Here is a 288,358-nt window from a genome sequence, read left to right on the forward strand (position 1 = left end):
CGTGAAGAGTTTATAAAAGGTGGCAGCAGGGGTGCCTGGGCGGTTCAATCAGTTGGGTTTCTGGCTCTTGATTTCGGCTCAGGTTCTGATTACAGGGTCATGGGATTGAACACTGCATCAAGCTCTGTGCTCAGCATGGAGTCTCCTTGTCCCTCCCCCTCTGCTCATCCCTCGGTTCTCTCTCTCTCTCTCTCAAATAAATAAATCTTTTCTTAAAAATGTGGCAACAATAGAGTAATGGTAAGAACACTAGGGATGAAATGGGCAGGTTTAAGTTAAAGCTCTGGTGCTGTCCCTTGACCTATTTACTACAGCCTCCCCTTTGGAAAAATGTAGGTAATATTGCCAAACCTGAAAAATTATTATGTATATTAAATAAGATAATGTATATTAAAATAGCTCACAGATAATAAGCATTCAATGGATGTTTATTATTGTCACTATTTGAGTGTGGGCTGCATAGAGTATTTCTTCTGAACACATTATATTAGTTTCTTGGGCAGGTTGTTCTTTTTAAAAAATATATATTTATTTATTTGAGAAAGAGAGAGAGCATGCATGAGTGGGGGGGGGAGTGCAAAGGAGAGGGAGAGAGAATCCTCAAGCAGACTCCCTGCTGAACACAAAGCCTGACTTGGGGCTCAATTCCAGAACCCCAAGATCATGACCTGAGCTGAAATCCGATGCTTAACCAATTAAGCCATCCAGGTGCCCTGGAGAGATTGCTCTTAACACAGAAATGTTTGGGGTTTTTGGAGTCTCATATATGTTTTTAAATATCAGTTTTGGACATTGGCCTTCCATCTGATTTTTGTCATAGTGGAGGCCATCTTCCATTAGCTTTCGTAACTCTGTGTTCATTATAATTTGTGGCTATTGTAGAAGTATTCACAATGTAACTGACATGCCTATTACCCACCAGAAATATAATCTGAACTACCCAGTTGAGCTGGAACTAAATCAACTTTTCTAAAAATGAATCATAATCCTTACTAATATACTTTGACTGCTGTTCATTATGCTTGTAATTGTGGCTGATACATTTATTGAAATATTTTCATCTAATTGGACAGTTTCTGAACCAGTTAGCATATGATAGATACTCCCTCCCTATCTACTCTAATACTGAGCAAGAGTGAGGAACTAAATGCCAAGAAAGTTCTAGGTTTAATTCTCATGGTCCTTTGTATAAACCACAAAAGAAATTCTCTCTAAAGAAGAAAGAGGATATTTTCTATCACTTTTGTAAATTAATAGATTTGTTTTTAATTTAGAGCCCCTTTAGGATTACAGAAAAATTGAGCAAAAAGTAATTCTCTCTCATTTTTCTATGTTGTGAAAACCTGATGTTGAACCATTTCAGGTGAGAAGTTTATTGTCTGCTCCTTTCACTCCTGAAGAATTCAATTTCAATCCTTCTTCAAAATGAAATGGCATTCCATAATCACATATTTCTTCCTATTATGGGCTCATCAGAAGTGTAACTTTCTACTACTGATAACCAGTTCCAAAGAAGAAAAAGAATGAAAAATATAGGTTTTGCAGTTCTGAATAGGAAAACTATCCAAAGAAACGAGATGGGATCTGGAGGGAGACAAACCATAAGAGACTCTTAATCTCACAAAACAAACGGAGGGTTGCGGGGGTGGGGAGAGGTAGTGAAAGGGTGGTGGGGTTATGGACATTGGGGAGGGTATGTGCTATGGTGAGTGCTGTGAAGTGTGTAAACCTGGCGATTCACAGACCTGTACCCCTGGGTCTAATAATACATTATATGTAATAAAAAAATTAAAAAATGTTTTTTAAAAAAAGAAAACTATCCAAAAGAGGTTTCTGTGAAATCTTCCTGTGCCAATAAAAATACCAACTTCAGTTTGAGGGACATAACTGACCCTGTGAGCTGAAAAAGTCACTTTACCTGACTAAGTCCCACTTTCCTCTGCTACAAAATAAAGAAGTAAAACCAGGCTCTGTGGTTCTCAGCCTTTGCAGTGGCATCTTGTAGCCTTTTAAAATGTTCCTCAGTCTTGCTGTGGTTGGGCATCAAAAACAGTTTGTATAATATAGGATCGTCTTCTTCCTTAAAGGTTTGCCAGAACTTGACTGGGATGTGTGCATATGGGTTTGTGTGTGTGTGTGTGTTGGTGGAGTTTTCACAGGTAGATTTTAATCTATTGATTCAGTTTCTTTAGTGGTTTTAGATTTATTCAGGTTTTCAGTGCATTGTGAAACACATTTGAGAGGTCCTGTTTTTCTAAGAAATCATTTGTTTCATGCATGTTTACATGTTTATTGGCATAAAGTTATTAATAGTACTCCCTTATGCTTTTTGAATCTTCTGCTCTATTTTCAGTAATGTTCATATTTTCGCTCATAATATTGTTTATTTGGCCCTTTTGTCTTTCTTTTTGAGCCATATTTCCAGAGTTTTATCTGGTATATTTGCTTTTTATTAAAAAAAAAACAAATTTTTCATTGTTCCTGTTTCTCCATTTACTTTTTCCTTTATTTCTGTATTTATATTTATTTTCTTCTTTCTTCTTTTCTTTAGTTTTATTTTGCTGTTTTTATAATTTCTTCTGTTCTAAATTTTGCTTACTAATTTGAAGTCCTTTCTCTTTTCTGATATATGCATATGAGTCTACAAATTTCCCTCTTACCGCTGCTTTGTCTATATCTCACAACTTTTGATAGGAACTGCTTTCATTGTCATTCAGTTTGTTGCATGAGTTTAATATTTCTAAATATATTTGCAGTTGGTTATCTTTTAATTATTTATTTCTGTTGTTTCATCTCATATTAAACAAAACAAATACTGTCTGCTTTATATGATATTGGTTGGCATTTACTAACATTTTCTTTCTGGCCTAAAACATGGTTAATATTTTTTCTTGACAGAATTCATTTATCTATTTATTTTTATATAAGTTTCCATCTTTTATTGAGGTATAATTGACAAACAAAATTATATATATTTAAGGTATGCAACTTGATATTTTGATATACATTGTGAAATCATCAACACAATGAAGCTAATTAACATGTCTATTTCCTCACATAGTTATCAGTTTCCCTTTTTTTTTCTTTCTTTCTTGCTTTTTTCTTTTTTTAACATGAATGAACTTGGAGAACATTATGCTAAGTAAAATAATACAATGTGGATGGAACTAGAGGGTATTATGCTAAGTGAAATAAGTCAATCAGAAAAAGACAATTATCATATGATCTCACTGATAGGAGGAATTGGAGAAACAAATAAGACAAAAGATCATAGGGGAAGGGAGGGAAAAATGAAACAAGATGAAACCAGAGAGGGAGACAAACCATAAGAAACTCTTAATCTCAGGAAACAAGTTTAGGATTGCTGGAGGGGTGGGGAGTAGGAGGGATGGGGTGGCTGGGTAATGGACCTTAGGGAGGGTATGTGCTATGGTGAGCACTGTGAATTGTGTAAGACTGATGAATCACAGACTTGTACCCCTGAAACAAATAATACATTATATGTTAATAAAATAAAATAAAATAAAATAATCCAATACTGTATGATCTCACTTGTATATGGAATCTAAAAATAGCAAAACTCATAAAAGCAGAGAGTAGTAGGGTGCTGGTTATGAGGGGCTGGTATGGGATGGAGAATGGGGAAATGTTGCTCAAGTTTCAGTGATATAAGATGAAAAAGTTCTAGAGATTTAATGTACAGCAATGTGAATATAGTTAACAATGTTTTATTGAATACTTGAAATCTAAGAGGGTAGATATTGTGTCATCACCAATAAAACTATTTTTTTAAAAGATTTTATTTATTTATTTGACAGAGAGAGATCACAAGTAGGCAGAGAGACAGGCAGAGAGAGAGGAGGAAGCAGGCTCCCTGCTGGGCAGAGAGCCTGATGAGGGGCTCCATCCCACAACCCTGGGATCATGATCTGAGCTGAAGGCAGAGGCTTTAACCCACTGAGCCACCCAGGTGCCCCAATAAAACTATTTTTTAAATAAATATTCCATTTGTGCTCTGAAAAAAAGTTTATTCTCTAATTGTGTGAGATTCTATATATGTCCATTAGGTAAACTTTGCTAATTTTGCTGTACAAAATGTTATAGTCTTCATACTTCTACTGCCTGCTTCATTAGTTTCTGAGAGATAAATATTAAAATGTCACTATGGTCATGGATTTGTGATTTTTCTCTTTGTAGTTCTGATATTTTTGGTGTAATGTGTTTTGATGCTATGCATTATATGATTATAAATCCCCAATAATATATCTTTAAGCATTATGTTATCCCTAATAATGCTTCTTTCACCTTAAAATTGATTTCATCTGATACTAATATTTCCATGGCATGAGAATCCTGATGTATTTTCTTCTATTCCTTTATCTTTAGCTTATCTAGGTCTTTGCATTTTAGGCATATCTTCTATAAACAACATATGGCTAAATGTTTCCACATGCCATATAAGAACCTTGATTTTAAGTAACAATTATCGGCATTTAGATTTATTGTAATAACAGATATATTTGGACTTACTTCTATCATTTTTTTGCTTTTCTTCTTTTCTATACTCTTTCTTTGCTTTAGTTTAACTCTCTCTTCTCCTGCATTCTTTTTACAAATCCACTCTTCTTTATTTACCTTTTCTCCTTCTACTTGTACAGTTGACCCTTGAACAACACAGGGTTAAGGGTGCTGATCCCCTGTGCAGTCAAAAATCTGTGTAATTTTTCATTCCCCAAAAACTTAACTACTGATAGCCTGCTGTTGACTGAAAGCCTTACCAATAACACAATTGGTTAACACATACCTTGCATGTTATATGTATTATATTTGTGTTCATATAATGAGGTAAGCTAGACAAAATGATATGTTATTAAGAAAATCATAAAGTAGAGAAAATATATTTACAGAACTGTGTTGTAAAGAAATCCATATATAAGTGAACCTGTGCAGTTCAAACTCTTGTTAAGGGTCAACTGTATGTAAAGAAAACTTTTTATTTGTTATTTTAGTTGTTAACCTTAACATTTTATGGAAATGGTTTAAACTAAATTTTAGCAGTATCTCTGCCCCCCCTTTTGGATAATTCAAAAACCTTAGAACATTCTTACAGAGATCATTTTCTTTCATTCTTACATGGCTGATATGTTAATTCCATTGGGCTTTATACCCTCTCTGAAATTAGCCAGAATTATTATCATATATAGTCCATGCTTATATTACCCACTTATTTATCACTTTCTTTTTCACCATTGCTCCTTACATCTCACTCTTTCTGAGTTCAATTTCTATAAAATGAAGTAGTTCTATTAATAGTTATTTTAGCAAGTATCTATGACTTTATTTTTTTCTTTATTTCTTTGAAAGTATGTTCATTTTTACATTACAGATTAGCTAGTTATAGAATGCTAGGCTGACCGTTACTTTCTTCCTTCTGTTACCTACAGAAATGATTTCATTCTCTTCTGGCTTTTGTTACTGAATGTGAGAAGTTTATGCCTATCTAATTATCTGTCATTACTTTGTAGATAATCCTCCTTCCTCTGATTGCTCTTAAAATGTTTCCCTGTTGCTGGTCTATAGTCTCACTATGATATATCTACAAGTAGTCTCAGTTTTATTTGTCTTCTTGTGATTCATTATACTTTGAGAGTCTGAAGATTTATATTCATAAATGCTAGAAAAATATTTGAATATTGCCTCATCCCTGTTCTATTTCCTCTTTCCAGAACTTCTATGAGATATATATTGAAATGTCTCATTCTATCTTCCATGTCCCTTGATATCTCTTCCACATTTTCTATTTCTTTATCTCTCTGAAATGAACTCTAGATAATCTTTAAATGTCTGTATTCTAGTTCATGAGTTCTAAATGGATTATAGACAGTTATGCCCTATATATTGTGAGTTGAAGTTCAAAGACTATATTATTTATTTCTGGAAGTGCCTTTTAGTTATTTTCCATATATCCACATTCCTTTTCTTTTTCATATCATCTTGTTATTTCTTATGGTTTTTATTCTAACCAGATCTTTAATTATCATAAATATATGTATTTTATAGTCTCTCAGATTATTTTAAAATCTACCAGTGGGATGCCTGGGTGGCTCAGTCAGTTAAGTGTCTGCCTTTGGCTCAGGTCATGATCCCAGGGTCCTGGGATCAAGTCCCGCATCGGGCTCTCTGCTCAACGGAGAGCCTCCTTCTCCCTCTGCCTGCTGTTCCCCCTGCTTGTGCTCTCGATCTGTATCTCTCTCTCCCTCTCTCTCTCTCTGAGAAATAGATAAATAAATAAATAAAATCTTTTTTAAAAATAAATAAAACCTACTGAGTGGATGGAGGAATGGGGGAAAAGTAGTAAGCCTCTATTTTGCTGTTTCTGCTGATTCTCACTCATGATGAATTATTTCCTCCTGTGTTCTTAAATTTTGGAGTGTAAGTTATTTTCTGTTGAGCTTTGTATGAAGAAATTGTGGGTCAGCAGGCTAGAGGCATATCCCTTCAGGATGATTTTATGTTTGCTAATGTCCAGAGATAGTTGAGCTCACCCCCTATCTTATGCTAATTTCTTGGCTTGGAGTTTCTTGCATCACACGGGCAGAGCTTAGAGCTCTTAATCCAAGTCCACATGTGGTATAGATCTAGGGTTTTGAATATTAAGAGAGATATTTTGATAATTTTCTACCCAGGTATATAGAGACAAAAATTCTTCCTCATCATATTCCTATGCTGTTGGGAACCTTGATTTGTCTTTTCGTTTTTTCTCATAATTAATCAGTTAGCTGAAAATGCAGCTCTTCAATGGTCCTAACTTTAAACCAGATTCTTACTTCAAATTATTTGTCCTGCTTGAGCCCAAGAACTCATCTCCTGTCCTCAGGTGGATGTTAAAAGCCCCAGCCCTCAGATTATTGATACTCATAACCCCATATCATTTCTATCCTTATAATAGTCAAGATATTAATCCATGTACTTCCTGCTCTTGTTTTCAGTATTCACTTCATTTCTGATGCCAGAAACTATGATCTCATGTATGTACATGAAAGAAGTTTTGTTATATCCAACTAGGCATTATTAGGTGCTCATGAAAGGAGTATGTTTGATTTTATTTGTCATTTCGCCACAATCAGGAAACTGTTTTGGGCTTCTGTCTTTTACAGTTGACTGAGAGCTTCTCCAGGTTACAACTAGAGTCAATACTTCATGGAATGTGTGGCAGGGCATTCCAGGCAATGATAACAGAATATTCAAAAGCATAGAATTAAAAAGTCTATGCTGTTTTCTGGGAATAGTCCAGTGTAGTTTATCTTTTGGTTATATGAGGCTAGGTAGAGGATGCTATGGCAGGTGCCAAAGCTGGTGGTCACTTCATTTCATGATGAAGAATTTGGATTTATCCAATAGTAAAATTGAAGCCATTAAAGAGATTTAAACAGTGGATGTCGTAATCAGATTTATGTTACAGGTGGATCACTCCAATTTCTCAGGCTGGATTGAGTGTAAGAGACAGTAGATAGGAGGAGACCACAGCTCAGTTTATTTTCAGTAGCACAGTTTGACCTCTAGATTTCTGGGAAGCAGAGAAGATACTTTATAGAAGTGTATTGTGCACACATATACCACAACTTCCCCAAAACGTGAAGTAAAACTTGACATGTTTACATACTCAATAAGTCATTAATTACTAATTGATTTGACAAAGCAATCTACTATTCCATAGCCTCACCCCAGCTATGATATGAAGCCCTTCTGAATCATATTAATCTTCCCAATAGCATGAAAAGAAACTAAAGTTTAAAATAAATGAAGTTTAAAAACTAAAGTTTAAAATCCCTGAGAAAACCCAAGTCAGAAAAGTGGCTGTATGCTTATCTGTGGGCACAGTGCTCACTCTATTCTGGAGACGTTCAGACATTAGTTCCTTCTACCAGTGAATTAGCAAGGCTGTGAGAGTTCACCCTCCTATCAAGTTACGCTAAGATGTAAAATAAAATCCCTCCTTATATAAAAACATATTGTCTTCTTTAAGTAACTCAGATGAATGATATGTGAATATATCTAAATCTAAAGATATAGATCTATAAAAATAGATTTATATAGATTTAGATATATCTTCTGTAAGAGAGAAGCTGGTTGTCAAGATCGGTCTGTTTTCTGAATCTCCCATCTATCCTCTAGTGAATACCTTTCAGCACATACTCAGGCTTACCTTTCTCAACCAATTCCCTAGGTTGTCTGATGGCACAGAGATCTCGTGGTGTCTAGACCTGTTTTAGTCTCTTCAAACAGCTACTGAAGACAGGTAGAGTCCACACTGGTCAGCTCAGAAGGAGAAAAGATACATAAAAATATACCCAGGTGGGCACAACATGACATTTTCTTTCAAATATTCTCTACTTGTGGTCTGCCACACATTTCAAGAGTATTTTTCTGCCTTATTTGGATAAGGTTTTTCTGAATAAATGAGCCATTTTTGAAATACAATGAATAGGAAAAGAGACTGATAAAGTCTTGAGAATTAGTAAGCAAGCTACACTCCTAACACTATCCATATAATGTTTACTCAGCTATGAGTAGTGAGACATTTTTTAATTTTTAATTTTGCTGAGAAGATACCTTTTCTATTTCTCATCCTATTTATCTCATTTTAAGAGATAAAATTAAAAATTTTATTATTTAATTATTTATTTATTTGTTTATTTATTTTAATTTATTTATTATTTAGTTTTCACATTCCCCATGCTCCAGAGACAGTATAACATGATGGCTTGGGGCAAGAGCTCTGGATCTGGGCAGTCAGGCTAGGTTCAAATCTTGGCTTAGGCAATTATTACTTTATGACCGTCAGCAATTTGCTTAATATCTGTGCCTTGCTCTTTTCCTCTGTAAATCAGAGGGTAATAATACCTTTTAGAGTTATTTGCTAGGATTAGTCACTTAATACATAGTCAGTGCTTAGAAAAGTACACCAACACTAAAACACTGGTTATTATTGCCAGGCACAGGCCTAAGCACTGAGGATATGCCTATCAGGGGCCCTGTTCTCAAGAACCACAAAATCCACCTGGAGAAAAAGATACCTAAACTGGTATAACAAGAGTATGGCAAGTGCTTTGAGGTGGAAGTTCAGTGGGTTATAGAAACTCCTGTTAGGAGGACCTAACATTCTCAGGTGAGTCACTGACAGCTTAAGTGGCATTGAAGCTAAGATCTCTGAAGGCTTATTAGAGTTAAAAGACTGCATATGGGAGTGTGTGCTCTCACTGGCTTGAGGGGGGAGTTCAGGCAGACAGAACCTCAAATATATCAAAATCTGAAGGAGGTATTGATATGGTACAGAGTAGGAAATGAGAAAGTTTGACTGGGTTAAGCCATAAACTGTGAGTGAGTTTGGGTGGGGACATGGAGGGATAAGGGCAAGAAATTAAAATGGTGGTGAAAAACAGATAATGCAAAGCTTTATAAACCTTGTAAGACATGCAAACTCTGATTAGCCATTAAGAGGATGGATTGTGCCCTGGGAGCAATGGGGAATCCCTGAAAGATTCTAAGGAAGGAAATTGTATAGTTCTTTTTGAGTAATAGGAATACTGTTTTGGCCGAAGTGGCAGGACTCATTCATTTATTCAGTAATTTTTTAAATTTAAGTTTTAGTGAATATATAGTGCAATATTGATTTCTGGAGTAGAATTCAGCGATTCATCACTTACATACAACACCCAGTACTCATCGCAAGTGCCCTCTTTAATACTCAGTCACCCATCTGGCCTCTCTCCTACGCACTTCCCTCCATCAACCTTCAGTTTGTTCTCTATTGTTAAGAGTTTCTTATGGTTTGCTTCCCTCTTTTTTTTTCCCTTCCCATATGTTCATGTTTTGTTTCTTAAATGCCACATATTAGTGAAGTCATATGATATTTGTTGTTTTCTGACTGAATTATTTCACTTAGCGTAATACACTCTGGCTCCATCTACTTCATTGCAAATGGCAAGATTTCATTCTTTTGCTGGCTGAATAATATTCCTTGTGTGTGTGTGTGTACCATGAGAATTAAGACTGCTGCGGGGTGGCTTGAAATTTTAAATGGGCCTCATTTGAGAAAGTGATATTTGAGCAAAGGCTTGATAGTGAAGAGGAAGTGAACCATGTGTCTATAGGGAAAGGGTCATTGTAGGCAGAGGAGATAACCAATGAAAAGGGCCTGAGGCAGAAGTGTGCCTTGCATAATAGTATGAAAGCTAAGGAGACTAGAAAGCAGTAAGTAAACTAAGAGGGGTCATAGGAGATGAGGGAGAAATACAATGATGTGGTATGGTACCTTGGTAGGCCATTGGCTTTGATGATGTAAGGAACCCTGAAGGGTTTTGAATATAGGAGTGATTCAGTCTTACATTTCAACAGAAATGTTCTGACTATTTGGTTAAGAATAAATGATATGATGACATGTAAGCAGAGAAATCAGTTAGGATATTCCTGCAGTAATTCATGTGAGCAGTTAAGGTGTCTTTGAACTCAGTGGGACCAGTCTTAGGCCACCCTAAAATGTGTAGTGCTCAGGGAAGGAGTTTAAATGAAAGCCCACATGTGTTAAATATGACATAGTCTTTTTATTACAAATATGCCTTCCCAAATATGAATTTTTTAATCATAAATATATGCTTTTTAAGTAACCAAAAGCTGGAAAATGTCAAGTATGACCAAATTTATATATTATTGTGAGTATCTGGGAGTTCTGTTGGTGGACTAACAGTGTATGTGTTACTAATAGCATAAAACATACCTTTCATGGTTTATTATATATCTATTCTGTAAAATTTTTCTTGTCTTTATTTTAGCAAAATCATTATAATCAAGATTTTAACATAATATTTGTTCTGTTCATGACAATGGCAGATATCCTTTTTTGAGTCACTACATTATTAACATATTATTAATAACTTTAATTTGGGGAGACTATCTGTGAGGCAGTAACAACTGCAATCGCTAATGTAATTGTTAAAGCAATACTTAGAGTCACAAATGAGCCATAGATTTTACTTACCACATTCAAATACTATAATTGAGTGCGTTTGGCAAATTTTCATTATGGCAGAAAATATTACAATATATTTAAATGTCATCATTTAATTCTCTAGGATATATACAAATTTCACAAACACTTAAGGTAATATATAGATATGTATAGTAATTTTAAAAATTGGTTTCATGCTTCCCACAAGTTAGTGGCAATTTAAAGAAATTTACTTTTTAAATTTAAGCAAATATGAATTGTGTAATATGAAAAAATATTCCTCAGATGCCATGTCCAGTTGTGAATACTGAACTCATTTATAACTCCCTCTGGAACCATGAACTAGAACACAAAAGAAAGCAAGAAAATGGACACTTGGCACTGCTGGGAAACCATATTTTCTTACTCAAGAGTCTATTACACTTATGCTATTTGAGAGGAAGGATTTGCTAAGTTAATTTGTTCTTTTCATTATTTAGGAGATTCTGCCTCTCAGATCCCCCCCACACTGTACTTCAATTTCAGCAGCCACACAAACTGTGCTTCTTCAGAGCATTTATATGTAGTTACTTATTTTTTCAAGAATACAGAACAAGTAATGTAAATGTTTCTCTGGTGCCTGAATGATATTAATCAAGAAAATATTTAGGGTCACAGATTATATTTTGCCAGGGCTGAGTGTTTGTTCTCACATAACAAAAATGTCCATGTGTTCCTTAATAAATTTCTTTTGTGTGATTGGGATAAGCAGGGCACTCTGAAGAAGTAAGCCAAGAGAAAAGCCACCTCTTCTCTAGGTCTGAAGGTGGCACTGGTGGGAAGGTTCAAAAGAAGGCAGATTCTAGATATATTTTAAGGTATAGCCAAAGATTCTGCCATTAACTGGGATGGGCAGGACTGTGCTAGGAGCAGGATTTAGTATCGGAAGAACAGGAGCTCTCATTTTGAATCCTAAATTTTCGGTATCTAGTAGATATTTATTAGACATCCAAGTGGAAATGTCACGTGGACAGGTGTATATGCAAGTCTGGAGTTTAGGGGAGAGGTCTGGGCTAGAGATAGTTGGGAGTCATTAGCATATAGATGATAAAGACATGAGGTTGGATGAAACCACCAAGAAAGGAAATGTATTTTAGAGAAGAACTATGAGTAAGGATCCCTTGGTCCTCCTACTTTAAAGGTTGGGAAGAAAAGGAGAAGACAGCAAAGGAGACTCAGAAAGGAATGCCTATGAGACGAAAAGAACAAAATGTATCATGGAAGCCAGATATTTCAGCCAGAAACTGTTTAAGGAGCCCTGTTCAAATGCTGCTGGTGGATGAGAAGTGAGACTTGACCATTGTCTTTAGCAGTGTGGTCATCATTGGTGACCATGAGAAAAGCTGTTTGGTATGAAGTGGTAATAGTGAAAGCCTGGTTTGAAGATGAAGAATGGAAGGAAAGGAATTGGATACAGTAAGTACAGAAAACTCAAGGACTTTTGCTGCAAAGGATAAAAAGAGAATGTGGTGGTACCTGGATAGCAAAGTACGGCCGAGATTATTCTTTAAAGACAAGAGGCATAACAACATGTTTGTATGCTAATGGAATGGCCTCATACAGTGGAGACAAATGATCCTGTAGGAGAGATCAAGAACTGTTGGAGCAATTCAGTGTCTAGAGTAAGTGAGAGGAAAGGAGAGCTAAAGTGTAGATCAGAAAGAATGGCTTGTGACAGAAACATGCATAATTAATCAATGGTGGCAGGTGGGAAGGTTAAGTATATGAGGACAGCTTTTAGTAGGTGAATGCCATCAGATGATGGGACAAGTATGTGGAAATTTGCTTCTGATCTCTGCAGATTTCTCAGTGATAGAGTAAGCAAGCTCATCAGCTGATAGTAAAGGTGTGGTAGGCAGTTGTAGGGGTTTACAGAGAGAGGACATAGTAAAAGCACGACTGTTGGAGAGTGAGGGAATGCATGGATTACATTAAATATCCACATGTACTCACTGAGAATGAATTTCAAGTCATTCCAGTAAGCATGGCTGTGTGATTTTATCCATCCACTTTCATTTGCATAGCTACTGGTGCACAAGAGGAGGAGAGTTGGTTTTAACCAGGTCATTATTTTTCTAAGAGAGTACAACCAAGCAAGAGAGTAGCAAGGGAGTTGAGTGTCACTGCAAAGGAAGGATTTAATGTTGGACTCTGGATTTTAATCTGGCCAAGGAGATGAGAAAAAACATGAGGATTGAAAGACAGTAGCAGTACTAGAAGAACCACTTATGTCAACATGAGTTGAAGAATCACTTGTGTTGATGTGAGAAGGAATCAGATGGGAGGTAGTGGACAGAGAGTGTTGATTAAAATGGAGATTATGGAAGAGCTAACCATTAGTTATGATAAAATCAAAGTTATGACCATAGGAACAAGTATCCAGATTTAAAACAAAATCATTAGAGGAGAAAGCTTCAAGGAATTGAAATATTGGAATGTTGAAGTGAAGTATCACTTATAGCTATTATGAAATTGTTAAGAATTAAGACAGGTATCATTTTAGAGAAAATGTCAATGAGCCAGGAAATAACATCTTTGGGAAATGATTGGGGAATGGCCCAGGAGCCATTAGAAATCACAACAATGGGGAGCGCCTTTGTGGCTCAGGTGAGCGTCCAACTCTTGATTTCTGCTCAGGTCATGAACTGAGGGTCCTGAGATTAAGCCCTGTGTGGGGCTATCTACTCAGCAGGGAGTTTGCCTGAGATTCTCTCTCTCCCTGTCCCTCTGCCTCTCCCCCTACTCACGTGCACTCTCTCTCTCTCTTTCTCTCAAATAAGTAAATAAAATCTTTAAAAAATGTCACAACAGTGGGGCAGAGTGAGTAATTTAGCCTGGTGACAGGAGAATCAAAACTGTTAGTGTTGGGGCGCCTTAACAACTGGGTGGCTCAGTTGTTAAGCGTCTACCTTTGGCTCAGGTCATGATCCCGGGGTCCTCGGATAGAGCCCCACATTGGGCTCCCTGCTCAGCAGGAAGCCTGCTTCTCCCTCTCCCACTCCCCCTGCTTGTGTTCCCTCTCCCGCTGTGACTCTCTCTGTCTCTCTGTCTCTCTCTCACTCAAATAAATGAAATCTTAAAAAAAAAAACAAAACCTGTTAGTGTTTAGGGAGGAGTAAGAGAGAATGTTCTGGATATAGTAATGAGGATTCGAAGTAGACCTCTCTCTGACCTCCAGATACAGTGTAAAAGGAGACAGTGGGAGAAAAATGAAGCACAGTGTAAGAAGACAGCAGAAGCAGCAATGTGCTCAAGGAAGATAGAGGTTTTAGTTAGAGAAAGGGGGAAAGGGAAATTTCCGGAAGGAGACTAACGCTATGGTGGGTTTTGTTGATGATGGAGTGGGGAGTTTCAGAGGACACAGAGGAAGGCTTTCCAGAATCGGGGAAAGGTTGGGGAAATGGACAGGATGGAGGTGATGGTGTGGAATTATATGGAATTTAGACTGTGGGAGATGAACCCTGGGAATATAGGGCTTCCTGTGTGTAACTGGCATATCAGGAATAAAGTGATCTAGTTTGTGTGGTCTCAGGAGGCTGTGGTGGTGAAGCTATGAGTGTTGGAGAGTGTGGAATGATGAGTGTTGGAGAGTGAGAAGATGGATTACTGTAAATGTCTGGGACTAACTTTACCCAGGAAATGGAAGAGTATGAATTGGATTAGTATGGTTTGATTTAGCCTACTATGCGTGTGTGCGCATATATTATATATATATATGTATATATATATACATATATATATATGTATGTGTATATATATATATATATATATACTTTTAGGATTGTCAAGAAGTTCTGCTGTAAAACAGATACCAATTCTTCCTGCCATTGGCTTAGTGACTATCTTTGATTTGTTTGTGTGTGTTTCTGTGTGTATGTATGACCATCTGATGCCATTAAACCAACTGTTTTTATTAATGCTAATTAATTAATGAATTAATTACTGGTATATTCACAGAGCAACTTCCTTGGACCATAGTGCCAGCCACAGGGACTGAGAGTGGAATATTGCCCCTATTTTTAAATAGCTCACAGAGCATCCCAAGTAGAATGAGTAGAACAATGATTATAGTTATATATAATTAATATTCCTAAATGTGGTATAAAAATAGGCTAATATATTGTCCATCAGACAGATGATTGCTTTTTTTTAAAAAGATTTTATTTATTTATTTATTTGACAGACAGAGATCACAAGTAGGTAGAGAGGCAGGCAGAGAGAGGGGGAAGCAGGCTCCCTGCTGGGATCCTGACCTGAGCAGAAGACAGAGGCTTTAACCCATTGAGCCACCCAGGTGCCCCAGATGATTGCTTTTTAAAATTTTCTTTCGATGACTTCATTTATTTTAATTTGTCGATCCATAAAAATAAAAATTACATCTAGATATCAGCTGTCACAAGGCTCTTTTCAGCTTACTGTCCCAAGGAATCTTGGGCTTGAGTGTCAGGGTTTCAATATAGTTCCTGCTTCATATCAGCAGAGTGCTTGGTGGGGAAAAGACTGGAATGGGAACAGGGAAACCTGGCCTAGCTTTGTGGCCATATATCAGATCTCAGTTTTCTCCCATATGAAATGAGTTCATTGCCACTAAGGTATAAGAGTGGGCTTAGACATTAATTCACAAGGCATTTACTGAGTACTTATTATGTATAAGCATTTCTAGTAGAAAGTAGGATGAAGAAAGGTAATTTTCAGCTCATACTCTTGCCTAATTATTTCACAAGTGCAAAGTGTGCTTTTCATAAGGAAATAGAATTTCCTCATGAAAAAGCTTAGAATAAAAAAAAAAATCCACCCCCCCCTTTGTTTTGGCAGGCAGGGCAAGAGAACTCATTCTTGCTGATTACCATTTAAAACCCCGAAAAAAGCTTGACTGAAGGACTAGGTATTAGTTTCCAGTTAGCTGATAATTAAGGTGCTAACTGAAAATTAGGGGATTGGTTGATAATGGGTCAATTTTTTAATACTCCGAACACAATTACATTGCTGAAGGGTGGAAAGTAAACAGAAAGACATGCTGCTTTCTTGCATTTCCTGTTCCAGCATTTCATTGCTTAGCACTGGAGAAAATATTATTTTCCAGGGTTGAGGGGTAGTATCCAACCAGACACTGGCCCTTTTTCTGTTGGTTTCATGCTTCAGGTGCCCTGGTGTCTTTCCCTTAAAGTGGATTGAAAAGAGAGAGAAAAATAACATAAAATGAAAGAAAAGATGCTAAACTGTCCTACAAGAAGCATAACTTTACAGAAAGCAAAAACAGCAACAGCAAAATCACCCCGACAATTTGTAGGTCTCCATAGCTTTAATTCAGATACATAAAACATCACATCACCTAACACCGTTGCTCAGGCTATTTAATCAAGAGGGTGACAGGGACACCTGTGAAAATGCCATTGCAGGGCAGGAAGGTATTCTTGAAACCAGCTGAACAGCAAAACTGCTTTTATGCTGCTTTATCTTACAGTAAAGCCAACAGTTTTATGGTGCTTATGCCATCACTGACACAATGTAATTTTTTTTTTTAAGATTTTACTTATTTGACAGAGATCACAAGTGGGCAGAGAGGCAGAGAGAGAGAGAGAGGAGGAAGCAGGCTCCCTGCGGAGCAGAGAGCCCGATGTGGGACTCGATCCCAGGACCCTGAGATCATGACCTGAGCTGAAGGCAGAGGCTTAACCCACTGAGCCACCCAGGCGCCCCCACAATGTAATTTTTGAAGGTGGAGGAAGACCTGTAACAGAAAGGAGCAGTGATTATCTTTGAACATTGATTGGAAAGAGATGCTATTTCAGAGCTCAAATCATGCTCATCTGAGAAAAGCCATAGTCTCTAGGTAGAGGGCCAACTAATACCCCAGAGGGAAAGGAAATTTTATGTGCACTGAGGCTCAAAGACCAATCTTTACATTCAATATTTGTTTTCTTCTAAAGGTTCAGCCCTTTAAGGACAGGATTTTTGGAGCTTTTAGTCTTACCCAGTCTTCTGGGTGGAAAAGAAGGTCATCATTCACAGTGGCTTTGTCAGCTTTGGCCAGTTTGTCTCCTTAGAGTCAGCAAATATAGGTTGGTGGGGAGGTGGGATCTGAACTGGAAGTATACTTCTGGGAAAACTTCTAAATTCTTCAGGAAGAAGACAGTGTCAATATTAACAACATACTGGGTAAGGAAGCCTCCAGGACTGACAAGAACGTTTATTCATGGATTTATCCATGTATTCAACAAATAGTACAAAGTACCTATTTTTGGCAGGCTCTACTCAATCAATACAAAAGATAAGTAGGTGAATATTAAACCATCTCTACCATGTGGGAGCTGTCTAGTGTGGAAGATTAGTAAGTAGATAATTGCAATATAGTTCAAACAGGGTTTTGATAGGGTAATTGCAGCTTGCTATGGAAATACATTGGAGAGTTGACTAACAAAGTCTTAGCTGCTATGTGATGGCATATAGGGAAGGTTTTGCAATATTTAAGCCCTTTTATTTTACTTAGGTGACTCCTTCTTGTCTTTGTGTTGGAAGAAATCAATTATTTAACTAATCCATTTAGTAAGTATTTATTAGCATTCACTATGTTTTAGGTACCATTCTGGATGTTGGAATAATGAATAAGAAAGAAAAAAATTCATATAGTCAAACAAACAGAATCAGGCAATAAACAATATAAATAAGTAAAACAAATAGTGTGTTAGAAAGTTTAAAGTGTTATAAAGTGCAACAAGGAAGGGAAATAAGGAATGTCAGATGGGCAGAGTGTCAGATGAGGGGAAGTTTGCAAAATTTACATGGTTTTACTCTGAGTGAGATATGAATGAAAAATTATGTTCCAGCAGAGTAACAAGATCTGATTTCTGCTTCAGCAAGATGACTCTGGTTGATGTATCAAGAACAGACTTATGGGGCCAAGTTGGGAAAAAGGGAAGCTATTAGAATAATCAAGACAAGAGAAGATGATGGCCTTGATCAGGTTTATAGCAACAGAAATTGCGAGAAATGGATAGATTCTGTATATATCTTGAAGATATTACCTAGGAGCATTTGTAAAGGGTGGAGGGTTTGGGATGTGAAAAGTAAAAAAGAAATCAAAGATGGCTCTAAGAATTTTGGACTGAACAACTAGAAGGATAGAATCACCATTAACTAAAATGGGAAAGAATGAGGAAACAGAAGGTTTATGAAGGAAAGATTAGGGAAGGTCAGGAGTTCAGTTGTGGGCTTAAAAAAGGTTGAGATGCTTATTAACCAAGTAGAGATATTGATTAGGCAATTAGATAGATGAGTCTGGAGCTGAGAGGAGAGCTTAGAGGAGAGATATAAATTTGGAAATCATCAACTTATAGATGTTGTGTAAAGGCCTGAGGCTGCGCAAGATCACCTAGCTGAAGTGAGTGTAGACAGAGAAAAGGTTCAAAGATTGAATGAACCCTATGGCACTGCAGCATGAAGAGTGTGGGGAGATGAGGATGAACTAACAAGGAACACTGAGAAGTACTAGCCAGGGGGGTCAGTAGGAAAATTAGGAGTGTGATGTCAGCAACTAAACAAATGTAGTGTTTCAAGAAAGAGAGAGTCATCAACTATTTCAAAAGCTGCTGAAGATTAAGTAAGTTGAGGAAGGTGGATTGAACACTGGATTTATCAATGTGGAGATGATCCCTGGCCTCCACAAAAGTAATTGTGATAGACGGTAGAGTCAAAAGCCTGAGTGTGTTCAAGAAAGAATGGAAAGTGAAGAATTGGAGACCTTACATAGACAACTCTTGGAAACCACTTCTAGCATCCTCTGTTTGATAGGTAAAGGCATCCCCAAGTAACCCTCTATTCTTTTCCTGTATTTTTAAGAACATGGAGTCTGAACTAGGAACTTTCTTTTGTAGGAAATAGGGAATCAGGGAGAAACAATCTGGGGTGGAATTCAGCAGGAGGTTCTCAGATTCAAAGAAAGCAACCATGTTATTGGAATCTTTCAGTTTGCAAGGAACAGAAATGTGTTCTAGTTGACTGAGTTCAAAAGTACTAATTGGAAAAATACACAGAGAATTGAAGGACAGGAGTTTCAATAGCAGCCCTTGGAGAGCTGGAATATTACTCAAGATACAACAAGCAAGGACCCAGTCTTATTCCTATCCCCTTACCAACAGATGTTTATTGCTCCCTATTTTAACAACTCTACCATACTCTTGACTTAGATTTTTCCACTTTCTCTGCTTCCATCTGCTCTGCTTAGGCTACTACTCCTGGACATTTCTCTTATCTCATGGCTTCTGAATAATTATGAACTCTATTGCCTCATTCTTCCAATTCCTGGTTTGTCTCATCCAGTTTCTGCCCAATGACCAGCCACTGACTTTCCCCCTAATTACAGGTCCCCAGTAGAGGGGCACTTGGTGGCTGACTTGATTGAGTGTCCAGCTCTTGGTTTCTGCTCAGGTCACGATCTCATGGGTTGTAAGATTGAGCCCCGAGTTGAGCTGTGCACTCAGCAGAGAGTCTGCTTGAGATTCTCTCTGTCTGTCCCTGCCCACCCCCTTTCTAAAAGAAAGTAACCTAAGAGAGTAACCATTCTAATGGAAAAAGTTCTTTTTTTTCCCCCCCAGAGTTCTTGTTCTATATATGACTGGTTCTGATCTCTGGCTGGTTGTGGTCAGAGTGTTGGACTCATGCTGTTCCTATTCATTAAGAAAGAATCATGGGAGTTGTGTCATAGTCGTTGGTAGGCATTTAGAGCTTCACAAACTTCTCTTGAATACAGTTGGCTGAAGGCAAAATAAGTTGGAAAAAGTTATAAATACATGGAAAATATGCTCTAAATGACTTCGAATTCAATTGGGTAGCACTTTTTTGAAATAAAAAACCTATTATACGTAATTGAAGTATCTATATAAGCAAGCATGACTGCAGAGGTGGATCGAATTCCTATGTAGAAATACTTTATATTATAAAGATAATTCCTTCCAATTAAGCCATCAGTTCAATTCAATTCAACTGCAACCAAAACCCAGTGAAAATTTCTTTTGAAACTTGACAAGTTGATTCTAAAATTCTTATGGAAGAGAAAATATATTGCGGGAATCTTGCCCTATAAATATAAAAATCTACTATAAAGCTACAACAATAAAAAGAACATGATCCTGGCACTAAATAGAATAGACAAATAGCTCAATTAAACAGAGGGAGATTCCAGAAACAAAAAAAAGACAATGTATGCATTGTAATTCAATATGGGATAAAGGTTTCATTTTCTGTCATCATTAAGTATATAATGATGACACAACAAGCTGGGGGAAAAAGAATGAAACAAAGTTAAACTGTACTTCATGCCATACATCAACAAAAAATCCACATAAATTAAAAATATAAACATAAAAATTGAAACTGAAAAATAGAAGAAAACGAAGGAAGCTATTTGTATAATTTTGGAGTAGAGAAGGCCTTCCTAAACATTAAATCAAACATATGTATTAATACATAAAGGAAAAGTTCTTATATTTGACAACATAAAAATTAAAACTTGGGCAAAAAGTGCCATAATAAAGTAACAACAACAGCAAAAAATACAGATGGGAGAAAATATTTGCTGTATATATGAAAACCAAAAGGTTAATAAACAATATACAATGATACATTAGGAACCTGACAGAAAAATGAGCAGACATTATGTCCCATCCCTTCTCTTTTTGAAGTTCAGAAAAGGGTATGGTGTCCATAAATAGAAGCTCTGTATACAGGTACATATTCTGCTATGGACTATGGCAAGCAAATCACATAACTTAACCTGAGGTACCAATCATAACTAATTCATGGGGAAGGGGGTACTTAATTTAAAGACACGAATCACCAATGATGCTATTTCAATTATCAATGCAAGGCTAGTTGTTACCATGGGACTATACCATGACCTTCAAATGACATCTATTCACTGTGCATATAGAGTGTAAAGATCTCAGGAAAGATTTTAACTTCTCTTTTTAGCTGCCTTAGACCCTTCAAAATAGTGAGTAATTTCTGTGGTTAATTGTATTACACAAATCCTTACCTTCCAGCACTTAAAGCCTCTATCAATTCACCCTGGATGCCTTGCTTACAAATGTTCCTAAGTTGTAGAGTACAGCTCCCAATTGGATCATAAATTTTTCGAGGCTAAGTACCACATCCTTGGCTTCTTTTGTATTTCCTCCTAGTATTTAGTGGTATTTACTAAAGTTCTCTTCACACACACAATGAATGGTTTTTGACTACATATATCCACATCTACTTCCAGACACAACTACAAAAGGAACTTTTGATTGTAATGGTGAGTGAAGTTAACAAATAAATTCCTTGTAAGAAATGAGTTTCCCTCTAATTTAAGGCTATATGTGCAGAATCCAAGGAGACTTTGGCTTAATTGATTTTTCATTATAACCATTAAACCTATATTTTTCTGGATGGATTATTTTTATTACTAATTCTTACTCTGCAGAAAACTAAAGACTAAGTTACCCTTTAACATGTATGAAAACAAAAGTAAAATATTAGCCCCCATATGTCTTAACTGTTACGAGCTTGATTGTTCTTTTCCAGCTGCACAGTAAGGATATTAGAGATGACATCACTGTGTATATACAGTATATTTCAAATCCCCATTTAGAATGCAGTGACAGTCCTAGTGCCATAAAAGCATTATACTACTAAATAATTAACTAAGAAATTATGAAAAACATAATGGAGAATAAAAGACGACTGCAAAAGCATCTATCACAACAAAATAATTGTCTTTTATAGTTTATTCTGTTTATTTTTCTGTGACTGAAGAATGAAATATCAATTATGGGCAGATGGCCATTAGCATAATCCATAATGCCAGAAGACAAAACAATACTTTGTATCTATCACCTTTGATTAGTAGCATAATGTTTTATTAGACTCTGTATAAATAACACTGAATAACAAAATACGGGCCTTGACAAAGCAACAGTTTGTTTTCAGTGGTAGCATCTTTGTTAGAAAATACAAGAAAGGAAGAAAATACCATCTAAAACCTCAACCATGGATCAAAATGTAGGGTGTTCCTGAATTGCTCAAACCAAGAACATACGCTCAGAATATAGCAGTCCACTTAAAAAATTAACACTTTCATAAAAATCTTCTTTAACAGGATGAAAAAAAAATGGGGCTTTCTAACATAAACCAATGGCTTAAGGAATATATCCGTGTTCTAAGGGTTTGAAGGAAAGTTTATGCTTTCAAACATGGCAGGTTTGGAATTCTTGTCTTAGATTTTACCTAATATGCCTTAGACAGCTTCTACTCTATGTGGTTTCCTTAAGCTCCATTGCCCTCCTCTCTATTCACACCAGGAGGGAAAGAAACCAAAGGCCACAGACAACAAAGCCTTCAGAGCCTCCATCCTTAAAATTTAAGATGCTCCTGTGGCTTACATTGGCTGACTCACAGCTAATAGCAAATTCAGGTGAACATCTTTTCTAAATAAAATTTCAGTAGGAAGAATGGGCAAAGCCTATAAAACATGAGAGTGCAAGTTCTTTAATTCTACTTGTGTACAGAAGTTACAACCATTTTATGACCTTTATGAAACACAGGAAAGCAACAGCAAACCTTCAAAGAGACCAGTTTTAACTAGAATTGTGTCAGCTAAGGGCATGATTGCTGGTAGAGAAAGCAGAAAAAGATCTCTGGGGAGAAGGGACTGCATAAGTGATGGAAGAGGGTCTTTGAGGCAGCACTCAGCAGAAATTCTTTCTTTCCTCTACCTAGGTCCAACAAGGTAGCCATTTTGCAAATACATTTTTTAGCAAATTCATTTTGCAGATGGCATTGGCAGAGCCAGTTTGCACTAAAGGAGAGTTGCAGTGCCAGCATTCCATAAATCTTTGAAGACAGCAACTAGAGTCATAGAAATATAAAGACAGGATGTTGAGCAACTGCCATTGTATTAAAAACTCTCTGCAGTTAATATTTTGGAACTTAATGTCTAGACCTTGCAGACCAAGTAAGGAGCCCCTCTCATTATCTGATAATACTTCTCCTAAAAATCTCTATCTTGGTCTTAATAACCTTTATGGTTTTATTCTGATCACGAGAACTATATGTGCTCAACATTGAAATTGTAAAACACCTAAAAATATTTTTTATTTTATTTTAAAAATATTTTTTAAAAGGGAAAATTCTATCTTCCCATGATAATACAGTTTCTATGTTGACATATATTCACTCAAGATTCTTTTTTAATTTTATATTATATGTGGTATGTGTGTATGTTTTAAAACTAGATCATAATCCAGAAATAATTTGCATCTTTTTAAAATGAGTGCATGAGGTGCATCTCCCTTGTAATTAAGTATTTAGATTTTCCCCCACATAGTATTCAGTATAACTATTGAGCATTAGTATAAAAAATATCTTCCTCTATCTGTAATTATTATTTGGAGCATTAGTTAATGCAATAAGACAGCAAACTTAAGTATGTAGTGTACATTTTAGAACATGAGACAAAATCAATATTATTTGCAAATATTATGATTGTGTACCTAGAAAACTCAAAATCACCAAGTAAATCAACAATCAGGATAAGAAAATTTAGGAAGTTGGCTAGAAGTAAGATGAAACTTGTTTTATACTGACAATATACAATAAGAAATTGAAATGGAAAAAATAAGAAATTCTATTCACAATTGCCTCAAAATCTATGAAATACCAAGGAAGAAATGTTATAATGAAAAATTATAAGAACATATTGAAACCATATAAAAGTACATAATAAATAGATAGACATCCCATGATCCTTAGAAAGGAAGAGAAAGCCTTAAAGGTGTAATATATTCCTAAATCTAAATTAAGTTTCTGTTTCAAAATACCATTGAGCATGTTAAATATGAGATAAAATGTAAACCATGTGGCTTACATGAAAATAATTTTGGAGGCTCTGGATATCACCTCCAGGAATAAGGCAAGTGTCCTTCAGAGCAATTGACACTGAAGCACAAGATATCCATGTGGCCACTCACCAATAATGACATGTAGGAGGCTACAGAGACAGAAAATTTATGAGCACCAAATCAGAGGATCAGACGTTATGAATTACAGATTTCGATTTGCAGTCAAAATGACTTTTCCATCTGAATAGCAGTCTTTAAGGTTAGAGAGGTAAGATTTATTTGTCTAGTAATTGTTTATAATAAGAAGGCTGGGCAATGGAGTTAGGGTATTAATTCATTTTCAATTAAAATCCAAGTAGATTTTTTTGCAATTATAAAAAATAAATTTAGAATTCTTAGCAGAAATCCAAAAAGTGCCGAGATTTTTTTCTTTTAAATTTTTATTTTATTTAAATTCAATTAACATATAAAGTATTTTTTTATAAATCATTTTTTAAATTTATTTTCAGCATAACAGTATTCATTGTTTTTGTACCACACCCAGTGCTCCATGCAGTCCATGCCCTCTGTAATACCCATCACCTGGTTCCCCCAACCTCCCACCCCCCCACCTCTTCAAACCCTTCAGATTGTTTTTCAGAGTCCGTAGTCTCTCATGGTTCACCTCCCCTTCCAATTTCCCCCAACTGCCTTCTCCTAACTCCCCATGTCCTCCATGCTATTTGTTATGCTCCACAAATAAGTGAAACCATATGATAATTGACTCTCTCTGCTTGACTTATTTCACTCAGCATAATCTCTTCCAGTCCCGTCCATGTTGCTACAAAAGTTGGGTATTCATCCTTTCTGATGGAGGCATAATACTCCATAGTGTATATGGACCACATCTTCCTTATCCATTTGTCCATTGAAGGGCATCTTGGTTCTTTCCACAGTTTGGCGACCATGGCCATTGCTGCTATGAACATTGGGGTACAGATGGCCCTTCTTTTCACTACATCTGTATCTTTGGGGTAAATCCCCAGTAGTGCAATGGCAGGGTCATAGGGAAGTTCTATTTTTAATTTCTTGAGGAATCTCCACATTGTTCTCCAAAGAGGCTGCACCACTTGCATTCCCACCAACAGTGTAAGAGGGTTCCCCTTTCTCCACATCCCCTCCAACACATGTTATTTCCTGTCTTGCTAATTTTGGCCATTCTAACTGGTGTGAGGTGATATCTCAATGTGGTTTTAATTTGAATCTCCCTGATGGCTAGTGATGATGAACATTTTTTCATGTGTCTGATAGCCATTTGTATGTCTTCATAGGAGAAGTGTCTGTTCATAGTGCCAAGATTTTTTAAGAAGAAACTGTGGAAGGATTAGACCTATCAGATAACAAAGTATATCATAAAGCTGCTATGATCAAAAGACTATGCTATTGATAAAAGAATAGACAAATGGATGAATAAAACAAAAAGTCAAGGAGGGGTACCTGGGTGGCTCAGTCATTAAGTGTCTGCCTTTGGCTTAGGTGATGATCCCAGGGTTTTTGAATCGAGCCCCGCATTATCAGGCTTCCTGCTCAATGGGGAGCCTGCTTCTCCCTCTCACTCTCCCCTTGCTTGTGTTCCCTCTCTGGCTCTCTCTTCCTCTGTCAAATAAATAAATAAATAAATAAATAAATAAAATGTTAAAAAAAAAAAACCCAGAGTCAAAGAACAGATCCAAACGTATACAGGGATGAAATATATTTAAATGGGAGTAATCAAAGATATGAGGGAATGAAGGAGTATTTGATAAATCTAATTGGGCCCATTAGAATATGTTTGGAAGAAAATAAATTGATATTTTCTTTTTTTAATTTAAATTCATATAATGTATCTTGGAATGATTAAAATTGAAATGGGAAAAAAATTCCATGTTGTAAGAAGATAATAATTTGTAAATTCACATCAGAAGGATTTCCTAGCAAGATAAAAAAACAATCCTGAAGGAACAAAAACTTGATCACTTTAACCATATAAATATTAAAATTTCTAGTATATCAAAAGATTCAATAAATAAATTCAAACAACAAAATGAAAATGAGGGGTACCTGGGTGGCTCGGTAGGTTGGGGCCTCTGCCTTCAGCTCAGGTTATGATCCCAGGGTCCTGGGATCGAGCCCCGCATTGGGCTCTCTGCTCCGCGGAAAGCCTGCTTCCTCCTCTCTCTCTGCCTGCCTCTCTGCTTACTTGCAATCTCTGTCTGTCAAATAAATAAATAAAATCTTTAAAATAAATGAAATATTTTAAAATATAATAGATATATAATATATAGTTATATTATTCATATCTCTAATACACAAAAAATTTAGCAAATCAATAATTAATAATCTTTTATACAAGATAGAGTTAATACAGTATAAAATAGGCAGAGTGTGAATACATATTTACAGAATTTAAAAATAATCAGTAAACATGAAAATATGCACAACCTCAGTTTTCAAGGAAGTAAAAATTGAGATATCAAAAGCATATGATTTTTTTTGAAAATTAGAAAAATTAGGTTTTATGATACCTACTGCTAGTGCAGGTACAGGAAAAGGGCAATATCTCACAGATGCTGGCAGGAGTATAAGTTCGCTCTCAGCATTTTGGAAAGCAATTTGACAGTACCTATGAACATTTTAATAGTGCATACCTTTTGATCTAGCCACTTCAGTTGTAGGAATCTACCTCAGTGGTATAAATGGATATGTATGTACATGAGTGCTCATTATAGCACCCCTGAGATTCCTAGACATTGTAGAGGTTCTTACTTGTCCAAAATCACTGGAAATAATTTGTCTTTCTGATCCAAGATAATTGACCTTTGAAGTTTTACCCCAAAAGCAGGCATCCAAATAATGCTATCAGGCTGGCACAACCCACCCTTAACTGACTAAGGCAGTCAATCCTTTTGTAAAATGTATTAAAGCACATTGAACTTCATAGAAATACTTTCTTAAAATCCCAGCAGTAGACATAGGCATTAGGGGTAGACAAAAAAATTGCTCAGTCTGTACCATCGTTAGATCTTTTATCCAGCTTCATCCCTTTATTTCTCTCCCTGTGTATAAATCTTTAGATGTGGAGTCAAAATTTATGATACCACATGATAGAGTGTGATTCCAGTCTTTCACCAATTTTCTTACTTCCCAGTTGACAAAGATATAAGATGAACTCAACTGTTAAAGGAATTTGGTCTAGTAATGCATTTAGTAAATTAGTTTGGGTAGCTGTATTATAGTATCACCAGCACAAATTAGACCCTCAGTAAATTTTGATTGAAAGAATGAACTTTCAGGAGGGGAAGAAAAATGTGAAACATGGGAAGGGAAAGATAGAAACCATTTACCTAGGTATTTGTGGTATCTTAGCTTATGTTTTTCTCCAAATATTTGTGATGCAAACTTTGTATCAGGTACCATTCATTTATTTGATGAATATTTCTTGAACACTTACTATAAGCCAGGCACTGTTCCAGAAACTGAGGACATAATGACGAATAGTATAGATGATGCTTTCACTGTATGAGAAATCCTAGCCTTATACATACATTACCCACATAAAGGTTTTTCCAGCATGTTTCAGAACACACACACACACACCTCCCAATAGGAATATCCTTGCAACTGCAAATTGTTCTAGATTTCATTCACTCAACCAAAACATATCTACTGAGTATCTGCTACTATGAGTCAGGCTCTGTTCTTGGCATTGGGGAAACATCGGTAAATAAGAAAAACAGTGCTCATTATAGCACTGGTATAGTGGTATAATGGTATAACCCTCAAGGGGATTGTGTTCTAAAAACAAACAAGATAATTTCAGATAAATGACACAAATAAAGAGGGCTATATGGTAAAAGCAATTGAGGAGAAGAGCTAAAAGCTAGGGTGATCTGTGAGGTCACATCTGAGCTGAGACCTGAATGACCAGAGGGAGCCAACCATGGGAAAATATAGAGGAAGAGCTAGAGCTACATCTTTCTAGATGAAGGGAAGAGCTTCTGCCAGAATGAATGAACCTGGGGTGTTCTAGAAGCAGAGAGGCACAAAATGATCAATGGAGAGAGTGGTAAAAGATGATCTCAGAGAGATGTCAGAAGGCCAACTCATGCTGGACCTTGTAGGCTAGGGTAAGGAGCATTACTTTTCATATATGGTGGAGAATCATTGGAAGGTATTGAAAGGTAGGAGAATGATGGAATAAGACTTACATTTTTTGAGGATTGCTCTGGCTGCTCTTTAGAAAACTGGATATAGGGAAATAAGAGTGCAATCAGTATTGCATTATCCCAGATGACAGATGATGGTAGTCTGGACCAGAGCGGGAGCAGAAAAGATAGTACAATGTGGTTAATTTCTGGAGTTTTTTTTTTTTTCAGTTAAGGGATTTTTTTTTCTTTTATTTCTTTTCAGTGCTCCAGAATTCATTGTTTATGCACCACACCCAGTGCTCCATGCAATACATGCCCTCCATAATACCCACCACCAAGTTCACCCAACTCCCTACCCCCTCCCCTCCAAAACCCTCAGTTTATTTCTCAGAGTCCACAGTCTCTCATGGTTTGTCTCCCCCTCCAATTTCCCCCAACTTCTGGAGGTATTTTGAAGGTAGAGTGTGTCGGGGGCCCCAAGACCACCTTCAACTGTTGACTCAGTACAAGGAGTCACAAGATTCAACAACAATTCAATGTGAATGGAAAGCTTCATTACAACAAAGGTACAGAGCAAAAGCAACAGGAAAAGATATTAATTGCTCAAAATCCAGAGAGCTAACCATAGGCTTTGAAGTCCCTCCCCATGTGGGGCCACACAGGATATGCTTTCTGTCTAGCAGCAAATGTTGGAGACAGGTGTGCAATGTATCAGTCTAGGGAAGCCCATTTTAGTCTTTTGGTCTGAGGCTATTAAGATCAGGTAACATAGGCACGTCATGTTGCTTGATGATTCTCAAGCCACCATACCTACCTACCCACCTATCTGTCTTGATCCTAAAAAGTCACCATACCACAGCAAATGGGCAGCAGGATATCATGAAGACTTAAGGTCTTAAAAGCATATTGGGTTATTATGGACATTGGGGAGGGTACGTGCTATGGTGAGTGCTGTGAAGTGTGTAAACCTGGCGATTCACAGACCTGTACCCCTGGGGCTAATAATACATTATATGTTTATAAAAAAAAATTTAAAAAAAAAATTTTAAAAAGCATATTGGGTTGGAACTGAAACAAATGAAACAATGAAAAGGGAAAATTTAATAACCTTTTCGCATTTGAACAGATTCACAGTTTACAAAGCTTGTTTTTTCATGTACAAATTTCCCTGATTAGTGTAGCCGAGTTTAAAATAGGGGTGGATTCATCATTTCCATGGTCCTTGTACTATAAGCCTCTGAAAATTGCCAACTAAGCATGGGCTTCTTATCCTGATCTAGAAGCCTTGCACTGAGCACTGCTTCTTCCACTGAGTATGCCCATCTTCGGTGGGACCCCCTGCCATTTCCATGGGACTGCCATCTCCCCCAGAAACAACTGGTGAGATCAGTTGGCCAAGGCCTTCAAGGTGCCAAAGCTTCAGAGTTTTGTGGGAAAATGGGGAAGATAACTTCTTTATCCTTTTCTACCATAATCAGAGATATCCCAGAGCAATACTGTGCAGGTCCTAATATATTACAGGCTCTTTAATGAAATACCTATGTTAGTTTTTGCTCCAAGTTCTCTTCTTTCTCTGGACACAGACATAAATCTGTTGGCAGGAGTGGATGTGGATATCCTTTCCCATGGCATCTTGTTCCTAAATGGAGGGACCTACACTGGAGTAGCACTCCCAGCCTTTCTCCACAGGAGGAGGAAAATCTTCCCTCAGCTCAACACCTCTTGCTTTTCCCTTTGGGACAGGCCTTCTGTTAGGGAACAAATAGTCTCTGATCTGCACACCATGAATTTTAGAAATGCAAGTTCCCATTGGCAGGGGTGTGGCACATTTGTGTAGCGCTGCCTATGACTAGGTAAATCTAGCTAATTCTGGGAAGCAGTACTAGGCCTATGTTGCTATACACAAACTATGTTCTCCAAACCTAGCAGGTTTTAGGAATAAAGATGATATTGTTGCTCTTCATCTCTCTGACTCTTTTAGTTCCAAACTCAAGTAGAAAAGAGCCATTTCATTTCTTGGGCCCACCAAATTCCATGGTTTATGGGAACTAAGCTGTCTGTCCAGGGACAGACTTTCCTTAGAACTACTGTTTTTCTCTTGTGACTGTATTATTTTCATTGGGATAACTAGGTGCTTATAATTTCTTAGGGCAATTAAAGTATAATGATATTTTCAGTGTTGTGTTGAGCTCCTTATTTCTTGCTTCCTCTTTGCCTCCAGTAATATTTTATTGAAAGTATGTTCTTTTCCACACACTGTCCTGACCTCCAGCAGTGCAACAGCGAACAAGAGCAACATAGCACCTACTCTCATGAAGCTTACAGTCTGGTAGTCCAAAAGACATTAGTGAAATGATCACCCAAGTCTTATACTGTATAATATCAATAATATAAGTGCTGAAAGTACCCTGAGCTCTGATATAGTCTGAGGGACCAAAGAAGGCTTCCCCCCAGAAGTGATAATTTAGCTGAGATCTGAAGGATGAGTTGGAGTTCACAAGGGATAGGGTAAGAGCAACAGAGTATCTTAGGGGAGGGTAAAGGAACAAGCAAAGGCCCTATTGTCTCAGGGAGGTAGTGTGTTACTATGTGCCAAAATTTGTATGTATCTGTTATTTCAATTCTCTCAACAATCACTCCTACCAAGTAGCTAAGAATCCTATTTTATAGATGAGGAAAATTGAAGCACATAGGGTTACTAGCAGCATGACCTTGGACAAGCAATAGGGCTAGCATTTATTTATTTATTTATTTATTTATTTATAAAAGATTTTATTTATATATTTAACAAAGATCACAAGTAGGCAGAGAAGCAGGCAGAGAATAGGAGGAAGCAGGCTCCCCGCCCAGCAGAGAGCCCGATGTGGGGCTCGATCCCAGGACCCTGGGACCATGACCTGAGCTGAAGGCAGAGGCTTTAATCCACTGAGCCACTCAGGCACCCCTAGGGCTAGCATTTAAAGCCAGGACTGAATGCCTCCAAGGCAGTTGTTCTCAACTGGAGCCCTTAGAGTCACATTTGGCAATATCTGGAAACAATTTTAATTGGAGACCATTTTAATTGTTGCAACTTGAGGGGTGGTGCACTACTGGACTCAGGCCAGAGACACTGCTAGACTCTACAATGCACACTAAACAGTCTAGCCCCAAATTTCAGTAGTGCCAGGGTTGAGAAGCCCTGGCACTATTGAAATTTTTTTTTTTATTTCTTTACAGCATAACAGAATTTATTGTTTATGCACCACACCCAGTGTTCCATGCAATATGTGCACTTCATAATACCCACCACCTGGCTCCCCCAACCTCCCACCCCCTGCTCCTTCAAAACCCTCAGATTGTTTTTCAGAGTCCATAGTCTCTCATAGTTTTGGTCAAGCCCAAACTCAAGCCTTCCACACATCCGCCTTTCTCCCTGGAGGCTTCTCTGTCCTTTGTGGAAATGGGCTTCTGGTCAGTCAGCTCCAGTTAGCCATATGTGCCATGGTGAGCATGGACTGGACTGAAGCAGGGACCTCTGCAACTCAGCAACCCTCCCCCCACCAGTGACGCACACCAGCTTTTTATTATCGATCCCATCTCCCAGATGACGAAATAGAACTGAAATGACATGCCTCGAGACACAGAAACCAGTGAGAGAGCGAGTCCAGCTCTTTAAAAATTGTATCAGATACCATTTTCCCTTCATAGGACAGCCCTTCAAAGGACAAATTCTTCCTCTCAGCCTCCTCAGGTAAAACTGACAAAGGCTGGAGATACGGCTCCGGTTTCTGGTGTGTCGGAGTGCTATCAAGAGTTTGTCAAGTTGAGTGCCTGTGTTATTTTTTTTTTTTGGAGCTTGACAGTCAGCCCCATGTTATTCAGCTTGAATTCTTCTCTTGCGAGGCTCAGAGCACACCAGACACACAATCTGCTGTTTGTGTAGAGAATGTGTCAGGAGAGAAAAGAATAGCACCCACATGCGAGCATCTGCTAGAAAAATCCATCTCACCATTAACCATACAATTGAGTGAAAAAAACATCTGTGCCTGCTATTGCAGTTGTAATCATAAAACCCAAATGTAGCAGTGGAAGAAACTGGAAGAGGGACAGAGGACAAGAAACAGGAGAGGCACGTAGCTTCAGTGTCAGAAGGGGATAGGTCTAGGTCTGGGCTTCTGCGCCGAATACTCCTGCCTTCACGTTCTAAACACGACACTGTCTGTAGGAAACAGCAAGATTGTAAGCAGGGAAATTATGCAAGACAGCTCCAAGGAAGCGATAAGGCAGAGGAATCCCAGACACTGTAAATCAACAGCAAAAAAAAAATACACCTAACTCTGTGTTAGTGGCATTTCAATGTTAAGGCTAATGACTTGGAGTCATGCAGCTAGAGAATGTAAAAAATGGAAAAGCCGAAGGGCCCTCAGAGATCAACTGGTTCAATCCCCAGTCTTACTCATGAGGACGCTGAGGCCCAGAGAGGGATGTGACTGCCCAAGGTCATGCAGTTAGTTAGGCGTAGATGATTCTGGGTAGTTCTGGGGAAACATTTTTTCTTTCCAGACTGTCAAGAGAAGGAACACTTCACAAAACTTTACAAATAGCTGAGAACATCAGCTTGAAAGTGTTAACTGCGTTACAACAATATAAATTTATACCTTGATTCTGGGAGCCAAAGCCAATGCTGATTACCCATCTTTGCCCAAAGTACTGAGGTGTAATTCTGCCACTCAGAGTGGAAGAGAGACACCTACTACATCTCAGCAAGTGACACGGCACATCTGCTTTGCAAACATATCTCCAATGTAAATGTGCCTCTGCATCTGCTGGGCTTCCTGTTTTAAAGTAGTGCACAGTGTTAATCTAAAGGTGCAGAGAAAGGGCAACCAACCAGGCCCATGGCGCCCCATGAGGAATCTGCAGCCAGGAAGTCAGAATAGCTTTAGCTTCCGGTTCCGCCTAGAACTAGCTATATGACTATGAAGCAAATACAGACCTCTGGACTTGAGCCCTCCAAAACCTTTTCTCTTCCAGGAAGAAAAGATAAGAAGGAGCAAAGGGAACAGAGGAAATAAAGCAATGTATGGAAGAGATGGTGGGAAGAAGCAGGGTTATGGAGCCTAGAAAATACCCCTCTTAAATTTGGCTTTGCTTGCATCATTCACTTGATGGCCATTTGTGGCCATTTTCTTTTGTGAAATATCTCTTCAAGTCTTTCGCCCATTTTTTTAAAGATTTATTTACTTATTTATTGGACAGAGATCACAAGTAGGCAGAGAGACAGTCAGAAAGAGGGGGTGGGGGAAGCAGGTTCCCCGCTGAGCAGAGAGCCCGATGGCGGGGCTCGATCCCAGGACCCTGAGATCATGACTGAGCTGAAGGCAGAGGCTTAACCCACTGAGCCACCCAGGCGCCCCAAGTCTTTCACCCATTTTTATAGGTTGGTTTTTTTTAAATAATGAATTAGAAGAGGTATTTATATATTCTGGATACAAGTACTTTGATATAAGTGCTATGAATATTTTCTCCTATTCCAACGTTTGTCTTTTCATTTTCTCAACAATATCATTCAAATTGTAAAAGTTTTAAATCTTAATCACATAAAATTTATCACTTTTTATATTTTTCTGCTTTTTGTGTTCTATCTGTGAACTTTTGCCTACCCCAAAGTACAAAGATTGTCTCCTGTTTTTTTCTAGATATTTTAGAGTTTGGAGTTCTACATTTACGTCCATTTAGAATTCATTTACATTTGTTATCTATCTTGAGTTGTTTTACATGTGACATAAGGTAAAAGTTGGTGTTCACTTTTTTTTTCTGTATTGATATCCAGTTAATCCAGCACTGTTTGGTGAAAAGACTACTTCCCCTCCACTAAATTGCTTTGACACCTTTGATCAGTTGACCAACTATGTATGACATCTTCCATTTTTTTTTTAAGATTTTATTTATTTGACAGAGAGAGAGAGATCACAAGTAGGCAGAGAGGCAGGCAGAGAGAGAGAGAGGGAAGCAGGTTCCCTGCTGAGCAGAGAGCCCGATGTGGGGCTCGATCCCAGGACCCTGAGATCATGACCTGAGCTGAAGGCAGAGGCTTTAACCCACTGAGCCACCCAGGCACCCCGACATCTTCCATTTTTTAACAGATCTATCCTTCAAGGACACAATCAAGGAGGATATAAATCTATGTGTACATTTGCACTAATTATGTCTTAGTGGGGCTCAACTCATGAGGTCTGTCTAGGACTTCACAGTTCTTCCCACGGGTGAAGGAGGGTGGAAGGACAGGAGGCCAATCAGAAAAGTGATTAGAACAGACACATACAATCGGGACAGTCCCTTTCTGCATTTCATATGCATCACATCATTGATCCTTCAGAACAGCCCCGTGAAAAAATAATCAATACGATCCCCATGATTTAAGGTGAAGCTCTGAGAGGTTATCTTATGTAAGGTCACATAGAGCTGGAGGAGCTGGAGTCTAAACCTAGACTCTGATGCCAGATCTGTGCTTTCAGTTACTCTTTCTGTTGCCCCATTACTTTTACCTCCATAATGCTCAGTGATGGTTCTCACATGCAGCAGCCTTGTACCGTTTCCTTCCATCCCAGCTATTGAGGGCTAGATAATAAAATGGTTACTATTTGTTTAAATACCAAAGGGTTCAGTCTTTTTACATTTATTAACTCAACCATCCCAACTGCCCTAAATGAGTTATATACTATTGTCATCTTCATTTTAATGATGTGGAAACTCAGCCTCCATAAGTTTATATAACTTCTCTAGATCACAGAGCTATTAAATAGCAGAGCCAGGATCTCAAGCCAGATTTACCTCCCTCCTCCCCAATCTCTTGCTCTTAACCATTACAATACACTGCCTTCTGGACTTCAGGTAGATTGTCCCTGCATGATTGCACAGGATGAGATAAGGACACTGGTCAATTACTAATGTACTGTCATGGCCCACAACTCATTGGGGGGAAAAGGTAATCATCCTTTCCCTGTCAGCACACAATGACTACCGTGTTTTCCCAATTCTGTCCTGTATGCCCTTGTATAATTTATTGCTCAAAGCCATGAGTAGGAGGGGTGAGCACTCAGGAAGCTCCCACACCAGACTTAGAATTTCCATGGAGCTATCTACTCTCAGAAGATCTAAGGTCCATAATATAAAGCTGTATTCTGCTTTGAACTTCAAGAAGAACAACATAGGCAAAACAATTCATTTTGAGAAGCTGGTGTGACCTAAGCTAACAACAAAGAAATCATTCAGGCTTTTCCAAATATTTTTTTTTATATTTAGTCTTTATGGTCTTTAAAAGCTTTTTCACCAGTGCACTCATACTTGGTGTTTCACAATGTAGCAAGACAAGCAAAACGATCCTACTATCCCCATTTTATTGGTAAAGAAACTGAGAATCCCATGGAGATAAGGGACTTGTCCAAGTTCACACAGCTAGCATGTAGTGGAGCTAAGATTGAACCCTGAACCCTATATCCTCTGATAACCTGCTACTTATTTTCAAATTAAAAGCCACTGATGTAATAATCATTGTTTCTTAATATTTTGTCTCAGCATGTTCAGATGGAGTATATAGCATCACCAAGTTCTCTAAATATTTTCTTTAATAATTCTTTCCCCAAATTGTAAGCATCCTAGTATCATTCCCTGGACCACTAGGATAGAGACATATGCTCCCATGACCTTTCAAGTGATGTCACTTTAGCAAGCTTTTAAAACAGAGTGGATCAAATAAAAAGATCCCTGGGAGGAAGAACATGTTACCTTGAAGAGTAATCAATTATGCGAATGGTTTCCCTGCCTGTTATACCATGGATTATGCTTTCATTTTTCATATTAATGTTCTTTATGTTTTTCAATTAGTCACGGCAAATTTCCTGTCCTTCGCCTTGGCAAGGGCAGCTCAGTGGTCCTCAGTGGAGTATTTTCCAAGTTCTGTCTGGTGAATCCTTGATCAAATTCTTCTTGAGGTATTAACGTGTAATTTTTTTGAATGGATGAATGTGTTCCATTTGACACCATCTTGTTCATGTAGGAAATTGCCTATTGAATAAGGATTTGGAAAAATTTGCCTTTCTTTTCTGCAATGGTGCATTGCAAAAAAATACTTTTGCTTAAATATAAAAAAAGAATTAGAACATTAAAGAAAATTACAATTCATCTGATACTTCTTAGTCATTCTAACAGAGAGGGCTTGTAACACGGAGCATACAAAATAGCAGATACTCCAAATTCCTTGTTCACCTCCATTTCCCCCTGCCGGGTCCTGGCAAAGTGCCTGCCCCTCCTCTGCACTCTATTCCACTGCCCCCCCATATTTCCCATACCATAATACCTAACTATCTGCATTTTAATAGCCTGTTTAATAGTTCCTGCCCCGCTCCCCTGAGTATGTGAGACCTTCTAGGACAGGAGTAATGTCTTAATCATGACTGAATCTCTATCTTTTAGCACAGTGCACAGCACAGAAGTAAGTGCTTAGCAAGTAATGGGCAAACTGAGCCATTTGCCTTTGGAAAACATGGGTACATGCTTGTAAGCTACAGCCTTAGCTCACAAATTAGGTTTTGCTCAGTCTATAATTTAACCATTCTGTTGTATTTTCACAATCCTCTCTGGGTGGGAAAACCAAGTAACTTCTCTGCCCTTGAGGATCTTACCATCTAACAAAGCTCTGCCAGATATTACCTTTCTAAAGGCCATGGGGTAGCCTCCCTTCAAAGTACTTTGTCAGGAGCTGCCATTTTCCTTTTCTTTTGATGTGTGGAATGTTCCTTAATATTAGCAAACTCCTTCAAACACTGCTAGGATGGTGCCTCAGAGGTCAAATACTTTGCTTTCACAGGCTGGTCAGTTCTTTGGAAGGACATCAAAATATGGTGGTTGTGGCAGGGGAGACCTCTTTCTCAGACCGGTTTTCTTATATTTTATAGTATTTTTGGTTGAGGGGTGCACTATAGAAACTCCAACCCAAGGCCTACCCACAATTATATCTTTGGTCTTCACCAGAGGATAATTTAAATTTCTTCACACTCCAGTTCCTTTCCTAGTATCATTTTATGACTTTGGGGAGGGGAGGAGGAGAGAGCCTCTGTGGACTCCAAGTCTCCCTAAAAAACCCATATCTTTACTGCTGAAAGCCTTCATTCCTGTTAATAATTCTTGCAGTCACCAGAGTAGAGAGTTCTAAGAGAAAATGCCATTATTTGTTCAAACTTTAGGTTAATTAAGCCAAACAAATGATATAAAAGTAGATCTAAAAATATTTCTAGTTTTTTTTATGCATTATGCAAATAAATGAATACAAATCATATCCACTGAGTGAGTGCTTACTTGACTTGAGATACAACTAAACTGCAAAAGACCTGAAAAAGCACCTATGGGGTCTCTCCTTCCAGAGAAGTCTTGAAGTGATACTCATTGCTAGTGGAATAACATGTGGAAACCATCAGAGGAATAGTAGAGTTGAAGCATTGTAAAAAGCTTAAGAGAATGTCTGTTTTCCTCAGATTAATTTTTTTAATTAACATATAATGTATTATTTGTTTCAGAGGTACAGGTCTGTGATTCATCAGTCCTACACAATTCACAGAGCTCACCATAGCACATACCCTCCCCAGTGTCCATCACTCAGCCACCCCATCCCTCCCACCCCCTGCCCCTCCAGGAACCCTCAGTTTGTTTCCTGAGATCAAGAGTCTCTTATGGTTTGTCTCCCTCTCTGGTTTCATCCTGTCTCATTTTTCCCTCCCTTCCCCTGTGATCTTCTGTCTTGTTTCTCAAATTCCTCCTATCAGTGAGATCATATGATAATTGTCTTCCTCTGATTGACTTATTTTGCTTAGCATAATACCCTAATTCCATCCACATCATTGCAAATGGCCAGATTTCATTTTTTGATGGCTGCATAATATTCCAGTGTGTGTGTGTGCGTGCGTGTGTGTGTGTGTGTGTGTGTGTATACACACAGTCTTCTTTATCCATTCATCTGTTGATGGACATCTAGGCTCTTTCCATAGTTTGGCTACTGTGGACATTGCTGCTATAAACATTGGGGTGCACGTGCCCCTTCGGATCACTACATTTGTATCTTTAGGGTAAATATCCAGTAGTGCAGTTATAGGGTCATAGTGTAGCTCTATTTTTAACTTCTTGAGGAACCTCCATATGGTTTTCCAGAGTGGCTGCACCAGCTTGCCTTCCCACCAACAGTGTAGGAGGGTTCCCCTTTCTCCACATCCTCGCCAACACCTGTCATTTCCTGACTTGTTAATCTTAGCTATTTTGACTGGTGTGAGGTGGTATCTCATTGAGGTTTTGATTTGTATTTCCCTGATGCTGTTTCCTCAGCTTTAGTACAATGTACAATCAGTATAGTTTGGTATGATATAGGATTATCTGCCCTTCTCTAGAGTGCTCCAGGAAGCAAAAATGCCAATAACTCTCAGTTACCCATTCTTGCAACCTAATATACCAACAAGAAAAGTTCCTTCCTATGGCTAAAGAACACTTTTCCTGCTTTGATGTAATTTCAGTTCTTTTCACTGTGATGTTTTGCTGCAAAGAATACAACAGATCCCTATTCCTATTGTGGAAATTTTTCATGCCCTTTAAAACCACAAATAAGGTGACTCTGATCCTCATAATTTTGACTAGACAAAAATCTATTTAGTTCATCCCATTCTCATTCCCTTTAATTTTATTTCTTTAATCCTATTTAAAGATCTAAAGGACAACAGCTCCAGAATCTACTTTCTCTGTTCCTGGTTCCCAGAACTACTGGAAACTGATACAAACTGGATCCTCCACCCACAAAGTCATTATACCATGTCTACAAATGTACATAAATAATTACCTTGCTTGAAAAAAGAAAACAAATATACATAGAATCCTGGAGAGAGGCAGATTCTGTGTGTGTGTGTGTGTGTGTGTGTGTGTGTGTGTGTGTGTGTGTGTGTTAAGAGTTAGAGTGAAATGCAGGTTTATGGCATTAACTCTGAAGTGGACAATTTTTTCAAAGATTTTATTTATTTATTTGACAGACAAGAGATCACAAGTAGGCAGAGAGGCAGGCAGAGAGAGAGGGGGAAGCAGACTCCCCGCTGAGCAGAGAGCCTGATGCAGGGCTCAATCCCAGGACCCTGGGACCATGACCTGAGCCGAAGGCAGAGGCTTTAACCCACTGAGCCACCCAGGTGCCCCTGAAGTGGACAATTTTGAAAATGAACAAGAAATTAAGGGCAGCTAATTTGGAGATATAAATTTGATGGCCAAAAGCCAGGATTTTTCAGATTCCTAGAGAAAGGCCCACCAGACTATCAGTTGAAGTGCCCACCAGACAGAAAGTTCAACAGTATTACACAGACGTCATAGAGAAGAAAAGAGGGAACTAAGGTTTATGTTTTGTGTGATGTTGGGTAAGTCTCTTAATCTCTGTTATCCTATAGTAAACACTTCTTGGAATGGTGTTCCAGTTGACATTTCTCCTTCCTCTGAGAATGGCCTCAATACGTAGGGATGATAGACCACCAGTGCTCGTATTAATACTTTGAGATCCTGATCCCTTTGCCATGGTTGTTGCTCCATGGGTAGGCACAGGATCCAAATCAAGTAAATAAGATTCTTTCTTTCAGGATTATAAATATTTAACAGAAAGGCACAGTGTACTGTTCGCAGTTTGGTGTCCAGTCCTTATTTCATTCTGCCTAGCCCATTTGCAGTAAGTTCTTTGCATGTCTTTAACTTGACATTAATTTCCTTCAGAGCAAGATCTTTGTCATATATCCCTCTACAAGGTAACAGAGAAATTATTTTATATTGATGTAAATATTCATTAGTTTGATTATGGTGGTGAATTCATGAGTGTATACCTTTATCAAAAATCATCAATTTTTGTACTTTGTGTACTTTAAACAAGTACAGAATGCTATATACCAATTAAACCTCAATAAACCTGTAAAAAATGTTATGGAAGCCCATTGGAAGGAGCAATTAATCCTGACTGACGTAAATATGGGAGAGATTTGTTTCAGATAACAATGTTTTATGGTTTTCTAGCCAGCTATGAGGACTTTTTGTCCCTCTTAGTGTCGTCTTCTAAAGGAAACTTCTCTTTCCATAGTCCCTGCTAATGAAAGTGTCATTAGGTTGCTTCTTCAGTAAGGGATGCTACTTACATCAATGGACCACCTGACCTAAGGATGGCTAATCCCATTAGGTAATTAGCTAGACCAAACTCTTTCCAGCCAGAAATTGATTGGATAATAAGATAATCTTGTTACATAATCTTGCAAAGGAAAATGTTTGGAATGAAGAGAAAGAAGTCAAGATGCCAGGAGAGAGAGAGCACACTGCATTAACAATGACATCTTGGGGGTGCCTAGGTGGCTCAGTGGGTTAAGCCTCTGCCTTCAGCTCAGTTCATGATCGCAGGGCCCTGGGATGGAGCCCCACATCCGGCTCCCTGCTCAATGGGGAGCCTGCTTCCCCCTTTCTCTCTCTGCCTGCCTCTCTGCCTACTTGTGCTCTTTGTCAAATAAATAAATAAAATCTTTAAAAAAACAAAAACAATGACAGCTTGGTGGCCCAAATAGAGCATCAGACCAGTTACTGTGGCAGCTTACAATAACTCTATGATTTAGGGTAACCTGAGTGAGACTATAACTTCCTTTTTTTAAAATTTAAATTAATTCTATTTTGTTCAGTGTTCCAAAACTCATTGTTTATGCACCACATCCAGTGCTACATGCAATAGGTGCCCTCCTTAATACCCACCACCAGGCTCACCCAACCCTCCACCCCTCTCCTCTGAAAACCCTCAGTTTGTTTCTAATGAGTCCACAGTCTCTAATGGTTCATCTCCCCCTCACATTTCCCCCAATTCACTTCTCTCCATCTCCCAATGTCCTCCGTTTATTTTTTATGCTCCACAAGTAATTGAAACTATATGCTAATTGACTGTCTCTGCTTGACTTATTTCACTCAGCATAATCTCCTCCAGTCCCATCTATGTTGATACAAAAGTTGGGTATTCATCCTTTCTGATGAAGGCATAATACTCCATTGTGTACATGAACCATATCTTCTTTATCCATTTGTCCGTTGAAGGGCATCTTGGTTCTTTCCACAGTTTGGTGACTGAGACCATTGCTGCTATGAACATTGGGGTACAGATGGCCCTTCTATTTACTACATCTGCGTCTTTGGGGTAAATACCCAGTAGTGCAATTGCAGGGTCATAGGATAGCCCTATTTTTAATTTCTTAAGGAATCTCCAAACTGTTTTCCAAAGTGGCTACACCAACTTTGTAAGAGTATAAAGGGTTCCCTTTTCTCCACATCCTCTCCAACACTTGTTGTTTACTGTCTTGTTAATTTTGGCCATTCTAACTGGTGTAAGGTGGTATCTCAATGTGATTTTTATTTGAATCTCCCTGATGGCTAGTGATGATGAACATTTTTTCATGTGCCTCTTAGCCATTTGTATGTCTTCTTTGAAGAAGTGTGTGTTCATGTCTTCTGCCCATTTTTTGATGTGATTATCTGTTTTGTGTGTGTTGAGTTTGAGGAGTTCTTTATAGATCTTGGATATCAGCCCTTTGTCTGTACTGTCATTTGCAAATATCTTCTCCCATTCTGTGTGTTGCCTCTTTGTTCTGTTGACTGTTTCCTTTGCTGTGCAGAAGCTTTTGATCTTGATGAAGTCCCAAAAGTTCATCTTTGCTTTTCTTTCCTTTGCCTTTGGAGACATATCTTGAAAGAAGTTGCTGTGGCCAGTGTCGAAGAGGTTACTGCCTATGTTCTCCTCTAGGATTTTGATAGATTCCTGCCTCATGTTGAGGTCTTTCATCCATTTCGAGTTTATCTTTGTGTATGGTGTAAGAGAATGGTTGAGTTTCATTCTTCTACACATAGCTATCCAATTTTCCAGCACCATGTATTGAAGAGACTTTTTTCCACTGTATATTTTTTCCTGCTTCGTCGAAGTTTATTTGACCATAGAGTTAAGGGTCTATATCTGGGCTCTCTACTCTGTTCTACTGGTCTATGTGAGACTATAACTTTCTAATTAAAATACTTTAATTATCCCAGCTTAGCATTACATTGGCAAGATGTCCACCTGGGTCAGGAACAGCACAGGACTGATTAAACTTCTCCCTCTTGCCATTCCCACTTCTTGCCAAATAAGAACAATTTTTTACCAGTATCAAATGTACTGGTAACTTGCAGCATTAAAGAAATCTGCCCCAACTGATGCTGCACATCATTAGTTTCAAGCAAGTTGTTTTAAATCACTTTCAGAGTAAATGTTCCAAATTTACCTGTTTGGGTATGAAACAGTTTTATTCCTTTTTTTGCCAGGGGGATGGGTGGTAGACAATACTGGATATTCTCTGTTTGCACCTTAGGATCCACTTTCTGTCTTTCTCTGCCCCTCTTTAAGCCTTGGTAGATTGACATCATTGAGAGGCTCATCCAGGCTCCCTTATTATTTGGCTTCCATTTGGGTTCAGCCCATGGGAAGCTGTAATAGAATATTGGAGAGAGGGAGGAGGAAGAGTTGGAAGGGGTGCTGTTGGGCAGGGCCTGTGTTTTTCTACCTAAGGCTACAGCTCCTATATGGCCCCTCCTTTATAGCTCTCACTATATTCCAGTAATAGTTACCTTCCACGTCCTTTAGGCTTAGGGATGATAATGGCTTCCAAGGCTCCCACCGTTGCTAAAATCTATGATGCTTCACAGTTCCTTATTTGTTACCTTGCCTTTAAATAGTTCTTTTATTAAACTCTTTTCAAATACTATTTTGAATATGTCATCTATTTCTAGTGGGATGCTGACACAGGGGACTGATGAAATTTAACTGTGTAAGTGTGGAGCACCAATGAAGCTTTTCTTTTCTATAAACCTTCTAAGTGACAGTAAGGGCCAACATACACTTCCTATTCTAGACACAAGGAATCTGTTTGTCATTGTATCTTTTACCGCTAACACAATACCTGGCATAGAGTAGGTGTTCATCAAAAGTGTACCAAAAGATAATTGTTAATGAATAAATGAATTTAAATCAATGTGAATTCTGCAATTAATGCTTGGGTAAAGGTTTTCTGATATTTTACATGAACTATTCTAAGTTGTGACAGAAAACAAACAGTGAGCAACCTTGGTAGTAATTTAAGGAATGCAAATAAAAACCTCAATGCTATAACATTCTGAACCTATTAAATAAACACATTTAAATTATACCACCAGATTCTGGTATTGTAGCAAAACTGTATATTCAAATACTGCAGGTAGCCATATAAATTGGCAGAGCCCATTTGAAAATCAATATGGCAATATGTCTCAAAAGCCATAGAAGTGACCCAGTAATCCTAAGGTTATAATTGAGAAGCAAAAAGCCATATGCACAAAGATGGTCAATGAAACAACACCTATAACATCGGCAAAATGCCCAACATGCAGTCCAGTGCATTAACCTAATGGAGCCCTCTCCTACCCCCAAAAAACGTGTTTCCTGTACAGGTGGCAACAAAAGAGAAAAGAGTTCCACATATAAAAAGAAAGAGGAAATTTGGGCACATAGACACGTATAGAGAGAAGACAATGTGAAGACACAGGGAGAAGGTGGCCATCTACAAGCTATGGAGAGAGACGTGGAATGGATCCTTCCCTCATGTCTTTTAGAAGGAACCAACCCTGCCAATACCATGATCTTGGGGAACTATTAGAAAATAAATCTGTTGTTTAAGCCATCCATTCTATGGTATTTTGTTATGGCAGCCCTAACAAACTAATACGGAAGCAAAATTCAAAATTGTGAGTGCACTATAACTATTAAAATATAGATATACGTCAATGGACAAAGACAAAAAGTGAATATGTAAACCCAAAATGCCCTAATTAGTTATGGTAGTGGGATATGTGTGATTCCTTTATCTTGTCAAATGCTGCAATAGCTTCATTTGTCCAGTTAAAAAAATTGCCACAGGGAGGGAAAAATGTGTGTTAGAAGTTTATTTCAGCAGCATTTATGAAACGCAGACTTAATGGTAGTAGACTATGTACCTATGATTGAATGTATCCTATTCTCTCCCTCTCATTCTCTTTCACACAATTTCAGTAGCTTTGCCTGCTGTACTTGTGTAGTCACTTGTAAGTGATGATCTGTTGAATGACTAAAACATGGGAAATTAACTTGGGCATTGTACTTAATAACTTTTTTCTCCTGAGGAATACAACTTTATTCTTTCTCCTGAGGAATAGGCTGGAAACAGTTGAAAACTTCATGCTGTTGAACCACGGTGCTACAGCTAGACCTCTGTTCCTGCTTAGCAAAACTTTTGCCCATCCCTAGAGAATCTTGGCTGGCTCTCTGCTTCTTCGGACCTCTCCTTTCAACACCTGAGGTCATCCACTTGTGTACCTATAGAGTCAGCCTCTGCAAACCAAATCTGACCTTGGGCAGGGGAATGTAAACAAGACCTGGACATTTTGGCAAGGTACCTTACCGTGAGTGCACCCTTAACCTTGTGTCACACCCGTCTCTCATAATTGGGTGTTGTCTTATTTGTGCTTGAATGTATTAATAATGTATCAAGTACTTCGACCCTCTCAGAGGCCCCTGTCTTATTCTTTCAAGTACTCAGAGTTCAGTTTCTGAACCTCAATCTATAGTTCATAATCCTGCTACCTGCAGGAATTTCTATCCCCTTTGGTCTCCCTAATCCTGGAATTGCCCGTAGTTCCAATAACTACCACCAAATCCACATGAGGACTATGTGCATCTGAAAAAAACTTCTCAATTCTTAAAATGCACATGCATGAGTTCCATGTTCTCTTCTCTGGGAGTGGAGCCCATGAATCTGCATTTTACAGGTTTTCCAGGTTATTCTGAAAAACACTCAAGTTCAAGAACAATTGTGGTTCACAGCAGCTGGAAAGATCTTCCCAAAATTCAAATAGGACACCTTCTCTGCTTTCCAACCTTCGATTTATCATTACTTCTATGTTTAAATCCAAAATGCACAAGATAGTTTTGCAAGGTCTTCCAGGACCTGACTGCTGTCTGCTTGTCCACCCTCATGTCATTCTTTTCCCTATTGTTTCCCTGTTGTTCCAGTGATACTCAGCTGCTTCAAATTTTCTGTACCTACCACAGTGCTATAAGCGTCCATGCCTCTGTCTAGGCCCTGTCAGCTTGGTGAATATCCGTTCTTCAAAACCCTACTCATGTGCCCTGTACCAATACTATAAAGCCTTTACAAACAACACACACACGCACATGCACAAGCACACGCGCGCGCACACACACACACACACACACACACACACAGAGTTAATTGCTCTTTCTTCATCCTTACTGTGTATGTCATTCTGTTGTGGCATTTAGCCCAGAAAAACTGCATTTCTCTTATTTATTTTTACAACTCTTCTACTCATCTCCTATCACTACTCTATGCTCCACTAGGCTGTGAGTTCTTAGAGGGCAAGGACACTGTCTTAATAATTTCTATACTCAGAGCACCTTACACATAACGGGTGTCATAAATGTTGACTAGAACTCATTTGCACTCTTTTAAAGCATCCAGATTCCAGATCAGGGAAACTCTTTCTGTTACGATAGTCAATTTCATGTGTCAATTTGACTAGCCATGGGATGCCTGGATTAAACGTTATTTCTGGGTGTGTCTGTGAGGGTGTCTATGGATGATATTAGAATTTGAATCAGTGGGCTCGGTAGATTGCCCTCCCGAGTGGGGGTGGGAATCATCTAGTCCAATCTATTCAAGACCTGAATAGAACAAAAGGTGGAGGAAGGAGGAATTCAACCCTTTTTCTTTCTGCCTGGTTGCTTGAGCTGGGACATGGATTTTCTCCTGCCTTCGGTGTTCCTGGTTCCCAGGCCTCTAGGCTCAGACTGGCATCTATAGCATTGACATCTCTGGTTCTCAGACCTTTGGACTTGGACTGAATTACACCACTGTGTCTCCAGATTACAGATGGCAGAGTGCGAGACTTCTTAGCCTTCATGATTGCATGAGCCAATTCCCTGTAATAAATCTCTCCAGATTATCTTTCAGGAGAGATATATATCATCCTATTGTTTTTGTTTCTCTGGGGATCCCTGGCGAATAAACCCATGATGTACTGATCCAGGAACAATTTCTGACTTTGGTTTATTTTTCCAAGTCCCACTTTTGGTAATAGCGTATCTCTTTGCACCTCTATTGTTGTGATTATCATGCTCTGCTAAACATCACAGTTATCTGAGGACCTATAGTTTTACTCAACATTATGTGTTCAATGACTGCCTCCTAGTAGGTGCTCACTAGTTAGCCATTGAATTAATAACTGACCACAGACATGATGTTCTTTTGCAAAGGTCATGAAATCTCATGTAATTCGAAACGTAGAAATGGTTTCCTTTACTCAGCAAAGACTGTAAATGGTATATAATATTGATTTTATTCTTTTTAGATTGAACTATGACATTGATTTTAAAGTGTTTTTTGCTTCCCCTTGTCAATTCTTGATTAGATGGTTCAGCATAATCCATCATTTTAGTATTTGATCATTCTCAAAATTAATTAATTAGTTAGTTCCAAGTCTTCATAGCAAACAGGTTACCATTCAGGAAGCACAAATAACTCTGATTCAAAAAGTGATGTATTTAGATGTTATCTTGTGCTCTTGAAAAGACTGAGATAAAATATTAAATTTCATTTAACTTGTCTCACACTGAAAAGTACTTTGGGATGGAAGTACTTTGGGAAGGAAGAGGGTGAGAAGGAAGATAATTAGCATTCCTTGATATCCTACTGTTTTTATTGCAACCCAACAATATAGGTGTTACTGTCCCTTTGAATGTTAAGGACAATGCAGTTATAATACCAATTCCTATTTTAGAAATGCAAAAAAGGAAGTTAAGGAATATGAAGTGTATTTCTATCACTCAAGTCAAGCAGAAGAGGAAGGATTCAAATCCAAGTCTGACAGCCACTAAGACTATATATGCATTTTCCAGTAAACTAACTGCATCATCTGTCTTAGAGTTGTTAAGACTTTCCCAGTAGCAAGATAAACAATGAAAATAAACTGTTAGATAAAACCTTTGCCACAGAGAGATTAATACCTGATCTTTTATATGTGTTTCCAACTTTCAGTCTGTGCTGTTCATTCAACAAATAGGTATTGAGGGGTTCTCCTCGTGTAAGCCACTGTGATGGTAGCTGGGGGTACAGCAAGTTCAGAGACTAGCATACTCTCTGCGTTCAAGGCATATACATTTGAGAGGGAGACTTTGAAAAATAATTACAAAGTAAATCATTCATTCCTATTTTCAATAAATGCTACAAAGGAGAAGAACAGGATGCTGTGGATCATAGAAATGGGCCTGACCTACTCTGGATGTCAGAGAAAGTTTCTCTGGATGTATCTTTTAGAAGTAAGATTTGGTGGGTGGCAAAGAGTTGACCTGGCAAAGAGTTGACTGGGCCAAGGATGGACAGAGAGTTATGGATAGTGGGAACAGCGTGTGAAGATCTTTTGAAGCAAGAAAGAACATAGAGTTTTAGAAGAACTGGAAGAAGATAAAAAGACAGAGAAGAGTAGGCACAGAACAAAGATGTTCATCCTCAGCCTTTGCAGTGCTAAGCTTCTCCAAGTCAGCACTGGGTCCAGCAACTAAGGTGAAGAATACGCCCACACTCAGTTGCAAGGAAAACAGGGACAAGTGGTGAGATGAGCAGTAAAGTGGGTACATGCCACAGTTCATTTACCCTGGAAGACAACCCAACATGGCAAAGAATTCCAGGCCCTTCACTCCTGAGTCATCAACACTGTCCTGTGTTCCCAGTGAACATCAAGGCTCTGCTCTTATATTTGAGATGAGAGCTGCCCAACTTCCTTCTCATGATGCCAATTTTTTAAACTACTCCATGTATCTACCACCTGAACTAACCCAAGAGGGTTATCCCACCTCGCTTTGAGCTAAGTAAACTGTTCTTCAGAAGTTTTCTATTCCTATTTATATTCATGACTATTTTCTATAGAAGTCATGAATGATAGCTGCAGTCTCTCAGGGCAACATTTATCGTAAAAAAGACATAATTCAGTGAAGAATTGTATTGTTTTCTGAGTCTCAGTGCCCTGGACAAGAAGGAAGCCAATAACGGGCCGGTTTATGAGGATTATAGTACAAGTTGAAGTTGATCAAATCCTCAGGAAAGTCATCTAGAAAGAATGTGTTTGAGTAAATTAAAGTTGTAAGTCAAGGCCCAATAGTAGAACAAAATGTGGAGCATTTCAGGCCAACCAGTTCCCAATTTTTATTCTTGAAAACTAATGTAAAATGATCATTATAAATGAAGAAACATGACATGAGTAATCATTTTTCTTAAAATTCAAGAGGAAAATTAATTCAAATATTGCTCTCCTTGAAGTGCACAATTAGCAAAGCTTTGGAATGGCCCCAAGTGACAGCTTCAATCTTAGCTCTTCAAATAAAAGCCAACATATTTTTAGACAGAAGAACTAAGATATAAGTGGCTTGCAGTTAAAGTAATTGCATATCTGGCGTGGTAAGTGAATTATAGAAGTGACAAATGCTGTACTTAAATAATTTCAGACAAACAACATCTCCCTTCTGCACAGAACAAATTCAAAAGAGCAGAAGTCAGTAAAAACATCTGCCTCATTTATTCTGTTCTTGCCTACATGGCTGAGGCCCAGTTCCCAGTTTGAGCTGGAGTTACCCAAGCACACACTACGGGCAGCAATGCCCTCCAATCACCATCCTAAAATCAGCGGATATGTCAAGACTGATTTCTAGCAGCAGTCAGCTTACTGTCCTTAAATGTGAAAAAAAAAGGTGAAAGTATCTCTAAAGGTACAACATTTAACCTTGACAAAAACTTTTCTTCCTGTTTCAATGGAAAAGGACTCCACTGTCCAGGAAATGTGAAGAACACCACTCTGCCTGGAATGCTTGTCATTGCCAGCTCTCCATGTGGGCATCCTTTCTGTCCTTCAAGGGCCAATCAAATTCTACGTCTGCCTTCAACCCTTGTCACACTGAATTTCCCCTTCCCTTGCTTTCTATAATCCTGGGTTATATATGCTGGTGCTTGTCATTCTGCATTCTTTTAGCTATGCAAGAATCCATCTCTCTTCCTAAATAATTTGCTAAGTTATAAGGTCCTAGAAGACAGGTACCGTGATCCCAACTCCGCCACCAATGTCTAAGAGTTTTCAGCACACAGTGTTGTTTAATAAGAGCTTTTTGAATTAGATACCAGAATTTAAAATCATCCTTAAGCCAATCATTCCGATAATTTTGAGGTAATACTTTGAAAACAGGTTGCATCAACATGTGTAGTGAAGAAACTATTTCTAAACTATTCAGCTGACCCTCTTAGTCGGAAACCACTCGGCCATGATCCAAGTATGCCACAGTGAAAACCAATGGGTTCAAATCTCTGAGTCTCTGTTAATCATCTTCTTCTAGAAGATTCCTAGCTACTGTGTTTGACAAATTCATGGTTGGATTGGTTTGGGGATTGTTATGCTACCCATGTGGTAAACAGAACTTCTATGTTAAGAGAAGACAAACTTTAATTTCTGGAGATTTGGGAGGAGGAGGCAGGAAGAGCAAATAACAAAAATTACAAAAGAAAAATTCAATTCTGGTATCTATCTCTTTTCAAGTTCACAAATAGTTATTTCCTTTGAGAGTACCAGCCTAAAGAACACTATCTAGCTCTTTAGACTAGTTAATAATATAAACTTGTTTGATATGTATTTTTTGATTATCACAGTCATTGCATTGTTTCTATTAAAATATGCAACCTGATTATTGATTAAATGCTCGTTTATGCATTCAGCTAAGCTAATAAGTTATGTAGCTTCATCATCAACTTCTGCAGCTGGATCTCTGAAATATGAAATTGGAAAAGCATTGTATAACTTTTTGTTAATAAAATATGCAGAAAAAGTAGCAAAGTGTACACCCTGAGTATTAAACTTGTAGACTCAATCAGCATACAAGTGTGATTATGTAAGTGTAGGGCAGAGCAATGAAGTGTGCCATATGAGCCATGCGTTGTGCAGCATAATTCTCAAATTACATCCCTTTGTTACTAAGCTTATCTGAAACACTACAAAACTGGATCAAAAAACAAGAACAGATACCTGTCCATATGACATTTATGGGTCTTCCAGAAAAGAAAGTTTTTTTAATCTCCTTACTTTCCTCCTGAGATTTCACTTGGCAAAATACTGACACTTAGTGAAATTGGCAAAGTTGTATCTAAATGTATGCACAATTTGGCTAGACTTAAGCATCACTCAAAAAATTCTTAACAGCTTTATAAAACTCTTTTCTTTTTGATCAAGGGAGGTAGAAGCTTTTCACCTCTCCACGTACATAAGGAATTTTTTTAAGGTTATTCAGTCAACTGGAGGTTTAGGTCTAACCAACTATTCTTAAGTACATAATGGATTTTTTTTCTTGACGTTAAATGATGCGGTGGGACCAAAGTACCTTAACACATATATAGGTCTTATTTACTCATGGAATGAACTTGGGGAAAAAGGAAGCAGACTTCTTTCCCTCTCCCATCAAAGGTATTACCTTGCCATCACTGCTCTCTCTTCTGCCTTCTTCTGATGTGCCCTTAAGATACACAAACAGTTGGATGGGAAAATAAACATTACCACAGTCTGGAGAAATTTAGGAGTACAAGTAAAATCCAAGTATCTAGCACTCTCTTTAGTCTGGACTATCATATTACAACATTCATATCCTAGGATTCACATAATCCTTTTATTTATCTATGTACTTTCCAGTTTCATTGAGATATAGTTGACATTTTGCATTGCGTAAGTTTGAGCTGGGCAGCGTGTTCATTTGATACATCAATATATAGCAAAATGATTACCACCATAGCATTAGTTAAAACCTCCATCCCATCACATAATTGCCATTTCTTTTTTGCAGTGAGAACATTTAAAATCTACTGTCTTGGCAACTTTCAAGTATATAATACAGTTTTATTAGCTATAATTACCGTGCTGTGCATTAGATCCCCAGAACTCATTAATCTTATATCTGGAAGTTTATACCCTTTGAACAGTATCTCCCCATTTCCCATACTCCCCAGGCCCTGGTAATCACCACTCTACTCTCTGTTTCTCTGATTTGGCTTCTCTAGATTTCACATATAAGTGATATCATATAGTATTTGTCTTTCTGTCTGACGTGTTCACTTAGCATAATACCCCAAAGGCTCATCCAGGTTATCACAAATGGTAATATTTCTTCTTTTTTATGGCTGAATAATATTTCATTATATATTTCATCATCTTTATCCATTCATCTGCTCGTGGACACAGGTTATTTTTATATCTGGCTATTGTGTATAATGGTACTGTAATGAACATGGGGGCATAGGCATCTTTTTGAGATCCTGTTTTCCTTTGTTCTTCTTTCTCTGGATTGCTTTTGGTCTTCAGGGTTTTTTTTCTGGCTCCATACAAATTCTAGTATTTTTTTCTATTTCTGTGAAAAATGCTCTTGGAATTTTGAGAGTTCATTGACTCTGCAAATGGCTTTGGGTAATATGGGCATTTTAACAATATTCTTCTGACACATGAACATAGGATCTCTTTACCTTTACCTTTGTTTATGTCTTGTTCACTTTCTTTCATCAAAGTCTTGTAGTTTTAGTGTACAGACATTTTGCCTCCTTGGTTAAGTTTGTTCCTAAGTATTTTATTGTTTTTAATGCTATTGTGAATGGAATTGTTTTCATTAGTTTCAGATGTTCTGTTAGTTTACATAAACACATTTTGTGTATGTTGATTTTGTATCCTACAACTATACTGAATTTTTCATTTGTTCAAACAGTTTTTGGTATTCAGAATTTTGTATCTATAAGATCATATCATTTACAGAAAAGATAATTTTCTTCTTCCTTTCCTGTTTAGACATTTTTTATTTCGTTGTCTTGCTTGATTGCTCTGCCTGGGACTTCCAGTACTCTGTTTAATAGGTGTGGTGAGAGAGGACACTCTTGTCTTGTTTCTGATCTTAGAGGAAAAGCTGTCAACCTTTTCCCATTGAGTACACTGTTGGCTGTGGGTTTCTCATATATGGCCTTTATTATGTTGAAGTGTGTTCCTTCTATACTCCATTTGTTGAGCATTTTTATTGTGAGAGGATATTATATTTTGACAAGTGCTTTTTCTATGTTTATTGAGATGATCAAATGCTTTTTATCCTTCATTATATTAATGTGGTATATCCCACTTATTTATTTGCATATTTTTTTGTTTGTTTTTATTATTTTTTTAATTTCTTTTCAGCGTAACAGTATTCATTGTTTTTGCACCACACCCAGTGCTCCATGCAATATGTGCCCTCCCCAATACCCACCACCTGGTTCCCCCAACCTCCCACCCCCCGCCCCTTCAAAACCCTCAGGTTGTTTTTCAGAGTCCATAGTCTCTCATGGTTCACCTCCCCTTCCAATTTCCCTCAACTCCCTTCTCCTCTCCATCTCCCCATGTCCTCCATGTTATTTGTTATGCTCCACAAATAAGTGAAACCGTATGATAATTGACTCTCTCTGCTTGACTTATTTCACTCAGCAACATGGATGGCCATGTTGCTACAAAAGTTGGGTATTCATCCTTTCTGATGGAGTCGTAATACTCCATAGTGTACATGGACCACATCTTCCTTATCCATTCGTCCGTTGAAGGGCATCTTGGTTCTTTCCACAGTTTGGCGACCGTGGCCATTGCTGCTATAAACATTGGGGTACAGATGGCCCTTCTTTTCACTACATCCATATTTTTGGTGTAAATACCCAGTAGTGCAATTGCAAGGTCATAGGGAAGTTCTATTTTTAATTTCTTGAGGAATCTCCACACTGTTCTCCAAAGTGGCTGCACCAACTTGCATTCATTCATAATTTTATTAATTTGGGCTTTCTCTCTTTTCTTTTGGATTAGTGTGACCAATGGTTTATCGATCTTATTGATTCTTTCAAGAAACCAACTTCTAGTTTCATTGATACATTCTACTGTATCTCTGGTTTCTACCTCATTGATCCCTGCTCTAATCTTGATTATTTCCCTTCTTATGTGTGGAGTTGGTTTGATTTGTTGTTGATTCTCCAGTTCTTTAAGATGTAGAGACAGCTGGTGTATTCTGGATTTTTCAATTTTTTTGAGGGAGGCTTAGATGGCTATGTATTTCCCCTACGGCCTTTGCTGTATCCCATAGGTTTTGGACAGAGGTGTCTTCATTCTCATTGGTTTCCATGAATTGTTTCAGTTCGTCTTTGATCTCCTGGTTGATCCAAGCATTCTTAAGCAAGGTGGTCTTTAGCTTCCAGGTGTTTGAGTTCATTCCAAACTTTTCCTTGTGATTGAGCTCCAGTTTCAAAGCACTGTGATCTGAGAATATGCAGGGAATAATGTCAGTCTTTTGATATCGGTTGAGTCCTGATTTGTGACCCAGTATGTGGTCTATTCTGGAGAAGGTTCCATGTGCACTTGAGAAGAATGAGTATTCTGTTGTTTTAGGGTGGAATGTTCTGTATATATCTATGAGGTCCATCTGGTCCAATGTGTCATTCAATGCTCTTGTTTCTTTATTGATTTTCTGCTTCGATGATCTGTCTATCTGAGAGAGGCATGTTAAGAACTCCTACTATTAGTGTATTCATATCAATATGACTCTTTATCTTGATTAATAGTTTTCTTATGTAATTGGCTGCTCCCATATTGGGGGCATAGATATTTACAATTGTTAGATCATCTTGGTGGATAGTCCCTTTAAGAATGATGTAGTGTCCTTCTGTATCTCTGACTACAGTCTTTAGTTTAAAATCTAATTTATCTGATATGAGAATCGCTACCCCGGCCTTCTTTTGAGGCCCATTGACATGAAAGATGCTTCTCCATCCCTTCACTTTCAGTCTTGGTGTATCTGTAGGTTCAAAATGGGTCTCTTGTAGACAACATATGGATGGGTCCTGTCGTTTTATCCAATCTGCAACCCTGTGTTGTTTTATGGGCACATTTAGGCCATTCACATTGAGAGTGATTATTGATAGATACATTTTTATTGACATCGTGTTACCTTCGAAGTCTTTCTTTCTGTAGATTGTCTCTATATTTCTGTTCAATGATATTTTTAAGATTTTTTCTCTTTTATAGAGCCCCCCTTAATATATCCTGCAGTGTCGGCTTGGTTGGTTGCATAGTTTTTTAAGCCTTGCCGGTCTTGGAAACTCTTTATCTCTCCATCCATTTTGAATGTCAGTCTTGCTGGATAAAGTATTCTTGGCTGCATGTTCTTCTCATTTAGTGCACTGAATGTATCTTGCCAGCCCTTTTTGGCTTGCCAGGTCTATGTGGACAGGTCTGACGTTATTCTGATGGGCTTTCCTCTGTATGTAAGGAGCTTTTTTGTCCTAGCTGCTTTCAAGAGGGTCTGCCTACAATTATAATTCTTCATTCTTATGAGGTGTCTCGAGGACTTTTGAGAATCTATAATCTTGGGGGGAAACCATTCTGCCTCTAGTACATGAATGCTGGTTCCATTCGTGAAATTGGGAAAATTTTCATGGACAACTTGTTCCACTATATCTTCTAGACTTCTTTCTTTCTCCTCCCCTTCAGGGATTCCAATAATTCTGACGTTGGAACATTTCATGGCATCATTTATTTCCCTGATTCTGTTTTCATGGCTTCTAAGCTGTTTGTTCCAGGCTTCCTCCTGATCCTTTCTCTCTATCTGTTTGTCCTCCAAATCACTAATTCTGTCTTCTGTCTCAGTTACCCTAGCTTTTAGAGAATTTAGATTAGAGTGGAACTCATTGAGAGCATGATTTGCATATGTTGACCCATCCTTGTACCCCATGGGTAAATCCCATTTCATCACTGTGTACAATCCTTTTTTTAAAGATGTATTTATTTATTTAATTATTTGCAAGAGAGAGAGAGAAAGAGAACACAAGCAGGGGGAGGGGCAGAGCAGGAGGGAGAGGGAGAAACAAGTTCCCTGCTGAGCAGGGCACCCAATGCATGGCTCCATCTCAGGACCCTGGGATCATGACCTGGTTCAAAGGCAGAGAGGCTTAACCCACTGAGCCACCCAGGTGCCCCATGGTGTATAATCCTTCCAGTATGCTATTGGATGCATTTGCTAATATTCTGTTGAGAAGTTTTGCATTTATGTTCATTGTGAATATTGGTCTGTAGTTCTTCCTTATCATAATATTCATATCTGGTTTTGGTATCAGGATAATGCTGGCCTCATAAAATAAGTTTGATAGTGGGCCTTTCTCTTCAGTTTTTTGGAAGACTTTGAGATTGATTGGCATTAATTCCTCTATAATGTTTGGGAGAATTCACCAGTGAAACCATCTGGACTTCGGCTTTTCTGTTTTGGGAGGCTTTTGATTACTGATTCAATCACCTTACTCATTATTAGTCTGCTAAGATTTTCTATTTCTTCATGATTCAGTCTTGGTGAGTTGTATGTTTCTAGGAATTTATCTATTTCTTCTAGGTTATCCAGTTTGTGGCATATAATTGTTCACAGGTATTTCTTAAAATCCTTTATAATTCTGTGGTATCAATTACAATGTCTCCTCTTTCATTTCTGATTTAATTTATTTAAGTCTTCTCTCTTTTTTCTGAGTTAGTATAGCTAACGGTTTATCAATTTAGTTTATCTTTTCAAAACACCAGCTCTTAGTTTTATTGATGTTTACTATTGCTTTTGTGGTCTCTCACTTGTTTCTGCTCTTATCTTTTTATTTCTTTCTGTCTGCTAACTTTGGACTTAGTTTGTTCATTTTTCTAGTTTTTTGAGGTGTAAAATTAGGTTGTTTATTTGAGATCTTTCTTTTTAAAAAAAATTTTTTAACATATAATGTATTATTAGCCGCAGGGGTACAGGTCTGTGAATTGCCAGGTTTACACACTTCACAGCACTCACCATAGCACATACCCTCCCCAATGTCCATAACCCCATCCCCCTCTCCCAACCCCCCTACCCCCAGCAACCCTCAGTTTATTTGAGATCTTTCTTAATGTAGGCATTTAGCACTATAAGCTCCCATTGTAGAACTGCCTAGGCAGCATCCGATAGGTTTTGATATGTTTTGCTTCCATTTTCATTTGTTTCATTCATGATATTTTGTTTTCCTTTTGATTTCTTCTTTTGTCCTTTGATTATTCAGGAGTATGTTGTTGAATTTCCACATGTTGTGAATTTCCCAGCTTTCCTCCTATTACTGATTTGTAGTTTCATACCACTGTGATTAGAAAAGATACTTGGTATGCTTTTAGTTTTCTTAAATTTGTTAAGATTTGTTTTGTGACCTTTGCTATGTTCTGTCCTAGAGTCTATTCCATGGGCGCTAAAAAGAATGTGTATTCTGCTGCTGTTGAATGGAATGTTCCATGAATGTCTGTAGTACCATTTGGTCTAAAGTGAGATTCACATTCAGTGTTTCTTTGTTGATTTTCTGTCTGGATGACTGATCCATTTTTGAAAGTAGGGTATTGTTAACTATATTTTTACTAGTTATTATAATATTGCTGTCTCGCTATTTAGATCTGTTAACATTTTCATTGTATAGTTAGGCACTCTGATGTTGGGTGCATGTATATTTACAATTATTATTTACTCTTGAGGGATTAAATTAGGTCTTATCCTCCAAACTGATAATAATTCTTGTGTATAGATGTGGTATTATTCCCTAGCTAAAATGAATTCCAAATGAAGAGAGGAAAAGCTCTACTAATCATTTGTTGTGTGATGATATAGTTTATAAGGAATGCATATGTGATGATTTGCTTATTGCCATCTATAGGAATCTGTACCTACTATGGCAATGTTGTTATAACATCATGTTGTGGAAACCCAGTGAATTTTGTTTTGGAATCTTTTATATTAGTCTTTTTCTATGTGCTATGTTATACTTCAATTTTTTGAGTTATTGTTTTTTCTGTTTTTTTTCCCCATTGGATTGAGTACATGTATTTCTACTGGTATGTGAATAGCAGCATTCTGCAAACAGTATGGATTAACTGAAAGATATAAGTATAGATTTGCTGTTCTGTTCCCTACTCTCCTGCTTGGATAGCCTGACCCAGTGTGATGATAGGCATAAAGATCAATGCAAAGAGCAAGCTGTCTAAAACTGTTGTAAACTTCAGGGGTGCCTGGGTGATTCAGTCAGTTAAGTGTCTGCCCTCAGCTCAGGTCATGATTCCAGGGTTCTGGGATCGAGCCCCACGGTGGGCTCCCTACTTAGCTGGGAGCCTGCCTCTCCCTCTCCTTCTGCTGCTTCCTCTGCTTGTGCTCTCTCTTGCACATTCACTCTCTCTCTCACAAATAAATAAATAAAATCTTTAAAAATTAAAAAAAATGAACTGCTGTAAACTTCCTACAATGTATCAGGAGAGTGTCTCTTGTCTCAGTTCAAGTTCCCTAATTTCTCAAGTCTCTTCCTAAGTATTGATGACAGAGTAGACCAGTAACACAATGTGTATATGTAACTTTTATCTAACACTAAGTGCACCAAAATTAGAGAGTGAAGCAACAGTGTCATAAGTATGTAGAATTATAGGCCTAAGTTAACTTTTATATTTAAGTCTCCCTTCTTCATAACACCATTTTTTTTTTGCATCATGTATGTCTCTAAAACTTCTTTCCCAAGCTTTGCTCAAGGAGGAACTAGCTAGGGGATGATGTCACTCCAGCCCCACTTATTGTTTACTTTATTTACTTGTAGTTTTCCTATTGTAATGCTATTAACATAAAGAAGGAGACCTAGTGCTAAAGTAGCTGAAAACAGACTAGGAGCAGTACAGCTTTGACTAAGATGTTGCACTTTATCTGTTAAGATTCTTACTCTGCTCTTGACCATTAACATTCTCATCATTAGTAGAACTCAAGGCATTATTCAGCTCTGTTTTTTACTCTGTATGTTTGTCTTTTTCCCTCAAAGGTCTCTCTTGCCACAAGTTCTGGCTGACCTAAATAGCTTGCTTTCACTTTATTAATTTAGGTCTTTGCATTTCCATGGACCAACCCAAAAGCTTTTCTTTTCTTTCAGTCAATACTTTTCTTCTCTGACCTATAATTTCCACTTAATATTAAGTACATGTACTGAATGGAAAAGCCCTGAATTACTAAAACCTGCACATTTTAGTTTTTAATAAGTACAGTTGCAAAATAACAAGACCAAAAAATCAAAGGCAAGATAAAGGAGCCAACAATGATAAAATAGAGAGTAGTAAATTGGTTAACAGAGTTGAGCAACAGTAATTAATAAATCAAAAAAAAATGGTTATTTCAAAATTCCAGTAACTTAGCTAAATCTCTGACAAGTTTAATCCATTTAGCATTAGTGATAAAATAGTTGAGGGGCAGGTTATAACCACTATACAACATTTTTAAAAACACTACTCATATATAATGTTTAAAGGTATAAATTTCTCAAGGAAGTAGGTAATTATTTTTAAAAACAAAAATTAACACTGGCCCAAGAAGTAAAAAAAATCTTCAGTAGACATGGAGAAAATGGAAAAAAGTTGTCCAAAGAATTATCTCTATATGGGTAAAGGGATTTAAAAAGATGTGACACACCTACCCACACACACACACACACACACACACACACACACACACACGAAATACTACTCAGCCATAAAAAAAAAAGAATAAAATTTTCCCATCCACAACATGGATGGACCTTGAGGGAATTGTGCTAAGTGAAATAATTCAGACAGAAAAAGACAAATAAGGTTTGATTTTACATACATATGGAATCTAAAAAACAAAACAAATGAACAAACAAAAGAAAACTCATGGATACAGAAAGCAGAATGGCGTTTGCTAGTGAGGAGGGTGGTTGAGGGATACACAAAATTGGTGAAGGATCTCAAGAGGCACAGGCTTCCAGTTGTAAAATAAGTAAATCAGGGGGATGTAATGTACTGTGCAGTGACTATAGTCAGTTAAAAAAAAAAAAAAACCTCCAAAAAACCAGGGATTTCTCTTTTTGAAACTTTAATTTCTTGCACTTAAAATAAAATTTGAAAATTCTTTCCTATTGTAAAAACTTTAAAAAAAAGAACGAAAGAACTACCTCAATAAAAGCCCCAGATTCCAATTATTTTGCAGATAATTTGTTTCAGATCTTTAATAAATGTACAATTTCTATGCTATTACATTCTTTCAGAGCATGTGAATACATGTATATTTTCTTTTCAAATTTGAATAGTTTATGTAGCATAACAAATGCTTGGCTTTGGAGTCAGGCGTATCTGGATTCAGTTCCTCATTCTGCCGGTTACCAAAATTGTGTGTATTTGAACAAGTCAGTTAACTGCTCCGAGCCTTATTTTCTTCATTCCTAAATAGGTATTACACCTCTCTCTGTCTCTGACTCTCTCTCACACACACACATACATTCTCACCTCCCAATGTTACTGTACAAATTAAATATGTAAAACATTTTACATTTTGCCTAGATCCAGCAACAATATACAAGGAAAGCAATTATTATGAACAATTCCATTTGTTAAGCTAATAAAACCTGATAGCGAAACCTGACAATGATGGGGGTAAAAAACTACCTATAGATTGTACTTAAATTCACATGCAGAATCTCCGGTTATAATAGCAAGTTATATCCAGCAGAATATTAAAAAAATAGCAAGTTGTATCTAGCAGTAGATTAAAAAAAAGCCTTCCAAGGAGATTTCATTTAAAAAATGGCTCTATATTAGGAAATCTCTTAGTATATTTTATACCATTAATAGGTCAAAGGGTAAGGGTGCCTGGATGGCTCAATCAGTTAAACATCTGCCTTCGGCTGAGGTCATGATCTCAGGGTCCTGGAATTGGGCCCCACATTGGACTCCCTACTCAATTGGGAGCCTGCTTCCCCTGCCCCCTTTGCTGTTTCCTCTGCTTATGCTCTCTGGCTTGCTCACGTTCTCTCTCTCTCTCTCTCTCTCTGTCAAATAAATAAATAAAATCTTTCAAAAAAATAGGTCAAAGGATAAAAGCCACATTATCATATCAATAGAAACCAATATGATGAAAATCTAAATACCATCTGATAAAAATGTAACATCCTTTTCTGATAAGAAGCCTGTTTATAAATAGTAAAGAAAGATACTCTTACTATATTTTTCTTATAAATACCTAGATCATTCATCTAGCTTCATATTAAAGGATCAAATGATTGAGAGATTAATATTAAAGCTATGGTGAGAAAAGATCATCTTTATCCCTATTATTATTTAATACTAGTCTAGAAGTTAGAAGAATAACCCAACCAACACCATGGTCTTGGTTCCTAGATTCCAGTAGCCTTCACATTTACTTTACTGTTTAGACCTTATCATCATCTGGAGTTGGTCCACTGCTGACATCTTATAATTCAAATATGCAATTCTCTAGCCATTATTTTCTACCACTCTTACTCTAATTCCATTGTTCCCATTCTATTTGTTTCTTAACTTCCTTTCAGTCCCATGTTCATTATCCTCTTCCACTTCCTCCAATCCTTTTATCTCTTTGCTGATTGAAGTTTGTTCAGTATCTAACTTAGCTAGACCCCCACTGAAGCTATCTTGCTAGCATCCTCCACTGCTTTGTTGTGCTCATCCAGCATACCTGCAACCCAAACCAGTTGAACCACCTGCCCTCTTTGCCCCCTACATACATAAGCTCTGCACTTTACAGTTAGCTACCATCACAAATCTATGGTGTCCAACCTTAGCTGGACCACCAACCCTGCTTGCAAGCATGTCTGCATGTTCCTGATTAGATTTCTCATTCTCATTGCCTACCTTTCTTCCTCTACAAATGATATTATGTCCTACTTCACTGATTCATTAGAAGTGATCAGTAATCAGACATGAAAAATCCTAAACCTGAAACTCCTTCCCTTGCAAGATAAATTTCTACATCTGGAATCTTCTGTGTCTTAATTGTATCATTAATAATAACTAATGATTACTAAGTGCTTATTGTGTGCCAGGCACGGTGCTAAGTGCTTAACATATATTATTTCACATAATCCTTCAACAACCCTACAGGTTAGGAACTATTATCAGGTCCACATTACAGGTGAGGAAGAGAATCCCAGAATGATCAGGTAAATTGTCCAAGATCACAGAGTTAAGAAGTAGTGTAGTCAATGATGAAAGGATAAACAAGATGTGATTACATATACACAGTGGACTATTACTAAGTCATCAAAAAGAAAGAAATCTTGCCACTTGCAGCTATATGGATGGAGCTAGAATGTATTACACTAAGCGAAATGAGTCCGTCAGAGAAAGACAAATGCCATATGATTTCACTCATGTGGAATTTAAGAAAACAGATAAACGTATGGGGGGGAGGAATGAGGGAAACAAGCCAGAAGAGACTCTTAATGATAGAAAACAAACTGAGGGTTGATGGAGGGAGGTGGGTGAGGAATAGACTAGAAGGGTGATGGGGATTAAAGAGGGCACTTGTGATGAGCACTGGGTATTGTATGTAAGTGATGAATCACTGAATTGTACTCCAGAAACCAGTATTGCACTGTATGTTCACTAAAATCTAAAGAAAATTTTTTAAAGAAAGAAGTCGTAGAGTCAGGAATTAAACCTAAGTCTGATGTACTTCCATGCCTTTGCTTTTCAAGAACCACTTTACCATTTACCAGTTGTGAACTTTCCTCTTTGTCTTTAACATTGTCTCTATATTGGCACCTTACCTTTATAAATACACTCAATCCTCTCCTATCTAAAAATGCTATCCTATACTGATATTATATTTCATTCTACTCACTGTATCCACATCCTTGCTTCCTTTTGCTCCAAGCCCAATTTTTATCTGCTTAGATCAGCACTGTCCAATAGAATTATGTGAGCCATGTGTGAGCCGCACATCTTTTTAAAATCTCTAGTAGCCATATAAAAAAGTAAGAAGAAATAAGTAAAATTATGGTTAATAATATACTTTAAGACAGTATATCCAAAATACTATCATTTGAATATGTAATAAATATAGAAATTACTTAGAGAGATATTTTGTATTCTTTTCTTATGCTAGTCTTCAAAATCCAATGTGTGTTTACACTTGCAGATGACTCATTTCACAGTTGCCACATTTTAAGTGCTCAGTAGCCACCTGCGGCTAGTTGCTGTTGCACTGGGCAGTACAGACCGAGTACACGCCACAGTAACTGGGGCTGAGGTGATCAGCACGAATGATTACTTACATGCTAAATCTAAGAAGCATTTTTAATATCTTACTTGACTCTCTGTTATAGAACAATTGAGACAGTTAACTACTTCCTTCTTAAATACTCTTCCTTTAGCTTCTTCTTCTTCTTCTTTTTTTTTTTTTTTTGTATTTTCCTCCTACCTATCTAGTACTTCTTAATATCTTTTCTTCTTTTCTCTCTTCTCAAACCTTAGGTTTCAGTCTTCCCTGGGGCTCTGTCCTTATGCAGAGGTCTACCACTGGTGGCCTCTGGGCTGATACTTGCTGGGTACTCCTCAAGGTACTACTACTACCTTTATGCTTTAGAGCTTTGCTGTTCCCAAGACAGATAGCATCAGCATCACCTGGAAAATGATTAGAAATCCACAATCTCAGGCTCTACATCAGACCCATTCACTCAGAATCTACTTTTTGATAAGCTCCACAGGTAATTCACATGCACATTAAATTTTTTGCTTTATTTTTTTTAATTTAAATTCAACTTGGTTAACATATAGTATATTAGTTTCTGAGGTAGAATTTAGTGATTCATCAGTTTTGTATAACACCCAGTGCTCATTACATCACCTGCCGTCCTTAATGCCCATCACCCAGTTACCCCATCCTCCCACCCACTTCCCCTCTAGCAACCTTCAAGTTGGTCCCTAGAGTTAAGAGACTCTTATGGTTTGCCTCTCTCTCTGTTTTTATTTTATGTTTCCTTCACTTCCCCTATATTCATCAGTTTTGTTTTTTTAAAGATTTTATTTAATTACTTAACAGAGAGAGACAGTGAGAGAGGGAATACAAGCAGGAGGGATGAGAGAGGGAGAAACAGGCTTCCCACTGAGCAGGGAGCCTGATGAGGGACTCAATCCCAGAACCCTGGGAACATGACCCGAGCCAAAGGCAGACACTTAACAACTGAGCCACCCAGGTGCCCCTTCAGTTTTGTTTCTTAAATTCCACATATGAGTGAAATAATGAGATATTTGTCTTTCTCTGACTGACTTATTTCACTTAGCGTAATACACTCTAGCTCCATCCACATCATAGCAAATGGCAAGATTTCATTCTTTTTAATGGATGAGTAATATTCCTCTGTGTGTGTGTGTGTGTGTGTGTGTGTGTATGTGTGTGTGTGTGTGTGTGTTTATACCACATCCTCTTTATCCATTCTTCTGTCAGTGGACATATGGGTTCTTTCCATAGTTTGGCTATTGTGGACATTGCTGCTATAAACATTGGGGTGCATGTGCCCCTTCAAATCACTATGTTTGTAATGTTTGTATCCTTTGGATAAATACCTAGTAGTGCAATTGCTCGGTCATAGGATAGCTGTATTTTAACTTCTTGAGGAACCTCCATACTGTTTTCCAGAGTGGCTATACCAGTTTGCATTCCCACCAACAGTGTAAGAAGGTTCCCCTTTCTCTACATGCACGCCAACATCTGTTGTTTCCCGACTTATTGATTTTAGCCATTCTGACAGGTGTGAGGTGGTATCTCCTTGTGGTTTTGATTTGTATTTCCCTGATGCCTGGTCATGTGGAGCATTTTTTCATGTGTTTGTTAACATGCACATTAAAATTTAAGATGCATAGATATCTATAACTATTCCCCTCTGATGCACTTCTGTACTGTGTTTTCCTGGAAATTATATTGTCACTTTCTAAAATTCAGCTCAGGTTTTACTTCTGTGAGGTTTTTTCTAAGAACCCACTATATTCCCCCTAATGATGAGCCAAGTACCCCCACGTCTCTTTGCTCCCATACGTTATATCTCTATTAGTATATCTATTGTTTTGGAGTTATTTTTCAACTTTTTTTCCAGTATGTAAGATTACTAATTTATTTTATTTTTATTATGTTATGTTAGTTACTATACAGTACAACATTAGTTTTTGATGTAGTGTTCTACTTGAGTGTTTTTCCCAGTAGATGATGATTTCCTTGAGTAGAAGCATCTTAAGCATTTTGTTTAGCCCTTCTGGGATCATTCATCTTCATGTCTTCATTTCAAGTTTCTGGTACATATCAGGGGCTCAAAAATGCTTGTTTGAATGAAAGAGCAGTGAGACATGGGCAAATAACTTGCCCTTTCTGAACTTCAGGTTTTTTTCACCTGTAAAATGAATTTATTAATAATACTTCCCTTAATAATAAAAAGTTGTGAGTATTAAATCAGAACAAATATTAGCTTTCTGTTTCCTAAGTAAGGACAACCACTTCAAAAGTCAGTAAATACACAAGTCAAGTCAATCCAAATAAAGATCTCAAAATACTTGCATCTAAGTTGAGTTTTATAGATATGATCACATTTCAGACCCTTTCTGTGATACCTGGTTATTAGGCCAAAATGCAAACTCCACTGAAATCCTAGAGTTCCTTACTTCCAACCCCCTCGCACAATATCCTGAATTTCTTGACTGGAGATAAATATGTTTTGACTTACTAAATTCTTTAATCTTAAAAGTATCTGGTGAGAAAGAACATAATCATGACCAGCAATTTTAGATTGAATTCCTTTCACTAGTTGCTCTGCTAAATCCTTCCCCTGCTTAAAAAAGCCATCTTTAGCCCTAACATTTTCAAAAATTTTTGAAAGAACCATGTCATATTTTCATCTTCAGCTCCCTCTGGAACCTTCAGAAAATGAGTAGTGAAGATTTTCCTCTGATTTTCTAGCACCTCTGTACTGCAGAGTTCTCAGTTATCTATTAGAAGTCTGTTTTGCACATTGATGGTTTGCCTTGTTTCTCCCCCCTGGATTTAGAAGTTGGCATCATTTTCCAGCAGTTGTGACTTTATTCATCCATATTTTGCAGTGGAGTAGTTTCCATCTCATTGGTCTGTTCATTTTCCCTTGATGAGTTTGTATTATATGTCTTCCCAGCTTTATCTGCTATGAAAGCAGAAGGGAGGAAACTATCAAACTGGGCAAATATCCTGATCTCTAGAGGGGTCATGCATGCTGGACACTAGCATTACCACAGCCAGCTTGTTCAAGATCAATGTGATAACACAATGTTCTTCATTCTGAAGAGAGACCATGGAGTGTAATGAAAAGGCTCCTCTTACTAAAATTTTTAATTGTTCTTATTTGACTACAGCAGCAAAGATGCTTCTTCAACACTGCAAACAGATGGGCTGATGATCTGGGGGAAGAATGAGCAAATGAAAAAAAATACAAAAGAAATTTAGAAAATAAGTCATGTGATATAACACATGACTTACAGTTTAGACATCCTGTAAACTGGGTCTTACAGTTTAGACATCAGTTGTCTACTCAGAGTGAAAGAGGTAAAAGCCTGTTTTAGTTCTTTATTAAAAATAATCTAAGAGTTTGTTAATTTTTAAAGCATACACTGCACACTTATTTCAGTAAGAAGTAAAGAAATAAAATGTAAAACTCAAATCTTCATCTGCAAGTTCTGAGTTCTTAGGACCATTGTGTATGTCTTTTCCTCTTTTTTAGTTAGACAGTTTTCAGCTCTGCAAATTCTCTAGCTCTGTGAATATGGCCTGTTACTCCACTCTCTGAACCTGAGTGTGCTCTTACGTAATGTAGGGAAAAAAAGCCAACCTTTTGGCTTTTGTGGGGCTAAAATGGATGTTATATTGTCTAACACATGGAGCTATACAAATTTTATTAGTAATTACAGGTCCTCATAGAGGAGGTAGCAGTTGAATTAAAAAGTGGTGAATGGGCCAAATGGGCAGAATGAAGGGAAGAATATTCAGGAAGATTGTTATAATGCCTACTATGTTCCAGGCAACATACCAGGCACCTTTCCACGTTACGTTTTCAAAAACTGGGAGTGAAAGCATGGAGGTAGAATTTTACCAATTGTCACTGAGTGAAGGAGATCAGAGAACCATAACTAGAAATGTAGGTTGGAGCCAGAGAGCTGTGGCTGTGGTCACAAATACCAAGCTCGGGACTTCCATTTTTTTACCTGTTAAGCAACAAAGCCATATCACTGCCATTTGTCTCAGTGTCAGGAGCCTCACTTGATGAAGGTGAATTGTCAGTGGATGGGGAGAGTGGGAGAAGTAGTGGTGCATATAAGATGCTCTTGAATTAGTCCAGGATTGAAGTATTTTGGTAACCCCCCCCAAAAAAGGAACCCTGAACATAAGATGGAGTTACTTTAATTAGAAATAAAACCTGGAATTTTTTTTCACACAGACTTCTTTTTAAAAGCCATGTGGAAATGTCATCATGTGAAGTTTGCTTAGACTAGCAAACAGTTGGACCTGGTTACAGACTTGCCATCTATTCCAGGAGGATTCAGGATACACATCTACCCTAGCATTTCTGTATTGCTCCTCATCTAATATTGTCTGGACCCCTGGCTTTGTCACATTGGTAACAAGAAAAGGGCAGTTCCTAGGGGGAATAATCTTTGCACAGCGTTTAGGGGAGGGAGTGAAGAGTCCACATCTGCATGGGCAAGTTTTATCGATTTTTCAACCATCCCACCTAATGCTATTATTTATGGCTTGAGAGTTGTCACCTTTGCAAATAGGCCACATTTCACAAGCTCACTGGGGAGCCCATAACGTCTTTTTACAGGTCTCAGATGAGCAACAGGACAGAAAGTCACGCTGCAGCAGCGCAGTTGGTCCAACATGACCGAAAGTTCCTCAGACAGTCCGGTAGCCCAGGCACAGCCCTCTCCTCAGGGAGATGGTCGGCCATCATGTAGCTGCCTCCTCACACCACATCCAAAAATGTACCCAGCAGATGGCTGGGACATGTGCGACTGAATATGCAGAACGTCTCAGAGCCCGCCAACTCCACGGCCCAGCAGTTGCTTCCTCTGTGCTCCCTTGAAAGGGAGATTCCAAGAAATAAATCCAGCATTTCATTAGTGTAGACAGAGATTTTCCCTGATGCTTCTCTTCATTAGTTTTGTAGCCTATACCCTCAACCGGATGTGGACACTTTGGCACCAGGAGTGGAGAAACATTCTTTTACAAAGCTAAATGCTATTTGCAGCCCAGATGCCTCCCTGGGAACTACTTAGCCTTGACCCCAGGAATGTGTAATGGATGATTTGCTTTTTTAACCTTAGGAAGGCTTTATACACTCTTCGCTAAGATCCCTCATGAGTGACACTTGGTCTTTGCTTTATTGGAAGATCAGTGAAAAGTCTTTGTGTGGTGAATGTCAGCATTTATATTTTACTACCTTGAGACTGGGAAATTGCTTTACCAAACTTCTTCAACCTGCCACTGAAGGCAAGGGTAGGTAGTTGGTGGGTGGGTGGGGGGCTAATTGGGAAAACTACCCTAATTGTCCCTGAGCATAGCCAATGCAGGTTTTTACTTTGAAGGTCTAATGTCACTCATTTAAATTCTAGCCCCGAAGGTGTTGGCTTTTCAGGTCATAAAAACAGCTAGAAAACCAAATTTGACACAACCTGCAGTATTCTCCACATAAGAATACAAAAGTAGCATTGTGCTTTTTTCTTCTGTTAAGAGAAAAAGGAAGAGCTCTATAAATGCTAAAAGAAAGTGATAAAATAGATGAGCAAAAAGGAAAACATAGTACACCTTCTAGGCATACAGTTTTCCCAAATTCAGCACCAAGGTGACCATATTTGGCCCTTTTCTTTTCTGCATCAGCCCCTCATGATAACAATTTAAAACTAGGCTTCACACACTAGTATACCTGGACGTGACCCTCAAAGATAAATATGGAGTAGCTTTCCTAGAATGTTACACTAACTTGAAAGTTTGGGGTGGAAGAGCACTTTATGTCAAAATGAAAGTAGATATATTAGGAGTTAGAATTTTTTAATTATTTTTTTTGTAAATAAGGAGAAGTCTTCAAAAAGGTTGGGGCTTATAGCTGCTGCATCAGATCATACAGAAGTCCAAAAGGGCTGTGCATTCCCATTCCTCTGCCATTAGCAATTTTTGCTTGGAAGACTTTTCAAATTACTGCAATTAATATAATTCCCCAATCCCTGGGTATATTTCTTGGGTCTTTACACCGTACAATTTTGGTGGCATCTTGGTGGCTCAGTCGTTAAGCATCTAACTTCAGTTCAGGTCATGATCCCAGGGTCCTGGATCGAGCCCCACATCGGGCTCCCTGCTCGGAGGGAAGCCTGCTTCTCCCTCTCCCACTTCCTCTGCTTGTGTTCCCTCTCTCGCTATCTCTCTTTCTGTCAAATAAATAAAAATCTTTAAAAAAAATAGAAAAAAATAAACCATACAATTTTTTTCTGGTCCAGAGATTACCTTTGTAAAAAAAAAAAAAATCTTCTACAAAATGGGATTCAAACTGGGGAATTTGGGGGCTAGAAATGAAATCCTCTGTAAGTAGGTAGGGTAGTTATTTACTCATTATTCTGATTGTATAGATGAGAAAACTGAAGCTTGGAGAAATAAAATGGCTTGCCTAAGAGCACAGCTCTAGTAAGCAAAAGAACTGTGATGAAAACAGGTTGTTTTGGGGAAAGTTGTGCCCCACAGCATGCTACTCCACAGGGAATGGCACACACCACATATGCTGTCACAAGCCAAGGCCACAACCAGTTAGGAGCCCTTGCAAAGACGTTATTTTTGTTCTCAAATGATGTGCCATGATGCTGCTTCTGACAAAAGACTGACAGGAAGTTCACAGAGATTGTCTCTGAGAGAAAAATCTCCTCAAAGTTTCACCTTGTTCTTGGTGAGTCAGTAGAAAGATGGGATCACAGAGAAAATCCCTTAGCCCATTTGTTCAAGTTTGACCTCCACTCAAAGCTTTTCGCTCTGGTTTCTTACTAAAAAGATAAACAAATCTCCAGAATAACCATAACTGATACTATAACTGCATTAATAATAATAATAATAATACTTGCCTTTATGTTTTTTTATCTTCTTTTAAAAATCTTTTTATTTGAGTATAGTTGGCATATAGTGTTGTACTACTTTCAGGTGTACAACCTAGTGATTCAAGTTCTCCATACATTATGCTGGGCTCACCACAAATGTAGCTGCCATCTGTCACCATACAACATTATTACAGTATCATGGACTCTATTCCCCACACTGTGCCTTTTATTCTCATGACTTATGATCTTAATATATAATGGTTTTATGCTAAGTACTAACTAAGCCTGGGATATTCAGGAAGAGGTTCCTGGAGGAGGTGATATTATATGTACATCTTAGAGTAAATAAAAGGAATTTGATATAGAAATGGGGAAAGAACATTCTAGATGGATGAGATAGCATATGCAAAGGCTGATGGGGAGAAGTTCAGTGTTGGAAAGGTTGAAAAGATAAGCTGGAGTCAGTTTGTGAAAGGTCCTGATTTTGGACTTCATCCTGAATAGAGAGTGATGCACTGTTTTTATACATGGTGGTACCATGTTCAGTTTTCCTAGTTCAGAACTGCATCCCATGGGTAAGATGGAAAGTGAAATGGAAGATTATGTGAGTTTAGGGGCAAGGGAGCAACTGGAGGCAGGGAATGAGGTTGAAGGTTACTACAAGAAAAATACTACAAGAAAAATATGCATAATAATAATGAGTAATGATTATACCAATTACTTACCATTTATTGAACTCTAGCTATAGGCCCCATGCTGTGCTAGGGAAATAGCAGTGAACAAAGCAGATTAAAAATTCTCCAGGGTTTCTGATGACTGAGATTTTTAAAAGCTTTTTGGGTGAGTTCTTTTCCACAGCTAAGTTTGAGAATCACTGGACTAGAACAATCACTGCTAAATCTAATCTGTAGCATATATTAATTCATTTAACAAATATTTATGGAACACCTATTAGCAGAAAGTAGGAACAAAATAAGGGAAAAAAAGAAAGTTCCTACTTCTTGGAAGTCGCTTCCTGGAAAGAAGAGAATGGCTCAAGTGCACAGGACAGGGTGTGGGAAGTGCTTTAGATCTGGTGACCAGTGATGACTTCTGAAAGGAGGTAACAACTGATCTAAGAAGAGAACTGAAAAGCAATATGTCATGATCAGAAGGTGGTCACATATATTACTTGTTTGTGAGCATGTCTTCATAAGTTGGTAATATGTTTTATATGCATGCTTCTTTATTTGCAAATGGACGTTTCTCTTGAACTCAGACTACTGATAGGCATACTGGAGCACACACACAAATACACACATATACAAATACATGCGCACGCGCGCGCACACACACACACACACACACAACACGCCTCACATTCATACATTTAAGGTGGCCAAACTGATTTCTATGGAAGTGCTACTTTGACAAACATTTAAGAATTAAAGCTAAATTTTCTAAAAAAAAAAAAAAAGAAGAAGTCTTTCTACAAATTGTCTGGAAGAATAATGCCATCTTTTACCGTTAACATAAAGTTTAATATTATTTTCAGGTGTAATATATAGTGATACAACACTTTCATATACAATACCTGGTGCTCGTCGTAGCAAGTACATTCCTTTTTAAATGTTTAAAAAATTTTTTATTTAAATTCAATTTAGTTAACATAGAGTGCATTATTAATATAGACTTTAGAGAAAGGACTACTGCTCATAAACTTCAGGAGATATATAGCCATGTTATAAAGTTTTAGGATTATTATAGAAAAGTCGGATAATCATAATTGTTACTAGAGGTGAAAAACTTAAAATTATTTGTCATGATAAAAAGTGCAATAATCTTTCCGTTTAAGTCATATCTGTTACATTAGAAGAGAAACCAAAGTGAAAGTCTGTGATTAACACTGAACCTTCAATTTAGACACAATTGTTATGGTTTTAACAAGCTTTTGTGAAATGTACCAGTAGACCATTTAAAATACATATATTCTATCACAAAAGGAGTTACCATTTTTATTTTTTTATTTTTTATTTTTTGGGGTTGTCACTTTTAAATCAATGATACTTTATTAATTACTGCAAAGAATAGCTTTTAAAGATGAGGCATAACACAAATGGATTTTATATTTATTTTCAAAGGATATTGCATATAAGTAAACTGATACCTTCTAAAGCTTAATGTTATTACAATAAAATAGGATCAGTAATCATGTGAGTCCCTAATAATAAAATCAGTAATGCTGATTATGACAATGAAAGATAAAATTTATGGAGTGCCTATGAATTATATAAGATATTACACTAAATACTTCATATGCATGATCACATATATTCTTCACTCTATCCTTTCATGGTGGTTACTATTACTTGTCCATATTTTGCACAAGAGGAAGTTGAGGTTGAATATTTCACACAAGATTATACAGCTACCAAGTGGGATTTAAATCCATGTGGTCCAATTCCACCACCTACGTGCTTAATTTGCAGAATGCAATTGTTTTCCAAAATGATGCCCTTGTTTTCCTCTAAATGTTCTCTTGAAACCAAAAAATGCCTATTCCAGGTAAAACAGATTAAGTTGGATACATGGCTTCTGACTAGAGAATAAAGGAGGACAGGGAGGAAGTAAAATGTGGGGTTTATAGACTAGAAAGGACACCCACATAGGAGTGTGAGGGGGAAAGAAATGTCAGGAAAAGGAAACAACCAGAAATAAAACATGGAAATGACAGTTCAGAACAAATTTAAGAAGTGTATTAATCATTCTGCAGTTACTGATAGCAAGAATATACTACACACCAGGCACTGTTCTATATCAAGAGGACACAGTTTATAAACAAGTTCTTCAAAGACCTAACCTCTTGGAGCTTCATAAATCCTAATTAGAGGAGACATTCAGCACAACAAACAAAACATCTGGTAACCATAAATAACATGGAGAGAATTCAGGTATTAAGATAGAGATGGAGGGAGTGCTAGTTAGATTAGGTGGGTACAGAAAGTGTTTCTGAAGGCACTGATCTAAATAAAGTAAAAGTCTTCCTTATTTTGCACCCAATGAACCACTACTTTATGTACTTGATTCTGGGAAGGATTAAGCACACAGTAGATGAAATGGGTTGATACCCTTGGCAGTTCACTGAATCAGGTTCATGATGTTCTGGGGGTGGTGCTGGTCAAGCCCATGCAGTACCTTAAAGGAGGTTCTGTCCAAGTCAGCCAAGGGTGTAATAGCACAACCTTTCCACATGCCCAGTGTTAAAAGACTAGATTTCCTCTCTGCCCCATGAGTCACATTCTGTACTCAATTAATTTCTGTCTCTCCTGGCTTCTAATTTTCAATTTGTTCTTACAATGATATTTTGCCTTGCCCATTCCACTCTTATACCCCTTTCGCTCTCTCTTTGGCTTATGATCTAGGCTTTCCTCATGATAATACTGTTCTCTCTACCATCATTCAATAACGTACTGTAGGTTGTCATTTTTCAGGCTTGATCCATCCCCAAGTGCTCACTTGCTTGCTTGCTCACTCTCTCCTCTCTCTCATATCCTACTCCATGGAGATAGCTTTCCATCTGCCTTGTCTGAGCCTTGCTGGAAAGTCTGATGATAATTGTGACAATTTAACTATTAACATTTATTTCCTAAGCACCTACCATATGCCAGTTCCCTCAATAGCCCCATGAGATGGATTACTATTATTCCATTTGTATAGCTGAGGAAATAAGGCTCAGACTTACCGAACCTGCTCTAAGATCACAGAACTTGTAATTGACAGAACTTGGCTCAGGAGCCAAGTAGATCTGAATTCAAAGACTATGTTATTAACCACTGTTATATCAGAGCTTCTCAAACTTTAATGTGCCACTTATTCACCTGGGATTCTTATTAAAATGCAGATTCTGATTCAGTAGGTCTGAGGTGGGACTTTAGAATTTTTATTTCTGACAAACTCCCAGGAGATACCAATGCTGTTGGTTCCATGCACCTGACTTCATGCAGGAAGGAACTATAGGGTTTGGAGAATTTCAGAGAAAGAGGTGCTTTAGGAATCCCTTCCACCTGCAGTTTACAAAAGAGATGCTATATATCCACCACCACCCCCCCACACACACATCTGAGCATTCTTCATGATAGGTAAGGGATGAGGTTGCTGGCTCTTCCAGGCAATACCAAATGCCCCCACTTTCCTCATTTCCAGTCATTATTATAAGTGCTTTACATACACTGACTCACTTCATGTCTACAGTATTCCTATGCAGAAAGTCATACACTAGTAAAAGCAAAAGAACTGGAATTTATACCTAAAGAATTGAGTTCTAAGGCTTATACATAATGAATACGCTGTCCTTAAGTATGGAGAATAGTCTAAGGGCATTTAGTGGTTATGAGAGTGGGCTCTGGCACTGGGTTTGAGTCTGGATTAATTACTTCTTAGCTATGTTACCTTGGGCATGTTCTTTAACCTTTCTGTGCTTATTTTTCCTTTCTACCACTTCCAGTTCCCAGTTCGGCCTGTAAGGAACTTAGGAAATGCTACCATGCTTTAAAAATTAGTGTAAAGCTGAATGAACTTAAAAAATCAACAACTCTCCTTAGATCCATAAGAGGAATGAGGTCACAGGATACATGGTTTTCCCAGGAACTGGAGAGACAGCCAGGGAGATGCATAGAATTAAACTTATAGGAGCAGAAACCTCCGTAGGAACAAATGCCAGGGTGGGAAAACCTAAAAACTGTAGGTGATGAATTGCTAGAGGCTCTGGATGAACAACTCTGAGAGTTAAAAGCTCCACAGACCCCGTTACGGGGGGGGTCCCCACACATTTGTGAGTTTTACCTCCAGGAACTCTGCCAGGTCCTCACAGTGAATATCAAAATCCCTTAGTGCTTTCTGCAAGGAGAAGGAAAAAGGAACTATTTTAAAATACACCAGAGCATTCTCTTTCATAACAGAGTTTGCCCTAAGGAGAAACTGTTTTACTAGAAGTTAGCCTTGCTGGGGTTTTATCAGAGCTCAGTCTTCCCGGGGTTGGGGGAAGGGAAATACCCAACTCCAGCATCCTCCAGCCATCCTGTCCTACCTCATGAAGTTCACAGTCCAGAGGCAAATACTCACGAAAGACTGAAACCTAATCACAGGAATATAGGATGTTTTCCCTCCTTCACACCTTACCAAAACATTACTAAAGGCCTATCTATAGAAATCCCTTTTATCCAGTACATTACATCTACCTAACAAGAATAAACTGTAAGACATACTAAAACCTGAAAAACAAAAGACAGAGGAACATCAGAACAGATTCAGATATGTCAGGAATGGTACAATTATCAGACCAAGTATTTGAAGCAACTGTGATTAATATGTTAAGGCCATAATGGATAAAGTAGACAGTGTGCAAGAACAGATGAGCAATGTAAACAGAGAGGCAGACATTCTTCTTTTTAAGTTTTCATTTAAATTTCACTTAGTTAACATACAGTATAATATTAATTTTAGGTATACAATTTAGTGATTCAACACTTCCATACATTACTCTGGTGCTCATCACAACAAATGCATTCCTTAATCCCCATCTCCTATTTCACCCATCCTCCCACCCACCTCCCCTCTGATAGCCATCAGTTTGTTCTCTATAGTTAAGACTGTGTTCCTTGGTGTGCCTCTCTCTTTTTTTCCCTATGCTCATTTGTTTTGTTTCTTAAATTCTACATATAAGTCAAATCATATGGTACTTGTCTTTCTCTGACTGATAAATTTTCCTTAGCATAATACTCTCTAGCTCCATCCATGTTGTTGCAAATGGCAAGATTTCATTCTTTTTATGGCTGAGTAATATTTCATTATATATATATTCCACATCTTCTTTATCCATTCGTTAGTTGATGGACACTTGAGCTGTTTCCATGGTTTGGCTATTGTAGATAATGCTGCTATAAACATTGGGGTGCATGTATCCCTTTGAATTAGTATTTTCTTATTCTTTAGGTAAATACATAATAGTGCCATTGCTGTATTGTAGGGTAGTTCAGTTTTTAACTCTTTGAGGAACCTCCGTACTGTTTACCATAGTGGATATACCAGTTTGCATTCCCACCAACAGTGTTCCCCTTTCCCCACATCTTTGCCAATACCTGTTGTTTGTTGTGTTGTTGGTTTTAGCCATTCTGACGGGTATGAGGTAATAACTCATTGTAATTTTAATTTGTGTTTCCCTAGTGATGAGTGATGTTGAGCATCTTTTCATGTGTCTTCTGACATGAATAGACAATTTTTTCTTATGTTAGTCACCATACAGTAAGTACATCATTAGTTTTCTTTTTAATTGGTTTTTTTAAAGATTTTACTTATTCATTTGACAGACAGAGATCACACGTAGGCAGAGAAGCAGGCAGAGAGAGAATAGGAAGCAGCTTCCTGCTGAGCAGAGAGCCCGATACAGGGCTCAATCCCAGGACCCTGGGATCATGACCTGAGCCGAAGGCAGAGGCTTTAACCCACTGAGCCACCCAGCCGCCCCTTTAATTGGGTTTTTAATTTTTTTGGTTTTAATTTTTTTTTTCATTTTTAGGGTATTGGGTTTTCTAAGTTCTTTATGTATTTTGGATACTAACCCTTATCAGAAATGTCATTTCCAGATATCTTCCCCCATTCCATAGGTTGCCTTTTAGTTTTGTTGATTGTTTCTGTTGCTGTGCAGAAGCTTTTTATTTTGATGAAGTACCAATAGTTTATTTTTGCTTTTGTTTCCCTTGCCTTGGGAGACCTCTAGAAAGAAGTTGCTATAGCCAATGTCGAAGAGGTTACTGCCTGTGTTCTCCTCTAGGATTTTGATGGGGTTCCTGTCTCACATTTAGGTCTTTTATCCATTTTGAATTTATTTTTGTGTATGGTGTAAGAAAGTGGTCCAGTTTCATTCTTTTGCATGTAGCTGTCCAGTTTTCCCAACACCACTTGTTGAAGAGATTATCTCTTTGGATACTCTTTTGGATATCTTTTGGATACTCCATTGGATACTCTTTCCTGCTTTGTTGAAGATTAATTACTCATACAGTTGTGGATTCATTTCTGGGTTTTCTATTCTGTTCTATTGATCTATAAGTGTCTATTTTTGTGTCAGTATCATACTCTTTTGATTACTAACTCTTTGTAATATAACTTGAAGTCTGAAATTGTGATGCTTCCAGCTTTGATTTTCTTTTTCAAAGTCACTTTGGCTATTTAGGGTCTTTTGTAGTTCCATACAAATTTTAGGATTGTTCCAGTTCTGTGAAAAATACTGTTGGTATTTTGATAGGGATTACATTAAAAGTGTGGATTGCTTTGGGTAGTATAGACATTTTAACAATATTTGTTCTTCTGGTCCATGAGCGTAGAATGTCTTTCCATTACTTTGTGTCATCTTCAATTTCTTTCATCAGTGTTTCATGGTTTTCAGAGTACAGGCCTTTTATTTCTTTGGTTAGGTTTATTCCTAGGCATCTTATGGGTTTTGGTGTAATTGTAAATGCGATTGATTCCTTAATTTCCCTTTCTTCTGCTTCATTATTGATATATAGAAATGCAACCGATTTCTATACATTGATTCTGTATCCTGTGACTTTACTGAATTTGTGTAGAGAGATGGAAATTCTAAGAAAGAACAAAAAGAAGTGCTAAAGATAAAAAAATACTAACAGAAATGAAGTATGCCTTTGGTAGGATTACTAGTAGAGTGGATACAGCTCAGGAAAGAATCTCTGAGCTTGAGGATATCTTGTAGAAACCTCAAAACCCGAAGCGAACAGAACAAAGACTGAAAAAAAATCAAGGGAATATCCAAGGACTGTGGGACAACTGTAGGAGGTGTGACATATGCATAACGGTAATTCCAGGAGAAGAAAGAAAGAAAAAGAAGAAATATGTGAAACAATAAGGACTAAGAATTTTTCCACATTAAAGTCAAACACCAAACAACAGATCTAGCAAGCTGAGAGATTGCCAAGCAGGATACACAGAAAAAAACCTACACCTAGGGAGATCATATTCAAATTGCAGAAAATCAAAGGTACGAAAAAGTATCTGAGGGGTGCCTGGGTGGCTCAGCGGGTTAAAGCCTCTGCCTTCGGCTCAGGTCATGATTCCGGGGTCCTGGGATCGAGCCCCATGTAGGGCTCTCTGCTCGGCAGGGAGCTTGCTTCCCTTCCTCTCTCTCTGCCTGCCTCTCTGCCTCCTTGTGATCTCTCTCTGTCAAATAAATAAATCTTTAAAAAAAAGAAAAAAGAAAAAGTATCTGAAAGAATCTAGAGGAAGAAAACAGATTACCTATAGAGGAGTAATGGTAAGAGTCACAACTGACTTCTCAGAAATCATGTAAGCAAGAAATAAGTGGAGTGAATATTGTTGAGAATGTGGAGAAAAAAAGAACATCTTTGCACTGTTGATAGGAATGTAAATTGGTGGAGCCACTATGGAAAACAGTATGAAGGTTTCACAAAAAATTAAAAATAGGGACCACAGCAACAAAAAATTAAAAATTAAAAATAGAAATAACATATGATCTAATAATTCAAGTGTTGGGTATTTACCCAAAGAAAATGAAAACACTAATTTGGAAACATATATGCACCCCTGTGCTTATTGCAGCATTATTTTCAATAGCTAAGATATGGAAACAGCCCAAGTGTCCATCGTAGATGAATGGATAAAGAAGACATGACATGTGTTTGTGTGTGTGTGTGTGTGTGTGTGTGTACATACACACAATGGAATATTACTCAGCCATATAAAAGAACAAGATCTTCCATGTGTGACAACATGGGTAGACCTAGAGGGTATTATACTAAGTGAAATAAATCAGACAGAAGAAGACAAATACCATATGATTTTACTTATATGTGAAATCTTAAAAAAAATGAAGCAAACAAAAATAAATACAAATAGACTCTTAAATACAGAGAACAAACTTGCGATTGCCACAGGGGAGGTGAGTGGGGGGATAGGCAAAATGGGTGAAAAGGACAGGGTAGTACAGAATTCCAGTTATGGAATATGTAAGTCACAAGGATGAAAGGTACAGCATAGGGAATGTAGTCAGTGGTACTGTAATAACACTGTATGGTGAGAGATGGTAGCTACACTTGTGGTGAGCATAGTATACCCTACAGAGTTGTTGAATCATTATGTTGTACACCTGAATCTAATGTAACATTGTGTCAGCTATACTTTAATTTTTTAAAAAAGAAATTTCTCGAGAGGAGAAAAGAGCATCTATTATCTGAATAATATAATAAAAACTACCATTTATTGGGCACTTGAATTTGTGACTAAGGAAAGAGAGACTGGAGTGAAATATTTAAAGTTTTGAGAGGAAAAAAAGCCAACCTAATTCTGTACCTTGTGAAATTATTCTTCAGAAGTGCAGAGAAATAGACTTTCTCAGAAAAATAAAAATTGAAGGAATTTGTTGCCAGCAGTCCTGCCTTGCAAGAAATGTTGAAAGAAGTTTTTCAGAGAGAAGGAAAATCATATGTCAGAAACTTAGATTTCCATAAAGAAAGGAAGATCATCAGAGAATGAATAAGTGAAGATAAAATTAAATCTTCTCTTTTTCATAATCTTAACAGATTACAGTTTGTTCAAAATAATAATGTATTTGATTTTATCTATATAGATATGCCTATATATGCTTATATTTAGATAAATGAATGATAATAATAATATAAGGAACAGGAGGTAGGAACTAGAATTATCTTATTTTAAGGTACTCATACTACACATGAAATTGTATAGTGTTATTCAAAAGTGGACTTAGATTAGTTATAAATGTATATATCAAACTCAAGGCAACCACTAAAACTTTTTTAAGGATATATAATTGATGTGCTCTAAGAAAGGAGAGAAAATGGAATCATACAAAATGCTTGATTAAAACCACAAAAAGCAGGGGTGCCTGGGTAGCTCAGTGGGTTAAGCCTCTGCCCTCTCCTCAGGTCATGATCTCAGGGTCCTGAGATCAAGCCCCACATTGGGCTTTCTGCTCAGCGGGGAGCCTGAGTACCCCCCCCCACAGTCTGCCTCTCTGCCTACTTGTGATCTCTCTCTCTCTGTCAAATAAATAAAATCTTTAAAAGAAAACACAAAAAGCAGACAAAGTATGGAAGACAAAAATAGGAACAAGAGCAACAAATAGAAAACAATAACAGATATGGTACATATTAAACCAACTACATCAATGATCACTTTATTTTTTTATTATGTTATGCTAGTCACCATACAGTACATCATTAGTTTTTTATATAATGTTCAGTGACTCATTATTTGTGTATAACACCCAGTGCTCATTACAACATGTGCCCCTCTTAATACCCATCACGTTAAACATTAGTGGGTTAAATATACCAATTAGAAGAGATCATCAAAGTGTCAGAGTAGATTAAAAAAAAAACTCAAGGGGAGCCTGGGTGGCTCAGTAAGTTTAGCATCTGCCTTCAGCTCAGGTCATGATCCTGGGGTCCTGGGATGGAGTCCTGCATCAGACTCCCTGCTCAGTGGGGAGTCTGCTTCTCCCTCTCCTCTCTGCTCATGCTCTCTCTCACTATCTTTCTCTCTCTCTCAGATAAATAAATAAAATATTGAAAAAAATCCAGGAACTCAACTAAATGTTTTATATATATACTAACTTTAAATATAAGGACACATATAGATTAAAGGTAAAGAGATAAAGAGAAACCATGCTAATACTAGTGGGAAAAGAAAGGAATAGCTATATTGATTTCAAGAAGAGCAAAATTCAGAGCAAGGAAAGTTATCAGATGAAGAGGAGCATTACATAATGATAAGGGGAACAATTCTTCAGTTTTTCAGTGGGCATGCACCTAACAACAGGGCATCATGACACATGAGGCAAAAACTGATAGAGCCCCAAGAAGAAATAGATGAATTTATTATTATAGTTGGAGACATTTTTTCTTTCTGTAAAATAGGACTAATACTAGTGTCTATTCAATAAGGCAGCTATAAGGAATGAATTAACACATACAAAGCCCTTAGAATAGTGTCTGATGCATTTTATGAACATGAAAATCCTAGGTGTTACTATGACTATTATTATTAATCTATCCAGAACCACTATAATTTTCTGTGTTTGACACATAGATTACTATACTAATCTGTCACTTTTGCTTTTCTTCTAGAAACCTGGAAAAGAGGAAGGTGAATAGAGGAGTATAGACTTTTTTTTTTTTTAATCATAGAGAGAAGCCATGTATTCTTCCACTCTTATCCTCAACATGACCCCTACTGAGCTGGAGGGAAAAAGAAAATAAAAGTAAAATTTAAAAATACTGTGGTGTAGTTAGGAAAGTGGCATGTGAATTCATAAAAAATTAGAAACAGTAAAGATACGTTTGGAACAAAAAATTTTAAGAGAAGAGGGGAACAACATTTATTTATAATAAAGGCTAGTAAGTAGTATTTTGGGGGTTCCTCTTAAAAGAAGTTTTCGTTGCATAAAAACTTCTGAAAAATTCAGGTCTAGAGGAACTCAGCTTTGTTGTTGTTGTACTCTAATTCCTGTGTACAAGGGTTCACTAGGTGTAGACGCCAGTGCCCTTTTGATAAGAAAAGAAGGAAGGAGATAACCTTTACTGAGTAGGTACTATGGAAAAGGTGCATAAATAAGTTTCTAAAAATCCCTCCAATTGGGGCGCCTGGTGACTCAGTCGTTTGAACATCTGCCTTTGGCTCAGGTCATGATCCCAGGGTCCTGGGATTGAGCCCCACATTGGGCTCCCTGCTCAGCAGAGAGCCTGCTTCTCCCTCTCCCTCTTCCTCTGATGTTCCCCCTGCTTGTGCTCTTTCTCTCTCTCTCTCTCTGTCAAATATATAAATAAATAAAATCTTTTTAAAAATCCGTTGAACAAACCAGCAAGGTAGATTTTGTTCATTTTATATATGAAGAAACTGAAGTGCAAAGATATTTAAGTAAATTACTGAAGTTCACATAGCGAGTCAGAAGCTTATCTAGAATTCAAACCCACATCTGTCTGATTCCAAAGACTCTGATGCTCCCATACTGTCTTCGTTTTTTATTTTTTATGTTTTTAAAGATTTTATTTATTTATTTGACAGAGAGAGACATAGTGAGAGAGGGAACACAAGCAGAGGGAGCAGGAGAGGGAAAAGCAGGCTTCCCACTGATCAGGGAGCCTGATGTGGGGCTCGATCCCAGGACCCTGGGATCATGACCTGAACAGAAGGCAGACGCTTAACGACTGAGCCACCCAGGTGCCTCTGTCTTCATTTTTTAAAATGTGCCTAAAAGAGGAATTTGGACCTCACCTAGAAAGACAGAGTGTGATATAAAATGATACTTCTTCATACACAACTAGCCTTAGAATTAAAGTTTTGGTTCCTGATGCCTGGAAATTTCCATTCTGGTCCAAGGTCATCTTCATTCATAACTCTTCAGGTATATGATGTTGACTCTCCTGAGACCAGGCTTGTCAGGCCTGCAGACTAGTATAGCAAAAAGAACCTGGAGTTAGAATCAGACAGCCCTGGGTTCCAAAATTAGTTTATAATTTGATTGTCTATAACACTGGGCAAGTTTCTTAGGTTCTCTGAGCTTTGCTGCCCCACCCCTTAATTCTCTTTTTCAATCTCCCTTCTTCCTGATCTCATTTGGGATACATAAGAGGCATCTGACTTCTTATTCCTGGTCCATCCCTTGTGTGTGTTAAATATTGCCACCCATCATAATTATTTGTAACAGTCCTCATCCAAACTGTGGCTTAAAGTTATCATTTATTCTCAGGAATCTGTAGATCAGCTGGGTGTCTCTGCTTCAGAGGTATAGCAGCTGAGGAAGTTCTGCTCGACGGGTTTCCTTCTGGGGCCCAGGTTGAAGGTGAACAGCTATCCTGAAGACTTTCTTTTCATGATCATCACAGAGGCAGAGGAGGGCAAGCAGAAGCATGTGAGAGTCTTCTTAAGTTATAGGGTCAGGACAGGCATACTGTTACTTCTACCCTATTCTCTTGGCCAAACTAAATCAAAAAGCCAAGCCCCAAATCAAGGGGCAGCAATGTATCAATAATAAAAGTGTGAATACAGAGCAGGTGAAGAATTGGGGTTGATGAGTCAATCTTTCACCCTCTTTGAAACTATTTGAAACTTTCTTCATATTTCTCAGGCCTGTTACTCTACTTTGACAGGAATAAACTCTCTCAATTTCCTCATTTCCCACTTACAAGTCTTCTGTACACAAACTTACCAGCCATTTTCTCTTTTCTTCCATTCTCAGAATAAGATAATGTCATTTAACCTGTGCTTTGAATTTCTTTCCCCTCTCCTGCCTCTGGGAATCATCAATCATCTTTTCTTTTCCCCACGTAGTCAGCTTAGACTTTTCTGTTTTCTCCTTCTTTTAAAATGCCAGTTTTCCCATTCTGAAACAAAAAGCAAAAACCAAAAGCTTATTGACCGAATATTTTCCCCTAACTCCCCTTCTCATACAAGCTTCTAGAAAGTGTTAATTTCACTTTTTCATAGCGTTCACTCTTCAGCATACTGAAATCTGGCTTCTGCTCCCATCACTTTACTGATAATGTTCTCTCGAATATCGCTATAGATTATTTCCTGAAACAGTCTTCCTCTGGCTTACATAAAATGACTCTCTTCCTGTTCTCTTATATCACTGTATGCTTTTTCTCAATTTCTTTTTCTTTTTTTAAGATTTTTAAAAAATTATTTGACTGAGAGAGGGAAAGCACAAGCAAGGGGAACGGCAGGTTGAAGGAGAGGGAGAAGCAGTCTCCTTGCCAATCAGGGAGCCCAGTGCGGAACTTGATCCCAGGACCCTAGGATCATGGCCTGAGCCGAAGGCAGCTACTTAACCAACTGAGCCACCCAGGCTCTCTTTTTCTCAATTTCTCTCACTGAATCTTCTTCCTTGCCTGTTTTTAAAATGTTATTTCCTAAGTGTCCATCAAAGGATGAATGGATAAAGAAGAGGCGGTATATATATAATGGAATATTACTCAGCCATCAAAAAGAATGAAATCTTGCCATTTGGAATGATGTGAATGGAACTAGGGGGTATTATGTTAAAGTGAAATAAGCCAGACAGACAAAGACAAATACTGTATGATTTCATTTGTATGTGGAATCTAAAAAATAAATGAACAACCTACATCAACAACAATAATAACAAAGAGAAAAATAGACTCATAAAAATAGAAAAGAAACTGATGGTTGCCAAAGGAGAGGAAGGTGGGAGGATGGGCTAAATGGGTGAAGGGAATTAAGAGGTACAAACTTCCAATTAAAATATGAGTCACAGGGATGAAAAGTACAGCATAGGGAATATAGTCAATAATGTTGAAATATACTTTTTATGGTGAGTATTTTGTAGTATATATAATTGTTGAAGGAAAGATAAAATAAAATGTTGTTTCCTAGAGACTGGACCATAGTCCTCATCTTATTCATTATCTTTTCAGATAATCTATTCAGATAATCTATTCACCAGGTTTTATCTATCCTTATCTTAATTTAGAAGCATGCTTCTAAATTCCAGGTATCTCCAATTGAGTATAATATAGGTAACTGAAACCAATTCCAACCATTCTGAATTCACTACTTTCTACATAACACACATTGACTCATAGTTCATAGAGCGTTAAAGTTGCCAGTTTTTCTCACTCAGTCTTCCACATAAAACCTGGCACTCATCCTTGCTTTCTCCTTGTGCATCTCTCCATATCCAGCCCACCACCAAATTAGATCAGCTTAAAATCAAGCCTTCACTACCCCTGACATAGTTTAGATACTTGTCATTTTTGAGGGGTTTCTATGGTTGTTTGTTGTTTCATTGTTTTGGACAGGGACAATTTCAGTAGCTTCCTAATTGGTCTCTCTCCATTTGGCCTTTAGGGGTAACATTTTTTTTTTAATTTTTTTTTTAAGATTTTTATTTATTTATTTGACAGAGAGAGATCACAAGTAGGCAGAGAGGCAGGCAGAGAGAGAGGAAGGGTAGGGGGAAGCAGGCTCCCCGCTGAGCAGAGAGCCCGATGCGGGACTCGATCCCAGGACCCTGAGATCATGACCTGAGCCGAAGGCAGTGGCTTAACCCACTGAGCCACCCAGGCGCCCTGGGGTAACATTTTTATAAAGTGCCTACTACAATATTTGATACATATTAGGTATTCAGTGTGAGTTAGATCTTTCTCTCTCAACCTCAGAGCAAACTAGGCCTGACCCAAAATGGAACTCACCCTGTGACTTGATAACTTGTTGACTCTTCTTTTGAGAAAAGGTTCGTTTGGAAATGAGAATTAGATTTGTTTCTGGCGTCTCTGTTCTCCCATTTACTTTTTGGACCTTGTGTTCTTTGCTTAGATTTCAGAGTATTTGTTTCCACTTGTCTTTATCTAGCACTGTTCTTGAGTAGGATATGATGAACACCATCAGGATGATTAAGCTTAGGGAGAGTAGATCTTAAAATTTCCACTACCAAAAAAAAAGTGTGTGAGGTGATGGATGTGTTAGTTGACATTATTGTGGTAATCATTTTGTAATATATGCATATAAAAAATCGTCACATTATACACCTTAAACTTATGCAGTGTTATATGTCAATTATATCTCAATAAAGCTGGAAAAATCAGTGCTGTGTATAGCAAAGTAATTAGTTATTAGTTTTAGTTGCCAGGGAATTTTCTTCATGGAAGGGTACATTAAACATGGCTTCTTTCAGAAGGAGTAGTGTTTTGAGAGGTTCCAAAGTCTTAAACTAAAGGAGAAATTCTCTAGTAGAAGAATGTGGGGACTCAGTAGTTGGTTAATGGAGTTGTTTGTGTATGATGTTGGGTGCCCTGAAATTATAACCATCTCCATGGCCTGCTCTAATTCTCAGGCTGGCTCTGTACCTTGTTAAAAATTACTGCTATCAGCAATGTCCACAGTAATGAAACTATGGAAAGAACCTAGATGTCCATCAACAGATGAATGGATAGAGAAGATGTGGTGTATATATATACAATGGAATACTATGCAGCCATCAAAAAACTGAAATCTTGCCATTTGCAACAATGTGGATGGAACTAGAGGGCATTATGCTAGGCTAAATAAGTCAATCAGAGAAAGAAAATTATCATATGCTCTCACTGATATGAGGAATTTGAGAGGCAGGGTGTTGTGGGTTGTGGGGCTAGGGATGACAAGATGGGACTGGGAAGGGAGACAAACCATAAGACACTCTTAATCTCAGGAAACAAACTGAGGGTTGCTGGAGGGGAGGCAGGTAGGAGGGATGGGGTGGCTAGGGGATGGACATTGGGAGGGTATGTGCTTTGGTGTGTGCTGTGAATTGTTAAAGACTAATGACTCACAGACCTGTACCACTGAAACAAATAATACATTATATGTTAATATAAAGCCCAGCAGGGACAAAACAATAAAAATAAAAAGTTATTACTATAAACAGTGATTATTTAAGTCTTCTTTCCTATTTGAAAAGGTAGATTGCCAAGGTAGCTCAAGTTCCTTCTGCCATCAGGTTCAGATGGAGTTCAGTTTCCTCCAGTGGCTCCCAAATTGTTATTTTAATTAGTCAATTAATACCCATATCACTGTTGATGGATTACAATAAAATATCATTGACTGAATGATTTTTGAAACAAATTGGAATGTGAAGGTGAATTTGATTGTAAACCCAGACTATATTTGAATTAATTTGTAAAATAATAATGTGTAGTACAGCAACATCAATTCTGAATATATAATCATGAAATTCAAAGACCTTGAACAAAGATAATGTTGGAAAAATTAGGTTACATGAAGAAATAATAATGACTAGTGGATAAAATTTGTATGTTGCTAATTTTGGCTACTGATTTAAAATTTGAAGTGGCGGCAAATGACATTGTTGTCTTCATTTTGCTTTCTCAAATAAAAGAATAATTGAAAAGCCAGATTGATTTATGAAGTATGTTGAAATCATTGCTAACAGGATGCTTATATTATTTTTTTAAAAATCAAAAGAAAACATCTCCCCTATCATGAAACATATTTTAAAGTGAATTTTTACTGTGGTTTGTTCTGTCTGCTTTTTTCCATAAAGTTTTTGGGAAAGCCTCTTCTCTTGTTTTATCCTTGGCCTCTTCTTTTTGGCAGAGGTGGAAAAGAGAATCTTTGCTTGCTTTTTTGTTTGTTTCAAGTTTTTATTTAAATTCCAGTTTGTTAACATACAGTGTAATACTAGTTTCAGGTGTCCAATATAGTGATTCAGCACATCCATATATCATTTGTGCTCATCATGACACATGCCCTCCTTATTCCCTATTACCCATTTAACCCAACCCCCACCAACCTCCCCTCCAACAACCCTCAGTTTGTTCTCTATAGTTAAGAGTCTATTTTATGGGGGCGCCTGGGTGGCTCAGTGGGTTAAAGCCTCTGCCTTCGGCTCAGGTCATGATCCCAGGGTCCTGGGATCGAGCCCCGCATCAGGCTCTCTACTCAGCGGGGAGCCTGCTTCCTCCTCTCTCTGCCTGCCTCTCTGCCTCCTTGTGATTTTGGTCTGTCAAATAAATAAATAAATCTTTAAAAAAAAAAAGTCTATTTTATGGTTAGCTTCTGTCCCTGCCCCCATGTTCATCTGTTTTGTTTCTTAAATTCCACATATGAGTGAAATCATATGGTACTTATCTTTCTCTGATTGACTTATTTTGCTTAGCATTATACCCTCTAGTTCCATCCACATCATTGCAAATGGCAAGATGTCATCTTTTTGATGGCTACATAGTATTCCATTGTGTATATCTACCACATCTTCTTTATCCATTCTTCTGTTGATGGACATCTAGTCTCTTTCCATAATTTGGCTATTGTTGATGATGCTGCTATAAATATCAGGCTGCATGTGTCCCTTCAAATCAGTATTTTTGTATCCTTTGGGCAAATACCTAATAGAGCAATTGCTGAATTATAGTGTAGTTGAACAAAGACACAAAGTGGCCCTTTGAGAATTCATTTCAAGTCAGTCTTTACACAAGTAAACCAGTTTTATTACCTCAAAATAATAACTTTTCAGCCAGAGACAGAATTAAAATTAGGTAACCAAGTTTGATCACCCACTTCAGATATATTTTAATGTAAATTTCTATCTCTATTTCTCTTCTGGGATTCCAATAAAAAACACACATCAAAAAACTTGATTTTGTCCTTAACTTATAGGTCTCTGTTCATTTTTCAGCAATTTTTCTTCTCTGTGATTGAATTTGTATAGTTTCTATTGCTGTGCCTTCTATTTTACTGATCTTTATGTAGTTCCAGAACATTTTCATCACCTCAAAATAAAACCCTATGCTCATTTAGCAGTCACTTCTCATTCCCTCTCAATTGATTTTTGAGTATTGATTATGGACTCTGCAATTCTGCTCTAAATTCTGGCTCTAAATTTTTTGTGAATGAATTTAAAATTTTAAAGTATTGTCTGCATATGATCATGTCATATATAAACAGAGCTAGTTTGCTTCCTTTCTCTGGCTAGAATTATCTATATTATATTATATTATTATATTATTATACAGTAATGAGTAGCAGTGGTGAAAGTGAGCATCCTTGTATTATACCGCTTAGAGGGAACACTTTCAGTCTTTCACTCTGGAGTCTGATAGTATATGTAAGTTCTCCACAGTGCCTTTATCATGGTGAGAAAGTTCCCTTTTCTTCCTACTTTGCTGAGTATTTGTGTTATGAAAGAATGCTCAATTTGGTCAAATGCTTTCTTTGCATCAGTTGAGATGACCATGCATTTGTTTTCATTTATTCAATTGACTGGCTTATTAAATTGAATGATTTTTATATTTTGAAATATGAAATACATCACTTTAATTCTCACAGTAAACCCTGGTTTGACGTGTTATATAATGCTTTTGATATGCTGCTGGATTAGGTTTGCTATTGAGGAAATTTGTATCTATATTCATAAGGGATATTGGCCTCTAGTGGTTTTTGTTTTGACTACAATGTGTTTGTCTGGCATTAGTATGGGGGTAATGATGGCTTCACAGAATATGGGAGACTGAAGCCTAAGAGCAAGAACCCATGAAAGGCCTGAGACCTAAAACACAAGGTCCAAGACCTGAGATAAAAACCTTAGCTTGAAGATCTAACATCCAAGGATGGAAAGTCCCAGACACACAGAAAGACCCAGGACTCCAGCCACTCTAGATGGACAGAAGACCCAAGAGAGAACGATATCTCAAGGCTAAGTTAGGTGGGAAGCTGGAAGCCTATGACCCAGAATCCAGGAAGGTTTTAAAAGCCCTAAGACCAAAGGAACTCCCATGTCAAGACTGCTGAATTCCAGCTTTTTTCTATTGCTATCCTCCCTACTCTTGGACATTTTTATTTCTCCTTTTCCTGTTCTCATATGTCCATTTAAGCCCACTTCTTTTGAAATGCCCTTTTTGATGTTGCTATTACCTTAAAGAAACCTATCTTTAGACTGACAGTATTATGCCTGGGCTGATCTTAAGCCAATTTTGATCACAGTTTTGAGCCATTTATTCAGTGTTTGTTTTTTAATTTCCATTTCTCTCCACTTGAGAGAGACATATATGTAACCTTGATTTCAGACCTCCCTTTTCTTTAGAAGCTCTAGGCTGATGAGAAAAGGAAAGCATCAGACTGCTGAGGGGGGGGAAATGTAATAGGCTATTTAGAGAAAGTGTGAAGAGATGCCCCAGGCCAATGACAAGAAATACCCAGATGTGCCAGTCTGTTGAGAAGCACCAGCCAGCAAAACCTTACTTCTTTGAGCTTAGTTTCTGACATCCTTAGACTACCACTAATGATAAGAATAAGAGAACAATGCCATCACCATCTGATTTTTATGGCATAGTGAAATTGTGAACACATCCATTTTTAAAGGAAATGGCTTTGTCTCTATCCTTCTACCTAAAATGGAATCTTATGCCAAATGTTATGATAAATGGAAAGATACACATCTATTTTTAAAGGAAATGGCTTTGTCTCTATCCTTCTACCTAAAATGGAATCTTATGCCAAATGTTATGATAAATGGGAAGATACACTTTGACTTCTGAACTCATGTGAAATGCAGAATCTTTGAGCTGTGCGTGTTTGGAAGATTGAAAAATTTTGCTCAGCTTGGGTGACCACCAAAGCAATCTAAAGCCATCTACATGCCACAACTACATGGGGAATGTGTTGCCTAATGTCAAATAAAATGTACTGTTTTGAAAGAAAAAAAAGGATGAGTTAGGAAGTACTCACTTCTACCTTCTGGAAGAGTTTGAGAAATATTGGTGTTCATGCTTGAAAATTTTGTAGAATACTCGTTCATAAAGCCATCTGGTCCTGGCCTTTTCTTGTGTGCTGGTTGCTGATTTAATCTCTATATATTATACATCTATTCAAATTTTCTTTTTCTTCTTGAGTTGATTTTGGTAAGTCGTGTGTTTTTAGGATTTTGATTCTTCCCTCTTTTTCTCTTTGTATTGGTAATGATTTGTCAATTTTGTTAATCTTTTCCATGAACAAATTTTTTGCATAATTGATTTTCTCCATTTCATTTCTATTCTCAATCCCATTAATCTCTGCTCCAATCTTTATTATTTTCTTCCTTCTGCAATTTTTGGGTTTAGTTTGCTCTTTTTTTTAGTCTCTTCAGGAGTAAAGTTAGGTTGAATATATGCATTTATAGCTAAAAGTTTTCCTTTGAACACCTCTTTCTTTGCCTCCCATAAATGTTGGTATATTGGGTTTTCATTTTCATTTGTCTCAAGATATTTTCTAGTTTCCCTTGTGATTTATTCCTTGACCTACTGGTTATTTAAGAATGTGTTTCCTAATCTCTATATATTCCTGAATTTTTCAGTTTTCCATCTGCTATTGAGAGGATAGTTTGCATGATTTCAATCTTTTAAATTTATTTGGACTTTATAATCTAGAATAGTCTATACTTGAAAAAAGTGTCTATTCCGTTCTCATTGGGTGGAATGTTCTGCATATTTTTCTTAAGTATAACTGGTTTATTGTATTCAAGTCCTCTATTCTCTTATTGATCTCCTTTTAGTTGTTCTATCTACTCTTGAAAATAGAGTATTGAAGCCTCTGCATGTTATTGTACAACTTTCTGTTTATCTCTTCAATTCTGCCATTCTTGCCTCATATATTTTGGGGTTTTGTTGTCATATATGTATATATTTGTAACTGCTATGTCTTCTTGATGGATTGACCCTTTTATCAATATGTAATGTCCTTCTTCTGTCTCTTGCAACAGTTTTGACTTGAATTGCATTTTGTCTGATATTAGTATAGCTATCCCATCTTTCTTTTGTTTACTATATGCATGCAATATAATTTTATTTATTTTATTATCATCCTATTTGTGTCTTTCAGTCTAAATTGAATCTCTTTTAGTCAGCATATAGGTAGATTTTTGCATTCAGTCTGCCAGTATCTATTCTTTAATTGGAAAATGAATCATATCTACATTTAAAGTAATTACTAGTAAGGAAAGACATATTTCTACCACTTTGCTTTTTGTTTTCTATATGTCTCATATATTTTTATTCCTTGATTCCTCCATTGCAGCCTTTCTGTTGTGTTTAATTGATTTTTCATAGTGTATTGTTATTATCTTCCCAAGTATATTAAAAGATGCTCAATATCACCAATTATCAAGGAGATGCAAATCATCACTTCACACCTATTAGGATGACCATTATCAAAACGTCAAAAGATGGTAAGTGTTGGCATTGATGTGAAGAAAAGAGAAGCCTTGTGCATTGTTGGTGGGAATGTAAATTGGTACAGCCATTATAGAAAACAATATGGAGGTTCCTCAAAAAATTTAAAATAGAACTACAATTTGATCCAGCAACCCACTTCTCAGTATATATACAAAGGAAATAAAATCACTGTCTCAGAGAGATATCTGTACTCCCCTGCTTATTGTAGCATTATTCCTGGTAGCCAAGACCTGGAAATAACTTAAATTTCTGTAGACAGATGAATGGATAAAGTAAATGTGGTATAGATATAAACAGGATATTATTTAGTCATAAAAAAATAAAGCCTGTCATTTGCAAAGACACAGATGAATCTGGACAGCATTATACTAGGTGAAATAAGCCAGGCACAGAAAAACAAATATTGTGTGACGTCACTTCTGTGTGTGATGTCAATAGATAGATAGGTAGAGAGATAAAATAAAGCTGATTTCATAGTAACAGAGAGTAGTTATTGGAAGTTGGGGGTTGGTGGAAAAGGGAAGATAAAAAAAAAAGTAGAATCATGGCTTCTAGGGACCAGGAGGAGAAAGTCATAGTTATTGTTTAAGAGGTTCAGAGTTTCAGTTTTGCAAAATGAAAATAGTTCTGGAAATGGATGGTGGTGATGATTGCATGACAATATTGTTGCACTTAATATCACTGAACTATACACTTAAAAATGGTTAAGATAGTAAATTTTATAATACATATATTTTACCAGAATAAAAGGTCTTATAAAGAAATTTTTTCCATTTCATCCAGTTTGTCGAATTTATTACCTTAAGTTATTCCTAGTATTTCTTATTATCTCTTTAATTTTGTAGAATTTGTAGTGATGGCCACTCTTTTGTTCTTGATATTGGTAATTTGTGTTTTCTTTCTTTGTCTTTTTCAGTCAAACAAGAGGCCTGTTGATTTTATTGATATTTTCAAAACAACAGATTTTGGTTTCATTGATTTTTTTGTTTTTTCAAGTACCATTTAGTTGATTTTGCTTTTTTTCCTATGATTTCCTTCTATCATTTTACTTTTTCTTTAATTTCCTCTTCCTAATTAAAAAAAATTTAGGTGGGAACTCAAATCCCTGATATTAGTTCTTCCTTATTTTCCAATATAATTATTGGAAACTATAATTTTCCCTCTAAGCACTACCCTTACATTACCCCACAAAGGTTAATATAATGTATTTTTATTATTACTACTTCAAAATGGTCTCTAAATTCTCTTGGGACATTTTCTTTGTCTCTTGTATTGTTTAGAACTCCATTGTTTATTTTCCAAATATTTGCTATTTTCCTAGTCATGATATTATTACTGATTTCTAATACAATTTATTTGTGCTAAGAGAATAGATTCTGTATTCAGTCTTTTTAGAGTTATTTAGACTTCTTTTATAAGAACAGATTCTGGTTAACATAACACGTGCCCTTGAAAAGAAGGTGCTATTCTGCCATTGTTGGGCACAGTGCTTTGTGAATATAAATGAAGTCAATGTCATTGACCATTGACAATACCAATGACATTGACCAATGTCATTGGTATTGTTGTACAGAACTTTTATGTCATTACTTTTTGCTATTTGTTTAGTTGTTCTATCAAATTCCACAAGATGAATGTATTGAAAAATCCAGCCATGAATGCAGAATTGTCTATTTTCTACTAATTTCTGTCCATTTTCCCTTCACAGTTTTGGAAACTTTGTTAATAGATGCACAGTCATCTATTATAGTTATATCTTCCTAGTAAATTGACATATTATTATGAAATATTTCTCTTTATTTCTAGTACTACTTTTTATCTTGAAATCTATTTTATCTGATATTAGTGTAGCTATTCCCTAATCCTAATCCTTATTCTTTGCATAGTGTATCTTTTCCCATCCATTTACTTTCATTCTATATTTGTCCTTACATGGAAAATGTGTCTCTTTTAGAAAGTGTGTGAATATGCCTTTAAAAAAAAATCTGTTCTCTCAGTTTTCCTTTCAGATTTTATTTATTTATTTATTTGACAGACAGAGATCACAAGTAGGCAGAGAGGCAGGCAGAGAGAGGAGAAAGCAGGCTCCCTGCTGAGCAGAGAGCCCGACGTGGGTCTCGATCCCAGGATGCTGGGACCAGGACCTGAGCTGAAGGCCAGAGGCTTTAACCCACTGAGCCACCCAGGCACCCCCCTCAGTTTTCCTTTTAATGGAGTATTTAGTCTATGAATATTTAATGTAACTGTTGATATTGGTGAATGTTATAGGCTAAATTTTGTCCCCTTAAAATTCATATATTGAATTCCTAATACCACATACCTTAGAATGTGACTGTATTTGGAGATAGGGTCTTCTTAGAGATAACTAAGTTAAAATGAGATCACTAGGATGGGTTCTAATCTGAGATGACCGATATCCTTATAAGAAAGGGAAATTAGGGGGCACCTAGGTGGTCAGTCAGTTGAGCATCAGACTGTTGATTTCGGCTTAGGTCATGATCTCATGGGTCTTGAGATCAAGCCCTGCATGGGACTCTGTCCTCAACAGGAAGTCTGCTTGAAGATTCCTTCCCTCTATTCCTTCCCCTGCTTGCACTCTTTCTCTCTCAAATAAATAAATAAATCTTTAAAAAGAAAAAAAAAAGAAGGGGAAATTAGGACACAGACATGTACCGAAGGAAGACCATGTTAAGATACAGAAAGGAGATGCCATTTGCAAGTAAAGAAAAGAAACCTTAGAAGAAACAACCCTGCTGATATCTTGATCTCAGACTTCTAGTCTCCAGAACAGTGATAAAATACATTTCTGGTGTTTTAGCTACTGAGTCTGTGCTACTTTGTTATGGCAGCCATAGCAAACTAATACAGTGAGTTTGAATCTCCATGTTTACTCTTTTTTTGGTGTTCTTTTGGTATTCTTGTCCTTCAGTTACTCCCTTCCTGCCTTTTAATCAGATTAACTATATTTTCAGGATTGTGTTTCACTATTCTTATTGGGTTGTTAGCTAGACTTCTTTGTATGTCTTTAGTTTATTCTAGAAATTTCAGTATACATCCTTCACTTTTCACAGTTCATTTTCAGTTAATATTATATCACTTTATGTAAAATATAAAAACATTCCAAGAGTCTAGGGCCACATACACGACTCCTTCCTTGATTTTAGAGTTATTATATGTATTAAATCTACTTACATTAAACACTGCAGGGTAATGTTCTATATTTTCATTTTAATAGTTTTATATATCATAAAGAATTAAGAGGGAGAGAAAAGCCAAAATGATTGCCTTTTTTAAAAAAGATTTTATTTATTTGACACAGAGAGAGTGAGAGTGAGAGTATAATCAGGGGAAGGGGCAGAGAGAGAAGGAGAAGCAGGCTCCCTGCTGAGCAGGGAGCCCAATGCGGGACTCTGTCCCAGGGCCCAGGATCATGACCTGAGCCAAAGGCAGTCAGTTAGCCAACTGAGCCACCCAGGTGCCCCAAAATTATAGTCTTTTACATGTACTTTGACATTTACCATTAAAGATGTTCTTTATTCTTTTTTTGAAATTGTCACTTTCCATCTGGGATAATTTCCCTTCAGCCTGGATAATTTTTACTGGTATTTCTTTTCATAGATCTGCTGGTGATGAATTCTTTTTGTTTTCTTTTCTTGGAAAATCCCTTTATTTTTGCTTTCATTCTTGAAGGATATTTTTGCTGAATACAGAATTTTATACAGACATTTTTTTTCTTGCAGTATTTTAAAGATGTTCCATCTGTTCTAGCCTTCATTGTTTCTGGTCAGAAGTCAGTTTTTAATCAGATCATTGTTCCCTTATATGCAATTCATCATTTTTCTTTTGCTATTTTCAAGCTTTGTTGTTTGTAATTAGTTTTCAACAGTAAGGCTATTATGCGTTTTGGCATGGGCTTCTTCATGTTTATTCTGCTTTGTTTTCCTGAAGCATCCTGTATATGTAAAATTTTGCTTGTCAGCCTTTATTTATTTTTTCTTTAAGATTTATTTATTTATTTGAGAGAGAGAGAGAGCACACATGGAGGGCACAGAGAGAGAGGGAGTCAAGCAGACTGTGCTCAGCGTGGAGCCCCCTGTGGGGCTCCATATAGGACACCATGCGGGGCTCAGTCTCACAACCCTGAGATCACAACCTGAGCCGAAACCAAGAATCAAATGCTTAACCAACTGTGCCACCCAGGCACCCCAGCCTTTATTTCTTCAAGTAATTTTTTGTGTCTTATTCTCTCTCCTTGGTTCCGGAGTGTCAGTTGCACATGTCCTGGAAAGTTCAGTATTATCTATTAGTTAACTGAGGTTCTCCTTGTTTGTCTTTAAAGTTTTCTTTTTCTTTATCCACGTTGAATAATTTAACTTTTTTGATGGTTAAAATCACATATATTTTCTTTTGCATATATTTGGAATTTTTAATTGTAACATATTATATATAAAACCCATCATAAATAATGAATAAAGAAGAGAAATATTTTACTAGAGTATTCTGAGCATTCTATTATTATACAAGTAATTGTCATTCAGAGCATTTCTTAATATTTTTCTTTTTTCCAGTTTTTTCAATTTTTTTAATTGAAGTATAATTAACAGAGTATTATATTAGTTTCAGGTGTACAATATAATGATTCAACAATTATGTGCATTCTTCAGTTCTCATCATAATAAGTGGATTCTTAATCACCTTTGCTCTATTTCACCCATCCTCCACCCACCTCCCCCTGGCAACCACCAGTTTCTTCTCTGTATTTAGGATTCTGGTTTTTTTGCATGTCTCTTTTTAAATTTTTTTGTTCATTGGTTTCTTCAGTTTCACATATGAGTGAAATATGATATTTGTCTTTCTCTGACTTATTTCACTTAACAATGTACCCTCTAGCTCCAGCCATGTTGCAAATGGCAAGATCTCATTCTCTTTTATGGCTGAATAATATTCCATTATATGTATATACCACATCTTTTTAATCTATTCATCTATGGTGGGTACTAAGGTTGTTTCTATATGTTGGGTATTGTAAATAATGCTGCAGTAAACATAGGGGTGCATATATCTTTTTGAATTAGTGTTTTTGTATTCTTTGGGTAAATACCCAGTAGTGGAATAACTAGATCATATAGTAATTCTATTTTTAATTTTTTGAGGAATCTCCATACTGTTTTCCACCATGACCACACTGAATAATTTCTGTTGATTTACTTTATGGTTCATGTATACCTTTCTGTCATCTCCATTTAGCTGTCAGATCCATCAAGTGAATTTTTTTAATTTCAGATTCTCTGGCCAGAAAGACTGATTTTTCTACGAGTGCCTCCACCACTGTATGGATCACACATGCAGCTGCACTTAATCTCAGGATAAAATCCACAAAAGGAGGAACTTCATAGAGCTACTCACCTTCTCTTTTCTGAGAATATACTCCTTACCAGAATCTGTCTGCTTCTGTTGACATTCCTGTACCTTCATGTAGTTGCTTTCTATTGGGCGTTGAGATTTTGTAATTCTTTTCTGCAGGGGACTTTGGGAGTGTCTGAGTCTGTCATCAGAGAAACTGGAAATCCTCCATATGGTTTTTATTTGACTGAAGTGTGGTGTTTGAGTGAGTAGTGCTGATAAACTGGGAATATGCAGTTGAAGTTTTGTTGTGAAAATTCTTTGAATATCAGTTTGAGGAGTTTGTGCTTAATTTCAGAGTTAACAAGGAGTAATCAGAGCATGGGAAGCTAGAGTTATGTTCTTTAAAAATATCTATCTTAGGGGGCACCCGGGTAGTTCAGTCAATTAAGTGTCCAACTCTTCATTTCAGCTCAGGTCATGATCTCAGGGTTTTGAGATGGAGCCCCACATTGGGCTGTACACTGAGCGTGGAGCCTGCTTAGGATTCTCTCTCTCCCTCTCCCTCTGCTCCTCCCCTCCCCTTGTTCTATTTCTCTCTCTCTCTCTCTCTAAAAAAAAAAATACCTATCTTAGCAAGCTTGGACTGATAAAATACCATTGACTGGGTGACTTATAAATAACGGAAATGTATTTCCCACAGTTCTGGAGGCTGGAAGCTCAAGACCAGGTCATCAGCATGGTCAGGTTCTATAGAGAGCTGCTTACTTCTCCTTGTATCCCTACATGGGGATATCAGAGTGAGCTAGCTTTCTAGCCTCTTCTTACAAGGCCTCTAATCCCATTCAATTCCACCCCCATGACATAATTCCCTTGCAAAGCCCCCACCCAAATACCATCATACTAGGAGGGTTTCAACGTATGAATTTGGATGGGGGGTTGTGGACAGAAACATTCAATCTATAGCAACACCTGTATGTTGAACTTAATTAAAATAGTACACAAAAAAAAATCATTTGTGAGAACAGATATGTTTAGGAAAAGTTTCTATATGGATGTGTGTCTTTTCCTAAAGTCTGTGAAGAGATTTCAAAGAGAGACACAGAGGAATTATAAAGCACACTTTCCTTCCTAGGGTAAGCAACTTTAAGGCAGGAGCAACAGGTAGCCAGCACATTGAAATTCAGTAACTGACTTTCAATTTCACAGACCATAATTCTGAACTGACAGGAAGCAACAGGGCTCAAACTAAGGCCCTTTAATGGAGATGGACCAGTAATTATGTGGGGTGCTACATGTTCTACTTTTGTTTGCTAAATAATAGGATACTCTAGGGTGCTTTCATAATTACATCATAGTCACTCACTCAATGCACTCTGCTAGCTACCAAACTTGAACATTTTGAGTTGTTTCTAGCCAGGTAAATGAAAATGATGGAAGAAAATAATTGCCCTAAATTGTCTGAAACCCTTATGAAAAATTAGTTTTATTAACCGATGCCTGAGTCATCACAGGTACTGTTTTTGAAAAATGCCCTGCAGTTTGGTTTTATAAAAGAGCCTTCTTTTTGTTGTTTCTTAATTTTCAGCAGGGTAACCAATGTTGGATAGCACAGGGACACTGAAGAAAGAGGTTTGGGAGAAAGAATAATTTTATGATTAGCCTTTTATTCTTCCTAATCATCTCTTCCATTAGTAAAACTCCCAAGGATAACAATGGCACACAAGCGTTTGAAGTGGCAGTGAGAGCTTAAATCAGCTAGAATAGTAGTTTGCCTGCTGCATTTAAGATTTAACAGAGGCAGCAGTGCATCAAGGTTAGTGTGAAGGTGAACAAGAAAAAAAATGATAGGATACAATTGAAAAATAGATTTCTTTGTGGTCACCACCCTAGAATGGGAACAATTACTACCTTGCAAAGAGATTTTTACTTTACACTTCTGCTCACCTTAGGGGACAATGAAGGTGGGTTAACATGGTCTCCAGGGCCTTGCGAAAGTGTGGACATGTCTCTTTAATATGTGCTAGTATCACACTGTTTAAATATTGTCTATTAAAGTAAATTTTAATATCTAGTTGAATTCCCCAACTGTTGTTACTTTGCTTTGAAAATTATATGTAAATCTTGGCCATTTGTTATGCCAAATCAACTTCAAAACGTCCATTTCCTTAAACTTGAAAATTAATTTGAAAAGGATTAGACAGGTTTATATTATCAAGTCTTGCCATTCAGAAGCATGGTCTAATTTTTCAAGATGTCTCTTATTTTCCTCAGAAAGGTTTTATAGTTCACCTCATATACATCCTGCACATTCTTTTTCATTTTTAGGTACTTTACAGTTTTATTAGGATTGTGAATCAAATATATTTTTTGTTAATTTTCAAACTCACTTGTACTGACATTTTATATTTATATATATATGAGAGGGAGGAGCCATGTTTCCTTGTCATCTCTAAAAGTTGCCAGAATTGTTTCCCCAAAATTTCTTAGGATCCTATACTAGATAATTTTCAGTAGCATGAAAATTATAAAAGCATATTCTTCTAAGTCTTTATTATTAAATTTCCTTTTTGTTGTTCTTCAAGGTTTTTCATGGGCCTCAGTTTTGTCCTTTACTTATCTTCAAGTAAGAAGTGATCCCTCCAGAATTAGTGTTTACCAAAGACAGGCCAAAAGCTGCTCCTCTTTGCTATCAGACAATTTAAGCTGTCTTACGAGAAAGTGTGAGGGGGAAACATGTATACACCCCTAATTGGGTTTCTTCATCCAGATGCACTGACCTTATAGTTATTATGAATTACATTGAATTTTTAAGAATTGTTTATTTTTAATTTTCCTTCTTTCTATGCCTTCCTTAGTATTTTAGTAAGAATTTGGCAGAGAGACTTTTAGGAGATTTATAATCAGATAATGTTTCAAACAAAAAGTGAGAAATGGGCTGTTAAATGTTTCTCCTTAAATTCTCCCGTATTTTATACCCTCAAATAAATGGAACTTTATCCTCTCCTCCAGAGAGCTCTGAGAAAAAAAATGGATACATTAAAATTTATGCTTTAGATAAATTTTTAAGAAGAATTAAAAATACATAAAAGAAATATTAAATGAGACCATCTCATTCTGATTTACTTTCTATAAGCATGTGAAATTTACTCATGTGGCTTTTTTATTTGAAATTATTATAAATGTCCAATTTGCTCTAGTGAATAGGCTTCATTGAGATCTTTATTGAAAATTCCACCTAAAAGGCAGATACGCTAATTAAGACTCTTTGGTTTGTAGATGATGGAAACTCAAATGAACTTAGGCTTAAAAAGGTAATGTATTGGAAGAAAGTACAGTTGTTTTTTTTTTACAAAGCTAATGAAATTGTATATGTAATAAACCATAGTAGCGATTGTGTTTTGAGTCTTTCAGTCAGTTCTCAAGGTGTTATGCAGAGCTGATCCCTAGAAAATCAAATTTTTTTTTCTCTTTTAAAATCAGTAGGACTATGGAACTTCACATGTAATTTTCTCAAGTACATATTACAGAATGTTTTTTAAAAGAGATTGTTATTATCTTATTTAATTTCAAGTTATTTTCTTAACATATGTAGACCATTACAATTCAATCACCCTCTAGTTTTAGAAATATTGAGGAGTTATTTTCCTTTTCCTGTCTTTGTTTTTTCAGATATTTTACAAATCAGAAACATGAACTGTGATTTTAAACAATATCCTCAGTCAGGCAGATTTTCAAAAGGAGAAATAATCCTGAAATATATGGAACCAGTGGGAAATGTAGCATCATATTCTCTAAAAAAAATTCACACATTCCATTTATAAATTCACTGGATGACTTGCAGTGACATTCTGTTTCTTGCACACCATTATACCAAGAACAAAACACCAGATGATGACACAGCTGTCTCAGCTTGCAGCTACAGTTTGTAACTTTTGATTATTTCAATTCAATTCAATTTTGCCCATTCTTCTTACTGGATAGGTGGAGGATATACTAGACACATACACAAATTGGAGTTATGTCTGCTTTTGTTGAAGAATACATTAAGAAAACTTCAGATTTCAGAGGATTTGGTAGAAAAAAACAATATGTAAGATCAGAAATATAGCTATGACTACGTGTGGTAGATTGCAAACAGCACTGGGCATTAGTCCCAGCTTTACTCTTGATGTGTGACCTTGAGTAAGTTGCTTCTACTCTCTGTGCCTTAGTTTTCTCATCTATAAAGTAATTTTGGGAACAGATGATCTCTTGTAACAGCTGATGTTTTGGTGAAATGCTTTATTTTAGTGTGCAAAGACACAGGTAGTTTAGAAACAATTGGATATTATCCCTGGCTAATTGTGCAGTTACATATGAGAGAAGCTTCAGAAAACTGAGTGACTTTTTCATTTTCATTTTTTCATATTCTGAGGGAAGATTTGGCTCATAACCCACAAAGACATTATGAAAATGACCCTATTCATTTTGTCTATGCCATGCACTTTTAAATAATGATTACTTTCTACTGTTTCATTATGTAGCTGGAGGAAGTACTTTCAATTGCATGTTAACTCTTTCTTCTCATGTAATAATTTTCTCTGTAACATTCCTGAACTATATTATGTGTACTTATGGAATAATAAAATTTTCACATATCACTTTTCTCACATAACTGTTTTAAATATGCTTCGTTCAGTGGAAACTCTTCCACAAAGATTTTTTTAATGAGCCCAATGCAATCCTTATTTTTAAGTCTTCAATAACCATTTTGTGGGATGTATGTAGTTCATTCTCATTACCCAGGGTTTCAAAAGAAAGAGCACCATAATGGGGTAACTCCTGTGGTGTGAGGCATTAGGCAATGAGGGACAAAAGATAAATCTCTTCTTAATAGACACAGAAAATGGAATACTTTCTATCCTGTGTGACTTCAGAAGGTGTGCTACATTTTGAAGGTTAAGAGCAAAATCAGTTCTGCAATCCAGTGATAGTTCAATTCATATTTCTTAGGCCTGATTTGATTTGTTTCCAAGTTATACCAGTAAGACGGTTATTAAAAAAAATGTGTTCCATCACTCACAGTCCCTCTATGTTAACACTCTCAGCTCTTTATTATTTGAGCTGATTTTTGTCCTTTAGCAGCTGGTCCCCAGTATCCACATACCTATTAGACATCCCTAAGCCTTGTCAATTACTCCTACTTGTATATCATGTTGTAGTTTACAAAGCACTTTCACATCTATCTCCTCAAATCTTTATAGTGACCCTTTGAGAAAGGCTGAACCAGGATTATCAACCCTCTTCAATCACATCCACTTTTATAAAGTTAATTCTGGAAGGTATTTTCCTTTTATAGACAGGTGAGTTTTTTAAATAATCTGTTAATTTCCTATTCCATTAACTGCAAAATAAATGCACATTTAATCAATGTGTATGTCCAGTACTAATAACTGAAATTTAGCATGTCTAAAACTGAACTCCTTGTCTCTCCACCCCTTCCATTTCCTGCTGACCATCTACCTGATGTAGACCAAAGGTCATCATCCTCCCTTTTAGGTTTACTTCATTTGTCACTATTTTTCTCTAATATTTCAATCTAGAAACCACTTTCATTAACTTGCCCATCTGAGTCAAATCAGTTACCTGGTTTTGTTGTAGCATTATCACCAACAACTACTGTACATTTCTCCCCTTCTCCTCCACAGCTACTGCCATAATTCTGTTGCAACAGCCTTATAATTTGATACCCAGTCTCTAGACTAGCTATTCTTCATTTTTCATGCTGCCAAAAATATGCTTTTCTTAAAATGTGGCTTAGAACCTGTTACATCTCTCATCAACTATCCTCAGTGATGAGCAGTACAGATTAATGATTTGAAGTACAGTGGATTTAAATTTAAATTCCTTCTCAGTGATTTAAATCTGGGTGTGTCTGAATTCAAAGCATGATTATAATGTGCTGACTTTCTGACCGTTGGGGTGGGCAGGGAGCATAAAATTGGGCATTCAAGTGATGCGCTGAGACCTTAGATTAAGGGACACTAGCTCTTCTGGTTTGAGTCTGGTGGTGCTTGCAAACCTCTGTGAATCCCACAGTCTTACTTAGGCTGTGGCTCGAAGCTCCTGATAGTGAAAGTTAGAACTCCTGCTCTATCCATAGTCCTTGTCTTGATCTCTATTGCCCTGCCCTGCCCACTTCCTTAGGCCAAGCATGACCCATATTGCCCAAAATTCTTCTAGTTAGACTAATAATGAGGATGGCGTGCAAGTGAGATTGCTCAGTGTTCATTATGTTTGTTTTTCACCATCTTTGTTGAACTTCATGAGAAATTATCAGCATTGCTTGCCTACAAATTATATGGCATAGTGGACAAATATGGCTTTGGGTTCACACAAACATAGGTTGTGTGAACTCAACATAGGTTGAGTTCTAGGTCCTCCACTGATTAGCTGTCTAATTTGGGAGCAGGTCATTTGACATCTCTAAGCTTCAGTTTCCTTTTCCTAACATAAAGTAGGTATATATCAGTATCTACTAACTGGGAGAATATACAATAATAAAAATACTGTCTCAAATTAAAGAACACTTTTAAGTACATTTAATTTTACTGTCTAACAGTGCATGTATCTATGAGGTATATTGTTTGTTCCATTTTCAGTTAATACTTGGTATACACCTGAATTTGTGGTTCCATTGCCATAATTCTTGGTTCACTTGAGCTCCACAGACCACTTGTTGCTGTGACAGGTACTGCTAATTGGCTTCCATTATCTATTCTCATATTCTAATATGATCAAATAAACTTTAAAGCTGCCTGAGTAATGATCTCATTCATTGGCCTCTCATGAGTGGCCTTGTCACCAATTTATGACCAATGAGATGTAAGCATAAGTGAAATGTGAAACATTTGGAAATGCTGATAAAGAAAAAGCATGACCTGTTCATTTATCATCCTTTTCCTGCTGGCTGGAATACAGAAATGGTGTCTGAAGCTGGAGTAGCCATTCTAAGTCATGAATTGGACAACTGTGTTGAGAAAGAGCAATGATACTGTGACCGGAACCACTAATTGTTGTGGAGCGCCCATACTAGCCTGATCCACCACACTGGACCCTTATGTGAAAGAAACCAATTGTTATTTTATATTTTTCCATTAATACAGCTGAATAATAGTCTAATCAATGCAGTCAGAAACCACTGAAATAATACATATAAAGAGCTGATCAGTGTTAGTGACTTCTTGTAATTGCTTAGGTCACTTCCTTAGTTTGTTGAGCTAACTTCCCTTGGGTTTGTCCTATCACCATGTAATACTGCCAGGTTAGAAACTCGTGAACCTCTGCAAGATCAAAAAAAATTTCCCTTCCCTTAGGCAGCACATCCCATGCTATATTAGTTATTTTGACCTTCATGAACAGTTATGCATAGCAGTTCTCTGAAATGCCATCTGAATTCTCTGAAGCTATAATATGCAGTACTTTTTATAAGAGGCACTTTTGATTATTACCTTCACTGAAAGTAATAGGCAGGCAGATTTGTGGTGCTGTCTGTTTCCATGTGTATTCAAGATTGCATTGCTACTTTATAATGTTCCTCGTTATTCGCAAGCTGATTAGATAGAGTGTTGAAACCAAATGGAAAATGACACAATTTATTACCTTTACGGAGTATATTATAAAAATATTATAAACAATAAAAAATTCTTTGGAATTAATAGAACATAAAGCACTCTTTTTTCCTGTGAAATTATAGATGGAATTGGATCATATCTGCGTGGTAATGAAACATCCTGTTAGCTTTCAATTATGGTCCTGAACAGCAACTCTCTGTACCCCAGTCTCTCTCACTCCCCCCACCACCATCCTAGCCACCACCCAACCCCAACCCAGCCTGGCTGCGCTTCCTCTCCCTCTCCTTCTCTAATAGATATTATAATCAGGGCTTTAAATGAGAAAATAATCCAATTGACTGAACACTAAATGCATTACTTAATAATTGTATTCTCATATATTAATATGCACCACAAATGTACTAGGCTATTTAGAAAGCCAAAATCATATTTGAACCAGAAAATTTAATCGTTGTAGGAACAGGCATATTGGTTGGGCCACAAACAATAAAATATCACCACATTCACTTGTAAAGTTCCCTCAATTTTATAATGTTAGTTTGAGATATTTAATGCTGTTAACTGCTGCAATGAGATATTGAGAAGTTTTGTTCTTTCTTTACAAGAAACGTGGATATGTGTCTACAACCAAATACTTAAAAGAGCTCTGTGCTTAATGTTCTGCTCCTAACTGCAACAGTGCATCACTGTGGCACCTCCATTAGCTTCAGTATTCTAGAGACTGCTGTGGCTGGCAGTTGGAGAGCATTGGGAAGATAAACTCTATGACAGCCATCTTTTCGTTCATATATGGAGCACATCTGTTGACATCTTAAATGCTATAAATAATGCTATAAATAAATAAGGGACTCAGGCCTCGTGCAGAATTAAGACAAGCTGAATTATCTCTTTTTTTTTTCCTCTCTCCAAATACAAGACATGAGTCTTGAAGGCTGAAGCAGGGTTCTTCCTTCCCTAAGCCAGTTGTGCTTTCAGTTCGCAGAATCGAAAGAACAATTCTCAAAGCATAGGTTTACTTTCAGAGAAAGAGAAAGAACTTTTGAAAAGACATGATATTTTGCCGTCACTGTAGGCAAATGCATGAAGGATTTTATAGGCCATGCCAACAGAAACATAGATACTTTAGGGGCCACATGAACCCAGTTGCTAATTAGGATGCCAGCTGTGAACTACTGGTATAGGTTTCAGAGCCTGTACTGACCAGTCATATCAAAGAGCTTTAAGAGAAGGCCATTAACATGCACATTATAAAAATATATTTAAGTGTATTATTTGTAAGGCTACAGCTTATTTAAAACACACACACACACACCCCCCTACCTTTAAATGGCAGCACTGTTATAACCAGAGATACTTTGTGGCAATATGTTTTAGTGACATGCATGTTACTCTATTTAGATTTTTGGAATGCAGAAAACTGCTGTTCTACAACAGTTCCTAAGTAAGCTATATTTATTATAAAAAGGAAAGAAATCTTAGCCTTCCTTGCACAGTCATAGTCACTTGATTGTTATGTTTGGAGCTGAATCTGTGTAGGTGTACCAATACATTTGTGGGAAAGAAAAAGTGATTATATATTTTATTAAATTATAAAGTACTTTGTTCTCTTATCTCAGACTTGCTAATGCTCTAGTCATTCCCCCACCCCCTTTTTCTTTTTTGTCAGGAGGCCTGATTTATCAGGGATATAGATTTTTGTCTAGTTAAAGGTCAGGTGCCGAACAATTGATTTGATTGCCAAGCCATTGGGTCATTAAGTTGCCTGAAATAACCTTGTTGCAAATGTTCATTAGTGATCCAATCTGGGACTCTGTACTCAGGGCTTGCATTAGCAACTGAGGAAAATATTCAGTTGAATTTTACTTTTGGAATTGCAAAAAAAATAAATAAACAAAAGTGGAGGTGTGTATGTCACAGAAGTAAAAGATTTATGTATGAAAAGCCTTGTGATTTGAGCTTATACAAATGTTCCCCTTCCTTTCCAAGCATTTCTATGGCCTAAAATTCTACTATTAGAGATTTTTTTCTCTTGCATTCAAAACTGCGCACCCCAGGGAGTGAGATGACAAAGATCTGGAATACAAAGCATTGTTGCACTCATGGGCAGTGCTGACTTGTGAGCAGAATAGGAATACTGAGCGCCTGAAGGAAGATATTGAGAAAATGGACAAGGAGGCCAAGGCCAAATTATTCCTTCTTCAAAAATTTTGCTAAGGAACAGATTTTTCTTATCCTCTACTATAGAATCCAAAGAAACTGAAAGCTCATAAAAGGAGGAACGCTGGACTTGGAGTCCAGGGTCCTAGTCCCAGCTGCGTTCACCCACGATGTGCCCAAGGACAAGTCAGTGAACTCCTATGAGAAAACTCTGCTTCCGCAGGTAAATTATGGTAATTTGAGCTGATGTTGTCAAAGCTCCAGCATTTTCTGTTTTCTATTTTAGATGGCTAGAATTTGGTCCAGTATCCAGTGAAGGATGTAACATCTAACAACTGATGAGTTATGTTCCCTTTTCAATTACTCTTGTCCAGATTGTTTAAACCATAGAGTCTTTTTGATTATTGTGGAGATCGACTTTCACATTAGTGCTTCTGAATTTTGAAAAGGGTGTTGTCTTTCTATATACATCATAGTGGAAAGCATATCTAGCTTCAACTTTATCACTAAGCTTCAAAGAATTCCAGTTTCCTCCTTCCAGCTTAATTTCATTATAAGACTTTTTTTTTTTTTTTTGCTATTCTATCGTATCCTTTTCTAATTGGTCCACATATCAGTTCATTATAGATGTATACATTTTGGCTTTTACATTTTTTCAGCAAAATCCTGAATTTAATAATTCCTGATGGCTGTCATATAGTGATGATTTGAAAGAGCAACCTTTTGTAGTCCCTAATGTATTTTTGATGTAGCAGTTTTTGCCAGCTCCCTAAGTCCCATAAACTACTTATGGGGGTTTTATAGCCCCTGAGAGTGAGTGTCCTCATGTTAGACAGTTTGCATGCCTACATTATAGCATTTGGTGACTTAGTCTTTTCCCTGTGAGTCAGCAGGTTGCTATGTGCTCCTGCTGTTCCAGCTTCCATGCCTAGAGAATGTTTTATAAAAACAATAGATACAGATATAGAAATAAAGATAGATGTAGAGATAGAGATGGATAAATAGATAGATAAGATAGATGATAGATATAGAGTCAATTTTCATATGGTTTCACTTACTTGTGGAGCACAAGGAAAAACACGGAGGACACTGGGAGGAGAGGAGAAGTGAGTTGGGGGAAATCGGAGGGGGAGACGAAGCATGAGAGACTGTGGACTCTGAGAAACAAACCGAGGGTTTTGGAGGGAGGGATGGGTAAGCCTGGTGGTGGATATTAAGGAGGGCATGTATTGCATGGAGCACTGGGTGTGGTGCATAAACAATGAATCTTGGAACACTGAAAAAATAAAATTGAATTAAAAAAATATTAGATAGATACTAAGATGACTCACATATGGAGAAACTTGAAAAACAGTGGTCTCAATTTGGATTGATTTAATACCACTTCACATTTTCTGAGTATTTACTGTGTTCATTACCCTGTTAGTCTGAGGTAAAATATCGCTTTTTACTTCAGGGAAATCCCAGGCTAGAAGCTATTATACTCTTTCATCTTATCATTCTTATGGAGATTGATTTTAAAGGGAAATCTATTGGGTTTGAAAACTTTCCCAATAAATCTATATTCCCCTGGATATATATCATGACTTTGCATTTATGCTCAACTGTTGTGGGGGGAAAATGAGTTGATACCACTCTCTGGAATCTTACATGATTATCATTGGTCAAGCAGTTTCACGTAGAACCACTTCTCAAAGGACCCCACTTCTTCCTTTTAATAATGATCATGGACTAATAGTACAGCTAAAATTTAAAATGGACAAAGGCCTTAGTGCTCTTGGGTGGCTCGGTCAGTTAAGTATCTGACTGTTGGTTTTGGCTCCAGTCATGATCTCAGGTTGTGAGATCGAGCTCCACACTGGGCTCCATTCTTAGTGCAGAGTCTGCTTGAGATTTTCTCCCTTCCTCTCTCTCTGCCCTGCTCACTCTCCCTCATTCTCTCTCTCTCTCTAAATAAATAAATAAAAATAAAAAGTAGACGAAGTCCTCACACCTTCAACTTTTAAGGTATCCTCACAGTTTTATTTATTTTATTGATATGCTTGATGTAACTTGAATCAAATCTGGGGCATTTTGCTTCTAGTCTGTGTTAACTACAACCATGTACTGCTTCATTTGTCATCCTCAAGTGTAAGTTTTGTCTATAGAATTTATGAAAACATTTACAATAAGGGGATCTAGGGTTAGACTATTACCTCCTTTAAGTACTGTAAACTAGCCGTAACTGGCATTACTTATTATTCTTGAACAGGGCCTCTAAAAATGTTTTTAAAATTCCAGTTTATTATTGATAATGTACCATTTGGACAACTGTTTTTTATGAAATATTTCACACATGTAAAAAATAGATACTGTATATATAAGATATAAAGAATAAAAAGATAATGACTGCCCATGTACTCACCATCCATCTTGAAGGAAACCACGATCCCAAATTATATATATATTTTTATTAGGTTCAGTTTGCCAGCATATAGTACATCATAAGTTTTTGATGTAGTGTTCAACAAATCATTAGTTGTGTATAACACTCAGTACTCATCACAACACGTGGCCTTCTTAATACCCATCACCTGGTTACCCTATTCCCCCACCCCCTACCTTCTGTAACCCTCAGTTTGGTTCTCATGGTCCAGAGTTTCTCATAGTTTGTCTCCCTCTCTGATCTCTTCCCATTCAGTTTTCCCTCGCTTTCCCTGTGGTCCTCTGTTCTATTCCTTATGTTTCACATATATATGAGTGAAGCCATATTATATTTTTTTAAAAAATTATATATATTAAAGTATACAGCATGATGTTTTGATATACATATACATATTGAAATGATTGCTATAGTCAAGCTAATTAACATACCCATTTCCTCACTCTCTATATATGTTTTGTTAAGCATTATGCAATTTTAATTTGTGGGATCTTGAAGTCTGGTACATATTTGTTTGACTTTACCTTTTTTTCATTCAATATTATATTTAGCAGTAGACTTTGCATGAGTGAAAAAATGAGCCTTCTTGTTTTAAGCCACTGAGATTTTTGTAGTTGTGTATTATCACAGCATAACCTAGCATGTACTGACTGATAAATATTGTCACTTCCATTTTCTTAAGGACACAAAAGGAAGCGAGCATAGGTGAAGGAAAATGAATTTAAGGCTGCAATTGCCTAAATAATTGTCTTTATACTTGTTAATTATAGTGATGTAACTCAACCAATTTTAGCCTTGGTTCTCATATAAATATATGCTGTCAGATTTACAACTGAAACTTCTTTGACTAATGGAAGGGTATACCCGTAGCAACTCATGATAAAGAGACATTCTAAAACTGAATTGAGACTGGATTAGACCACTGAAGAAAAATAGCTTTTAATACCATCAACCTGCAGTCTTTTAAGGCATTTGGGTGGGATGGCTTCTCTGTAGTGCAGGTACCATCTAATATTCTTTCTGTTTCAGTTGGCCACCCTGAATTACTGATCTAAACTATCTTGGAAGTTCTGTCATAATGGTAAGTCTTTTGGCTTCACAAACCATTTCTTTTATTATATGAGAACTCTAGAGAAATCTGAAAGCCACTTCATTTTGTCTCTGATACTAAAGTTGAACACACTGAAGCCATCTGATGGCGTCTGGTCTATGAAAAGCAAAAATAAACCAAAACAAAAAACTAATTTCATTTAAAATATTTTTAAATAAATTGGGAGGATTTCCAAGAACTTTGGCTCCAATAGTAATATTGAAAGGGGTACTCCAAACTTCTTGGAAATGATTTTAACTTGAAAATGTTTTTTTTAAGCACATACCACAAAAGAAAAAATATTAAAAAAATTAGTAGATTACTGGTTACCAGGAGTTAAGGAAGGCATACAGTTGGCTAGAAATCAATGTGGCTATAAAAAGACAATGTAAGAGCTCTTTGTGGTAATATAAATGTTTTGTTATATGACTATATCAATGTCAATATCCTTGTGATATACTATATTTTGCAAAATTTTATAATTGGGGAAACTGGGTAAGGATCTTTCTGTATTATTTCTTAAAATTGCATGTGCATCTACAATTATCATAAAATAAAAAGTTTAATTAAAAAAAAGACAACTGAGGGCACCTGGGTGGCTCAATCGGTTAAGTGTCCAACTCTTGATTTCAGCTCAGGTCTTGATCTTGGGGTCATGAGTTCAAGCCCTTCACTGGGCCCCATGCTGGGCATGGAGCCTATCTGAAAAAAAAAAAAAAAGACAAGCAACAGAAAGGGAAAATGCATTTGCAAAACAAGTATCTGATAAGGACTTGTATCCAGAATGCACAAAAAGCTTTTAGACCTTATAACAAATAAACAGTTCTATCAAAAAATGGACAAAATGTTTGAATAGACATTTCACCAAAGAAGATATATGAATGACTAATAAACATATGAAAAGAAACCAAACAGCACTAGTCATTAGAAGAATACAAATAAAAATCCCATTAAACACTCCTATATACCCACTAGGATGACTGTAATCAGTAACAAGTATTAGAGAAATTCAAACCCACACACATTCCTGGTAGGAATGTAAAATTGCACAGCTACTTTAGAAAAAATATTTGGCAGTTTCTCAAAAAGTTAAACACAATATTACCATATGAACCAGAAATTCCACTCCTAAGTGTATACCCAATAAAACTGGAAATATATGTTCACACTCAAAAACACTTGTATACGAATTAAAATAGTAGAATTATTCATAATAATCAAAAGTTACAAACAACTCAAATGTTCATTCACTTAAGGATGAATAAACTACATGTGGTATATCCATTCAATGGAATATTATTCAGTGATAAAAAGAAATGAAGTCATGCTATACATCTCAAAAATATTTTGCTTAGTGAAAGAAGCTAGGCACAAGAGACCACGTATTTTATTATTCCATTTATATGAGATATCCAAAATAAGCAAAGTTATAAAGATATAAAGGTTAGTGGTTGCCCAGGGTGGTAGTGGTGGATAACAGGGATTAATATTAAATGTACATGAAGGTTCTTATTGAGGTTATGAAATTGTTACAAAACTGATTCATGGTGATGGTTTTAGTAATTTAACCAACTTAATAAATTTGCCCCAAAAAATCATTGAATTATACATGAAAAGAAAGAATTTTATGATATGCAAAATATGCCTCCATAAAATAATTTCAAAATAACCAGAAAAAATCTGCATATTGATTATCTGTCACAGGTTACTGGTTAGTGTAGGTATTGCTCTTAAGGATACCAGTTACTTGGATATTTTCTTTCTTATGATTGTTCTGTCTATTGAAGACTATCAGGAACTCAAATCAGATGCAGAATTTTTAGTGTAACTAATATCTTGAGAAGTGTTAGATAATAGACTATTGCTTACTCTTGTGTAAGTGATGAAAACAAGGTAAGAATATGTCTTTTTTTCCAATTCAACTCAATCACTATGTTGTTTTAATTCTGTCTCAAAATGATTAATATTCTTTCTCAGATGCATTTACCAGATACAATGCTTACATTGTTTAAACAGTCTTTTGCAGGAGATTTGTAGATTATAAGCAAAGCAATTACCTCTATCTAGATAGTTCCAAAGTCCTTTTTACAGATGTTTCTTAACTCTTAGTATCATTGCCCACATCCATCAAAAAATGACCTTATTTTATGGAGTCCCTGGGTAGCTCCGTCGGTTAAGCATCTGCCTTCAGCTCAGGTCATGATCCAGGGTCCTGGAATCGAGTCCCACATTGGGCTCCTTGCTCAGCAGGAAGCTTGCTTCTCTCTTTGCCTGCTACTCCCACTGCTTGTGTTCTCTCTCTCTAACAAAAATAAATAAATAAAATAAATTTAAAAAAATAAATAAAAATAAAACGTATTAAAGGAATTCATAGTGGAAAAAGTACATTATGCAGATAGCTTTGAAACATTCTAATATTTGTCATTTATTGAAATATATACATTCCTGCAAAGTCTGCTATGGACTGTGTATGTGTATGTGTACATACAGATTGGAAAGGAACAAATAAAATTGCCTCTATTCACAATCAAACTGATTGTGTAGAAAAATCCCAATAAATCTGGAAAAAAAAACTTGTGGAAAAAGTAAGTGAATTCAGCACAGTTATGTGGTATAAGAACAACATACCAAAAAAAAAGAACAACATACAAATATATTTCCATATACTGGCAATGAACAATTAGAAACTGAAATTTAAAACAAAATTAAATTTACAGTCGCCCCAAAACATGAAATACTTAGGGAAAAATCTAACAATACATAAAAGATTATTCTAAAAATTAGTAAATTTGTGGTGCCTGGGTGGCTCAGTCCTTGAGCATCTGCCTTCGGCTCAGGTCATGATCCCAGGGTCCTGACATTGAGCCCTACATCAGGCTCTCTGCTCAGCAGGAAGCCTGCTTCCCCCTCTTCCACTCCCCCTGCTTGTATTTCCTCTCTTACTGTGTCTTTCTCTGTCAAATAAATAAAATCTTAAAAAAATAATAAAAATAAAATAAAAATTAATAGGTTTTATTTATCAAAGTAATTTCAGATTTATAGAAAAAGTGAGTAGAAATCACAGATATCCCACCCTATCCACACAGGTTCCCCTATTATAAACATCTTGCATTATTATCCTAAATTTTTTTGATTGATGAACCAATATGGAAACATTTTATTAAAAAAATCCATAGTTTACATTATGGTTTATTCTTTGGATTGTTTGCTTTATGGGTTTTAGACAGATCCATAATGTCATATATTCACTGTCACAATATCATAACAAATAGTTACACTGCCCTAAAAAATCCCCCATGCTCCAACTATCTATCCCTTCCTCCCTCAGCCTGAATCCCTAGTAACCACAGACCTTATTATTACCATCTCTGTAGTTTTGTCTTTTCTAGAATGTCGTATAGTTGGAATCATACAGTATGTACTCTTTACAGATTGGCTCCTCTCTTTTAGAAATATGCATTCAAGTTTCCTCCATGTGTTTTCAAGGCTCGATAGCTGAAAGCTTGTGTCTGTTATAGGAGCAATTTGAACATCAAAATGATGATGACTCAACCTAAGAAGAGACTGATAATTTCTAATAGAATTTAGTTACTAGGATTTTATTACATTCTCTTGATTAATGAATGATCTACCAAAGGAAAGTAATAGGTCTTCTGCCTCTGCCATCTCAGAATCAAGAGAATCACTCCACTTGTCCTCTTCGTGAACCTATATTCTTTCAATACTGTCTATGTCTATCTCTGCCAGCTTCCTGACACATCTATTTGTCCATTTTTTGAACAATCCATTTGTGATTAATTTCCTTATCTCCTATCTAGAGCCAACTTTGCTTTATGTCACAGAAGCATGTATGAAGCTTTGAAAAAAAGTTCATGATATAAGTGTTTTAGGTTGAATTATTGATAAGTCATGCAAAATTATTGTGTCTCACTATAATATGGAGCATTTGCATGAAATAGCAAAATAATAAAGTTCAGTTTTCATATTTCACATATTTCACATATTTGGTACCTTTATAGAGCTAATACACAAGACATAGCCCAGTCATCAGTTTATTTAGCTATATATTTCTTCCATATACAGAATGCTTCAGCTATATTGAGTTAAAAGTGAATGCCATTTGCAAATATCTTCTCCCATTCCGTGGGTTGCCTCTTTGTTTTGTTGACTGTTTCCTTTGCTGTGCAGAAGCTTTTGATCTTGATGAAGTCCCAAAAGTTCATTTTCGCTTTTGCTTCCTTTGTCTTTAGAGACATATCTTGAAAGAAGTTTCTGTGGCTGATATCGAAGAGGTTACTGCCTATGTTATCCTCTAGGATTCTGATGGATTCCTGTCTCACGTTGAGGTCTTTTATCCATTTTGAGTTTATCTTTGTGTATGGTGTAAGAGAATGGTCAAGTTTCATTCTTCTACATATAGCTGTTCAGTTTTCCCAGCACCATTTATTAAAGAGACTGTCTTTTTTCCACTGTATATTTTTTCCTGTTTTGTCGAAGATTATTTGACCATAGAGTTGAGGGTCCATATCTGGGCTCTCAACTCTGTTCCACTGATCGATGTGTCTGTTTTTATGCCAGTACCATGCTGTCTTGGTGATCACAGCTTGTAGTAAAGCTTGAAGTCAGGTAACGTGATGCCACCAGTTTTATCGCAAATGACAGTACAGACAAAAGGTTGATATCCAGGATTTATAAAGAACTCCTCAAACTCAACACACACAAAACAGATAATCATATCAAAAAATGGGCAGAAGATATGAACAGACACTTCTCCAATGAAGACTTACAAATGGCTATCAGACACATGAAAAAATGTTCATCATCACTAGCCATCAGGGAGATTCAAATAAAAACCACATTGAGATACCACCTTACACCAGTTAGAATGGCCAAAATTAGCAAGACAGGAAACAACATGTGTTGGAGGGGATGTGGAGAAAGGGGAACCCTCTTACACTGTTGGTGGGAATGCAAGTTGGTGCAGCCACTTTGGTGAACAGTGTGGAGATTCCTCAAGAAATTAAAAATAGAGCTTCCCTATGACCCTGCCATTGCACTACTGGGTATTTACCCCAAAGATACAGATGTAGTGAAAAGAAGGGCCATCTGTACCCCAATGTTTATAGCAGCAATGGCCACGGTCGCCAAACTGTGGAAAGAACCAACATGCCCTTCAACAGACGAATGGATAAGGAAGATGTGGTCCATATAGACTATGGAGTATTATGCCTCTATCAGAAAGGATGAATACCCAACTTTTGTAGCAACATGGACGGGACTAGAAGAGATTATGCTGAGTGAAATAAGTCAAGCAGAGAGAGTCAATTATCATATGGTTTCACTTATTTGTGGAGCATAACAAATAACATGGAGGACATGGGGAGATGGAGAGAAGGGAGTTGAGGGAAATTGGAAGGGGAAGTGAACCATGAGAGACTATGGACTCTGAAAAACAACCTGAGGGTCTTGAAGGGGTGGGGGGGTAGGAGGCTGGGGGAACCAGGTGGTGGGTATTAGGGAGTGCATGTATTGCATGGAACACTGGGTGTGGTGCAAAAACAATGAATACTGTTACGCTGAAAAGAAATAAAAAAAAATACTTTATCAAAAAAAAAGTGAATGCCATTATTTTGAGTTCCATATAAATTTCTTTTTGATGTTTGCATCTTACCAAATTTACCAAATAATTTTGTTTTGGGAATCATAAACCAATTCTGTCAGCCCTATTCCATCTACTGTTTTAGAAATCTGCTTTACTTGTTCATTTTACTTTTAATCATAGACTGTTTGCTTACCTTATACTTAAGTACAATGGTTGAGAGCCTCTCATCTTGTCACAGCTTTCTCCTTTGAATAACTCATATTCTTAAATGTCAATTAGGATTTAACAAAACACTTTCAATTCACACTGCAGTTTTTAGCAAATGATTGTGTTTTCAATGTCCCTGATTTGGGATAAAAATATTTTGGGTGGTGTTTTTTTTCTTGATTTCTATCTTGAAATACCAGAGTATATTGAAAATATTTGTTGTATTGTGAGTAGCTTGTGCCATTTCTCTACATTGTACTAGAAGTCAGTTTTTATTTGACATTTCTGTTAAATCCTTTTCATACCACTTGGTAAAGATGTGGTTCCATTTCTTACATATCATGCACAAGGTACAATGTAACATATAAATCAATATGAAATATAATCCTTCTAATAGCTTATGGTCTAATTAAGGAGATAAAACAGCATGCTTGTGTATGTGTAAATACACATACATGGAATTAAATAGAAAAACAAAGCATGATAACCAGTGGCAAAACATAGAACTTGAAGTTGGACTGAAGTTTGATATTTGGATCTGCCTCTTGCTGTGTGACTCTGAGCAAATTACTTAACCTTGTCAAGTTCAGTTGGTTCATCTTAAAAATAGGAAAAATAATACGCAGTGATAATGTCAAGGTTATACTGAATAATGTATATGAAAGTATACAAGATCTCATACCCAAAACAATAAAGCTCTTTTGTTCTATTCAAATGTAGCACCAAGGCAATGACTACAGGCATTGCTTGGACCTCCAGTTCAGATAATCTTTTACAGTACTTGAAGGCACCCTGCTATTCGGGAAAGAATATGGGCTTTGGAGTCAGACCTACTGAATTTGGAATCATGGCTTGAGCAATTCATGATTGTATGACTTAAAGTCATACAAGTGACTTAAACTTTCTAATTCTTATTTTCATCATTTTCAATGGGGATATTATTATCCACTCACTAAAGAGTTACAGTGAAGATTAAAATAATAATGTTATGATTTAAGTTATCACCTGATGCCTGATAAATAATGGAACATGTATTTACTGAAGCAGACTATCTTCTCAGCGCTTTACAAGGACCACAGTAGGTTCAGCTAAGAAGTATGAAACCTATACTCAGAAAAAGATTATGTAACGTTAGTGAGTTTATCTGTATGTTAGAGTTATGTGCAATTATAGATTGGTCTATAGAAAATCAGAATAATACAAACGCATAACTAGGGTGCCCTAGTTATAAACAGAATTGTATCTGGGTATGAAACCCTGTATACTTTCATGTACATTGTTCAATATAATCTTCACAGTATCACTGTGCATTATTCCTCCTGTTTTAAACATGAGACAAAAGGGTGGTCCTTCTTCCTTACTCATTAGGGAAGAGATGGTGTGGATTTAGTGGTACTTGTCCCTATTCAAATCTCATTGTTCCAGCATACTGGCAGCTGCTGTGGCAGATGGACTGATAAGGGAAGAGAAAGTCACCTATGAAAAGGAGCCAAAAAATGGTCCTTTTTGTCCACTCCCAAATCAAGGTTTTCCCTGTAATCTGCTCTCAGGAATATTTAAAAGTCAATGGCCTTGTGTAATTCTGATTTATTACTTTGTCATTTTGAGTTGAATTCCAGTAACTTGCTGTTTTTATGTATATCTTTCCTTCTGTTGTTTACAAATTATAAATATTTCTAAAACTTCTTTCTTGCAAGAAAAAGGACAAAATACCAATGACATATGTTGTACTGCCTTTGTTATGTGAGCCCTTTGGCAGGTACTTGCTAGTGAAGGAGGAAGGCAGAGCCAAGCACTTTATTGGACTTAGTGTTAGAGTTGCCATGGTTTTAATTTGATTGCTATTTATTGAGCAGTCAAAATGTGTTAGGCAGGATAAAGAACACATCAAAACCATGATCTGTATATTAAGGATTTTATACCCTAAAAAAGGAAGTCCATTAACTCAACTACAGAATGTATCCATTTCTGTAATCACTTGTGAAATCTTGATTGGGGAACTCATTTAGCTAGCCTTATACTTAGGGGGTATTTTTATATCTTTCCAGTTAAAAATTGTGTTGCTTCAAATAACACTTTAAGATAGCGTAATGCAATAGTGCTCACATATATGAAATTATTCCTCAATTGTAAGTTAATCAACAAATACCTCATCAAGTCCAAGAACCCTGGCAGGTCCAGAAGACCCTGAGCGAACTGACTCCTCAAAGACTGAAGCCATATTCACTTTGGGTGGGTTAGTTTTGGGAAAGCGATCATATAAGGAGAATGGATGCGCTCCGAATAACAAAGCAGTTGCTCAGTGGGAAACTGAAGGAAGAGAGATAAATTTGAGGTTGGCAGAACAAAGAGTTAAAAGTTATGCTGCAGCTTGGTCCATAGACATGTGTCCATTTGTCACTCTACCAATCCCTAGGGAGCACCCCTAGTGTCCTAGGTCCCCTGCAAAGACCTGGGGATATAATGATGAAGAAAGGCATTGTTATTGCCTTTGGAGATATTTGTAGTCTAGCTACACAGACAGGAAAATGTAATTTTTATTTGTTTAATAAATATTTATTGAGTGCTTTCTTTAGGCCAGACACTGTTCCTGGGGCTGGAGAGACAGATTGAAGGAAAGAGACAAAACATTTCTGTCCTTGTGACCATATTGTAATTGGAATAGACTGGTGGCAAATGAGTGTGTGTGTGTGTGTGTGTGTGTGTGTGTGTGTGTAGACATGTCTACATCTCTATATCTACATAGATATATCCGTATCTGTATCTATGTCTATATCTACACTCAGATAGTGACAGATGCCATGGAGAACTACAAAGCATGGAAAAGGGGGAGGTCATGCTAGGTAGGAAAGGAAGGTATGGGGAAACATCACTAGTAAGGTGATATTTCAGTAGAGACCTAATGACATGAAGGAGTAAGCCCTGTAGATATGGGAATGGGGTACGATAGCATACTAAAGGGAATAGAAAGCTCAAAGACCTGTAGAACATAGGTGCTTAGTGTAGTATACAGATGTAGGAAAGAGTCAATGGGTCTAACTAGAGCATTCTGCAGCATGGTTAATATTTGTAGATGCCAACATTTCTGAATCAATTAGCTCCATCCACGTTTTGCCCTTACTCATTAATCCAGGATCTCAACTTCCTTAATCTGTGCCTTTCCTACCCTCCTCTGTCACACTGGCACCTGGACATATGGTTTAGCCTCTCCTGGCTTGTGGCCTTGACTTTCTTCTGGTTCTATTTGGAATGTCCTCCTTGATTGGTGTGTTCCCAGAGGATGTTTGGTTAATGACCCTTCATGGCCTCTAGCCCCTCTCTACCCACCCATAAGCCTTGCTAGAGGGATCCAGACCAGATTTGCCTCAAGTTTTTCATGAGACGCAAAGAAGATAATATATGGTTAGCACTTTATAAACTCTGAAGTGTTTTATTCTTGTAATGAAATCTTCAGTTCTAAGGCCATGAGTTCCCTAACAAAAAGATTGCACCAGCAATAATGTCATTTTACAATACCAAACAGAGTAAAAGCAGGGGACAGGGAAAAGAGCAGCTAAGCAGGAGGTCTGTCTCTGTCAAGGGTAAGATTAATCACCAGCAAGAAATAGAGTGGCCTTTGGAAGAATCAGGGCAGCTGCGCTGGGTCCTCCCCATCAGTCTGGGAGAAAGTGCTACATAACTCATCTTCCTTTCTGCCCCTCTATTTCAAACAATTTGTAGATTCTTCTTTATTTTTCCTCATGCCAGCTGTTTTTCTTCATTTATCCCCATGCTAGATTTTTTTCCCCTCCTTTTTGCTCAGTATCTTTATGTTTCTCCCCTTGTATCACTTTCCTGCCTCCTCTGCTTTATTATTGTTTACTAGTCCTTGCTCCTTAACCCTGACTGGATTTCACAATGGTCCCCGGGAAGATTGCTCCCGAAGCCTGCAGTGCAGATGGTATCGAGTCAACATGACTGGGCGCCTGGGTGGCTCAGTTGGTTAAGCAACCGCCTTCAGCTTAGGTCACTATCCTGGAGTCCGGGGATCAGGTCCCGCATCAGGCTCCCCGCTCCATGGGGAGTCTGCTTCTCCCTCTGATCTTCTCACCTCTCATGCTGTCTCACTGTCTCTCTCTCAAATAAATAAATAAAATCTTAAAAAAAAATAGAGTGAACATGACTATGTGGCCTGTTCTGAGAAGACTATGGCTATGGTGAAGGGATTCCTTGAGGGAAGGGAGCATGTTAACAATAGTGAACAGAGTGATACATAAGGAGTGAGCTCTGGCAAGTCTCTAGCCTCAAGTGGGTCCCAGTTTCCCCAATATATACAATAGAGTTGCTGAACTAGATAAATCTGAAAGTTCTGATACGCTAGATCCTTAAAATGCTGTGTCAGTGTGAAATACAGAAAGAATTGCTGTTGGGTTTTGGCAACAGAAAATGGGAGGGTTGGAGCTGGTGATAGCGCCATTGGAATCATATAGCTCTCTTGTTTCCTAACACATCGCAGCATGCAACAAGCCTCAGGGTCTGTAATAAATGTCTGAAAATACAGACTGGAGACCCTGCTTCCCCAGAAAACTTTCCACTGTGCTCTGCTTATAGCATCTGCTAACTGAAAATAACTGAATATATTATGGGCTGACAAACTCTGAATAAATCCTCTTTGTTTCTAAAAGATGATATTGGCAGATTGCCTAGGATGTGATAAAAGGGGGTAAAGCAACATAAGAGGAAACCCCTAGAAAGAGTTCTTGCAGAAGGGAAATGATGAAGTCAATAAAGCTTTCAGGTTGCTAAGCTAAATGATCTAAGAGCTCTATATAGCCCTCTAAGCCTAAGATTGGTCAGAATCAAACAACATTGATTCTACCTTCAACTTCACCAGAATGAAGGGACCTATGCTTCCAAAGCAAACATTTAGGCACCAGACTAAAAGTAAAATCTAGAAAATTTGGAATTGCTTTTGTGAAATTAGAAGAGTCCTCTTTCTGACTTAATTTCCCTAATACCTGCTTTGAGTAACTCATATTTGGAAACTTATGAGGAATAAGCTATGTAGGAGTATATGCAGCAATGATAGGATTCACACTAAATTACAACAGGAAGTCTGAATACAGGGAATGTTTGAATTTGTGGAACTCATTATAAGTATCTTCCATACCCTAAAGCCATTTTCTTGGTTCAGCTACATCAGAAATTTCAACATCTTTCCAAAACCAAACTCCCAGCCTCCCTGCATCTGTATCCATGCCCCTTTACATTCCTTCTGTTACTGTGGAAGCAGCTCCTCAATTGCCTTCTGAGCCCAACCCCACAACTATGTTTCGGGTCTCATCCCCTTACCTTCTGGAGGCCATCCCTCCAACTATGGATGTTCCCTTCTCTCTCCTGTATCAAGCATTTCTCATTCCGTGTCATTCCCATCAGAAACAAAGACCAAAAAAATAAGGGAAGGGGATTGAGAGGTACAAACTTCCAATTGTAAAATAGGTAAGTCACAGGGATGAAAAGCACAGCATAGGTCATATAGTTAAATAATATCGTTAATAACTTTGTATGGTGACTACACTTGTTGGGGTGAGCATTTTGTAATATATAGAATTGTTGAATCACTATGTTGTGCACCTGAAACTAATATGATATTGTATATCAACTATACTTCAATTTGGAGTAAAAATAAAATTTTAAGCCTCTAGTGTCTCTTACGTCAAAGGTAAGAATAAATATTTTTCTTACCCTTCATCTCTTTCTAGCTACAGCCCCATATTTCAGTTCCTTTTCTCAAAGAGCAATGCTTTTTGGAAGAGATATCTTTTCATTCTCAAATCCCTCAACTCCCTTTTAGAAGGCTCATTTCATTCTTCTCAAAACATTTTTACTTTCTCTTGGCTTCCAAGATGCCACATTCTCCTGTTTATTTCCTATATTACTGGGTACCCTGCCTCAGTCTCCTTTGATAGTCTGCTAGCTTCTTCTCTGCATTAGCTGAATCCTGGAGTACAGGTCTCCCCCACTATCCGAAAGTAGAGAGTTCCTAGGAAACCTTTCATTAGCCAAAATGGCATCAAGTGATGAAGCAATTACCATTAACTTATATGGAACATTTTCTGAGTGTTCCCAGACCCAAAAAATAGCCTCTCTTAAGCTTTTCTGATCCCTTAGGGTACAGCTTGCTAACAGATGCACAGAATAATTCAAGATAAAGCACAGATAGATGCTCACAGACAGAGTTGAACAATGGCACCAGGGTGCTGAGATGGCAAGTTTGTTCCCCAGTAAGGGGGCTGGGCGGTGCCCATGTCACAGCTCCGGGTTGTGTGCTGCCTGTGATAAAACAAACCCAGCACTCTTTTTGCCTGCCGCCTTTTTCGGAAAAGGGAAAATCCTCTTTGGATTTCTTTCAGTTAGCAAAAACCATTAGGAATGTAGGTCTTTCATCAACGTTAAGCGCCATACCCTGAACTTTCCAAAAAGCAGGGAATACCGGTAATCTACAATCTTGCCACTGGTCCTCTACCCACCTACATTCTTCCCTGAGCAATTTGATCCATTCCGTGGCTCTACATAGGCCCCAAGTGCCAACCTCTCCCTTCAGCTTTGGACTTACATATGAGATGGCTGAATCATCATCTCGACTTAGATGACTAATAGGCATCTGAAACCTAACATGGTGCAAACAGAACCCTTTATCTATGCCTACTACATCCGGCTTCTCCTTTAGTCTTTTCCTTCTCAGTACTGTCCCCTCAGCTCCCAAGTTAGACAACTAGGAGTCATCCTTTACCTCTTCTATCTTCCTCACTCCCCACATCTAGTCCATCAGCAAGTCCACGAAATATGCTCTGAATTCAATCACTTCTTACTGTGCTCTCTACCACAAACCTGGTTCGAACCCCTGTTCTCAGCTCTCTCCTGTGCTCCTGTAATGACCTCTGGACTGATCCCGCTTCTCCCCTCCTTGCCACTTATTAGTCGATTTGCCACTCAGCAGGCAAAATGATCCTTTCAGAAGTCAGACCATTCATTCTCTTACGCAAAACCTTCCCATGGCTTTTCATTATCCCTAGAATAAAATTTGGACTCTTACCATGGCCTACAAAACTGTAGCATCTGGCATCTGGTGACCTCTTCTATCTTCTACTCTTCACCTTCCATCCTCTGGCTACAATGGTATTTTTTCCTCAAACATACCAAGCTTGTTGCCATGCTAGACTTGATCTTAGCCAAAAGGCTGAGAAGCGATAGTTTGTTGCCTTCCTAGGACCCTTGCACTCCTTGTTCCCTTTTCTATCTGTCATCTATTTTTATCACTCTTAGGCCCATCACATGTGAGGGTAGAGCTGTAATTGACACGTGATACTTAAAGAGAACAAACCGCATGCATTGCAGCTGCTGCACAAAAGATGCACATAGTGAGACTTGGAGAAAAAAGCGGATCTACCAAATTGCAAATGCACTCTTAACTAATCCCCTACTAGTCCTTCTTTGAAGAGAAGCTTCTTGAATTACAGGTTACTCTTAGTTTTCTATCTTGTAATTACTTTAGAAAAGAATTATGTACTATAATTAAAAATACGGTAAAAATCATAATGTTTGTAAAAATAATTTCCCTGCATTATGGCACTCAGATTGGCTTTTATTCAACAGAAATGCTGTAATATAATCGATGTTTTGTTTGATTCTTGGTTTCTTAAATTAAAATGAAAAAATAATATCAGATAAGAAAATAAATAGGGAAGTTATGTATCCACAACTTTTGGAAATTTTTACTTTATAAAACTTTTTGCTGAATATTCTTGGCTTGAATATTCTTTTTCCCCTTCCTTCTTTCCCTTGCTCCCTCTTTTCTCCCTCACTCTCCCATTTCTCCCTTCCTCTGTTCCTTTCTTTCTTTCTTTCTTTATCTTTCCTATCAGAATTGATTAAATCAAGTGCATTCATTCGGGATGGCTCTATTAGGCAAGGAATGAACCCATTTGTGTTAACTAAATTGGGACCACCACAATCAATACATTCAGTGACCTTTCTTAATTCTTTTACTCTGAACAATTGTCTCAATAGAATTATAGTGAGAACTTGAAATCTTAAGATCAATTGTTTTTAAAATATCCTTTAAGAAAGCTCCAACATCAGTTGATAGTGGGTTCTCTAGCATTATATTGCAATAACCCATCAGACATCTTAAAATGAGTTTATCCAGGGAAATTTGGGGCATAATATTTAGGATCTGAAATAAAAGTTGACGCATAAGCCAACAGGTCATACATTATTGATTTTGTTTAGAAAAAAATTAACAGTTGTAAAATCAGTTTATTCAATTACTCTAAAATCCCCCCCCCATTTTTTGACAGAAAGGAAATTTCCCAGGACACCTCTTGTCCTTTACAAATGCATTTCACATACTAAGGCAAACCATCTGTTACCCCGCTAATTTTGCCATGATGAAAATTACTATTATAACGAGACTAGCTTTTTTAAGCATATATGTTTATGTATATGAATACAAATGTTCACAGCAAGATAAACTTTTAGAACTTTTTTCTAGCTTTTGAGGTTGGTGTGAGTATCCTGAAACAAAGACCTTTTTCTAGTGATTATCAGCAAAGTATAAGCTTGGTAGGTTTAGATCCTCATAATAGCTGGGTTTCAGGCAGCATTATCACCAAAAAACAAAACAAAACAAAACAAAAAGCCTGAACTTTACACTGTGAACCCAAGGTTGGAATGGAAAGAACACAAAATCTCGGGAAGGTACATACATTTTTTTCACCCAAACAACTCTTGTAACAAGAATTTATGAAGTGAGGTTAGTCTTGAGAGAGCAAGAATAGAATGAAAAGAAGTCAAATAAAGTGTGAGTTTAAAGAAAAACTGAAACTATATACCATGCTGTATCAAATGCAAAAAAAAAAAAGTGTAGTGGGAATAACATATTCTTACAAGTGCAGTTACTTCTTAACAATATTTTGAAAACCGAATCTCTGTTTTCATTAAAATTTCCTCTGAGTTATCTGATCATTTGGTCAAAGAAAAGGTCTGAAACATATTTATTTTTGTAAATCACACAGGGAAATACAAGAAACTAGGAGCACCAAAAATAAATGTATTTGGTTAAAATTTTAAAAACATTTTACTATTATTTTTTCTTTATTCTTGTTCTCCATCAGTGTCAGAGCCTACCCCTTACATATAAAAATACCATGTCAATAACAATGTCTGACATGTTTCCCTTTGGTTCTATTTTCAGTTATATTATCAGCTACAGGACTGATCTACTTATGGTACATACTTAAAGAGACAGGCTGAAATTGAAATCAAATCTAAGTTCAGATCCTATCTTTATAACACTGGACATCATACCTAATTTCTTTGAGTCCCCATTTTTTTCATCAGTGGAAAGGGGCAATAAGTCCTACCTCACAGAAGTATTGAGGGTTGAGTGAGAAAATGTGTGGGAGGTGCTTCGTTCATAGTGAGCAATTAGCAGATGGTCCCTCCCTCACATTTGTATGCTGAACAGTGAAATAGTCATAATCAATGTGTAGTTCTGTCTGGCACTTTGTACATGAGTCCTCTTATCAACACACAGCTTTTTATGCCCCCCAAACCACACCTTGCTGCAAATATTTACATAAAACTGACAATTAACTAACTTAATAATCACATCATTCCTGTTTCCTATTGCCTTATCTGAGTTTTCTTAAATATGTTTTTGATGTTTTTATTTTGATGTTGCCAAATGTACAAGCTAAATTCTATTTAGTCTTTTGAATGTATTAGTTGTTTTCTTTTTTCTAAGTGATAGGATGCATAGGCCTAGAGGAGGTAATATACTATTATCAGAAGAAGTTTCTAAAAGGGAGAACATATCTTTGGAATGCACCACTCCTATACCAAAAGCAGTTCCTCCCCAGCAAGCCAGTTCTTTAGGGTGAGGTCCTAGCAGTGTGATCCTTTTGACTGTCATGTTAATGGGATGACTTCTAGATGAGACCACTTAGTGTCCCAACTCCTAGTCATTCTGTCTACTTCCAGCTTTTAGGAATAGTAAGTAACATGAATTGGGTTTTTTTTAAAGTATTTCTCTTTTTTCTTTTTAAATTATTGATCATATTTAAATCTAACAACTTTTAGGACTTTTTTCTTAGATGATACAGAGATCAACCATATATTCATTTGCTTATTTTTTTACACGTATTCAGTAAAATTTACTCTTTCTGGTATACAGTGCTGTGAATTTTGACAAATGCATAAAGTCATGTGAAAATCACCATTATTAAGTTACAGAGCAGTTCTGTACTCCCAAAATATTCCCTGTGCTGCCCTTTTGGAATAAAACCCTCTATCCTAAACTCTGGTAATCACTGATATGTTCTCCATCCATATAATTTCCTTTTTCTAGAATGTCATATAAATGGGATCATACAGTATGTAGCCTTTTGTATTTGGCTTATTTCACTTTGCACAATCCTTTGGAGGTTTCATTCATGTTGTTCCATGTATCAGTAGTTCATGTCTTTTTATTGCTGAATTGTATTCAGTAGTATGGATGTACCACACATTCTTTCAGCAGTTAATGGGATTTCAGGTTGTTTCTACTTTCTGGCTATTATGAATAATCCTGCCATAAATATTCATACACAAGATATTTTTTGTAGACATATGTTTTTATTTAAGGCAAATACCTCAGAATAGGATTGCTGAGTTACATGGTAACTCTATGCTTAGCATTTGGAAAAACTACCAAATTCTTTCCCAAAATGGCTATATCATTTTGCATTCCCATCAAAACTGAGTGAGAGTCCCAGTTGCTCCACATCCTTGACAATACTTGAGTTATTTTACAGACACATACACATACATATGTATATATGTATAGAATTATATATATGTGTGTATATATATTCTGATTCATCTATTGACTTTATGATTGTATCTCTTCATGTTATTTTTTAAATTTTATTTTATATTTTCAGTGTTCCAAGATTCATTATTTATGCACCACTCTCTTCATGTTATTTAACATTTGCTCAAGGGGTTTCAACATCCATCTATAACCATTCATAGTCAAGTTAGAATTAACATTTTACCCCCTCAGGTGAAATGTAGAAGCCTTATAGCCACAAAGGTCTATTTACGTAATCTCCTTCGTGTTATAGTTATCGTATGTATCACACCAGCATACATTGAAAATGCCACCAGATGACGTATTTTTGCTTTCAACAGAGATGTATATTTTAAAGAACTTAGGAGAAAAATACTCTATTATATTTTAATAGAGCCAACAGACGTTGGCTATTTCTTTTGTTCTTCCTTCATTCCTGAAGTTCCGTATTTCCTTCTTTGATCATTCCTTTAATCTGGACAATTTAATTGAACATTTCTTTTAGGGAAAGTCTGCTAGAAATGAATTCTCTTTTGTCTTCATCTAAGAATGTCCTTATTTTGCTTTCATTTTGAAAGGATATTTTCATTGGATATACAATTCTGATTTGACTATTTTCCTTTTTTTTTTTTTTCCTTATAGCACTTTAAAGAAGTTTAATGTCTTCTGACCATCATGGTTTCGGATGAGGAACATCAGTCATTTGAATTATTCTTATTCAAGTAGTGTGTCATTTTACCTGGCTGCTTTCAAGATTTTTAAAATGTATCTTTGGTATCCAGCACTTTAGTAAATCTGCTCAATCTGCTTTTGGTTTTCTTTGAATTTATTTTATTTTTATTTTGCTGAGTTTCTTGAATGTAAATTTATGTCTCCAAACAAATTTGGTAAGTTATTAGCTATTATTTATTCAAAATTTTGGGGTATCAATATGTTTCTTGGCAAATCAGGATCTTTTTGAGACTCTAATGACATGATTTCTACATCTTATGTTATTGTCCCACAGGTCCCTGAGGGTCTTTTCAGTTTTTCATTCCTTTTTTCTCTCTTCTTCAGATTGGATGATTCTTAATGATCATTCTTCAAGCAATCTGAATCTTTCCTCTGTCATTTTAATTCTACTATTAAGCACATGCAATAAGGCTTTTTAAATTTCAGATATTTTATATTTCAGTTCTAAAATTTCCACTGGGTTTCTTTTTTATAATTTCCTTCTCTTCTGAGGACTTGTACCTTTCCATTAATTTTAAGAGAGTTTGCCTTAGTCTTGTGTAACATGTTTTTAATAATTGCTTTAAAACCTTTGATAATTCTAACATCTGTGCTTTTTCAGTGTTGCTATCTGTTGATTATAAATTTTTTTGAGAATTGGTCTGATTTTCCTAGTTCTTTATATGTTGAGTTATTTTGGATTGTATCCTAAACTTGGTGAATATTATGTTGTAAGACTCTGGGACCTCTGTGAAATGTAGACTTTTGTTTATTTGTTTTAGGAGGCAATCAACATGGTTAGGCTCAAATCACAAGTTCTGCCTTACCTTCTGTGGGCAGTGGTTACAAGGTTAGTTCAGGTTTCAAAACCTTTACTATGGTATGTGGGTCTGCCTCATGTATGCGCCATTCAAGAGTTAGTCTGAGACTCATGTGGTCATTTATGTCATAGTCCAATTCTCAAACTATGCCTCTTTGCTTCTGCTTTATGTGTGAGCTGCTCAGGGGCAAGTCTAAGACATGTATTACTTCATACACAGCATTAAGGGATCCCTTTCTCTAGCACCTTCTCTTCAGGGTTTCTCCCCACACTTTATAGCTGTCAAAGGCCCCCTTTTCTCTTTCCTTTGGTCAGAATGTTGGATTTCTCTTAGAGTTGTAGTCCCCCTCAGGCTCTCTTGCAGTTCCATATTACTGGGCCTTCCCTCAAGGCAAGAAAGTGAGAAGAAAAATTTTTCTCTCAGAATTTTTCCTATTCACTCTCACTATATTACTCTGCAACATTTCCTACCCTTGGGTCAAAACCTATTATAAAGGAAGAAAATAAAACCAAGCACTTCACTATCATTTTAGTCATTCTTCAAGTTTTGACTTCTCCATCCAGTCTTCCTGGTAAATAATCAAAAGTTGAAATGCTTCTGGGAAACGGATAGAACTTCTGATGTTGGCCAAAATGGAGTAAGCTCACTACATCCTGTCTCTCCCATTAATTGTAGGTAGAAATTCTGAAAAGAATACAAGAAGTAAGTGCCTGAGAATTCTGAAAAGTAAAGGTATTATTTATCTGGATCACAGAACTTATGGCTATACCTCTGTCCTTTATATACATAGCCTGTACTGGTTATTTTCCTGAGGATGAATAAGGGAGCATCATTCATATGTCAAAATCATTCCCATCTTAAGCAACTGCATATTTGTCATACAGCTACTTTCTGTCTTTTCACAAAAAAAGAATTCTGCCCACAGGATGGTCTCTGTGACAGTGATTCATTGTAACTATCTTTCTTGGTCATTGGTACTTACCAGTCTGTGACAGTTACATGTTATCAATATAGCATCTGTTAGGTGCCATCTTAAGCAGTACAAGCACAACCTTTCCTTGAAAGGACATAAAATTTCTGAGATTATTCCACTACAGGTATGGGTTAGCACTAACCATCCTTCCTCCTACTGCTATTCTTACATTTTGTTTGGAGTTGGAAATAGATCTTCTGGCTGTACATTTATACATATGTATGATGTGGCAATATATACATCTATTAATTGGCCTTGATAAAGTTTCCTGTCCAATACAGTTTTCTGCAAATGTTTCTGACTGATATTTTTTACAGGGTTATGATTTCTTTATACTTTGTTTATACTTGATACTTATTTGATTTGATTGAGGAAAATAAGTAAGTACTATGTGGGACACTAAAGCAAAGCTATTCATTCAACAAATATCTCTTGAATTCTAAGTATGTATTAAAAATTGTTTTAGATAGGTACTGGGTATGGAACTCAGTACAAAACAGTCAAGATCATTTTAGCAGAGCACACATTCTAGCAAGCAGAATAGATAGGAATTACATAAACAACCAAATATAAACAGTCAAGTAAATCATCAACTAGTATTAAGTACTACATAGAGAATTTAAATTGGGTGATATGAGAGTAAATGTAGATGATTACTTTAGAATGAGTGGTCAAGGAAGGCCTTTCTGAACAATGATAAGAAGGAGTCAGCCATGAAAAAATTCAAGAGTAAGAGCATAGCAGGCAGAGAGATAAAATAAATGAAAATAACCAAATATGAAATTGAACTTGGTATGTATGAACTGAAAGAAGGATACTATAGTTAGGTAATAGGTAAAGGGTTAGAGATGACATCAAAGAGAGAGGAACATGGGCTAGGTCACATAGGATTAGTTTGGATTTCTCTTCAGATGTGGTATAAAGTCTTGAAAGAGTTTTATCAGGAGGACTATTTGTTACTATTTCATATTAAAATCTTCTTTTTAGCTCTGTGAGGAAGCAGGGTGACTAGAAGCTGTTGTGGGATCTATCAGTGATATGGTGATTTAAACAAGGTGTGTAGCAAAGAAAGCAGTGAGAAATAGTTGAATTTGAAATGTTTTGGAGATAGAGCTGGCTAGATTTGCTGATGGGTTGGATGTGGAGAGTAAGAGAAATAAAGAAAATAAAGTATGGGTTCTAAGTGTCTGGTGTAAGCACTTGGATGAATGCTAGTTTAATTAAAATGGGGAACACCACAGGAGGAGCAAATTGGGCTGAAAGCATGGATTTAAAGGTATATTTTTGTCTTGTTAAGTTTGAGTTGCCAATTAGATACTTAAGTGGAGATGTTGAGAATGCAATTGGATATACGAGACTGGAGATGAGAAGAGATCTATATTGGAGACATAAATAGTCATCAGGTACTTACAGACATGAGATTAAATGATATCACCTGTGGATACTGAAAAGGCCTAAGGACTGAGCCTGGGCACTCTGCCATTTAGAAGTGAGGTAGAAGAGGGACAACCAAGAAAGGACTCTGAAAAAGAGTGGCCTGTGACATAGAAAATCAGGAAAGTGAGATTTAGGCAGTGAAAAGTAAAAATTTTATATACACACGTACACATACACATACACCACACACACACACATATTAAGAAGCACAGTGACTCAGTGCTTTGTATCCATAGACAAATTTCTTACTGCAAACAGTGCATCATATGAATGAAGAGAAAACTCTTCTGTTTGGGTAGAGGAGTATTAACAGGAAAGCTCTAACAGTGGAGGAAGTATTTTGGTTGGCTCCTGAAAAATTGACAGAATTGTGATAGGAACATGAAATGGAATAATTTCCCACACTAAGGAAACAGCATTCATAAAAGATCAACAGTAATGAGTTATCCAGTTTTGCTTATATTCATGCTTATTGTTTATCACAGTCTGAGGAAAGTTCTTTTTGATCCTAAAATATGTCTACAAGGTAGGTACACTTTTCATTCCCATTGTTTTAGATAAGGAACTAATGCTCATAGAAGTTAATTGACTTACCTTCTAACTAGTTAAACAACTAGGAAGTGGTTGGAGTCTTGATGTGAACCTTTGAGAAGATTCCAGAGTCTTTGCTTCAGACAGCATGCTAAGAAAAAGCACACAAGGAATGTATCTAAATAATGGAAGCTCCAAGTGAAGGCCCCATGCTGCCAAATAAAGTGTGGAGGCCTCAAAAAGCATAGGCTTAGTACTAAGGGTCATGGTTATATTTTCCAAAATCTTATAGAAAATTCATAGAAATCCATCAAATCATAAAGTTGTAAGATCCTTAGAAACTATTCGGAATGCTCCTTCCTTCATATTTGGGGAATGTATTAATTAGCATAAAGGCTGACAAAAAGAGTCCCTCAAACACATTGATGTAAATAACACAGAAGCTTTTCTTTCTCATGTAATAAGATGAAGAGCCTAGGTGGTGGAGCAGTTCTGTTACACAAGGTCATTCAGAGACATAGGAACTTTCTACCTTATTATATTACCAACTGTTATCTGCATGCTCAAAGTAGGTAGGGGAGGTGGCTAGAGGCATGGATGAAATAGGTGATGGGGATTAAAGAATATACTGATCCTGATAAGCACTAAGTAATGTATAGAATTGTTGAATTATTAAATTTTACACCCAAAACTAATCTAACACTGTATGTTAGCTCTACTGGAATTAAAATAAAAATAAAAACAGAATTACAATATGATCCAGTAGTTCCACTCCTGGGTATTTACGCAAAGAAGAAAAAACATTAATTCAAAAAGATATATGCACCCCTATGTTTATTGCAACATTTTTTACAATAGCCAAAGTATGGAAGCAGTCCAAGTGTCCACAGATAGATAAAAAAGGTTTGATACATACACACACACACACACATACACACACACACACACAAATATTACTCAGCCATATATGTATATATCACTATAATATATATCATTAGATATATATCACTTTCTATGGAACAGTATATATATATATAATATATATATAATATAGTATATATTGTATATATCTAATATGTATTTTAAATAATCTAATTATGGCTGAGTACATAATATAATATATGTATATTATATATACATATATATTACATATATTACATTATTAAATATAATATATGTGTATTATATTATGTACTCAGCCATAAAAAAGAATGAAATTTTACCATTTGTAACATGGAGCTACAGAGTATAAAGCTAAGTGAAATAAGTCAGAGAAACACAAATACTATAGGATTTCACTCGTATGTGCAATGGAAAAAACAAAGCAAATGAACAAAAGAAAAACATAGATTTCTGCCGTATTCTACTCTAGGATTTTGATGGTTTTCTGTCTTGCATTTAGGTCCTTCATTCATTTTGAATTTCTTTTCATGTATGGTGTAAGAAAGTGGTCCAGTTTCATTCTTCTGAATGTTGCTGTCCAGTTTTCCCAACTCCATTTGTTGAAGAGACTTTTTTCCATTGGACATTCTTTCCTGCTTTGTTGAAGATTCATTGACCATATAGTTGTAGGTCCATTTCTGAGTTCTCTTTTCTGTTCCGTTGATCTATGTGTCTGTTTTTCTGCCAATGCCTTACTGTCTTGATGATTACAGCTTTTTATATAACTTGAAGTCCAGAACTGTGATGCCTCCAGGTTTGCTGTTCTTTTTCAAGATTGTTTTGGCTATTTGGGGTCTTTTGTGGTTCCATATAAATGCATTTTCTTAACAGTTTATCTTTTAAGAGCAAACTTTTTTAGTTTGGTGAAACTCAATTTGTGAATTTCCTGTAGGGTTCATTCTTTGTATAACTCAAAATTTTGATATCCCAACATCTTCTAGAAGTTTCAGACCTTTAACTTCTATATTCAGGTATATGATACATTTTTATTTTTTATTTGTTACATTAAATTTTATATATACTGTGAAGTAAGAGTTGAAGTTTATATTTTTTCCACTTTCATATAAGTTGTATCAGCAACATTGGCAGAATGCAAATGTAAGCTACAGACAGAAAGAAAATTTATTAATAATCTCTGCAAAATAATTTATGTCTGGAATGTATAAAGAACTCTTACAACACAATAAAAAGAAAAACTAATAAAAATGTGCAAATGATGTGAACAGACACTTCACAAAGGCTGATATGTGAATGGCTGGTAAGTACATGAACATATGGTAAAATAATTAGTCATCAGGAAGGACAAAGTAAAACCACGAGATACCACTATACACCTTCTAGAATGGATAGAATAAGAAAAAGACTAATACCAGGGTCACCTGGGTGGCTCAGTGGGTTAAAGCCTCTGCCTTCAGCTCAGGTCATGATCCCAGGGTCCTGGGATCGAGCCCCACATCTAGCTCTCTGCTCCACAGGGAGCCTGCTTCCTCCTCTCTCTCTCTGCCTACCTGTAATCTCTCTCTGTCAAATAAATAAATAAAATCTTTAAAAAAAAAGACTAATACCAAATGTTGGCTAGGATGTTCATCAACGGGAACACTCATATTTGCTAGTGGGAATGTAAATGTAACAACTATTTTTTTAAACAATTTAATAATCTCCTTTAAAGCTAGACTTGAACTTACACTCTGAGCCAGCAAATTTACTCTTAGGTATATACCCAGTAAGAAATAAAAATTTATGCTCTCACAAAGGACTGGCACACAAACGTTAATAGCAACTGTGTGCACTGGAGTCCCAAACAGAAAGCAATGCAAAGATTAACCAGCTGGTGAATCGAGAAACAAATTGAAGTATATCCATACAATGGAAGACTAGCATCACTAGATAATTCTTTTCTCCCATTAACTCACCATGGCACTTTTGTCAAAAATTGATTACCAGGGTTGGAGGAGTAGGAGACCTTAGTCATGTCTGGTCCCAGGAATTCAACTAGATAGCTATCAAATCATTCTGAACACATGCAAACTCCCAGCAATCTAGGAAAAGAATAGTTGCAACTCTGCAAATAGAAAACCAACCACTTTCTTCAAGAATGAGAAGACAGAAAAACTCACTTCAAAAAAGAGAACAAGAGGCAGTACTAACTGCCAAGAACCTAATCAGTATGGACATAAGTAAGATGTCAGAACTAGAGATCAGAATAATGATTATAAAGATACTAGCTGGGCTTGCAAAAAGCATAGAAGATACTAAAGAATCCCTTTCTGGAGAAATAAAAGAACTAAAATCTAATCAAGTTGAAATTAAAAAGGCTGTTAATGAGATGCAATAAAAAATGGAGGCTCTAACTCTGGATAAATAAGGCAGAAGAGAGAATTAGTGATATAGAAGAAAAAATGATGGAGAATAAAGAAGCTGAAAAAAAAGAGAGATAAACAACTACTGGACCACGAGGGAGGAATTCAAGAGATAAGTGATACAATAAGGCAAAAACAATATTAGAGGGGCATCTGGGTGGCTCAGTGGGTTAAGTGTCCCCCTTTGGCTCAGGTCATGATCCCAGGGTTCTGGGGTCAAGCTCCACATCGGACTCTCTGCTCAGTGGGGAGCCTCCTTCCCCTCTCTCTGCCTTTCTGCCTACTTGTGATCTCTCTCTGTCAAGTAAATAAATAAAATCTTTAAAAAACAATATTAGAATAATTGGGATCCCAGAAGAGGAAAGGGGGGGGGGGAAGAAGGTATATTGGAGTAATTATAGCAGAGAACTTACCTGATTCTTGGAAGGAAACAGGCATCCAAGTTCAGTAGACACAGAGAACCAACCCTCAAAATCAATAAAAATAAGTCAATACCCCAACATATAATAGTGAAACTTGCAAATCTCAGAGACAAAAAGAAAATCCTGAGAGCAGCTCTGGAAAAGAGGTCCATAACCTACAAAGGTAGAAACACTGGACAAGCAGCAGACCTATCCACAGAAACCTGGCAGGCCAGAAGGGACTGACATGATATACTCATGGTGCTAAATGAGAAAAATACGCAACCAAGAATACTTTATCAAGCAAGGATGTCATTCAAAATAGAATGAGAGATAAAAAAGTTTCCAGGACAAACAGAAATGAAAAGAATTTGTGATCACCAAACCAGCCCTATAAGAAGTATTAAAACGGATTCTTTAAGGGAAGAGAGAACCCAGAAGTAACATAAACCAGAGAGGAACAGAGACAATATAGGGAAACAGTGACTTTACAGGTAATACAATGACACTAAATTCTTATTTTTCAATAGTTACTCTGAATGTAAATTGACTAAATACTCCAATCAAAAGACAAAGGGCATCAGAATGGATAAAAAAGCAAGACCCATCGTGATGCTGTCTGCAAGAGAGTCATTTAAGATCCAATGACACCTCCAGATTTAAAGTGATGGTGTAGAAAACCATATAGGATCCTAATGAACATCAAAAAAAAAAAAAGCTGGGTTGGCAATCCTTATATCAGACAAATTAAATTTTAAACCATAGACTGTAATAAGAGATGAGGAAGGACAATATATCATAATTAAAGTGTCTAGCCCACAAAAAGTTCTAGCAATTGTAAATATTTATGCCCCTAACATGGGAGCAACCAGTTATATAAACCAATTAATAACAAAATTAAAGAAACACATCAATTAAAAATACAATAATAGTAGGAGATTCTAACACCCCATTCACAACAATGGACAGAATATCTAAGCAGAAGCTCGACAAGGATTTTAAATGACACATTGGATCAGATGGACTCCAGATATATTCAGAACATTCCACCCTAAAGCAACAGAATACACATTCTTCTCTAGTGCACATGGAATATTCTTCAGAATAGATCATATCCTGGGTCACAAAGCAGGCCTCAACCTGTACCAAAAGACTGGGATCATGTCTTGCATATTTTCAGACCACAATGCTCTGAAGCTAGAATTCAATCACAAGAGAAAAGTTGGAAATAACTCAAATACATGGAGGCTAAAGAGCATCCTACTAAAGAATGAATGGGTCAACCAGAAAATTAAAGAAGAATTGAAAAAAAATTATGGAAACAACTGAAAATGAAAACACAACTATTCAATACCTTTGGGATGCAGCAAAGGCCATCCTAAGAGAGAAGAGAGAAGTATCTAGCAATACAAGCCTTTCTCAAGACACAAGAAAGGTCTCAAAAGACAACCTAACCCTACACCTAAAGGAGCTAGGAAAAAAACAGCAAATAAAGCCTAAACCCTGCAGGAGAAGAGAAATAATAAAGATCAGAGCAGAAATCAATGAAATAGAAACCAGAAGAACAGTAAAACAGATCAACAAAACTAGGAGCTGGTTCTTTGAAAGGATTAATAAGATTGATAACCCCCTGGCCAGACTTATCAAAAAGGAAATTAATTTAAAAAATGAATTAAATAATGAATGAGAGAGGAGAGGTCATAACCAACATCAAAGAAATGCAAACAGTTATAAGAATATACTGTGAGTAGCTATATGCCAAAATATTAGGCAATCTGGAAGAATTGGATGCATTCCTAGAAACGTACAAACTACCAAAACTGAACCAGGAAGAAAGAGAAAACCTGAACAGACCCATAACTAGGCAGGAAATTGAAGCAGTAATCAAAAATCTCCCAACAAACATGAGTCCAGGGCCAGATGGCTTCCCAGGGGAATTCTACCAAACATTTAAAGAAGAATTATTACCTATTCTCTAGAAACTGTTCCAAAAAATAGAAATGGAAGGACAACTTCCAAACTCGTTTTATGAGGCCAACATTACCTTGATCCCCAAACCAAAGATCCTACCAAAAAGGAGAATTACAGACCAATATCCCTGATAAACATGGATGCAAAAGTTTTCACCAAAATACTAGCCCCCAATAGGATCCAACAGTTCATTAAAAAGATTATTCACTGCGACCAAGTGGGATTTATTCCTGGGCTGCAACGTTGAATCAACATCCCCAAATCAATCAATGTAATTCTCTACATAAATAAAAGAAAAAGCAAGAACCATATGATCCTCTCAACAGATGCAGAAAAAAAAGCATATGACAAAGTACAACATCATTTCTTCATCAAAACTCTTCACAGTGTAGAGATAGGTACAATATCAGTATCATGAAAGCCCTCTATGAAAAACTTGTGACAAATATCATTCTCAATGGGAAAAAACTGAGAGCTTTTCCCCTAAGGTCAGGAACATGACAGGGATGTCCGCTGTCACCTCTGCTGTTCAACATAGTACTAGAAGTCCTAGCCCTAGCAATCAGAAAACAAAAAGAAATAAAAGACATCTGAATCAGCCAAGAGGAAGTCAGACTCTCACTCTTTGCAGATGACATGATACTCTATGTGGAAAAGCCAAAAGACTCCACCCCAAAGTTGCTAGAACTCATGCAGGAATTCAGCAAAGTGGCAGGATATAAAATAAACGCCCAGAAATCAGTTGCATTTCTATACACTGAAACAGAAGAAAGAGAAATTAAGGAATCAATCCCATTTACAATTGCATCCAAAACCATAAAATACCTAGGAATAAACCTAACCAAAGAGGCAAAGAATCTGTACTCAGAAAACTATAATAAACACTCATGAAAGAAACTGAGGAAGACACAAAGAAATGGAAAAATGTTCCATGCTCATGGATTGGAAGAACAAATATTCTTAAAATGTCTATGCTACCCAGAGAAATCTATACATTCAATGCAATCCCTATCAAAATACCATCAACTTTTTTCACAAAGCTGGTACAAATAACCCTAAAATTGTATGGAACCAGAAAAGACCCCGAATATCCAAAGGAATGTGGAAAATCAAAACCAAAGCTGGTAACATCACAATTCTGGACTTCAAGCTCTATTACAAAGCTGTAATCATCAAGACAGTATGGTGCTGGCACAAAAAACAGACCCATAGATCAATGGAACAGACTAGAGAACCCAGAAATGAACCCTCCACTCTATGGTCAACTAATCTTTGACAAAGCAGGAATGAATATCCAATGGAATAAAGACAGTCTGTTCAACAAATGGTATTGGGAAAATTGGACAGCAACATGCAGAAGAATGAAACTGTACCACTTTCTTACACCATATACAAAGATAAACTCAAAATGGATGAAAGACCTAAATGTGAGATAGGAATCCATCAAAATCCTTGAGGAGAACACAGGCAGCAACCTCTTTGACCTCAGCTCCATTATCTTCTTGCTAGACAGGTCTACAATGCAAGAGAAGCAAAAGAAAAAGAACTATTGGGACTTCAAGAAGATAAAAAGCTTTTGTACAGCAAAGGAAACAGTCTACTAAACCAAAAGACAACTGACAGAATGGGAGAAGATATTTGCAAATGTCTTATCAGATAAAGGGGTAGTATCCAAAATGTATAAAAACTTAGCAAACTCAAAACCCAAAGAACAAAGAATCCAATTAAGAAATGGGTAGAAGACATGAGCAGACATTTATCCAAAGAAGAAATACAAATGGCCACCAGACACATGAAAAAATGCTCAACATCACTTGGCATCAGGGAAGTACAAATCAAAACCACAGTGAGATACTACCACATACCACTCAAAATGGCTATAATTAACCACTCAGGAAACAACAGATGTTGGTGAGGATGCAGAGAAAGGGGAACCCTTTTACACCTTTTGGGAATCCAAGCTGGTGCAGGCATTCTGAAAGACAGTTTGGAGGTTCCTCAAAATGTTGAAGATAGAGCTACCCTATGACCCAGCAATTGCACTCTTGGGTTATTATCCCAAAGATACAAAATGTAATGATCCGAAGTGTCACCTGCACTCCAAAGTTTATAGCAGCAATGTCCACAATTGTCAAACTAAATAAAGAACCCAGATGTCCATCCACAGATGAATGGATAAAAAAGATGTCTTACCTATATACAATGGAATACTACTAAGCCATCAAAAAAATGAAATCTTATCATTTGCTGTGAGGTGGATGGAACTAGAGTGTGTTATGCTAAGTGAAATAAGTCAATCAGAGAAAGATAATTATCAAATGGTTTCACTCATATGTGGAATTTGAGAAACAAAACAGGATCATAGGGGAAGAGAGGAAAAAATAAAGCAAGAAGAAATCAGAAAGGGAGACATACCATAAGAGACTCAAACTCAGGAAACAAACAGTGGGTTGCTGGAGGAGAGAGGGGCGAGGGGATGGGGTAACTGGGTGATGGACATTAAGGAGGGTACATGATCTAATGAGCACTGAGTATTATATAATAATTATAACAATTGTTATATTGTTATATATATTGTATATATATATATATTATATATAATATATTGTATGTATAATAATTGTTATAATTATTATATAATACTGATGAATTATATAATATATTATATAATACTGATGAATTACTTTTTTTTACTGAATTATAAATACATTATATGTTAAATTGAATTTAAATGATAAATTCTTAAGAAAATTATCATACTATGTGTGGGTTCATTTTTGGAGTCTCTATTCCTTTCAATTTATTTATGTCTTCCCAAAATACCACACTGTCTCTTGAAATCAAATATTGTAAGTCCTCACACTTTGCTTTTCTCTTTCATAATTTTTTGACTCTAAGTCCTTTGCATTTCCAACAAAAATTTTAAAATCAACTTGTCAGTTTCTATAAGACTTCTGCCATCTTGGAACTGCACTGAATCCATAGATCAGTCTGGGAAGAATGGACATCTTAATATTCAATATTTTAATCTATGAGCATGACATCTCTCTCCATTTATTTAGGTCTATTTTATTTCTCTGAGGCATGTATTATATTTGCCAGTGCATGGTTCTTACATCCATGTTTGTAAGAGTTGTAAGAGTTCCTTGCCTATTTGAATGACTTTTTTTCTTACCTTATTTATTAGCTAGAATGGCCAGCAATTTTGTGATTAGAAGTGGTGAGAGAAGATATACTCAATTTGTTTCCAGTCTTAGGGAGAAAATGTTCAATATTTCATTAATGAAATTAGGTGTTAGCTTTCCATAGATGATGATATATAAAAATAAACTCAAAATGGATGATAGATTCCACTAGTGGAAATGATTAATGGTGGCCTTTCTTTCTTTCTTTTTTTTTTTTTTACATATAGTCAATTTTTCCAGCACCATTTATTGAAAAGACTATCTCTTTCATTTTGTTCCATCGATCTTTATAATAATTCAGATCGCGGAGCACCTGGGTCACTCAGCTGGTTAAGCATCTACCTTTGGCTCAGGTCATGAGCCTGGCATTCTGGGATAGAGCCCTGCATCAGGTTTCCTGCTAAGCAGGGAATCTTCCTCTCCCTCTGCCCCTCATACTGCTCATGCTCTCTCTCTCTCTCTCTCTCACTCTCTCTCTTCAAATAAATAAATAAAATCTTTAAAAAATTCAGATCTATATTTGCACAAATGCTTCTCTATACTGATGACCAGCCCTATAGTCAGTGTAAATGCACCAACTTCATTCTTTTTAAAAAATTTTTAGCAACTGCAGGTTCTTTCATTTTTCATGTGAATTTCATAAATAGCTTGTCAATTTCTTCAAAATGCCTTCTGGAACTTCAACTGAGATTTATTGAGTCTACAGATCAATTAGGAAAGAATGGACATCCTAACATTTAGTCTTCCAAACCATGAACCTGTTATACAGCTTCTTTTAGTTAGATTTTCTTTAATTTCTCTTAGCTGTGTTTTGTGCAGTTTAGTAAACAGGTTTTGAACATATATTGTTAAATTTATCCAAAAGTAGTTCATATTCTTGATGCCTTTCTAAGTAATATTTGCACTTTAATTTCTAATTTTCTTTTGCTACTATATAGAAATACAATTTATTTACATATATGGACCTTGCATTTTCCAACTTTGCTATACTTGCTTATTTGTTCGGGAAACTTTTTTTGTGGTAGATTCCTTACAGTTTTCTACACATATGATCATGTTACCTATGAATGAAGACTATTTTATATCTTCTTACCAATCTGTATGCCATTTTTTTGCTTTAACGCACCATTTTAGGGGGAAACCATTCAATTGTTTTGAGTATGCTATTAGCTGTAAGATTCACTAAGTGTTCTTTATCAGATTATATTTCCTTTCCTTTCCATTTCTTTCCATTCCATTTCCAGTTTTCTGTGAGTTTTTGACATGGATCATTGTTAACTTTTGTCGAATGCTTTTTTGCACCTGTTGAAATGATCATTTTTACCTTTTAAATTTAAATACAATTAATTAACATATAGTATATTATTAGTTTCAGAGGTAGGGTTTAGTGACTCATCAGTTGCATATAACACCCAGTGCTCATTACTTCAAGTGCCCTCCTTAATATCCATCACCCAGTTACCCCATCCCTCCACCCACCTCCCCCTCCAGCAACCCTCTTTGTTTCCTAGAGTTGAGTCTCTTATGGTTTTTCTCCCTCTCTGATTTCTTCTCATTTTACTTTTCCCTCCCTTCCCCTATAATCCCCTGTTTTCTTTCTTAAATTCCACATATGAGTGAGATCATATGATAATTGTCTTTCTCTGATTGAGTATTTCACTTAGCAAAATACCCTCTAGCTCCATGCACATCATTGCAAATGGCAAGATCTCTTTTATGCTGGCTAATAGTCCACTCTGTGTGTGTGTGTGTGCGCGCACGCCACATCTTCTTTATCCATTCATCTGTCGATGGTATTTTTGCCTGTTAACATGGAAGATTTTCTCAGTTAATCAAATACAAAACACTTTTTTTAAAAGATTTTTTTTAAAGATTTTATTTATTTATTTGACACACAGAGAGAGATCACAAGTAGGCAGATAGGCAGGCAGAGAGAGAGGGGGAAGCAGGCTCCCCGCTGAGCAGAGAGCTGGATGCGGGTCTTGATCGCAGGACCCTGAGATCATGACCTGAGTTGAAGGCAGAGGCTTAACCCACTGAAACCGAGAGTAGGATGCTTAAACAACTGAGCCACCCAGGCACACTTGCCCCCCTGCCACAATAACATTTTTTAAATTACCACTTCAGTTATATTTACAATCTTCCCATTATAACTAAATATTATATTTATTTAGTAATTTTCTTTATAATCTCCCCCCTTTCATGGATTTTTAAAAAGATTTCATCTATCCGTTTGAAAGAGAGACAGCATGAGCAGAGTGAGCTGCAGAGGGAGAGGGAGAAGACTCCCCACTGAGCAGGGAGTCCAATGCAGGGCTTGATCCCAGGACCCCAGGTTCATGACCTGAGCCAAATGCAGACACTTAACTGACTGAGCCATCCAGGTGCCCCTAATCTCCCCCCTTTAAAATGTATTTTAAAAAGAAACATACCAAGCATAGATAAAAGAGCTTGTCCTAGTTGTTTCCCAAGCCAGCTGTATCTATGACTACATGAAATGAGCGGAAAGCTAGGGCTCCTGAGAACACAGGAACAAGCAGCAAGCACACTGTCCATGTTGGAAGAGGTGTGGGCCCACTCACCAGTCTACTCATCCGCACTTACTAGTCCCTCTGCTTACCTGTTTCTTCCTTCCTTCCTCCTTTCCTATGCCAAACCCAGGTACTATGGATGCCCCTGCCCCAGGTTTAAACCCTGTCAGCTACCCTGGCACTGGCCAAGAACCTACTGCCCCTGGATTGTGCTGCCTGACCTGTTCAGGTAGAGAAGGCTTATGTGCATAATACTGAAATAATTTCACATATGACTTTTAGTAATTTTTCCCCACTCGCATCATGTCTCTCAATTTTCCTTTTCATGAATGTTCTCCTGGCAAGTAGTACAAAACATCAGGCGTGTAGGGAAGACCTTTTTATCATTGGATTCTAATCTCAATTCTCATCCCACCTAAACATATTATTTATGAGACCATCTTCACCTCATTATTTTTATAAAATCATGTTTACCTTGTTTATTATCTATGCTTGCCATGTTGGCATATACACATCTGAAGCCAAAAATCCCTTCAGGATTTTTGCCTTATGTCAACCTCTAATATCCCCCATCTTCATTTTTTTTAAATGTTGCCTTGTGTTCCCTTTAGTAACGGGTTTCAGAAGTTTATCCGGTCATATTTTCAACTCTTTCATCATATTTGGTATAAGCAAATGTATTTATCCCTATGATTTGAGATGCCTTCTAACTTGAACAAAGAACACAATTCATCTGATATCTCAAGCTACAGTTTAGAAATTCATACCCTATTTCTTCAATAGACAAATATCATTGACTGTCCAGTAAGCTTGCCAGGTACTGTTCTGGACCCCGAGAATACGGTGGTAAATAGGACATGCAAAGTCCTTCATCTCACAAAGCTTACATTCTGGATGGAAGAGACCAATATATAAACAAATGAATGTCACAAAATAATAAATGCCAGACAGAGAGTAAAACAGGGAGATGATATTGTAGTCTGACAGGGCTGTTTTATTTCTGGTCAGGGAAGTTATCTCTGAGGAGGTGACATTGGAGCTGGACCTGAATAATAAGGAGCCAGTCACATCAAGTTCTAGGAGAAGAGCCTTCCACAGAGTGATCATCTAGTGCAAATGCCCTGAGGTGGGAATGGGCTTGAACTTGCCTGAGAGATAGGAAAAGGGACAGTGAAGCGGGAACAGAGTGGGCAATGGGGAGTAAGAGAGAAGATGAGTTTCCAGAGGTCGGCAGTCCACAGGTCACAAGCGGGCCATAGCAGTCATTTGGAAGGACTGGGTATTTCCTGAGAAGGCACTGGAAAGTTTTAAGTAGGGGTTCCATGTGATCTGATTTCGATTTTACAAAGGTCGGTTCCCTTGGAAACCCTTTATCAACCGCAGCTGCCTCTCTTCTCAGTTTTGTTCTCCAACAGCAGGAGGAGGGATGGAAGAAAACACTCTGTGTTACTAAGTCTTCCCGTTGTCTAAGTCATAGGCCACCTCGATCTTTGCTGACGGTCATTGGACACCATGGGAATAAGCAGAGGAGAACATTGGGCAGAGTGTTGGGCAAAGCACTCTGTGCCCGTCATCTATGATATCTGCTCCAAAACGATAGTACAGCTTCCTGCAAGAAGGCAGGTCTTTCTTGGTTCTGATCTAAAGAGGCGTGATTTGAGGAATGCTAGGCAGATTTGCATCATTAACAGCTGAGCACAGAGTTACCGAGATCGAGTGGGAAAGATCGTTTATTGAAGAAAAGAGAATTAAAATGTAGATCTAAATGTCACCTCCAATTTGTTTGGCCTCTGTGTCACTGACTGCTGTTGTTTTCTGCTGTTTCTCTTTGCTTCTGAAGTTCGTGTTTCCAAAATGGCGACCCGAGTTTCACACAACCTGTAATTTAGAAATGTTCTATGCTGTAAATTGTACTTCACTCTCAGTAAAAGCATTTACGTGTCAAGTGGCAAAACAAGAATGTCATGAAAGAAGGTGATGTTCCCCATTAAAGAAAGAGGAATTGGGTAAAGACCTGCTAATGTATACCACAGAAAATAAAAGGGATGGTGATATGAACACGCCGATCAACTTAGCCTTCTACGGTGACTTTCAAGCGTTAGAGGAACATTCGGGAGGCTGTGTTGTCATAGTGGAATAATGCCAGAGGAAGCTGTTTTCGGAAGGTCAGAGTTCCACAGCTGCTCAATCAGCATGTTGAGAACTGGTCTTTAATCTTCGGCTTCTTTGTAGTTCTGCCATCATGTCCTTTCTGTTTTTGCTATTATGGAGACATGCCTGCAACCAATACTGTTACTTGTTGTACGGTGACATTTTCCCTCTCTTCTTCATAACAACAGCAGCAATAATAGTAACAATAATACCAAGAGCTACTATTTGTAGGGTGCTAGGCACTTTGCATTATGATTTTACCTGATTTTCAAGAGGCCTGTAAGTCAGGTGTTGAACCCAATTTCCAGATGAAGAAAATAAGGCTATTTCCATGGGAGTGAGGTAGGGCTGTATTCAGGGAGAGGTCAGGAGATGGGAGACTTAAGGGCAGCGCTGCTGTCTCTTTCTCCGCACTGTAGAGCCAGCCAAGTGAGGACAGCTTGGCAGCTTCTATGAGAGCTTTGTTTGTATTAAACAGAAAATTCAGTCCTCACTGTCATTTGAAGAAGGGACCTTTAAACTTCCTGGTCCTATTTAGCTTGCCATAGACTGTCTGTCTAATAAGAAATAGACTTCCAACTTTCAAATAGTCCATATATAAAAGCTGTGCTATGAACAGAAGATGTATAACACCTAATTACTGCCCAACAACTATAATTTGCATAGGGTAATATAGTATATTAAGTTCTTCTCCGTTGCCTTCCAACTAGATTAAATTCAGCTTGAAAGTTGCACTTCTGGTAAAAATTACAGCTTTTCTTTCAGGGAAAATGCTTGGTGCCCAAGCACTTATTAAAACTAGAATTCCTAAGAGGCAAATTTGAAAAGAGAGAAGTGCAGTTGTTGGCACTAATGGGAAGGAAGCTGTGCTTTCCTCCCCACATTCTTTTCATGTGAAAAGAGGACTGAGAGGCTGGGAAGGGTGCAAGTCTTTTTTTATTTCTGTGACATTAGAAGATGGGAGAAACACCGTGACCGGCTCTCTGAACCAGTGGCGATTGCATGCTGTTGTTCCAGATGCATGTGACGACGTCAAAAATACCCAGACCTTCCTCTTAAGAGAAGAGCACATTACTTTCAATTTAATCCTCACTATTTAATCTAAGGCAGCTTCACAAAAACAATTTGTCTCTATTCCGTGTGAGAAAAATGTGCGCACTAGCGGCGGGAGTTCTGATTATACTATTTATTTGAAAACCACCAGCCTTAGCACAGCCTCTGCTGTCAGTGGGATCAGTTTCCTCATTCTTGTCAACACAAAATAGCCCCCTTGATCTCACTAGATCACAGCTGTTTATTACAATGTCTGCATCTCGTCTGCGTGTCTCGCTGTTTGCATACTATTTTTTTCCGATGCAACTCCGGAGTGTTACACTGAGGTTCCACACGCTGCCTCTGGTGCGGGAGTGTTCAGCAACATCACGGCGTGGAAGAAACAGTATTCGTTATGAGAGACTCCTCGGGATTCATTCATCTGATAGGCATTACAGTCATGACACACAGCTAATTTGACACTCCATCTCTAAAACGTGTTAAGACTCTTTGATGCTGAAAATCGCGTTTGCAGAAGCGATTGTTGGGAGTCTCCGCAGTGCTCCCAGACGATGCAGCGTCCAGTTCTCAGAGGACAAACAGTTGCAACGCCTTCAGGGTCATCACCCAGGCCTCCCTGCCCGCCGCTTATTTCTGCCTCAGAGGCGGGAACTCCAGTCTCCAAGGCTCCTGGCTCCGGTCTTCTCCAGTCAGTGACTTCCTGGCTTTCTCTTCAGTCCCTGAGGTGCAGAGATGGGCTGGTGGCCAAGCGGCGAACCAGAAACCAGCCAGTAGATCATAAAGGCAGGTGTCTGCCGAGGAGCGGATGGTCAGCTTACCTGAAAGGGGAGCCCCGTGGTGTTACGGAGAGAACGTGTGCTTTGTTAACGGGCCAGGGTTCAAATCTTGGCTTTGCCATGGTGTAACTGGATTTTTCTGTTAGCTTATCTGCCCCTCAGTGTCCTCATTTATTTAAAACTGGATAATTACACATACCTTGTGGAGTTGTACGAATTAAATGGTATAAGGTGTGAAAGCCCTTCACATGGTACCTGGACTATAATAGGCACTCAGGACAGGTGAATGTATGCCCCTCCCCCAAGAATTAGGAAGAATACGATTTTCCCGGCTTATCACCAACCAAACAACATGAGTTTCTAAACTTTCTTCTGGAGTAAAGCCTTTTATCTTCCCCAGATGGAGAGCTCACACAATAAAAACTCAAAGTGAGGGGGCGCCTGGGTGGCTCAGTGGGTTAAAGCCTCTGTCTTGGGCTCAGGTCATGGTCCTAGGGTCCTGGGATCGAGCCCCGCATCGGGCTCTCTGCTCAGCGGGGAGCCTGCTTCCTCCTCTCTCTCTGCCTGCCTCTCTGCCTACTTGTGATCTCTCCCTCTGTTAAATAAATGAATGAGAATCTTTAAAAAAAAAAAAATCAAAGTGGGGCTCTGGAGCCCACCTGGTTGGTCCATCACTCATTGTCCTCAGTGGGCCTCTCAGACATTTCCAGGTAGCTCAGTCTGAAACTCACTGAGGGTGGTGTATCCCTGTGAACGGAGTGTTTGTGTCTCCCCACCCCGCCCCACAAAGTCAGAAGTTGAAGCGCTAATCCCTGAAGAGATGGTGTCTGGAGGTATTTGGCCTTTGGGAAGTCATCGGGTTTGGATGAAGGCATGGGGAGAGCGTGCGTAATGGGCTCGTGCCTTCGGAAGGGGATGAACGCTTCGGAAGGGGACGCCTTGTGGGGCCACAGCAAGTCGGCAGTCCTCTGCGAGCCGGGAGGGGGCTCTCAACTCTAGCCCCGGCGCCCCCCAGGCTCTGGTATTTGTCAAAGCGGCTTGACCGGACCACAGAATAAGGGCGAGTGCTACGTACAGCGCAAAGTGGCACAGAGATGACAGTTACTTTTACTATAGATCAATGTGAGTCTGGGGAAGGGTGGAGAAGAGTGGCGGGCTGGGGAGGGGTTCCGAGGGAAACTCTGCTGGGAACCGGGCCCGCCCCGCATGCGGGCAGCAGGGCCCACCGTGTGGCTGCACCCGGCGTGGCTCGTAGCCTGCTCCCACGCTCCATGCTACGTGCTGTTGTCGCCGTCCTGCAGTTTTCCTAATTTGTGAACAAGGTGCCCTGCATTTTCATTTGGGACTGGCCACACAAATTCGGTAGCTGGCCCCATCTGTGGCGGTGTAAGTGTTATAGAAGTCTGACTACTTGTTCTTGCCTGGCCCTCTGATGGGGGGTATGCCGCTGTAGGGCAGCTACATCCTACCCACAGTTCACTCCTTTTCTTCGCTCTTGGAACAGAGGGCCTGTGTATGTTAGTCCTGACTTTCTTCTGCCGTCTGTCCTACTGGTGCTCATTCTAGACCTATGCCCAAGCTTCACCAAAATCATTGTATTGCTAAATATGAACAAAATGAGTAGTACTTGGGGGACATTAGAATAGACACACTGATTGTATTCATCAGTGTTCTCTGTGAAATCAGGTGAGTTTTCTCTAATCTAGGATACAGCACCATCAGGCGACTATGTAATACCTCTAAGACTGACTGTTCATGCTTCTGTTATAGCCATGAAACTGCAAAATGCCTCTTTTAGGTTTGAGGAGGTTTTTTTGGTTTTTTGTTTTTTGTTTTTTGTTTTTTTTTTTTGCTGTATCTTGATCTTTGGGAGTGATCGTGTAAATATTCATCTGAACCAGATCATTTTGAAGATTGAACAGAGGTGCTATTATTATTAATAATTACGCCATTTCCACAGTTGTAAACCTGGACTGTCCTGGGCAGTCTAAGATTATGGCCACTCTATCAATGTCTTCAATGGTCATTTTTTTCTCTCAAGGTTTTCTCAGAGAGAAAATGATGTAGTTAGTTGAAAAATGTTCTTTTGAATCTGGACCTGATTATCAAAGCAAAAAGAGCAGCAGTAATTTAAGGAAAGGTAGATTGTGAACACAGCCTGAAACCGATATGCTTACAGCTTTTCGGGCAGTGGTCTGTGCGGGACACACGTTGATCCCCATGACCCCTCCTCTAGTATAGGTCACATAGTGTGACGCTGGTTTACTATAAGGCTGTCTCTTTCAACACTGTTAGCTACGAGAGTGGTGAGTGTTAAGTTTTCCTGCCCTTTCTGCACCCCGCCCCGCCTCAGTGTCTGCCACCGTGTGGTATGGGCTCTTGCATGCCTCGCCTAGAATCCTGCAGTACTGGCTGTCCTTCCCTGCATCCCCACTTCTCTCCATCCACCCCTGTGCGTCTGAAACTATGGCCTTTGTGATGCTTCTGAAACAAAACCACACTAAGTCTTAGTTATAAACCCTTTAGTGGTGTCCCATCGTCACTAGGGTGAAGCGGAAGCTTCTTAGCCTGGCTGGTAAGGATGCTTCCGATCAGACAGGAATCCAGGCCCCGTGTAGATGTATCAGTGTGGACGGAGATGAGGGTGACGGAGTGCAGGTGAGAGGGACAAGGTGAGATTTTACCTGTGGTTTGGGGCCCACTTGGCCTCCTCCTCCTTTTGGCAGGGGGCTCTTTTTAGGCTCACTTGCCCTTCCTGCTACCAGTTGCAGTGTCCCTTGAGTTTTCTTTTGAAAACTTGTAAGAGCTGGGCATGTTCGGTGGCCACAGGCAGGTTTTGTCTGTGAATTTGCTTTCTGATTTTAAAACACCCCTAAGGCTTCAGTGTGAGCAATGGACAGTCCCGTCTTCACAGTGCAGGTCAGTGAGATCCAAGAAAGGATCACAACCTTATCACAAGTTTATAGATATTACTTTAAAAGGGTTTTTCTAAGCAGTAAAAAATACAGAATATGTTGGATAATGTCACTAGACTTCCCATTTTATTCAGAGAAATAGCCAAAGGTTTGGTGGTGGCCCATAGTCCCTCCATGACCTGTTGGCTTGCTGTGTCTTTGACCTCATTCCTACTGTTTCCCTCTTTCCCTTCACGGGTAGGCTGAAAATGTCCTCCCCTAGGGGGAAAAATGGGGAAGGAATGTCCTCCCCTAAAGATATCCATGTCAAATCCCCAGAAAGTACCTGTGAATGGTAACTTCTATGGCAAAAGATGTGATTAAATTAAGGATCTTGAGAGAAAGAACTTATCCTAGGGTATCCCAATGGGCCCAGTATAATCACAGGGTTCCTTATAGGGGAGAGGCACAGAGACGTACGCAGAAGTCACAAAAAGCAGAAGGTGATATAAAGAAGGAGGCAGAGGTCAGAGGAATGTGGCCACATGGCAAGGAATGCAATCCCAAGAAACTCTAGAGCCTCTGCAAGGAACATGGTACCACCAACACCCTAATTTTGGACTTCTGGCCTCCAGAGCCGCAAGAGAGCAAATATTTTAAGCCTAGTTTGTGGTACTTTGTTACAGTAGTCCTGGCAAAATGATCTACCTTCCTTCCAACACCACTGGCTCCCATGCTGTTCCTCATAGCGGCCGGGTGAACTCTGCATTAGGATTTCTGTGCTCACTGCTCTCTTGAACTAGGAAACTCTCCAGCCATATGGCTCCCTGCTGACAGGTAGCTCCGTGGCTTTCTCTTTTACTTCCTCCAGGTGTCTGCTCAGACGTTGCTTTTTCAGTAATGCCAGCCATGACCACACTATTTAAAATAGGCCCCTTGGCACTCCTTAACATTCTTGCCCTATTTTTTTTGTTTTTACTCTTCATAGTACTTATTCCCCATCTGACATAATATCTATTTTATATATTTACTCTTTTATTGTTTGCATCTGGTTGTCCATATACCCAGTAGGAGATAAGCTCCACAGGTTAGGGCTTTTTGCCTATGTTGTTTATTGTTGAATTTCTAGTGCAGAGAACAGGGCAAAGCCTAGTATATATAAGCATTCAGTCAATATTTGTTAAATAAAGACTCAGGTAACCTGGATGACTCAGTCGGTTAAGCATTTGCCTTTGGCTCAGGTCATGATCTCAGGGTCCTGTGATAGAGCCTTGTGTCGGGCTCCCTGCTCAGCGGGGAGCCTGCTTCTCCCTCTGCCTGATGCTTCGCCTTGCTTGTGTGCTCACTCTCTCTCAAACAAACAAATAAATAAATAAAAATCTTTTTAAAAAATTATGAATCCTCTAACATCAGAGACAGAAAGAGGTAGCAGTGGAGGAAGCATTTTATAACTTACCAATCATGCTCCTCGAACTGTTCTTAACCGTTAACCGTGCAACCTCCCTCCTCCCCCAACAAATTACTCAATTTCCTTTTTACAAATCTTGGAGTTTTAGGAGAAACTTTGAGACACATTTCATGACTGTAGCTATTTTTTAATCATATATTTACTTAACAAGTTTTTAAAAATCAAAGTATAGTTATCAAGTATTTTCTTCTGTAGCATGCTGAAATCCAAAGCACTGGGCTTCCTAATTAACCAGACACTTTGCAGATATGACAAAAAAAAACTTTTGAATGTATTTATTTTGAAGAGACTCTACCTTTTTTTTTTTCCTGTTTTGGCAGATGTCAGGAAGAAGCACAAAAAGAAATCTCCCAAGAGCCCCCCATGTGTTTCTGCCTTGCTGAGTACATGTGACACAGGTTAATTTCAGGGCTGTTTACAGTCCAGGTGGAGAAAGAGAAGAGATGCAAAGACGCAGTATCTACACTGCAGCCAGCAAGTTGTGCATGCAAAGGTTAGCCAGAGGCAGATTTCCTGAGTCTGTTAGATAGAGAATCCAACAGACTCTTTTGTTTCTATCTGAAAGTAAAGCACAGTATTGTTTGACTTCCTTGGTTCCATTTTGTGGAGGAGATTTGTGCCAGAGTTACCAAAGGGAGTTGGAGGACATCCGAGAAAGGATTCCAAGATTGTAAACTACACTCCAGCCCAAGCCGGTATTGCTGCCAATACTAAGAATTTCTTGATGAAGATCAGTCGTAGTACTTAATGTTGCTATTATACAATGTCAAATGGAAGGGTCAGAGACAGACTGTTGATGACTTTGAAGCTTGCTTTGTTGAAATAAAGCCTCTCTTAAACTGAAAACCTGAATCTACTCAAAAGTGAAAAGGGATGGGATAATATGCGTAAGTCTTGTGTTGTGACGTTGTAAAAAAGTCTACATAAATTTTTGCCTTAAGCATTAGAAGAATAATTAGAATATTTGGGGCCAATTACTATAAATATTTATGAGGAGCTCAGACTAACTGGGGGAAAGAAAATGGTGGAAATAATTGTTTTAATTGTTGAACTATTACTCTATTTTAAGTAAAACTGGTTAATTGAAAAAAATGACATACACACAGAAAAGAACACATATCATAATTGTGCGACTTGATGATTTTTTTCCCACAGTTAAATTATCCCATAACTACTACTCAGATCAGAAACTGGAACAAGTACCGCTGGTACCTCCTCCCAGTCACTACCCTCTTTTCCTCCCTAAAGGGATCTTCTTACTTTTTTTTTTTTTAACAACAAAACACTTACACTGTATATTTCATAACTACCATGGAAAGCTGCACAGGCATTGATGCCAGGTTTTCAGCTTACCCACCATCAACTTTTACCAGTCTTTCTATTTTGTTTTTCTTTAAAAATAAGGGCTAAGGTTAGGGAGCTGTAAAATTTGATCTGACAAAACTTGTTTCCCTCATCCCTGCTTAATTTATGTCCTCTCAAACACATGCTCTCAAATAAAAATAATAAAACCCACACACATTTTAGTTTAAGGTTGACTTGACTTGTGTGCTTTAAAACAATATTTTCAAAAGGACAAAAATACCTGAACTGTGTCCTTTCTAAAAAAGAGCAAGTGAGCTTAGATGTTTAGGATGCCTGAATTCAAAAGTTCTTGTCCACTTTCCTGTTGGTTACTTTAATTTTTTTTTTAAGTGATAAAGGGCCTTAAGAGTAGATGCAAGACACCACTGAAACACCCCCTACCTGCCATGGGTTCATTTCAATATCTGTCAGATCTCCCAAGAACGAGCCTGCGTACCACCTCCAAGGTGCCCCAGGGAGGCTCTGGGGGCACTGGCGGAGGGACAGGCTCTGTGGGTGGCAGTTTATCATTGTGAGGACATATCCTATATGGCTTTATGAATGGAGGAATGTTCAGCAAGTTCCAGCCCAATGTTAATCTCAAAAAAACCCCAATGCTTGCATAGTTTTCATAGCATCTATGAGTATCTGCCACCGAGACAAGACCTGAATACATATGCATGAGTGAAAGAAAAATGCAGAGGTGCCACATCCAGGCTATAAAAAGCATCCAGGCTATGAAAAGCAAGGTGTCTAACTGATTAAAAAAAAAAAAAGGTTAATCTTTCAGAGGGTTTTACTTAAAAGGCCTTAGAGACGAGGCCTGACAGGCCCAAAATGATTAGGATAGCTTTGATTTTCCCTGTCCTAGCCACAGACTAGTTTCCACATGTTGTTTTTACGCCTAAGTACTTGAACACTGAAAAATAAAGTTCTGTGAAAGAGATTAAGTAACCATGCTCCAAAGATACTTACAACTGAGCAAGTCTGATGGTTTGATTCATGTACTGAAAAAATCCTGGCATCTCCACAGGGAGAGATGCTGATATACAGATGAAACTGAACATTCCCCTTCAGTTTAAACCCTTCTCACTCGATTTCTGAAAGATGGATCTTTTTTGATCATCTTTGTTATTTAAGTAAGGCTCAAGTTGTGTGTAAAGAAATCTAAGCAAGGATCTTTGAGATATTCTTTCTGCATGGCAGTCATTTAACGCAAGGCCACAATCACTCATGTATTTGCCACTAATACATTTTGTTCCTGTAGAAACACTTATCACCTTGGCATCTCTAACATCTGTGCCTGTTGTCATGACAATGCCAGCAAGAACTTTTCAGCGTGTGTGAGGGGAGGAGAAATTGTCAGTCAGATCATCGAATTTATCCAGAACAAGTACAACAGCATCTACTAACATTTCTGTTTTCTTCATCTTCTATGTCCACAGCAAAACACTTCTGAGGATTTCTTGACTGGCAGAGACGATTTCTGTCTTGAATTTTTAGTTTTTATGTTTGCTCTGATCCCAAAGTAAAGCTTCCTCCAGTGAAGTTAGAACTGAGGTAAAATCTCAGTAGAACTGAAATAATAACAAGCAGTATGCACTTTGTCAGTGTGGTTTTTTTAAATCACTTCTTAAACGTTTCATGCCCAACTTGAAATACGTCTCCTATAGCCACAGCCACACAATGTCGCTCTAGGACTTAGAAACACCATGATCACGGCCACCTCAAAGGTTTAAGAAAACTTAAAAAGCTAAACCATCCTGGAGTAAAATTTGTCCCTTTAAGGATCTGGCTGGTTTGAATAACTTAGTGGTTTCTAATTCTACTTGCTGTGAGGTATTTATCCGAGTAAAGTAAGAGGTCTTAACTATGGCATAAACTCTTCCTTGGGCTACAAGCAAATAATCTAAAGCAATCCTGTTGTCAAGGGCTAGCTGGGTTAAGGAATCTAAGGAACTTTGTTGGAGCCTGATGTCTGACTATGGAGAGAACTGTTCTGTTAACAGTTCTGGTCAAATTTCTTATTGTAACTTCTAAGTCAGCTGTGTCTGCTCCAAGCCATGAACCTATTATCCTAAAGTAGTGTGATCTCCAGAATATACAGCAAGAAGGTCGCAGCCTTGGCTGTAGCCATAGCTGTTGTCCTCATACCTGGAAGGTCCCATCAGGGTAATCATGTATTTTAGATAAGACCCCTTTTTCTCTCAAGTGAGATTCAGGAGTAGTGGCTGTAGCTATTTTAAGAATAGTGAAAGGGGGGCGCCTGGGTGGCTCAGTCTGTTAAGCATCTGCCTTCTGCACAGGTCATGATCCCAGGATCCTGGCATGGAGCTCCTTTTTGGGCTTCCTACTCAGCAGAGAGTCCGCTTTTCCCTCTTCCTGTGCCCCTGCACCCGCCACTTGTGCTCTCATGCTCTCACTCTCTCTCAAATAAATAAGTGAAATCCTAAAAAAAAAGAATAGTGAAAGAGGATATTAAATGATCCAGAAATCATGAACTGCCAAAGCCTCTGCAACTATCAAAACATTCATAAGCCCAAGATTGTTAATCATATTCACAGACAAAAATATATCCCTTAGGTGAACAGAACAAACCAGACATGTTGAAAGTATTTATAGAGTCATTAACGGACAATAAAAAGGAGGGGAAATCAAGCAAAGGACCAGAAGTTTTATTAAGTTAGCAAGCTTGAGGAGGAGTGGCCAAGAGAATGGGGTTGGATAAGAAAGTCTTACCAAGTGGTGAATTATTATCAAGAAAAGATGGGTCCATGCATTTGCATTGCAGATACAAGAGCCTAGAAATCCACCATCTTTGGCAACGCTTCCTGTGTAATGTAATATATCAAATAAGCCTAATTAGCTTAATTAATGCTTTGAAATGTTCCAAGAACCCTCTGAAAAAATATCCCAAAGTTTCTTCCAGGTCAAAAGACTTCATTTATAATTTGATTTGGGGAAATTTGTCAAAAATATCAAAAAGTTTGGATGCTTGGCTAAATAGAATCACAGAAAATTATGAAATAGTACTTAATTATCTACTTAAAACCAAAGTGACAAAAAGATTTCAAGGGCAAATATAGAAGGTAACATAGCTACAAAACCCTTACCTTTTTTTTTTTTTAATAGAGAAGAGTCTGTTTTTCTAAGTCATCAAAGATGTGATAAAGACAAAACACAGACTCATTATTTACCATGCAGATTACATTAATGACAAAGAATGTTTATAATTTCTTATTCAGAACAGACTGGTAATCTAAGAATATTTTGTTGTTTTAACAGAAAGCCAAACTCTAGTTTTCTATCAGTACACTGTTGGGTTCATTTTTAAAAACCTATAAATAAATCCACCCAATCTTAGCCAGCTCTTACCAGGTAAAATAAAATTCCTTTTCCACAAATTTTGTACAACTTTTTATGCCCATTAACTTTATCCCTTGTTCTTTCCCTTTCCAAAATAACCAGCTTTACTTTAGGACAAAATTCCTTTCTTTTTCCCCTCAACAAAACGCATTTCCATTCCTCATACCTTCTTTTACTGAAAACTTACATTCCATTTCCTTGTATACTTTTCATACAGAGTCATTTTCTTTCATCCTTATTGTTTTTAGTGTTTTATTTTTGTGTGTATATTAATTAGAATTCTTAACACTTAGAATCTTTAATTCCTAGTGAAAACTAGGAAGTAAGCAATTGTGGACTAGCAAATTAATGAATACATTTTTAGAAATATGTGCTTTCTCAGTGTGGCATAAAACATGTTTTCTAATAGACCCAAATATCCTTAGTTTCCCTGTGATTAAAAGCCACACGTGGATAAACCTTTGTTTAGTGATTTATTTTGTAGTATTTCATCTTGTTTAGAAAATACAATGTTACTAATTGCTCTAAGGTCCTGTACAAATCTCCATCCCCTTCCATGTGGCTTGTGGATGGGAGGATGAGGGATCACAGGGATTAGTACAGGGGGCAATTAATTTTTTTGTAAATAATCTTCAGTGGCAAGTTTGAATCCTTGGATTGCCTCAATGTTTAAAGGATATTGTTTGACATCTAGCAAAAGCTTTCTTTCATCAATCTGGGTTTTAACAGGTGGTGCAGAATGAATACCCCCAATATCAGAGGCATTATTTGACCAAAGAGTTTCAGGAATAGAATCAAAGAGGGGTTCCGGATTAGGGTGTTCTAGGGAAAGAATGGGAATAGATATTAGGATATCAAGACTTTCTTGAAGGTTTGGATTTGGAGGTTCAATGTTCAAAAATATTTCCCCCTTTTAGGAAAAGGTATTGTTTGCCCAATGGGCTTCAAGAAAATCTTGACCCAATAAATAAATAGGAGTTGAAGGGACAAGAAGAAACTGGTGGTTTCCCTGAATGGGTCCCAATTGGGATGAGATGGGGAGGAATTTAAAAATAGTTATGGGGTGATTAGAAACCCCAAACATTTGTACAGTTTTAGTGCTCCAACAAAGGGAATAGAAGAGGATTTAGCTAATTTTTCTAATTTTGATAGCCTCTCAGAAAAGTCTGAGTTGGCAACTAGGGCAGCAACCTTTTCAGTGTTTCTTTCTGAAGCCTCCAGGTGCCAATTAAAATAAGATTTCCACTCACTTTCCTTGCTTTTATAACCCTGTGCATACAAGTAAACGAATTTTGGGATATCAAAAGAGCCCCATCTTGGCCAATGAAGTTTCAAATCATCCTGGGTAATGGGAGTCCAACAGGACAAAACAATTTACAGCAAGAAGGGCCATATTCCTTAAACATAAATCCTGCAGGAGTTCTAGCAGGGGGCTGATTATCAGAAGTCTCCTTAGAAGAATTATTTCTCATAACTGAATACTCATCAAGAACATGAAACCCAAACATTTCACTCAGAATGAGTGAAGATGAACTCTTCCCTTCAGAAATGAATAAGGATAAAACCTGGCAACAAATGGCACTCAAATAAAGGCCTAACCCTCAACCAAGGCCTAACCCTCAACCAAGAACCAAGACAGCTAAAGAGGAAATGTCTCCTTTTAGGGTGCCTTTTAAAAATCAGCTTCATAAAATTCACCCATCGAAGTATATAGTTGAACATTTTCCAGTAAGTTTATAGAGTTGTGTAACAATACCAAAATTCAGTTGTAGAGCTTTTATTTCCATAACTCCAAAGGGTCCCTTATGCTGATTTGCAGTTAATCCTGGCTTCAGGAAACCACTGATCTGATGTGGTCAAAGTGTTCTCCTAAACTTGGCCTTTTCTAGGATGCCAAGAAAATAGAAACATATGTTATGTTGGCTTTTGTTTTCTGGCTTTCTTAACTTACCATAGTGATTTTTAGAGTCCTCCTTATTGTTTAATGTATCCTTGGGACTTCTTTTATTTTTAAGATTTTATTTATTTATTGGAGAGAGAGCGAGCAAGAGAGAGAGAACACAAAGCAGGGGGAGTGGCAGGCAGAGGGAGAAACAGGCTCTCCGCTGAACAGGGAACCCGATGCTGGGCTCGATCCCAGGGCCCAGGATCATGACCTGAGCCAAAGGCAGCTGCTTAACTCACTGAGCCACCCAGTGCCCCTTAAGGGCCTTCTTTTTTATATGCTGACTGATATTCCATTGTATGGATGTACCGTAATTAATTAATCCAACCTCCAGTTGAGAGTATTTGGTTTGTTTCCAGTTCTTTGAAGCTACTATAAAATTGTACATTCAGGCTTCACGTGAATATAGGTTTTCATTTTACTTGGGTGAATACCTTAGAGTGGGCTCACTGAGTTATATAGTAGGTATATGCCTAACTTTTAAAAAAAATTAAGTTTTTTTTAAAGTGGCTGATAACATTTTACAGTTGACCAGCAGTGTATTGGAGTTCTCATCTTTGCCAGCACTGGGTGGTCTCATATTTTTTTCTTATTTTTTAAGTTGTTCTTATAGGGGTATGGTGGTATCTCATTGTGGTTTTAATTTGCTAATTACTAATGATATTGAGTATATTTTCCTGTGCTTAATTACCATCCACATATTTTCTTTATTGAAGTGTTTACACCAATGTTTTGCCCATTTTTAAGAATTTTTTAGTTTATTTTCTCATATTGAGTTATGAGAGTTCTTAATATAGTCTAGCTACAAAGCCTTTATCATATATGTGATTTGTAAATATTTTCTGTCTGTGGCCCACCTTTTCATTCTCTTAAGAGTGTCTTTCAAAGAGTAGAAATCTTAATTTTGATCAAGTCAAATTTATCACTTTTCTTTTTAGGTATTGTGTTTTGGTGTGGCATATAAGAAATCTTTTCTTAACCAAGGGTCACAAAATATTCTTCTGTGTTTTATTCTAAAAGGTTTATTGTTTTAGCTTTCTATTTATAATTATGAGCACATTTGAATTAGTTTTATACATGGTGCACAGGTTCATTTTCTTCCATATATATATCCAGTTGTTCCAGCACCACTTGCTAAAAAGCCAGTCCTTTCTCTATTGCATTGCCTTTGAAACCTTTTCAAACAATAGTTAAATATATTTGTGTGACTCTATTTATGGACTTTCTGCTCTGCTGCATTGATCTATATATCTATCTCTACATATCCGTTTCATTTTTAGAATACTACCATGTTTTGATATAGGTAGCTTTACCTAAGTTTGGAAATCATATCACTTGAGCCCTCCAAATTTGTTATTCAAGATTGTTTTTTTCTATTCAAGTTCCTCTGTTTACCTAAATAAATTTTAGAATGAGCTTGTCAACTTCTATTTTTAAAAATCTCACCAGGATTTTGATTGGAATTGCATTTTCTTTCCTTTATTTTTTTATATGTTAGTCAGCATACAGTACATCATTAGTTTTTGATGCAGTATTCCAGGATTCATTGTTTACATACAACACCCAGTGCTCCATGCAATACGTGCCCTCCTTAATACCTGCCACCAGGAATTGCATTTAACCTATAGATAATTCAGGGGAGATTTCGAATTCTAACAATTAGTCTTCCAGTCCATGGACATATTTCAGTAATGTAGATTTCTAGTTCTTCATGTACTGATCCTGCACAAATTTTGTAAATTTATGCTATGAATTCAATGTTTTCAATACTACTGTAAGTTGTATTATTCCTTTTTAAATTCAATTTCCAACTATCCGTTGCTAATATATAAACAAAATATTTTATATAATAGATTGATAAACATCTTGCCACCTTGCTAAACTCAGTCATCAGTTCTAACAACATTCTGAATATTCTTTGAGATCTTCTGCATAAACCTATCATCTGTGAATGACTTTCTGATCCAAATTTACCTTTCCAAAATGCCTTTCAGCCCTTTTTCTTGGTTTATTGTGCTGGCTAGATACGATGTTGAATATGGGTGGTGTATGGTGATGTTTATGGATGGTGACAACAGACATCTTTTCCTTCTTCCTGATCTTAGGGGGAAGTATTCAGTCTTTCATTATTAAGTAGGTTAATTGCAGATCTTGTTTTAAGGTATTCTTTATCAGGTTAAATAAACAGTTCTGTCACTTTTTGTTTCATGCATTTTGAAACTCTATTATTAAATGCATACACATTTAAGGTTGTTATGTCATGTTAGAAAGTTACCAACCCTTTTATCATTAATGAGAAAATAAACTATCTAAACCTGGAATTATATTCTTTTAAATCTTTTTTTTTTCTTTTAAATCTTTTGTGGGGAATCTTTCTTGTACTTATTTGCATTACTTGCATACAACACATGTAATTCTAGCTCTAATCTCTCCTTCTTATAACTTATACCAGATTAGTCTTTTAATATAAATTCTATAAATTCTACAATTTATACCAGACCCCACTTTGATCAAGTCATTTATGAGTTTTAAAAACAGCCAACAAACTTTGACTCTAACATTACCTATTGAAGCAACATGTAACACCCTCTTCTTTGTGACTCTAAATACCTTAACCTTTCACTATTCACTTATTCTCTATTTATGGCAGATGCACAACTTTTGTCCAGAACATGGATCACTTACCTCATAATTCAGTATCCATTTGGAGCAAAATTATTTAACTAAATGCCATGAATTTTTTATTTAAAAAAAAGTGTTCCGTATTCTTGAGAAGATTATAAACTAATGTAAACAAAAAATATGGAATTAAGCATAGACTAGAAGGTAGAGCAAGGCTGCATCATGAACAGAATTGGATAGGGCAGAGAGGCAGGTAGGATAGCACTCTGTAAATAGTGCAATAGCCTCAGTGGAAAATGACTCAGGGATATGACTTTTTCAGAATCTGAAGTTATTCTGTGATTTGTCAGTTCCAGGATATTAAGGATCAAGAGGAAACAAAAATCAGAAGCCATTTGGTCGCCTGTAATTCCAGGAACCACAACATCAAAGAACACTTTGGGGGGGGGTTGATCCTAAATATCTCTTCCTGGCAGAAAAACTTGGATGTCAGTTGACTACAGTTTTAGGGGTTTAAAATGGCATTTCTACTTAACATTCTAGTTCATAGACAAATTTGGCTTAGATTCCAGTCTGTATTAAAGTAAGACTGAATATTAATTGTCTTAAATTATGTATTTGGAGAATAATTTATTCGTATGAAATCGAGACCCAAATATGAAATTCAGCACAATAATTAAGAATAAGAACCAAAGAACCTCGTGCTTCAGGCATTTAGCATCTGATATAATTTTGCATAGTTATAAAGTACACTGGAATGACCCTGAAAACATAGGAAGTGGGTGCATTATATCACTCTGTAATTAGAAGGAACAGGTCTATAAAAGTATTATTAAAATAATTTGAAGAAGGAAACTGATTTTTTAAATTCCTGTGTATTTTGGATGTTTTTAATCTTTTATCTTAACCTTTTCAACAATGATTTGCTTGACTTCATAACCCATGAGATTACTTACCTGTCAAACGGGCTGTTTTATAAATTATATTATAATTAAATTATGGTCTCTAGAGCCCAGTGTCAAACCAAAGGAAGAAGTACAAGGTTTCTCTTAATTTCTAGCAGATGTGATTTTTTTTTTCTCTTTCAAGTTTTTGTTTAAATTCCAGTTAGTTAGGGGCACCTGGGTGGCTCAGTTGGCTAAGTGTCTAACTCTTGATTTCCACTATGGTCTCAATCTCAGGGTCGTGAGTTCAAGCCCCACACCGGGCTCCACGCTGGGTATAGAACCTACTTTTAAAAATTCCAGTTAGTTAACATACAGTATATTAGTTTCAGGTGTATAATTTAGTGATTCAACTCTTCCGTACAACACTGCGTGCTCATCATCCATTTTTTAACTGGATTATTTGGTTTTTGGGTGTTGATTGTCATAAGTTCTTATAGATTTTGGATATTAGCACCTTATCCAATATATCATTTGCAAATATCTCCTCCCATTCCATAGGTTGCTTTTTAGTTTTGTCGGTCATTTCCTTTGCTGTGCAAAAGCTTTTTATCCTAATGAAGTCCCAATAGTTTAATCATGCTTTTGTTTCTCTTGCCTCAGGAGACATATCTAGTAAGAAGTTTCTACAGTGTCAAAGAGGTTACTGTCTGTGTTCTTCTCTAGGATTTTGATGGTTTCCTGTCTCACATATAGATCTTTCATCCATCTTGAATTTATTTTTGTGTGTGGAATAAGAAAGTGGTCCAGTTTCATTCCTTTGCATGTTGCTGTTCAGTTTTCTCAACACCATTTGTTGAAGAGACTATCTTTTCCCCACTGGATATTCTTTCCTACTTTGTCAAAGATTAGTTGACCATATAGTTGTGGGTTCTGGCCAAAGTGATTTTTTTAAACCACTGGAGTGGTAGTCTATCTATTAATAACAAAAGGGTGTGTATGTGTGTGCCCTCGTGCACATGCACATGTGGTTTGGTGTTGATTTTGTGTTTGGGTAACAAAAGAGAACTGGAAACTCTACGGTTATTTGTTAAATATTTAAGAGAACCAGTAACTAGTAGATCCTTTGTTGTTAGTAGCCTTTGTTGTATACTTTGATTCTTTCCAAATAGAAGTTGTTATCCCTTTTTGGAAGCCTTTTTTAAATTAATAAACTATTTTTTAAAGAAGTTTTAGATTGACAGCAAAATCGAGCAGAAAGTACAGTTTCCATTTACCCCTTGTTTCTCCCCTTAAACACAACTTTCCTCATTGTGGATATCCCACACAATAGTGATACATTTGGTATAACTGATGAACCTATATTGATACATCATTATCACTCAAAGTCCACAGTTTGCAATAGAGTTCATTTTTGGTTTTGTACAGTCTTTGAGTTTTGATAAATGTATAATGACTTGTATCCACTGTTGTAGTATCATACAGAATAGTTTCACTACCCTAAAAATTTTCTGTGCCCTGCCTATGCATCTCTCCAACCTTCCCCCCACCCCTGGCAACAACTGATCATTATACTGTCTCCATTGTTTTGCCTTTTCCACAATGTCATTTAGTTGGAATCAAACAGTATATAACCTTTTCAGATTGGTTTCTTTCACTTAGTAATATAAATTAAGTTTCCTCCATGTCTTTTGATGGCTTGAGAGTTCATTTTTTTAGAACTGAATAATATTTCCTTGTGTGCATGTACCACAGTTTATTTACCCATTGTCATAATGAAGGACGTATTGGTTGCTTCCAAGTTTTGGCAGTTATGAATAAAGCTGCTAAAAACATCTGTTTTCAGGGTTTGTAAGGACGTTAGTTTTCAATACACAAGGAGTATGATTGCTGGATGGTTTGGTAAGAACATGTTCAGTTTTATAAGAAACTGCCAAACTGTATTCCAAAGTGGCTGTGCCATTTTGTATCTTATTGTTGTCCTATTTTTCAATTCCTTAATGTTATATGATGTTGAATATACTTTCCTGTGCTTACTTGTCATCTATATATCTTCTTTGATGAGGTGTCTGCTCAGGTTTTTTGTCCACTTTTAAGTTGCTCATTTTCTTATAATTGAATTTTAGGAGTTCTTTGTACATTTTGAATAATGGTCCTTTATCAGCTGAGTTTTTTGCAAGTATTTTCTCCCACTTTGTCACTTACCTTTTCATTGTATCAACATTATCTTCCTCAGAGCACAAGTTTTTAATTTTTGAAATCTAGTTATTATTTATTTCCTTCACACATCTTGACTTTGGTGTTGTATCTAAAAAGTTCTCACTGTAGAGGTCAATTAGGTTTTCTTCTATTTTGTCTTCTTGGAGTTTTATAGTTTTATGCTTTATATTTAGGTCTATGATCCATTTTGAGTTTAATTTTGGTAAAGAGTGTAAGGTCTGTGTCTAAATTCATTTGTCTGGCATGTGGATGTCCAGTTGTTCTAGTATCATTTGCTGAAAAGATAATATTTATTCTGTGATCTTTGAGCAGATACCTCACTGTCTGAGCCTTATTTCCTCAGCTATAAACATGATCTAATAATAATACCTATCTCGCGGGGTTGTTGAGAGGATTGGCACATGGTAGGTGTTCATAAAACAAATGTCAATAGCTGAATTATTACAATTATTATCAGAGTTTCCAGCAAGGCTCAGACAAACCAGATGGAAAACTGTCCCCATGGAGTCAGTGTATGAAAGGAGAGTGAGCAAGCAAGCACTTGGGGATGGATCTAGCCTGAAGAGTTACAACCTACAATATGTTATTGAACTACAGTGGAAAGAAGAGTATTATCATGAGAAAAACCTAGATCAAAGCCAAAGAGGGAACAAAAGGGGTGTAGGGTTGAGTGGGCAAGTCAAAAATGCCATGGTAAGAACAAGTTGAAGATTAGAGGCTAGAAGAAACAGAGAACTGGGTACAGAGAATGACTCTTGGTATAGAGAGGAAATCTAGTCTCTAATGCTGGGCGTGTAGTAAGATTTTGCTGTCATATACTTGCCTGATTTGGCCAGAACAAACATACCTCCTTCAGGATACTACGTGGGCTCCACCAGTACCACTGCCAGAACCTCACGTATCTGATTTAGTGAACCCCTAAGCACAACAATCCATCTCATCTCCTGTGTATTTAATCCTTCCCAGGACCAACCACATAAAGCAGTGATTCACTGGGTGCAAGAGGGAGAATTTATCTCCTATTTCCACACATTTATCCTTTTCTTTCTGCTTTGGAATGCAAGAGGCTTGGCCATCATTAAATAGAAATACTATCTTAGATGTGCAATCCAAGGAGATAATTTTTCTCAACCTACCGGACTGAAAAATATTTAGTTTTCCCAAAGGAGAGAATGGTAGCCCCCATGGTTTAGCTTCTTACATTAATACTGCCTATGGGTTAATGTGCTATTAATATGGCAAAAAAGAAAGAAATCCCTTTAAATAGCAGCTTGTGCTTCTTTTTGATTTCTCTCCTGCAAAAGCTGATTTACTGTGTGTTTCTTCCATCTGGCAGGAAGCTAATCTGAATATGAATCAATCCTTGCAAAAATAACTGCAAGAAATTTTAGACATTCATAACTTTCCACAGTTTTTTTTTAACAATAGCATTTTTGTCATTCTCTCAGTGGAGCAAAGTTTTTCAATTGAAATTATGTATGATTATTTTAAGAATTGTGCCACCTCACCCTCAATGGCTTCTTTACTGTTATGGATTCACATTGCTCATATTCTAGATATTTGCACATAAACAAATAATTGCTGTTATCCCCAAAAGTTTTAATCATGAGGGGAAAACAGATTAATGTGATGTTCACAACTTGATAAGCAAAATGACCCAAAAAATTATTCTCAAATGTCTGATTCTTCTCACATCGCAGTATACTTTGTAATAATGCTGTTTTCTTCTAACATTGACTATACAAACTAATATTTCTGGTGCTGTGGGGGGAAAAAAACAGCACTGCCTCATAAAACAAGGCTTTATTTTTTAGCAAGTAACTCCTAGCTGTTTTCAAAATCAGTGCTTCTCAACTATTCCCACATCATGGCACACCAAGAAAATTGTGTTTACCCTGGGGTAAGTAGACAGGTCTGCTTGGGCAGAAGGTAACCAGCCCAGGGACTCAGCTGCTCCAGGCCCCATCGGGCACTCCAAGATGGAGGGGATAAATATCCTCTCACACCCTGTAACCTGTTTCAGCACATAAACACTGCTCAAAGAAACCTGTTCCCAGAAGTAAGAATTAGGGAAGGAAAATGTGTACCATGTGAAAATGGAAGAAACATCATGCAGACTAATGCATGAATGTCTGTGGCAAAATTTCCAGACAAGAGTTTTGTGGCCATGTCACTCTATTCCAGTCTGACTTACCAGGTATGACTGGCTTACCCAGTGTCTTCCAAATTACATTTCATAAAATGCTAGTTTTCCATGAGCTATTAATAGGTACTAATTCTATTTTCCCCCTGGGGTCAAATAATTTTGAAATTTATTGGGCTAAACAGATTTCATTACTGTGGGACTTTCTGAATTCTTTCGCATGATTATGTGGTATTTGTGAATCTCCTGGAAAGAGGCAGAGCTGATCTGCAACATATAGTTGTATACAGCCTGCCCTGCACAACACTAGAGGCCACTATTCATATTGTAGCCTATTGAATCTCACTCATTTAAGCAGTATACAACCTACACATGGCAGCACTAGGACACACCATGGAGCATTTTCCACACAGCTTTGACCTCGGGACAATGTTTTTCCAGAATACTTGTTAATATCCAGTAGAACATATTTGGTTCTTTATGGACTCCATTGATTCTCTTGTTCATTATGCTACGTTTCAGGGATACCACATTCTGAATAACTCCATTCCTTCCTTTTCCCAAGTGGATTGTGCATTCTCTTGCCTCTGTGAGGAAATAACAGACCTTGATGTCTGATTGATCTGGGTTCAGTATCAGTTCTACCACTTATTTTACAAGCTCTGGGCCTTGATGTTAGCTCTAAAATGGAAATCGTACCATGAACATTAAAGGGTGATTGTGCAGATTAAATGAGCAAGCATATGTAAAGCCTTTGTACAATGCCTGACACATAGTGATATACAGCAAATATTCCTCTTCTCTCTCAGTGTCTTTGCTCATGTTATTTCCACAGCCTGAAATGCTTTCTCTGCTCAATCTGCCTTCAAAGACTACTTTTACAAAGCCTTCCCTAATGCAAATGTTCCCTCCCTCAAACCTCTGTAGGACTTTGTGTCTCTTTCAAAAGTACATTTTAGCACATTTTTCTGATACTAGGATAATTGTGGCCAATTTCTCACACCTCCTCCCTGCTTGATTGTGAAATCTTGAAGGCAGCAGCATCATTGTCTTGTTCATGTTGATCCTTGCCAAAATTTAGGCTGTCTTAAGCAATCAGTAGATGTTTGTAGAATCTAATGGAATCAAAATGGTAAAGTAGAGCACGTACCCACAATATATTTTGCATTGAGGAAGTGGTAATAATAGCAGCTCTTCTGAACTGACTGGATACACATTATCGTCTGTCTACTGGTATGCAGAGACAGTCATTGCAAGCCTTGGAGATACATTTTGCACAGCACAAAGAAAATATTCTGAGGTTTAAATTGCACAAATTTGTTGTGCAATCAACACCTTCTGTAAAATAAAGGCCTTTAAACATAGGGATAATGGCGGCTAGTCTAATCATCAATTATAAACTCAAAAGTAAAGCAAATATTTTAGAACAGAGTCCTAGACTCAAAGATCAGTGTATATAAAATCCCTGTTCCTTAAGTTCTCTTTAAGTGCAAAACTATACTAAATACTAAGCTGAACCACTTCTGAAATGTTTAAGATGATACATTTGCTTATATTACAATATATACTGTTTTAAGTACATTTAGACAGCCTGTTTTTGCATTAGTAAATATGCATGATCTATATCCAGTGTTATATTTTATTCAGGTTCTCATGGTAAAGTATTTTTAAATAAGATGTATATGTGCAAAATAAATTACACATTAGCTTTTCGAATAAGAATTTTATTATGGAAATTTGACAAATGCAAACAACCTTGTGAAGTTGATCTTCATCTATCAACTAGAATTAGACACTTTAGGAAGAAAACCTAGGAATAAGAATGTCTTTTTAAAATAATGTTAGAACCAAAGGTTTTATGAACTGCCTACTTAAGACCCATAGTTCCATTCTTTGATAGGTATTTCAGCCCTTGACACACTATTTAAAGAGTGATTTATTCAAAAAACAAAAATTATGTTGCTGAAGTTTTTTATAACTATCATAACAACCTATTAACTTCCATAACAACATAATACCAAAATGCCCAATATAAATTTGTAATAATAATAATAATCAGTTATAAGGATTTCGGTTGTTTGTATCTACAATTCCAAAGAGTTGTGGCTTTAGAAAATATAATACTTATATTTACGAATATCTAGAGTGTGTGGACATAACCACTAAAGCAAGCTAACAACTGATTATTAAAGTAGACTTACTTGGTCAACTAATTTTCAACAAAGCAGAAAAGAATATCCAATGGAAAAATGACAGTCTCTTCAACAAACAGTGTTGGGAAAATTGGACAGCCACATGTAGAGGAATGAAACTGGACCATTTTCTTACACCATACACAAAGATAAACTCAAAATAGATAAAAGACTTCAATGTGAGACAGGAATCCATCAAAATTCTAGTGGCGAACACAGGCAGCAACCTCTTTGACCTCAGCCATAGCAACTTCTTACTAGACATGTCTCCAATGACAAGGGAAACAAAAGCAAAAATGAATTATTGGGACTTCTTCAAGATAAAAAGCTTCTGCACAGCAGTGGAAACAATGAACAAAACTAAAAGGCAACCTACAGAATGGGAGAAGCTATTTGCAAATGACATACCAGATAAAGGGCTAGTATCCAAGATCTATAAGGAACTTATCAAACTCAACACCTAAAAAACAAATAATCCAATCAAGAAATGGACAGAGGACATGAACAGACATTTCTCTGAAGAAGACATACAAATAGCCAACAGACACATGAAAAAATGCTCCATGTCACTTGACATCAGGGAAATACAAATCAAAGCCACAATGAGATACCACCTCACAGCAGTTAGAATGGCTAAAATTAACAACACAGGAAACAACAAATGTTGGTGAGGATGTGGAGAAAGGGGAATTCTCTTACACTTTTGATGGAAATGCAAACTGGTACAGCCCCTCTGGAAAACAGCATGGAGGTTCCTCAAGAAGTTAAAAATAGAGCTACCCTATGACCCAGCAATTGCACTACTAGGTATTTACCCCAAAGATACAAATGTAATGATCCAAAGAGGCATCCGTACCCCAATGTTTATAGCAGCAATGTCCATAATAGCCAAACTACAGAAAGAGCTGAGATGTCCATCCACAGATGAATAGATAAAGAAGATATGGTGTGTATGTGTGTGTATATATATATATACATGCATACATACATACATACAATGGACTATTACTCAGCCATCAGAAAGGATGAATCCTTACCATTTACATCTACATGGATGGAACTGGAGGGCATCTTGTTGATCAAAATAAGTCAATCAGAAAGATAATTATCATATGGTTTCTCTCATATATGGAATATGAAACAATGCAATAGATCATAGGGGAAGGGAGGGAAAATGGAATAGAAAGAAATCAGAGAGGGAGACAAATCATGAGAGACTCTTAACTATAGGAAACAAACTGAGGGTTGCTGGAGGGGGGTAAGTGGGGAATGGGGTAATTGGTGATGGGCACTAAGGAGGGCATATGATATAATGAGCACTGGGTGTTATATCCAGCTGGTGAATTATTGAACTCTACATCTGAAACTAATGATGTACTATATGTTGGCTGATTAAATTTAAATAAAAAACTAAAGTAGACTTACTCTTTTCAGGACATATATCAAAGATTCTGTTGTAATTGTTGCTGTTTTGTTTTTATTAGCCAACATTTTACAGGATCTCACTATTTGCCAGCTACTATGCTAAATACTTTATACACATTATCTCCACACTTAAAAAGCAAACAAATGTTGAAAACCAAGAGGGAGAAAGACAGAGGGGAGAGTGAACTAACATTTTAAAAGACAAGATGGAAAAGGAGGGACAGATAAGGGTAATCTGGCTAGCTGGTGAGAGATACCAAGGTGACTCTGACCAGGGCGAATTTCCTACTGCTCTGGGTCTGACCCTTAGCTTCCAAAATCCAGAAATTTTGGCCCATATATTCCTTCATTGAAGGCAGATCTATGTAGGTAGGCAAATTCTAACCAGAGGGCTATTAAATGATCTTGGAAGCAGAGCAAAAGAAAAAAAAAAGAAAAAGTCTTTAGGGGTGTTTCATCCAGGCCACAGTGAGGACCAGAAAAGAGAATAGGTAAAACCATAGAACATAGGAAACAGTATGTGCAAAAGCAAAGAGGAGTCAGAAAGTACAATGTGTTTCTGAAATACCTCGTAAGTAAAGATCTTGGGCTGGCTAGAGCAAGGGAACCTGAAGCCCAGGTGGGTTGGAAGACAGGGCTGCAAGAGCAGGCAGGACCAAAATGCAAAAGACCTAGAACTTAACCTTGATTGCAGTGAGGAGCTAGTTACTGTTATTAACAAAAGGACTGACTCATGCGGCTTATCTAGAGTCTGGAGAAAAAAGTGAATGCAGGGAAAACAGAAGACTCTTTTAAGTGGCCCAGGTGAAACATTATACAAATCTAAAGTAAGATATGATTGAGGGATGAAGTACCTTCATAACACTGCTTCCTTGAGAAAATGTGTTCTGAATTTAAAACTACTGACTTCATTAAACATTACATTTGATACTCAATACTTGGTGCTCAATACATTTGAAAATTGGCATTAGCCCATATTTAAATACAAATACTGTAATGCAATTGTTATTATTAAATAAAATGTTTCGTGTTAGTGCAAGTCAGAAACAAAATGAGAAAGAAATTTAAAAGTTTAAATGACCAAAATTATTTTTATAAACTCTGGTAACAAGCATGGGTCACATCCCCTAAGAATAAAAATTAGGGTTGCATTCATTAAAAAATTACCTTAAAACTCTACTAAGCTTTTACCCCCTCTTTTATTCTCTATTTCCATGGATACTATTAGCTGATTCATTCACTTCTTCTATAAAGCCTTTTAGCACATTGAATTTTTAGTTTATTGCAAGATCACTGATTAATTTCTAACAATTAATAAAACAAAGGCAGAAAATCTTTCGAATTTTTATTTTATAGCCAAATAAAAATGAACAGTTACCATATTAATCAAAACTTTAAAGCTATCATTATCAAATATTTTTCAATACAAGAAACACTAAAATTAATACTTTAAGAATAAATCCCATATAGTGCATGTTGTGTATGATTAAATGAGAATAGCTATTAGAATTATTAAAAGAAAATATAGAGAAAGTTGCCAGTGTATATGTCTGTCAATGCATGTTGTGTATGTTTTTTGTAACAGGAGAAATAGACAAATGAGAAGTAATAACAGACTGAGGCAATATCTATACTTACACATCAGTTTGTAAGGAGGAACATTGATTCAGCCAGTCACCATTGACTGTATTCAATTGCTTTCCCCTCTCCTTATCTGTAAACATAGATAAAATTTCTGTTATTTAAATTTTGGAATAGGGATAATGCTCCCTGTGTTGGAATGCAAGTCCCTTTATTCTTACTCACATATAAGATACTATGAAAAAGTGCATGCACACACACCCATACACATACATACACACAGATTTGACCTTGTCTGTAAAAGCCAAATTATTTAAGAATGTGCATAACACTTTATTCACAATAGTCCAAACTAAAAGCCCAGGTGTTCATTAATAAGAGCATGAATAAACAAACTATGACATAGCTATACAATGGAATACTATTCATTATTTAAAAGAGATAAACTATTGATATTGACTGAAGCCACTCACATATCTCAAAACCAAAACACTTAGGGAAAGAACCCAGACATGGGAGAAGAGTACATGCTCTATGATTTCACCTTTTTTTAAAAAAAGATTTTATTTATTTATTTGAGAGAGTGAGAGAGAGAGATCACAAGTAGGCATAGAGGCAGGCAGAGAGAGAGGGGGAAGCAGGCTCCTTGCTGAGCAGAGACCCCCCCCCATGTGGGGCTCAATCCCAACACCCTGAGATCATGACCTGAGCCAAAGGCAGATGCTTAACCCACTGAGCCACCCAGGTGCCCCTCTATGATTTCATCTTTATGGAGTTCTAGAAAAAGGAAAACTAATGTGTGATACAAAAAAAAATTAGAACATTGGTGTCTGGGAGCAGAGGAAGAGTATTGACTGGGAAAGGGGGATAAGAAACTTTCTGGGAACAATCAAAATATTTTATATCTTAATGGGGGCTAGGGCTACACAGATGTATGAATTTTTCAAAAATCAGTGAATTTGTGCATGTAATTTAATTTCACATTTCTTTATTTAAAAATTCTATAATTTTTAAAATTGAAAAAACTTACAGATTCTACTTAATGCCATGTGTGCTGAACTATGTAAATGGAAGTATACTGATGCCTACAACTACAACTTACTTTCTAATATATCAAAACTATAATGAATTAATGAATGAATAAAGGAATTCACCAGTGCATAGATATGTGATGAAACAAATATAAGAAAATGTTAATGGTAGGATCCAGGAAATGGTTGTGACAGTAATTTACTGCCTCATATCTCCACCCCTATCCTTTCTTGGTCCCACTTTGTGATTCTGAAGCTGGACTCTGCAACTCACTCTCTCCTTTGCTAACTAGTTTCTGGTCTTGCTCTGCCAATAGTGAGTACAAGAAGGTGATAATCTTAGAAGTGGAAAAAAAGTACTGCACTAACATGAGAAATGATGTTACCTCTACTCAACCAGCCTTTACCCAGCTAACGGTTCTTTATATTAAATTTGCCTGTTCAAAATTCTGATGTAGTTTCTGTCTCTTGACTGGGCATTAACTGATCAAGTGAGTATAACAGTGCTCACTGGAAGGGTACTAAACGAGAAAAATATGCAGCCAAGAATACTATATCAAGCTAGACTGTCATTGAAAATGAAAGGAGAGGTAAAAAGCTTCTGGAACAAACAGAAACTAAAAGAATTTGCAATCACCAAACCAGCCCTACAAGAAATATTGAAAGGGGTCCTCTAAGCAAAGAGAGAGCCCAAAAGTAACATAAACCAGAAAGGAAGAGAAACAAAATACAGTAATAATCACCTTACAGAAAATACAATGACACTAAATTCATATCTTTCAATAGTTACCCTAAATGTAAATGGGTACCCTAATGTCCCAATCAAAAGACACAAAAGATTGGATAAAAAAACAAGACCCATCGATATACTGTCTACAAGAGACTCATTTTAGACCCAAAGACACCTCCAGATTTAAAGTGAGGGGGTGGAAAACAATTTACCATGCTAATGACATCAAAAGAAAGCTGGAGTGGCAATCCTTATATCAGATAAATTAGATTTTAAGCCGAAGACTATAATAAGACATTAAAGAAGGACACTATGTCATCCAACAAGAAGATCTAACAACTGTAAATATTTATGGCCCTAACATGGAAACAGTCAATTTTACAAGCCAACTAATAAAATCAAAGAAACACATCGACAGTAATACAATGATAGTAGGGACTATAACACCACCCTCACTGAATTGGATAGATCTAAACAAAAGATCAACAAGGAAATAGGGGCTTCAAAGGACACATTGGACCAGATGGACTTCACAGATATATTCAGAACATTCCATCCTGAAAAAACAGAATACACATTCTTCTCTAGTACACATAGAAGATTCTCCAGAAATAGTTCAGATACTGGATCACAAATCAGGTCTCAACCATTACCAAAAGATTAGGATCATTCCCTGCGTATTTTCAGACCACAGTGCTTTGAAACGTGAACTCAATCACAAGAGAAAAGTTGGAAAGAACTCAAATACATGGAGGCTAAAGAGCATCCTACTAAAGAATGAATGGGTCAACCAGGAAATTAAAGAAGAATTGAAAAAAAATTCATGGAAATGAATGAAAATGAAAATGCAACTGTTCAAAATCTTTGGGATGCAGCAAAGGCCATCCTAAGAGAGAAGAGAGAAGTATCAAGCAATACAAGCCTTTCTCAAGACACAAGAAAAGTCTCAAATACACAACCTAACCCTACACCTAAAGGAGCTAGGAAAAGAACAGCAAATGAAACCTGAACCCAGTAGGAGAAGAGAATTAATAAAGATCAGAGCAGAAATCAATGAAATAGAAACCAGAAGAACAGTAGAACAGATCAACAAAACTAGGAGCTGGTTCTTTGAAAGGATTAATAAGATTGATAACCCCCAGCCAGACTTATCAAAAAGAAAAGAGAAAGGACCCAAATTAATTAAATCATGAATAAGAGAGGAGAGGTCATAACCAACATCAAAGAAATGCAAACAGTTATAAGAATATACTGTGAGTAGCTATATGCCAAAATATTAGGCAATCTGGAAGAATTGGATGCATTCCTAAAAACATACAAACTACCAAAACTGAACCAGGAAGAAAGAGAAAACCTGAACAGACCCATAACTGGCCAGGAAATTGAAGCAGTAATCAAAAATCTCCCAACAAACATGAGTCCAGGGCCAGATGGCTTCCCAGGGGAATTCTACCAAACATTTAAAGAAGAATTATTACCTATTCTCTGGAAACTGTTCCAAAAAATAGAAATGGAAGGACAACTTCCAAACTCGTTTTATGAGGCCAACATTACCTTGATCCCCAAACCAAAGATCCTACCAAAAAGGAGAATTACAGATCAATATCCATTATAAGCATGGATGCAAAAGTTTTCACCAAAATACTAGCCCCCAATAGGATCCAACAGTTCATTAAAAAGAGTATTCACTGCGACCAAGTGGGATTTATTCCTGGGCTGCAACGTTGATTCAACATCCCCAAATCAATCAATGTGATACTCTACATAAATAAAAGAAAAAGCAAGAACCATATGATCCTCTCAATAGATGCAGAAAAAAAGCATATGACAAAGTACAACATCCTTTCTTGATCAAAACTCTACACAGTGTAGAGATAGGTACAATATCAGTATCATGAAAGCCCTCTATGAAAAACCTATGGCAAATATCATTCTCAATGGGAAAAAACTGAGAGCTTTTCCCCTAACGTCAGGAACATGGCAGGGATGTCCACTATCACCTCTGCTGTTCAACATAGTACTAGAAGTCCTAGCCCCAGCAATCAGAAAACAAAAAGAAATTAAAGACATCTGAATCAGCCAAGAGGAAGTCAGACTCTCACTCTTTGCAGATGACATGATACTCTAGGTGGAAAACCCAAAAGACTCCACCCCAAAACTTCTAGAACTCATACAGTAATTCAGCAAAGTGGCAGGATATAAAATCAATGCACAGAATTCCGTTGCATTTCTATACACCAACAACGAGACAGAAGAAAGAGAAATTAAGGAATCAGTCCCATTTACAATTGCACCCAAAACCATAAGATACCTAGGAATAAACCTAACTAAAGAGGGAAAGGATCTATAGAAACTACAGAACACTCATGAAAGAAATTGAGGAAGATACAAAGAAATGGAAAAACATTCCATGCTCATGGATTGGAAGAACAAATATTGTTAAAATGTCTATGCTACCTAAAGGGATCTACACATTTAATGCAATCCCTATCAAAATACCATCAGTTTTTTTCAAAGAAATGGAACAAGTAATCCTAAAATTTATATGGAACCAGAAAAGACCTCAAATAGCCAGAGGAATGTTGAAAAAGAAAAGTAAAGCTGGTGGCTTCACGATTCCAGACTTCAAGCTCTTACAAAGCTGTCATCATCAAGATAGTATGGTACTGGCACAAAACCGACCCATAGATCAATGGAACAGACTAGAGAACCCGGTAATGGGCCCTCAACTCAATGGTCAACTAATCTTTGACAAAGCAGTAATGAATGTCCAGTGGAAAAAGGACAGTCTCTTCAACAAATGGTGTTGGGAAAATTGGACAGCCACATGAAGAATGAAACTAGACAATTTCCTTACAGAAAAATAGACTAAAAATGGATGAAAGAGCTAAATGTGAAATAGGAATCCATCAAAATCCTTGAGGAGAACACAGGCAACAACCTCTTCAACCTCAGCCACAGCAACTTCTTCCTAGAAACATCACCAAAGGCCAGGGAAGCAAGGGCAAAAATGAACTATTGGAACTTCAACAAGATAAAAAGCTTTTTGCACAGCAAGGGAAGCAGTCCACAAAACCAAAAGACAACTGACATAATAGGAAAAGCTATTTACAAAGGATGTATCAGATAAAGGGCTAGTATCCAAAATGTATAAAGAACTTATCAAACTCAACATCCAAAGAACAAAGAATCCAATCAAGTAATGAGCAGAAGACATGAACAGACATTTCTGCAAAGAAGACATCCAAATGGCCAACAGACAGATGAAAAAGTGCTCAATATCACTCAACATCAGAGAAGTACAAATCAAAGCCACAATGAGATACCACCTCACTTGAGTCAGAATGGCTAAAATTAACAAGTCAGGAAACAAATGGTGTTGGTGAGGATGCGGAGAAAGGGGAACCCTCCCATACTGTTGGTAGGAATGCAAGCTGTTGTACCTCTCTGGAAAACAGTGTAGAGGTTCCTCAAGAAGTTAAAAATAGAGCCACCCTATGACCCAGCAATCACACTACTGGACATTTACCCTAAAGATACAAATGTAGTGATCTGAAGGGACACGTGCACCTGAATGTTTATAGCAGCAATGTCCACAGTAGCCAAACTATGGAAAGAGCCTAGATGTCCATCAGCAGATGAATGGATAAAGAAGATGTGAGATAGATAGATAGATAGATAGATAGATAGATATGTATAATGTTTACACACACACACACACACACACACACACACACACACAATGGAATATTATGCAGCCATCAAAACTGAAATCTTGCCATTTGCAATGATGCGGATGGACCTAGAGGTTATTATGGTAAGTGAAATAAGTCAATCAGAGAAAGACAATTATAATGTGATTTCACTGATATACTGATATGTGGAATTTGAGAAACAAGGCAGAGGATCATAGTGGAAGAAAGGAAAAAATGAAACAAGACAAAATCTGAGAGGGAGATAAATCATAAGAAACTCAATCTCAGGCAACAAACTGAGGGTTGCTGGAGTGGTCGGAGGTGGGAGGTATGGGGTGGCTGGGTGATGGACACTGGTGAGGGTATGTGCTATGGTGAGTGCTGTGAATTGTGTAAGACTGATGAATCACAGACCTGTACCCCTGAAACAAATAATACATTATATGTTAATAAAAAACTGAAAAATTCTTTCATCTTTGCTGTATGTTTGAATAAAATGATGGGAAAAATCAGACAAACAAATATTGTGTTCTACTTTCAGATGAGTCCAAAGAATGAAGGAAAATTATTTTATGCAATGAAAAACGACAGCAATATTTTTAAACAATAAAAATGGGAAGGGTGGTAACTTTACCAGCAGAAAATTAACATAAAGCTATAATCTCCTACTAAACACTTCCAAAAAGTCATGGCCAGTGGGAAAAAAAGAAGATCCTGATATTCTAGAGTGATATATCAAGGGATTTGACTCAACCAAAACCTGCAGAGCTAGTCTTAAAGGAAAAAAGTAGTTAATAAAAACTTGAAAATTCTTTCTGATACCCATCATCTGGTCAGAATCAGACTGATGACATGGATAGACAGCCTAGAGAAAAGTCAAGATTGAACTCTTGAAAGTAAAAGCCATTACTTACTGCCTTCAGATATTCTTCAGTCATCCAGCCAAAGCGGGGGAAAAGCACTTACAAAAGAGAAATAAAGATGTTAGGCTGGTCTCAGACTTCTCCACAGCAGCATTTAAGATGAAGGGATCTTGGGAAAACAAAACCCTTATAAAAATGACTTGATGGAATAGGGAGGGAGAGAAACCATAAGAGACTCTTAATCTCACAAAACAAACTGAGGGTTGCTGGGGGTGGGGGGTAGGGAGAGGGTGGTGGGGTTGAGGGGGAGGGGTTTGTGGAAAGGGTGGTAGGGTTATGGACATTGAGGAGGTTATGTGCTATGGTGAGTGCTGTGAAGTGTGTAAACCTGGCGATTCACAGACCTGTACCCCTGGGGCTAATAATACATTATATGTTAATAAAAATAATTAATAAAAAAATAAAAAATTTTTAAAAATGACTTGATGATGAAATCTAACCAAAGAAACAATGAATGGAGAAGTCATGGTAAATGGAAGCACAATACTCCGGGCAAGAAGATAGCAGAGCCATTTCTGCAATCCTGGTGCAAGGGTTGTGGGGAATCATGGCATATAATTTTATAACCAATCAAGTCGTCCTTTGTGTATAAAGGTAAAAAGCTTCTTCAAACATGCACACATGCAAAAGCCACAATGAGCCTTACCTGAAAAAATTAGTTGATGTTGCAGCCAGTCACCTAAAAGATTAATCCAAATACAGAATTTTCGGGATGGAGAGGTTGTGGCCAAAAAACTAATAGTAAGCACTGAATGCTTTTTAACAGAGTTAAAACTGAACAGTTATAGGAATTGGGATTTTTGAAGTCAATTTAAATGCTAATAGCCTTGGAAAAATAAAAATAAGTAACAAGTATTCTCTAAAAAAATCTCCCAAGGAACTTAACATTTTTAGAATAATACTTGTTTTTTTTTTTTTTGCTTAACCTTGACAATGCTTTTCAATTTTACTCTGATTTCTTTTTCTTCTACTAAATTCAAGTTAACTTCAGTGTACTCCTTTTAAACTTAAAATTAACACAGTATAATCCTATTTTCTAAAACTACTTCATGAATCTATCTAGTCATCTAGTTACTTGTATATTTGCATAGAGAGATGGAATGACGGAATGATGGAATGATGTTCACTAATGTTAATGGTGGTTGTTTCTGGGTAATGGGCTTTGAAGTGACTTCTACCTTTTCGTATTTGTGTATTGCTTGATTTTTTAAAAATAAACAAGCCTTTACTGAGGCACCTGGGTGGCTCAGTCACTTATGATCTCAGGGTCCTGGGATTGAGCCCCAAGCCCAATGTTGGACTCCCTGCTCAGCGGGGAGCCTGCTTGTCCCTCTCCTGCCCCTCCCCCTGTTCATTTTCCTGTGCTCTCTCTCTAACGAATAAATAAAATCTTTTAAAAAATAAATATACAAGGGCGCCTGGGTGGCTCAGTGGGTTAAGCCGCTGCCTTCGGCTCAGGTCATGGTCTCAGGGTCCTGGGATCGAGTCCCACATCGGGACTCTGCTCAGCAGGGAGCCTGCTTCCCTCTCTCTCTCTCTCTCTCTCTCTCTCTCTCTCTGCCTGCCTCTCTGTCTACTTGTGATCTATCTCTGTCAAATCAATGAATAAAATCTTAAAAATAAATAAATAAATAAATAAATATACAAGCATGTACTGATAAAGTCATTTGGTAAAAAGAAAAATAAGACACATAGAGATAGGACTGCTAAACCAATAGCCTATCAGTAAACAAACATGAGATGTAATGTAAAAACCTCATCAGAGAATCTACTATAATTAAGAGTACCTATAATTAAGCATCAATTTACAAATAATTCAGATCCATTCTCATCAATTCACAGAAAATACTGGACCCTATAGAACAAGACAATAGTTGGCCAATGTAACTTCTATGTATATGAAAAAGTAAAGAAACTCGCTTTTTAAAAATATTTTTATTTATTTATTTGACAGAGTAAGAGAGTGGAGACGTAGGTGGAGCAGCAGGCAGAGGGAGAAGGAGAAGCAGGCTCCCCGCTGAGGAGGGAGCCCAATGTGGGGCTCGATCCCAGGACCCTGAGATCATGACCTGAGCTGAAAGCAGAGGCTTTAACCCACTGAGCCACCCAGGCACCCCAAGAAACTTTTTTTTTTAAGCTATCTTCTAAATTAGAGTTTTAACAAATTTAAAACTCCCCTCATCCAAATTGGTGAAAACTTGTATTATTGCTGTCGTATTTATTTTTATTTTTTTAAAGATTGTATTTATTTATTTGACAGAGATCACAAGCAGGCAGAGAGGCAGGCAGAGAGAGAGGGAGGAAGCAGGCTCCCTGCTGAGCAGAGAGCCCGATGTGGGACTTGATCCCAGGACCCTGAGATCATGACCGGAGCCGAGGGCAGCGGCTTAAACCAGAGCCACCCAGGTGCCCCATATTTATTATTTTTAAAAATTCCATTAATCAACATGAAATTTATAACTGTTACTCATTTCTAATCAAAATAGCAAATGGATTCTTGAACCTTAATATATCTTATGGTCCTTTGTAATAGTGTTTTACATTCTATCAAGCATATACGAGCTTATTTCCTATCCACTTGTCAAAAATCTCATTTTAAGTCATTTAAAGATCTGTGGCCTTCAATATTGATGTCATGCAGTTCCATCAACTGTGCAGGGATTTTTGTCTATGTGTTTTTATTCATTCATCTGCTAAATAATTTTTGTGGAGTCATCTAAATGTGGGCAAATCAGAAAACTTCAGTTCAGGGTGCAATTATGCTCAATTTCATTCAATTACTTTTGGCAAACGGTGCTGGCTTTTCACAATAGTTTTCAAACATCTAATAAGTAATTGCTTGTAATTGTGCCATTGTCTGATAGTGAAATGAAAGAACAGACACTGCAGTTCTGAACCCCTCCATTTGCGTTGTACTGCAATGCTTTCTGGCCACAGGATTCCTCCTGTCATGCTGTGGAAATTGCAGGGGGTGGCTGCATAGGCTGTTAACTTACGAAGAAAAGCCAAAAGGAAAATGGAATGGAATTCCATAAATTAGCCCTGGTAGCCAATTTCTGTTTCTCTTCTTACCGGACACGGAGCTCCTGGCCACCATGGAAGGGCCCAGCACATTCTTTGGAATCTTAGTTACTTAGCAGGCCTCATTTCAATCCCTTAAATTGGTACACTGCAAGAAGATTCTCTCACCACTAGAGGTGATTGCTTGGCCCCAAGGCCACTTGCCTTTCTGATCCTTTTCAGGAAAAGGAAGCAAAAAAAAAAAAAAAAAAGTCTAACAAGCTGCTATTTCAAGCTATGTGCTGGATAATTCATTTGTTCATTTGTTGACCAAGTATTTATTGAGTACCTACTGCATATAAGACCCTGGTCTGGTCACTAGGAATACAGAGATAGATAAGATAAACAGAGGTCCTATTTTCAAATAGCTTACCTTTTGCTAGGGGAAGATAAACAATGAACATATGAAAATCTGAATGAACATCTGAAATGATGTGAATGGAATGAAAATCTGAATGAACAATGAACATCTGAAAATATGTCAGATTATGTGTAGCATTATGTGTAGTATTATGTGTAGTATTATGAAAACCAAGGCAGGATAAGGAGGCTAGAGAGGGACTGTTGTGGGAACAGGGGTGTTCAGAAATATGACAGCTATTGATGGACACAAAAATAATTTATTGCAACCTCTTTAAAAATAGTTCCTGATGTACACTGGAAATTGTCCTCTGTGTTAGATAACAGGAACATCAAATCCTATTCCTTCCATATTCTGTCCATTGAAAGTGGTCTCTCTCCTCAGAGCTGGCATGGTCATTCACTTAAAACCCTTGCCTGATGCTTTGTAGAACACTTATTTCTGTACAGCTAATCTCCCCTACTAAGTAGGAATCACTTTGACATCAAGGACTGTTTTTATTCATCTTAGCATTTATTATGGGTTGATTTGTATCCCCCAAAACGATAGGTCAAAGTCCTAACTCCTCAGAATGTAACCTTATTTCGAAACAGAGTCTTCAAGAGGTAATCGAAATGAGATCATTAGAGTGATCCCTAATCCAGTATGACCGGTGTTCTTACCCAAAGGAGAAATTGGGACACAGAAAGAGATATACACACAGGGAAGACCCTGCGAAGACACACAGGGAGAACAGCGTGTGCAGATGTGGGATTGCAGTGATACATCTACAAGCCAAGAATGACAAAGATTATCAGCCAAACCCCAGAAACTAGAAAAAAAAGCAAAGAAGGATCCTCCCCTGGCACCTTTAGAAGCAGTACAGTTCTGTTGACACCTTGATTTTGGAACTTCTAGCCTCCAGAACTGTGAGGGAGTACATTTCTGTTGTTCTAAACCACACAGTTTGTGGCATGGTACTTTGTGACAGCAGACCAAACAAACTAAAATAGGGTCACCCCAAGGGCTTGTGAATCAACAGTAAATATGGATGAATAAATAAATTAAGTACTTTATAAGAAACTTTGTATACACTTTACAAGTGAAGAAACTAAAGTGTGACTATAATCGAGCTCTATATGTGTCACAGGATTTGGATTTGATTGACCTTCAAAGCTTAGATATTTCTGTAACAGAGAAGTAAAGTTTTGTGATAGTGTCCCTTTTCTTCAATAAACAATATTCCTTTGGCTTTCTATAGTTTAGTCCAGTAAGGGGTATGTATGTAAGACCTCTACCTTATTGGAAAAGAAGAAATGAAAGTCAAAAAGCAGAGCTGATTTACTTGGAGATGACCTCACATGTCAGGCCATTTAAGGGAATCAAGCCTCAGAGCCAGACTGAAAGTGTAATATTGGAAAGTGATTTTGCAAGCTAGAAAGCACTGGTGCAAAACCCAGCCCTAGCTCTGCAACCTTCTCAATGTAGATTTGGGTAATTTACCCAGAAACAAATTGCTTAGGAAAACCCTGCTCTGAATCTGAGCATGCCCTTCTTGTAAAAGGCAAACAATCAATTCATCTAACACTTAGTACCACTTAGATCTTGCTTAGCATCTAGAATAGCAACCGAACGCATGCCCAAATGACTTTAGGGAATCAGTGTACTATAATGTTAAAAATCATAGGATTTAGGTTTTTTTCCTAGCTTGAGTGACAATTGACAAAAATTGTACATATTTAAGGTATACAACATGACCTTTCAATACATGTATACATTGTAAAGTGTTTACCACAATCAAGCTGATTAATATGTCAGTCACCTCATATAGTTTACGTTTTTGGTGAAAACAATTACCTACTCTCTTAGCAAATTCCAAGTACAAAATGTAGTTTTGTTTACTGGAGTCACCATACTGTACATTTAATCTCCATAATTTATTCATTCTGCATATTTGAAACTTTGTACCATTTGATCAATGTTTCCTCACATTTTCCAGCCTCCAGCCCCAGGTAACCTGTATTCTATGGTTTTAAGAGTTCGACTTTTTCAAATTCTACATTTAAGTAAGACCAAGGAGTATTTGTCTTTCTGTGTCTGCCTTATTTCTCTTAGCATAATGTTCTCCGGGTTCATTCATGAAACAAATAGAAGGATTTCCTTCATTTTTGTGAATAAATAATATTCTCTATTGCATATCTGTACCACGTTTTCTCCTTCTATTCATTCTTCAATGGGCACTTAGGTTATTTTCATATCTTGGTTACTGTGAATAATGCTGCAATGAACATCCAGACCACAGATACCTCTTTGACATACAACTTTTGTTTCTTTCAGTGTACACCAGAAGTAGGATTGTGGATCATATGGTAGTTAGATTTTTAATTTCTTGATGAACCTCCATGCTGTTTTCCATAGTGGCTGTACCAATTCACATTCCCATTAACAGTGTACAGTGTTCCTTTTTCTCCACATCCTCACCAATACTTGTTATTTCTTGTGGTTTTGATTTTAGCCATTCTGACAGGTGTTAGAGCCCTAATCCTTTCATCCCTCTGTTCCCAGCACCTGGCCCACTACCTTTTCACCACATCCTTGACAACACTTACCTGTTATCTTTTAGATAGTAGCCATTCTAATAAATGTAAGATGATATTTCATTGTGGTTTTAGTTTGCATTTCCCCAATGATTAAAGATGTTTCACACTTTTTCATATACCTGTGGGCCATTTGTATGTCTTCTTGGAGAAATGTCTAGTCAGTTCCACTGTTCATTTTTTAATTGGGATCCATCTTTCTTTCTCTCTTTCTCTCTTTCTTTCTTTCTCCTCTTTTTGGTACTGTTGCTTGAGTTCCTTATGTATTTTGGATGTTAATCCCTTATTTTATATGTGGTTTGGATATATTTTATCCTAGGTTGTTTCTTCACTCTTGACTGTTTCCTTTGCTGTGAAAAAGCTTTTTAGTGTGATGCAATTCCATTTGTCTATTTTTGTACTTGTTGTCTATGCTTTTAGAGTCATATCCAAAAATCATTGCCCAGATCAGTGTCAAGGAGCTTTTTCTCTCTATTTTCTTCAAGTGGTTTTCAGGTCTTAACATTTAAGTCTTTAATCTGTCTTGACTTTATTCGTGTATATGATGTGAGATAAGAGTCCAATTTGATCCTTCTTCATGTAGATTTACAAATTTCCCAAACCATTTTTTGAAGCGTAATCCTTTTCCCATTGTATGTTCTTGGGAGCTATGTTGAAGATCAGTACACTTAAAATGTGTGGAGTTCTTTCTGAACTTTCTATTCTGATCCATTGGTCTCTGTGTCTGTTTTTATGCCAGTGCCATATTATTTAAGTTACTATTGCTTTATAGTATATTTTAAAATTAAACAGTGTGGACTTTAGGGAAAGAGAACAGAGTAGGAGTGTCCTAGGCTCACATCATCCCATGGATACACCTAGATAACACCCACATCAGAGTAAATAAAACAGAAAATGACTAGAACACTGGCAGAACAGACTCTCTTCAGCTAAATATAGAGAAGAGGCCACATAGAAGAGGGTAGGAAGGGCAGAGATGTGGTCAGGAGCCAAACCAACTCATGGGAAAGTCCACAGGAAGGAGGGACACTGAGGGCACAAAGAGGGGAAGGGAGCAAATCTCGCCCCAGGCACCCCAGGCACACCAGGTATGGAGTACCTGCACTGGAAAGATAAATCCCCGTAACATTTGGCCTTCAAAACCCAAGGAGCCTACCTTAGCAAGTTCTTAATATCGGTTAGGCTTAATAGCTAAAACTAAAAACCAGCCACTCAGCTCTGTGAGAGCCCGAGGGCAATATGGGATTGAGTCCCCACCCTTAAAGAGAAAGCACAACAAACAGCCCTGCTAAGATAAAGCATAAAAGCATCAGTTTGAAAAATACCTGGGGTATACAGAAAGGAGATTTATTTACTAAGCTCAGAGCATGTGCTAAAGGGGCAGGGATCTTTGGTAGAGATTTTCATGAACAAAAGAGCTGGCAGGCACCATTTCTCTCCTCTACCACCAAAGCTAGATACACAGACACCTGAAGGAACTACAACAGCACAAATATTCTCCACCTAGTTTGCTAACAGTGTACCCCACTCCTTCACTTTTCTAGGGATCTGTCCCCTCCAACAGCAGATCTGCTCAAACCTTGCTAACTCAACAAACAATCCACTAAACTAAAAGACAACCTAACATTTGGGAAAAGATATTTGCAAATGACATATCTGATAAAGGGTTAGTATCCAAAATATATAAAGAACTTATACAACTCAATACCAAAAAGAACCAAATCATCCAATTAAAAAATGGCACGAAGACATGAACAGACATTCTTCCAAAGAAAACACATAAATGGAGCCAAGAGACACATGAAAAGATGCTCAACATCACTCATCATCAAAGAAATTCAAATCAAAACTGCAATGAGATACCACCTCACCCCTGTCAGAATGGCTAAAATCAAAAACACAAGAAACATCAAGTTATGCTAAGTGAATTATTAGTCAGAGAAAGAGAAATACCATATGATTTCACTCTTATGTTGAATTTAAGAAACAAAACAAAGGAAAAAGGAGGCAAACCAAAAAACAGACTCTTGACTATAGAGAACAATCTGATGGGGGAGGGCTGGTGGAGGGATGAGTGAAATAGATGAAGGGATTAAGAGTACACTTATCACGATAAGCACTGAATAATGTATAGAATTGTTGAATCACTATATTATACACCTGAAACTAATACAATATTATATATTAAGTATTCTGAAACTAAATTAAATAAAAGAGAGAGATGGTATAAAACAAAAACAAATCAAATCAAACAGTGTGATGCCTCCAGTTTTGTTTTTCTTATTCAAGATTGCTTTGGCTATTGAGGGTCTTTTGTGGATCCATATGAATTTTAGGATTGTTTTTTCTATTTCTACGAAAAATGCCTTTGGGGCACCTGGGTGGCTCAGTGGGTTAAAGCCTCTGCCTTCAACTCAGGTCATGATCCCAGAGTCCTGGGATCGAGTCCCACATCAGGCTCTCTGCTCAGCGGGGAGCCTGCCTCCCCCTCTCTCTTTGCCTGCCTCTCTGCCTACTTGTGATCTCTTGTCTGTCAAATAAATAAATAAAATCTTTAAAAAAAAAAAAAAAAGAAAAATGCCGTTGGAATTCGATAGGGATTTCATTGTCTCCATAGATTGCTTTGGGTAACATGGACATTTTAAAAATATTAATTCTTCTAATTCATGTACATTTAGTTGTACATCATTTCCATTTAGTTGTGTCTTATTTAATTTCTTCCATTAATGTGCTATAATTATCAGTGTATACATCTTTTACCCTTTGGTTAAATTTATTCCTGATATTTTATTGTTTTTAGTGCTATGGTAAGTAGGATTGTTCTCTTAATTTCTTTTTTGGCTAGTTCATTGATAGTGTATAGAAATGCAACTGGTTTTTGTATGTTGATTTTGTATCCTACAACTTTGAATTATTAGTTCAAACAAATTTTGGTGGTGTCTTTAGGGTTTTCTGTATATAAGATCCTGTAACTTGCGAACAAAGATAATCTTACTTCTTCCTTTCTGAGTTGGATGTCTTTTATTTCATTTTCCTCCTTATTTGATCTGGCTAGTACTGTGTTGAGTACAAGTGGCAAGAATGGGGATCATTGACTTGTTCTTGATCTTACAGGAAGAACTTTCAGCTTTTCACCATTGAGTATAATGTTAGCTCTGGGCTTGTAATATGTGACCTATATTATGTTGAGACACTTTCCTTCCAGACCTAATTTGTTGAGAATCTTATCATGATAGGATGTTGTGTTGTATTTTGTCAAATGTTTCTTACTCTAATATTGAGATAATTGTATGATTTTTATCCTTCATTCCGTTAATGTGGTATATCATTTATTGATTTGCATATTTTGAAACATCCTTCCATCCCAGAGATAAATCTCACTTGATCATGACATATGACCCTTGCAATATACTATTGAATTCAGTTTGCTAGTATTTTGTTGACAACATTTGCATCTATGCTCATTAGGGATATTGGTCTGCAATTTTCTTGTTTTATAGTGCCTTGTCTGTCCTTGGTATGAGCCCAATACTGGTCTTATAAAATTTTGAAAATATTCCCTCCTCTTCAATTTTTTAGATGAGTTTGTGAAGGATTGACATTAATTTTACCTAAATATTTAGTAAAATTCACTAGTGAAGCCATCTGCTCCTGGTCTTTTATACACATTGGTAGGTTTTTTATTGCTGATTAATTCTCCTCATAGGTTATTGGGTTGTTCAGACTTTCTACTTATTTATGACTCAGTTTTGGTAAGTTATATATTCCTAGTAATTTATTCATTTCTTCTAGGTTATCTAATTTTATAGTATATCATTGTTCATAGTGGACTTTTTATTTTAAATAATATGTTTATTTATTTTAGAAAAAGAGAGCATGAGCAGGGGAAGGGGCAGTGGGAGAGGAAGAGAGTACCCCACATAGACTCTGTGCTGAGTGCAGAGCCCACCACAGGTCTCAATCCTAGGACCCCAAGATAATGACTAAGCCATGAACTAAGATCATGGACTAAGCCACCCAGGTGCCCCATAGTAGTCTTTTATAATCCTTTCTGTTTCTAAACAGAATCTATGGCATTAGATGCAATGTTTCTTCCTTTATTTATAATTTTATTTCTTTGAGTCCTATCTTTTTTTCCTTAGTCTGAATAAAATATTGTCAATTTTGTTGATCTTTCAAAAGGAAAAAAAAAACAACTCTTAGTTTCATTGAATTTTTCATTTTGTTTCCAGTCTTTACTTCATTTATTTCCTTCTTTCTATTTTAAGGCTTAGTTTGTCATTTTTTTCTAATTTTTAAATTTTTAAATTTTTTTTTTTTTTTAGTTCCTTGAGGTGTAAAGTTAGGCTCTTAAGGTGTAAAGTTAGGTTGCTTACTTAAGATCTTTCTCCTTTCTTAATATGGGGACATGCATCCCTCTTTGGTATATTTTGTTTCCATTTTATGTTTTGAGATTTTTTTATTTCTTTGACCCACTGAATGTTTACAAGTGTGTTCTATAATTTCCACATATTTGTGAATTTTCCAATTTCATACCATGGTGATTAGAAAAGATTCTTGATATGATTTGTCTTCTTAAATTGTTAAGACTTATTCTGTGACCTTAAATACCTCTCCTGGATATTATTCCATATGCCTTTGAGAAGACTCAGTATTCTGCTAAGGTTGAATGCAATACTCTGTAAATGACCATTAGGTTCATTTTGTCAGTAGTGTTGTTCAACTCTAGTGTTTCTCTTTTGTTTTTCTGTCAGGACAGTCTATCCATTGTTGAAGGTGAGGTGTTGAAGACCCCTACTATTAATATACTGCTGCTATTTCTCCCCTTCATATCTTTTAATATTTGCTTTATATATTTAGGTGCTCAAATATTGAGTACATATGTATCTGTAATTTTATATCATCTTGATTATTTGATCCCTTTATCATTGTATAATATCCTTCTTTGTCTCCTGTTAGTGTTTTATTTAAAGTCTATTTTGTCTGATATAAGAATAGCCACTCCATTTCTCTTTTGGTTACTATTTACATGGAATATCTTCATCCAACCCTTCATTTTCAGTCTGTATGTGTCCTTAAAACTAACCGAGTATAGGAAATGCATGGATAGATCTTCTTTTGTTTGGGGAAATTTGATCTGTTTACATTTAACATAATTACTGATAGGTGAAGACATTGCCATTTTGTTAATTGTTGTCTAGCTGTTTTGTAATTCCTTTGTTTCTTTCTTCACCTCTTACTATCTTCTTTTGTAATCTGATGATTTTTTGTTAGAGTATGCTCTGATTCCTTTATTTTGTGTATCTATTACAGATTCTTTATTTGTGTTTACCATGAGGATTAAATAAAACAAAGTTTAACTATAATATTAATTTAAGCTGATAACAAAAACTTCAAATACATATTAAAATTCTATACTTTATTCCCCCCCACACACTTTATGTTACTGATGTCACAATTTATGCCTTTCTATATTGTGTATCCATTAACAAATTATTATAGTTATGCTTATTTTTAATACTTTTTTTCCAACTTTTATACTAGAATTGGAAGTGATTTATGCACTATCAGTATATTGTTAACACAGTCTGAATTTCACTGTATACTTACCTTTACCAGTGAGTTTTATTATTTCCTATGTTTCCATAATTATTCTTTCATATGTTTTCATACAACTGTACAACTAACTCATTTCATAATAAAGGGACTTGAGCATATGTAATTTCAGGAATTTTTTTTAAAAGGATTTTATTTTATTTTATTTTAAGTGATCTGGACACTCAATGTGGAGCTTGAACTTACAGCCTTAAGATCAAAAGTCACATGCTCTACCAACTGATCCAGTCAGGAGCAAGATTTTTATATTTTTGTATAAGTAATTAGCTAGGAAGTATCTCTCTTCCAACTATCATCTGAGATAGTTGTTTCCTATTTTCCAGGGGAATGATTTCAAGAAATAAAGGGGAAATTCTCATTGATATAATTGTTTTCATAGGCAAAGCATAGTAACATGGAATTCAGATAGGTACTGTCAAAGATCAGATCTCTCTCATCCAAGGAGAGCAGGCTACCTATACCTAAAACTGTGCCATAAGTAAACACTTGGTCGCTAAGAAGAGTGCCAGCAAGAGCAAGCATATTCCATATAATAAAAGTCATAATATGGTTGAATAGAGAAGAAACTTCAGAGGCTGCAAAGGGCATGTGGCAAGAAAATGTTTAATGTTTAATGGAGATATATGATATACATATATCTCCATCTACAGTTTGTACCTTAATCAAGAAGGATGTTACTTTTCCCACTCAAAGGAGGTAAAAATATTTCTCCCATCACTGTAATGCAGCAGATAATCTAAATAAAAGAAATAGCGCTTGGCAAGATTCGGGGAAGATACTGAATGTCAGATGGAGAGAGATAGGTGAATATTACAAATTGACACAAATAAGAGAAAAGCCATTTCCTAGTAGGCAGTAATGCAGACTGCATTTTTTTAAAAGTACATTACTCAGTACTCATCATAGTAAATGTACTCTTAGTCTTCTTTATCTGTTTCACCCCTCCCCTTACCTGCTTCCCTCTGGCAGTCACCAATTTGTTCTCTGTATTTAAAAGTCTGTTTTTCTGTTTGTCTCTTTTTTGTTTGTTTTGTTTCTTAAATTCCACATGTGAATGAAATCATATGGTATTTGTCTTTCTCTGACTGGCTTATTTCACTTAGCATTATACCCTCCAGGTCCATCCATGATGTTGCAAACAGCAAGTTTCCATTCTTTTTTATGGCTGAGTAATATTCCATTGTATATATATATCTCCTCTTCTTTATCCATTCATCTGTTGATGGACACTTGAGCTGCTTCCGTATCTGAGCTATTGTAAATAATGCTGCAATAATCATAGGAATGCACATATCTTTTCAAGTTCATATTTTTGTTTTCTTTGGGTCGATACTCAGTAGTGGAATTACTGGACCGTATGATAATTCTATTTTAAATTTTTTGAGAAATTTCCATACTGTTTTCCACAGTGGCTACACCAATTTGCATTCCCACCAACAGTGCACAAGAGTTCCTTTTTCTCCACACCTTCACCAACACTTGTTATTTATTGTCTTTTTGATTCAAGTCATTCTGATGGGTGTAAGGTGATATCTCATTGTGGTTTTGTGCATTTCCCTCATGCTGAGTGATATTGAGCTCTTTCCATAATTTGGTTATTGTTGGTAATGCTGTGATAAACATTGGGCTGCATGGATCCCCTCAAATCACTATTTTTTTTTATCCTTTGGGTAAACACCTGGTAGAGCGATTGCTGAATTGCTGGGTAGTTCATTTTTAGCTTCTTGGGAACCATCCATACTGTTTTCCAGAGTGACTGCACCAGTTTGCATTCCCACCAAAAGTGTAAGAGGTTCCCCTTTCTCTACATCCTTGCCAACAGGTGTTTCCTGTGTTGTTAATTTTGGCCGTTCTGAATGGGGTGAGGTGATCTTTCCATGTAGTTTTCATTTGTATTTCCCTGATAATGAGTGATATTGAGCACCTTCTCATGTGTCTATTGGCCATCTGTATGTCTCCTTTGGAAAAATGTCTGCTCATGTCCTCTGCCCATTTATTAATCAGAGCACTTGGGTATTTTGTTGTTGTTGTTGTTTCTGGTTTTGGTTTTTGGTTTTTGGTGGGTTTTTGTTTTTTTTTTGGTGTTGAGTTGTATAAGTTCTTTATATATTTTGGTTATTAACCCCCTTATCGATATATCATTTGCAATCTCTTTTTCCATGAGGTAGGTTGCCTTGTCATTTTGTTGAAGGTTTCCTTCACTGTGAAAAATCTTTTTATTTTGATGTGGTCTCAACAGTTTATTTTTGCTTTCTGTTCCTTTGCCTGAGGAGACATATCTGAAAAATGTTGCTATGCCCAATGACAAATTATTGCCTATGTTTTCTTCTAGTAATTTTATGGTTTCAGGTCTCACATATAGGTCTTTAATCCATTCTGAGTTTGGTTTTGTGTATGGTATGAGAAAGTGGTTCAGTTTCATTGTTTTGCATGGAGATTTTGAGTTTGATGTCTGTCTTAAGGAGGGGTAGGGGAGCTGCCTTAACAATGCAGTGACAAACATTCTGTATCCAAAGTGAACTTTGATTGAGATAAAAATGTAAGAATTTTCTGCAAAAAATTACATGGACCCTGAGTGAAAATAATATCCTAACAGGGAAATATATCGAAATTAATGTAATAAATATTTGTTGAGTGAATGAGTGAGGAAGAAGTGGTAATATCAAGTGTCATCTGTTGGGGGAGTTGAGAAGAGTAGAAGCAAGAGAAATGAGGGGAGAGAAAACAAGTAGGGTTCATTTCTGAAGTGCCTAAAAAGAGCTATTTTTTTTTAAATTTATTTACATACTGGCTGTGGGGCTTGATTCTCCCTCAAAAAACCATACCCTGTGCAGGGTATATAGATTATCTGGTAACAGCATTCCATATGCCTTTTCACTCAAGTTCCCCAGCAGTATTAAAGGCACACTTCAGCTTCAAGGTCCACTCCATTAGCCCAGATGGAAAGAATCTTGAATAAACAAAGCAAATGAGCAAACCATGTACACAGCATCAGTCAAGTCCTACTGACTATCAAGAAAGTCCAATTAACCTGTTTTCTCCATTTTTATTAGGACTAAGAGTGGGACTGGTCATCTATCATGAGAAAGCCAATTTTAACTGTATAGCCAGCCAGATTATAAATGGCTTACAAGGTACTAGATGGCCTGTTTTTTAAGAGATTATTCCTAAAATTGTGTGTGAATATACTCTGTGACCACGAGATCATAGTTTTAGAAAAGACACATTGAAAAATATATGAAAATGTATATACAAGGCTATTCATTGCAATATTATTTATAATAACAAAGGACTGGGCACAACCCAAGTGTCCATCAATGAGGTACTCTCTGAAAAAATTATATTATTCCATGTAAGATGGAAAATGCGCATATTGTGCTATATTTAGCTAAAAATATTGGGCATCTTATACCCAAAATCAAAGAAGTTGTCAAGACTACTGAAGCTGTGCCCAAAAAACCCAGGTGCCCACTTAAAGAGGCTTCTACTTACCAAAGGTAGACAAATGTGGGCATCAAACAGTATAATAATTTTGATGGATTAAAACACATAAAATATGTTTAACTCCATAGCTTCATAGTGGTATATTTAAACAGTCATTGTTTACCTTTAGAGGATGCTAGGGAACTAACTCATATATATTAGCTTATATTTCAAAAATGAAAACATAAATCAAAAACTCAAAAAATGTTCGAGGAAGAAAGGAATAGGATACAGACATTTGTGGTGTAACTGTCAAGTGATGTAAAAATAGAATTAATATGCAATTCAGAATAGTATCCCAGGGTGGGTATTGGGTGGCATATAAGACTGGGAACAGACATGCAAGAGGCTTCAAATGCACTGGTAACTTTTTATTTCTTAAATTAGATGGTGGGCATATTTGTTTTCATTGTATTATTGTTGGTTAAATGGCATTTATGTACACTATATATTGTATGTGTGTGCATGCATGTGTGGGTCTATATATAGGCACACACGAAAGTGGTTTATATAATGGCTAGGATATCATTTCTAGAACAAACACTCGAAAAAGAAAAGAATTTGACTATAAATAATTAAGACACATAAAAGTAAATAATTAAATGGAGTTATTATTATGTTGCAATGGAAATGCAGTTGTTCAACTCTGAAACACTGTAAAAGCAATTAAGTCATCAAATGTTTTTTTTAGTCCCTGTGACGGCTCCTGTGCTATGTGATGGGCATGCATTGACAAAACACACACAGATCCCATTCTGTGGGGGGGAGAGAAACATCGAACAAGTCAATGACCCATAAATGTGTACGTACACCCTGCAGTGAGAGTATTAGTCTAACAACCGACATTTCCTGAGCAGGTTTGTGCCAAAAACTGTTGTAATAGACCACCATTTTTGCACAGTAGAAAACTAGTACACATCTATGGTAAGCAACTCGTTGAAGGTCAAATAGCTCAGAAATGAAGCAACTGTGAATCAAACCCAGGCAGTTTGACTACAGAGCCCAGGCTCCTGTGCTATACTGAGTCAGAAAACACTTGAATTCATCAGCAGAACAGACAGGCTTATTATCCTTTTTGTTGGTCAGGGAAGGCCTCTCTGAGCACCTGACATTTATGCTTAAAAATACAGCATTAGGAAAAGCTAACTTGATCCTTTGTATTAAATGATCTTCTAAGTGGTCGGAAGCCTAGAGGGCAGGTGTAGGCGAAAGGAGAATACTAAAGAGCGCCATCATAATGGGAAAGCTTTCTTCTTCAGCCCCTTCACTTATTCCCTTAGGCCTCAAGGGAGCATGTGGCAAAGGGGACTGGAGTGAAATATTTGGCCAGGGCCTGGCAAACAGGGGGTAAAGGACAGAGGAAGGAGTGTCAGTTACCACCTTAATTAAAGCAGGTCTCTCTGCTTTGGCTTCCCCTTGGGCCATTCTGGGTTCCAGATGAGCTCCAGAGCTTGGGGCTGCTGCTTCTCAATGCCTCTATTTCATGCTTCTTTGCCTCCTCACTGAGTCCTGCCCCACACTCTTCTCAGGAGAAGGCCTACATTCAGTGCCTTGACTCAGGCTATTACTTCAAGGCTGCTACACCTTGAACAAATGGCAAGCCTCTACACTGAGCCAAAAAACAAAAAATCAACTATGGGAAGATGATTGCAATGCACTTGAAAAAATGCCTCCAAACGTTGCCCATTAAATAGCATTCCAGGAGTGAGATGTCATTTGGCATGACAGCCAGAAAGACTTGTCCATAGCAGTGCAATCACTATTTGACTTGGAGACAACAGGTTTTGCAAATGCCCAGCAAAACAGGCTGCAGGTTAATAAAGACCATGTTAAGAAAATGCTAGATGATTTTTTTAATTAGGACAAATTTTGAAATCAGAGTTGAAGTCACACATTATTTGCAGAAAATGAATGATGGTTCTATTGTTTTCATAAGAAAAGACATTCAAAATTACTTTGACTTTAGAGGAAAATACTCTATTGCTCTTAAACCTGACTCAGAACTAAAATTTTCAGGTGTTTTTGAGGCAGGTTTTCAAGAGAATACAAAATCCAAGGATACTTTGCTTCCTGATAAGTCTCTGGACTTAACTTGAAGAAACAGACGGATAAGGAAATAGATTTGGTTAATCCGACAGCAAACTCTAAACTATGACTGGAAATGCAAAGAATAGAACTTTTAAAAGGAAAAGAAATTCAAGCACATGTTAATATGATACATCCAGAACTCCTTTTCACATAAATTTTATAAATTCTAAACCACTGGAGAACGAAAGAAAAAAATCCATTAAATGGTTCACAAATGTGTTCGTTCTTTCACTGTGAGGATGTTGCTGTCAAAAATAAGAAAGATGAAGATAATGATTTAAGAGTTGGGGATACTAACAAAAGTTCCCCCACATTTGTCAGGCTAAATGTATTTTAAAAATCTTCACTCTTTTAAAATCCAGTGAATGGGGTTCAATATATTGGGAACAGAAGAAGCCTGATGTGAAGAAAAAATTGCCCTAGCAATTGCCACTCTACCATCCCCTTGGAGTTTTCAGCCATCCCGAGGCATGCTTTTGGTTACAGAGTCTTTGTAGATGGTGGATGTTGTAAATGGAGAACGTGTCATTTTTAAATCAGTTTTGAAGTTATAACACAGACAGGAGCATATGACACGATGATTATGAGAGAAGCTCTGCTGAGTTTAATGACAGACGAGGAATTGGGAAGAGTATTGTTAATGAAGAAGCCATTTGCTGTGAAACCTGTGAGTCTATTTTGAAAAGGAAGAAGAAACAAGAAAATCATCAGGGGCAAGGTTAATCCTTTCTGGGAACATTTGAAGCTTTTTCTGAAACTTCAATAGAAAAAGTTGTTTGGGAATTGTTTCTGTTTTTGTTTTACTTTCCCTTAACATTGCATGTAACCATTGCTCATTCCATGCCACATACTCTGTCAGAGCTTCCCTGAAGGGTTGGTGAAAAGTTTCAGAAGAAACTACAAAGAAGACTTCAAAATTCAAAGCTAAAAGGCTAAAACAGAGAAGCTAGGAACTTCTTATGAAAGGGAAGCTTACATCTTAACACCTGATTATGCTTCTGTTTAGAGCCTATAAGATAAAATATGTTTCATGCATCTTTCAATAAACTGTATTCATTTTACAGCATGTTCTTTTGACAGTTTACTAATGATGTTTTAAAAATAGGTTTTATATCCCTTAAAAACTGTATTTTATAGAGTGTTTTAGATAGGTCAACACTTAGATAGTGCTCATATACATTGGCAGGTGAATGTCTTTCAAATACAGTTTGTTTCAGTTGTGATGTTCCATTTATCATATGGACTATTTTAAAGAAACTCTTAAAATGTCAAATAATTCAATAACTATATTCCATTACTTACTTCAGAATTTCTGAAGTTAATTTTTTATGCACTCCTATTGTTTTTGTACCTAGGTGACTGTTATAAGATTCAAGTTTCTTTTTCTCTTATAGGAATCTCTCATAGTGCATTCATCTCTAAGGGAAAAAAACAATATCTATGCTTTCTGCAAAAGGAGTATATATATAGATAGATAAAGATATATATACATATACATATATATGTAAATTATGACTTACTATAAATATATATATGCATATGCAAAGATGCTTTTCCTTTTACCTATAATAGCAAGGAGGAGCAGGAATGATATGCAGGAGGAGGTGGAGAAGAAGGAAAAGAACTAGGGGGAAGAAGTTAAGGAGGAAGAGGGGAAGTAGGAAGAGGAAAAGGAGGAGAGAGGAAAAGAAAAAAAGAGAGGAAAAGATTTTATTAATCAAAAGGGAGCAGCTGGGGGCGCCTGGGTGGTTAAGCCTCTGCCTTCGGCTCAGGTCATGATCCCAGGGTCCTGGGATCGAGCCCCGCATCGGGCTCCCTGCTCAGCATGGAGCCTGCTTCCTCCTCTCTCTGCCTGCCTCTCTGCCTATTTATGATCTCTGTTTGTCTAATTAATTAATTAATTAATTAATTTAAAAGGGAGCAGCTAAGTATATTGTATGCCTTTTATTCCATGAAATTCTTACAGTTGTTAAATCTATCTACCAATTTGCCAAAAATGTTTAAAATATAATACATAGTATAAAAGCAGAATACACAGTTGTATGCGCACAGTGCTTACAGCTATCTAAAAAGATATATGCTTGTGGGAATTACTTGGAGGAGAATATGCAAAAAAGAAAAAAATTGTTGTGGATAATGGGATTGAGAGTGGGTTTTTTTTTTCCTTTTCAAATTGTGTTAGCACTGTTACATTGTTTTTGCAATAAAATAAAAATAAGTGAGAAAATGGATCACTGCAGTTAATTAATCAACATGGCCATGATAAAGAACCGAAGATTTATCTGAGAATGATCTTTCAGCTAAAAAATAAATCCCCCATTATTTATCATCTTAAGCATGGATCTCACCCACACACACAATTTAGTGGCAAGGTAAGGAGCATAAGGGAGAGAAAAGCAGTCATAAATATGGGCAAACTGTACTGAGGTAGAGAAGCTGCCAAAAGAGGCTTAAGTGTGCATCTTAAGAGTGCCAGACCGTGCAGCTGGGAAAACAACATCCGCTTCCAAAGTCCCATGGAAATGCAATCAGAATCAGAAGCTAAGGTGTGCAGAATATAAAATGAAATAAATAAGCATCCTCTTCAAAGTGCCTAGACTTTCCTTTCTGTGTGCAAGTTATAAATGCATGGATTCCCCCCAAATTATTAAACACCTACAATTAGCATTCTCTAAAAAATAGAGAACCAAGATTAGGAATGCAGCATACGCTGGAATTTTGCACCTGGGTCAGAGGGTGTATTCTTGACCACATGCTACCCATTGGTCATACCTGAAAAAGGACTTTAACAGCCCTTTCTTTTCTGGCTACTACTGTTCTTAGCATAATTCCTCTGGCCTCACTGGGGAGAAGTGCCTCCAGAAGGAGAAAAAAGGGCTGAGATTTAGAGGCAAGTGATTTTTCACCAGGAATACACTACAGGGTTGGAGAGAACAGGCTAATTATCTTTAGCGATGAAATTCTGTTTTCGATAAGGCCGGGGGCAGGGATAAGCAACGTGAAGGAATAAATAGGTCAGTTCATTGTTTTCAGCTTCCCTGAGTCAGCAGCTCTTTGACTGCTCTAACACAGGGGAACAGGAGGGGAGCCCTGACAGCTCATAGGTCAGCAGAGCATATACTGCTTAAATAAAATCTATCAATGCATTGAGATACAGCTGGTCCTCAGAAACCTCTCTTTTCTACAAAAATATTAACATCTCAGCTCCCACCCCTTGGCTGCTTTACATCTCAGTGCCTGCCTTTCCCTGACTAACCACTTCTTTTCAGAGCTGGTATACAGAATCTGTAATCCTTCATAAAGTTGCACATCTCCCTGAGCTACAAATATTTTTCAAGCGTCAGTTGAAAGTAGGGAATAAAAACTGTTAAAATCACAAGCTTCTCACTGAGCTACAGCCACTGATCTGGACCGTAACAAGGTCTGATGACTTGGGAAGAGTTGAGCAAATCTCCCGCAAGCTTATTAATGTGTAGAATAAAGCAGTCTGGCAGTATCGGCCTGCTGACCCACCGGCCTCTTACCTGTGGAAGCCATTGTCCTTAAAGAAAGTCTTTAATCATTTCCAGTCTGATTACCACACTCCGGCCCCAGCTCCAGAAATAGATCTGTGTCATCCACAACCTGGAATTCCCTATCAAGAGGAGTTTCACACTCCCAACTAGGGGCATTGAATCCCATCCCCAACCTCTCCCCCCACCTACACACACACACACACACACACACACACACACACACTATGTCTGGACCCCAAACACTGATATGAAAGATCACAACTTCTAACACATTTCTAAATCTACCACAGGTCAAAGCTGTATTTGAGTTACTGACCCATTCCATCAAAACATGAGCTAGGTTGTAAATCACTGTTGGGACAAAAGGAAGGGAAAGAGTAATGGACATCAAGCTAAGTGAATAAGCCAGACTCATAAAGAAAAATACCACGTGATCACAGAGAGTGGAGTGGTAGTTGCCAGAGGCTGAGGAAAGAGGAAGGGGGGAGATGTTGGTCAAAAGGTACAAAGTTTCAGTTATGAGGTGGATGCATTCTAGAGATCTAATGTGTTTGTAACTATAGTTAGTAGTACTGTATTATATACTTGAAATTTGCTAAGAGAGTTATTTTTTTTTAAAACAACCATCTTTTTCACATGTTAGAAACACTTTTCTACAGGTATGACAGAATGGGCAGCACATCCATTGGCTAATACAACACTGTTAAGAGAGTTGAACTTCAGTGTTCTCCCTACAAAAAAATCATTCATGTTTTTATGTGAGGTGATGGATATGGTCATTAGCTTGATTATGGCAATCGTTTCGCAGTACATACACATATTGAAACATTACTCTTGTACCTCTTAGATATAAACAATTTTATTTGTTAATTATACCTCAATAAAAGCTGGAAGATCGAGTAAATTAGGAAGAGGGTAGGATAAAAGTAGAAGCTTTTGCAGTGCAGTTTTGGAAGAGAAAGAGAAAGACTTCGAATGGTACCCATTGGTCTGTTGGGGATGACACATCCAATGCCTGATGGAGATGGTGGGAAGTTTTCATGAGTGGGACCAAGGCTCACTCTCTGGAGAAATGAAGAGGAAGACAAAAGACAACCAGTAGGCAAACATAAGGGGTTTTTCAGGAAAACGTCCACAAAGAATGTAATGTGAAGTTTTCTCAAGTGCTCTCGTTTAACAACTAACGTTTACTGAGCACGTTGTTTCAGACACTGCTTCAATTGTTTTACGTGTCTCAATAATTCAATCACAACACTCTATAAGGTGCATCAGACTAGATCCCCATTGAAAGGTGAGGAAACTGAAGCACAAGGGCATGCTTTTTACTACTCCACTATACTCTGCACCAGGAGCCTGCAGACTTTTTCTGTAAAACCAAGTGAAAGAACCTAGATGTCTATCAACAGATGAATGGATAAAGAAGATGTGGTGTGTACACACACACACACACATACACACACAATGGAATACTATGCAGCCATCAAAAGAAATGAGATCTTGCCATTTGCGACAACGTGGATTGTTCCACATATTAGGGTATTATGCTGAGCGAAATAAGTCAATCGGAGAAAGACAACTATCATATGATCTCCCTGATATGAGGAAGTTGAGAGGCAACATGGGGGTTTTGGGGGGTAGGAAAAGAATTAATGAAACAAGATGGGATCGGAGGGAGACAAACCATCAGAGACTCTTAATCTCACAAAACAAACTGAGGGTTGTGGGGGGAGGGGGGTAGGGAGAGGGTGGTGGGGTTATGGACGTTGGGGAAGTTATGTGCTATAGTGAGTGCTGTGAAGTGTGTAAACCTGGTGATTCACAGACCTGTACCCCTGGGGCTAATAATACATTATATGTTAATAAAAAAATAAAAAATTATTTTAAAAAATATGTGGCATTGCAGGCCACATACCATCTCTGTCTCAGCTACTAAACTCTGCCATCATAGTGTAAAAGCAGAAACAGACAGTATACTATGTTCCATGTTCCAATAAAACTTTCTTTACCAGTAAAATGAATAAAAGCTGCAGGGCAGATTTGGCCTTAGGGCCATAGTTTGTAGATCTCTGATCTGTATTTCTGGAGCCACAGGAGAACTTGGCCAGAGACACATAGCATCAGAACACAAAACCATTGCTTGTACGTAATGGGACTTTTCACTTTCCATCAGCCTTGTTGGTCTTGCGGGTCTGTATCACTGGGGCAGTTTGCTTTACGTGTGCAATATGTCCAAGGAACATAACTACAATTTATGAGAGCCAACAAGACTCTCTGCCTCCAAAAGGAGCCATTAAGAGGTGATCTCAAACAAAACCCACATTCAGATAGAAAAGGAAGTACAGGTCTGCCATCTTTAGACATGTTTTGAGACTCCTCCCCCAGATTATAAAGGCAGAGCCCATCAGAATCACTGATCCTAAAACAAGTGTCATTTTGGTGGATATTTGAGGCAAGGGACGAGAGAGAAACATTTCTATACTGTTCGTAATTTGATTTTAGAAATTTCAGCATAGATCGTGTGTAAATTGACTTTCTCCTACATCCTAGGTTCTATAGTTACCTTTGGAAGTGCCCTAATCAGGAATGCAAACTCCGGAGTTGGTGAGTTAGCATCTAAGGGACCCTATTTCAGAGGTCCTCATGCCATAGGGTGCTACTACCAACTTTCCAGAATACAGCCATCTCAATCTGCACCAAAGGCTTGACTTGTTGGCATGAGGATATGTGGGTATCTAGAAAGTGTCAACCTCAAGCTTTTCCTGAAGGAGATTGAATAATTTGTCAAAGCCAGCAGCTTTACACTTTCAAAGTAGCACCCTAGATCTAGAAATCTAAATGAGGAATTCTGTCACCTGAGCCTATGAACATGGTAACAGACTCTGCCTTCCTAATATCCTGTCTTTTCCTCAGAGAGAATCTTTCATGCGAAGTACTTTGACTAAGTGCCTAGGGGTCCTAAGGGGACAGAGAGTAAGAAGTGCTTACAGAAATAGATTGTGCAACTGTGTTTGGGCCCGCTCATTAATAATCGTTTGCACATGTACCAGAATGTGGTCTGAGACTTGCTTTCATTATAACATACCACCTGGGAGCAAGGTTAGAGGGGAGGAGATATATAGCTCCCACGCATCTTTAATTTTCTGAAGCTACTCAGATCTACCAAGAAACCCTGACAACTGTTTGACCAACAGATTGACTTAGGTCAGGTTGCACAGATACATCTACTTGTTATCTAAAGGATCTTTTGTGCAAATTGTTTTATTCGGTGCCCCGGTAGGTTCCAAAGACACAGAAAACATGGACCCTAGTCTCCAGGAAATCACAGTTTGGTATTGTAGGGAAAAGAAAATGTAGTGAATGTATTTTAATATTTTCTAAGGATTGCTATTTTCAGGCATCGCATTAGCTTTTAACTCAATTTATAAAGCATTTATCAGCCACATTGACATATGTGCATTTTCACCAATCTTGTTTTACAGCTGAGGAGACTGGAAAATGAAAAATTACAAATACAGCTCAACAAAAATCTGATATTTCCCTAAAGCCTTCAAGTACCTATTAGTAAGAATGATTAAAGTGGTAAGTGAGAGGGCATACAGAGGATTGCAAGCAAGTTGTAGCTGAATGGCAGACTAGAGAATTAATTCAAAGAGCAAGATTCTTATCCAAATTGAGCTTGAATTCCCTACTACACAACCAATCACAAACAAAAATGTATTCAAATGCATCGAGTCAATTCTCTCCAAAGAAAATCCACTCAAGTACAGAGCGCAAGCTGTAAACATTTGAGCTGCCATGATAAATCAGTCTCCTGAGCTCTTTGCACAAATGTACACATCTGGCTTTCATGTGGCACATATTGAAACCAGAAACTGACTACAAGATAATCATATTTGTAATTATGCTCCTTAAATAAAATAGTGTAATTCAAAGGGGTTTTAACTCTGAGCCCAGTCTTGCATTTTAATCCAATCTTGTGTTATCTGAAAGGACCACAGTGGCCGCCAGTAATGGAGTCATAGAAGCAAGGACCAGAGATCAAAGAAAAAGACATCTAGTTTTTGTTTTCTTTTCTTTTATATTGGCCAGAATATAGAATACGTTAACATTAAGCAATATTCCCGGAATCCTCTTTTATCTCTTAAAATATAGCTGGGAAAGATAGTGGCATTGACTATGCATTGACAATAATGTTGCAATTCTCCCGATCCCTTGGAACAGTGAGGAAGGTACAGTTGCCTGGCTTTGACACAGCCCTCCTATCTTAATGAAAATCAAAACTAAGCAGCTCTGCCATAATGGCCATTATGCTCAGGAAGAATCTCATGATAACCTACTCAGACTCTTCCCAAGTCTCAGAAAAGAAAGTTATTTCTCCAACTACGCACACACACACACACACACACACACACACAATTTCTAGCTATGGAGTCAGACTTTGGAGTTACATGATGACTCCCAGCGCACATAGTAAACAAAGTCACAGACTTGTGTGTGGCTGGGAATCAGGATGTCCAGCTACTAGAATGCTAATAGATCTCAAAGTCTCATTGGCAGCTCTCCAAGCCGGTAGTGCTACCACATCCCCTCCCTTGGGTTTTCAAGAATCCCTAGCAGTTGGAGAGCAACTGCACCAACATCCCCTCCCTGACCCAACTCTGGGACTGGAGTCCCCAGCTGTCTCCCCACCTGTCCCCTTATTGCCTCCTCCCTCCAGATTCCTAATATACACTCCCTACTCCTCCCTTCCTCTGTCTCCACACCCCAACATACACAGGCATACTCTCTTGTGATCTTATAGCTTCTGAGAAAAGTCATTCCTTCCTACAAAATTATTTCTGTGTTCTAGATATTATGAAATTATTTCAAAATTATTTCTATATTCCAGAATAGCATATGAAAAGATTACAGAGAAACTGTAAGCATACACTTGCATGGGTCAACATAGAATATGTGCACTGACAGAGTCAATAAAATTCTAAAGATAATTGCCAACTGAAATTCTTCAAATAATTTGGAATGGAGCTTTGGATATGAATTTTATTTAACAGTGACTGATGAGGCTGCCTGGGGGTGAGAGGGCAGGAGCTGAATTATATTAAATACACACCTACACCCTCTCACTTAAGCAATCAAACAAGCTGAAGGGAAATGAAGGTGAAGTCATAGAAAATACAAGAATAAAAAGTAAGGAGTAGTAAGTATTGAGCTGACAGCTTACTCAAGTAGTAGATGGGAAGTTACGGGTTCAAATAAGGAACGAGAAGGAGAAAACAGAGACCTATTAGAAATATAGCCTTCTAGCTAGTAAGTTTGGTCAAAGAACATAAAAAAGCCTCCATTTAGGAATTCTGTACTCACCAATCAATAAATGGACTTTATATTGTTCACTCTGAGGTAATCACACAAGATTCTTTGTTTTGCAAAGAAGTGGTATATCATAGTCGAATGTACATGCTCTTAGAATGAAGTTCTGGGTTCCTTTATTATAAAGCAGGAGTTTTCAACCTCATTGCATACTGTAATCATCTGAGACGTTTTAAAGTTCCACATGCCTAGGCCCCATTGCTAGATATTCTGATTCTTGGGAGAGGCCTGAGCATCTAGGTCTTTTTTAAACTCCCTGATTTTAATGAACGGTCATATTTGAAAACCACTATCTTAGAGCAGTGTTTTTAAAGTGTGGTCCCTTTCCCAAAAGCATCAGCATCATCTGGGAACTCATTAGAAATGCAAATTCTCCAGCCCCACTCCAGAATCACTGATTAGAAACTCTGGAGGTGGAGCCCAGCAAAAGTTAAGCTGCTGTAGAACAAAGGTTCTCAAATTTTGTTTTGCATAAAAATAACATGGAGATCTTGTTAAAATGCAAATCTGATTCAGTAATTGTGAGGTGGAGCCTGAGATTCTGCATTTCTAACATTCTGTCAGTCACTACCTAAAAATTTCGAGTAGCAAGGCTATATAAAAGGGTGTGCTCTCCAATTTTGATGTCCATAAGAATAAGCAGAATGCTTTATATAATGCAAATTTTCTGATCCACAAATGATGAGTTAACATAGAGGAGATGAGGCCTTGAATTTTTTTTTTAATCATAATAAGTGTACTCTTTAATCCCCATCCCCTATTTCCTCCATCCCCCAACCTACTCCCTTCTGGTAACCATCAGTTTGTTCTCTATAGCTAAGAGCCTGGTTCTTGGTTTGTCTCTTTTTTTTCCTTAACTTTGCTCACTTATTTTATTTCTTAAATTCCACATATGACTGAGATCATATGGTATTTGTCTTTCTCTGACTGACTTGTTTTGCTCAGCATTGTACTCTTTAGCTCTAACCACGTTGTTGAAAATGGCAAGATTTCATTTCATTTCAAAGAAAAGTTGACATACCACCTTTACCCATTCATCAATCGATGGACACTTGTGCTGCTTCCATAGCTTGGCTATTTTAAATAATGATGCAATAAACATAGAGGTGCATGTATCCCTTTGAAATAGTGCTTTTGTATTTTGGGGGTAAATACCCAGTAGTGCAATTCCTGGATTGTAGGAGAGTTCTATTTTAATTTTTTGAGGAAGCTCCATGTTTTCCACAATGGCGGCAACCTTTCCATTCCCATCAACAGTGCATGAGTGTTCCTTTGTCTCCACATCCTCACCAACACCTGTTGTTTCTTGTATTGTTGATTTTAACCATTCTTACAGGTATGAGGTGATATCTCATTGTAGTTTTGATTGCATTTCCCTGATAATCAGTGATGTAGAGCAAATTTTTATGTGTCTCTCTGCCATCTGGATATCTTCTTTGGACAAATGTCTGTTCATGTCTTTTACCCATTTTTTAATTGGATTATTTGTTTTTTAGGTATTGAGTTTTATCAGTCTAACAAGAAGCTGTTGGGAAAGAAAAAATTTCTTTACCTTTAAGTGTCTTCTAGCTAGTCTAAGGATTAAATTGACATGAGACGGATTAACAGGAGAAAAAAAGAGTTTACTTACATGCACACAGAGGCCCAATAATGATATTGAGACCCAAAGAAATGATGAAGGCAGGCAGTTTTTATACTTTTTAAACAAAAAAATAATAAATCTTTGAGGAATTGACAGGATAAAGAACGCATGTTCAAGAGCTCCAAGTAGTAAGAGATTCTAAGCAGAATTTGGACTGAGGTAGTAAATTAATAAAAAGTAACAAGGGTTGTTTATATAGCCTTCTTGGCTCTAAATTTCTTACCTCTGGCAATAAGGATGTCCCTTTACCTCCTGGTACAGGGAGGGTAAATTTCACATGAGAGATTTACTTCCTGCTTTCTGGAGTCAAAGCAGAGAGGGGTAGTCAGAACTTCTTGCACTGGGTGTTTCTTAAATAAGTTTTAACTTAAAATAATCAATATGCCAAAGTGGCATATTTTGGGGTGGCCTGCCATTGGCTCCTACGAAGCCCAGGCAATTCACATGCAGATGTTCCAAACCACACTTTGGAGCATTGACTTAAAACAACCTTTTTTTGAGCCTTAACCTGGGAAAATCATTTAACTTCTCATTCCTCATTCCCCCATCTGCAGAATAAGGGTAAGACTTAATACCCTAGCTATCCCATAGAATTGTTGCCAAAATCAATGGAGATAATACAGATAAATTAGCCAAGTAATTCACACCAAAAATCAAAGACAAAAGCAGAGTTTAGGACTCAGCTACCAGAGTTGTGAAAACGTAAGAGGGGTTATGAAGTAGGAATCCCAGTATCCAATTCCTTGTAGAATGGCCCCTTGAGATTAAGAACAGCAATGTTCTCGAGCTTCTTGTCCCATTAACCTGTTATCTAAACTACATCAAAAATTCAGAACCACACAGAAAGCTATGTCATCTTGATTCCACATATGGAAGGAAAAACTCTTCTTAACACACACACACACACACACACACACACACACACTGATGTACTATACTATTGATGTGCTATTCTGGTTATTTTGGTGGATACTGTGGTGCTCCACCCAGAACTCTTAGAGTCCTTACAGGTTGCCAGGGAAAAGGGGGTTTGAGGGTTGGGCAAAATGGGTGAAGGAGTGGGAGAGACAGGCTTCCAGTTACAGAATTAATAAGTTATGGGAATAAAGGGCACAGCATAGGAAATATGGTCAGTGATATTGTAAATAGCATTATATGGTGACAGATGGTAGCTACACTTGTGGTGAGCATAGCATGGTGTATAGAGAAGTTAAATCACTGTTTTTTATACCTGAAACTAATTGTGCAACATTATGTATCAATGATATTCAAATAAAAAAAAATTTAAAGTGTTCTTATGAGTATCCTACAACTACTGACAACATCAATTGCAGATGGTTGACAACTACATCACTCATTGCTAATTTTCCCCCATCACTGAAACACTTTTGACAAATAGTTAATCAATAGCAGTTCTTCATCTTGCATGAGAAATGGTAGAGATTGGTGCCATCCTCAAAGACTTAAAGAATGCAGAGGTGGTCATCTCCATTATACCCTCATTTAATTCACAAGTACAGCACCTATAAAAACTGGGTGGAGCATGATGAATGCCAATGGACTACACAAACTTAGCCAAGTGGTAGCCCTAAGTGCAGTTGTTGTGCCATAGGATACATCTACATTCGTGCAAACTAACTGTGATCTGGAATTTTTTCCCTTTTGGAATACTAATGATACCATGGCTGACACAACAGCTGTAATCTATATTACTTGGTTTGAATTTGCAGTGGTCTTCAGTCATTGTCCAAGATCTGTGGGGTTTCTATTAGCCAGACTGCCAAATTAAATGGAGCTATGAAAGGTACCACCACTCCTGTCTTTTTATTTTCAGATTTATTTATTTATTTGAGAGGAACAGAGAGAGAGAGTGTGTGCACAAACAGGAGGGGTAGAGGGAGAGAGATTCTCAAGTAGACTCCCTGCTGAATGTGGAGCCCAACACAGGGCTCAATCTCACAACCCTGAGATCATGACCTGAGCCAAAACCAAGAGTCAGATGCTTAACCAGCTGTGCCATCCAGGTGCCCCACTCCTGTGTCTTTCATGTCTTTAAGTGTGGCACTAATCTTTACTATCCCTTACCATGGGGTGTACTACTGTTTTTTATCTACTACATTGCATGAGAGTAAGGCAGTTTCAGAGGCTTACATTTGGCCTTGGCCACTGTATTTTTCCCCCATAGACTAGTGACCCAAAGATAGGGGGCTATTCCAATACTAAGTATATCTTTGGGGACTACAGAAATAGCCACCAGGAGGGTCTGTGGGCCAATTGGACTCATTGTAAGCCAGACTTTGAACAGTACTTTATTTATCACCTGGCTCGTTTTTATGTGTCCCTCTTTAACTGGGGGTAAAGATGATGTTTTGGGTCTCTGAATATCGGTATCAAACCAGAGCCTATGCCCAGTATTCCTTCAAGTGTCTGGTTATTTCCCATTTCCTAGTATAAAATCACCAAAGTAAACAAACAGAAGTCCCTTTAAGAAAGAACCAGAAGAAACATCACAGTACATGCTTGCCACAGTACTGCAGGTTTCTTCTTGCCAGAGACTTCACCATCTCTGCAGTCGGTGGGTTATGGGTCTGAAATCTGGCTCTGGCTCAAGAACTATACAAGGTTCCTTGATTTTTTATTGAGGTGATATTCTTAGCCTCCTTCTAATCAATTCTGGCTGTTTTTATTATATGTATTAAATAGTGCTTCCATTGGTGGCCCATCTATTCTGTCCCTAAGAACACTATGTTCTATAAATCATTTCCATAACTCTCTAGGGATCAAGTCCCCTCAGCTGCACCTCTGACCTGGCCGGTCATTAAAATTAATGTGAATCCCTGGCTTCTGGCCCTTGAACCTCACATTAAGCCTCATTCAACCACTATTGCTTCATGTCTCCATCTTCCCCATCAGTATCAACAAGCTCCATGACAGCCTTTCCCACCATCAGCCATAACCTGCAGAGGAAAACCACCACTGAACTTCTGAGACACGCTGTTACTCCTCTTACCAACATTTTCCTGATAGCCTTGCTGTGGAATATAATCCTCTGGTAGGTCTGGCCCCATTTTGTCCACTCCTGCATTCCCACTTCCTTAAGCCTATTAGTTTTTGCCCACTGCTTACCATGACATTTCAACACTCTTCAGTATGGGACATTGCTTTCTCCTAGGCTTTGGGATGCATCCTAGCAGTAAGTTTGCACCATTCCCTGGAGTTCTTGATACAGTATTAAATCCAATATCCTGGGAGAGTAACTCTTCCTTATCTAGTCTTATGATCTAGTTTCCTTGGTCAGACACCTTCAAAATCTAATTACACAGGTAAATATTCCTTCAGCTCCTACATTATGGCTAATTCTTAAAACTTCTTTGAGGTATAATATCATGCTCAGTATGTCCCCAGATGGATTATTCTGTGACATACTTATCCTATTTATCCTCCTGGTAGCCAGGAGAAAAGGTGTGGCAAATTTTGATTGGATCCCTATTGCTCTGTGTAGAAAGGCTTCTGCAGTATCTTCTGGAACAAGAATGTTGGGCAAAAAGTACTAGCTCTTAATAGAGAATGATGGGTCATCTCTGCTATTTATGAAGGTCCAATGGAGTCTGGGGATCCAAAATATCTAGAATATACAACCATATGTACCTTATGTCAGAGTCCCAGGATTTCCTAACCCTAATTAAGTCCCTGGGTTTGCATAACATATATACCTAGACTGAAAATTCAGTTATCTTTGAAGCTCGGTGACTCTAACTCAGCAGTTCTTAACAGGAGGCTATCTTACCCTATAAGATATATTTGGCAATCTCTGGAGTCAATTTTTATTATCATGATGGGGTGGGGGTACTGCTGATATCTAGTGGGTAAGCACTAGGGGACCACTCAATGTTCTACAATATTTAGAACAACAAGGAACTATTCAGCTCAAAATGTCAGTAGTGCCAAGGAGAATTCCTGCCACTACTGTGTTCTCAGTCTGGTCTTCAGCTTCTTGTCTCCCATTGTAAAATACAAGGGCCTCTTTGTAAGCTACCAAAGAGATCCTCTGATCTTCATACTTAGTTCCCCACTGTTCGTTAACTGCTATTATCTTTTTTTTTATTGCTCTCTAGGGCACCAGCATATCTTAACAGCAAATATCCTTGTCCTTGTATACATTTTTGCTTAAACATTTTTTTCATATTTTTTATTAATTTCTTTTCAGCATAACAGAATTCATTGTTTATGCACCATACCCAGTGCTCCATGCCATATGTGCCTCCATAATACCCACCACCTGGCTCCCCCAACCTCCAACCCCCACCCCTTCAAAACCTTCAGATTGTTTTTCAGAGTCTATAGTCTCTCATGGTTCATCACCCCTTCCATTTTCCCTCAACTCCCTTCTCCACTCCATCTCCCTATGTCCTCCATGTTATTTGTTATGCTCCACAAATAAGTGAAACCATATGATAATTGACTCTCTCTGCTTGACTTATTTCACTCAGCATAATCTCTTCCAGTCCCGTACATGTTGATACAAAAGTTGGGTATTCATCCTTTCTGATGGAGGCATAATACTCCATAGTGTATATGGACCACATCTTCCTTACATTTTAAATACCTGGATCATTGCTAATGCCATGGCATTTCATCCCACTGAAAAATTCTCTCAAGTCGACACTGGTGAGTTTTAGCAATTGGTCCCCATCTAGTGGCAGAGATTATCTTCCAACACAACCCAGGATAGTGTCCTCACTGCAAGCCAAACATTGATTCTGTCCCCAAACCACATCTCACTGCCTGCTTTCTTAGACCATTTCTGTTACCACTATGTCAGTTGTGTTAGTTGGGCCCTCCAGGCAGCTGCTGTCAAGATAGAATTAGGAGTACCAAAGATGTATTGGGAGTAACACTTGTGGAAGGAAAAAAGAGGAAGTAGGATTGGGTGGAGGGAGACCTGACACAGTGCTGTCAGCACATGTTACTCTAGAGTAAAGTCTGACCTATAGATGAGTCTGTCTTTTGCTAGCTCAGGGTGAGAGGAATATACAATATGTGGTTGAGAAAAAGGATTATATACATCATCTATAGTCTCAAGATCAAGTGCAGCAAGCATTAGGGCTGTTGTTTGTCCTTTTAACCCTGCTTGTAAAAAGTTCTCCAGGAAATAGAACTAATGAGACCAAACAGGCTTCTGTACAGACTATTCCAGATGGGACGAACTTACTATAAGAAACAAGTAGGGGCGCCTGGGTGGCTCAGTGGGTAAAAGCCTCTGCCTTCGGCTTAGGTCATGATCCCGGGGTCCTGGGATCGAGCCCCGCATTGGGCTCTCTGCTCAGTGGAGAGCCTGCTTCCCCCTCTCTCTCTGCCTGTCTCTCTGCCTACTTGTGATCTCTGTCAAATAAATAAATAAGATCTTTTTAAAAATAAAATAAAATGTATTAAAAGTAATGAGTAGTTGTGAGCTGTGTAGACAGTGGATAGTGTTGTGCCCACCTATATCTTGGCTGATGTATTTATCATAAGGGAGAAACGAAGTTGACTTATCAGATGCTAATGGCTGATAGCCGAGTCCCTCACTGGACATTTTCCTTGACTGAAAGGAATTCCTTCAACCTAAGCTCATGTTCCATCCCAGGGGTTGTCCTATGGCTAATGACTGACTTGGAAAGAGATGCAAAGTTCCATCCCACTTACCTCAATTTGAGACAACTCTGAAGGACCATCTTTGCTCCAAAACTCCTCTTAAAGTTGCATGCAGTCTCATTTATAATCTTATTATGTCAGCTTCTCCCTTTGTTCAACCTTGCCTTCCTCACTTCCTTGCAAGTAAATCTCCCAAGAGCACTCAACAATAAACATGCATCCAACTCTCCATCTCAGATTCTATTTCCATAGGACACAGTCTATAACATTTACTTATTTGGATGTCAGCTGCTGTACTTAATTTACTCTGTTAAACTATTCTTTTTATAAGAAATGTGTATGCAATCAAAATAATGCTACTTTCTCTTCTCCATTCTTGGGCCAAAGTGCTATGAAGCAATATGAAGATATCAAGTATGTTATACAAGTATGTTATCACAAACTTGTGATCTGAATGTTTGGGTCCCTCCCAAAAATCTTATGAGAAATCCTAATGCTCAATGGAATGGTATTAGGAGGTGACGCCTTTGGGAGGTGATTAGGTCATGAGGGCCCTTAATCATTAGATTAGTGTTATTTTAAAGGGATCCCAAAGAACTTCTTAGCCTCTTCTAACATGTGAGGACATAGAGAGAAGCTGGCAGTCCTGCCACTAGAAGAGGCCCTTCACAAGAATCCTAATATGTTGGCACCCTGATCTTGGATTTCCAGCCTCCAGAATTCTGAGAAATAAATTTCTGTTATCTTTAAGCCACCCTGTCTGTGGTATTTTGTTATTTTGGTAGTCCAAATAGACTAAAACAAGATTTAAATGTAATTTTTAATCTATCCTTTTTTTAAGAAGGCAATTTTATTCCTAGGGAGACTTTCCTTTCTCTACTGTAAAAATATGTGTTAGTGGGCATGTTTAGAGAGAAGTTCTACAAATGCCTGAAAAAATTCATCTAGGCAGAACCCATCCTCCTAAATACTATATCTTATTTTTTAATCTTATCTTTGGAGCATGCATTAATTATGGATGTAAATTCTATGAAGCAAAATATTCACCTATTTTTATTTAGAAGTGGGGTGGAGAGTGGGGGTTTCCCAGGACCACAGAAGAACTGGGAAACTTCAATGAGGCTACAGTAATAAGGGAGAAGAAAACTTGACTGCTGCATGGTTTTTATGCAGTCTATAATTTACATTAAAATACTTCAACATAAACAGTGTGACATATGTGTATGACTTAGTTTAATCTATACCTTTTGGAAGACTTAATATTCAAAGTGCCGTAATCAAGAATGCACACTATCTGTAGTTAGCTTTGAAAGACTCAAATCAGGACCAACTATCATTTTAAAAATTTAAACAAGAAGCTTTTTTCTTTAGCTTAAGGGGCATTAGAAAAAGGTTTTTGTGATGGTCAATATATGTGGATTGGATGGTCAATATTTGTGATGGTCAATATATGTGGTGAGTGTAGCATCCTAGTGTCCTTCAGCATTGTGCTATGCCTACCATTCTTTTCTGTCCTACATACCACCCATTAATGGAGAAGACTTATCTCCAGATCCAAACAAGAGATTAAAGGAATCCTACCCCTGGATTAGGAGCAAACCATTAATGCAAAGCTCTTGTCAAAATGCTTAAAGAACAGGGAACTGGAACTTCACCAAGATGGGGTGCACACTTGCTAATAATATTTGTTCATGGGCAGAACTTGGTACGAAATTTACTTTTATTGCAATACAGAACCAAAAAGAAACATAGGTTTGCTGTACCCAACAATTAAAAGCTACTGATGAACACTGACAATTAAGAATGGCCAAATTGGAAAAAAAAAAGAATGGCCAAATTGGTTTAATTTCACCATAAATTGTAATTCCTACATGAAGGACAAAGCATGTAACAAACTGCCCCCACTGAAGATTATAACTAGGGAAAAACAAAATGTCCAAGATAACCATAACTTTTACAAGCATTGTATACAAGAAAACAAAAATTTGATAACTGCTGACTTTTGTTCAGAAAGCATGTAGTTCACACTACATTTTTACAGGGGAACAACATCTTTAATTTTCTGGGAAAAAAATTTTGAAAAAATGTCATCCCAGAATTCCATATCCAGTGAAATATTTTTCAAGTATAAGAGCAAAATAATATACTTTTTCTCTTTATATTCTTCTATATTTTTCTTTTTTCTATAAGCATTTTTTTTTGGGTAAGTCTGGCTAGGGGTTTATCAATTTTATTAATTGGGGGAGCAGGGGGAGGAGCAGAGGGAAAGGGACAAACAGCCTCTGCACTGAGCATAGAGCCTGATGCAGGGCTCAATATCATGATACTGAGATCATGACCTGAGCTGAAATCAAGACTTGAACACCAAACTGACTGAGGTTAACCCAGGTGCCCCATATTTCTGCCCTAATCTCTCCTATTTCTCTTCTTCTGCGGGCTTTAGGCTTCATTTGTTGTTCTTTTTCTAGTTCCTTTAGGTGTCAGGTTAGGTTGAATATTTGAGATTTTTCTTCCTTCTTGAGGTAGTCCTGTATTGCTATATACTCCCTTCTTAGGACCACTTTTGCTGCATGCCAAAGTTTTTAGACTGTCATGTTTTCATTATCATTTGTTTCTATGTATTTTTTTAATTTATTCTTTAATTTCCTAGTTGACCCATTCATTCTTTAGTAGGATGTTCTTTAGCCACCATGTATTTGTGTTTTTTTCCAATTTTTTTCTTGTGGTTAACTTCAAGTTTCATTGTGTTGTGGTCTGAAATTATGCATGGTATGATCTCAGTGTTTTTGTACTTGTTGAGGCCTGTTTTATGACCTAGTAGGTTATCTACTCTGAAGAATGCCCCATGTGCACTGGAAAAGAATATGTATTCTGCTGCTTTAGGATGGAATGTTCTGAATATATCTGTTAAGTCCATCTGGTCCAGTGTGTCATTCAAGACCATTGTTTCCTTGTTGGTATCTGCTTAGATGATCTGTCTATTGAAGCAAGTGGGGTATTAAAGTCCCCTACTATTATTGTATTATTACTAATGAGTTTCTTTATGTTTGTTATTAATTGTTTTATATGTTTGGGTGCTCCCATGTTTGGTGCAGAAATATTTACTCTTGTTAGATCTTCTTGTTGGATAGTCCCATTTATTATGATATAGTGCCCTCCCATCCCTTGTTACAGTCTCTGGTTTAAAATGTAGTTTTTCCGATATAAGTATTGCTACTCTGGCTTTCTTAATGGCTATTAACATGATAAATGTTTCTCCATCTCCTTCCTGTCAACCTGCAGGTATCTTTAGGTCTAAACTGAGTTTCTTGTAGGAAGCATATAGATGGGTCTTAGTGTTTTTTTTAATCCATTCTAATACCCTATGTCTTTTGATTGTGCATTAAGTCCATTTACATTCAGAGTAATTATTGATGGGTATGAATTTAGTGCTATTTTATTACTTGTTTTGTCATTTTTCCTGGAGATTTTCTCTGTTCCTTTCTAATCTTTGTCATTTTGGATCTTTCTTTCCCACTCAAACAGTCCCCACTAATACTTCTTTCTGGTTTAGTGGTCACAAACTCCTTTAGTGTTTGTTCGTCTGGGAAACTATTTCTCCTTCTATTCTGAATGACAGCCTTGCTGGATAAAGTATTCTTGGCTGCACATTTTTGCCATTTCAGCACATTGAATATATCACGCTACTCTCTACTGTTATGCCAAGTTTCTGTGGAGAAATCTGCTGCTAACCTTATTGTCTTTCCTTATTGACTTCTTTTATCTTGTTGCTTTTAGGATTTTTTTCTTTATCACTATATTTTGCAAATTTAATTTACCTATGTCTTGGTGTCAGCCTGCTTTTGTTGATTTTGATGAGAGTTCTCTGTGCCTCCTGTATTTGGATGTCTGTTTCCTTTTCCAGATAGGGAAGTTTCAGCTATAATTTCCTCAAATAAACCTTCTTCCCCCTTTTCCCTCTCTTCTTCTTCTGAGACTCCCATGATATGAATGTTATTATGCTTTATGGAGTTACTGAGTTCCCTAAGTCTACATTTGTGATCTAATATATTTTCATCTTCTTTTTGGCTTCATTACTTCCCATAATTTTATTTTCTATATCACTTTTTCATTCCTCTACTTCTTCCATCCTTTTGGTGATTACATCCAGTCAGCTTCAGTTCTCAGTTACTATATTTTTCATATTGGCTTGACTAGTTTTTAGATCTTTTATCTCTGTGGTAAGGGACTCCCTGGTATCTTCTATGCTTTTCTAAAGCCCAGCTAGAATCCTTATGATTGATATCTTAAACGCTGAATCAGGCATATTACTTATATCTGTATCAATTAGATCCCTAGCTGTGACCTTTTCTTGTTCTTTTTTGGGAGAAATTCTTCCATCTTCACATTTTTCTAGGTCTCTGTCTTCTTCTCTGTGTTAGGAAAGCCTTTATGTTGCCTGCTCCTAAGAGTAATGGCTTTATAAAGAGGTGGTCATATACTGTCCAGGGCCTGGTGCTTCAGGAAGTGTCTCTGCTGTGTGCTGTATGCCCTCTGCTACTATGTTTTGGCTCCTGTATCCCTCAGGTCAGTCTTCTGCAGAATTTCCCCTTGCCCGCAATTGGGGGAGGGATTTGGACCTTGACCAGAGTGTGGTGAGGTCTAACTAGGTGGCTCTGGTTGGCTTGTTAAAAGAGACCTGATGCTTTTTCCACTAGAGCTGAAGTTTTGTAGAACTGTATGGTCAGTAGATGTGGTGTGTGTATGGGACTTGTGCTGGTCTTCTGGAAGAAGAACCCACTGCTCTGTTTTTCAAGCACACTTGCCAGAGAAAAGCAGAACCTGCAGAGCATGGGGGGGTGGGAGAGGGAGGCTTGGTGTTGGTGGTTTAGGCCACTGCTGTTGGCCCTGTGCTGCATACTGAAGTTGGGTTATGCTGAGGGTCAGGAGAGAAATGGCATCAGCTCCTCCCTCCTCCCCAAGAAGAGAGCTCATACCTTCCTGAAGCCCTCCCAGAAGAGTGAACAATCTCCCCTCTTGTGTCGCAGACATCCCTCAGATCCCTGCCTTCACCCTGTGTTCCAGCTGTCTGCCGTTCAACAGCACAGTGCACCTCTGTTCTATCCCAGGCAGACCAGCTGAATTTTAGAGCTCCAAATTTAGGGACCTGGTGTGATGCAGACACACACTGGTTCTCTGGGGGAGGGTCTTGCCACACTGGGACTGATGCAGGTTTATCGCAGAAGAGCAGTTGTATCAAAGTGCAGGGGCTTGGAGTTTAGAATAAAGTACAGCAAAAAGCTGGTGTCCAGGTTAGCTGCTGTCAGCACTTGTCTCTGCATCTCTGCTGAGGAACAGGGGAGGGAAATGGAACCTGCTGGCTCTTTTGTCCCCAGACAGGCAGATGTGCTCTCCCAGATGTGCTCCAAGAAGTGGGAGCCATTTCTTCCAGTGGGTCCCAGGGGATCCTAAGATCGTGCTGTCTGCCCCCATATTATATGCTCACCTTCTCCATAGGAGCACTGCAGTGCCCTCGGGACTCCACATCAGCCAGTCCACAGACCTATAAAATTCCGGTCTTTCAGCCCCATTACTTGAAAAAACACAAAAATCAGCCCCTCTCATTTTTCCAGTCAGTGGCTTTGAGGAGGTGTTTTCCTTATGCAATCCCTCTCTCTCTCTCTTCCCTCCTTCTCCTCCTCCTCTCTCTGGGACCAGGGTTCCCTCCTTTCTACAGCATCCATGATCGATTTCTCCCCCAAATCTCATCGCCATACTCCCTATCTTCCATGATATGGCCTCTTCTCTCCCGCTAGTTGTGCAATTTGTTTGGTCAGTCCTCAGATCAATTTCTTGGGTAATCAGAATGATTTGATATTTATCTAATGTTCCAGGGTTGAGGCAAACCTAGGGTCCTCCTACCATTCCACCATCTTAGCCAAAATAATGACATTTTAAAATAAAAGAACACTAAGAGAATTTGTTGCCACCTACCTGCATTAAAAGAAATGATAAAGCAAAACACTTTGTGATGAAGGGAAATGATAATAGAGGGAAATTCAGATCTTTAGGAATGAAGGAGGAAAAATGGAAATGGTAAATATATGAAAAAAATAAAAATACTATTTTTCTCCTAATTTAAAAAATGCATAACATTGTCAAAGTAAAAATTATGACAGTGTCAACTGGGGTTTATAATGTATATAGATATAATATATATGACAACTATAAAGGTCAGGGAAAGGAGATAAATGTTTCCATATGTTTGCAGGGTTTCTACATTTTATGTGAAATAGCAGGAAGTAGTATTCACTTCAAGTAGACTAAAAGTTAAGAATGTATATTGTAATTCCTAGAGGAACCACTAAAAAATATAACGACATATAATGAAAAGCCAATAGATAAATTAAAATTAAATTAAATTAAAATAGAATTCAAAATATATTTATATCCTCCCAAGAAAGGGAGAAGAGAGGAATAAGAACCAGAAAACAAATAATAAACAAATCAAAATGACAGAGGTAAATACAACCATATCAATAATTACATTAAATGTTAATAGACTAGCCATTCCAGTTAAAACTCAGAAATTATCAGAATGAATGAAAAAACAAAGACCCAGTTATGTGCTATTCACAGGAGACAAATGTTAAACATAAAGACAAAGATAGGTTGAATATAAATGGACTGAACGAGATACACCCATGCAAACAGCATGAGAAGATGGAGTGGTTGTATTAATAGATAAAATAGACTTTAAGATAAGAGTACTAACAGAGCTAAAAAGTGATATTTTCTTATAATAAAAGAAATAAGGAAAACATAACAATCATAAATCCATCTATATATAATAATAGCAGCTCAAAATACATGAAAAATAAATTGATAAAAGAGAGAAGTAGACAATTCCAATTACAGGGGGAGATGTTACCAACACTTTCTCATGAAATGATGGAACTGAACAAAAATTTATTAAAATTATAGTTTATTTGACCAACACTATAAACTTTTATGCATTTGCAAAACACAACATGCAACTGCTATAGATTATAATTTCTTTTCCAGGAGATGTGTTATATTCAACAAAATACAACCTATGATGGACTATAAAATAAGTCTCAAATAAATTCAAAGTGATTGAAATAAAACAGATTATATTATCTGAACAAAAATTATAAATTAGTAAAAATATGTTGAGAATAATTTGGAAATTAAAAAACATATTTCAAAATAATCAATGGGTCAAAGAAGAAATCAAAAACCAAATTGGAACCATTTGAAAATTGATAACAATGCAACATAAAAGTTTGTGTAATGCAAAGAGGTACTTTGAGAAAAATGTTAGCTGTAAATAGTTACATAAGAAGAAACACCTAATATCAATGAATTAAGGTTTTCATCATGAATCTAGAAAAAGAAGAATGAAGTAAATCCAAGCAGAAGAAAGGTAAAATAAAGATAAGACAGGAAACAACAAAATAGAAAATAGGCAAACATTACAGAAAATTAACAAAACCAAAAGCTAGTTCTTTGAAGAAATAAAAGTGATTAGTCTCTTACAAGGGAAAAAAAGGAAAAAAGGGAATACCAAGCAAAAAACAAAACAAAAACTTTAGGAATGAAAGGACCTTTAAGTAGAGATTCTACTGACAATAAAAACGATAGGGGCACCTGGATGGCTCAGTGGGTTGAAGCCCCTGCCTTCAGCTCAGGTCATGATCTCAGGGTCCTGGGATGGAGCCCCGCATCAGGCTCTCTTCTCAGTAGGGAGCCTGCTTCCCGCTCTCTCTCTCTGCCTGCTTCTCTGCCTACTTGTGATCTGTCAAATAAATAAATAAAATCTTTTTTAAAAATTTTAATATTAAAAAATTAAAAATTTTTTAAAAATTTAAAAAGATGAGGGGTGCCTGGGTGGCTCAGTGGGTTAAAGCCTCTGCCTTCGGCTCAGGTCATGATCTCAGGGTCCTGGGATCAAGCCCCACATCCGGCTCTCTGCTTGGCAGGGAGCCTGCTTCTTCCCTCTCTCTCTGCCTGCCTCTCTGCCTACTTGTGATCTCTCTCTCAATCAAATAAATAAATAAATAAAATATTTTTAAAAAAAAGAAAAAAATTTAAAAAGATGATAAAAGGCTATTTTAAGTAACTTCATGCTAATTGCATGAAATAAACAAATTTCTTAAAATATAACTTAATATCTTATTATTACTTAATATCTCTTAAATAAATTTATTTTTATCAAAATCCTCCTACCCATACATACATGGTTTCACTGGTAAATTCTACCAAACTTCCAACAAAGAAGTAACAGCAGTCTTATATACAGTTCTTTTTTTTTTTTAAGATTTTATTTATTTATTTGACAGACAGAGACCACAAGTAGGCAGAGAGGCAGGCAGAGTGAGAGAGAGGAGGAAGCAGGCCCCCCACCAAGCAGAGAGCCCAACGCGGGGGGCTTGATGCCAGGACCCCAGGACCATGACCTGAGCTGAAGGCAGAGGCTTAACCCACTGAGCCACCCAGGTGCCCCTTATGTGCAGTTCTTAAAAGAGAGGAAAAGAAACACTTTCCAACACAACCTGAAGCCAATGAACCCATGTGAAGCCAGTGTAACCCTGATATCAAAACCTAACAAGTGATAGGGTCTGTGATCAAAGGAGCAAGATTGATACAAAGCGAAGGTCAAGCAAAGCTTTATTTCTCGCCAAGCATCAAGAATCAAAGCAACCAGTCGGGGCCGTCCCTTATGGAGAGAACGACCCCATCCCAGCCTCACAGACTAACTTTTATATAGCAAAGACCATGTGGTTGAGCCTGGTCACACACAACTGGCCAATTGAATTACAATTCACCCTATAGTAGCTATTTGAATGAGCCTATCACCTTGGTCAGAATTGGTACCCAAAGGCTCCCAAAAGGCGGGGCCCACATTCTTTGGTAGTTAGGGAGATAGTATGTGCTCGTTACTGATTGGATGTCTCCACCTGGCCTGACTTGTCCTTGTATTCTGGGATCTGTTATCAGGGACTAGTCGACCATATTTTACTGGTTTCCCGGACTTGCTTTTAAGTAAGTTCCCCTGGGGGGGCGGGCAGGGTCAGTTTAAGTTTTACTGCATCAACAAAAACAAAAAAGTTTTACTGCAACAACAAAATCACTGTTTAACCAAGATGGAATTGCTCTGGCTAAATAGGCCCTTACATTAGGACATTACTGAAAAAAAGGATGGAGACAAAAATTTTGAACAAAATAATGGCAGATTTAATTCTACAATTTACAAAAAGGCTAATGCATATTGACCAGTTAGTATGTATCCCAGTATTGCAAAATTGGTTTAACATTTGAAAATCAAATATTGTAATTCACCATATTAACAGCCTAAAAATAAACAAAACACATGACTAAGTATACAGATGCTGACAAAGCATCTGACAAATTTCAATACCCATTTGTAATTAAGAAAAAAAAAAACCTCTTATCCAAATAAGCATAGAAGGGAACTTCCTCAACCTGATAAAGGGCATCTCTAAAGCTCCTTCAGTTAACATCATACTTAATTGATAAAGTAATAAATGCTTTCCCCTAATCTGATGATATGTGCAAGCATGTCTGGTCTTACCACTCCTGTTCAACATGGTATTGGAAGTCCAAGCCAGGACATTAAGGTAAGAAGAAAAAATAAAAGGTATAAAGACTGGAAATAAATGAAATTACTTCTGTTTGCAGATGGCATGATTATATACACAGAAAATTCCAATGAATCAACAGACCAACTAGAACTAATAAGAACTTTAGAAAAGCTGTAGGGTATAAAATTAACATACAAAAAGTAATTGTATTTCTTATACTAGTGACAAGCATCTGGAGAACAATTTTTTTTATTCAATTTATGATAACACCAAAAATTATAATATACTTAGGAATAAGTTTAATAAAATGTATGTAAACCTTTCACTGAAAACTGTGTAACATTACTGAGAGTTTTTTTAATCTTAATAAATGGGGGGATATACCTTGTTCATGGATTGGAAGACTCAATATTGTTACAATGTCACTGTGCCCCAAATTGATCTATAGATTAGGAAAAAAAAAAAAAACAAGCAAGATCTCAGCAAGCTTTTCTGTAGAAATTGACAAGGTGTTTCTAAACTTGATATGAAAATTAAAACCTAGGATAACAAAAGCAATTTTTAAAGTCATCATTGGAGGATTTACACTGTCTGACTTTAAGCCTTACTATAAAGCTACAATAAACAAGAGAGCATGATTTTAGCAAAAGGATAAACATATAAATCAGTAAAACAGGATAAAGATTCTAGAAATAGACTCCAGAAAAATCAATAGATTTTCATCAAAACTTCCAAGGCAATTAAATGGAAAAAGCAGTCTTTTTAACAAATAGTTGAATAACTGGATATCTGGGTTTTTTTAAAAGAAAATATGTCTTAATTAATTTGAAATGGATCATAGACCTACTTGTAAAAGCTCACACTATAAAACTTCTACAAGGAAACACAAGAGAAAGTATTTGCAACTGTGAAACTAGAAACACTAGTTTCTTAGGACATAAAAATTATGAAACAATAGAAAAGTGATTGATAAATTAAATTTCATCAAAATAAGAAACTTTCACTCTTAGACACTATTTTAAAAACAGGAAGATAAGTCAGAGAATGGTAGAAAATATCTGCAATTCATATAACTGACAAATAATTTGTATCCATATTTTATAAAGAACTCTTACAAACAATAATAACCAAACTGCCCAATGAAAGATGAGCAAAAGATTTGTATAGGCACCAAGAAAATATATAAGTAACAATTCAGTTCATGAAAAGATGATTAATGCCATTAGTCATCAGAGGAAATGCAAATTAAGACCATGAGATACCACTCTACACTCATTAGAATGATTAACTAAAGACTGAGCTTACAACTAGAACATTCATACACAACTATGGAGATGTAACATGTTACAACCCAAGCATTTGACAGTTCCTCAAAATTTTAGACATGTGCCTGCCATAAAACCCACACCCCTAGGTATTTACTCAAGAGAAATTTAAACATATATATGCACAAATGTTCATAACAACTTTATTCACAAGAGCTAAAACCTAGAAACAGTTGTAAAGTCCATCAACTGGAAATAAACAAACAAAACCAGAATACGTACAAAGGAATACCAATAAGCAATTTAAAAAAAAGAAATTCTGGGGCACCTGGATGGCTCAGTCAGTTAAGCATCTGCCTTTGACTGGAATCATGATCCCAGGGTCCTGGGATAGAGCCCTGAGTGGGGCTTCCTGCTCAGAGGGAGTCTCCTTCCCCTCTCCCTCTGCCTCTCCCCTCTGCTCGTGCTTGCTCTCTCTCTCTCTCTCTGTCTCTCTCAAATAAATAAAATCTAAAAGAAAATAAATAAAAAAGGAACTTCTGATACATACAACAACGTGGATGACTCTTAAAATAATTATGCTGGTGGGGCACTTTGGTGGCTCAGTTGGTTAAGCATCTGCTTTCTGTTGGGTCATGATCAAGCCCCACATCAGACTCCCTGCTCAGCGGGGAATCTGCTTGTCCCTCTCCCTCTGTCTCTCTCCCCAGCTTGTACTCTCTCTCTAATAAGTAAGTAAATAAATAAATAAGATCTTTAAAAAATAGTAATAATTATGCTGGTGAAAGAAGCCAGAGAGAAGAAAAGGTACATACTGTATGATTCTATTCACATACAACTCTAGAAAATGCAAATTAATCTCGTGAAAAAATACAGACCTTTTGTTGTACAGGGCAGGAGCAGAGGGAAGAAGAGAATGGAAAGGTACATGAGGAATATTTTCCAGGATGATGGAAATGTTCTGTGCCTTGGTTGTGGTGGTGGTTTTATGTGTGTATACAACTACCAAACTCATCAAATGGTATGCTTAAAACTGATGCAATTTATTGTACATAAAGTATAGCTGAAGAAAGTATACATTTATTAAAGTCCATTTCAATAGTATAGCAGAAATAATCCATTTTAGCAAGGTTTGAATGGATAGTTTTGTCTACTTGCTGTTTAAATGTGTATCCTAACTGCTCTCACCCTGCCTAGGGCTCACTGTGCTTTAAACTAGAACCCAAAGCAAAATCAACTTGTTAGATCCCAGAGGACCAACTTAGACCCAGTGAGATGAACGGATTTACCCAAAGTCACAAATCCAGTCACTAGTAGAGCCAGGTCAATAATTTAGGCCCCATACTATCCATATTTCTGCCATATTACGGAAAGTGCTCACAAAGCTTTGACTTACCAAAATGCAAAGATACCAAGAAGTCATAAGCCAGAACAAAACACTACATTCCACCAATAAAAGCCATTAGTAGTCATCCTTACAGTGCAACTTAGAATTTAGAAACAAATGACCTTGAGAATAACATTTAGAAACCTGCAACAACCTGTTCATAAGTAGGATAGCTGCTCTATATTCTATGTGATAGATAATTGTGGTTCTTATCTCAATGCTTTTAACTCTCAAGAGCCATGGGGGTAATTAAACCCATAACTCATGTATGTATCAATGGCACCGGCAAGTATCCATAATGTAAATCTTGAAAATCAATTTTTAAAATAAGAAAATTAGTTACTAAGGAAGTTTAAGGAATTAACTACAACATTTTGCCATTAAAATAGATTATTCTTCTATGCTGATTTTTATCTGCACTGACAGATATCACAACAAACCCAGCCCTTTATCATATTACTTTGGACAAGAGGAATTGGCCTACCAGCACTCCAGACCTTGAATTTCCTTTGTTCCAATACCTAAATTTAAGCCATGTTTTCCTTTATTCTATTAAGGTGTCTAATATTTTTCTGGGCTAAGGTAACATTTGCAAACAATGTTAGCAATTTAATCACGTATTTCCTATAAAATAAAATTTAAAACATTTTTCATGTAATAATCCTCCCTCAACCCAATTTTTTTTTCCTGTTCCATAGCAGACCCAAGAAGTGTTTGTCAAGGTAAACAGGTTTCATTTAGGCCAAACGCGCCTCATCCTTACAAAGCAAACTCAGAACAATGTCTGACTACTTGTCATTGCATTGGTGGAAAATTACTCTTGCCTTTGCTACCACACGGCCTCCTCTTTCCCCTTATTTTTTTAGTTATACTCCCTTTCCTGTCAAAGCTGAACTTAGCTGATGAGACTCTCTGACACCTGTCTCAGAGCAGACTTGACTAGGAAACATGTTACTTCTAACCTTGCTCAGAGGAGTTTAGGGCCTGGTAAGCTGTGGCTGCAACGTGTCTAGCTCTTCTTTCTCTTTTGGGAAAGAATGAAGCCACAAAGGAAAAGAGAACTTCTAAATCTAACAATAATCCGTTTCACTTCTTATAAGTCACTCTGGATTTCTCCCTCTAAATTATTCTCTTGCCACAAATACCTGAGAAAATACTTGCTAACATCTACTTTTATGAAACATACACTTTAATACTGAGAAAAAAACTATTGTTATTCCAAGGCTAGAGTGATATCAGATATTCATATACATGCTTGGTTGAAGAATTACGTGTGGAAAAAATATAGTATCTAATCAAATGGCAAACATTTTCTCAGAAACGTTTTGTGAGGTGCACAGTGTTCTTTTCTCAAACATATGCCTACACTTTTTTCCCAAGGACATGGCTGTTTTTTAACAAAGAAATAATTATGAATATTAAATGTGGCCAAAACATCCAGACAAGCACTGCTGTTTCCAAAATATAAGACAGAAGAACTTGGCAAGGCAGTACAACTCTGTTTTCTGTAATATATTAATATTGTGTACAAAATTTCTATTTTTTCCAGAGGGAACAAAGAATACACAAATGGCAAGTCAGCATTATTAGGGCCAAGGTGCTGCCTTCTTGTCTCTGTCCCACCAACTTCCATCATCCGCTGCAGAGAAAATATAGGAAAAGGACAACACAAGGTTGAATTCAGGATAACTATTTGAGAGACGACTTCGTGAAATGAGAATCTCATAACAGACATTAGGTGCTGAAGCCAGATGCCTTCTCAGAACATTTCTTGCTTGGAGGAATGAAGGGGGTACTCACTGAGAACAGAATCTCACATAGCAGAATTCTTATAGAGTATGTAACAGGCTATCCTATCTGAGTGCCTGGAATTACAGAACTTCTTCACTTTGGCCTCAGCAAGGCTGATATATGAGCACGGAATTTCTGTAAAGAAAAAAGTTCCCTGTTACTCACTGTTTAAAAAAAAAAAAAGACTTGCTTAGTAGCTTCTAGGACAGCTGTGTCAAGCAGCAGTGTCCCTTGGGGTATAGAAAAGCAACTGTAACAACAGCAAGAAACTGGGTCGTATGTAGATTATAAGAAAAAAAAAAGACATATGTTCTAGCCCCAATTGCCACTTGGCTATTGCATCTTGAACTCCAACTTTGCGAGCTGTAACACCTGGCCTACATAAACAGACCTCAGGGTAGCTATAAGATCAAATGAGATGATCTACGTAAAGATACTCGTTATAAAGCTCTTTGTTAACTTTGTTAAAAGGTAGAAAAATATGTTATCATGTTTGTATCATGTATCATGTTATTATACTTAATGCTTTAGTTCCTCTACTTAATTTTTTGCTAATGTAGATGCTATCAATGGTATACAAGACCTAGATGACTTATTTCTGAAGTGTGGATTGATTAGGCTGCAGTATTCAGCAGCATTTATACTACCTTACACTTCTCATTTCTGTCTTTCATTTTCAACCAGAAAGTACCCTTCTGAAAATATTCCGGGACCTCTGACGTACTTAAGGAATTATCTTTAGGGTTTCAAGTAAACAGTCAATGCTAAAGACAGTTCTTAAGACCCAGTGGTTCTTAACTGATGGGCCCCACTCTCAGAGAGCCCATGAGGCCCAGGAATCTGTATATTTAACAGGAAACCAGTACCCTGCCTTTTTGAGGCAGGCATTTCCTTACCAGTCTTTAGCACATTTATTTGCTGGTAACAGTTACTCAGAATGCTTAATAAATATACAGATACCAGACCTCTTCCTAGAAAATCTGACTCAGTAGGTTTGAGTTAAGACCCAGGAATCTGTGTTTTGAACAGGCACCCCAAGTGATTGTTACTCTGGACCCAATTCTTTACACCACCTTTACACCCTGAGAAACACTGGTAGAGGGAAACCATTGTTCATTCCAAAAGTAGGGGCACAGTTTGGGACCCTTGTCAGCATTAACCTTTACTAAACAGTCAGTATAATTATTTGTCATTCTTACATGGGTGGTTCAGGAAGACATAACTTTCCATGAAATGCTTCTTGCCCACTGAAAGACACTTTATACTTAATAGTGGATGATACAAAAACTAGGATTAGATACTGTCCTCAACTTTAGGCAGATCTGTCTTATACTAGCATTTTACCTGATACTATCTTTCCTATTGTGGGTGGACTCATCCCAATTTTTATTTATCCCATTACAGAAATCTCACAAGATCTGGCCTGATTAGCAATCATTGCCTCACAAGGAAGATCACATTTTACTTTGGCTTATATTAAAAATGTGGTGCCATTTTGGGGTTCATAGTGGCTTATTTGAATGAACCAGGTATTTTTAAAAAGGGGTCAAGAGATAAGAATCTCTTTAAGTGATGCAAACTAGGTGATAAAGCTTTTAAAGAAGTTCAGCTGCTTCCCGCAGAGGAGGTGGAACTGTTGAAAGGAGCTGTAACTCTGAGTCATAGAAAGGCTAAATATATTTTGTGCAACAGGAGAAGGAAATGTCTTTCTGAATGGTGTGAAAGGCTCCAAGTGGTATAAAAAGTGTATGCTGTAGGTGCGTGGCTCCAACAACTGTTTGAAAGCATATGAGAACAGAAGTAATCTATGAAAGTCTCTAAACAGTTGTTTGACGGATGCCTTAAAAACCATCATCTCCTTAGGTATTTTTTGCTTTTGGCAAACCCTCCCACACTTCTGCAGGATCAGGGAGCTATCCCTGATTAACAGGTAGGCTCTGCACCAGAGAGGTAGCCAAATCAGATAGGAAAAGTCACAGCCAGGAGAAAAATTGAGAAGCTTCAGCTGGCACTACAGGTCTTAGCCTTATCTCCAGAGATAGTGCTGATTTCTAAAGAACTGGAGGTTGTAAATGGGTCAGCTGACAGATAACAGCTGATAGGCTAGCTCCCACAGAGTAGCAAATCACCACGCAACCCAACATTTTTACCCTTGTATTTCCTTAATATATATTTTATATTGTATTGTCCTATTATAAAAAGCAACATATGGGGGCGCCTGGGTGGCTCAGTGGGTTAAAGCCTCTGCCTTCGACTCAGGTCATGATCTCAGGGTCCTGAGATCGAGCCCCGCATCAGGCTCTCTGCTCAAGCGGGGAGCCTGCTTCTTCCTCTCTCTCTGCCTGCCTCTCTGCCTACTTGTGATCTCTGTCTGTCAAATAAATAAATAAAAATCTTTAAAAAAAAAACCCACAAAACAAAAAGCAACATATGGGTATTGTAAGGAATTTGGAAAACTAGGAGAAAAGTAACACCACTGCAATCATTTATTTTAGACCAACTGCTAGAAACAACTATGTTCAGTGGACAGGGGAAAGTTCCACCACATTCCAGTGTTGGAGGAAGGAGGAGAGATTGAAAGGTAGTCTGAAGGGGTAAAGAAATTGTGTTCTTAATGTGTGCCCGTCCCCATATTTCTCTTTTCAACTTCCCTATCATTCAACCTTTCCTGCCTTTATTCCAACCCCAAAGTTATCCACGATGTCCTTCGGAATTCCTAGTCTACATATAGTATGCTTCTCTAAGTCCTAAAGCAGCGCTTCATCAGCATTAATGTGCAACTGAATCACTGGGAGATCCCGTTAAAGTGCAGATTCTGATGCAGTAGGAAGGGTACAATCTCCCCTCCTCCTCCAACTTTAGAATGTGGTGGATCTTTCCCAGGTCACTTCGCTGAACACAGTTGTTTTTAGCCATTTGTCTGAGAGTCTATGCTTCTAACAAGCTCCCAGATGGTAATGATGATGGTCAGTGGGACAAATTTTGAATAGAAAATCCTAAACCACTTGTCAAGTGACCACTTCATCACCTAAACTTCATTTGAATCTTCAGCTGTCCTCTGAGGACACTGCCTTCCTTTCAGTCCACTCAAGTGGGGGTCTGTTTTGTCTTTCACACCCCACATACCTCAAGTGCCACTTTAAGACAATCTTCATTTATTTCTTTAGCGGAAAAAAAAACCCAAAATCTGGCTCTTTGGGGGCTTATGTCTTCCAGTTATGCCAGGACTTCCTCCTCATGGCAATCATCACCAATTTCTTGTCACTCTTTCTAACTGATTATAGACCTTAGTACAATGCATGAGGTATGATACAGAAAGACACAATGAGGAATTTTATAAGAATAGCTGAGAATTACTGCAGAAATTTGAAGAATTTGCCTACCAAATGTACATCATTATAAATTCCTAGTCACTAAAGGAACGCCTAGGTAGCTCAGTCAGTTGAGCATCTGACTCTTGGTTTTGGCTCGGGTCATGATCTCAGGGTTGTGGGATCGAGCCCCACGTGGAGCCCTGTGTCAAGCCCACATCAAGCCCATGTCAGCTGCCATGCTCAGTGGGGAGTCTACTTGAGATGCTCTCTCTGTGCCTCTCCCCACTTGCATGCTCACTCTCTCTCAAATAAATACATCTTTAGAAATAAATAAATAAATTCCTAGTCACTGTGTAAAAGATGAATAGTTGTTCACCAAAATTTGTTCTGTCCTTTATTGTACAGAGTTTGAAAAAGAGAAAATCAGCTCTGACATCAGAGAGCTGGCCTGGTGCTATTAAGTAGGCCTAGTGTTTTGAGGAGCTGGCCTGGCATCACAGCAAGATCTTCATGTTCTGTTGTTGAACATGAACAATTTCACAGAACATCAACATCAAACAAGGCTACTCTGTGACCATGATAGATCAAGACAAAAATATGACCACTCCATAGTTACGTGTGAACACAGGCAAGATGTGAACACTCTGCAAGCCACAAAAATGACCAAACATCCTTTAACTGAGCTAACTTGAGTTACTGTTGCTTCTATCCCAATTACAGCTTTCGTGTATGTTTGTTTCCACTCCTCCCATGATTTACTAAAATACCTAGTCATAAAATTATCCCTGCTTCCTGACAGTACCCAACCCAGAGCAAAGCCTTGCTTTCTTAAATTGTCTCTCAAATCACCTAACTCAATCCCAAAACTTACAAAAAGCCATATCTAACACTATCTTCCTAAGAGGCCCCATGATTCCCCATGGTGTGTGTTCTCTCCTGCTGGCATGAATAATAAACCCAACCCAGCTGTTCAAACTACAGTTGTGTTCCTGGTGGTCTTTGGCAAGTTGTATCCTAGAAAATGCTGCCCTTATTAGATAAGTGTGACCATGTGATTAGTTCTTGTCAGAATCCCATTTACTGAGAATGTAAGTGAAAACAGTATATGCCACTTCTGGGCTAAAGATTTTAAAGAGGAGATATGCCAACGCCATGCTGTTTCTACTTTCCTTGGTTGGATGAAAATAAACATGGGAAATGGCAGAGTCACACAGTGGAAGAGAGGCCATGTGGAGGGGAGCTGCCCATTAAATTGGAACACCTGTCATGAGCAAGAAGTATGGTCTTTCAGTTGTTATGTATTTGAGGATCTATCATAACAGTAGCAGCATTGGGGTGCCTGGGTGGCTCACTCAGTTAAGCATCTGCCTTTGGCTCAGGTGATGGTACCAGGGTCCTGGGATCAAGCCCCGCATCAGGCTCCCTGCTCAGCAGGGAGTCTGCTTCTCATCTCCCTCTGCTCCTCTCTCTGCTCATGCTCTCTTCTTCCATTCTTTCTTCTCAGCCACTATTTCTGGTCATTAAATTACCTATCTCTCATGCTTCTTTATGCTGTATCTCTTTCAACTGCCTCCTTCCCATAAATATTTAAATATACTGCAGTACTTCTCATTTTTAAAAGCCCTCCCTATGCTACCAATCTATTTCTCAGCTCCCCTTCATGGAAAAAGTTTCTGATTTATCTCTTATTGCTCTCATCCCCTTCCAGTTCACTTTCAAACTCTCTTCACTTAGACTTTTCCCTCTACCATTCCATTTCAACATCTTTTGTGCATGTCACCAACTACTTATTTTAGCCAAATAAAGTGATTACTTCTCTGTTCTCACTTTAGTTGACTTCTCAGGAGCATTCCATGTGGTTTTCTAGTCGTCTTGTTCTGAAATACATTCTTCCCTTGGCTTTCTTGATACCGCACTTTCCTCGCCCTCCTACATGGCTAGCCACTCCTCAGTCTCCTCTGAGATTTATTGAAAAGATTGTTCTTTCCTCCCATTGAATGGTGGTATTCCTATATTTAGAGTTAAAAAGAAAATGATGGAGAACAAGTAAAGAAGAATAGATATACTATACTCATGAAACACTCAATATCAGAATGATGTCAAATCTCTGCAAATTAAGCTATATAGTCAATACAATTTTAATTGAAATCCCAAAAGAATGATTTTCTCTGGAATGTGCCAAACTAGCTCTAAAATTATGTGGAAGTGTAAAGATGAACTCCAGAGGAAAGAATAAAGTGAAAGAAGTTCCCGCTAAGACTTTAAGACTTACTACTAAACTGTACAAAATAAGAAAATTTGCTACCAGTACAGGAGTAGACAAAGTAAAAGAGAAATCATTAATAGTGCTTTCCACATACATACACATCTAGAAACTTAATTGATAAGATAGAAATGGCCCTGAAGTTCTTTTGGGAAAGAATAAAATGTTTATTAACGATGCTGGAACAATTTCCTTTCCAAATAAAAAAAAATTGTGTTTCTAGCTCACATCTTACAAAAAAAAATCACTTGAGGATAGTAAAGAATTAAATATAGAACGTAAAGCTTTAAAATATATGGGAGATGACATTGGCAAGATAGTAGAGTAAGAGGTAAGAGGTCCCCCATTCATATCTTCCCTAAGCAATAACAGTTTAGAGCAATCCATAGACAAAAATATCTTTGTGAAAGCTTTGGGATCCAGGTAGGAGCTTGTGAAATCCTGGTGGAACATAAGGCCAAAGAAGGCTGTTTTGAGAAGGCAGGCCCATGCCCAGGCATCAGGCTTGCCAACTGTGGTCCCATCTAGGAGACCTAAAATCCATCTCATCCCCCTGTAGATTCAACTACAGTCTTTTTTGGCCTTGGTCTTACCGCTAACACTACCCACCAAGGGACCTGGTTATGCCCTCCTATATGCCCTCCTATAACTTAGGTAAAAGGCCTACCAAATTCTATCTCAGCTGCAGAACTTATGGTGGTTCCACCCAGAGACCTACCAGGAGACATGAACATCCATGCCCCCAGAGGGAGGCCTGCTAACCTCAGTCTACCTGTAGATCCAGAAGTAGCCCTGCAAACTGGCACCAGTCTCTCTCAGCCAGGCCAGGAGTGATCCTACCCACCCAGAAACCTGGAAGGAGACATACCTGTCCATGCTCCCAGAGGCAAGCCTGTGATTTGGTTTCAGCCCCATTTAGCTGCACTCTGTGGCCAGTACTGCCTACCCAGAGACACATCCTGTGAACCAGCAGAAGCCTTCCTAGGAATCCACTGGGATCCCATACCCATCTATGCACCTGGAAACAGGCCCACTGTCTGCAGACCCTGAAATGGATCCTTGTCCCAGCACCAGCCCTAGAGACCAGTTCTAGATGTAGTCCTGTCCACCTGGGGACCAGATAGGATCAACGCATGCATGAGCTCCTAGTAACAAGACCACCAACCATGGACCCCACTGCATATCAGCAGTAGTTATGTAAGCCAACTCCCAACACCACTCAGCTGCAACCCAGAAGATAAAATTATGAACCCAGGAATGCAACAAAAGGTCCTTATCTGCCAAAACCAATCTATAACTACTAGAAAAAGGGTTTTCTCCTTCAAATGTACAGAATCATTGCAAGACTACACAGATTGCAAAGAATCAGACGTGACAGCACCGAAAGAAACTGATAAATTTCTAGTAACCAACCCCGAAGAAATGGAGACACATATGAATTGCCTGGAAAGGATTAAAAATAATCACTTTCTAAACACTCAGTGAGATGCAGGAGAACACATATAGACAACTAAATAAAATCACAGTGAGAAAAAGCATGAACAAAATGGAAAGTTTACTCAAGAGAAGAAACCATAAAAAAATATAAACAGAAATTCTGGAGCTAAAGAATACAATGACTGAACTGAAAAATTCAATAGAGACTTTAGTCACAGACCCGATCATTTAGAAAGAAGAATCAGCAAACTCAAAAAACAGCTCATTTTTGAAATTAACCAGTTAGAGGAACAAAAAGAAAAGAGACTGAAAAGGAGTAAAGAAAACATATAGGATATCATTAAAAATAATAATAATAAAGAATGTACACATTATGGGAGTCCCAAAAAGAAGAAGAAGAGAGAGAAAAGAGCAGAAAGTTTATTTAAAGAAATAATGGATGAAAATGTCCTAAATCTTGGGAGGGATTTAGACACACAAATTCATGAAGCTCAAAGGACTCCAAGCAGGTCCACCAAAAAAACTGTTGGAACTTATAAACAAATTCAGGAAGTTGCAGTATACAAAATCAGCATACAAAAATTAGTTGCTTTTCAATACACTAACAGTAAACTATCTGAAAAAGAACTTAAGAAAGTCCCATTTACAATAGGATAAAAAAAGTGAAATGTAGGAGTAAATTTAACCAAGGAAACAAAACATCTGTACACTGAAATCTGTAATATATTGATAAAAGAAATTGAAAAGGACACAAAAGAAAAGCTATCCCATGCTCATGAATTGAAAGAATCAATATTGTTAAGATGTCCACACTACCTGAAGCCATCTATAGATTCAATGCAACCCTATAAAATTTCCAATGGTATTTTCACAGAAATATTAAAAACAATCCTAAAATGCATATAAAACCACAAAAGACCCTGAATGTCCAAAGAATCTTGAGAAAGAAGAACAAAACTGGAGGCATTATACTTCCTGATGTCAAGCTATATTACAAAGCCTTAGTAATCAAAACAGCAGGGTACTGTCATAAAAATAGACATATAGACCAATAGAACAGCATAGAGAACCCACGCATATACGGTCAACTAATGTTTGGCAGTGGTACCAAGAACACACAATGAGGAAAGTATAGTTCCTTCAATAAATGGTGCTGGTAAAATGATATATCCACATGCAAAAAGATAAAATTGAACACTTATCTTACACTGCAGCAAAAATCAACTCAAGATGCGTTAAAGACTTAAATGTAAGACCTAAAACTATAGTTCTGGAAGAAAACATAGGTGGAAATCTTCATGACATTGGTTTTGGCAATGATTTCTTGGATATGACACCAGAAGTACAAGCAAGAAAAGCAAAAATAGAAAAGTGGGATTGCATCAAACTAAAAAGATCTGCACAGCAGAAGTAATCAAAAGAGTAAAAAGCCAACCTACATAGTGGGAGAAAATATCTGTAAAACATACATTTGATAAGTTAATATCCAAAACATAGAAGGAACTCATACAATTTAGTAACAAAACAAATAACAAATAATACAATTTTAAAATGGGCAAAACACTTGAATAGACATTTCTCCAAAGAAGACATACAAGTGGCCAACGAAAAGGTGTGCAGAATCCCTAATCATCAGGGAAATGCAAATCAAAACCACAATGAGATATTGCCCCATACCTGTTAGAATGGCTATTATCAGAAAGACGAAAGATAACAGGTGTTGGCTAGGATGTGGAGAAAAGGAAATCCTCACCCACTGTTGGTGGGAATGTACATTGCTGTGGGAATGTACATTGCTGTAGCAGTGTACATTGCTACATTGCTATAGCCACTATGGAAAACATTATGGAGTTTCCTTGAGAAAGTAAAAATGGAACTACTATATGATCCAGCAATCCCACTTCTGCATATATACCCTAAGGAAATAAAATCAGTATCTTGAAGAGATACCTGCACTGCCATGTTTATTTAGCAATATTTACAAGAACCAAGATATGGAAACAACCTAAGTGTCTGTTTGTGATAACATGTTTGAACCCGGAGGACATTATGCTAAGTGAAATAAAGCCAGACACAACAAGACAAATACTGTTATGATCTCATTTATACATAGAATCTAAAAAAAAATCAAACTCACAGAAGCAGAAAGTAAGATGAACTCACAGAAGCCAAAAGTAGAATGGTGGTTACCAGGGGACAGGGGTAGGGAAAATGGAGAAATGTTGTCAAAAGGTACAAACTTTCCATTATAAGATGAATAAATTCTGGGGATCTAAGGTAAAACATGGTGACTATAGTTAATAATGCTATGTTGTATACTTGGAATTTGTTAAGAAACTGGATCTTAAGCATTCTTACTGCACACACACAAAATTGGTAACTATGTGAGGTGATGGATGTGTTAGTTTGTGGTAATTATTTTGTAATATATACATATATCAAATCATTACATTGTGCACTTCATATATATATATATGTGTGTGTATATATATATAAAACTTTTGACAATTATACCTTAACAAAGCTGGAAAAATAAAAATGATAAAACTTATAGAAGGAAACACAAGAGACTGTTTTTGTGACCTTGAGGAGAGTAAGGATTTGTTGAAGTCACATACACACACACTCACACCATAAAATAGAACATTGAAAAATTCAGCTACCTTAATGTTGATTATTTTTGGTCCTCAAAATAGCTATGATAAAGAAAGTGAAAAAGTGAGTCATAAACTAAAAAATATCTTTACTAGCATCCAAAATATACAAGGAACTACAAAAATCAATGACATAAACAAAAATAAATAACATTTTTTAAATGAACACAAACCAAAGAGATACTCCACAAAAGAGAGAGTGAGCATGGCCAATAATGAAATCCACTGAACCTTGTTAATAATCATGAAAATGCAAATTAAGCTCAGGATGAGATAGCATTTTATCCCCACAATATGAGCAAAAAAAGAAGTCTGACAATCCCAGTCATGGATTAAATTCTGAAGCAAGAGGAACAAGTACATACTAGCGGAAGTGTCATATGGAAAACAATATGGCATTGTTTTATAAAATGAAACATGCTCACAGAGCATGACCTAGAAATTCAATTCTTAAGCATACACCTTAGAAAAACTTTCGACTGTGTTAACCTAGAGACATGTATAAGAAGGTTCATAAACAAGAAAAAAATTATAAACAACTCAAATTTCCATCAGCAGTAAAATCGATAAATTGTGAAATATTCACACAACAAAATATTATAGCATGGTGGAAATGTATGACTGCAGCCAAATCATCAGCAGATACACATCCTACAAATGTAATGTTGAGGTTTTTCTTTAATGCATGGTATAATATCTACACAGATAGTATAATGTTGTTTTTTATGAAGCTCAAAGATAAAAATGTATACTGCTTAGAGATTATACATATATGATATGGTTACTGTTAAAAAAAAGAAAGAACAAAGGGATATTAAAAACAAAATTTAGAATAGTAATATGGGGAAAAGATAGGGGAAGACATTGGGGAGGAATTCATACGTAACATCAAAACTAAAGGATATTGGTCATCGTCTAGTTTTTAAATTGGGTAGTAGGTTTAGAGGTATTCAGTATTCATTTTATTATCCTTATTCCTAACTGACAAATAAGTTTGTAACAAGTAAGCTACATGTATTTTTTAAATACAGTGCATAAATGCAATTAAAATTGTAAAGTATATGTGCATAATATGTACATATACATATATATAAACTCAAATCATGTCACTCTTCTACTTGAAACCTTTCAGTGGCTCCCTATTTTGGTCTACAGAGCCCTGAATTATCTAGCTCTCTATCCTCCTCCTGCATTTCCAGCTTTATTTCATTTCCCCTCCCTTTTCACTGCACACTAACCATCCTAGCTTTCCTTTGTATCTTCAAAGTGGCAAGCTTTTTCTGGCCTCAGAGTCTTGGCGCTTATTATTCCCTCTGCATGGAAGACCCTTCCCCACCAGTCCCCTCCGTCTTCTCTCTCGGATTTATATTAAGTCCTTTATTTTGAACTTATATATTTATGCAATAATTCCTTTAACATTTACCTTAAATGGTAACTAAGTTCCATGAAGAGAGGGACCGCAGTAATTTTGTTCATCACTGTGTTCACCAGCATATGAACATTCTGTCTAGAGTAGGCATTCAAAAAATATCTGTTGGATTAAAGTTAATAAATTAACAGAAAATGAATGAGTATGAATATCTTTGCAAGATGAGAGGAATAATCATGAAGCTGGTGTGTGTGTGTGTGTGTGTGTGTGTGTGTGTGTGTGAATGCATGCATGCACACTCAAATATATTACTGAAGACCTGCAGTGTGAGAAGATAGAGTGGGCGTGTGTTCAAATGACATCAATCTAAACACACATTATATAAAATAACAATAAAGATGATTAATAGTGCAAAAAAGAGAAAACAGAAATACAAAATACTGGTAAACAATGGCATAAAAGTTGACATACACAAATAAAAGAGAGAAATATGGACCTGACTGTATTAACTTGGCAAAGTCATTAACCTTTTCGAACTTCAGTTTATCTATAAGCATCCAATAAATGTTGAAAAAAATTTAACCTGTAAAATGGAAGGACTTTCTTTTCCAGGCTGAATGTTCTATGCCTTCTTAAATGAAACTGAATAGTTAGAAATGCTTATCACTCAGTCAGCCTCAAGATTTTCAAATCACTTTTACAACAAAAATTATTTTCCAATATTCTTCTCTCAAAGTGTATATAAAAGCATGGAAAAGACCCTGTAAGGAGAAAAAATGTAGAGAAATATTAGCATGGCTAAAACTTGGCATCTTTCAAAATTAAAATCTGTCCAGATTTTAAAAGCATTTTTTCCATCTTTAAGGAATCACCAAATGTTTCCTTTAACAAAGAGTGGCGATCCTGGATGTTAGCACCTCCCGCATTGCCACTTGCAAACAATCACTTTTCTCCTATTTTATTTTCTATGGCTGGACACTAAGCAAGCATATCCCCAGGATAGAAGCCTCAGAAATAATGAATGAGCTCACGTGCCCTATTCTGAGTCAAGTGTACTTACTACCACCAAGCCATGGCCATCTTTCATAATTACCATCCCTTTGACCAGTCTATCAGGAGCACCACTGTTTACTCCCAAGGCAGCCCTGGCCTCAGCAGATGTACACAACTTTTTGTTTTGCATATTTTACTTTCTATTCTCTGTGGTTAAAGACTATTATACTATTATTGTGTCTGACAAATATAACCCAGCAGGTATCATGACACCACTTGGAGAGGAACATTTTTGAAGGATTTATGTCATAAGAAAACACACTAACAAATGTAGCTGAACAGATGGATGCTGATCACAGATTCCAAAAGGTTGAACACAGCAAGTAGTGAAGATTGATACTTACCTACAAAGCAGCAATCTGGGCTCTGAGAACAGCAGGCTGCCACAGATACTTGGCATATTTACTGAAGCATTAAAAGAGTTTCACAGTCCTCCTAATTATTATACCTACCTCTGGTTACATAGAGCTAGTCTACAGTGAGTTTTCCCCTGATTTATTTAACTCTTAAATACCGTAAACTTCTAAGCAATACCTATGTTCATGCCGAGGCAATAAATTTTCTGCCATGCTATTAAACATTGTTGGCACTTTCGAAATGTCAGTGATATTTGCAGTTCTAAACACTGTTTTATGCCATTTTAAAGGTGCAGTTGTTAGTTTAAAAACCTCTCTCATATAAATGGCTCGGGGTCAAAAGACATGAAAAATCTTTGTTTCATCTTAAGTCTGTTCAAATGTGTTATATAAAAGAATGTCAGAAGGAAAATAAATCCTGGAAGATTTGCCTGCTTTGCAAAATGAAAGGAAGCTTTAGATTCATCTCAATTCCCATTTACAGTTCGGAAAAGTGTTTCTCGACTAACAAGTTTCAACACATCACTAAAATCACCCCATTCATTCTATTTAGCTAAACACCGAAGATGACGTCGTGGTTTTGATTAATGGCAATAGGAAAATGTCCTCTTCCCTGGAAACTGAAGATGCCAGTTTGTGAATGCTAAGACATGCCCTCACCTCCTGAATTTGTGCCTTCCACTTAAATCCCACAGCCTTTAAAGAAATCGTGAAAATCAAAGCTATTCAGCAAGTGCAAAAATCCAGTGTGGTGACCAGAAGCCCCACTGCCCAAGATCATGCATTCAAGAGATGCCTAGCCTCTTGTCAATGTTTACTATATTTCACTAACCAAAATATTTAAAAACAATTTTTCATTCACTCAGTATTTTTTGAGCAGCTACTCAGTGCCAAACATAACATTAGGTACTGAGGAGAGAGCTATGAAAAAGAGGGAAAGGCCCAGCACCCACAAAGTTCACAGTCTACTGGTTAAGGTAAACATTAAACAAAAATGTTAAGTGGGATTCATGCTAAGAAACAAATCAAGATTATTTTGAGAGTATATTATAGGGAAGGCTTTCCTGGCCTAAGGGGTCAGAGAAGGCCTCCTCAAGGCAATAGCATTTAAATGGCGAGCTCATGGAAGAAAAGGAATCAGCCACAGTTAGAGAAGCCACTGGCCTTCGTTCCAATAAATTCGCAAGCTACTCTCATCCTAGGCAATAAGATCCCCCCTCATAGCTATTCCAACTACCAAACCACAGGCTTATTTGGAAGAGAAGGTAACAAATTCTTCTATCCCCCAGGTTAGAGACTTAGAGACTATGGCTTGCCAAATAATGATTTGCATCTTTCACTGACAAGTACTTTCCTTCTCCCATGTGACCTATCTTATTTCTGCTGTGATAAATGGAGCTAAATTTAACCCAGGAGGAAGGTGACATATTGGCCCAGGGAAACAAAGGAGCCAAAATGTCTGGGCTCTAAGTTCAAAAGCCAGGGGTTCAAGGGTAATGCAGCAAGATGCCGACGCACTCTGGGATGATCCATTCTCTTCAACCCTTCACACTCACCAGAAAGACCCTTTGAGAAGTACCACAGTGTGACAAAATACCAAGGAAGTCATACCTACGGGTGACATGTGCATAAAGAGGGTTCAAGAGCACTCCTGCAGTTTCTGCATCTCCAAAATTTCCATAGGTGCTCAGTGGGGGACATAGAAGTTGTCAGAGAGAGCTAGTGGGTATGCCCGTTATCCCAGGGTTATGATGTAGGAACAGGCGAAAAAGGATATAGTAGTAAGGCAGCTGTGCCTGCTCCACCACCCAAGACTATTCTCGGAAACAGGAGAAGACATAGTTGCACAATAGTTGTGTGCCGCTGTGAGAAGTGACATGAGTAGTTTAAACCCTGGAAACAACTGCATAAAAGATATGCAGAATCCAACCAGATGTCATTACCCTATAAGAATTGTGGCTCAGATGGGAACATAAAAAAAAAAATCCTGAATTCACTGAGGCAGTAGGCATTCACTCAAGGAAGTCAGCTGTGAACTTGGGTGAGGGGGCAATTTGATGACTGTCCTTCTACTGACTATTGACTATTTCATGTATTCAAATTAGGTAACCATGATGGAAGACAGATTTCAAGGAATAATATGAATTTGTAAGAACAACCGCAGCTGAAGGATATAGATCTAGAATTCCCTGTGGCCATAGTGATTTAGAAAGGAGCCCAGTTTACACAAACGCACACAATAGAATCTCCATGGAACGTTGTTGCTCCTGGCACCGCATCCCACTCCCACATCTCTGACTGGTGAGTGATCTCAGTTCACTTGTAATGGCAAGCACAGCTTACCTGACCTGAGGGGATGCACAACTCCTCTTAGGACAAAGTCTTTTTAAAGTCTTCAGTAGGTTTGGAATAAAATATAGAGATAATAAAGTGAACCACATCCATAGTAATAATATCAATATATGAAGTTCAGAATAATGTCTGTGCACTTGGTATTTAGTGTGCATCTGGAAGAGACTGGTGTATTTTAGAATGGCACTTTAAGCAGAGAAGAGATTCCAGTTTTACAATTTCACTGATTTGTGACTTTTATTAAAATATATGTCATTCTTATATTTATTTTTTAAAGTACTAGAATGATTAAAAGAACTTGATATTCTTTATATTTGTAAGTTTAACTTACTAAATATATAAAAGTTGTCCAAGCACTTAGTAAGATTTTGTTTTTTGGTATCATAAATTAACCTGGTCAGGTGGGATGCCTGTGTGGCTCAGGTGGTTAAGCATCTGCCTTCAGGGCGCCTGGGTGGCTCAGTGGGTTAAAGCTTCTGCCTTCGGCTCAGGTCATGATCTCAGGGTCCTGGGTTCGGGGCCCGCATCGGGCTCTCTGCTCAGCGAGGAGCCTGCTTCCTCCTCTCTCTCTCTATGCCTGCCTCTCTGCCTACTTGTGATCTCTCTCTGTTTCAAATAAATAAATAAAATCTTAAAAAAAAAAAAAGCATCTGCCTTCAGCTCAAGTCATGATCCCGGAGTCCCAGGATCAAGCCCAGCATCCGGTTTCCTGCTCAGTGGGGAGTCTGCTTCTCCCTCTGCCCCTTACCCTGCTCATATTTTCTCTCTCTATCTTGTTTTCTCTCTTTTGCTCTCTCGAATAAATAAATAAAATCTTTTTAAAAATTATTAAATTCACCCAGTCAGGTATTTGAAGTGCTGAAAAAGAAAATCAGATATTTTAGATTTAAATACGCACTTTGAAATGTTGAAGAGAATTGAGGCACCTAAGTTCACAAACTATTATTCACTTAATTAAGCAGAATTTAGCCTGTTCAGCCTGGGTTGATCTAACATTAATCGAAGGCTTCTTGAAAGTGATTGAAAAAATATACTAGATTTATGGAATTGACTAATTTTTTAAATTGAATTTAAAGGCCAGGAGAAAATTTCTTTTTAATTTATAATTTTGAAAAAAATTAATATAAAACCAAGTAACTGCAAATAGTGTTTCCCACACACAAAGGGCCCTCTTCAACAGCAGAAAATTGAGTGATGGAACTTAGTCATTCTCCCACAGACCATTTCAATCGTGATCTCAGGGAGCACTGTGTATTTCCTATATCAAAAACCAGACTAATAGTGGTAGAAATTGAAGGCTGGCCACTCAAGATGCCATTCTCAACTCCATCTCCCCTGCTTGAATCTCATGACAGAAGTGGAAGCCCAGAAAGTCACTTTCCCCACCTTCTTCACAGCAAGCAGTATCCTGTGACTCCTTCTGCTAAGAGCAAATTTTTGAGGACCTCCTGCTCTCCTGATAAAAGATGCATATACAAGTTGCACCTACTCATTAATGATGGTTCTTCCCTCCTTTTTTTTTTTTTTTTTTTTTTGCCTTGGAAAGCTTATATATCAGGCTGTGCAGTGGCCATTTTGTGACCATGAAGTAAAAAACACAAAATCGAAAAGCCAACATGCGATGGATGGCAGAGCAGAAAGATAGCAAAAGCCTTCATCACTCAACTGTCAGAACAACTTTGAAGCCACTTGCAGCTGGATTTTCTTATTATTAATTACTATTTAAGTCTGTGGCTATGAAATTCACACATGTATATCTCCTCTCTAGCTCAGATCTTAGGGGACTACTTGGCATCAAACAGGAGAGGTGAATTGGTAAATGAAAATGCTTACAAAAGATATCTACCCTACTACATTAAATTAAAACATAGATTGAGTCCTTACTATACCTCTGGCTCTGCTCAAGTTTGCTTTTGTTAATTAAAGTAACTTCTAATATTGAAAGTAAACAGTTGACTTTGTAAGCTTCAGTGATACAAACCACAAAAGATACATCTGAACTAGAGGATTCCCAATGCTATCAGAAGGCTGAAAGCTCTGAAAAGAAATCAAGCACTGGTCCAAAAAGAAGATGAAAAACAGATGTTCTCCTTTCACTCTTTTCCATTATTGGAATTGTAAAGATTTCACCTCTTTTCATATTGATCTCACCTACAATTTCTTAAATGCCTGAAAAGATTAAATGTTGAAATGTTGTCTTTTTCCATGATCCAGCTGAACCCAATGAAATTTTCTGCCTATGTTCTGTGATACACACTTGGAATATAAGGAAGCACTATGGATGGAAAAGGTTATTTAGGTTGTTGTAAGAGTAGGAAGCATGAGAAGCCAACTCAACAAATCTTATATTCACTAAAAGGGAGAAGAAGATAGAATCCCACAAAGTCAAGCCCAATGGGGCCTATCTTTTTTTAATTTGGCTAAAAGAAAACTATCTGACTTAATCACCTTCATCAATATCATCATCTAAGAGAGGAAGCATGAAAATGTATCTATTGATTTTGCTTTGGCTTTATAAGTAAATTGCACATTGTTGTTTATCTAAGCATTTCCAAAACTACAGAGTAAGCAAAATGGAATATAAACCATTTTACATTTGGATTCAGTTCATTCATTAACTTTGATAAGAGTATGTCGTATTTTGGTTTCAGCCAGAAATTCATTCAAAAGCAGGTCAATAAATAAAGCAGACAGAGCAATGAATGGATGCATATTATTGTAAAAATAAAGAAATGGCTACTCCCAGTTTTGCCAAGCACTTTGTATATCCTGATGTGGGTTAAGTCACATTTCAATCCTAATTTAACCCTTATCAGTTGAACGTCTCCTTACCAGACAACACTTCTGCCCCCATCTTTTGCAAGAGCTCACTCCACTCCATCCATGCTTCCTACCTATTCCTCCATCAACAGATGGTGTATTTTCTCTTCTGTAGGGATGGAGGGTTGCCTTGCCTTCCACTACATAGCTTGCATCAAACTAATTTTTAGTCAATCCACATCAACAACTCCTCGAGGGGACTGTCAGTATCTGTAAGCCCTCAGCAGAGAGATGTGCCCTCTGGGAAAAAAAGTCTTTTTAATAAATAGCATCTTTCAACCTCCTTACAATAATTTTCCCTACATCATGTTTATATTTCAAGTCACTCTTTAGCATTTTTAAAGTACATATAAAATGTACGGCAAAACTTATCTTTTACTCTATCTGAGGGAATAAAAGGGGTAATGTGGTGGCGGGCCTACTGACATTAAATACATGTTTAGTATATAGATGGAAATATACAGATATAGATGTATTTTACATAATATAAAAATATATAGATAGATACATATATACAGATAGAAAAATTAACAACTAGCATACACATCTACTGTACTTTATATCTTAAAAACATCTTTCAAATGTGTTAGTCATTCATTTACTCAATGTATTGATAAACTACTATGTCAAGCACTGTTACTGATAAGTGATATAAATAAGTAAATAACAAAACATTCAAAGATCCCTATCCCTGGAAAGCCCAGCAAAGGGAGACATAAATTTTTTGATCACCATAAATTACTATGTCCCAGTTTATACCTACTACTGGTATACTTTAATAGTACCCACTCCCACTCTCAAAAATTTCCCAGTTGGTACAGAATTATATGGCCACTGTATAAATAAGTATGTATTATATCAAACAATGAATAGTGCTATGGAAAAAAAATAATAAAAAGTCAAGCAGAGAAAGGGGGACTGAAATGTGAGAAAGGTGATTGCCATTTTGAATAGGATGGGCACAGTAGGTTCCATTAAGAAAGTGACATTTGGGCAGAGACTTGAAGGAAATATGAGCATTAGCCATGTAGCTCTCTGCCCAAATAGTGTTCCTGAAAGAGGCAAAAACCCGAGTTGAGACTATAGTTAGTGTGATTGAGGAATGCCAAGTAAACCAGTGAAGCTGGAGCACAGTGAGTGAGAGCACTAGATGAGAAGAAGAGGTCAGCATGGTAACATAGGTGGGCAGACCATGTAGGTCAATATTAGATCTTTGGCTTTAATTCCAAGTGAATTATTGAACCACGGGAGGATTTGGAACAGAATAGTGAGTCCCGTTGATATCAAACTTGCTTTTAGCAGGATCACTCTTGTTCCATTCAGGATGGAGTTGACAGATGGAGTGGAACAGGAAGACCAGTTGGTCTGCCATTACAGTAATCCAGAAAAGAAATACTGGTGGTTGGACCAGAGTGGTAGCAGTGAGGATAGTGAGAAATAGTTGGATTCGGGGTATATTTTGAAGATAGAGATATTTTAATTAGATATTCATAATAATTCTGTGATGTAAACAAGAAAGATATTATCATTCCCATTTTACAAATGAAGAAACCAGAACTCAGGTTGTAACTTGCTTAAGTTTACACAACTAATTGAATGGAAGAAAGAGCATAGAAACTAAGTCTCCTATTAGTCTCGGAATTTGTGTATGTTACACATTGATTTCCAAACGTAACCCAGACTATACAATAAGCATGCATCTTCCTCAGAAAAGGCCCCGAGGGAGTAGTCTCCAGCACAAATAGGTGAAAATGCCTTTATCAGCATCAGCTTGGGGTTCTATCTGCAACACATGTTAAGGATTATGTCCTCTCTCAGATGTGACAACCTTGACTAAAATGATTAATGACTTGTGCATATATGGACATGGCTTAATATCCTCTAAAGGAGCAGTATCATATAATGGGAAGAGGAAAGGGATTTGGTTTTAAATCCTACCTGGACATGCATAAGCTATGAATTTAACACAAGTTACCCAGTATGCCTCCTGAGATTGTTGAGAACATTAAATTTTAAAAAGTCTAAAAAACACACCAAGCAGGTTCTCATGGGCTGATTCTACTGCCTGGAATTATCCTCCTCCAGGTATTTATCTAACGGTCCCCCATTTGCTCAAATGGTACCTCCTCCGATACCCATTCCCTGACCACCCAGCTTCATTTTCTTAAGAATACTTATTACTATATGCTGTTAAATATTAAATTATGCATTTATAGTCTCTTACCAAATAGAAAGTAGTTCCATAAGAGCAAGGACTTTTTTTCATTATATCCCCAATACCTAAAACAGTTCCTTGTACACAATGGGCCCCGGTGTGATGAAGAAATGAGTCTTGTGTCCCTTTCCTGCTCACTCCTTCAGTCACTGGGAGACATTGGTCTCCTTTCAATGCTCTGGGCTCTTTCCCATTTCAAGGGCTTTGCCTCTGGAGTTCTCTGCCTGGCACACTCTTTCTCCTACTCTGTGTCTATTGAAACTCTACTCATTCTTCCAATCTTGGCCAAAACGGACAATTCCTTAGAATGGGCTTCCCTGATCCTGGACTAAGCCAGTTCTCCCTATTATAAGCTCTAATAGCACAATGTACTTTTCCTTCATGGCACTTATCACAGTTCTTAATTATTAATTTACTTGGGTGATTAATTACTTAAGATCTGTCCCCACCACTGAGGAATCTATGAGTTCATTGCTGTTTATATCTAGCACCTAACACATAGTAGACACTGAATAAGTATATACAAAATGGATAAAGGAAAAAAGGCATGCATGTGCAGGAAACTCAGCAATCCTATAGAACATTTGTTTGTTTATTAAAAACCCAAAGGATTGGTTTTGGAGAAAAAAGGATTCATTTCATGAGAATTATAAATGTGAGACTATAAATTGGGGCCATGTTTCCCCTTGCACAAGCAGAAAGGATCCACTGGCAAGAAGGTAAAGCTGTTCCAGTCACATGAGTAAGTAGCTAATCCAAAGGTCATTTCAAAATATTGTCCAATGGGCACACAAGCAATTTCCCCTGAAATTGTTTTTTCTGTTGAACCTATTTTCTTTCAAAACATCAACCAAGAGGGCTTGCACTCTCTATGTAACTTCTTATAAACAAGTATGTGGTTCAATGACTCCCAACTCTGAAAACCGTTCCAATTTCATCGTGATACTGCAGAGTAAATATAATGGTTAACTAGGTAGCTATGCCTCCAGCTCAAGAACAAACTTCATTAAGAATTGGAATCTTTGGGTCATGGGTCTTCTATATAGGGCCTTCTACCCTTCAACAGGAGAGGATATGAAGAACCACATAGTTCACTTGACATTTATATGTGCACTTGACATTTGTAAGTATACTTGACATTTAAGATTAAAATCTGGCCCTCGGCACTAAATTGACTTAAAAATGAGAGATACTGAGAGAGGGGAGCATTGTTCCCAAGTAAGGAGTGAGTCAACACAATCAAACTTTATAATCCAAATGCTTGCTTTCTTTAGAAGAAAAAGAACAGAACTCAGTATTTGCTAGATTTCACTCTCCAAGGTCAATAGCAATGGAGGCAACATATATCCATTTTGTCTTGGTTATGTAACTTGTCCTTTGTTAAATAGTAAAAAATTAAAATTATTGGATAATGCACTTCTATGTACATAAGTCAAGTTGTACCAAACCATCCTATCTCCTTCAAGCATCTCAGACACCCTAATCTGTGACTCACCCACTCCCCAATTTTTCTCCTATGGCATCCTGGCACAGTGGAGAATATCAGGAGAGACAAAAGGAAGACATTAAGAAATCAGAATTATTGAAAATGTAGAGGAGACAATGAATTGGATAGCAGTTCCCATCTTGCAAGGTTGGATGACTGATCTACTTTATTACTCTGATTTTTAAGGCTTATTATCAAATCAAGTTAGTCAATTGACTTTTTTTATTGTCCCCTAGACTAGGGGTGAAAAAACTACAGCCTGCCCATAGGACAAATATGGCCCTCCAGCTGTTCTTGTAACAAAGTTTATTGGAACATGGCCATGCCTATCCATTTATGCAGTGTCTATGATTGCTTTTATGATATGATGGCAGAGTTGAGTAGGTTTCCTTAACTATCCAAAAGTAGAGAAAAAAGAAAAAATTGAGCAGAGTAAAGGGGGCTGAAATGTGAAAAAGGTGGTTGCTATTTTAAATAGGCTGGGTACAATGGGCTCCATTAAGAAAGGAGCATTTGAGGAGAGACTTGAAGGAAATGTGAACATTAGCTGTGGAGCTCTGAAAACTTTCATAAGCCAAAATGGCATAAAGCAAAGCAAAGGAACAATTACTATTAATTTACACAGAAACATTTATGAGTGTTCCCGGACCCCCAAAAATAATCTCTCTTGGGCTTTTCTGATACCTTAGGACACATCTTGCTAACAGGTGCTCAAAATAAACCAAGGTAAAAACATACATGCTCACAGACCCAGTTCAAGCACAGGCACCTTGATGCTGAGAGGCTGAGTGCGGTTCCTGAAGAAGGAGCTAGGCAGCGCCACTCTCACTGCTCAGGGAGCACAACTGCCCAACAGCTAGGGGCCTGCAAGACAAACACTCAGTGCTCTTTTTGCTTTGGGGTTTTTTTCATAAAAGCCAAAATCCTCTTCGAATTTCTTTCAGTTAGCAAAAACAGGTACTAATGTAGGTCTTTCCTCAAAGCTAGGTGGTTTCATGGGAACTTTTAAAGAAGTGGGGGCTACCTAGAGTTGCAACAGAGACTATCTGTCCCACAATGCCCAAAATACTCACTCTATTGTTCTTTACAGAAAAAGTTTATTGACCCCTTGCCTTAGACTATGGTTACCTGACAACTGAAAAAAAAATCTGGACAATTTAGGATAACAAATTGTGTTAATAAATGAAATATAGTAATGTCTTCTCTCTGTTGGTCAGTATTTCAACAACCAAAAGCCTTTAACTTTTAAGCAATAAATTGTTTTTATTTTTGCTTCAGATCATTATAAAATTTAACCAGATTGCCCTCATTCCACTCTAAAATGTATTACACATTGAACAGAAGATACTGAGCATAATTTAATGATGCAATGCAACAGAATAAGCCTGGGCTCTGAAGTCCAACCAGAGATTTTACAGGATTTATGCTAATTCCATTAACAAATAGCCCAATGGGTGTTTAGATAAGGACTTAGGAGTTCCAAGGCCTATCAGATATTTCCCTTTTCTATTCCTCTATTTTGAGCAGGCTATATGTTCCCAAGAATTTGTCAGCCATTGGTCCTTTCTGCAAAAGGAAAAATTAAGGTCATATCCTCCATTTGGTGGCAATTTGCTCACCCAACCTGCTGATCTTTCTCTGTGTTCTCCATGCTCACCAGCACTGATTTAATCTAGATCAGATTTCCCAGTGCCTAATAAAAACCAATCAACATCAATACCAGAAGTATCACCCTGCTCTGAGCAATACTAGGACAGAAATAGAAGTTGCAGGAGACATTACAAAGAACTAAGTAGTGATTATAAACTAACAGCAGTGGGATGCCTTGGTGGCTCAGTCGGTTAGGCATCTAACTCTTAACTTTGGCTCAGGGCATGATCTCAGGGTTGTGAGATAGAGCCCCGCATTGGGTTCCATGCTGGGCATGGAGCCTGCCTGAGATTCTCTCCCTCTGCCCCGCCCTCCGCTCACTCACTCTCTCTCCCAAAAAATAAGTTAATTAATTAATTAACAGCAGAATTTTACCAATTTACTTAACTGTCTCCAGTAATGACTCTCTTTACAACAATGAATCACCTGGAGTGTGGCTATTTACTGTAGGAATTGGAAGGGTCAGGAGATAGTTTTGCCTCATTGAGCTTTTGCAAATGATAAATGAGATTTTTTTGCCACAAAAGAGGGATCCTTTACTCCTAGATCTCCAGAAACAGTTTGAATTAATGGCCCTGGAACACTTGAAAGAGACTTTTTCTTTTTATTCAAATTCAATTTGTAAGCATATAATACATCCTTAATTTTTGTCATATATTCTTTTTTTATTATTATGTTCAGTTAGCTAACATATAGTACATTAGTAGTTTTTGATGTAGTGTTCAACAATTCATTAGTTGTATAGAACACCCAGTGCTCATCACAACACATGCCCTCCTTAATACACATCACCCGGCTACCCCGTCCCCCAACCCCCTTCCCTTCAGTAACCCTCAGTTTGTTTCCCAGAGTCCAGAGTCTCTCATGGTTTGTCTCCCTCTCTGATTTCCTCCCATTCAGTTTTCCCTCCCTTCCCCTATGGTCCTCTGTGCTATTTCTTATGTTCCATATATGAGTGAAACCATATGATAAACACTTTCTGATTTTTCTCTCCTGTTTTATTTCTGTTCTTAGCTTTGTTTAGGGAAAGGGGAATAGAGCAAGTTGTAAAAGTACGTCTGTCTGCTGACTTGAGCACTTAGAAGGTATTTGGTTTCTCTGTCATCTATGCAGAACCAATAAAAATATAAGCTACTCTAAAAAGTTCTTGGTTCTCCTGAAAAAATAATGCTCTTATGCAGAAAGGCAGACTAGATAGCTATTGAGATTATACCCTTTACCCGCTCAACCACACCAGACACCAAAATTCCCCGCCTCAGATGCTGGACTGGGAACAGTTCCTTTGGAACCTTTCACCAGGCTTCCCATAATCAGGAACACAGTTTTCCCCTCTTCTCTGGCACAAAATGTCCAGAGTTATCTGAAGGAGGCAATCCTGTTTGAGTGTTAGAAGCCTACTAGAGACCATCCTGGCTTGGTCCTGAAGTCCAAGTCCTGATGAAGATTTGAAATTGAAAACCTAACAGCTGTCCTCCTGAGCTTCACAGGGTGATTCCCTAGCGACCCTGGCTCCATCTCAGTTCTTATGGAAGTAGCAGATATATTCATGCAGAAGCCATCATCACCATGTCTACCAGAGGATGAGCCTGGAAACAATTTTACTATACTTTCTCCCTGGCAGGCAGTATGTTCAGTGGCTTCTTCTTTTTAGGCTCTTCTTTTTAGGCTTCTTCTTTTAGGCTCTGGAACAGGAACTCCACTTTGCATTCCTTCAAAGGGCATTACTGAAATTGCAGTCCATGTGTGAGTGCTGTCCCCTTGGAACTGTATTGTGCACAACTTACACACCCACACTGTGGTAGGCAGAATAATGGTCCCAAAGATATTCATGAACTAATCCCTGGGAATAACAAAATGTTAAGTTACCTGTCAAGGTAAAATTACGTTGAGGATGGAAAGAAGGCCACTAGTCTACTGACCCTGAGAGGGGAAATTACCCTGTGTGATGGGTAATCTTAAGTATCAACATGGCTGGGTCACAGTGCCTAGTTATTTGATCAAACGTTATTTTGGAGTTTCCTGTAGAAGTGTTTTTAGGTGAGAAGAATGTTTAAATCGGTGGACTTTGAGTAAGGCAGATTGCCCTCCAAAAGGTGGGTGAGCTTCATCCAGTCAGCTGAAGGCCTTAATAGAACAAAACACTGACTCTCCTAAGCAAGGAAGAATCCTCCAGCAGACGGCCTTTTGACTTAAACTGCAACGCTGGTGCTTCCTTGGTCCCCAGACTGTTGGCCTACCCTGCAGATTTTGGACATGCTCACCTCTATATTGGCATCAGCCAATTCCTTAAATCAATCTCTCTCTCTCTCTTTCTCTCTCTCCCCCTTTCCCTCTCTCTCTCTCCAAACACACACACACACACACACACACACACACACACACACACACAAGCACGCACGCATGCACACCCCCTGTGGGTTCTGTTTCTCTGGACAACCCTGGTCAGTACACCTTGCTTTATCTAGTTGCACCCAAGGTAATCACAAGAGCCCTTTAAATATGGAAGAGGGTGGCAGAAGAGAAGGTCTGAGTGATGGGATGTGAGAAGAATTCAAGTGCCATTGCGGGCTTTAAAGATAGAGGAAGGGCCATGAGCTGAGGAATGTGGGCAGTCTCTAGAAGCTGGAAAAGGCAAGAGAGTAGATTCTCCCTTTGAGTCCCCGGAAGAAACACAGCCCTACTAACACCTTGATTTTAGCCAAAGGAGATCCATCTTGGATTTCCAGTCTCCAGAACTGTAGGAGAACACATCTGCGTTGCTAAGCTGCCCACTTTGTAGTAACTTGTTCAACAGTAATGGGAACTCCTACAGCAAGGAAGTGGCCCTTTGCTGGAGTCTGACACCCCTGAGTTCTCACTTGTCTCTGCTACCTACCAAAGGCCTACCATCCCTTATCTGGAATCCCAAAATCAAAAAAGCTTTGAAAAATATGTCTTGTGACTTATTCGGCATTAATACCTGGCCTCATCTAGACGAATATGGAGCTACTTGTGGTCTTTATTTATATCACTAGGTGTGACTGTTCCCATGCTTCAGCGTAGGAATATTAATGCATTTGACTATGTGGCATGACCACCGGAGTTACCTGTGGAAGATGTTATGTAGTCTGTGGGATACATAGCATATATCTTTCTAAAATCCAGAGGTTTCTGAATTTTGAAACATATCTGACTTCAGATCAGATCGTGGATCTGAGTATGAGTTCGGCATCCTCTTCAGCATGTACTAAACATTCAGTGATCGTGATGGGTGTTCGCCAGCATCACCCCCTTCTATCTTTGCCTCATTCCTTTTCCTTCTGCCTATGTGTGCACCCCCCTGCTCCTAATATATTCTACGAATATTTGAATGCCTGCTCCATACCAGGCCTTCTTCCTCTCTCCTCTTCTTCGGTGCTTGTACTGAAATAAATCCCTCACAAACAACCATTAAAAAAAAAAAACCTGGCCCAGATTGTCTGCAACAGATAATCTCTGAACCTGACAGAGAAACGACACTGAGGAACGTACTGGTCCAAGGACCAGAGGGATAAGTAGGAAGAAGAAACTTACTTGCTGAGCAGAGGCAAGTGAAAATCATTTACTACAAACCCAATGCATACTACAGAGCTGAGAACAAAGAATCCCACAGGTAGGGTCCCTGGTCTCAGAAGCTTATAAAAAAAGCCAGTGTACACTAGAACAGAGACATCACAGTGACTTAACAAGACAAACATTTACAAATATCAGTTGCTTCAAATCATTCAACAAACATTTCTTAATCACCTATGAAGTGCCAGGACCGGCCCATACATTACTTCACTGAACCTTCAAACGGTGTGACATACTTTCCTATGACAATGTTTAATTGCTAAGAAACTGGTGCAGAGAGAGATGAAGTGACTTGCTCAGGGTGATGTCGTGGCAGAGTCGGGATTTGAAGACAATCCCTCCGTTCGCATCGCCTCTGCTGCCCGGCTGCTGACTTTTTAAAAATGGCTCTTGATTTCGATACACTGACTGAGGTAGTAGATACGAGAAAACAAAGATTTCCACAGAAGGGATTAGGGAAGAGCTCAAAACATTGCTGAGTTCTTTGCTTCGCTAAGGGTTACAGATACAATCCCTCGAATTTTTTTTTTTTAAAGTATGCCTCTTCCAGTTCTTAGAAAGAAAAGCCTTGGGCAAAATGCGTTCGAAGACCTTCTTTTGAACCTTTGAACGACTGGAAAACCAGCAAAAGCTCCTTTCCTTTGAGGGTTTTTCCCCCCTCTCCTTACACATGCAGATCACACCCGTTTGAGATGCTGATCTTTCTCCCATGATGCACTTGGCTGACAGAAAGACAAGCTTCCGGCACAGAAACGCCAGTTGAGTTGACAAGCAAACCCCATCAGTATGCAATGTTTACACAGTACAGTTTAGCAACAGCGGTTCACACAGTCTGCTGTCTTGGATCAGAATTCTAATTAAGCCTTAAATCTTCTGAGTTCAGATTAATTCTTATCACCCAGGTCTTAGACTTTGTGTTGTAGAAATCTGAAGCCTTGTTTGTCTGCAAAGAAAACAGCTTGGTCTGAGCAGTTGTGTATAAACATCCCGGAGCACGGTTTGTGGTGTGAATGCAATTCGCTTTGGTCCGCCTCAGTTCTTTTTCTCATTAATTACCACCTTCAGTGGTTGCTGTGGATCACAGAACTGTACTTTTCTGGAGTTGCCTATCCTCCAACTAACACGCCAGATAAGTGGATTTGTGAGACAGACTTGCGGTTGTTGGCAGTAATGACTACTCAGCCTCAGGTTACAAGCATCTCTCTACCACATTAAAAAAAAAAACTGTATTGGTAAGCTTACAGCAAATAGTATCTTAATTCAAACAGTTTCTACCTATTAAAACTTCTGAAGTGTACTTCAAAAGAGACAGCTGGAAAGCCAAATGCCAATTCCATCTCTTTGAGTTTTTATCTCTTCCACAAATTTCACCATCTCTGTCACAAAGGCACAAATGAAACTTATGAAGTACCAATTACTGTGGAGCAGCCCCACTAAAGTCAATGCCTTCCCCTCCCTTAATTCAGACTCCATATCATCAACGTTTCCACCTAAGACGCTTCATTGGAAATTAAAAAGAAGTGATTAGCGCTAATCCTTTTCCAGAATTAGAAAGTGGCAGAAAAATAACACATTTAGAACTTCACTCTTTAAAAAGCAATTTTGTTTCCATTGCTATTCCTGAACAATGCACTCTGATGACAGTTCAAAAGGCGTGGGGGTGGGGAGAGCGATTATCCAGCTAACAAAAGGCTTGTGATTCTCTCTGAGACCAAAATGAAGGATTCCAAAGACTCAGCCACGTGCAGGACTTGGCTCCTGGTATTGCCAGAGATACCCCACCCAGGAAGTTCTACACGTCAACAGGACATTCTACAATTTGAGATCCAATTGAGAGACATTGCCATCTGGTAGGAGCACCACTAAAGGGAGGCAGAAATTGCTAGCCTGGACAAGAGACCTCATCAATCTGCTAAGGGGTGGGGAAAGCGTGTTGTGCTTAAGTGTTATGCTGACAGTGTCAGAAAGAGAGGCGTAATTTCCTTTCTGCAAATATTGAGTTAAAAGAACATTTCAGGGGGCGCCTGGGTGGCTCAGTGGGTTAAGCCGCTGCCTTCCGCTCAGGTCATGATCTCAGGGTCCTGGGATCGAGTCCTGCATTGGGCTCTCTGCTCAGCAGGGAGCCTGCTTCTCTCTCTCTCTCTCTCTCTCTCTGCCTGCCTCTCTATCTACTTGTGATCTCTCTCTGTCAAATCAATAAATAAAATCTTTAAAAAAAAAAGAACATTTCAGAATCATTCCCATTTTGTTGGCTTTGACCGTGCATTTCACATCTAAGCAAAAATGAGCATGATTCCACAGAACTGAAGTATGGAGAGGACTATTCCAAAATTACCTAGAAAGAGGGAAGTTTCAAGGATTCTGGACTTGGGGGCTAGTTGCACACCACACAGATTATTATTGGTGGCGAAACATCACTGTCCCTCTCCATGGGCCTAGCTCAGGTTATGTCCCATAACAGACACTCAATAAATATCTGATAGAGCGAATAGAAGATTTTTGATCAGGAAAATTTTTGATTAGGAATATTCACTAGGTAGCACTATGCAGACTGACCTGGATCTCGAAGAAACCGGAGAAGGCGAGAACCATCAAGTGGCAGAATGATATATGAATGGAAACTATGAGTTAAAAATAAAGCAACAGGTCAACCTCATTAGCAATCAGGAAAATACAAATTAAAATAACAATGAAATAATTTTCCCCTGTCAGATTTGCAATGAATAAGAAGCCTAGCAATATCAAGTGGTAGCAAGGATTTGAGGAAAGAGACCTTTTAGAGAACAACTTGACGGTATCTCATAGGCTTTAAAATGTATAAGTCCTTTGACTCAGGAATTTTACATATAGAAATAATATCACTCGTGCACATCCATGTGTAGGATGCTCACTGCTGCATGGTTTATAATCAAATAAACACAAAATAACGACCAAAAACACTCTTGGAAAACAACCTAAATGTCTACCAGAAAAGGACTGGCAAAATTAATGACACATCCTTATTTTGTTGACACGGTTTCAACAGCAGTTTAAAAGAGTGAGGAAGACCTAAGTGTACTGACATGAGATGATGATCACAATGTGCTAATGGGGGAAAAAAAACAAGTTAACATACTACTGTATGTGGTACGATCCCATTTATATAAAATAACCCAAACCAACCAGATATGTATATATGTATAGAAGAAGTCTGGAGGGATACACATCAAACTATTATTAACTGAAGCTATCTTTTTGTTGATTATTGAGTTGGAAGTATGCCTAAGACATATTGTTAAGTGGGAAAAAAAGCATGTCATAGTGAAATATGTATAGTATGATCCTATGTAGGTGTTGGAATATCTGGTATGTACATTTCAGTTTCAACTGTTATAACAAATACCATAGACTGGATGGTTTAAATGATAGAAATTTATTTCTCACAGTTCTGGAGGCTGGAAAATCTGAGCTCAAGGTGCTGGCAGCTTCAGTGTCTGGTCAGAAACTCCCTCCTGATTTGTAGACAGCTACCTTCTTACTGTACCCTCGCATGGCCAAGAAAGAGAACGTCTCTCTTGTGTCTTACAAGGGCATTAACACCATTCATGGGGGCTCTACTGTCATGACCTAATTATCTCCCAAAGGCCCCAGTTCCAAATACCATCACACTGGAGACTAGGGCTTCAACATATGAATTTTGGGGAAGGGGGTCACCTTGCTATGCTCATATATAAATAGAAAATGGCCTGGGAGGACTCATACCAATGATTCCAAGCAGACATCAGTGGTTACCTCTGAGCAAAAAAGTAGAATGTGTGTGGAGGGTACTACATGGATAAGGTTGATGAAACTGGTTGATGAAAGGACATTTTCATTGTTTTTTATATATAATTTTGCTTTAGTTATATTTTTATAATAACCATGTATAAATTTAGAAAATTTTGCTTGTTTTGAAAAAAATATATCAAAAAGAACAATCCCAGGTCTGTATAGTATTCATTCTTTTTTTTTTAAAGATTTTTTATTGTTTTTTATTTGACACAGAGAGAGAGATCACAAGTAGGCAGAGAGTCAGGTAGAGAGAGGGGGGGAAGCAGGCTCCCTGCCAAGCAGAGAGCTGGATGCGTGGCTCGATCCCAGGACCCTGAGATCATGACCTGAGCTGAAGGCAGATGCTCAACCCACTGAGCCACCCAGGCGCCCCATGTATGGTATTCATTCTGAACCCATCTACGAGCCATCTATGAGCCACCCCAGAGCCAGTCAGCTGCAGATCACCACTTGAAATACAGGTTGGCTCACTCTCCCTGGGGCCAAGTCTACCCACTGAGGCAGTTAATCACAGCCTTCTGATAGTCTCACATATGGAGGCTCAAAAGGCCAATTGAGTAGATGAAGCTCCAATGATAAGTGCTGCCCAGAATCCCCATCCCCAACACACACACACACACACACACACACACACACACACACACACTGCAGCAGTTATCTGGGTCCTTGGGAAATTCTGTACAAAATCACTGTGGCATAAGGCGTTGGGGCCCAGTCTGCTGATGCTCTGGATGATTGGTTAAACAGCAAATCGATCTGCTCTCATCCCTAGGCAATGTCTCACTACACTACACACTGTAGATCAAATGGCACATTGCTTACACACCTAGCTAAAGCACAGGGTAGGGTTTCCTTCAAGCAACTGTAATTTATACCGCTTCTTCTTAAATAAAGGGCCCCTGTGTTTCCTATAGGCACACAATTCTTCCCAACCTGGCATACTTCTTTTGGAGCTGTCCATACTTGGGGCACTGAGTGTCTCCTGGGGATAATTGTAAGTCAGCAATCTATACTGAATGAAGACGGCTTTAGCACAACCGTTGGCACCAGTTGTTTTATGATGTGTCACACTTTCAGACAATACAGTTTTGGGGAATTGGTATAAGCAAAGTGAAACTTATACTTAATAGAGACTTTTTTAAAGGATACCTAGGAGGCTTCCATTAGGATTCTTCACAAAGTTTTGTCTTAGCTGTTTTTAAAATTATTTTAGGGTAGAAAATGAAACCACTCGTCCTCATTCTATCATATGATATTCAATCATTCATTCAATCATTTCACTTCATTCATTCATTCAACTAATGTTTTCTGAGTACCATCTACTTAACAGACATTCACTGCAACCTACTGTTCCAGGAACTGTGCCAGGCACTGAAATGCAACATTCTCTGTGGATGACAGGACTGGTGATAAATGCAGGCATGGAAGAAAAAGAATCATCTCTGACCTCACTGCTATCAGAGAGATACTGACACTCAACTAACTTGGTTCAATTAGCTCTTCTTTTTTAAAAGATTTTATTTATTTATTTATTTATTTATTTATTTATTTATTTGAAAGAGAATGCACATTTTGGGTGGGGGCAGAAGGAGAGGGAAAGAAAGAATCTCAAGCAGACTCCGTGGTCAGCATAGAACCTAATATGGGGCTCAGATCTCATGACCCTGAGATCATGACCTGAGCCAAAACCAAGAGTCAGATACTTAACAGACTGGGCCACCCAGGCGTCACCCAATTAGCTTTGCTTGGCTTCCGCCATCTATTCATTCATCAACACAAGTATATATTGAGTTCCTAGCATTGTATTAGGCATTAGGGATGCAACTAGAAGCAAAATGAAATAAAGCTCCAGCCTGGAGTGCTCTCTGTTGGTCACATAATCACACTGCAGCAATGACACATACACCAAGATACCCATTTTGCCCCTCATTCCTGCCCCCAACCCTCTTAAAATCCAAATAAAGCAACTTCACTTTAACTTATTTTTTGTATTGAACTTCCAAGTGAGATTTATTTAAGGCAAAGATGATGTTTGATTGTTTAAAGTTGGCAAATTAACTTTGTGTTATGACATTGGCTATGAATTTTCTTTCTACTGAGTCTTCACAGCTATATGTCTCAAATCTAGGAAGATGTGCTTTCTCAAAAATTATTTCTTAATCTTGCTGACAGGTTCTTACTTCCCTAGGATTTTACATTCTCTCATTTTATAATCATTTCCTCTGAGATTTTCATCTATCTTTACAGCCCAAATGAATTCTTATGAGTGCAAAAAAATAAAGCAAGAAGGAATTCATCTTGCTGACTCACCTACTTCCTATATAAGGAGCTTGGTCTCTAATGCAAATTCAATTCATCCCTGATGATGGATATAACCTGTTAAACTGATTTAGGAGCAGACAGTAAACTCCTATGACTGCCCCCACTAGGTACAAACCTGTTGGATGTGTTGAACAAAAATGTCCTTACCTTCTACTTAGTGGGCATTTTTTTATAGCATCCAACGATGAGATTGTACTTGTTCCCACCCCTGCACAAATAACAATGATAATTCTTTATACTAGAATGACATAACACAATTTATAAAGAACTTCAAATCCATATTTTCTGTTTTATGAAATTTCAATTATGCCCTTACTTCTAATTTCCCATTTATAGGTTGCTAAATTATGGGATTATGCTGATTACAGGCAAACTTTAAGGATGTGGAAGCTGATTAGTTAAACATTATGTTTTGGTCAAACATGCTACCATAGCTAGCAAAACTACATCCATATCTTCATTATGCGAATAAGATATTGACATATTTCTCTGCTTCTCCTAATTACTTGAATGTTTCTGAGCAGAAGGTTCATCCTGAATCCCACTAAAAGAAACTGGAGTGGCTTGAATGGTAACCTCCCAAAGATACATACATATACATCCAAATACTTGGAACCTGTGAATGTTGCCTTATTTGGAAAAAAGGGTCTTTACAGATATAATTAAAGATCTTAAGATGAGATCATACTGCATTATCCAGATTGGCCCCACACACAACGACAAGTGTCCTAATAAGAAAACAGAAGGGGTCACAAAGATATGGAGGAGAAGGTAATAATGTAAAGACAGAGGCAGAAATTGGAGAAAAGCTGCCAAAGCCAAAGGAGACCTGGAGCCACCAGAAGCTGGGAAAGTAAAGGAAGAAACTCCTCTAGAGCCTCCAAAGGGAGGGTGACTCTACAGATGCCTTGATTTCAGACTTCTAACCCTCAGAGCTGTGAGAGAACAAATTTCTGTTATTTTAAAACACCCACTTTGTGGTGATGTGTTATAACAACCATTGGAATCCAATACACTAACCAAGTGAAAATTTCAAGTACTTGTATCCATTCCCCACATTAAAGTCTGGACATTGACTCTGTTCTTACTCAGTCAGATTCCTCCGAAGACTAAACTAGCTTTTATCACCATCGAGCAAGAGTAACCTTTTAGCCTTTCTAAAATTGTAATTCTACTTCAGAAGCCTTTTAAAAATTAATCAATATTTTTAAATTCAAGCAAAAAAAAAGATTAATTGTCTATATGAAACCACCACAAAGAAATTATTTATTTCAAAGGCCTCGATTAAACCTTGTTATTTTGGGGGTGCCTGGGTGGCTCAGTCGGGTAAGCGTCTGACTCCTGATTTCGGCTCAGGTCATGCCCACCCCCCACTCCCTATCCTAAAAAAAAGTTTAAACTTTACTATTTTGGTTTATTGTAGAAAACGTAAAATGCTGCATCTATAAACCTCTAAAAAGAAACTTCTAAAATCTTTGCATTAAATCTTACTGCAATATGGTTTTTTTTGCTTCTGAAGTATTCTCTATTTTTATTGCTCTAATTCAGTTAGCTAGAATGTTTTCTATTTAAAAACTCTGTATATGTGTGTGCGAGTGTGTATGTGGCGGGGGGGCAGGTAGGTGTTTCAATAGACCACTAAGCTAGCTATTCAATGCTCTAGCTGGGCTTCACATATATTATTTACTGTATTCACTGTACATGAGGTAAAATAAAAGTGGAAATATAAAAATCAGTTTTACTTAGCACGCTAGCGTAGATTTAAAAAACAAATAGACAAATCTATCAGAGTTCACTATATATTAAACCTTTTATATTTATACCATAAAACACTCCAAACAAAAACTCTTTTCATATAGCTTATAATTATAATCCAGATTATAGAGAACAGTTCTCATTACGGGAAGAATACGAATGTAAATTTGATCCGCATTAAAAAGGTCACAGTTGTTATTTTACTTCAAAATCTACTCAAAACTTGTGACTATTTTTACTTTGAAAAGATGTAGGGGATTTCTTTGAACTCTTGTTAATTACTCCAGTCCTGCTTAGTTTTGACAGCCTGGAATGGTAGAAAAGACCATTGTCTCTGATGTTAGAAGACTTGACCATTATCCCTGCTCTGACAGTGTGAATGTGAACGTAGTCTCTCGAAACCCCCGATTGTTAATCTGAAAATACAAAGGTAAAAGCATCAGTGCCACCCACCTCAGAGTCCTTACCAGCATCTTTACTGAAATTTCACTCATCCTTGGGTAAGACCATCACACCTCCCTGTAAAGTCGTTCCTATAGCTGCACATTGGAATTTCCTAGGAGGCTGGGACCACTCCCAGAGATCCTAAATTGACTGGTTTAGGTTTGGGTGTGGATACCAAACCATTTTTAAAGTCCCCTAGATGATTTTGATGTACACCCAGAGTTTAGCACCACTGCGGTAATGCCTTTTTTTCGATCTACAGCCGCAGAATTCATCCTTATCTCACTAATACTCTTAACCTAATCAAACTCAGGTGATCAATTACTCCCTGAAAATAGCAACAGCTGAAGTTTATGTAAGGTACTGCTCCAAGAATTCTATAATTACTAACTCATACAATCCTCACAATGATAACAACATCATCCTCATTTAATTGATGAGCACTCTGGGCCCAGAGAAATTAAGTAAATTGCTCACAGTCAGCATGCAATACACTGAGCTGTGGTTTGAACCAGAGTTGTCACTAGGCAACACTGCAGTCCAGTGGAATGACGGCTCAATTTTATTCCCACCCAGGGGGTTATATGCCTAAGGAAAGCAGGTATGGTTTGTTCCCAAACCTTCTTATACCTGTTGTGTTATAATTTCATAATTTACTTAACTATTATGTCAATACCACCCCCAAAAAACTGGATGAGTGCAAAAAAAAGAGTTATTATTCCTTTTAAAAATATTTTATTTATTTATTTGACAGAGAGACAGAGATCACAAGTAGGCAGAGAGCCAGGCAGAGAGAGAGGGGGAAGCAGGCTCCCTGCTGAGCAGAAAGCCTGATGCGGGGCTCGATGCGGGGCTCGATCCCAGGACCCTGAGATCATGACCTGAGCCGAAGGCAGAGGCTTAACCTCCTGAGCCACCCAGGCGCCCCAGAGTTGCTATTCTTATGAAAACTGAGATGATTGTTTTAGAAGGAAATTCACTAAAAAATTGCTATCAAATTCAAGTGTGGGTGAGCCAACTATAAATCATTTGTGAAAAATCATTAAATTCTAGGATTCTGTGCCCTGATTGGTTTCCAGGTATTTTTTAATTTAATTTTGTGTTCCAATTCAAAGAAGCTGACAGTATAAACCATAAGTAAAACATCAATATGGTTAAGCAAGAAGGAGGGGGGCAACTTTACTCGCAGATCCATAATCAAAGAAAAGCCCTTGGACCAGTATCAAAATACAAGCAAGTATATATACATGTAAATATTTAAATTGAAATAGAACATTTCAGGCATGTATGTATAAATTTTTTATAATTATCCAATCTAATCAATTTTAAATGACCAATCACTAATACCCATCATGTTGGCTAAAAGTCTAAAGAAATAGAATATTCTTTATTGTTTGCTATGCTGACTGTCTATTTACAAGTCTGTTTCCCTCACCTTATTATGAGTACCTTGAGGACAGGGACACCAACTGATTCATCATTTCATGTCCAGGCCTAAAACAGTGCCTGGCACAGAATAGAAATGCAATTAATACAAAATTAAAAGAGATCATGTGTATGAAAGTACTTCGAAGCTATAAAGTGCTGTGGTATTGCCAGCTGTGAATGGGCACACACATCAGTGTGTTATGGTTTCTCAAGGTAGACACTCAGGAATACAACCACTCCCAGGATTCATCAGAAATGTCAGGAGAACCTGTTGGCTCAAAGAGTAGGCTCTAGAGTCAGACCTAGTTTTGAATCGTGGCTTCACAACTTTCTAGCTGGGTGACCATGGAAGATGGTAGATGCTTAGCACTGAGACTATCACTCAGAGTGACTTCAAGTATGTTACTCTAAGAAAGCCAAAAGGGTTACAGCCCCAGTCTTTCCTATCTGAAACTAAAATCTCCACAGAGATAGCACCATAATGAACATTCCCACTTCATAATCTGGCATTTCTTTAACACTTTCAAAATCAGTACATTTTTACATCAATATGATTGGCAGTTTGGTTTTGTCTTGGCCCCACCACCTGGTGACCTAGGCAGTACAGATGTTATTAAATTCTACTGTGTCAATAAAACCCCCTGGTTGCTGAGCAATAAAGTGGCTTGCCTGGGATCACACAACAGGCCAGCTGTGACACTGAACTAGGATCCTGAGTTCCTGACAATCAGTCTAGGGCTCTTTCCTTGAATGTCAGTTTAAGTGAAGGTGGGTTGATTGGTGATCCAAGCTAGGAGAGTAAAGAGTGAGGGATATGTATGTTATTATAGTGATGTGATCTATTTTGTATGCACTGGCTTGTGGATTCTGAGGATCATTTAGATATGATAGGAATTAACTGAGCACCAACTACGTACCCAGCACTGTGCTGAGCAGTTTATGTTTATTGTCTCATTGAAGTTTTCTGTTGCGCAGACCAAAAAGCATGAAGTTTCCTCAACTCCGTTCTTTCTCTCTGACCCCACATCTCGTCTGTCAGAAAATCCTGTCACACTGCTATCAAAATCTACCCAGGGTAGGTGTGCTTTTAACCCTCTTCAACACTGTATCTCATCATCTCTCTCTCAATTATGGCAATCATTTCCCCACTGGCCTCCATCCTTCCACCTTTTCCCTAGCTCTATTCTCAATACGGCAGCCAGGATGATCCTTTGAAAACCTGAATTACACTATGTCACTACCCTCAAAACCCTCAAAACCCTGCTATGGCTCCCAATTTCACTCATAGTAAAAGCAAAAGTCTTGGCCTTTTGAGGCCATGATCTACCAAACTGCCTTCCATATGGTTCCCTTCCTTTTCCTGGTCTTTGTACTTGTGCTCTCTCCTTGGCGAGTTCTTTTCCAAGAATCTCCATGGTCTTTCCCCTCACCTTCAGATCTCCGCTCATACTATCTAATCAGAGAAGCCTTCCCTGACCCCTCTAGTTAAAATGACTTTCTTCTCCCTACCCCAGTACTCTCTAACCTTTCATGCTTTTTTTTCTACAGCACTTATTCCATATGATATACTAAAATTGTCTCTTACATATTTTGTTTATTTTGTGAATTCCCTTACAAGAATATAGGCCCGTGAGGGGCCTCCAGCACCTAAAACAGTGCCAGATACAGAACAGGTTCTCGATTAATACAAAAAAAGAGTTGTGCGCCATAATTATTCTCATTTTCCAGAAAACAAAATGTAGGGTCACAGAGTTGAAGTGATCTGGTTAGGGTCACTCATCTAGTAAGAGAGGAATCAGGAGTTGAATGCAGGCCTAATTCTGTAAAGATAATATTCTGCATGTGTGTGCCTCTCTCTCATTTTTCTTTCTCCATCTTTTGTATGATAAGTTGAATCTTTTAAGAAAAAGTTCTTTTTCATGAGACTCATCAGCTCAGAATGTACTAAAATTTGTGTTTTGAAATGATTCATTAAAAATTTATCCCAATGTTGTCATAGCCTCAAAAATACTCTTAAAATCTCTAGATCCTTCTAGATCTAGAAAGATCCTTCTCAAAATTAAAAAAATCATCAAAACTTACTTGCAATCTTACATTTCCAAGAACAATTGATGATTCTTTCAATTATATCAATTGAAAATAAACTTGTTAAGGGATGCCTGGGTGACTCAGCAGGTTAAGCGGCTGACTCTGGATTCCAGTTCAGGTCATGATCTCAGGGTCCTAGGATTGAGCCCCATGTTGGGCTCTGTGCTCAGAGGGGAGTCTGCTTCAGATTCTCTCTCTCCCTCTGCTCCTTCCCCCACTTGTGCATGCAAGTGATCTCTCTCTCTAAGATAAATAAATCTTAAAAAAAAGGAAAGGAAACTTGTTATAAGTATAAATTTGGATTATATAATTAATAAGTTTGCAGAAATGTGAACCAGAAGTCTTGTGATATGCTGACAAGTATTATCATCATAATCATCTATTGTATTTATCAAATTATGACACCAAAATATTATTATTTGCAATTTGAAAGGTTATATTCTTACTCATATGTCACTATTACTCCTAATATGTTTCACAAGTAATCAAATATTTTTAAAGGGAAAAACTTTATATTTTTGTTCCTTCAATGTTACTTTTTCCCGCCCTTTGAACAAGGGGCTCTGTATTTTCATTTTGTGCTGGGTCTTTGAAAAGAAATACATGGAGATAATACCCTAGGAAGATAATTCCCCTTCTGAGTTTGATATGTAGCCTGCCATGTTTTAGGACTGTACTATACCCCCACCTCCTACCTGACTCTGCTGCCATATACACACAGCTAGTTATGTGAACTTGCCCTTGCCTTTTAATCATTTAATTAAGGCCCAACATTAGCCAGGGACTAATCACCTGATTAATGTTGGAATGCTCCAAACTGATAGTAAACCTATTCTCTATCCCAGATAATATATGGGTTTTAACAGAGACCTCCACTGATAAGTCTCAAAGAACTTAGTGCTTTGGATCTCTAGTTCCTGGCACCAGTTCTAACCCAGAGTTGATGCTTGATAAATGTCTGCTGAACTAAATGTATAATAGGATGCTTTGGAGCTCCCTAGCCAACTGTTAGTGGTACTATTCTTAGTCAAGGGTACTTTTATTGGTGCTCCTTTGCCAGTCCCCCTCAGATGATGATATGTAAATCAAAGTAAATAATTTATTATTGTCTATGAGGGCAGGAACTGCCTGTCTCATTTCCCATTATCCCTTCACCCTAAAACAGTACCTGGCACTCAATTAATAATTGGTACATGATAAATGAGTAAATTGAGTGCATGTAGATCGCTGCTCTACTCTGGTCCCAAAGTATAATTGAAGTCTACATTGGGCTTTCCTGTGTGACTGGAGCCTAGTGAAGGAGGTAACTTGCACTCCTACCCAGGAACACTGTATCACAAATAAGGGATGGCCTTCATTTTTAAAGCACCAAGATGTCCCTGAATTCCAAAACAAGAGGCCCCAAAGAGTACGCAGAATTAAAAAGTTGACTCTACTGTCAGCTCCTAATGCCTTCCTTCTTCTTTTATTTCCCAACAAGACTCCCTTATTAAAATGCCAGTCTACAGTTAGACAAGAATCCATTTTGTAGGGTGGAGCAGGGTGACATTAATCAAAAGTTTTACTACATGCGATGGAAATATAAAAATTAAATTGACATAAAATATAAATACACAACACAAACGGGAATAAACAATATTTATGGGGCACCTGGATGGCTCAGTCGGTATCTGCCTTTAGCTCAGGTCATGACACCAGGGTCCTGGGATTAAGCCCCTCATCAAGCTCCCTGCTCACACATCCTGCTCTCTCTCTCTTTCAAATAAATAAATAAAATCTTTTTTTTAAAAAAGGTAATATTTCCAAAGTACATGTTTTCGGTTCTAAGAATGTCAATAAGTGAATCAGTTTGACTGTCTCAAATCACCTGACAAAATTTTACCTTCCTAATCTATGCATTGAGCCTCTTTCCCTCCCAGCACCATGCCTATCTCTTGGGTTTTCTGCATCATATTGTCCCTCAACCTGAGACCCACACCCCAACTTCCACCACCAAAGACTTGTCAAATCCTCAGGTGCTTCCCAGTCCTTTCTAGAGCTAGAGATAAGTTAGACTATTGGGTGCAAAAGAGGACTACTTTACAAATCTTTGCCAGATTGGGTGTTTGCCCTAGTTTTAAACTCCATTCTATCACTCAGAAAAAAATTTCACTAAAGAACATTAGCTTTTTGCAAAATTCCATAATAGCACTTTAAACATATAGCACTTGTACAAATAGGTCGGCACATATACACAAGTGGGGGGGGTGTCAGAAATAAAGTGATTCAGATCAAGGTACACAATGAGTACTACAGTAAGATGAAATAAGTCCATGTTATGAATCACTTCCGATACCTGTAGAGATAAAGGTGTGTCTGTGATGTGCTGTGGTTCATACTTCACTGCATCTCCCATAGAACTCTGCACCTAGCATATGCTTTCCAACAATGGAGTGCTCCATAAAGGTCTAATAAGTGAATCACATTCTAAAGTGGTTTGTATTTAAGATCCAAATCAGACATCTAGATTATTTTTCTTCAAAAATAGCAATCAATTACCATATTATAAATAAATATAGAATGCAATGTCTTCAAGGAAATATTTTGGATGTAGGGGTACAAAGTCAAAAGGAATACATTGAAAGAATACCCAAGATGGGAGCTATGATGGTGGTGTGGTAGGGAGACCCCAGGCTTGCCGCATCCCTTGAACACAGCTAGGTAACTATCAAATCATTCTGAATACCCAAGAAATTGAACTGAGGACTGAAAGAACAAACTGCACAACTAGAGGAAGAGAAGATGCCACATCAAGGAAGGTAGGAAGTGCAGACACATGGTTTCAGAGAGAAATGGATTGAGTGTGCCGCCTGTGGAGAGGAGAGAGCTCCAGTCTTAGAGAAAGGCAACAAACAGAGGAGCACATGGGGGAATTACAAAGGGATAACACTTCCCCAAAGCCACTGGTAGGGAAAACAAGAGGGGCTGAATTTTGCAAGTTCTTGCAATCAGTGGGATTTGAAGACTGGAGGGGTTTTTTGTTTTTTGTTTGTTTGTTTGTTTTAACATATAATGTATTATTTATTTCACGGGTATAGGTCTGTGAATCATCAGTCTTACACAATGTGCAGCACTCACCATAGCACATACCCTCCCCAATGGCCATCCCCCAGCCACCCCATCCCTCCCAACCCCCTCCACTCTAGCAATCCTCAGGCTGTTTCCTGATATTAAGAGTCTGTTATGGTTTATCTCCCTCCTTGGTCCCATCTTGTTTCATTTCTCCCTCCCTTCTCCCCATGACCCCATGTCCTACCTCTTAAATTCCTCAATCAGAGAGATCATGATATAGTTGTCTTTCTTTGATTGATTTGTTTCACCTAACATAATATCATCTAGTTCCATCCACGTCTTGCAAATGGCAAGATTTCATTTTTTAAAAGATTTTATTTATTTATTTGACAGAGAGAAAGAGATCACAAGTAGGCAGAGAGGCAGGCAGAGAGAGGGGGGGAAGCAGGTTCCCTTCTGAACAGAGAGCCTGATGTGGGACTTGATCCCAGAACCCTGAGATCTTGACCTGAGCCGAAGGCAGAGGCTTAACCCACTGAGCCACCCAGGCGCCCCTGATAAGTTCTTTATAAATTTTGGATACTAGCCCTTTATCTGATATGTCATTTGCAAATAGCCTCTTCCATTCTGTTGGTTGTCTTTTGGTTTTGTTAACTGTTTCCTTTGCTGTGCAAATGTTTTTGATCTTGATGAAGTCCCAATAGTTCATTTTTGCCCTTGCTTCCCTTGCCTTTGGTGATGTTTCTAGAAAAAGTTGCTGTGGCTGAGGTCGAAGAGGTTGTTGCCTGTGTTCTTCTCAAGGATTTTGATAGATTCCTGTCTCACACTGAGGTATTGCATCCACTTTGAGTCTATTTTTGTGTGTGGTATAAGGAAATGGTCCAGTTTCATTCTTCTGCATGTGGCTGCCCAATTTTCCCAACACCATTTGTTGAAGGAGCTGTCTTTTTCCATTGGACATTCTTTCCTGCTTTGTTGAAGATTAGTTGACCATAGAGTTGAGGGTCCATTTCTGGGCTCTCTATTCCTTTGCATTGATCTATGTGTCTGGTTTTGTGAAGGTACCATACTGTCTTGATGATTACAGCTTTGTAATAGAGCTTGAAGTCTGGAATTGTGATGCTGCCAACTTTGGTTTTCTTTTTCAACACTCCTCTGGCTATTTGAGGTCTTTTTTGGTTCCATATAAATTTTACAATTATTTTTTCCATTTCTTTGAAAAAAGTGGATGATATATGTAAAAGAATATGATCAGGCTGGTGAATAGAACAGAGCCACACACTAGATTATGGGTGTATTTTGGTCTGTTAGAAGAAACTGCCTCCCAAAATTTTAAAGAAAGAAAAACTTATATGTATACAAAAATAAGGGTAAACACAATGGAGGGATGGAATATGACTGTAAAGATGAAAATTTGAAAAGATTTTTAAAAAGGAATTGATAAGATAAGAAGTTGGTCGAAAAAAGGGGGAAAAAAGGAGAGAATGTAATGTGATCAGGCCAGAGACTAGAACAAAGCCATATGCTAGATTTAGGGTATATTTTGATCTGTTAGAAGAAATTCTATTCTAAAATTTGAAAGAAAGAAAAACTTATATGTATACAAAAAATAAGGTTAAATGCAATGAAGGGATAGAATATGACTATAACAATGAAAATGTAAAAAGATTTTTTAAAAGGTATTGATAAGATTAAATAGTTAAAAAGGTTAAAATAGGGAAGAAGAAACATTTAAAAAAAGAATAAAAAAATAAAATCTTAAAAATTAACTTTGAAAGACTAAAGAATCATGAGAAAAAGCCATGAATTCTATGTGCTATATTCCCATATCTCTGAAGTTTTGCAGTTTACATTGATCGGTGAACTTGGTCTTGGCTGGATGTTTTTGCTAATCTTCTGGGGGAGGGGCCTGTTGCCGTGAGTCTCAAATGTCTTTGCCCGAGGCAGAATTGCACCTCCCTTGCCAGGGACCAGGCTAAGAAATCTGCTCGGGTTCGCTCTCGGAAGCTTTTGTTCCCTGAACGCTTTCCGTAGAGTTCTGGAGGACAGGAATGAAAATGGCGGCCTCCCAGTCTCCGGCTCAGAGGAGCTGAGGGTTTGGGGCCCCACTCCTCAGTGCGTCCTCGGAGAAAAGCAGTCAATCCCTCCCGTCTCCCTGGTCTCTGGCTGCGCTCCAAGCTCACCCAGCCAATGACTGAGCGTCTCTGTCTCTGCCGCACGGCCCCGTTTGGAGTCTCAAAACCCAGCAGATTCATGCCTTGTGCTCCTGCGCTGCTCCTCCCAAAGGAGGAAGGTGAGTCTCCCTGGCTCTGCCACTTGTGGGGTCCCTGCTCAAAGAGCAGTGGTCCAACTGTGCCTTGGATCACAGTTTAAGGTAACCCCAAGCTGACAGCCCATTGCTCGGCTTCATCTCTGTAGCCGGCTTCCCACTCCAATACCTGGCAGCTCTGCCGCACTCAGACACCCCTGGTATTTCTGTGACCCCGTGGGTCCTGAGACCACACTCTCCCTGTGAGGTCTCTACCCCCCACTTAGCCGCTGGAGTGACGTCTCTCAGTGGAGCAGACTTCTAAAAATTCCGATTTTGTGCTCTGGTGCTCCTTTCCTTGCCAGGGGTCACCCCCTCCCCCTGCAGTCTAGCTTCCCGTGATTGCCTCGGATTCACTTTTCCACACATCCTACCTTCCAGATAGTGGTCGTTTTTCTCTTCTAGAATTGTTGCTTTTCTTCTCTTCTATCTCCTGTTGAGTTTGTAGGTGTTTGGAATGGTTTGATAACTATCTAGCTGAATTTCTGAGACCCAATGAAATGTAGGTCTCCTACTCCTCCACCATCTTGCTCCCCCCCCCCCCAGTTTTTTAGGATTTTATTTATGTGTCAGAGAGAAAGAGCACAAGTTGGGGGAGTGGCAGGGAAAGGAAGAAGCAGTATCCTTGCTGAGCAGGGAGCCTGATGTGGGACTCAATCCAGGACCCTGGGATCATGACCTGAGCAGAAAGCAGACATTTAACTGACTGAGTCACCCAGGCATCTGAAGACTGGAGTTTTAAAGGTTGGCAGGCTTGGCTGGGATAGAGCCTTAAGAGTGCTACCCTACTCCTGGAGAAAAGCTGGGCAAGCAACCTGGGGGGAGAATGGCACAATCTGAAGAATACCTGAGGCTCATAAGGGAGAGATTGTTTGCCCTTCTTGGAGCACATTTGTGAAAAGTGGCATTCACAGAGATGCTTCTCTGGGGACCAAAAACCAGCATGTGGCATTCCCCTCCCCAACCCCTCAGCATAGGCACAGATCCACCAGCTGAGGGTGGCTCTCCCAGATACTGGCTGCCTAGCTTACTTGCTACAGGTCCAACCCCACTGTGCTCTGGCACAACTGCCCTTCTCAGTCAAACCTGTATCTGTCTCAGTGTGGCAGACACTAGAAGACCAGTGCAGGCCCCTACCACACCACATCCCTAAACTTTGGAGTTTTCAAAGTGAGCAAGTTTGGCTGATATACAGCGCAAAGTGCTCTGTGCTACCCCAGGCAGGCAAGGAACCTGGAAACAGGATGAAAACACCAATCTGAAAAATGCCAGGGACATACAGGGGGAGCTAATTCACTCTTCTGCATGGGAGTGCCTGAAAACAGCAAGCACAGAGACCCCCTCTCCTAGGACAAAGGAGCTTGTAGCACTATTTCCCTCTCCAACCCTTCAGTGTAAGCATAGAATCAACTTCAGTAAAGAGCACAGTGCCAACACTAGTTGCCTAACCTGCTTACACCAACTTCCATCCCATGCACTCTGCTGATACTGCCCTTCTTGCGCAAGTGTGCCCAAGTCCCAACACAGTGGACCCATTCCCAAAAGACCATTAGGAACCCCACAAATGGGGCACCTGGGTGGCTCAGCGGGTTGGGCCTCTTCCTTTGGCTCAGGTCATGATCTTGGGGTACAGGGATTGAGCCCCACATCAGGCTCTTTGCTTGGCGGGGAGCCTGCTTCCCCCTCTTTCTCTGCCTGCCTCTCTGCCTACTTGTGATATCTCTTTGTGACAAATGACAAATGAATAAATAAAGACTTAAAAAAAGAAAAAAGTAAAAAGAAACCCTGCAAACACCACAAATCCCAACCACAGAATTCTTCAAAGCTTCATTTCTAGCAGAAGTAGCATCAGGTCTCATTTAACAAGCAGATCAGAGCATGCCTAGTTAGAACTTGCCACACTCTGGTCAAGGTTCAAACACTCCCCAAGGCAGGCAAGGAAAGCCTCTTCCAACCACTGGCCTGAAGGATAGAGCAGCCAAAACACAGCAGCAGAGTGCATACAGCACACACCAGACACTCCCTGAAGCACCAGGCCCTGGACACTATATGGCCTCTTTTTCATAAAGCCATTACTCTCAAGATCAGGAAACATAACAGACTTTTCTAATACAGAGAAGAAGACAGAGATTTAGACAAAATGCCAAGACAGAGAAATTCATCTCAATAGAAACAACAAGAAAAGGTCATGGCCAGATATCTAATCAAAATAGATATAAGTAATATGCCTGACAGAGAATTTAAAGCAACAGTCATTAAGGATACTCACTAGGCTTGAAAAAAGAATGGAAGATTTCAGGGAGGCCCTTACCAGAGAGATAAAAGAGTTAAAAAACAGAAATGAAAAATTGCAATAACTGAGATACAAAATATACTGGATGTAATGAACACAAGGACAGATTAAGCAGAAGAATGAATAAGTGATATAGAAGCTAGAATAATAGAAAATAATGAAGCTGAAAAGAAGAGGGAAAGAAGAACATTAGGCTATGAATGTAGAATTAAGAAGCTCAGTGACTCCATGAAGCATAATACATTCAGAACATCAGAGTCCCAGAAGAAGAAGAGAGAGAAAAGAAAGCAGAAAATTTATTTGAGAAAATTATAGCTGAAAACTTCCCTACATGGAAAAGGAAATAGACATCCAAATTCAGGAGGCATGGAGGACTCGCATCAAATTCAACAAACGCAGGCCAACACCAAGATATATTGCAATTAAATTTGCAAAATATAGTGATAAAGAAAAAATCCTAAAAAAAAGGCAAGAAAAAAGAAGTCCCTAACTTACAAGGAAAGACCCTAAGACTAGCTTCAGATCAATCCACAGAAACCTGGCAACAAAAAAGAAAGTGGCATAATATATTTAACACACTGAATGGGAAAAATCTGTAGCCAAAAAACTCTATCCAGTAAGGCTTTCATTCAGATTAGAAGGAAGGATAAAGAGTTTCTCAAACAAATAAAAACCAAAGGAGTTCATAACCACTAAATAAGCCCTGCAAGAAATATTAAAGTGTACTCTGAGTGGAAAGGAAAGAACAAAAATGACAAAGAGTAGAAAGGAAGAAAGAAAATCTCCAGAAATGACAAAACAAGTAATAAAATGGCACCAAATTCATATCTATCAATAATTACTCTGAATGTAAATGTACTAAACACTCCAATCAAAGACATAGGGTGGCAGAATGGATAAAAAACAAGATCCATCTCTGTGCTGTCTTTAAGACTCATTTTAGACCTAAATACAACTGCAGATTGAAAGTGAAGGGATGGAGAAATATTTATCATGCAAATGGACATCAAAAGAAAGCCAAAGTAGCAATACTTACATCAGAAAAACTACATTTTAAACCAAAGACTTAACAAGGGATGAAGAAGGGCACTATATCACAATAAAAGGGACTATCCGACAAGAAGATCTAACAATTGTAAATATTTCTTCACCAAACATGGGAGGACCCAATCATATAAAACAATTAGTAACAAAAATAAAGGAACTCATTGATAATAATACAGTAATAGTGGGGGACCTTAACACCCTACTTACATCAATGGACAGATCGTCTAAGCAGAAAATCAACAAGGAAACAATGGCTTTGAATGACACACTGGACCAAATGGACTTAACGGATATATTCAGAACATTTCATCCTAAAACAGTGGAATACATATTCTTCTCCAGTGCTTTTGGGACATTCTCCAGAATAGATGACATACTGGATCACAAAAAGATTGACATCATACCATGCATAATTTCAGACCAAATATTATGAAACTTGAAGTCAACCACAAGAAAAAATTTGGAAAGACCACACATACATTGGAGGTTAAAGAACATGCTACTAAAGAATGAAGCAGATAATCAAAAAAGAAATTTTAAAAAATACATGGAAACAAAGGAAAATGAAAACAAAGGAAAATGAAATCCCAAAACCTTTGGGATTCAGTAAAAGCAGTTTTAAGAGGGAATTATATAACAATACAGGCCTACCTCAAGAAGCAAGAAAAATCTCAAATATGGAACTTCACCTTACATCTAAAGGAGCTAGAAAAAGAACAATAAATGAGGCCTAAAACCAGCTGAAGGGAAATAATAAAGATTAGAGCATATGTAAATTATATAGAGACTAAAATAACAATAGAACAGATCAATGAAACCAGGAGCTGGTTCTTTAAAAAATTAATAAAATTGATAAACCACTAGCCAGATTTATCAAAAAGAAAGAGTAAGTACCCAAATAAATAAAATCACAAATGAGAATGGAGAAATACCAACCAACACCACAAAAATACAATTACAAGAGAATATTATGAAAAATTATATGCCAAAAAATTGGACAATCTATGAGAAATGGATAAATTCCTAGTTTATATGTTTCTAGGAAGAAACAGGAAGAAACAGAAAACTTGAACAGACCAATAAACAGCAAAGAAGTTGAATCAGTAATCAAACAACTCCCAACAAATGAAGTTCACATGGCTTCCCAGGGGAATTCTACCAAACATTTAAAAAGAGTTACTACCTATTCTTCTTAAACTATTCCAAAAACTAGAAATGGAAGGAAAAGTCCCAAATTTATTCTGAGGCCAGCATCACCCTAATACCAAAGACTCCACTGAAAAAGAGAACTACAGGCCAATATCCCTGATGAGCATGATTGAAAAAATTCTCAATAAATACTAGTAAATCAAATCCAGCAGTATATGAAAAGAATCATTCACCCCAATCAAGTGGGATATATTCCTGGATTGTAAGGGTGGTTCAATATTCACAAACCAATCAACGTGATACACCACATTAATAAAAGAAAGGATAAAAACCATATGATCTCTCAATAGATGCAGAAAAAGCATTTGATAAAGTACAATATCCATTCCTGATAAAAACCCTCAACAAAGTAGGGCTAAAGGGAATATACCTCAATATAATAAAGGCCATATACAAAAACCCCACAGATAATATCATGCTCAATGGGGAAAAACTGAGAACTTTTCCTCTACACTCAGGAACAAGACAGGGAAGTCCACTCTCACCAGTTATTTAACATGGTGCTGAAAGTCCTAGCATCAGCAAACAGACAACAAAAAGAAATAAAAAGCATCCGGTCGGCAAGGAACAAGTCAAACTTTCACTATTTACAGATGACATGGCATGATACTCTATATAGAAAACCCAAAGACTGCACCAAAAAATTGCTAGAATTCATATACAAATTCAGTAAATTTGCAGGAGACAAAATCAATGTACAGAAATCTGTTGCATTTTTATACACCACTAATGAAGCAGTAGAAAGAGAAATCAGGGAATTGATCCCATTTACAACCACGCCAAAAACCATAAGATGCCAGGAATAAACCTAATAAACCTGTTCTCTGAAAACTATAAAACACTGATGAAAGAAATTGAAGATGACACAAAGAAATTGAAAAACATTCTATGCTCAAAAATTGGAAGAACAAATATTGTTAAAATGTCTATATGGCCCAAAGCAAACTACACATTTAATGCAATCCCTATCAATATACCACCAGCATTTTTCATAGAGCTAGAAGAAATAATTCTAAAATTTATATGGAACCACAAAAGACCCTGTATAGCCAAAGCAATCTTGAAAAAGAAAAGTAAAGTTAGAAGCATCACAATTCAGGCTTTCAAATAATATTACAAAGTTGTAGTGATCGAGACAGTATGGTACTGGCACAAAAACAGACTCATCAATTAATGGAACAGAATAGAAAACCCAGAAATAAACCTACAACTATGGTCAACTAGTCTTTGACAAAGTGGGAAAGATTATCCAATGGGAAAAAGATAATCTCTTCAACAAATGGTGTTGGGAAAACTGGACAGCAACATGCAAAAGAATGAAATTAGACCACTTTCTTACTCCATACAAAAAAATAAATTCAAAATGGATGAAAGACCTAAACGTGAGACAGGAAACCATCAAAATCATAGAGGAAATCACAGGCAGTAACCTTTTTGACGTGGGCCTTAGCAACTTCTTACTAGATATGTCTCCTGAGGCAAGGGAACCAAAGCAAAAATGAACTATTGGGACTTCATCAAGATAAAAATATTTTGCACATCAAAGGAAACAATCAACAAAACTAAAAGGCAACCTATGGAATGGGAGAAGATATTTGCAAATGGCATATATAATAAAGGATTAGTATCCAAAATATATAGAGAACTTATACAACTCAAAACCGCCAAAACAATCCAGATTAAAAAATGGGCAGAAGACATGAATAGACAATTTTTCCAAAGAAGACATCCAGATGGCTAATAGATTCATGAAAAGATGCTCAATATCACTCATTATCAGGGAAATACAAATGAAAACTACATGGAAAGATCACCTCACCCCAGTCAGAATGGCCAAAATTAACAACACAGGAAACAACACCTGTTGGCAAGGATGCAGAGAAAGGGGAACCTCTTGCACTTTTGGTGGGAATGCAGACTGGTGCAGCCACTCTGGAAAACAGTATGGATCGTCCTCAAGAAGTTAAAAATGGAACTACCCAGCAATCCAGCAATTGCTCTACTAAGTATTTACCCAAAGGATAAAAAAATAGTGATTCGAGGGGATCCATGCACCTCGATGTTTATCACAGCATTATCAACAATAACCAAGTTATGGAAAGAGCCCAAACAGCCATTGACTGATGAGTGGATAAAGAAGTTGTGGTATGTATGTTTGTGTGTATGTATACACACACACACACACACACAAACAGTGGAATATTATTCAGCCGTAAAAAGAATGAAATCTTGCCATTTACAATGACGTGGATAGAACTACAGAGTATTGGGATAAGCGAAGTAAGTCAGTCAGAAAAACACAAATACCATATGATTTCATTCATATATGGAATTTAGGAAACAAAAGAGGGGTTCCTGGGTGACTCAGTCAGTTGGGCACCTGACTTGGTGTCAGCTCAGGTCATGATCTTGGGGTCCTGGGATCAGGCCCCAAGTCTGGCCCCATGCTCGGCAGGGAGTCTTCTTGGGGATTTTCTCTCTTTCTCCTTCTGCTCCTCTCCCATTCTCTGTCTCTCAAATAAATAGATAAATCCTAAAAAAGAAAAAAAATATGTAACTCATTGCTATTAAAAGATAAGAAAAATGATTTTTTTAAAGATTTTATTTATTTATTTGACAGACAGAGATCACAAATAGGCAGAGAGGCAGGCAGAGAGAGAGGAGGAAGCAGGCTCCCTGCAGAGCAGAGAACCCGACGTGGGGCTTGATCCCAGGATCCTGGGATCATGACCTGAGCCGAAGGCAGAGGCCTTAACCCACTGAGCCACCCAGGTGCCCCAAGAAAAATGATTTTAAAAAAAAGAAAACAAATGAACATAAGGGGGAAAAGAGAGGCAAACCAAGAAGCAGACTTTTTTTTTAAGATTTTATTTATTGATTTGACAGAGAGAGATCACAAGTAGACAGAGAGAGAGAGAGAGAGAAGCAGGCTCCCTGCTGAGCAGAGAGCCTGATGTGGGATTTGATCCCAGGACCCTGGGATCATGACCTGAGCCGAAGGCAGTGGCTGAACCCACTGAGCCACCCAGGTACCCTGAGAACCAGACTCTTAAATAGAACAAACTGATAGTTACTGCAGGGGAGGTCAGTGGAGAGATGGGTTAATTAGTTGATGGGTATTAAGGAGGGCACTTGTGATGAGCACCAGGTGTTACATGTAACTGATGAATCACTAAATTCCAACCTGAAACTAATATTGCCCTATATATTAACTGGCTGGAAATTAAATAAAAACTTCGAAGAAAAAAAATAATAGAACTAAGGAAAAAGTACCCTGAGAAGATATTCCCCTGTCCGAGTTTAATAAATGACTATTTTAACAAAAGCTTATGAAATGAAATTGCTGTATGAATGAGACATTTTATGTCAAGTTCCAGCCAGTAGCCAACAACATTTTCAATGCAATGTTAATAATTTGAAATATATTGAAATAATTTTATAAATTAATACTGTAGCTTTGAAAAGCTCAACCCCATAATCATTCTTCTCTGGAAACATTCTATCCCATCTTATTTTTATAAGCACTTTATATGGAAATATGATACGTTGTTCCTGTTAAGCAAACTACTTTAGGAGGCACTAAATGGATTTATTAAATAATTAGCATGCAGATAGAGGAAAGCTATGTGCTTTGCAGAAGATCTAAAATTGTTATTGGAAGCCAAGTGATATTCATATTTTTAAACTATATCAGAAATTGCAGATGCCAAGCACATTCACAATAACAGTCAATTCAGTCATGGATTAGATATGGACATGGTGCTAGCATTTTAGTGTGAGAATAATTTTGGTAATATAAATGTGAGCAAACCTATGAGGATCTACAAAGGCCAGATAAGGCATAAAATATATCCTGGCTGCAGCAGGGTAACAGAGTCATTCCAGGAAGAAGGTATATAATGTATATTATTCATAACCTAAGAGAAGACTCAGCAACACATGGAAGACTCTTATGAATAGAAATAGACATGATAATACACACATTTATTAAATGCCCAGAGGGTAGCAAGTATAATATTGGACATATAAAAAGGCCAAGTGTTTCTCTCTCAGCACTACAAAAGAAATATCAGACTGTCCCTAAAGATAGATAAAGCATAAGCCAGTGAGTTTTGTTTTAATAAAAGATGTGGTTGGCAGAGACAATGGAAATTAATGACCAAATAAGTTAGTGACCAAATTTGTGACTCTGCTATAACCACAGACAAGCTCCATCTCTCTGTTAAAGAAAAACAAACAAAAAGAAAACCCTAAAGATTTAGGATGACATCCAAATTATTCTTCATTTATATTCTCCTTCAGAATAACCATGAGGGAGGAAACATGAAAATATGACAATAAGGTGAAGTTTTAGAGATTAAGAAAATAATTACCTCAAAGTGCTTTTGTAGTTAGTAAATAACTAATGAAAAATAGTTATGATTTGTAGTACAGTCTTGTGATTTCCAATATGTTTTCAGATTCCTGTTCTGATTTAAGCCAGGTGTTCTCACATATCTATTATTTCATTTACTACTCAAAATGTTAATGATTCACATGGAAAACAGAGATTCCAAAAAAAATAATAATAATAATAAATGACTTCCTTCTCTGGTCAGGCAAGCCAGTGAGTGGGTAGATCTGGAGGGTCAAACTCAAGTGCTCTGCTTCCTAGCCCAAAAACATGGCTATTAGAGCTTTACCTGGTTCTTGATTAATCCATCTCTCTTCTCACTAAGAAAGTCCCTATTTTCTCAAGGTAGAAGCCACCTCATGTTAGTAGTCTACCCAAAATGTAAACGCTGGCTTGGGACACAATTTTTTCATGTTCCTATGACTCCTTTAATTAATTTTTCCTTTATTCTAAATAGTCTAAATCTTTGTTTTTAAATCACAAGAACAGTCACCCAATAACACTGATGAAATTCTGACTTGAAAATCCAGCATCATTTCAGTCAATACAACAAACAGAAACTAGTTAACCTATGAAGCAATGTGCAACTCTTAATGTCTCTTCCCTGAGCATTCAGAGTTGCTGGCAGTAGAAACCAATGCAGTAAAAAATGCCTCTAAGAATAGGAGATGCTTGACTTTATTGAGCATACGCCATGTTAAACTGAACTGCAACTTTAGTGATAACAACTACTAATCAGATCATTCTTTTAAATAATTTAAATGCATCTAACTCTTCAACTTAAAATTTGCTATTGTGTGATTTTCCAGTTTCCACATTCCATGTTCAACTTAGTATGAAATATTTGCTATATACAAATAGGAAGAGAGGTAAATTATTATTTCAAGGCTTTTTGGTATGCCGTTGAAGTTTGGAAATATGCTGATTAGCATAAAAAACAATTCCCCTAGTAGCTGAAGGAAGTATTAGATATATAGAAACATATCTCCCAGCCCTGCTGAGAATGAGAGCCAGTAAAACTTAGGGATTTCCCACATTCAGAAATAGCCTGGGAATGAGCAAGTGACAAGTAGGCTAAAAGGGAAATTCTTTCCTTCCTTTACTGAAAGATAGGAAGCTGAACTTCTCTAAAGTTTGCTCATGACTTAACAAATAAAATGTTTGTAATAAATCTGAATCATTGGCCCCTAATTCTCCTCCTTGATACTCATACAAAACAATTCCATAAAAGACAACACAGAGAAAAAAGATGCAAACATAGGCATAGCTTTATCAGATCTTCTGGGGAAAGTAAAACAAAACAAAACAAAAAAGGAACAAAAGGTAGAAAGCAAAACTGAATAATGTCCTGTGGTATAAGCTATAAAAGTATGACAAACCAAAATGCTTGTGTCATATCCTGAAGGGTCATATGTATATTTCCTTGTGCTCAAGGTGAAGGTCCTGGCTTCTGTCTCCCATGTAAGCCAATTGGGTTTTACTTACCTCCCAAGTCTCTCTATCTGTGCCTCTAACCCCACAGGTGATCCTATTGCAAAGGTGTACCTGTGGCCAAAAAAAGCTAAGTGATACAGTGAAGGGAACTCACCACAAGAAAAGTAATCAAAAGCACAAGTTACCAGCCATTTAAACAAACTACTGTGTTGAAACAGAGCCTACAGAAAACTGGTAGACATAAGTTCTATCCTTAGACCACTTAGAAATAAGCTGGAAGAGGTGACAGATTTAAAAACAAAGGGCGAACCTCAAAAAGACTCTTGGGACAATTCGACTTCAAAGAAGAAAAAGATCAGGGCATACCAGATTTGTCCACAAAGTCCACATGGAGAACACAGGTATTGAATTGCCTCTTAAAGACTGGGTAGGATTTGAGGCACCTGGGTGGCTCAGTGGGTTAAGACTGGGCAGGATTTAACTCAGAAGAGAATGACAGTATCCATGGCTTGAGCACTTACTCTCTACCAAACACTGGGCTAGGCCCTTTACTTACATTATGTGATTGACTTCTTATCTAGGGGACATTACATTACCCCCATGTTACAAATCAGGAAAAAGAGGCTCAGGAAGATTAAATGACTTTCCCAAAGTCAGACTGCTACAAAGTGCCTTCAGGAAAATGTCACAATCATGACTTACATGGTTTTGCATAGTTGACCCCTGCTTGACTCTCCAGCCTCATCTCACACCAACATTCAACACACTCCAACCGTAAATGAACCAATCTCTTTCATCATAGATTGTTCACAGTTTGAGTTACTTCTCCTTTCACAAATCTGTCTTCTTTGCTTACAAAACTTCTATGTATCTAGCAAATTTCTTAAAGAGTTACTTCTTTAAAGGGACATTCTCTGACTGGTGAATTACCTTAGGTCCCACTTATAGACATACAATTCATAGCACTTATCATAATCTATATATAAATAATTACATATATGTTGTGTTAGATTTTCTCAGTCCAGCAAGCTGGAAATTCAGGTAAGAGTTGATATTGGAGTCTTGAGTCTGAATTCTGCATGTTGGAAACACAGACAGGATATATGTGTTGCAGTCTTGAGATTAATTCCTTCTCCTTGTGGGACCATCAGTCTTTGTCTTCTCAAAGCTTTCAGTCGATTTGATGAGGCCTACCCACTCCATGGAGAGCAATCTGCTTTTTTCAATGTATTTTAAGTAATTTTTTTTATTTGTTTGTTTTTAGAAAGAGAGAGAAAGAATGTACACAAATAGCAGGGGGAGGGCAGAGGGAGAAGGAGAGAGAAAATCTTAAGCAGGCTCCACACCCAGCACAGAGCCTGTCATGGGACTTGATCTTACAACCCTGAGATCATGAACTGAACTGAAATCAAGAGTAGGATGCCTAATGAACTGAGCCATTCAGGTACCCCTATTAAGTTATATGTTAATCACATATTCTTAAAAAAAACCTCCATAGCAATATCTACATTGCTATTTGACTGGAACAATGTTGCACTATAGCCTGGCCAAGTTGACATATAAAATTAAACATCATATATGCCTATTTAAGGACTATTATCCCTATTTGACTATAAGCTCCATGAGGATAGAGATCCAGTCCATTTTTTTCTTTTTTTTAAATTATGTTCAGTTAGCTAACATATAGTACATCATTAGTTTTTGATGTAGTGTTCAACAATTCATTATTTGCATATAATACCCAATGCTTATCACAACACATGCCCTCCTTAATACCCATCACCTGGTTACTCCATCCCCCCACCCAACCCTTCTGTAACCTTCAACTTGTTTCCTAGAGTCCAGAGTCTCTCGTGGTTTGTCTCCCTCTCTGATTTCTTCCCATTCAATTTTCTCTTCCTTTCCCTGTGGTCCTCTGCACTTTTCCTTATGTTCCACATATAAGTGAATGTATCCACAATGCCTAGAACAGTGTTTGACATATAACATATGCTCAAAATTTATTCATTGCTGAATGAAAGAAATACCCACCAAGTCTTGTTGACTGGTTGATTTAGCACTGGCACAAAATGGAAAACAGCAAGTGACAACAGTAAGCATTTCTAGACAGATTTAATTCAGTAACCAACAATTATGTACTGGCTTTCTTCAGCACAAAACTATCTTAGGTATACAAAGAATACCAAAATGAATATAACAGAAGTCAAACAAAGATTATAATACAAAGATGTTTTTTGTTGCACTATTTATAGCATCAAAGGTTGAAAACAATCTCTGTGCCCAACAATAGGGAACTGAATAAATGATTATTGGTGTTACAGTGAATGCCAATAACTACGTTTGAAGAATTTATATATAGCATACATTTTCTACTATGGACTGGTAATAACTCATTCATTTATATGCAAAATTAGGCGCCATGAAGCAGCACTGAATGGCAGTTCTAGTACATTATCATATTAATATTCATGGTCAGCATGGGCTCACTTAGAAACAAGGTTGCTTCAACAGGGTGATCCCATCTTCAGATATTGATATTTACTATGTGCCAAGCACTGTTTCAGGTGTTAGACATACAATGATGAACAAAACAGATAAACAAATGTTCATGTACTTGTGGAGAAAAAAATAAAGCATGAAAAGGGAAAACAAAATGTTTGGAATGAGGATTAACATATTAGATAGAAACATCCAAGAAAGGCTTCACAGAGAAAGTCACAATTTAAAAATTTAAAGAAGTGTGGGGGTGAGCTATTTGTATAGCTATAGGGGAGAGTTCCATGCAGAAGGAACAGCAAGTGCAAAGTTCCAGGATGGGAGTTGTCCTGGCATGTTTAGGTGCAAGCAGGCTGAAAAAGAGGAAGAACAGTAGTACATGAGATCAGAGATGTAATGGTAAGGGTGAGGGGAAGATGAGAGGGAAACATGGTATCATGTGTGAATGTGAGAAGAAAACTAATTTTGGAACTGATTGGAGCATGAGGTACAAGATGGTGGGGAAAGTTAAACCCAAATGTAATATCTATCCCTATTAAGCACAAAGAAAGACCTTGTCCCCATAAGCAACTTATCTAGACCCTAGTCAAACTACAAAACCCTTGAAATTAGCTTATATAACATTTTAGGCCAAGCTGTAGATCACACCATTTTAGTAGCCATGCCTAAAAATATCCCACCAACATCAGAATGTCTCTCTTGCTGCCCAAGCATTATGGGAAATTCATCTTATTTTTAATAGGCTTCATAATTAGATTATTCAAATTAGAAAGAATATTGACTTTGAGTTGCTGGATGAAGTGCTTCAAATATCCCAAATCAGAAAATCTACAATACGGTCTTGCTTTCTGTAAGGAGACAGTAAACTGGGTAGACATAACTGACCTTCATTAAGTCTACTGAGAAGACTGGGAGTGGAGAAAAAGAGACACTGAAAGCAGTATAAAATTCAGGATGGTAGTTACTTTGGTAGGAGGGGCATAGCGACAGGGAAGGATCATAAAGATGGTCTGAGGGGTACATGATATGATTGATGTGTAAATAAGTGTATTTACATTGTAAAAATTTATAGAATTTCATGCCTATGATTTGTGCACCTTTTTTTATTCATGCCTACTTAAAAGAAGTGTGCTTAAATATATATCAGAATGTAAACCAGAGGTAGAGCTGTCAAGGTAAATGAATGATCACAATCAGCAAATACTGTCCAGGAGCTCGTGAAGACAGATCCAATCCTGCCCTAGGAAACCTGGCAGAGTTGAAAGAAAGTATCTCTAATATGGGCCAAAACAAAAGCCCTTCCCAGTTCTAGAGGATGAATGTGAGGCTAAATGTAGGATGGGAAAATAAGTAGAGGGAAGAATGAGGGTAGTTGGCTCCCCAGAATGGGAAGTGGAAATCTGACCATGAGGGGTGGTATAATAATTGCCATCCAGCCATGAGGTGATGGAGGATAAGATGCAACCCAACTTCCTTATAATCCCAAAGCAATACTCATGTGTCTTTGTAGTATACTTCTGAATCACCAAAAATAATTCTACCAGAGCAGAGTTTGGCTGAATTTCTGAAGGAGTGAAGTTAATGCCTGAAAGCAGGACATTTACCTTCTATCTCTTTGGCTTATGATGGGTCATACATTCTCGGTAGAAAACACATTCCAAGTGGTCAGAAGCTGCCCATTATGTAGAACTCAGGGACAATATATTAGGCACCAGCATTTCTCCATGCTCATAAGCACAAAGAGAATCTCTCCCAGTCTATTTTTTGGAAAGATTCAACTACTCCACTAGAAGAGAGTGTCCATCATATGACCTCCTGCTCTGGATAGATAAAGCATGATAAACTGCAGGACTGCCTATTCACCCACAAGGCCACCGAATCACATACATACAACTATCAAACCATTAAACTAAGTATAATATTTGGATGTGTAACTTGAACATATTGCCAATCTGCCCATAAAAATTTATGACTGGTTTCATAATGCCTCGCATCCCTGTTTACCCTCTCTCCTAGACTTTCCTCCCTATACTCCTTTCTATATTCCTTAATCTGACCCAGTCTCCTGCCTATCCTATTTAAATTCTTGGGAACTTTTTTCCTATTTAATCTAGTCTCTTATATCTTCAAACCCTTCCTAGAACTATCCCTTCATCCCCTTACCTTAATTGAGAACTGGCTGTCCCGTGAGAACATGCAGCTGTAAAAGCTGAATATTTTTCTCTCATAATCTTAGAATCCAGAGCAGGGACAGACTTATTCCTCACTGCTACTTCAAAATCACGTCTTTCCTTCAAAATCTCAAGCTCCATTAAAGCCCAGGGCATCAGACAAAACCACCTGCTACCCTTCCTGGTTGCTGCCAACTACTGACCTCTCAGTGCCTCTTCTTCATTCATTAGAGACTTGTGCTATGGTTTGCTGACATCATTTCCAATTCTGTTCCAGTCATAATGTTTATAGAACATTATGTCAATAACCACATACATTGAATGTCCAATACTGTATATTCACAGCTTCTTAACTTTCTCCAGTACTTTTTTCCCTCCACCTCACCTAAGTCACTTACTCTCATGTACACATACTCAAGTTTAGTATTATAAATAACTCTGAAATCTTGATTTCAACCTCTCATCCTTCCTCCTGTACCCCCACTCCAACAATTTCTCAACCAACTTATAGTCTCCAATCCATCAACCCCATTGCATTTTCAAGACCCATCACCATTTTTTTGCATCCTCCTTTCTTTATCCAAATTAAATTCCATTATCACTCTCTTTCTTTTAGCCCTTCTAGGGATAGAAGGGATCTAAGCAAGGAGTAAAATCTCAACCTTGGTTTAACCCAAAAATATCAATTCCTCACATGTAAAACTTAACAGCTGAACATTGTTTGGGAAAATTCTCTTTAAATCCATCATCCTAAGCCTCACATGGTCAATTTACAGTGCCCAGCAATCCTACACTTCCCTAGCAAATTTGCTTTCACCATATCCATTTTGTACCTTTTCTTCTTTCCTCAAACCTATAATAGCCTCATTCACACACTCACAGCAGATGGCTTCACCTTATTCTTCTTTGAGAAATTAGAAGTAACTGACTTGAATTCCTAATCTTCTTCTTAAGGTAACCAATGATCCCCATGCTTCCAAATCCCAGAGACCCTTCTCTGTTTCTGTCTTAAACTCTCCTTCTTAAACTCCTCTCACCTGTCAACACTCAGGACATTACACTCTTCTGATGTTCTTCACACCCAAGTGGCCAAACCTCAATATCATCTTCCTTTTCTTGGCCTTTCATTGTTGAAGAGCCCCAATATTGAAGTACTCTGCTCTAAAAATACTTTATCTCTAAAAAAATCTCACCCAAGTGTATGGCTTTAACTATCATCCATATACCAAATTTATAACTTCAGCTTTGACCTTTTCTATGAACTTCAGATTGCTTTATTCATAATATCTCCACACAGTTCTCTATTACTGTTTAAACTCAATATGACTCAGGATCCTGATTTTTCACTCCAAAATTAATGCTTACTCATTCGTCAGTCTTTGTGTTCTAGTAAATGGCACTACCATCCGTCCAGTTGCTCAAACCAAGAATCAAGAGGCCATCCTTCATTCTTTCCATTCTCTAATCATTGATATCCAATCCAACAAGTTTTGTTAATCTACCTTCAAGATATATCCCTGAACCCAAGCACTTCTCTCCAGCCTTACTGCTGTCATGATAATCCAAATCACTATTATCTCTCTCCAGTTTGCTTTCACTCTTGCCCCTCACACCTGAGAGTCTAATCACCAAACACAGTTAATTCCCAAACATAAATCAGATCATATCGTTCTCCTGTTTAAATCCCCTAAGTGGTTTCCCATCGCACTCAGAATATGGTTCCACATTGTTCTCATAAGTTACCTGGTCGCAGAGGATCTGTTCTTGCTAGTTTTCTGATCTTACTTTAGCCATCTCTTCTTATTTTAACTACACTGGCCTCGTTTTTGTTCCTTAAAGCAGCAAAGTTCTTTCTTACCTCAGAATCTTTGTGCTTGCTGATTTCTCTACCTGAGTGTTCTTTTCTTAGCTTTTCATGTAACTGGCCTTTTTTCTGATCATTTAAATCTCAAGACAAAGGTGATGTCTTCAGAGAGGTCTTTCCTGAGAAGTCTTTCCATCCCTCTTCCACCACACTAACACACCACTCTGTTCATTCTTTCATATCAAAACAACCTGTATTTATATTTTTTGTTTGTTAATTGGATTATTTTCTTATAATCCAGCTAGAATACAAGCTTTTAGAAGACCTTTCTTGTTTTTCACATTCTGGGCATATGGAGAACCTTAATTATATGTCCAATGAGTTGTAAGGAGTGTGCCCCAACAAGAGACAACTCAACTGGAAAAACAAATGACAATTCCAACTTTTCTCCTCCTAATAGGGTCACTAGAAGCATTGCTTAAAGATATCTGCCAACTGAGTCTCATACTATCCTCTGCTTCACTATTCAGAAAATAAATCTATAGTGAAACTAACTTGAAAAAATATTTTGTTGCTGCATATATCTAGAACCAAAAAACTACTCTTCAATTCCATTAAGCAAATATTTATTTCGTGCCCACACTAGTACTGAACCCCTTCCCTCAACATATGTGATAACAGTGATCAATTACACAGGGACTCTGTCCTCAAGAAACACACAGCCTGGTGGGCAAGGGAGGAAGAAGCTGTAAAACTGAAATATCTCTACTATAACTCCTTTATAAAGCAGTGAGAAATGCTGTCCTAAAGGTGCAAAAGGAGGTCAGAACACAAAAACGGTAGAATCTGTGAAAGCTTTTGCCAAAAAGAGACATACTTAGACTACTCTTTGAAGCCAACATCACTGAAGCAAAGACATAAATCATACACAAACTAACCCAGAGTGCATCTGGAGGTTTCTTGAATGGAAATGGAAACACACTAACTGAGGGATTTTCTATACCTGTTAGCAAGATCAAGTCCAACCCTGGGGTCCCTAGACTCTGTTTGAAAGCTTCATGCATCAGAAGCACTTCTGTGTCCTTGAACTTTCTTTGCAGTCAGAACCACGGAGTGTCGGGGCAGGGAAATAACTTAGTGGAAATCATTTATCTGTTCAGCTATCAAAGAATCAGGTACTCACCATGTCGTGTCTAAAGGGTCAAGATGTCAGAAAAAGTACAACTCCCTGATGTGCAATTGATTACATAAAAGCAAAAGGACAGTTTTTCAGAAACTTCTATTCTAACACTTGAACACCAGTAGGACAATATATAAAACTACCATATAATATAGACTGGTCTTAGCACTTACAGAAGAGGCCAGGGTTTCCCCAACTCATAAATCAGGATCTCTAAGTAGATCAGTGATTCTTGGAGCATTGAATGAGAACTCATAAGTATGTGTAAGTTTAGGTAGAATCTTCTATTGTCTGAATTCTAGTTTTTCTATATGTAAAAAGAAGTTAGTGATACCAATATCTGTGAGTTATTCTAAGCACCAAATGAAATAGATGTTCTGTAATATCACTTGATATTACAAGTGTACTTGTACTTGTGTACAATATTACTTCCATGCTACAATTCCTTCTGAAAAACATTGCCAGTTTTTTCTCTTCAATTCAGGGGATGGATTTTACTATTGACTCCTGCCTCAATGAAGAACATTAATGGTTTTACCCTCATTCCATCAATACAATGGAAACTCCGTCAAGAAATGTTGGAGTCCCTTTGAACAATCAGTCTCATCACTCAGTAAATACTTTCTAGAAACCCTGTCAATGTATCATTGAAAATTGATCCCATAACCCTTAATAAAATATTTTTTACTTAAAGATAAAAGTAAGAGCTAGCCAGTGCAATAAGTCAAGAAAAAGTAATAAAATGCATACCTATTGGAGAGGAAGAAATACAACTGTCTCTATTCACAGATGACTTGGCTGTCTCCACAGAAAATCCCAAGGAAGCTGAATATACATGTCTATCTTAGAACTAAGTGAGTTCAGCAAAGTTGTGGGATACAACATGATGTAAGGACAATATACAAAAGTCAAGTGCATTCTTACATACCAGCAAAGAAAAATTGGAAATTAAAATTTGAAGTAAAAAATACCATTTGCAACAGCACTAAAATGTGAATAATTTAGATATGAATCTAACAAAATACATTCAGGATCTGTACATAGAAATGATAAAGCACTGATGAAGGAAATTTTTAAAAGCTATATAAGTAGATATATAGTCCATATTTTTATGGATTAGAAGACTCAATATTGTTAAGATGTTGATTCTTCCTCACTTCATTTATAGATTCAGTGCAAATCCAATCAATTCCCAGCAAAAATTTTGTAGCTATTGACAAGCCAACTGTAAGATTTATGTGGAAATATAAAGGACTTAGAGCAGCCAAAACAACTTTGAACAAGAACAAAGTTGTAAGATACTACCTGATATTACAGTTTTTTATAAAACTACATTAAGCAATACAGCATAGCATTAGCATAACAATAGACAAGTAGTTTGATGGAAGAAAATAGAGTCCATAAATTAGCACACATGTATATGGACAACTGATTTTTAACAATTACACAAAGGCAATACTGATGTGATAGAATGGTCTTTTCTATAAGTGGAGCTGGAAGAATGAATATTCAAGTGCAAAAAAAATTTAAAAAAAAAGAAATAACTTAAATCTATACCTCACACCATTAGTGGGAATGCAAGTTAGTGCAGCCACTTTGGAAAACAGTATGGAGATTCCTCAAAAAATTAAAAATAGAGCTACCCTATGACCCTGCAATTACACTACTGGGTATTTACCCCACAGATACATATGTAGTGAAAAGCAGGGCCATGTGTACCACAATGTTCATGGCAGCAGTGGCCACAATCATCAAACTGTGGAAAGAGCAAAGAAGCCCTTCAACAGGTGAATGGATAAAGAAAATATGGTACATATATACTATGGAATATTATGCAGTCAGAAAAGATGAATATCCAACTTTGTATGAACACAGAGAGGACTAGAGGAGATTATCCTGAGTGAAATAAGTCAGGCAGATAAAGTCAATTATCATATGGTTTCACTTACTTGTGGAGCATAACAAATAACATGGAGGACATTAGAAGAAGGAAAGGAAAAGTGAATTGGGGCAAATTGGAGGGGGAGATGAAACATGAGAGACTGTGGACCCTGAGAAACAAACTGAGGGTTTTGGAGGGGAGGGGAGGTGGGGAGATAGGTGAGCCTGGTGGTGGGTATTAAGGAGGGCACAAATTGCATGGAATACTGGGTGTGGTGCATAAACAATGAATCTTGGAACACTGAAAAAAGTAAAATTAAATTAAGATGTTAAAAAAATTAATCCAAAATGAAACATAGACCTAAATGTAAACTTTAAAACTATGAAACTTCTAGACCAAAGCATAGAAGAAAATCTTTGTGATCCTAAGTTAGACAACCATTTCTTAGATACGATGCCAAAACACCAACTCCATAAAAAATAAACTGATAGATTGGGCTTCAAAATTTTAAAAATCCTCTCTTAAATGTTGTTAAGAAAATGTTAAGCCAAAACCTGGGAGAAAATATTGGAAAATCACATATCTAATCAAAGACATGTGTCCAGTTTATATATATAGAATTTTCAAAACTCAACAATAAGAAAACTAGTAATCCAATAAAAATAGGTTAAAAATTTGAACATACATAACAACAAATAAGA

Source organism: Lontra canadensis, unplaced genomic scaffold, assembly GCF_010015895.1.
Source record: "Lontra canadensis isolate GAN:19392208 unplaced genomic scaffold, GSC_riverotter_1.0 scaffold123, whole genome shotgun sequence".
Taxonomy (NCBI): Eukaryota; Metazoa; Chordata; class Mammalia; order Carnivora; family Mustelidae; genus Lontra; species Lontra canadensis.